Source organism: Pholis gunnellus (genome assembly GCF_910591455.1).
Source record: "Pholis gunnellus genome assembly, chromosome: 4".
NCBI classification, from domain to species: Eukaryota; Metazoa; Chordata; class Actinopteri; order Perciformes; family Pholidae; genus Pholis; species Pholis gunnellus.
Genome location: NC_136530.1, coordinates 787,441 through 1,024,940, shown reverse-complemented (window position 1 = coordinate 1,024,940; position 237,500 = coordinate 787,441). Strand labels below are relative to the sequence as shown.

The 237,500-nt window shown below is 43.6% G+C and overlaps 9 protein-coding genes across 12 annotated transcripts in view; 5 read left to right on the top strand and 4 right to left on the bottom strand.

Annotated features, from left to right (window-relative positions):
- cyfip1 (cytoplasmic FMR1 interacting protein 1) overlaps window positions 1-1,094 on the top strand; it is a 31,144-nt gene extending 30,050 nt beyond the window's left edge. The window contains exons 29-31 of the mRNA XM_079157998.1: window positions 1-70; window positions 177-324; window positions 526-1,094. The exon at window positions 1-70 is cut by the window's left edge and continues 169 nt beyond it. Coding sequence (XP_079014124.1) covers window positions 1-70; window positions 177-324; window positions 526-690 — 383 coding nt within the window. The 3' untranslated portion in view covers window positions 691-1,094. The remainder of the gene's footprint in view (window positions 71-176; window positions 325-525) is intronic.
- On the bottom strand, window positions 1,028-9,975 carry LOC306694943 (magnesium transporter NIPA2-like). Of its 2 annotated transcripts, XM_079158000.1 has the most exons (9): window positions 9,781-9,975; window positions 9,167-9,214; window positions 8,538-8,628; window positions 7,531-7,696; window positions 3,360-3,585; window positions 2,924-2,980; window positions 2,554-2,644; window positions 2,311-2,471; window positions 1,028-2,118 (listed from the first exon to the last, which is right to left on the bottom strand). In XM_079158000.1, exons 1-9 carry the CDS (start codon window positions 9,911-9,913, stop codon window positions 1,481-1,483), a joined length of 1,611 nt encoding a protein of 536 aa, XP_079014126.1. In that variant the 5' UTR covers window positions 9,914-9,975; the 3' UTR covers window positions 1,028-1,480. The 2 variants fall into 2 exon arrangements, with proteins under 2 accessions (XP_079014126.1, XP_079014125.1); XM_079157999.1 differs by lacking the exons at window positions 7,531-7,696; window positions 8,538-8,628; window positions 9,167-9,214; window positions 9,781-9,975 and adding an exon at window positions 4,527-4,702.
- On the bottom strand, window positions 6,079-7,382 carry nipa1 (NIPA magnesium transporter 1). The gene has a single exon (XM_079158001.1). It carries the CDS (start codon window positions 7,299-7,301, stop codon window positions 6,747-6,749), a length of 555 nt encoding a protein of 184 aa, XP_079014127.1. The 5' UTR covers window positions 7,302-7,382; the 3' UTR covers window positions 6,079-6,746.
- Window positions 9,976-10,814: 839 nt separating the features above from the next.
- Window positions 10,815-59,926, top strand: herc2 (HECT and RLD domain containing E3 ubiquitin protein ligase 2). Of its 3 annotated transcripts, none has more exons than XM_079158500.1 (91): window positions 10,815-10,903; window positions 12,381-12,489; window positions 13,788-13,881; window positions 13,995-14,126; window positions 17,096-17,318; window positions 18,067-18,167; window positions 19,157-19,298; window positions 19,388-19,492; window positions 19,589-19,760; window positions 20,655-20,828; window positions 20,947-21,135; window positions 21,276-21,427; window positions 22,224-22,381; window positions 22,498-22,611; window positions 23,120-23,371; window positions 24,361-24,554; window positions 24,846-25,046; window positions 25,591-25,819; window positions 25,955-26,079; window positions 26,288-26,466; window positions 26,593-26,777; window positions 28,091-28,246; window positions 28,351-28,536; window positions 28,819-28,980; window positions 29,070-29,173; window positions 29,945-30,095; window positions 30,180-30,394; window positions 30,920-31,052; window positions 31,639-31,766; window positions 32,070-32,265; window positions 32,354-32,487; window positions 32,757-32,933; window positions 33,531-33,667; window positions 34,897-35,048; window positions 35,134-35,325; window positions 35,672-35,859; window positions 35,952-36,144; window positions 36,737-36,919; window positions 37,005-37,189; window positions 37,882-38,029; window positions 38,118-38,314; window positions 38,602-38,832; window positions 38,923-39,061; window positions 39,253-39,399; window positions 39,734-39,876; window positions 40,045-40,312; window positions 40,393-40,535; window positions 40,649-40,747; window positions 40,843-41,011; window positions 41,115-41,240; window positions 41,613-41,721; window positions 41,804-41,943; window positions 42,193-42,383; window positions 42,490-42,595; window positions 42,815-42,906; window positions 43,028-43,203; window positions 43,555-43,666; window positions 44,224-44,305; window positions 44,387-44,621; window positions 45,454-45,631; window positions 45,783-45,864; window positions 46,261-46,432; window positions 46,529-46,673; window positions 46,841-47,066; window positions 47,276-47,450; window positions 47,635-47,821; window positions 48,282-48,425; window positions 48,505-48,696; window positions 48,786-48,939; window positions 49,141-49,248; window positions 49,342-49,473; window positions 49,683-49,841; window positions 50,546-50,664; window positions 51,459-51,584; window positions 51,657-51,812; window positions 51,890-52,204; window positions 52,412-52,626; window positions 52,830-53,007; window positions 53,153-53,314; window positions 53,654-53,745; window positions 53,840-53,979; window positions 54,703-54,890; window positions 54,973-55,170; window positions 55,651-55,734; window positions 56,160-56,301; window positions 56,411-56,605; window positions 56,731-56,843; window positions 58,562-58,752; window positions 58,844-58,949; window positions 59,029-59,241; window positions 59,580-59,926. In XM_079158500.1, the coding sequence occupies exons 2-91, from the start codon at window positions 12,418-12,420 to the stop codon at window positions 59,850-59,852; spliced, it is 14,478 nt and encodes a 4,825-aa protein (XP_079014626.1). In that variant the 5' UTR covers window positions 10,815-10,903; window positions 12,381-12,417; the 3' UTR covers window positions 59,853-59,926. The 3 variants fall into 3 exon arrangements, with proteins under 3 accessions (XP_079014626.1, XP_079014625.1, XP_079014627.1); XM_079158499.1 differs by having other exon boundaries at window positions 28,804-28,980; XM_079158501.1 differs by having other exon boundaries at window positions 10,878-10,903; window positions 20,947-21,153; window positions 28,804-28,980.
- Window positions 59,927-65,204: 5,278 nt separating this feature from the next.
- Window positions 65,205-104,372, top strand: oca2 (oculocutaneous albinism II; the record flags this gene model as incomplete). Its single annotated transcript, XM_079157745.1, has 23 exons — window positions 65,205-65,476; window positions 69,283-69,378; window positions 69,464-69,655; window positions 70,297-70,354; window positions 70,582-70,654; window positions 71,567-71,724; window positions 71,799-71,881; window positions 72,455-72,608; window positions 73,849-73,920; window positions 74,724-74,789; window positions 76,381-76,437; window positions 77,705-77,829; window positions 78,574-78,712; window positions 83,510-83,642; window positions 85,616-85,763; window positions 86,171-86,228; window positions 86,409-86,517; window positions 89,809-89,936; window positions 91,203-91,262; window positions 92,192-92,296; window positions 94,787-94,880; window positions 96,849-96,942; window positions 103,632-104,372. The coding sequence occupies 23 exons, from the start codon at window positions 65,205-65,207 to the stop codon at window positions 103,717-103,719; spliced, it is 2,562 nt and encodes an 853-aa protein (XP_079013871.1). The 3' UTR covers window positions 103,720-104,372.
- An 11,492-nt stretch (window positions 104,373-115,864) lies between these two features.
- gabrg3 (gamma-aminobutyric acid type A receptor subunit gamma3) lies at window positions 115,865-147,268 on the bottom strand (the record flags this gene model as incomplete). Its single annotated transcript, XM_079157995.1, has 9 exons — window positions 115,865-116,146; window positions 116,259-116,458; window positions 118,752-118,904; window positions 120,180-120,317; window positions 125,734-125,816; window positions 129,237-129,457; window positions 144,140-144,207; window positions 146,822-146,967; window positions 147,123-147,268. 9 exons carry the CDS (start codon window positions 147,266-147,268, stop codon window positions 115,865-115,867), a joined length of 1,437 nt encoding a protein of 478 aa, XP_079014121.1.
- A 7,642-nt stretch (window positions 147,269-154,910) lies between these two features.
- On the bottom strand, window positions 154,911-175,610 carry gabra5 (gamma-aminobutyric acid type A receptor subunit alpha5; the record flags this gene model as incomplete). The annotated part of the gene is made up of 9 exons (XM_079157996.1): window positions 154,911-155,201; window positions 156,252-156,463; window positions 156,888-157,040; window positions 162,593-162,736; window positions 169,361-169,443; window positions 171,797-172,017; window positions 172,813-172,880; window positions 175,234-175,358; window positions 175,528-175,610. 9 exons carry the CDS (start codon window positions 175,608-175,610, stop codon window positions 154,911-154,913), a joined length of 1,380 nt encoding a protein of 459 aa, XP_079014122.1.
- Window positions 160,553-200,970, top strand: gabrb3 (gamma-aminobutyric acid type A receptor subunit beta3; the record flags this gene model as incomplete). Its single annotated transcript, XM_079157994.1, has 11 exons — window positions 160,553-160,647; window positions 178,309-178,356; window positions 180,850-180,941; window positions 181,048-181,115; window positions 191,263-191,483; window positions 192,550-192,632; window positions 193,433-193,570; window positions 194,393-194,545; window positions 199,104-199,348; window positions 199,894-199,974; window positions 200,587-200,970. 11 exons carry the CDS (start codon window positions 160,553-160,555, stop codon window positions 200,968-200,970), a joined length of 1,608 nt encoding a protein of 535 aa, XP_079014120.1.
- Window positions 200,971-216,024: 15,054 nt separating this feature from the next.
- The window catches only part of atp10a (ATPase phospholipid transporting 10A), a 30,611-nt gene continuing 9,135 nt past the window's right edge, over window positions 216,025-237,500 (top strand). Inside the window, exons 1-14 of the mRNA XM_079157455.1 lie at window positions 216,025-216,651; window positions 221,375-221,579; window positions 222,842-222,927; window positions 223,646-223,752; window positions 224,685-224,816; window positions 224,894-225,024; window positions 225,593-225,845; window positions 226,426-226,640; window positions 226,721-226,915; window positions 228,867-229,401; window positions 232,898-233,001; window positions 235,676-235,802; window positions 236,079-236,263; window positions 236,919-237,285. Of these exons, the coding sequence (XP_079013581.1) occupies window positions 216,242-216,651; window positions 221,375-221,579; window positions 222,842-222,927; window positions 223,646-223,752; window positions 224,685-224,816; window positions 224,894-225,024; window positions 225,593-225,845; window positions 226,426-226,640; window positions 226,721-226,915; window positions 228,867-229,401; window positions 232,898-233,001; window positions 235,676-235,802; window positions 236,079-236,263; window positions 236,919-237,285 (3,052 nt within the window). The 5' untranslated portion in view covers window positions 216,025-216,241. The remainder of the gene's footprint in view (window positions 216,652-221,374; window positions 221,580-222,841; window positions 222,928-223,645; window positions 223,753-224,684; window positions 224,817-224,893; window positions 225,025-225,592; window positions 225,846-226,425; window positions 226,641-226,720; window positions 226,916-228,866; window positions 229,402-232,897; window positions 233,002-235,675; window positions 235,803-236,078; window positions 236,264-236,918; window positions 237,286-237,500) is intronic.

The window sequence follows — 237,500 nt, the reverse complement described above, 5'->3', positions numbered from 1 at the left end:
TCCACCGTCTCTGGAGCGCCATGCAGTTCGTTTACTGCATCCCAGTGGGAGCCCACGAGTTCACAGTGGAGTGAGTGCAGCAGTAAACATGACCCGTCTCTAATAACTCGTCTCTGACTCGTCTCTGACCCGTCTGACTCGTCTCTGACCCGTCTGACTCGTCTCCGTGTTCTCAGGCAGTGCTTCGGAGACGGCCTCCACTGGGCCGGCTGCATGATCATCTCTCTGCTGGGTCAGCACAGACGCTTCGACATCCTGGACTTCAGCTACCACCTTCTGAAGGTGCAGAAACACGACGGCAAGGACGAAGTCATCAAGAGCGTGGTGAGTCAGAGTCCAATGATGTCGTCTTGCTTTGTTTTACACTTCATCATAAAACGGAGGACATTTAGGGCGGGTTTTTCTCAGTTGTCTCATTACTTTTGGACTAAACAGTTTATTATAGAAGCTGAGGTCCAACGTAAAAATACTCCGTTCTCTCATCAAACGGAGATCTTGGTTTATTTCTGCTTCGTCTCCTTTCAGCCTCTGAAGAAGATGGTCGACAGAATCCGCAAATTCCAAATCATCAACAACGAGGTCTTCTCCATCCTGAACAAGTACCTGAAGTCTGGAGACGGAGAGAACATGCCGGTGGAACACGTGCGATGCTTCCAGCCACCGATCCACCAGTCGCTCGCCAGCAGCTGAGAACAGCGAGAACGTTCCAAACACTGTCGTCATTACCAGCCGATGAATATTCCTTCACGCCGGGTCTCGAGCAGCGCCGGACCACATTTCTGTCAGAATTATTATTTTTTGTATTCACTTGTGCCTTATCAGATATGAATAGATATGAACTATTCTTTGTTTTATACGTGCAGAGAGCTCTAGACGAGGAGGTGAAATTAGTTTATTAGAGGTATTTAAGGGTTTGCGGTGGAATCATTAAAGGGTGACGGGAACTTGTTTTAAGTATTTTCTATATAGTGGAAACGTGCATGCTCATAATCATTTTAAAGGAAGATGAAATGTAACAACGCTGTACTCATGTTAAGCATTTATTCACTGTGCCTTGTTTTAATCATTTTAATTCAATAAATATGTAACAAATCTGTTGGTTTCATCTCGAGAGCTTTTCATGTAAACGCCACAAAAAAAAAGTTCAGAACGACTTCCAACAAAAATTGTTTTTTACTTTCAAGTATCACGAAAACTCAAAATCATAGTGAGCGTCAGCAGGACCTGATATAGAATATATATTAAAACCTTTATGTCGATTTATAGAAAGTAAGTCAGTGCATGAATATGCATGTACATATAACAAAACTTCTTTTTAAAAAACAAACTCATATTTACAGCACTACAGAGGAGTTAAGTTCTAGCTGATGACCAGTCTGAGAGAAGTAAGGCAAATCAAAACGTTCGGTACAATCCGCTGGTCCGAGTCCTCAGGTGATTGTCTGGTCGAGTCAGTAGGCAGCTGAGAGAAGAAGAAGAGTCAATGATCCAACGAGGACGTCATGGCGCCGTTCCTCCTGGAGATGCTCTCAAAGGGCAGACCCATCTCGCGGTCCTCCTCGCCGGTCAGCAGGTCGTAGTGGGACGCCGTGCCGTTGGCGGCGGGAGACGCCCGCTCGTCCTTCCTCATGGATACGGCGAGCGCCGCCAGGCTGACGCTGACGTCCTTGAAGGCGTGCAGCAGGAAGATGCCCACGATGATGGTGAGGAAGCCGCTCAGCGTGCCGATGACGTCGTCGGCGCCCATGTGGCCCCACTCCTTGAACAGGATGGCGGAGCAGGAGAGCACGGACGTGGTGAAGAACACGTAGTAGATGGGCGTCACCAGGGAGGTGTTGAATATGTCCAGGGCCTTGTTCAGGTAGTTGATCTGCGTGCTCACGCAGGCCACCAGGCCCAGGAGCAGGATCCACGCCAGCGGGTTCCCCGCCACGCTCTTACCGGCGATCGCCTCCTTGATGGCGATGCCCAGTCCTTTGACACAGGACACCGACAGGGCGCCGATCACCGAGCAGATGGTGATGTAGACCAGGATGTTGGTCTGACCATGACGGGGAGCCACGACGAAGATGAAGATCAGCGCCACGATGATCACGAGGGTGGCGAAGAAGAAAAACCCTGAGAGAGAAAAATGAGTAACGGGTTCACTCGTTTATATCTCAATATAACATGAACGTCTAGTCTGAGATGTTTGGTTGTATTCTGTACTTATTCAGTTTATTACTGACTGGAGATAAACACACTACTGTCTCTTTAAATCATGCACAACAGGCTTCATAATGATGATGAAGCTTTGGTGTAGTTCCGTACCCGGGTCCACCAGCTTCTTGGCCATGTGGTCCAGGCTGCTGATCTCCTCCTCCTGAGGAGCGTGGATCACCATGGTGGTGGAGCCCAGGATGCTGAGCAGACAGCCCAGCTTCCCGTGCAGGTTCAAGCGCTCCGTCAGGAAGTAGGAGGACAGCACGGCGCTGCAGAGACGCGTTCACAGTAAGTTACAGGTTGTTCAAATGAAGTTGGTTGGTTAGAAGAGGTGCAGCGAGTCGTCCGTACCTGACCAGCACGCTGAGCGCTCCCAGCGGGGTCACCAGGGTCGCCGGAGCAAAGGCGTAGGCTGCGAAGTTGGCTGCTTCACCAGCTCCCACTATCAGGATTAAGACTCATGAAGTTAGACTCATGGTGGAGGTAAACAGTGAATCACTGCAGCTGGAGTAAAGGTGCACACAGTGTACACACAGTGCGCACACGGGCTCAGTTCTTTGCAGGTCAAAAGACATTCGGGAGTCTGAAAGTCTGATAATGTTTAACAGCGTTTTAAATAATAGTTTAGACACTAAAACACAACGAGTTATTTGATAATGATATATATATATATATATATATATATATATATATTATAAAAGGTCTTCACTAGATGACTTACTTGATAGTAAACCAGCCCACCAGAGCCACTCCTTCAGATATGCATGACCGCCCTGACCTGAAGAAGAAACAGATAGTTATGATCAGTTATGATCAGTCTGTATTTAACATTTCCCAGCAACAAACATTTTACCATCATAAACAAAAAGCAGCATAAAGTGTAAACTCTTCTCATGGAAATAAAAAACGAGTCGAAAAAACATTCCATAAGACTTCAAAATAAAAGACTTCTCTCTAAGGAATAGCGTTCCTCTCCATAGACGTCCCTCATAATTATAATAATCTTTATCAGCTCATTTCATACAGACTATGGAGCTCACGTGCTTTACAGAAAACCTTCCTTTTACAAATACAATGAATGAAAGTGGAAGTACAGCATTGAAGCGAGTTAAGATGACTAAGAACCGGTCCGGGCCGGTCCGCGTGCCGTGCCTCACCTGCCCGCGTGGAGCCCTTCCTGGCCAGCCGCAGAAGTCCTTTCTTCTTCAGGATGAAGCTTCCTCCGATGAAGATGCTGGAGCTGACGGCCAATCCCAGACCGACGTAGAAGTCATACTTGCCCCGGTCCTGAGCCATAGTGAGGCTGGATGTGTCGTCGTGGTGGTCCGTCACATTTACCAGCGAACAGCGATGATCACCGACAGTACAGCTGTGACCCGACACCTGAGAACCAAAGAGGAGAACCATCGTCTGGTGTGAGGAACGCTGCACATTCAGGACCGACGCGGCTCACACTGACTGCTGAGGAACAGCTCGGGCTGGGTTTGGCTCATTAACACAAAACATTGTGCAACTCTGCAGCTCGGTCAACATTACATCTGGAGACAGAAGAACTGAGGGTGTGACGCTCCACTGAGGCACATGTGACGGAGAACTGCGATCAACGCGTTCACAGAGAAACTTTAAAACGTATTACAATAACTCACATAATAATACAATTAAAATCAAGATAAAAAGTGAAAATATAACGCAAAAAAATCATAAGGTAAGATGGAAAATAACTTTATAACTTAAAAATACACAATATGAATAATGAATAAAACGCTAAATGTAAGATGGAAAATATAACTCACTTGATAATAAAATAAATAAGATACAAATATAATGAATACAATTAATAACGTAAGATGGATAATAGAATTAAATTAAAACTATGCTTAAAACTCATAACACAAGAAAGCGTCTCAGGCCTGAATCATAAACGTCACAGCTCGTTCAAAGCTAACGTGAAGTTTATTTTAAGCTACCTTTGTAGCTTAGCTCCAGAAGCTACATGGGTAGTGACTTCCGTAGCCTTGGGGCGTAATTAACAAAGCTGCTGGGAACCTCCAATAAACCAGCAGCAGACTCCCAATGTGTTGACTACCCGTCTATTACATGTCACTACATTATCACCCAGTGAAAGCAGCATGGCGGCACCACTGCGTTACATTTTAACCAGTTTAACGGCATTTAAATGAGAGGATACCTCTCGTTAGCTTGCATTAGCGCGACGGCTAGCTAGCTAGCTAGATAAAGTCAGTTAGCATTAAAGCACGAATAATGCGGATATCCGGTTTGCTTGCTAGGTTTTGAGAATACGTCTTAATAGAGAGTTTTAATACCTGTTCAAAAAGGTGGCGGTCGGTTTACCCAAGGAGAACTAACGTGTTAGCAGCTGGAGGTTAGCTAATAGCTAGCCTACTTCCGGGTTCTAATAGATAGCCTACTTCCGGGTTCTGTGGCTAACCGTCGCATAGCTACCCGCGAGCTTCTTCTTCACGACTGCCGCACTGCGAGCTTCTTCTTCTGCTTATCAAAAGGAGCTGTGACCGCTGAACTGTGGGAGTCCTCCAGCAGGTTGAAGTCCACAAACCACAGAGGTAGTAACACACCGGAAGTGGAGACAAAGTCGAGTCTTTATCGTGTTTATTGTTTTATTGTAGTCATTCTACACTTTACGTTATCTTAAAGTACAACTCAGCATGATTTCATATCCGTGTTTATTTATTGTTATATTATTTATAATACAAACTATAGCGTCAGAACGACCAGAATGAGTGGGAAATTAGACTCATTAATGTATCGATGTACATTCAATTAATGTAAGTTTTGTAAAATAGTTTTTTTTTAAAATTGAAACCACATTTTTTTATTTTATTAATTTAAATGAATATAGTTGAAAAACTTAATTACACTGAAGTTTTTCAACTACATTCATTTAAATTAATTAAATATACACATGAATCATAAATATGGCATATACTGTGTGTATATATATATATATATATATATATACATTTTAAAATGTTATTTATACTTTTTTTTAATTTTTTTACAACAAAAAAATAAATTCTAACCACATTTTTTTAAATTAAAAAAAGTTATTTAAATGTAAACCACATTTATTTTATTCATTTAAATTATTGCACGTTTTTCTAAATTAAGTGAAGAAATCGTTTATTGTAAGTCAACTATGTAACTAGTTTTATTAAGTTTAATCATTTTTAAATCAAGGAAGACCAGTATCAAAGCACATATTACAATATTACTTTTTTTGACATGTGCAATATTTGATATTATTAATTATTTTGCTACTTAATTTTTTACTTTTATGGTTATTTTATTTGGCACTTATGGTTAGTATTACTTTTATACACTTTGTATTTACTACTCTGTTGTGTTTTATTTGTATGTTTTCATCTCTGGCACAATAGTTTCTTTATGATTAATAAAAGTTCTCTCTGATCTGAAGGAGAGTTCTCAGAGCTTCACTTCATGTTTGGTTTGTCATTATTAAACTATTTCTGACAAATAGAAGAAAATCTGTAAACATGTTTATAATGTGGATAAATAATCTAAATCACATGAATGTTATCCAGATAAGATAAGATAACTTAAGTTTACATGTTCTATATGAGCTTTAAAACCTCGTCTTCTGAAGTTACTCTCAATGATTCAAAGTGAGTCTGATTCTGCACTGAAAGAACAGCAAACACAATTATTCTCACTTATTTCACCAGCGAACAATGTTTTTAAGCCTCTTTGCAGCTATTAACAATATATACAAATATGCAGTTCCCTCAGTGTTCTCTCTCAAATCTAGTGAGTTAATTCATGATTATTTATTAAATTAAAGACAAACGATTAAAGAATAAAAAGGTTTTATTTTGGGTGATATATTTGAGTTACATAGTAACTAATGTTCCATAAGAAACAAAGCATTCAAGTAAAATGTTCAGTGACTTTATTAATTATGAATATTATTGTTATGATTATTATGCATGTATTCATATTACCGTAATTATTATATTTATATAATTAGCTCAGTCTTTCCTCTTCTTTATCAGTTACAAACACACACATGTACATAACCACGCTCAGTAACTACGACTAGTTTGCATATTTATAGTAACAATAATAGTGTTATATTGTTTTATTTGTTTCTAATAATCTCTTTTAATCACTTCTTAAAACCCATTTTTACAGACTGGCTTTTATGTGACTGCTTTATTATTATTACTGATATTATTTCATTTTACTTAAAATCTTTCTTTCATTTCTTTTTATCGTATTGATTGCTGTGTTGTATCTGTTGTTGTGTTTTATCTGTTGTTGTGTTTTATCTATTGTACTGTTGTATCCGGGTAAAACTGTTGTTTGTGCTGCTTTGTCTGTTAAAGCACTGTGTAAACTCTGTTTTTAAAGGTGCTGTATAAATACAGGTATTATTAATGTTAGTATTCAGTATTGTATGTCAGCATACCTCATTTAAACTGGTGTTTGGACACATCAAGTATGAAACTGTTATAATAAGTCAGAGTGTAAACATGAAGTCCTCTTCATCAGTCCGTCTTCTTCTTCGTCCTCCATGTGATGGAAGCCTCCTGAGAGATGCGCAGCAACACGACGGCGACGCTCACCGTGGTCAGACCGCTCAGCACGGCCACGCCGTCGGCCGCCGTCAGCGCCGTCCACTCCCTGAAGAGCAGCGCCGAGGACAGAATCACGCTGCACGTGAACGCCACGTAGTAGACGGCCTCGAACACGCTGGAGCTGAAGCTCTCCAGGGCCTTGTTGATGAAGAAGAACTGGAGGAGGACGCTGACGGCCAGCGTCACCAGTAAACCCAGGAACAGAGGCAGAGCTCCGGTGCCGCTGCTCCCCGGGTCGGACCCGAACACGTCCGGCGCCACCAGGCCGAGTCCTTTGCTGCTGGGGACGGTGAAGCTGCCCAAGAGGGAGCATATGGACACGTAGACCAGGATGTTGGAGGACCCGTGAGCCGGAGCGATCCACACGATCAGGACCACCAGCAGCAGGAGCACCAGGAGGGCGTACGCCACAAACACTGCAGGAGGACGAGACAGACAGACCGTTACTTTATTAAAGGACTTCATGTTGGATTTATTCAAAAATCAGAACCAGAAACGGTTTATCGCCAAGTTTGCACAAGCAAGGACATTGACTGATACATGAGAATAAACACAATGCAATAGTGTAAAACATCATTTAAAGTAAAAATATGAAGATTTACAATATAATATGATAAGAAACAATATAAGAGTATGTTTAAAATAAATAATATTTCATAAAAAGTGAACTAAAAGAGTTGTGTTCCTCCTAATAATCACCTGGGTCTGACAGCCTGTCCTCCAGCTCCAGTCTGGATGTCACAGTCTGGGCTTTAGGGGCGTGAATGATGAGCACCACAGAGCCACAGCAGCACAGCACACAGCCGAGCTTCCCCACGATGTTCAGATGCTCCCCGAGGATCTGAGACGCCAGCACGGCCCTGCAGCACAACAACAGGGAGGAGCTCAGGTCTGCTGCTGAGGATAGATGTGAAATATTACAGTGTCTCTATGAGAGTAAAGCATTTCATTATGGATTAATGTCACAGTACATACACGTCTAGACCAGAACGACTCTGCAGCACCACAATATTTAAAGCTACTACGAGGAACTTTCATTTCTGTTGGTTCTGTCGCCCCCTGTGGTCTAAAGCTGTAGTGTCTCTGAGCACCAGAGACTCTTTAGAAAACCTCTCATGTTACTGCAGCAGGTCTGACAGTCTGACCCTCTCAGTCCTGGTCCTGGTTCTCCCGTGCCTCCCTTCCCTCCAGCGGGTCCAGGAGTACGTCCTGGGTCTCCAGCAGCGTGGTGTCAGTGTTGACTCCCAGAGAGGAGAAGCTCTGCTCCTGGAGGAGGAGGAGGAGGAGGAGGAGGAGGAGGAGGAGGAGGAGGAGGAGGAGGAGACACTGCTGCTGCTGCTGCCAGGAGCGGAGCTCTCCTCCTCCCTCCGGAGCTCTGGATCTGGGTCTGTCCACGGTGGACCGGTCTCTGCTGGAGGATCAGGACTACACTGACACTGGTTCATATAGAGGATCAGGTCTACACTGACACTGGTTCATATAGAGGACCAGGACTAGAGGATCAGGACTACACTGAGACTGGTTCATATAGAGGATCAGGACTAGAGGATCAGGACTACACTGACACTGGTTCATATAGAGGATCAGGTCTACACTGACACTGGTTCATATAGAGGACCAGGACTAGAGGATCAGGACTACACTGAGACTGGTTCATATAGAGGATCAGGACTACACTGAGACTGGTTCATATATACTCACCCAAACAACACTCCGAGGGCTCCCAGTGGGGTGACGATCACAGCAGGGGCCACGTTGTACGCCAGGAAATTCCCAATTTGACCAACGATCACTGATGACATCATCAACAGGTGAGTCAATGTTTTACATGTGAGACACGAGTCACGATGTTTGTATGTTCATGAGCCTCATGCAGTCTGTTATTACTGTGTTCAAACAAACACTTCCATTTAATTTAGACTTAAAGTTTTAGATTTCTGACCAATAAGAATATAGTTTGACTATCAGAGAAATGTTATAAAGGATATTTAATATATAACGGTGGAGCGTCAGTCAACCGTTTTTTTTTTTAAATGGCGTCCTATCAATGCAACGACAAATGCATCTGTAATGACATTGTAACTATTTATTTCATATTTTATATTCTAATCTAAAGTAAAAATCAAGACAGTTGAATTGTAGATTTATCTGAAATGAGAGCTTTTCCTCATAATAATTATATTGTAGATCTCTGAAATGTTTTTTGTTTGGACAAAGAGTTGTATTACAGACATATTTAATAGACTTGATAATAGTATAATATCCAGTCCCTATTAAATACTAATCAACCTGCTAAACCCTCCACAGTCGATAGGTGGCGCTGTACTCACTGGACAGTGTGCCGCTCCACCACACCCCGTCTGTGAGGTACGAGGCTCCTGAAGGACACACAGCAGGTTCAGTCTGTGACGTTTATATGGATTCCACTTCTACCCAACTATATATGGGGAATATATATGTATATATATATATATATATATATATAAGTCAAAGTAATAAAATCAACAACAGGGATAAATAATAATAATAATAACAACAATGATTAACTTTTAAAAACTACGCACTACTCCAAAATAAAAGTCAATAGTATAAAATAAACAGGGATCAATAAAATAATAACTTTAATAATTATGTAAAAAAAATGATTAACGCTTAAAAACCAATGCAAATCTCCACAGTAAAAGTCAAAAGCATAAAATAAAATAAACAACAGGGATGAATAATAATAATATAATAATAATTTTAAACCAACACTTAAAAACTAAGGCATTACTTCAAAATAAAAGCCAGATCTAAAGGAGAGGTATGTTATTATATATCCAGAGGCAGTGAGTTCTCCAGTTTGGGGACAATAACAGAATAATAATGTTATGGGACACATAAGAACTTCAGAATAAAAGCGGAGGAGGAGCTTAGTCATGTGACCGGAACAGAAAATGTCTACCTCTGTCGCGCGACCGTAATATTCCCTTCTTCTGAAGCACAAAAGTGGAGCCGTTGATGAAACTTGACACCACCGCTATCACTATTCCACTAACCGGAAACGAAACACTGCTCGGTTCAGACTCGGCCGCCATTTTTCACTGTTAGCTGTTTATTTAGTTTAGTTTTAACAGCAGAATGACAGAACGGTCCACTGTCCAGTATCGTAGTTTGGACTGGGAAGTGGGACACCGCGCATGCGTGTTACATCAAGCACCCGGCTGCACCATGGTAGATGGAGTCTCTCGAACAAAACTGGCATATGCGCATGCGTCAACAGTACTTTCTTTGTATCAGGTCTTCACATACAAGCGATTTGCTTTGGTGTATTAATGCGTAGACATGACGCATAAATATAGACTATAAATAAAGTTAATTAAAATATATTTTAAAAAATACTTTGAAAATAATGTATTGAGATCAACAGAGGTTCACAGAATTATTAATTAAAAAAATATGAGGGATAAGCGTTAAGATTTAATGACTTTACATGTTAATAAAATACAATAAATTCGAAATATATATCAAAATGAAAATGAGAATCAGAATATAGAGATATATATACTCTATAATTAAATAAACATCTAAAACTATATGAAATATGTAACTCTGCATCTAAATAAAACATCTGTGAAATAAATACACTCTATAATTAAATAAACAACAAACAATATGAAATATGTAAATCTGCATCTAAATAAAACATCTGTGAAATAAAGACCACATTCCTGCGACATAGCGCCATCTAGCAGACGGTTTGTATTCACTCCGGGACAACCCCGCCCCTCCGATGTCCCGCCTCGAAATTCCAAAGAAGCGCTCCTTTTAGAATCCAGGCCGGTACGAGCGGGCGGAAATGAGAACTCATATTCGGTCACCTTGCTTCAAGAAACCCCGCCTCAGCGGGATGCTGCGGTGAAAATCAATGGCACCCCAATCTCTCCCCCTGGTGACGACTACGTAATTTGTTTCCATGCCTCGTGCCTCAGTCGGCGACCTGTCAATCAAGTCCATATTATGAACCGTCTTGTTTAATGCAGCAAAGCAGCTGAGCGGACGAGAATAAGCTCGAGAAGAGACCGCAGGTAATTTAGACATTTGTCAGAAAATAGTGACATGTTTACCCCGGTTGTGTAGCTAAAGTCTCCGGTACGTCACGTCTACGGTTGCCCGTTAATCGTTTCACGAAATGATGATGAGCTGGTGTGTAGCTTTTGCTAGCTGTCTAGGCTAGCAATGCTAGTTAGCCTTAGCCGCACAGCTAACGGAGACTGTGCCCTTGCTAGCATTGAATGCTACTCGTGCTAGCATTGAATGCTAATCGTTTTGTCTCATGTATCTAATAACGTTAACTATATTTGTGGATAACGTTATTACACATTTTAGACCTTGAAACTCGGGCATGTGAATCATAAGCTATAACGCAAAGGTGACGTCACAGTTGTGCACGTTACATTGGTAGTATTTGTATCTAAATTGCAGTTACTTGGAAGTACTTGATAATAGGTTGATTCAGATAAAGTATGCAGCATTTTGATAACATTCCTTTAACTAATTAAAGCAGTAAAATGTAGATGTGTAACGTTAACATGTCTGGTCGTTGGGTTGTGAATTATATAATATATATATATGTATATTTATATATTACATTGTAATAGGAGGGATTCAGTCAGATGTTGGGTTTCCCATTTGTTTACATCTGGGGGATAATATTGGCCATGCTGATATTCCTCATGTTAGTTTAAGTTTAACAGTCTGGAGTCTTTTTGTTGATACATGAGCTGTGTGTGGGTGTGGGTGTGGGTGTGTGTGTGTGTGTGTGTGTGTTTGTACACTATGAAGAAAACTATAATCCAGCATTTTTCCCGGGAGTTTGGCCACAAACAGACAGTTTGTACTACTGCAAATATATAAATATTGTAATACGCTCAGCCAGCAATAGACGTGACTTTAACAGACATTTATTTAAATGAACATCTTGAAGATTCCCTCTTAAGGTCGTGGGTAAATAACCTCATTGGTTCACAGGCACTTCTTTTTATTTTTACTATTATTACTGTGTCATGTATAAATATTATGCCCAAACAGGCTCACAAGTTATTTAGGAAAAGAGACCAGAGTAGAAACAAAAAGAACAAATAATACTGAAGAACTAAACCGTGCTGACGTTGATCTTTTACAAGCTTGAGAAACAATGGAAGTCAACTTATAATCATAAAGATTAAATAACCTTTACATTCTGTCATCATGGTGCACCAAAACATTTCTGGATGTAGATATTTAATTTAATTATTATTTCATCATAAAAAGGAGAAAACAGAAGAAAATGTGATTCATTCTCAACTTCTTCTTATTTACATCATTTACACCAGCTGTTGTCCTCCTGCACAACTCACTCCTTCATAAGTTACCGATAACCTTTGCATCAATGTAGATTATTGTGTCCAGACGGTGACTTTGTGAATGTGGCTCATGGTACTAATCGCCTCCATCTCTCCTCCATCTCTCCTCCATCTCTCCTCCATCTCTCCTCCATCTCTCCTCCATCTCTCTATCTGGCAGGTTGGCTGCGTCTGCAGCCAGGAGAGGAGAGGGGAAGATGCCTTCTCCATCCTTTACCCTCGATGCTCAGCTGAGATTTCATGACAAATGGCTGAAGATAGACCTCCAGGTGTGTGTTCATGAAGGAATGTCAGATGAAAATACCCGCTTTCTCAGATGAGAAGTGAAACATCTGCAGAGTTTTTCATCTGTTTCAAACTTTGTTTCTGAAAAGGTTTCCAGTCTGATTGTGTTGCATCACCGCAGACTGATTCAGGCCTCGTTCTCAGATGATGATTGTTGTAAAGGGGTGGAGCCCATAACGTTGCACTCAGTTAAAAAGGATCCATGTTGTGAAAACAAACCCATGTTGGTTGTAATTATGAGGACTTGTGATAATATATGATGGATTTAGAGATCAGGATACAACACTGTGGATCCAGCGCCTCGTCCTCTGGACTGAGAGGTCTGCGCTCCTAAATGAGGACTAAGACTGAGAGAGACTCGTGCTTCCCCATCGGTGGAGCTCTCTGCGGTGCTGGAGGCTGCTCCAGGGCTTCGTGTCCGGTCTGGTGACATCTGTGAGCCAACATGTTTTTGACATTTTGAGACATTGGATCCTTGAAAAGCAAGAGTTGTGTTTCCACTTGTGAGAGTTTCTGAGTAAAGCAAAGCGTGAATGGTGCACCAGCTGTGATGACGACACAGCCGATGAGTCCTCCACTCAGCTAGAGACTCGGTGATAACAAAGCAGCTGTTCTCTCCTTTATATTTAATGTTAGTTTGTTGGTGTTGGATTCCTTCTCTGGGTTATGAAGACTGAACAACAGATTCACCTCCACCAGTGAAAGCAGGAGGAGGAATCTGTTAAGTTGAAAGGCTCTGATTACGTTCCTGTAGTAAATGGAGGAGCAGCTTGTTTTGTCCGTCTGTCTGTCCTCAGCTTTATGTCGCACGGACTTCATCGTAGCAAAGAGCAAACAGCCCGTCTTGTGGGAGCAGATGGGTCGAGCGGACACTGAGTGTTGTGCGTTTACCGGCGTACGCCTCGTCCTTCTTGCTCTTCGGTTGTCAGATTGAAGTTGACGAGCTCGTCCGTACGAAGTTTGAGGAGAAACCGTCCTCTCGTTGGTGCTCATGGTGAAGAAACAGACCATAGAAAGCAAAGGGGCGATGATGTTTGTGATGGAAAAGAGGAATAAACCACGGGGACATAAGACGTGTGATTATTCTGGAATAGGGTGGTGAGTAGTGAAGATTTAGTAGTGACAGTATAACACTAAACATATGTGATCAGCCCGTCTGTGTCTACTGAGGCAGGAACACCACAAAGCACACGCATGAAGGTGTGAATACACACCGATCTAAACAAAGTAGATGTTACGAATGTGCAGCGCTGATTGTTCTGCTTGTCGTTTGCTTCGTCAGCGAGCCTTCTCTCCAGAGGGACTGTGTGAGATGTGGAACGAGATGGTGAAAGATGAGGAGATAACGTTCAACGGAGAGGAGTCCGCTCACCCAGGTACAGCGTTCACTTCCTCTGTCTGTGACACACACCCGTCTCTCAAGGTCGTCACTTTATTTCAACCTTTGCTGCTGAAGGTTTAACGTCTGAATGTCTCTCCGTGCTTTCAGAGGATTGCACTGACTGCTTTGGAACTCAGAAGAAAGATGAGCCCAACGACAAAGAGAAGAAAGAGGAGGAGGAGACGTCCACGTCTGTTCATCACTCCATCATCGAGACCTGGGACTGGGGCCGGCAGCCAGGTGAGAGGGAGCTGCCTGAACTAAGAAAGTACCGATAGCAGAACCGATAACTCTGGACCACATCTACACTAACGGGTTCCTGTTTAGAACCAGGTTTCGGTGGGCGGGGGGGGGGGGGTTTGTGACTCCTGTTATTTTACGCTTCTCTGTTTCCAAGTAGAGTCATTAATACCATGCTGACCGCAGACGGTTTCACAACACTTAGATGTGGACCAGATACGAGCATACTGACCATTTCAACACATGGTCACCCTCTCTGTTTATCAGCCTCACTGCTGACACGTGAGATGTGGAAACTCAGACTTGACAAGTTGCCATCTTGCAGGTCTGAAGTGTTTATTTTTACCTCTTGGTCGGCGTTACAATGTGGCCCAGAGGAGGGGAGCTAATGCTGCTCACCAGGCTGTGTGGACTGGCTGGACTGGGTGGGACAGTGTCATGGTGGTGGAGATAAGCGCTGGGTGGGGGAGGAGGGGGAGGAGGGGAGGAGGGGGGGGGTCTACACGGATATTGAAGGCTTCTTCTTATTGACTGAACCAGGACATCACACTCTGATTCTACATCGAGTGTAACTGGATCTCTACATGGACGAGTGCTCCGTCACTGATCCTTAAAGAGACAGTCCTGATGTTCTGTAGTGTGTGTGAGGTTCTCCTCCACAGTCAGGGTTCTACTGCAGCAGATGAGTTCATAGAAACAGAGTAATGTTCTGCTGTGGACGTATGTTAGACTCCTAACAGAATGTCTATCAGTGTGAGTGAACGCTGTATTTAGAATGTGTTCACCTCTTCACCTTGCTGTCAGACAGACCTTTCTGAGGGAACTGAAGCTGTTCTCTATGATCTCTACAAAGACACCAGACTCATTCACTGAAACACTGATTCTACCTCACAACACAGCAGCTGCTGCTCTGCTGCTGCTAACATCTGTTGGTGACTTTGAGTTGTTGAGACTCTTTAAACGTACCTCCTACAACCACACTTCAGAACGATCCCTTTAAAGTCCAGTCAGCTCACTTCCTGCTTCCCATTGAGCACTCAGATATGTGGAACATGTTGATCTCTGCAGTTTGAGCCCAAACTGTTGTTTTTACACCAGAATTCTGCAGCGACACATGAGCTCTGATGTATTTGACCTCTTTTCTTTCTCTGGTCGATGTTCTTATGAAGAGTTAATCATGAGTCGGTTCTATAACGATGGATAATGAACAGCTGACCGTAGTGTTGCTCTCTCTGACTTACATCAAGCTTCAGTGGATTTCTGATCTGCTATTTTGGCTCATCATCTTTCCTGCAGCGCTGCTGCACACACACACACACACACACACACACACACACACACACACACACACACACACACACACACACACACACACACACACACACACACACACACAGAGACACACACACAGAGACACACACACAGAGACACACACACACACACACACACACACACACACACACACAGAGACACACACACACACACACACAGACACACACACACACACACACACACACACACACACAGAGACACACACACAGAGACACACACACACACACACACACACACACACACACACACACACACACACACAGAGACACACACACACAGAGACACACACACACACACACACAGACACACACACACACACACACACACACACACACATAAAGCAGTTTCTCTTGAACCAGACCAGGAAACAAAGGACCGGCTGTGATGGGGGGGGTTGGTGATGTCATGGGACCTTGTTATTTTTAAACACCATGCTGTTTAATGAAGAGCGGGGGGGTTCCATCACTTATTGTAGTTTAATAACTTCAGACATAAGTGTGAACCCGTTCTTTATTTATTTTAAACACAAACTTGTAAACTTTTAAATCTAATAATTTGAAGACGGCTTCAATGTATCGATGTGTTTCAGAGTTAAAGCGTCGTCTGCTTCATGTTATGGTTGAGTTGTTACATTTCTTAATCAGTTAAAATGTGTTTTAATGTTTTTAAAACAGTCGCATAGCTCTTTATATTCACCGCTTTGATGTGAGATTTATGTGAGAATATACTTTTACATTCTAGGCTTGCTGCCAAAAATTAGTTTTGAATCGCAGAAGAAAAAAATAATCATTCCAATCATAAGTGATAATAATACAAATCTAGACAAATTGTTACTTTGCGTTAATAAAAAGCTTGTTTGTGAATGAAGCTTTTAATGTCGTCATATTTAATGAGGTCATCACCCTAAAATAATCATCTTTAACAAAGTGATTCATTGAATTAAATGAGTTAGTATTTATTTATTAAATCAGCTTGAACTCGTCAGTGCTCCGTCTCTCTGTGTGCAGGAAACACACACACACACACACACACACACACACACACACACACACACACACACACACACACACACACACACACACACACACACACACACACACTGCAGTATAAATGTAGTTTTTAAAAGCTCAACACAAACACATGGATGGAAGCAGAACATTGAGTTGGATAAAAACATGTCGTGGATTTTAGAAATGATTAAATCTATCTTTTTAAATACATGTTGACTTTAAATATTATAATACCAATAATATCATTGTAGCCAGATCTAAATATCGGCTTTAAACACAATAACTAGACATGTAAAATAAATACAAAAAGCTGTGAGTTTGAATGTCAACGTTATTAATGAAGCTTCCAACTTTTTTTTGATGCATCCCAAATCTATTTAAACTCGGCTGTCTCGCCATGAAAAAGAAGACGTGCAAAGGTTCCTTCATATGTATCAACAGTTTGAGCATCAAAATAACCAGTTTACTGTGAAGTCATCGTGGGTGACACATAAGCTCCGTTATGTTTGTGATGATTTAGTTTTCTTTGCCGTGTGTGTGTGTGTGTGTGTGTGTGTGTGTGTGTGTGTGTGTGTGTGTGTGTGTGTGTGTGTGTGTGTGTGTGTGTGTGTGTGTGTGTGTGTGTAGATGAGACAGAGTTGAAGGACTGTCTGCTGGTGCTGGTGGACGACCAGCAGAAGCTCTCGGCTCAGATGGCTAAAAGCACGCTGTCGGCCCAGCGGCTCCGCCAGCGCCTCGTCATCCTGGAGCGATACCTCATCTCTCTGAGCCACAGCATGATGGAGGAGAAGTACAAGGTCCGCTGGAAGGGCCCGCCCAGCCCACCACTGCCTGCTGCCGACAACAAGAGGTGAGCTGGAGCTGGAGGTTCTGGTAGAGGATCAGAGGGCTTAAAGGAGTGTGAGCAGGTGGTTAGACCTCTGGTGACCCAGATGATCCAGGTGTGCAGCGTCTCACACCTGCTGAGAAACTTAATGTGCTGGTGTCTGTGCTGGTGATTTTAACCACATTAACGGAGTCACATGAGGTCATAGGCGGCCCGTAACAGTTTCATAATAACCCTAAAATATGTTTAAACCTCTCACCGGGTGAGGTCAGCCTGGATAATTCAACTCGTTCATCCTCAACGTGCTGTTTGTTGTTTTATTCCCTGAAGCTCCAGAGGACGCACAAACCAAACCAACTGTGAAGAATCAACGACTAAACTCCATAAACTAACCTCCACTATAGAGAGGAGGGATTGTAATTATCTATAAACTTGTATCTCATGTTAATGGGCGACTTTCTTGCCTTTTGGTCAAGTATTAAATGTGTTATAAAGAAACAAAGGCTGAATATCCTGTAAACTATTTGATTTGGTTGATAAATATTCACTCCTGTATCTAAAGCATCTAAAAACATGTAAATATTGCTTTTATTAGTCAATATTTGTGACGGTCTGAAAAGCTCCGTTCATGCAGCAAGTTAACAAAGATTCTGAGGTGCAGTTAAACCCTCCAGCTCGGTGTGTTTTCCTCACGGAGGCCTCTTAAACACACACACGCATCCTGTGTTAATCCTGTGTGTGTGTGTGTGTGTGTGTGTGTGTTTGTTTCCAGCCCTCGGCCGGCCAGTAAAGGTGTAGAAGGTCTGGCCAGAGTCGGCTCCAGAGCAGCTCTCTCCTTCGCCTTTGCTTTCCTGCGTCGAGCCTGGAGGTCAGGTAGGAATGTGAAGACGTCTTGTTCGGTGCTGCTGGTGGGAGCCGGACAGCTGTTCATCAATGTGTTGCACCATGTGTCACACGCTGCTCACAGTCAACAGCACAACATATGTCTCAATGCTAATGTTTTTAGCCTTAGCTTGTAGTGTTTGCAGACTCGTTGGTAAAGTTTCTACTGCTTTAAGAGCCTTCCTGTAACATGAGACACACACACGCACACGCACACACACACACACACACACACACACACACACACACACACACACACACACACACACACACACACACACACAGTTAAGCCTCCCATCCTCAGTGTATCTGTATTCCTGGAACAGTGTTTGCTTTCTCCTGCTGAATGAACACATGTTCCAGTCCTAGATATTTATTTTAGGGCCACGAGGACCGTTTCATCTGACTGGATACCAGTTGCTTGAATGTTATTGTCTGTAAATCATCAGCGCTCCAGACTTACGTTTTACACGTTTCACTGATTTGAAGGAACTAACTTTTTCTGCATTTTAAGCGTAACATTTCTTTCAGTTCCCATACACATTGGCAATTTCTTAATTCATTATGTAAATTATTGTAAACAGGAAAGAGGTTCAGACTCATGTTTTTCTTTTCTGCCGAAGATGCCGGCCGTCGGGGCTCCAAGGGGCCGTTTTAAAAGGCTTTGATGGTCACAGAGGTGTCTTGAGTCGTGGTGTGAGGATGAATTATACGCCGCTTAGAGCTAGTTTTAGGAAGTTAAACAGGTCACAAGGCTGCAGCTCTTTCTCTCACACACACATTACATTTTCTTTAAAATGAACACTTATAATCAAAGTTTCACTGGATTGTGGGTCAATACATTTGGTGAACGCACGTCTCACTGGTTCTGCCCTCCTGCGTGGCAGATTGTAGCCTGTTAATGTTTGGCTTCTGTGTGTGTGGTGTGATGTAGCCGCCGTGTGTCGTGTATATAAAACAGGAGATTTGTGTTTTTCCAGGAGACGATGCGGACCTCTGCAGCGAGCTGCTCCAGGAGTCTCTGGATGCGCTGCGAGCTCTACCAGAAGCCACGCTGTTCGACGAGGGAACCGTGTCGTCAGTGTGGCTCGAAGTGGTCGAGCGGGCCACCAAGTTCCTCAGGTTGGTGTTATTTATCATTATCAGTCGACCATTTTCTATGTTGTAAGACATGTTTGAGATTCTCACGTCTCGCCTTCTTTGGGGACCAGTGACGTACACGGAAGCGCCAGCACCAAAGGCAACATTCCTCTGCAGGACCAGCACCTCGCCCTGGCCATCCTGCTGGAGCTGGCTGTGCAGAGGGGCACTCTCAGGTAACTAGAAGAAAACCCTCAATACCTCAAGACATCCTGCTGCAGATAGAAACGTCTCCTCTCCGCTCACCGTGTGTCTTTGTGTGTCGTGTCCAGTCAGCTGCTGTCTGCCGTCCTGCTGCTGCTGCGTCTGTGGGAAAGCGGCACCAGAGAGATGGACAACGAGCGCTCCACCCAGGGAACCAGCGCCCCTCTGCTGCCCCTCCTGCAGCGCTTCCACAACATCCACAGCAGCAAGGAGGAGCCCATTCCTGAGGAGGAGGCTGAGGTGAGACTGTCCCCCTGGAGCCGGCAGTACAGAGACAAAGTGATGTAACGTAGTAGATCCGTGAGCCGTACTGATCCGCCTCAGGGTTTAACGTTAACCATCACAGTGTTAATAAAGTTTTAACGTTAACATCACAGTGTTAATAAAGTTTTAACGTTAACCATCAGTGTTAATAAAGTTTTAACGTTAACATCACAGTGTTAATAAAGTTTTAACGTTAACCATCAGAGTGTTAATAAAGTTTTAATGTTAACATCACAGTGTTAATAAAGTTTTAACGTTAACCATCAGAGTGTTAATAAAGTTTTAACGTTAACCATCAGTGTTAATAAAGTTTAACGTTAACCATCAGTGTTAATAACGTTTTAACGTTAACATCACAGTGTTAATAAAGTTTTAACGTTAACCATCAGAGTGTTAATAAAGTTTTAACGTTAACCATCAGTGTTAATAAAGTTTTAACGTTAACCATCAGACTGTTAATAAAGTTTTAACGTTAACCATCACAGTGTTAATAAAGTTTTAACGTTAACCATCACAGTGTTAATAAAGTTTTAACGTTAACCATCAGTGTTAATAAAGTTTTAACGTTAACCATCAGACTGTTAATAAAGTTTTAACGTTAACCATCAGTGTTAATAAAGTTTTAACGTTAACCATCAGACTGTTAATAAAGTTTTAACGTTAACCATCACAGTGTTAATAAAGTTGTGCCGCTCTGATCCGTGAGTTTTATGATCCGCTGCTCTTCTAGTTTGACATGATGAACACGAGCGATGGAACAAACTGAAGCTATGACGATGAGCTGGTTGTGTGTTGCTGGTGAACGCTCTTCTTAAAGTGGCTTCTCTGAGCTAATGAGCACTTCTTTGGTCGATTTGCTGCCGTTTCCAGATCCTCACGGCCCAGATGAGTCCCAACGAGAGCTTCCTGCGCTACCTGACCTTACCTCAGGACAACGAGCTGGCCATCGACCTCCGGCAGACGGCCGTGGTGATCATGGCTCACCTGGACCGCTTAGCTTCTCCCTGCAGCCCCCCCCACTGCAACTCCCCCACATCACACAAGGTGACGACTCTTTATCACCTGGAGACGAGTGGGAGTCTTATTGTTGGAGGTCCGTGAGGATGATGATGATCCCAACCTTCATTAATGATGTGTCTGTTGTATTTCCTTTGTGTTGCAGGGAACCCTGCAGGAGGTGATCGCCTGGGGCCTGTTGGGCTGGAAGCTCTACGCTAACGTTAACGGGCCCATCCACTGTAAAGGCCTGTCGAGCCTCGGGGTCGCTCAGATCGTCTGCTCAGAGAAGGGCTTCCTCATCCTGTCCAGCAGCGGTGCTGTTTACACCCAGAACTACAAGAGCACAACCCTGGTCAGTTCTGTCGCGCAGGTGGTTTCTGTTTCTTAACGTACCTTCATCTAACGAACCAGCTTTATTCAGAACATCCCAGAAGCTGCTGCCTTCACCTCCGTGTCCGCTGCAGGTTGAGTCTCTGTGTCGTGTTGTTTTAGGCTCCCATGCTGATCCACGGCCTGAGCTCCAGAAAGGTGGTGAAGCTAGCGGCTCATCCCGACGGGCAGCACTACTTGGCCCTGTCGTCCAACGGGGAGGTGTTCTCGTGGGGCTGCGGTGACGGAGGACGCCTCGGACACGGAGACACCACGTAAGCAAACGAGAGGAACTCAGCTGATGTCTCCTCACACACCTACTGAAGTCCACACTTTAGCATTTACACCTTCCAATATGAAAACTCTGTAGACTTCTGCATTTGTGTCTTTCACAAAAGCTGCAGATGGTTTTAGAATTTAGTAGAATTAAATTATTGATCAAACAGATTCAAGGCCCAACGATACGATGCTTCAGTCACAATACGATAATATTGTGATTTTAAACGTTCATCTCACTTTAGTCTGTCTCTAATCGGCCTAAAGCCAATAAATCTCTTCATTATTAGTTTTACTGAAGTATAATAATGAGTTTAGAGCTCGTGTTAGAAGTTAAACAGCTCATAATTCATCTCTAATATCTGTTTTCTATTCATGTGAAAACATCTTAAAACTACTGGATTTATTCTAGTTTATCACCAAAACTACATTTTACAGACTACATGTGAACACATCATGATGACATTATAATGTAGCTTCAGCCAGTACTCATGTTCACTGAGCAGAGCCTGAAGGCATCATGATGTCACTGAAGTGAACCTCAGAAGTGACCAGATAATTATACATTATATTAAAGGCCACAATCTAAGACATTGTGTTGTAAACATTATGCTGTAACACCTAAAACGTCCTCCACAGCTTTCAATTCCTGCAAGAATGAAAACATCCAAAACTAAAAAACACCTAAAACAAAGCTGGAGACATGAAGCATTCCTTTTAGTTTTCTTAGAAAGATTCCTGAGAAGCCTCTCGTATCCTCGTAGCGTTTTAATCTCCGTGTTCACTTTGTTTTAGGTATCTGGAAGAGCCCACAATGATCGCAGCCTTCAATGGGAAACAGACAGGAAAGCATGTGGTGCACATTGCCTGTGGGAGCACTTACAGCGCCGCCATCACCGCCGACGGGGAGCTCTACACGTGGGGCAGAGGGAACTACGGTCGGCTGGGTCACGGTGAGCTCCGTCTGCATCGCCCTGACCGGAGGACGCGGCCTCCGCTCGGTTGATCACGGTCTTTTGTCCTGTTTTCACCACTGAGAGAAGGACTTGTCCTCCCACTGTGCTTCTAGGCTCCAGCGAGGACCAGACTACACCCATGCTGGTGACGGCGCTGAAGGGACTGAAGGTGATGGACGTGGCGTGTGGAAGCGGTGACGCTCAGACGCTTTCTGTGACGGAGAACGGTGAGAACGAGAGAGTTTCAGGTCCAAATCCTAATCTCCACACTCAGACGTCGAGCGGCGTTCACGTAAAATCCGTAAGAGATGAAGTTCTGTCCCGAGTGTTTGAGTCTCTCGCAGACGTTTTGAGTCCATTATGAACATTTTCCGTAAGTCCGCATTTTGGCAGACTTTGCCCAAGAGAATTACCCACAATTCATAGCGACGTGACATTAAACTCGAGGTTTACCAGCGGAAACCAGAGACATAACAAAACAAACAAGAGGACGGCACACGTCTGGTTTATCCAGCAAACGTTTCTTTTTTATTATTGAAGCTGTTTTGATAAAAAATTGTAAATAGATTATTTGACAATAACTTCTTACATCTTGTGAGGAATTCAGGGAGTCAAAAATATCAAAAATATTCCCACAAGTGTACATAACAACAGACCAACAATCGTACCATTTACCCGCTGACAGCAGTGAGGTCACAGGGATCGGGTTCACCGTCTCTCTGTGTGTGTCCTCAGGTCAGGTCTGGTCCTGGGGGGACGGGGACTACGGTAAACTGGGCCGAGGAGGCAGCGATGGCTGCAAGACGCCCAAGCTGGTGGAGAAGCTGCAGGACCTGGACATCGTGAAGGTGTGCTGCGGCAGCCAGTTCTCCGTGGCCCTCACCAAAGACGGGCAGGTGTACACCTGGGGGAAGGGCGACAACCAGCGCCTCGGCCACGGCACCGACGAGCACGTTCGATACCCGAAGCTGCTCGACAGTCTAGAGGGTGAGTTGTTATAAACAATACATTCTGGTAATAAAGGTTAGTAAATGGGTAATAAGGCCCTTATGCATCCTTATAAGATATTTATTAACATTATTATGTGTCAATAGGACTGAGTGTTAATAATAATAGCATCTTAAACTTGTTTATAGTTAGATAATAACACATTTATAAGAAACTTGTTTACAGTTTATAGACGTTTAAGAATGTTAATAAAAGCCTTATGAGTTTCTTACAATTTATAAAACACACTTACCCATTATTTAATTGTTAAACCTTTACTTCAGTTGGTGCTTTATTAGTGTTAATACATACTTAATTATACATTTATCAGCAGTTAACTATGTTTTTTGCGGGTACCGGATCTAAAGTGAGAACAATGCCTTATAAAGGTTAATAAATCCTTAATTAAGCACTTATTGACAGTTTTTAAAAGATAGTTCTTTTTGGGGGGGTGTCTGCATAATAAAGGATTGTTCTCCCTTTTATAAAAATCCTAGTTAGTTGCTAATAAAACATAATAAAGTATCACTTAAGTCGTTTTCTACTGACTTGCCATCAACCTGCCAGAGACGTTCCTGTACGACTAAATCTATTAAAACATATAATAATATATATATATTAAATAACATGATGGCTCGTGTTAATTAACGTCCATTGTCCCTTTGTTAATTACATAAACATGTTTTAATCTTAATAAATCAAACGGAACATCTTTGTAAAGTTTTCACAATTAAATAATAATAAAATATAAAAAGTTTGTCATGCTTTTATAAATAATTATTAGAAGCTCATACGGCTTATATTTTTAAAGTTATATCTTATAATCTAACAATAAATGTGTTTATGATGCTGCCATTATCACATCTCATACTCATGTTAATAAACATGTTATAAGGACCTTATTACCTGTTAACCATCACTTATTACGAGGACCGTAACATGAATCTGTCAGACTGCGACTGATGTGCGTGTGTTGTGTTTGCGAGCAGGAAAGAAGGTGGTGGACGTGGCGGTGGGCTCGACTCACTGCCTCGCCCTCACGGACGACAGCGAGGTGCACAGCTGGGGAAGCAACGACAAGCTGCAGCACTTCGACACGCTGTTCTCCAACAAGAAGCAGCCCAAGGCTCTGCCCGGACTCAACGCCAAGCACATCGTGGGCATCTCCTGTGGCCCCGGACAGGTGGTGCTCCGCTTCATTATTTAAAACAGTCTCTTTAATTAATGATGGAACCTGAAACATCCTATTTATTGTTATTATTTATCTTTTTATTTTATAGAAAAACAAGAAAAAAAGGATTTTCTAGAAGAATAGAATAAATATGAAGATAACAATTTTACGTGTACAGTAATTAATAGGTGTGTGTGTGTGTGTGTGTGTGTGTGTGTGTGTGTGTGTGTGTGTGTGTGTGTGTGTGTGTGTGTGTCACCTGAAACATGTTTTGACGCTTCCGTGTTTTGTGGCGATTCTCAGAGCTTCGCCTGGTCCTCGTGCTCCGAGTGGTCCGTCGGGCAGCGCGTTCCCTTCGTGGTGGACGTCTGCCCCGTGACCTTTGAGCAACTGGACCTGCTGCTGCGACAGGTCAGCGAGGGGATGGACGGCAGCTCGGACTGGCCCCCCCCACAGGAGAAGGAGTGCATGGTGGTCGCCACGCTCAACCTGCTCCGGCTGCAGGTAGACCTGCTCGTCTATACGTCGTAGCGTGAGCCTCCGTACGGATGCGGTCACGCTCTGCTCGTTGCATTATTCTCTGAGGACGAACAAACAAAATGAAATGTGAAGATTAGTAGTGTGCTGTGTAGTGCAACGGATCTTCAAACTCACGGTTCAGATCATGTAATGGATCAGAGTCACGGATCAGATCTGCATAAAAGAAAATAGGAGCAAATTTAACTTTTCAAGATCCCCGATCACGTTTCCCGCCGATCATTGATAATTAATATTGTCAGATACAGATCGCTGTTTTGTTTTGGTTATATTTCTCTGTATAATCCTCAGACGTGTAAATAGTGTTTATATCAGTGGATATTTGTAACAGAATTCAGAGGTGCACGATCAAACGGCGACTTTAAACTAAGCTTCAGATTTTCTCATCAATAAAGCTTCTCCACACCTTCTCTGTTGCGTCTCGTTAACATTGCAGCAGCAGACTAATTGGACCGCTGGTCATAATCGGCACATACACATGCCTCTAAATCCTCCTCCTCCTCCTCCTCAGCTCCATGCAGCCATCAGTAACCAGGTGGATCCAGAGGAGCTGGGTCTGGGTCTGGGCAGCGCGCTGCTGAACAACCTCAAACAGACGGTGGTGGTTCTAGCGAGCAACGCCGGCGTGCTCAACTCCGTGCAAGCGGCCGCACAAGCCGTCCTCCAAAGCGGCTGGTCGGTGCTGCTGCCCACCGCCGAGGAGCGGGCCAGGGCGCTGTCCTCCCTTCTGCCTAACGCCGGTGAGTGCTCATCGTCCTCTAACGCCGGTTTAAACGCACTCAGTGGTCCATTAACTCCGGTAGGATGTGAATGAGCGGTTGGGACTGGAGAGGCTCAGGGTTTTATGTTGCTTTTGTGTGATTTTTGTCTCCCAGCGTCTGGAAATGAGATGAGTGTGAGTCCTGGACGTCGCTTCATGATCGACCTGCTGGTCAGCAGCTTGATGGCCGACGGAGGGTTAGAATCAGCTCTGAATGCAGCGATCACCGCAGAGATACAGGTCGGTGTGTTTGATGCATCGTGTAACTGAAGCGAACCTCCGTTGGTTAGCCGTTAGCGGTGCTGCTAACGTTACTAGCTCTCCTCTCTTGGTTTAAACTTTCAACACTGATCAGTTGTTTACAATAGACGTTAATGGTTAAAACCTTCTGCAGCCACGTCCCTGAACTCCTCTCACTGAACACTGGTATTTAATTTTAACACGACAGGACATTGAAGCCAAGAAGGAGGCTCAGAAGGAGAAGGAGATCGACGAGCAGGAGGCCAACGCGTCCACCATGCAGCGGTGTCGCGCCATGCTGGACAAAGACCTCATCAACACCGGCATCTACGAGTCCGCGGGGAAGCAAAGCCTGCCTCTGGTGCAGCTTGTGCAGCAGCTGTTGAGGTACTGAGAATTGTCTCTCTTGTGAACTCTGGCACATTTACATTGAATGGAAACTGAAGTGTTGATTAATATGCACTGTCCCTGGTAAGTACCGTAGTAATAATAAAAACCTTCTAATCTCTGCAGGAACATCGCCTCCCAGACCATCGCAAGGCTGAAGGACGTCGCTCGGCGTATCTCCAACTATCTAGAGGCCGAGCACGTCAGCAAGGAGCGCTCTGCGTCTCTGGACCTGCTGCTGCGCTTCCAGAGGCTGCTGGTCAGCAAGCTGTACCTCGGGGTCAACGGGACGGAGAACGTCAACGGATACAGTGAGTCCACCCGTCACCCCGATGAGAGGAGATGAAAACCATACGATCATAGAACTCACGGATCAGATCAGAACAAAAGAACAAATATAACTTGTTTTATTGATCACAGATGATCCATTTTAACAGATACAGATCATCTTTGTTGTTTGGTTACATCAGCTGGTCTACAAGGATCCAGAATATTGTTTTTTTCGCCTCCGTCCCAAAAATCATTTCAACGCTCTGAAGTCTGAAAACCATCAAAAATACTAAATGTTATACTTTTACTTTGTTTTAGTAATTTATAGAATTTATTTTTTCTTCATAAAAACACACAATTCAAGATTACAGATGACATGTGAACACATCATGATGACGTTATGATGTAGCTTCAGCCAGTCCTCATGTTCACTGAGCAGAGCCTGAAGGCATCATGATGTCACTGAATGAACCTCGTTGGTTAGCCGTTAGCGGTGCTGCTAACGTTACTAGCTCTCCTCTGATTGGTTGTTTACAATGAAACATGATCAGAGATCAGAGACTAGAAACACAAGTTCTACTGAGTCAGTGAAACTTTATTTACACTCTGATGGTTAACGTTAAAACTTTATTAACACTCTGATGGTTAACGGTAAAACTTTATTTACACTGATGGTTAACGTTAAAACTTTATTTACACTCTGATGGTTAACGTTAAAACTTTATTAACACTCTGATGGTTAACGGTAAAACTTTATTTACACTGATGGTTAACGGTAAAACTTTATTTACACTCTGATGGTTAACGGTAAAACTTTATTTACACTGATGGTTAACGTTAAAACTTTATTTACACTGTGATGGTTAACGGTAAAACTTTATCTACACTCTGATGGTTAACGGTAAAACTTTATTTACACTGATGGTTAACGGTAAAACTTTATTTACACTGATGGTTAACGTTAAAACTTTATTTACACACTGATGGTTAACGGTAAAACTTTATTTACACTGATGGTTAACGTTAAAACTTTATTTACACTGTGATGGTTAACGGTAAAACTTTATCTACACTGTGATGGTTAACGGTAAAACTTTATTTACACTGATGGTTAACGGTAAAACTTTATTTACACTGATGGTTAACGTTAAAACTTTATTTACACTGATGGTTAACGTTAAAACTTTATTTACACTGTGATGGTTAACGTTAAAACTTTATTTACACTCTGATGGTTAACGGTAAAACTTTATTTACACTGTGATGGTTAACGGTAAACTGTGAGGGGATCCGTATGGATCAGGGATTGAGAACTAGCTCTATGTGTGAACTATCTGATCTCTTGTCTTTGCAGATCCGGAGCTCCTGGGTGTTGGTTCGCTGTTAAAGAAGTACATCGCTCTGCTGTGCACTCACATCGGAGACATCCTCCCAGTGGCGACAAGTATCGCCTCTACCGGCCGCCGCCACTTTGCTGAAGTCTCTCGTGTCATTGAAGGAGATCTAACTGGTAATCCCTCTTCTGCTGAGACTCTATGTGCAGCGTGAACTGCTTGTTTTGTTTTTTCTTCAAGCAAACTCGTGAGACAGTTCTGGATGTTTCTGCTCTGACAGGAGTGCTGCTGCCTGAGTTGGTGGTGTCCATCGTCCTCCTCCTCACCATCGATGCCGGTCTGATGCAGGAGACCGGGTCCATCCCTCTCCTGGCTGGACTCCTGGAGCACCTGGACCGCTTCAACCACCTGGCCCCGGGACACGAGAGGGACGATAATGAGGATCTGGCCTGGCCCGGCATTATGGGTATAATACACTGACTCCTACTCACATGTTTTACATGCAGCCGTTCATATTCAGATATTCATGTCTCAGCATCATGAAGGACTTGAATATCAACAGGTGTTTGGATATTTATACATGTCTCATCAGCATCATGAAGTTGTTCTATGTTAAACATGCACAGCAGTATGTAAACGGGATTATTAAATTAAAATCCTGAATTCCCTGAACTTGAGGTGAAGACGAGAGGATTTGTGTAGAATGTAACGAGCTCTTCTTCTGCTGTGGCAGGATGCTTCTTCACAGGACAAAGTTCCAAGAACAACGAGGAGGTTTCCCTCATTCGCAAGGCCGACCTGGAGAACCACAACAAAGACGGCGGGTTCTGGACCGTCATCGACGGAAAGGTGTACGACATCAAGGACTTCCAGGCTCAGTCCCAGTCGCTGGCAGGAAACAGTATCCTCGGTGAGGTCAAACGATAATCACACAGAAGATTTGAGACAAATGGCAGTTTTGTCTTTGTCCTTGTTGTAACAACGTCTCTCCTCTTGCAGCCCAGTTTGCAGGAGAGGACCCGGTGGTCGCTCTGGAAGCCGCTCTGCAGTTTGAGGACACCAGGGAGTCGATGCAGGCCTTCTGCGTGGGCCAGTACATGGAGGTACCGACGGTCCCGACACACCGGCTCCTTCTCATTTTCACGGTTTAAGGCGACGAGCGTTAAACAGGCGAGACGTCGTCGCCTCGGGCCGACGTTTTAGAGCAACGTCATTTAAACACGACGTGTGTCACAGCTGATCAGCTGTTCATCGTTTAGTTATAACTGTTTCATGACAAATATATATTTACTATTAATTCAATTTAAAACGATCGGATGTCACGTTGGTTTATTTAACAAACACACACACATATTATGGGCTTTATGTATTTTGAAGCACGACAAATGTTTGTATTAAAAGTACAATATAACAAAGAGTGACGTATATTATATGATATACACACAAACACAGTCCTGTCTGAGACACAGTTAACTAGAGCTGAATGTTAGTAGATAGTTCTTATTAATATAATAATGTTTTCTCCTGTAAACATGTCAGGATTATTGTTAGTAGTTGAACTGGATGAATAATGTAAAACATCAGCTGAACAGAGTCTGATGAGGAGCGACACAAACTGAAGGACAGAAAGTTCATCTTTAATAAAATCTGTAACATTTGTTCCGTCGTGGTTTGAGATCGTGTGTGTGTCACTCCTCTTCTGAAAACACAGCATCTCAAAGGAAACACTTGTTTCCTCGCTCATAGCTCCTCGGCTCCTTGAAGGACTCGAGGAGGCACGAAACGGTGAAATGAGAACGAGCCAGTGTTTCTAAGATGACTTTAAATTCTTCATAACTGGTTCCAGTGTTTGACGTTGTTTTTACCATAAACAGCCGAACCAGGAGACGGTCACCACTCCGGACCTGAGCAGCCTCTCGTCCCCGCTCATCGACACGGAGAGGAACCTGGGGCTGCTGCTGGGTCTCCACGCCTCCTACCTCGCCAAGAGCACCCCGCTGTCCCCCATGGAGATCGAATGTGCCAGTGGGTTCAAGGACTTTAAAGCAGCTTGGTTTGAAAAACTCTGATTTTTCAAGCATCTTAACAGCGTTTTGCTCTTTTGCACAGAATGGCTCCAGTCCTCTATTTTCTCTGGCGGCCTGCAGACCAGTCAGATCCACTACAACTACAACGAAGAGAAGGACGAAGACCACTGCAGCTCTCTGGGCAGCACCACCCCGGACAAGGCCAAGCTCTACTCCCGGAGGATAACCCTCAGTGACCACGCTCAGCCTTTCCTGCAGGCTATCGCTGACAACAACACTCAGGACCACACTGTGAAGGTACGGACAACAACAACATTTTCCTGCACAAAATATGACATTTTTAGCAGTATAATAAAGATGAATATCCCAGTTTACATGCAGCAGTGCACCAAACGCTCCCTTTACAAACCTGCTGCAAGTCTTTCAAATGTTCCCTCATTGTGCAGCTGCGGTCACGTTGCTCCCTCTGTGAACCCTCGCTGTCGCCGTTCTGCACGTTTTTGTGAAACTGTTCTTCAAGATTTTCTTTTTACCTCAATGCACGAAGTCACAAACTGCAGTAGAAACCTCTGAGACTCGAACAGTGAATGAGCTGCAGACAGAACCTGAAGAATCTCAACGTGATCCATTTAAAATAAGAACTCATTCACAATATACAAACAGAACATGAGCCATGTCTATTCCAGATGATTTTCCTCCCTATGAATGATAGTGGAATATTACTGTGCATGTGAACGTCGTCTTTGACTGGAGACCGAACAGAAGCTGAAGGTTTCTATTCACTCACGTCGTCTTCTTGTTTTTGTCGTGACGTCGTCGTAGGACTTCCTGTGCCAAATCGAGCGCTGTTGTAAGCAGTACCACCTCATCACACCCATCACCTTCCCCCTCGAACACCCGGTGGAGGAAGTCGGCCGCCTGCTGCTCTGCTGCCTGCTCAAACATCAGGACCTCGGTAACCTTTAACCTTTGATTCTGGCTCACTTTGCTTTGTAAATGTTTTTTTATTTCTTTCTTAATTGTCAGTTGAAGCACTGAGAGGCAGGATAGTCTTTCTAAGTTCCTGAGGTTTTGTCATGTTTGTTGTTGTAATACTCATGTCGGCCTCTAGAGGGAGAGGTGCACCACTCCCTCATGTTTTAAACCAGACTAAAAGCGTTCATGGTTCCTTCCAGGTAACTTTAATTTAACTTTCAGGCTGAGAAAGTCAAACTCACCTGGAAGGAAACATGAATGCTTTTAGTTCCATTTAAAACATGAGGTCGTACTAAATGAGTTATTTAAAATAAAGGATCCTTTTCACCTGTTCTTAAGTCATAAACACCTTCAATCAGACTTAATGGATCACCTGAATATTTCCTTCTCACTCGTCTCTCAGTGCCTCCGTAGATCTTTCCTTTCTTCACCTCCTCAACCTCCAACACTTTTAATATGTTCTGATTCTCTCTCTCTCTCTCGCTCTCGCTCTCGCTCTCTCTCTCTCGCTCTCTCTCTCTCTCTCTCTCTCTCTCTCGCTCTCTCTCTCTCTCTCTCTCTCTCAGGCCACATTGCCCTCTCTCTGGTCAGTCAGTGTGCCTTAGGTGTGGACCAGGGGAAGCAGAGGTCCCTCCCTAAATCTGTGATTGACGTGTGCCGCATGGTCTACCAGGCCAAGTGTTCTTTGATCAAGGTAGGATTCCTGCTCATAGCTCGTCTATGACGAGGGACTGTTGAGCTGAGAATGTGTTTTAGAGACTTTAGAACTTCTTGTGTTGCTGCTCAAGAACAAAAACAATAAGGAAATGTGGATTATTATTATTATATGAATTCTCTTTTTTTCTCCCAATATAATGAAAAAGAATGAATGAGCAGAATCACTAAGAGTTCTCGTATCGATAGCATCCTAACGAGACCCGTCTCTAACAATGAAAGACTCGGTGACTCACGTTATGCAGGAGTAAACGTGAGCGTTTAATGTCGTGTTTTACTTCAGACTCATCAGGAACAAGGTCGCTCCTACAAGGAGGTGTGCGCCCCCGTCATCGAGCGTCTGCGCTTCCTGTTCAACGAGCTGCGTCCGGCGGTGAGCAACGACCTCTCCATCGTGTCCAAGCTGAAGCTGCTGAGCTCTCAGCCCCGCTGGAGGAGGATCACCCAGAAACTCATCCGGGACCGCAGGAAAAAGAGAGGTGGGTCATTTCAAACAACAGGAAGTACGACACACACGACGGGGATTCGTTTTTCTTCACTTTGAATGCGTTCTTCTTTTTTTTTTAGTGCCTAAGAAGTCCGAGTCTGCTGACATAGAAGAGCCGAAGCTGGAGAACGAAGGGACCAACGGGGAGGAGCTTAATGTCCACATCAGCCCCACGCCTGCTGACAGGAAGACGCCCGCCAGCAAGACATCCAAGGTGCTTTAAAGGAGCTTCATTATTAAAGAAATACATCCATCCATTTCTAGTTTTATGATCTTAAACCAGCTTCTTCTCAACGGTCTGTTGGACAAAATACAAACAATCAGCAGTCCTTAAAGGGATCAGATTGGTATTGATTTGTATTTAGTTTTAGAATAACTAAAGAGAGAACTGCCTCTCACACATGAATGTCTTTGATCACAGGTAGAGATATGTTAGCAGGCTGGTTTGCTGACGTTCCTGTGGTGGTTTTTGTTTCTCTCCAGCAGGACAAATGGAATCCGCTTCTCAACACCGTGGCCAAAGTCCAGAAGTACCGCTGGCTGAAGCACAGCGTTCACGGGGTCTTCTCTCAGTCCAGCCTCATGGTCACCATCGTGGAGTTCGCTCTGAAGGAGGAGCCGCTGGACGTGGAGAAGATGAGGAAGTGTCTCCTCAAGCAGGTGATCGTCACTGACTTAGAAAACCAAAGGAAGTCATTTACTGACTTCCTTTGATGCATCACCAGGACAGAATAAATGTGTGAAATTGAGATTAAGCTTTATTTATAGCGCAGACGACATGCGACCTCTGAGCACGAGCAAAGATGTTTGTCCTCCATGTTGTTTTCATTGTTCTCTGAAACACCAGAGGACGAACAAACACAAAGAACTGTGAGGAGTCAAACACACGACGAGTGTAACCTCCACTACAGAGAGGAGGGATATAATCCTTTATAAACTCACATCCCATAATCATGAACTACTTCATCACCTTCATACTAACCTGTAGAGAAACAAGTCAAGTGTTAAGTGTGTTGTAAAGAAACAAAGGTTGAATATTTGATTTGGCTGCAAAATATTAACTCAAATTAACTTTTTTCTGAAGACTTCCTGTTTATAAAGCTTCTACAAACTAATTGTTCTTCTTTGTAAAATCCTCAGACACATAAAAAGTGTTTTAATCAGTGAATATTTGTGACATCATGAACTACACTTTGGTCTTCTTGATCCTAAGTCTGTGTGTGTGAACGTGAGACAACGTGTGGACTCTGTTTGCAGCTGGAGCGAGCCGAGGTGAGGCTGGAGGGCATCGACACCATGCTGAAGCTGGCCTCTAAGAACTTCCTGCTGCCGTCCGTGCAGTACGCCATGCTGTGTGGCTGGCAGAGGGTCGTACCAGAGGGAACCAACATCGGGTGAGTCGACCCATCGGGATCTATGGGGAAGAGAGAAGAATGATTTCTTTCAGTCTCGTCAAGTGAATTTATATTTTAGCAACTTATTTTCAAAGGGTTCAAATGTCCTCAGTGTCAAAAACGTGCCATGAAAGTCTCATGGTGGTGTGTGTGTTGTGGTCTCATGGTGTGTGTGTTGTGGTCTCATGGTGTGTGTGTTGTGGTCTCATGGTGTGTGTTGTGGTCTCATGGTGGTGTGTGTTGTGGTCTCATGGTGTGTGTGTTGTGGTCTCATGGTGTGTGTTGTGGTCTCATGGTGGTGTGTGTTGTGGTCTCATGGTGTGTGTTGTGGTCTCATGGTGGTGTGTGTGTTGTGGTCTCATGGTGGTGTGTGTTGTGGTCTCATGGTGGTGTGTGTTGTGGTCTCATGGTGGTGTGTGTGTTGTGGTCTCATGGTGTGTGTGTTGTGGTCTCATGGTGTGTGTGTGTTGTGGTCTCATGGTGTGTGTGTTGTGGTCTCATGGTGGTGTGTGTTGTGGTCTCATGGTGTGTGTGTGTTGTGGTCTCATGGTGGTGTGTGTTGTGGTCTCATGGTGGTGTGTGTTGTGGTCTCATGGTGGTGTGTGTGTTGTGGTCTCATGGTGTGTGTGTGTTGTGGTCTCATGGTGTGTGTGTTGTGGTCTCATGGTGTGTGTGTGTTGTGGTCTCATGGTGGTGTGTGTTGTGGTCTCATGGTGGTGTGTGTTGTGGTCTCATGGTGTGTGTGTGTTGTGGTCTCATGGTGGTGTGTGTTGTGGTCTCATGGTGGTGTGTGTTGTGGTCTCATGGTGGTGTGTGTGTTGTGGTCTCATGGTGTGTGTGTGTTGTGGTCTCATGGTGGTGTGTGTTGTGGTCTCATGGTGTGTGTGTGTTGTGGTCTCATGGTGGTGTGTGTTGTGGTCTCATGGTGGTGTGTGTTGTGGTCTCATGGTGTGTGTGTGTTGTGGTCTCATGGTGGTGTGTGTTGTGGTCTCATGGTGGTGTGTGTTGTGGTCTCATGGTGGTGTGTGTTGTGGTCTCATGGTGTGTGTGTTGTGGTCTCATGGTGGTGTGTGTTGTGGTCTCATGGTGGTGTGTGTTGTGGTCTCATGGTGGTGTGTGTGTTGTGGTCTCATGGTGGTGTGTGTTGTGGTCTCATGGTGGTGTGTGTTGTGGTCTCATGGTGTGTGTGTTGTGGTCTCATGGTGTGTGTGTGTTGTGGTGTTTTTCAGAGAGCCGCTGTCTGACTGCCTGAAGGACGTGGATCTGATCCCCCCCTTCAACCGCATGCTGTTGGAGGTGACCTTCGGCAAGTTGTATTCCTGGGCCATCCAGAACGTCCGCAGCATCCTGCTGGAGGCCGGCGTCCGCTTCAAAGAGCTCGGTGAGTGGTGTGTAGTTGCGCGTCTGCTCCCTGCGCCGTACACTTATTCCTCCACACGGACTAACTCGGGTGGTTTCGTACGCAGGCGTGCAGCCTGTTCCCTTGCAGACCATCACCAATGAGAACCCAGCGGGACCAAGTCTTGGCACCATTCCTCAAGCCCGCTTCCTCCTGGCCATGGTCCACATGCTGTCCCTGAAACACGGGTCCAACAGCCTCAGCCTCCTGCTCAACTCGGGCCTGTTGGCCCTCACGCAGAGCATCCTCCGGCTCATCGGTGAGTACCGTCACGTCACAGTTCAGATCCTTTAATGATTATAGCAGCTGGTCTACAAGAATCCCCACCGTCCCTAAAACCACTTCAACGCTCTGAAGTCAATAAACCAAATACTACATCTTACACTTCTATCGTTTTTTAACATTATCAGAGATCAGAGACTAGAAAAACATATTTGACTGAATATTGGAGGAGAAGCATCGTCAGTAAAACTTTATTTACACTCTGATGGTTCACGTTAAACTGTGAGGGGGGTCGGTACGGATCAGGGATCCACTCCAGTCCTCTACGTCACTAGAAGCAGACGTGTGTGCGCGTTGATGGACGGAGGTGTTTGTGTCTCCAGGGCCCAGCACAGACAGCAGTGAGGAGGACCTGAGTTTATGTGCACACGGAGGCTCCGCTACAGTGCTGGAGGAGTCCAGAAAGGAAGCGGCCCCGACCCCCCTACCCGCCTCGGGCCCTGAGCTGGCTGCCATGATGAAGATAGGCACCAGGGTCATGAGGGGGGTCGACTGGAAGTGGGGCGATCAGGTACGTGGATCCGTTCGACGGTCACGTCGGTACCACGTAAAGCAGTGGAGGGAAAACATTCAGCATGTGACGCTCGTGCGTGTTCTGTCCAGGACGGTCCGGCACCGGGTCTCGGCCGGGTCATCGGGGAGCTGGGAGAGGACGGCTGGATCAGGGTCCAGTGGGACACCAGCAGCACCAACTCCTACAGGATGGGCAAAGAGGGCAAATACGACCTGAAGCTGGCGGAGCCGCCGCCGGCTGCCCAGCCCCCGACCGAGGACTCGGACACGGAGGACGACACAGGTCGGTTCACAACACGGGCTCAGTCATTATCATTCTAGAATTTGTCGATTTAGCAGAATGAAACCATCACTGCCTGGACGGCGAGTCCTCCTCTCATGTTACATCACAGACGGTTCTTCTTAGGATTCAGGTTTTGTTACCAGAGTGCTGGTATTTGAGTGCCTCAAGTGTTAAAGTCAGAGTTATGGCCAATGATCTGTTGACTGTTTGTTTTCCCTAAACGTCTCAAACCGTGACCTTTAACCTGAGGTACGTAGTGAATGTTCCACCTCTAGTAACATCATCACTGCTGAAAGAAAGAGACGGTAAACCACAAACTGAACGTTGACGTTCCAGCAGACGGAGCTTCAACCGCGTTGTTTTTATAGAATGAAATGACGTCATTATCATGACAGCATTGTTTAGATATTGTAGCAGATGAAATGCCTTTTAACCACCGAGCTGTTCAGGTCTGATGAACAGAGATTTCATCCTGATGGTCATTGGTTCTCCAGCCGTGTGTTCTGTGTGTAAACAAACTGAAACTTAAGATATAAAAACTGACAAACGCACTCTGAAGACCTGAAACCCAGAAGTCCTGTGTTGATTGCAGAAGCTGAGCTGATGGAGAAGAGCAGCCACCCGACGGCGATGATGCTGACCAGCACGGTGAACCTGCTGAAGACGTTGTCTCTAACAGCTGGGATCCATGCGGAGGTGCTGCAGACCGACGCCACCCGGACCCTCTGTGGACTCCTGAGGACGCTGGTGGAGAGCGGAGCCAACGACAAGTCAGGTAGCTGAGCCGCCGCGGTGCTGCAGAGTCTCTTCTTCTAGGTTTACGTTATTATTTTGTTCTAAATCGTCCTTGTTGCCGTCAGGCTGTCACTCCCACCGGCTGGTCTCTCGGGAGCAGCACAGGAGCTGGTCCACGCTGGGCTTCATACGCAGCATCGCTCTCATGCCCCAGATGTGCAGCACGCTCAGCACCTCCGCGTGGATCGGTCTGCTCATCCGGATCGTAGAGGGACACCAGTCCTTCCACGCCGTCACTCTGCAGAGACAGGTGGGACAGACATGTGGTGAAACTCGCATCAATGTTCACCATCAGTGTAGATTCAGGCTCTGCTCAGTGGACACGAGTACCGGCTGAAGCTACATCATAACGTCATCATGATGTGTTCACACGTAGTCTGTAAAATGTAGTTTTGGTGATAAACTAGAATAAATCCAGTCGTTTACACATTACGAGCTGTTTAACTTCCCAACACGAGCTCTAAGAACATTATTATACGTCAGTAAACATAATGTTTGTTTTAATCAATAAAAATACAATCTTTGATTTCCTTGTAAATGACTAAAACAAGGTGAAAGTATAACATTTAGTATATTTGATGGTTTACAGACTTCGAGGCGGTTGAAATGATTTTTGGGACGATGACAAAATCAATAAATTAGTTTTAGTATCGGCAGCAAAGAAAACGTGATCGTGGATCTAAAAGGAAACAACTTAGTGAGGTTTAGGAAAAGATGATGATCTGGGTTCAAATAACCAGCAGCAGAGATGGAAACACGTGGACGTTGACTTCCTGTTTCACACGAGGAGCGATCACCGCTTCATGGACTTCTATTCTTCCTCGTTGGTGATTTCGTGGATAACTTACGAAATGATTCTGTGAAACGAGTTACGCTGCGTTATTATTTTTTGAGTTTTGTTGTCGGAGGATTATTTATAAAAAACAACTTTGTTTTTCTCAGATCCTGGCGCTTCGCCTCCTTCAGGCCGTCCTGCCCTCGTGGGACAAGACGGAGCGCTCTCAGGACATGAAGTTCCTGGTGGAGAAGTTGTTCAACTTCCTGGGAATCCTCCTCAGCACCTGCTCCTCAGACCTGCCGCTGCTCAGAGGTACGCTCACCAATCACGCTCTGGCCTCTCATTTAAAACATCACGTTTTATTCATACGTGTCGTTAAACCGCTGCTTCCTCTGCACAGAGGGTTCCCTACGGAGGAGGAAGTCCCGCCCCCAGGCGTCTCTCACAGCCACTCACAGCAGCACGCTGGCAGAGGAGATCGTCTCTGTGCTGCGTACTCTGCACGCTCTCAACCAGTGGAACGGCATGATCAACGACTACATCAACACTCAGCTCAGCTCCATCGGAGACGTGATGGCCGGCTGCCAGTCTGAAGCAGTGAGTCATTCACGCTTCATAGATTCACTTAGTGTGTGTGTGACCACTGTCACTTTAACTCACGTTAGTGCTTTTACTCTGGCCTTCTTGATAAAACGTCTCCTCTGTGTCTCTCTCTCTCTCTCTCTTTCTCTCTCTCTCCCCCCCTTTCTCTCTTTCTTTCTCTCTTTCTTTCTCTCTTTCTCTCTCTCTGTGTCTCTCTTTCTCTCTCTCTCTCTCTCTCTCTCTCTCTCTCTCTCTCTCTCTCTCTCTCTCTCTCTCTCTCTCTCTCTCTCTCTCTCTCTCAGTGCTTCCTGGAGGAGTACTTCCCTGACTCTGACGCTCCTCGCGTGGGCAGCCTGATGGCGGTGATGTCGGTCATCGGAGGAATTGACGGGCGCCTCAGACTCGGAGGCCAAGTCGTCCACGAGGAACACGGCGAGGGAACCGTCACTCGCATCACCCCGAAAGGACGAATCACCGTCCAGTTCCACGAGATGAGGACCACCAGGGTCTGCCTGCTCAGCCACCTCAAACCGGTACGGAAGTGTTCGGATGCTCACGTCTCGTACGTCGGACCAATGAAATACTGATTGTCTTCTTCTTCTGTGGTGGTGGTTTCCCCGTAGCTGCCCGCCGTGTCCTTCAGCGTGCAGAACCTTCCCTTCTCTGAGCCGATGCTGGTGGTCTGGGCTCAGCTGGTCAGTCTGGCCGGAAGCAAACTGGAGAAACAACGCATGAAGAAGTCCGTCAGCCGAGGGCTCACAGGTAGAGAGCAGCACGAGAGGCTCCGACCAAATGTGACGCGTACGACGAAGTATCAAGGCCAAAAATATATATAAATATATATTACAGCGCCGGGGGGGGGGGGATAAGAACCTTCATTCTAAGAGAAATGATTCTTCTTTACCAATGGAAAGCTGTCGGTCTGGATCTAATCAAACCTCTCGTGTCTCCAGCCGACCAGGTGGACGTCCACCTGCTGCGCTGCCAGCAGCTGAGGCTGTACATCCTGAAGGCAGGACGGGCTCTGCTCTCCCACCAGGACAAGCTCAGACAGATCCTCTCACAAGCAGCCGTCCTGGACATCGGACCCAACCCCAGCGGTGAGAGTCTGAGTCTCAGAGTCTTTGTGGGAAACTGTTGCTGCTCAGTCCAGTTTTCTATGTGTTATATGTCTTTATTGTGGCATTTTGGTTTAGTTCTGAAGATTCGTTGTCATTACAAAGAGTTTCAGTAGATGGAAATGTGAGCTTTTGTAGACACAACATCATGTCTTCCAGTGGGGGGGCTGAGTTGTGTTTGCACAGTTGGCACAAACTCTTTTGATGCAGCACAGCGGCTCCTGTGTGTCCGTTCCTTTATGATCAGAACTTTATCCTGCTGTCCGTCGGTTCTGTTTGGGTCCTTCTCGTGACCCCTCTGTTGTTTGTCTTGCAGAGGAGCCGGTGGTGTCCTCTCCTGATGTGGGAGACCTGTCCCCTGAGGGTCCTCTGCCTCCACTGATCCTCCTGCAACAGCTGCTGTCTGCTGCCACCCAGCCCTCCCCCATCAAAGCCATCTTTGACAAGCAGGAGATGGAGGTGAGTCCACGGGCCTCTCTGTGTGGCAGTGTTGTGTTAGTGCAGACGTTAGGCTGCAATAACACTGCTGCGTTCTTTAAATGGACCATCATTCACTAAATGAACATCATGCTGTATTGAAGAAGACTTGAAACTAGACACACTGTGTGTGTGTGTGTGTGTTTGCAGGCTGCAGCTCTGGCGGTGTGTCAGTACCTTGCCGTGGAGTCCGCCCACCCGTCCTCGCCGCTGTTCGAGGAGAGCAGCTCCAGCGAGGCCACCACGCCGATCACCGTGCAACACGTCCGACCCCCCAAACAGAAGAAGCAGAAGACCTCCCCCGTCCCCCCGTTACCCATCGTCCTCCAGCTCATGGACATGGGGTTCCCGCGGAAAAACGTGGAGTTTGCCTTGAAGTCGCTGTCTGGAACGACGGGCAGCGCCTCAGGTGTCCCAGGTAAGATTCCACTGTGACACGGTCCTCATCACAAAGTGATTTTAATATCTGAGACGTACGTAACGGAGTGTCTCGGTCAGGTGTGGAGGCTCTGGTGGGCTGGCTGCTGGACCATCCAGACATCCAGGTCACCGAGGTGTCGGACGCCGACACCGTGTCCGATGAATACTCTGATGAGGAGGTGCTGGAGGAGCTGGAGGAGGCCGAGCCCACGTTCCCCGTGGTACGTTGCTTTCCTCTTTTTATTCCCACCATAATAATAATAATAACAAAGGAGTCACTGGTCTGTCAGACGGTCCTCATGACCTGATTAATGAGAGCGCTGTGTGTCATCAGCCTCCGGGTGCGCTGGTGACCGAGAGCCAGACGTTTAAGAAGAGATCAGATTTCCAAAGCAACGATGACTACGCTGTGTACGTGAGAGAGAACATTCAGGTGAGAGACGTTCATCAGTCCTTCAGAGCAGCTTCCTTTTGAATGATTCCCTGAAACGTCCTAAATGAGATGCGTGACCCCCGGCTGCTCTGCAGGTGGGCATGATGGTGAAGTGCTGCAGAACGTACGAGGAAGTGTTCGACGGAGACGTCGGCAAAGTGATCAAGCTGGACCGAGACGGGCTCCACGACCTGAACGTGCAGTGTGACTGGCAGCAGAAAGGAGGAACCTACTGGGTCCGCTACATCCACATCGAGCTGCTCGGTGAGCGCACGGAGGCGTAACGACGGCGAGGAGAGCGAGCGGCGGTGGTTGATATCTTCACCGTTTCACATGTTTTTGGGTCTTTTGCTTTTACTTTTCCCAGGATTCCCGCCACAAAGTTCTCCCTCTCATATAAAGATCGGTGACAAAGTGAGAGTGAAACCCTCCGTCACCACGCCCAAGTACAAGTGGGGCTCCGTCACGCACCGCAGCGTCGGGGTGGTGAAAGGTAAGCGTCCTCTGAAGCTGAGCTCTGATCACCTGATCTTTGTTTATTTATTGAACTATTGTTATTTATTGAACGAGTCTTTTGTTAATGCAGCTTAACGCTGGTGCAGCGCTGCCATAAAACCCAACTATTCTGAACAACATTGTGCATTAAGTATTGAAATGAAGTGTCATGTCGTGAATACGGTTTAATTCTCAGGCAACATGTGCAAACTCTTCCTTTTTAAACGCGGGTGCTTTAAAGAGAACTTGTCTGGCGTGTTTTGGGTCATCTGATCAGCCCTTTATATCACCGATATATTTTTTCTTCTGTTCACAATCTGCCCGATCTCCTCCGTTAACGATGTCGCTGTTTAATCTTCTCGTGTTTTAGCTTTCAGTGCCAACGGGAAGGACGTGATCGTGGACTTCCCTCAGCAGTCGCACTGGACCGGCCTGCTGTCTGAGATGGAGCTGGTGCCCAGCGTTCACCCTGGAGTCAGGTCTGAATGTGTTTATCGGTCTGGTTTCAAAGCGCTGCGTATCTCGACGTGTTGTTGAAGTGAAGCCCGTGTTGGTCTGCAGGTGTGACGGCTGCCAGATGTTCCCCATAAACGGCCCCAGATTCAAATGCAGGAACTGCGACGACTTCGACTTCTGCGACAACTGCTTCAAGACGCGCAAACACAACACCAGACACTCCTTCGGCAGAATCAACGAGCCGGGTTAGTCGCACACTCACCCAGAATGCATCTGTGATGTTTCTAAAGCCGTTTCGCTCACAGGAACTCCGGACGATGTTCAGAGGATCAGGTCTGGACTTGTGCGTGTCGTCAGAGTTCTCAGCTGTAGATGCTCAGATTTCACCGCGGTCGTGTAGCCGGTTCATGACTTCATCATCAAACACGGATTAAATGCGACGTCTCGCTGCGTTCAGGCTCGAGTGTGTAAACCTGCCTCTCCTCCACGTTCAGGCCAGTCTCCGGCGTTCTCCGGCCGCTCAGGGAAGCAGCTGAAGAAGCACCAGAGCAGCCAGCGCGGGATGCTGATCGACGACTGGTCGCGAGCCGTCAAGAGCCTCAGCGTGTCGTCCTCCGTCAACCAGGCGGCGCGCCTCATCGACTGCAGCGATCAGTGCTGGCAGTCCTCCGGCTCGCAGGGAAAGGCAGGAGAATGCATTTCATCCTCATCATGAGTCTGTTTAGTTTGGCTGTAATTGAAGGTCCTGAAGCATCACCCGACGCTGATCCTTCAGCTCTTTCTCTCCACAGCACTGGATCCGTCTGGAGCTCTTCCCAGACGTCCTGGTGCACCGGCTGAAGATGGTGGTGGACCCGGCAGACAGCAGCTACATGCCCTCACTGGTGGTGGTGTCAGGCGAGTTTCATTATTCTGCTTCTTTGAACATTTCTACATTATTTTGGCTGCATATGGCTTAAATGTTGGCAACGGTGTGAGTAGATTATGTTTTAAAGGGTCAGAAGCTCAAAGTGTGTTGTTGCCCTTTACTTCAGATGATACGTATTTAACTCTTATATTCTGTATTTGTGTTCTTCACGGTGTTTCTCAGCAGTAAAGTGTGTTCTTGATGTTCAGGTGGAAGCTCTTTGAACAACTTGATTGAGCTGAAGACGATTAACATCAATCCCACCGACACCACCATCCTCCTGCTCAGTGACTGCACCGAGGTTAGTGGACTAATCATTGTTTATTACCGTTAAACCCTGTGTGGTAATAACAACATGTGATGGTAATTATGTCTGTGTGGTAACAACAACATGTGACGGTCTCGATGTCTTTCCCCTCCAGTATCACAGATACCTCGAGGTCTCCATCAAGCAGTGCCGCAGCTCCGGCATCGACTGTAAGATTCACGGCCTCGGCATCGTCGGACGCATCCGAGCGGAGGACGAAGACCTGGCCACCGTCCCCTTCCTGGCGTCTGACAACGAGGAAGAGGACGATGACAAAACCGCCACCGGGAGGTATGAAGGAGGACGAAGGAGCAAATGTTTCAGAGATGGTCTATTTCTATCTAGTTATTCTGAATGCTCGTCATCGGGGCCAGCGGGAGGAGGAGGAGGAGGAGAGCTCAGCTCCTCCTCCTCCTCCTCCTCCTCCTCTTCCTGTGTTTGAACTATTAAATGAGCTATACAGCAATGTTTCCAACAATCAAGACGAGAGTGTTAAAACGAAGATGAAGTGAATTCTTATCCTGTGTGTGTGTGTGTGTGTGTGTGTGTGTGTGTGTGTGTGTGTGTGTGTGTGTGTGTGTGTGTGTGTGTGTGTGTGTGTGTGTGTGTGTGTGTGTGTGTGTGTGTGTGTGTTTCCTTTAGTCTCGCTCGGAAGAAGTCTTCAGGTCTGGAGTCTTCAGCGACCATCAGGACCAAAGTGTTTGTGTGGGGCCTGAACGACAAGGACCAGCTGGGAGGACTCAAGGGCTCCAAGGTTCAGCTCGTTGTTTATTATATATACTCAACGTGATGCCTTAACTGCTCTCCATAGAGCTCTAGTGTGAGCTTCACACATGAAGAGAAAAGTCTTTCTGTAGCGAACGTTAACGTAGTGGAGGAAACGCCACATTATTTCCCTTTTTAAATGTAGTAAAGTAGAAATATTTAGCCCAGCAGGACTGTGCTAACAGCTACCTAGCTACCTAGCTCTCCTCCTGCTGACGTCAACACGGATTTGTTGTTCACAATGTTGCGTAATCAGGTAAACAGCAGGGTGTGGTGATTATTCCTCTGAGTACCAGACGCACTGAAACACGGTGCAGCGTGACGTCATCGTGCATCAATAAGAGAAATCCAAGGAGTCGGACGACTCGGAACCGGTTCTTAATTCCCATCACAATCAAACACAGTTCTAAACCGACTCACTTCCAGTCTATCAGATCTGGCTCACAGTCCAGTGTTCTGTGTGATGTATCTGCACTGATTGATGAGCACATGAGCAGCTCTGAAGCTGCTGCGTCTCTCATCACGCTGGTTCGTGTCTTTTCTCAGATCAAGGTTCCGTCCTTCTCTGAAACGCTCTCTGCTCTCAACGTGGTGCAAGTAGCCGGCGGTTCAAAGAGCCTCTTTGCAGGTTGGTGATGTATACGGTTGGAGTTCTCTGTGTAAAGCGAGCGTGTTGTGTTGGATGTGAGCGTTGTGTTGCTGTCTGCAGTGACGGTGGAGGGGAAGATCTACGCGTGTGGAGAGGCCACTAACGGCCGGCTGGGTCTGGGTCTGTCCAGCGGGACCATCCCCATCCCCCGACAGATCACCGCGCTCAGCAACTACGTGGTGAAGAAGGTCGCCGTGCACTCCGGGGGCCGCCACGCCATGGCGCTGACCGTGGACGGGAAGGTGTTCTCCTGGGGAGAGGGAGACGACGGCAAGCTGGGACACTTCAGCAGGATGTACGTTAGCGTGTAGCTCACACCGCTCCTGTGTTCTTAACAGTGACTTCCATCCTGAACCCGCAGAACCACTAAGTAGACTCACATTTTACTCAGTTTCATCTCTATAGAACCAGAACCATCACGACTAGAAGTAGAGAGAACTAGAACATCTCTTTAGTGCAGAACAACAGTTATGATGACATGTTGAATGATTTACAGGTCTACATCCTCCTCTCCTCTCTCCTCCTCCTCTCCCCTCTCCTCTCTCCCTCCTCTCCTCTCCTCTCTCCTCTCCCCTCTCCCTCCTCTCCTCCCCTCTCCCCTCTCCTCTCTCCCTCCTCTCCTCCCTCCTCTCCTCTCCCCTCCCCTCCCCTCCTCTCTCCTCTCTCCTCTCCTCTTCCTGTAGTTCAGAGTGTCTCCTCTCTTGTGGTCACATGACTGTTGGTCTCAGATGAATCAATCATGACTTCATGGCTTCACAGTTTAATGTTTTTAGAACCAGATGTTTGTGATGAGTTATCATGAAGAACCAGATGTTTGTGATGAATTATCATGAAGAACCAGATGTTTGTGATGAATTATCACTATGTTAAGCGTAGTTGTTTGGCTTCTCTTTGTGATGGAAGTGTTGGTCACACTCGATGTGTTCGAGGAGGTTTTGGCGATTGTTTAAAGAAAAGATGCTTTTAAATCCCCCGATGTGTTTCGGGGCTCAGAGGGTTATTTATTGTCCAGAATGTGAATTCTTAAATCTTAAAGTCTGTTTTTGTTTCACTTCTCCACGCTGCAGCTTTACGGACTTCTTTCTAAAGACGTGATTAAACATAAATATGGTTTTCTTCCATCTCAGGAACTGTGACAAACCTCGGCTGATCGAGGCGCTGAAGACGAAGCGCATCAGAGACATCGCCTGTGGAAGCTCTCACAGCGCCGCCATCACCTCCAGCGGGGAGCTGTACAGCTGGGGTTTAGGGGAGTACGGCCGCCTCGGACACGGAGACAACACCACGCAGCTGAGGCCCAAACTGGTACGTCTACGTCCCGTCACACGATACCAACGATGGAGAGAACGTGCTTTACTTCTACTGTAACCGAGCACCGACCGGTTAAACCCGTTCATGCTATGCAGTGAGTGAATTGACCGTGAACTCCCTTCTTGCTGTGACCTTTGTCCTGCAGGTGAAGGTGCTTCTGGGACATCGTGTCATCCAGGTGGCTTGTGGGAGCCGAGACGCCCAAACTCTGGCGCTGACTGATGAAGGTACTGCTGTTCCTGCACTGAAAGTCTTCCTCTCTAGCTCCACCTCAGCATCTCCGAGCTCTCGTTCTAATGTTTCCATGACAACATGTCACCAGCGCTGTGTGATGGACGGACATCACTGCTTCTCTCTATTTGTTTAACGTAGTTTCTTCACCGCTTCATTCTTCGTATAATCGAGCTTCATAAAAGCACATCTCGGTGTCCGTCCCACAGATCTGCTCCCACAAATGGAGGTTTTTGTAATGAAATCTAGATATAAATAATAAATGTAGAGCTCCGGATAGACGGAGACCTTTTCTCTCGACGGCCTCATTGGCTCAATTGAAAGAAGCCTCTGTGGACGTTTCCTTTGGCTCAGATGGATGAGTCTCTCTTTATCTCTTCATTGTTTGTCAGGGCTGGTGTTCTCCTGGGGCGATGGTGATTTTGGGAAGCTGGGTCGTGGAGGCAGCGAAGGCTGCAACATCCCCCAGAACATCGAGAGGCTGAACGGGCAGGCCGTCTGCCAGATCGAGTGTGGAGCTCAGTTCTCTTTGGCTCTGACTAAGTCTGGAGTGGTGTGGACCTGGTGAGGCGGAGGAGCGTGACTCAGTGTGGCTGTACGACATCACGAGTTCCCTTTTTCTGTTTCCAGTGAGTGTTCACGGTTCGTGTTTCCAAACAGGGGCAAAGGCGACTACTTCCGACTCGGTCACGGCACCGACGTCCACGTGAGGAAGCCCCAGATGGTGGAGGGCCTGAGGGGGAAGAAGATCGTCCACGTTGCTGTTGGAGCGCTGCACTGTTTGGCTGTTACAGAAACGGGACAGGTTGGTTCTGACCTCACGATACTCTGATCGCTTCTCTTTCATTATTTGAATCCACATTTCTTTATTATTCTTGAGCAGCAACACAAGAAGTTCTGAAATACGAGGACGTCTCACTGCAGAACCTCTGAAGAACCGCTGTAGGTCATGTTGTTGTTGTTGTCCGTCAGGTGTTTGCGTGGGGGGACAACGACCACGGGCAGCAGGGGAACGGCACCACCACCGTCAACAGGAAGCCCACGCTGGTCCAGGGTCTGGAGGGACAGAAGATCACCCGGGTGGCCTGCGGCTCCTCCCACAGCGTGGCCTGGACCACCGTGGACGTGACCACGCCCTCGGTTCACGAGCCGGTGCTGTTCCAGACGGCCAGGGACTCGCTCGGGGCCTCGTATTTAGGTAACCCTCCCTCTTCCTCAGCCCGTCACCACAGACCAGATCAGTGATGTAAACATTGGTTCTTGCTTTAACTGTGTAGCTGCTGCTCTGCTGATGAGAGGAGACACCTGCAGCTCTGCAACAGTCTGATTATGTCTGCAGCTGGTTCAGGGTGCTTCCCCTCAATGATAACGTGTTTGTTTGTTTGTTGTTGTTGTTGTGCGCTGCAGGCGTGCAGGCGGACAGCGACTCGTCTGCAGCAGTGAACAACAAGCTGAGCGGGCCGAGCAGCGTGAAGCCGAACCGACCCTCGCTGGCCAAGATCCTCCTCAGTCTGGACGGGAACTTGGCCAAACAGCAGGCTCTGTCTCACGTGCTGTCGGCCCTCCAGATCATGTATGCGAGGTACGTTTAGTCTGCAGAGGGTCTGACCGGTCCTCTCCTGGGGGGGTCACAAGACCACGATGCAACCAGTTCAGGTCTGGCTCTGGACCTGCACCCCAAGTCATCCCCTTTTCTATCTCTATCACCATTAGTGTGTGTTGCTGGTGACCGGTCGGGCTTGTGTGTTTGTTGTGTGTTTCTTCAGGGACGCGGTGGTCGGTGCTCTGATGCCGGCCAGCATGATCCTGCCGGCGGAGTGTCCTTCCAGCTCACCGGTTCCCCCGTCAGACTCCTCGTCCTCGTCCAGCGTGAGCGATGAAGAAGGTCCTCCTGTGCTGCCTGAAGCCGAGGAACGAGTCAGCCCCAACCCCTGGCAGGACAAGAAGGCCGAGGTGAGGACCGCACCACGTAGATTCAGTCTCAACCTGGTCTCTGGAAAACTTTAGTTTTGTTTTTCTTCTGTCAGAAGTGCAGCCTCAGCCACATTCTGTGCTGAATTACTGTAAAACCAGAAACCACAGCGACCAGGTGTGCAGATGCAGCCGTCAGCAAACTCTATCTGGGTCCAACATGCAGACAACAGCATCTCTCACAGGACTGTAGCCATAAATACAACTCCAACGAAGTTTCCTCCCATAAAACAATCTTACAGTTTGAGTCAAAGGTTCTCCTCCACAGTCAGGGTTCTACTGCAGCAGATGAGTTCATAGAAGCAGAGTAATGTTCTGCTGTGGACGTATGTTAGACTCTCACCTCTTCACCTTGCTGCTGGAATAAGCTCATTTAGATGTTTGATGCAGTGGTGAGTATAGTGTGACCACCGCTCTGTGTTGTTGGTGTGTATGTGAGCAGGCTCCTTCATCAGAGGACGCCGTCACCCCGTCGTCGGCCATCACTCCCTCCGCCTCCGGAGCCTCCTCGCGTCCTTTCATCCCCGTCACCGATGACCCCGGAGCCGCCAGCATCATAGCCGAAACCATGACCAAGACCAAAGAGGTGAGTCCGCCCGACGTCCGTGAAGCCGTCGACCCCTCAGCAGCGTGTCCCTGACTCTCTGTCATGTTTCATACTCCAGGACTCTGAGAGCCAGAGTAAGGTGGTCGGTCCGGAGCCTCAGTACCTGGACGAGTTCACTAGTCTGCTGGTGCCGGATGATACCCGCGTGATGGTGGACCTGCTCAAACTGGCCGTGTCCTGCCGCTCTGGGGAGAAGGGCAAGGAGGTGCTGTCTGCTGTGCTGTCTGGGATGGGAACGGCTTATCCTCAGGTGACTCGCTGTTTCCACGTAGACCTCCAGACTCAGAGGACGTTGGTAGCGGCGCTGACGCCGTCGGGTCTCTCGCTGTGTTTTCGCAGGTCGCCGACATGCTGCTGGAGTTGTGCGTCACCGAGTTGGAGGACGTTGCTACGGACTCGCAGAGCGGCCGACTGTCCTCCCAGCCGGTCGTCGTGGAGAGCAGCCATCCGTACACGGACGACACCTCCACCAGCGGAACCGTGAAGATCCCGGGTAAGAGGAGGAAGACGAGGGAGGAAGGTGGCAGTTTGGAGGCCGGGTCAGGTCCAGTTTGGGTGGTCGATGGACCCATGTTTCTGGGTGTGGGGTGGAGCGGGTTTCATAACGAAACCTGAATTGACTCTTTGAGCATCCTGAATGGACCGGACCGTGTTCAGGAGATCATCGTGACCACGTCTCTTGTTTGTGTCGTAGGAGCCGAGGGTCTGAGGATAGAGTTCGACAGACAGTGTTCCACCGAGCGGCGCCACGACCCGCTGACCATCATGGACGGGGCCAATAGGATCGTCTCTGTCAGATCAGGTGATGAGACGGAGAACCTGAAGCTGAACGCTCACTGAGCGGATGCTGACGGAGCAACAATATAAAATGTGGCGTCGCTGCGTTGTGTTTCAGGTCGGGAGTGGTCCGACTGGTCCAGTGAGTTGAGGATCCCCGGAGATGAACTCAAGTGGAAATTCACCAGCGACGGCTCGGTGAACGGGTGGGGCTGGCGCTTCACCGTCTACCCCATCATGCCGGCTGCTGGTGAGCATCCAACACACACAACACTCTCAGAATTCATCTCTAATATCTATTTTATATTCACGTGAACACATCGTGATAACGCTGTGATTTACCTTCAGCCAAACTTTATTCACACTGTGATGGGTAACGATTAACTCCGTGAGGGGGGTCAGTACGGATCCACAGCGGTCTGTTACTCCACTGAGGCTTTTCTCGGCGTCTTCTCTCAGGTCCCAAAGACTTGCTGTCCGATCGCTGCATCCTGTCCTGCCCCTCCATGGACCTGGTGACCTGCCTGCTGGACTTCAGGCTCAACTTTGCCTCCAACAGGAGCATCGTGCCTCGCCTGGCTGCTTCCCTCGCTGCTTGTGCCCAGCTGAGTGCACTAGGTACAGTACGATGGTCCTGATCCACCGCGACATCGACTGCGTTAACGCGTATCTTTCAATATTCTCAAATTGATCCGAGTCATGTTAGCGTCATAATCCGCCTGGGTATTCCAAGTTAGGTCCACTCTTTGGTTTGTTGATGTTTTGAAGCCTCGAGTTCGGCGTTTTGTCCGTCGCCATCTTGTTCTTTTGCAACCAGTGAACAGGAAGTGACGTAGAGACGTATACGTCTCAGGTAGAGACCTGTCAATCACTGTGTAGCCCCGCCCCTAAAGCATCCCCTGCTTTATGGTCTGTGTGACTCTAAATGGACCATCATTTACTAAATGAACATCATGCTGTATTGAAGAAGACTTGAAACTAGAGATTGAGACCATAAACTCATGTTTACAATGTTTACTGAGGTAATAAATCAAGAGAGAAGTAGAGTCATTTTCTCATAGACTTCTATACAACCAGAGGAGTCGCCCCCTGGTGGACACTAGAGAGAATGCAGCTTTAACACTTGAAGCTCTGAAGAACTTTAAAGAACCGGAGGTTGTCTCCTGGATATGCCGTATACTACCAACAGTTTTCAGAGACGCCCAAAACAAAGGATATTTGTTGCATGTAAACGTAGTCCTAGTGAGATATAAGTGAGATATATATATATATATATACACACACATTCATATTCATGTTGCGTGTGATTTATTGCGGTCCAGCTGCTGGACACAGGATGTGGGCTCTGCAGAGACTACGGAAGCTTCTGACCACCGAGTACGGTCAGTCCATCAACATCAACCGGCTGCTGGGGGACAGTGAGGGCGAGGCTCGCTCCATGGTGAGGACGGAGAAACGTTCACTGTGTCCAGAGAACGATGATCTAAAGAATCATTAAGATGTTACATGTGATGGAGACTGCAGTCATTATGCTGATTGGAACGTGGCTGTTGTTACTATTATAACACCTTGTTTCACTTATTAATGTTGAACATATTTCACCCAAATGTGTCAAAGCTACGGAAGCCCTGAGAGACCAGAAAGAAACAGAAGTCTTGTTTTTATAGTTTCTTTACTGTGTTTATGACTCGAACAGTTTTTAAAATCTCTTTTGTGGCTCTTTGCTGTCTGTCGTCCCCTCTCTCTGTTTGAGCAATGAAATAATGGCACAGGGCCAAAATAATAATCTTTAAACAATCTGAAAACAGGCAGGAAAGAAAAGTTGTTCTTTCATTAGTATTCAAACATTTTGTCAGGATCATTTTGTGAGTTTTACGTCTAATGTGTTATAAAGTTATGTAAATGAGACTCACTTGGAAGAAAACATGAATGCTTTAGTGGTGCACTGCTGCCTCTTGTGGCCAGAATGAGTATTACAACAACAACAAAGAAATAATTAGTTTAAATATCTCTCAATATTATTCATATTTGTCCCTGTTTTCACAGATGAGAGAGATCTCCTGGTAAAAGATGTTTCACCTGTTCAGAATTGTGTTTTCTCTCAGGACGTCCGTATCATCGACTGCAACGCTTCTATGTTGTGTTGAGAACTGTTACTATGACAAACAACAAGTTAGTTATTAGGGCCTGTATTTCTAATAATGATCTCAATGGTCACTGATCTCTTTCTTGCAGAGTTTCACCGGCAGTGCTCTGGCTGCTCTGGTGAAGGGGCTCCCTGAGGCTCTGCAGAGGCAGTACGAGTACGAGGACCCCATCGTCAGAGGAGGGAAGCAGCTGCTGCACAGCCCGTTTTTCAAGGTATGCTTCCAACAGTTCACACTCACCAGCACTGTGGAGGTTGCATGAGGCTCATTTGAACGTTGTGTTCAGGTCCTGGTGGCTCTGGCCTGCGACCTAGAGCTCGATACTCTCCCCTGCTGTGCCGAGACTCATAAGTGGGCCTGGTTCCGCCGGTACTGCACGGCCTCCAGAGTCGCCGTGGCTCTGGACAAGAGAACCTCTCTACCGAGACCCTTCCTGGATGAGGTGAGCGTGCCGTCGCTTATTTTCCTCCTCGTCGCGCGTCGACACGAGAATGTTGTTAATCCCTTTTATTGTCGAAGGTCACAAAGAAGATCCGGGAGCTCATGGCCGACCACGAGACCATGAACGGCCTCCACGAGAGTCACGACTTGTTCAAGCGCGAGCACGACGAGCAGCTGGTGCAGTGGATGAACCGGCGGCCGGACGACTGGACCCTCTCCGCCGGGGGCAGCGGCACCATCTACGGCTGGGGCCACAACCACAGGGGTCAGCTGGGCGGCATCGAGGGGGCGAAGGTGAAAGTGCCCACGCCCACCGAAGCCCTCGCCACGCTGAGGCCGGTGCAGCTGATCGGGGGGGAGCAGACTCTGTTCGCCGTCACCGCCGACGGAAAGGTCTGCCTCTCTGTTTTCATATCAGACGGTGGTGATGAATAGTGGAGCAACGGATCATTAGAATCCACTTTATTTACACTCTGATGGTTAACATCAAACCGTGTAAACCGTTGGATCACACGTTCGTTTCATCAGTATTGATCAATAATGTCCATCTGATGTCTCCCATGAACTCACGTCTGACTCACGTCTTGTCTCGACCCTCAGCTCTATGCTACAGGGTACGGAGCTGGGGGCCGGTTGGGGATCGGAGGCACGGAGTCCGTGTCCACGCCGACCCTGCTGGAGTCCATCCAACACGTGTTCATCAGGAAAGTGGCCGTGAACTCCGGAGGGAAGCACTGCCTGGCGCTGTCCTCTGAGGGAGAAGTCTACTCGTGGGGGGAGGCCGAGGACGGAAAGCTGGGTCACGGGAACCGAAGGTCCGGATCAGAATAAACACTTTCACACACACACACAGTGTCAACATGAATCCATTAGCTGTGTTTCCATTCACACGTTTTTATGCACATATTGAAGTGTTTTGAAGACGACTTTGCTTTAATGAAGCCAGCGGATCTCTTCGTTTGTGGCTCCTGTGAAGACGCCTCTAGTCTCTGTGCTCACGAGTCTTTCTCGTCTTCAGCCCCTGCGACCGTCCTCGGGTCATCGAGTCCCTGAGGGGGGTGGAGGTGGTGGACATCGCGGCCGGAGGGGCTCACAGCGCCTGCATCTCGGCCAGCGGAGAGCTCTTCACCTGGGGGAAGGGTCGCTACGGACGGCTGGGACACGGAGACAGCGAGGACCAGCTCAAGCCCAAACTGGTGAGAGAGCGCTTCCTGTCACACGACGCTGAATTCATGTTCTATAGAATCAAACTTTATTTACACTGTGATGGTGAACGGTGAGCTGTGTCATTGATCGGAGGTTCATGTCTGTTCTCACTGAGACTGATGTGTGTGTCTGCAGGTGGACGCTCTGCAGGGTCACCGGGTCATTGACGTGGCCTGTGGCAGCGGAGACGCACAGACCCTGTGTCTCACGGACGATGACATGGTCTGGTCCTGGGGGGACGGGGACTACGGCAAACTGGGCCGAGGAGGAAGCGATGGCTGCAAAATCCCCATGAAGGTCAGTGAGCTGTGTTCACTGGAGGCTCTCAGGAGCTTCACGCTGCACCGGGTCTTCTTTCACCAGCTCGTAGCTTAGCTTAGCATAAGGACTTGAAACGGGGGAAGCGGCCTAGAATGTAAAAAGAACACGTTTTAAATAGATGATCCCAGAGCATGTTCAAACATAATAAATGAAGATACTCAACGTGTGACACATTAAAACAGCAGAAACACCAGTGAAAGATGCTGGAGACGGATGATTCTCTCTCCTCGTTTGGCTCAAAGTGTGACGGCTCAGTTCTAAATGATAACACGATATAACATGCTGTGACTGATGAGCTGGTTGCTTGTGCTTCAGATCGACTCTCTGACGGGCCTCGGCGTGGTCAAAGTGGAGTGCGGCTCTCAGTTTTCTGTGGCTCTCACCAAGTCTGGAGCCGTGTACACGTGGTACGTACAGCGCGTCCGTCGCTGCTGCTGTTGTTGTTGTTGTTGTCGTCGTTGTCATCTCAGTGGAGCTTTAACGCAGCGTGTGGTTCCTCAGGGGGAAGGGAGACTATCACCGGCTCGGCCACGGCTCCGACGACCACGTTAGACGACCGCGACAGGTTCAAGGGCTGCAGGGGAAGAAGGTCATCGCCATCGCCACGGGGTCACTGCACTGTGTGTGCTGCACAGAGGACGGTAGGAGACCTGTGTGTGTGTGTGTGTGTGTGTGTGTGTGTGTGTGTGTGTGTGTGTGTGTGTGTGTGTGTGTGTGTGTGTGTGTGTGTGTGTGTGTGTGTGTGTGTGTGTGTGTGTGTGTGTGTGTGTGTGTGTGTGTCATCAGTTTACTCTAAACTTGTTTAGATGAACTTAATATTCCGTTTGTTGCTCTTATTCCTAAAAAGGACAGTTTATCCTAATAATCAGTTCACATGGTAAATGAAGATGCTCGGCGGTCTGGTGGCTGGTGAGCATGAGGGGCCCGGGTTCGATTCCCGGGATAGACGGCCCTCTGCGTGGAGTCTGCGTGTTCTCTCCGGGTTGACTGAATTGTAGCTGTGAATGGTTTCTCTGCGTGTCGGCCCTGTGATAGTCCGGCTACCTGTGTCTCCAGCATTATCGGTGGACACATCAACAACACGACCTACAGCTACGCCCTCCTTTGTAAAGCTGCGTTCCTCCAGCTGTTCTTTCTCACGTCCGTGAAGGAGAACAGACTCCGACGCCGTAAACAAGAAAGAAAACAGTGAAAAGCTTCTGTTGAGACTCATAAAGTGAATGAGCTGTAAACATGTTTAAAGAATGATCCTAAAACATGAACAATACCAACAAATCACACGTCTTCATCAGAAAACGAGGCCTGATTCTGAATATCTCACACGTTGACTGAGTGGAGGCCCTGTGCTTGTGTTTGCGCTGCAGGAGAAGTGTACACGTGGGGGGACAACGACGAGGGCCAGCTGGGAGACGGGACCACCAACGCCATCCAGAGGCCCCGGCTGGTGGCCGCGCTGCAGGGCAAGAAGATCAACAGGGTGGCCTGCGGCTCCGCTCACACCCTCTCCTGGTCCACCAGCAAGCCCACCAACGCCGGGAAGCTGCCCGCTCAGGTGACCACGTGTTTCCAGTAGATGGCGCTAAAGCGTCGCCGTGAGATAAACGTCTTGACCGTGTGAGTCGGTGTGTTCAAAGGTCCCCATGGAGTACAACCACCTGCAGGAGATCCCCATCATGGCCCTGAGGAACAGGCTGCTGCTGCTGCACCACATCTCCGAGCTCTTCTGCCCGTGCATCCCCATGTTCGACCTGGAGGGCCGGCTGGGCCAGACGGGCCACGGACCCCCGGTGGGCTTCGACACGCTCAGAGGCATCCTCATCTCTCAGGGCAAGGTGAGTCAGAAGCATATTCATACAACGAGAACACGGAGTTCATGTCTCCTTCAGGCTCACGCAGTCAAATGTGTGAGTCTGATGGATTCCATAGTGTCAGAGACCAGCACACGCTTCACCACGGTTTCATGTATAAAGGCTGAAGTCAGCAAGTTTAGAAGATCTTTCAACCGATCATTCCGTCCAATACACACCCATTTAAAAATCTGTTCTCCTGAAGATTTTGGGAAATCCGTGCTAGCTATCAGAATTCCCATTTGGCCCAATAAAGAGTCTCGTGACCCTTTTAAACTTCTACGTTCTACGTTAGAGTCTGACCCGTCAGCGTGCAATCAGAGATGAGCTCTCGTCACACACGTGTGGTTTTAATGAAACGTCTTAGAAGTCACAGCACAACGTTCTCCATCGTTCCACACGTTCTGATGTCGTGTGTGAACAGAAGAACAGGACAATAATAAATGTTGTTTGTCTGTGAAACAGGAAGCAGCGTTCAGGAAGGTTGTTCAAGCCACGATGGTGAGAGACCGACAGCACGGACCGGTGGTGGAGCTCAACAGGATACAGGTAGGAAATACAGGATGAGTCCTCCTCCTCCTCCTCCTCCTCCTCCTCCTCCTCCTCCTCCTCCTCCTCCTCCTCCTCACTGTGAGTGTAACATGTGATGTCTTTCATAAGTGTGTGTGTGTGTGTGTGTGTGTGTGTGTGTGTGTGTGTGTGGGTTCCTGGACTTGTAGACTTGACTCCACATCGTCTCGGTTCAGGACTCTGACCCCCCCCCCCCCCCCCGTAGAACTGTCATGTGCAGGATTTCATAACCTTCACAACTTCCCGTCTGTCTAGCAGGAAGTTATTAAACACAAACAAATCAAAACTGTTATCTTTTATCCTGTTCTCCTCCTCCTCCTCTCCTCTCCTCCTCCTCCTCTTCTCCTCACCTTCTCCTCCTCCTCCTCCTCCTCCTCCTCCTCCTCCTCTCCTCCTCCCCTCAGGTGAAGCGGTCTCGTAGTAAAGGAGGTCTGGCTGGTCCTGATGGGACCAAGTCCGTGTTCGGTCAGATGTGTTCTAAGATGAGCTCGTTCAGCCCCGACAGCCTGCTGCTGCCTCACCGCGTGTGGAAGGTCAAGTTCGTAGGTCGGTGTTCAAACCTCACGTCTCAAACGTCTTCAGACGAATCTCCTCGTCCTGTAACACGGCTTCACCGTCACTCTGCGTGTCTTTAACTTTTCTTTTCCTGCCTCAGGGGAGTCTGTGGACGACTGCGGCGGCGGCTACAGCGAGTCCATCGCTGAGATGTGCGAGGAGCTTCAGAACGCGCTGACGCCGCTGCTCATCGTCACGCCCAACGGCCGCGACGAGTCGGGCGCCAACCGGGACTGTTTCCTGCTCAACCCGGCGGCCAAGTCCGCCCTCCACATGAGCATGTTCCGCTTCCTAGGTGAGCCCAGTGAACCCTGAATAAACCAGCAGATAAGCTGCATGTTGGCTTTAAGCTTCACTTCTTCCAGACTTCTCTTGTGTTTGTTCTGGTTTTTTGAATCTGTGGCTCTGCTGCGTCTGCAGGAGTCCTGCTGGGCATCGCCATCCGGACCGGAAGCCCCCTGAGTCTGAATCTGGCCGAGCCGGTGTGGAAACAGCTGGCCGGCATGAACCTGACCATCGCCGACCTCAGTGAGGTACGTACGCCACGATGAGCTCCACGACGGTGGTGTAGCTGTGGATCTGTGCTCCGTACGGATCCCCCGTCACGGTTCAGCACGCGTGTACGTACACGCATCAGTTACCAAAAGATCACAGAGAACAGCCCCAGTGTGTGATTTGGTGAAAGATTTGGTGTCGTTTAAATTATTGATGACGGCCGAATCAAAGCCGCTCGTCACCATCGGGACGAGAAAATATCAAACTGAATTATTCACGTGGTTCCGTTCCGTTGTAGGCAGAGAATCTCTGACTACACACAGTCCGACCACAGGTTTGATGCTAACTGTTGCGGCTAACGTTCCGGCTGCCGACACACAACGTCAGCGCGCTACGTCACCGTCTCCAGCCTCACGTCGTGCTTTGTGTGGTCGTGGTTTATCCCTCGTTGCCGGGCTCTGAGGAGGGAACTCCCTGTTCTCAGACATTCTGTTGGAACAAAGGATTTAATCGGTCAATCAGGAATTTCTGCGTCCACGGAAATCCACTGAACTTGAGGCTCGTACGAATGTTCTGCAGGAATGTTGAAAGCATTCGTAGGAAAAACCATGAAACCTCAGCGCCAGCTCGGCTCAGCTCCTGAGTCTCTGTGGGATCAACGTGATCCATCAGGATCTAAGGGAACGACGGTCCCTTAACGTCCAGCTGCAGTGAGGAACTTCCTCTCTTCATGCCAGACACCATCACCTCATGATCGGCTTTAGAACCTGCAGAGAGAACACATTCCGATACATTCCTCCTCAGATTAAACCTTAAGCTCCTCTGTGAGAAACTCATTCCTGCAAATCCTCGTTCACTCCGAGTCAAAGAAGTCCTGATCCTCAATCTGAGCTCCTGTTCCCTCACGCTGAGATCATGAGCTCCTGAACCGGAGACGCTTCACAAAGCTGCTCTTGTCTTGTTTTATGCCTTTGAGACATTCTGAATGTGAGAGATGAGCCGCTCACGGGAGCTGTGACGCCAGCACGAGGGCTCGAATACGCACAGAGAGAGAGGAATGTTTCCACCAGGTGGTGTTCAGGGTCATCAGGAGACATTAGAGACAGCGGGTCACATCAGGAGGGAGGCAGTGGCAGATACGGGATATAATGTTCTGTCAGTTCTGTGTTTTAAACGGTGTAGAATCACCTGAAACTAAGAATCAGTGTTTTATTTACACAACTACACACACACAAGCTAACGTTAGCGTATGCTACTTAACACTAAATATAGTAATAGCACAGTCAATGAAAACAACTCACCCGATGTCTTAAGATCAGCGCTATATAAAGTCATTTGGTTTTTATCAACCAGTGAACAGGAAGTGACCATATTAGGACTGAGGAGGAGTGACGTAGAGACGTCGTATACGTCTCTGGTAGAGACCTGTCAATCACTGTGTAGCCCCGCCCCTAAAGCATCCCCTGCTTTATGGTCTGTTTGACTCTAAATGGACCATCATTTACTAAATGAACATCATGCTGTATTGAAGAAGACTTGAAACTAGAGATTGAGACCATAAACTCATGTTTACAATGTTTACTGAGGTAATAAATCAAGAGAGAAGTAGAGTCATTTTCTCATAGACTTCTATACAACCAGAGGAGTCGCCCCCTGGTGGACACTAGAGAGACGTAGAGTCATGTTCTCACAGACTTCTGTGTCACTGAATCTCACAGCGCTCCTGTGTTAACGTTCTTCTCCGTGAACCTCTCAGGTCGATAAGGATTTCATTCCTGGCTTGATGTACATCCGGGACAACGAGGCCACAGCGGAGGAGTTCGAGGCCATGACGCTTCCCTTCACGGTGCCCAACGCCAGCGGACAAGACATCCAGCTGAGCTCCAAGTACTCGCACATCACCCTGGAGAACCGCGCAGAATACGTCCGCCTGGCCATCAACTACAGGTGAGAGAGAATCCGCCGAGTCGGCAAAACGTACTCTCTCTCTCTCTCTCTCTGGTTGTGTTTTAACGTCCTCCCCCCCCTCCCCCCCCAGACTCCATGAGTTTGACGAGCAGGTGTCGGCGGTCAGAGAGGGGATGGCTCGAGTGGTTCCCGTCCCTCTGTTGTCTCTGTTCACCGGATACGAGCTGGAGACGATGGTCAGTGAGAGCAGCTTGTTGCCTCGTCGTTGTGTCTCCGTGTGTCCTCCGGCTGGTTTAACAGTGACTCTGTCCTCAGGTGTGCGGAAGCCCAGACATCCCGCTCCACCTGCTGAAGTCCGTGGCCACGTATAAAGGGGTGGAGCCCACGTCGTCGCTCATCCAGTGGTTCTGGGAGGTGATGGAGTCCTTCTCCAACACGGAGCGCTCTCTCTTCCTGAGGTTCGTCTGGGGGCGCACACGTCTGCCGCGCACCATCGCCGACTTCCGGGGGCGGGACTTTGTTGTGCAGGTAAGAAGTGCGAAGTATGAAGGTAGAAACCACTGCATTCATGTTTCCTCATAGACTTCTATACAAACAGAGGAGTCGCCCCCTGGTGGACACTAGAGAGAATGCAGCTTTAACGCGTGAAGCTTTGAATCTGAACGAACCGTTTAAAACCAAAGTCTCACATTAACACATGTTGGAGGCTCCTGTGCTGCAAAACCTAAAGCTGTATTTATAGCCATCGTAAAGGGTTAACAGGAGTCCTTTAGTCTGGTCTGCACGGAGCCTCCGTACAGCGTAGCCCCTTAAACACAGCAGTATGAGACCTCAGAGCGCCGTCTTCTCTGCCCCCCCCCTTGCAGGTGCTGGATAAGTACAACCCTCCTGACCACTTCCTGCCCGAGTCCTACACCTGCTTCTTCCTGCTCAAGCTGCCCAGGTACTCGTGCAAACAGGTGCTGGAGGAGAAGCTCAAATACGCCATCCACTTCTGCAAGTCCATCGACACCGACGACTACGCCCGCATCGCGCTGTCCGGTGAGCCGGCCGCCGACGACAGCAGCGAGGACTCGGACAACGAGGACGCCGACTCCTTCGCCTCGGACTCCACCCAGGACTACCTGACGGGACACTGAGGAGGAGGTCTACCTGACGGGACACTGAGGAGGAGGTCTACCTGACGGGACACTGAGGAGGAGGACGTTCACATCTCACCTGTCGACACACAAACACATTCATACGAGACACAAAACGTCTGTGGGGGGAAAAACGTGCAATGAGCTTTAAAAAGCTAAAAGAGGAATTTAGTTTCTTTCAAATGAAGTGATGAGCTGCACATGTACTTGTTGTGTTACATGGGAATTATGTATATTGTTACAGTTTAAAAGAACAGCAGCGCTGTGGTAGGTTTGCTCCTCTGGTTCGTGTGAATTCTCTAGTCTGTAAATAGAAATCGATGTACGACACAACACTAGTATTACTTTAACAGCCATGTTTCTTTCTATGAAGACATTTTTAACTTAAAGAAGTCAGTGTTTCTCACTTCGTTTTAAGACCCCCCCCCCCACAGTGTCTGTGCACCGTCTCCTTAAAGAATGTACATAATATGATTGTGCCATGTATTCACAGAAGGTCTCATTCCTGCATATTCAATGTTAATACATTTCTGTTAATAAATTCAAATGCAAAAAGGAGCGATTCTGTGTTGTAGTTATTTAGCCCCCGATGTGTCATCACAGAACTCTACAGGTGTGTCGTTTATTTTTGTTATTGTATTTAAATGTTCTTGTTCATGTTTCACCTTGTTATAAATAAACCTGAGATCACAGCTGAATCTTGACCTATTGACCCGGTGTCCAGAGAATCAGCAGTTCTGTTCCTGGAGTTATTCGGTGGGATCAGACTATGAACCCTAATTCCATTACGTCTCCCCAGACCAGCAGAGGACTCTGCTAAAATAATCCCAAAAAAAGCTGAACCAGCTAACGAGGCTGTTAGAGACCTTGAACCTGCTGCAGGAAGCTTCGGGAATCGGTCTCACGTTTAGAGGATCTGAGCAAAGCTGGAGCGGCTCATTGCAACTAGAGCTGCAACAACGAATCGATAAAAATCGATTATTAAAAGAGTTGGCAACGAATTTCATTATCGATTCGTTGTGTCGCGCGATCATTACGTCACTCAATAAGTGTCGGAGATGTTTGAGTGTTCACAGCAGCAGGAATAACGGAACAGGACTCCGGTTCTGTAGCTGACGCTGACCGGCGTATAAACGTTGCCGTGACAACACCGGAAGTTGATTTACGCGATTTGTATTATTTTCGCGTCATTCGCGCCGCCGGTATCGCCGGGGACTATTTGTGTGCATCGCGTGAACACAAATAGTCCCCGGGGGACCTCTTCACCGCGTGTTCACACACCAAACACCAAACGCGATGAACGCGGCCGGTATCGCCGGGGACTATTTGTGTTCATCCGCGTTCATTGCGTTAAACGCGGTGAATCGCCGGGGACTATTTGTGTTCATTTGTGTTCATCGCGTTTAATGTGAACATACCTAAAGGTAAAGGTGTGTTCACATTAAACGCGGTGAATCGTCGGGGACTATTTGTGTTCATTTGTGTTCATCCGCGTTCACCCATTCACCGAATCGCCGGGGGTGATTAATCGACAGATTAATCGATTATTAAAATAATCGTTAGTTGCAGCCCTAATTTTAAGTGTAAATTGAATCGAGGGTTTTACTGGGCGGCTCTTTGCAGACAATGAGGAGCAAAGTTGTCGCTGGTGTGAGACGTTCAGGGTTGTAAAGGTTCCCCAAACAGATTCATTTATCCACCGAAACATCTGGACAGCTCGAGGGAAGGTGAGTCATGAGGAACCTCAGTAAACATGAGTTTATGGTCTCAAGTCTTCTTCAATACAGCATGATGTTCATTTAGTACATGATGGTCCATTTAGAGTCAAACAGACCATAAAGCAGGGGATGCTTTAGGGGCGGGGCTACACGGTGATTGACAGGATAGAAGATTAGGATTTGTTTGACTTTTGTCTTCAGTTTATCGTCTTCGTTTTCGTCTCCTGTAGACTCTCTGATGTGAGAACATAACTGCTGCTGTAGATGACTGTAGATGACCATCCGCGTGCCTTCATCACTGTACCTCAGGAGGATGATGATGATGATGATGATTCCCGTCCTGCGTCACATGACTGTTGGTTTGTGTGCGTACGAGAAGCTGAGCAGAGAGAAAGTCATTCATCCAGGAGTCGGTGTGTCTGTTTCAGAGCCTCCGGCTCTCTCTCCTCTCTCTCCTCTCTCTCCTCGCTCTCCTCGCTCTCCTCGCTCTCCTCGCTCTCCTCACCGTCCATGTGACCACAGAGTCTCCAGGGAGTCCAGACCAGGTGACTCCTCCTCAATGGGAAGCATTGTCCTCACTGCTTTCTGAGAATGAGAGGGTCAGATGCAGGAAATCAAAGGACGGTCATCACTCGAGTAAATGAAGATCATGTTTCATTGAGAGTCTTCATAGAGGAGTTTCTCCTCATGGAGTCCTGGTCTGCTCACTAGTGTCAAAGGTAGAAGAAGATTACAGACAGCGCCCCACGTTTATACTCTTTGTTGGAATATAAAAACTTGAGTTGGTGTTCGCTTCAAAAAACTTCGTGATTTAAAAGCACATTTTTTGGGGGCGAATAAAAAAAAGCAAGAAAATGTGATTAATCAGCAGGTTTGTGGTTTTAAGTCTGATGGAGATGAGCTGAAGCGCTGACGAGGAAACGTTCCTCAAAGTTCTACATTTTCTCCGTCCGTCCGTAGAAAATGTTGGATGTGCAGGAAGAGACGAAATCCGACGGTGGGACGTCAGTTTCTCGCGACGACGTTTAGCTTCTCATGAACATGTGGAACAGGTTCCACGTGTGACGGGTTCCACGTGTAGCAGGTTCCACGTGTGACGGGTTCCACGTGTAGCAGGTTCCACGTGTGACGGGTTCCACGTGTGACGGGTTCCACGTGTAACGCATCAGGCGTACTCGCTGACGTTAACGGTCACTACAGCAGAGCTGCTGATCAGTAACTTCATTACATTGAACTGAGGGATGCAGGACCAGAGGTTCCCTCAGACCTTTAGAGGCCCCAAAGACCCCAAAGACCCCAAAGACCCCAAAGACCCCAAAGACCCCAAAGACCCCAAAGACCCCCACCTTTTAAACTTCCATTTGCACAAAGGTCACGGATCATTTCAACAATTTAGAAACATCTTAAAGCTATTTAAGCTTGAGGGGGGGGGGGATCTACATCCATCTCTAATCACAGAAACATCAAATAAAAGCTACTAATTCACATTTAAATCAGCATTAATATTAACTTCTGCTTTGATTTAACATACTGTACATATGTATACATTTTTATTAAATTATCCAAATATAACTTCAGTTTAGGAACATTATTGTATTTATTTAGATCAAGAAACTGGTTTTCTCTGGAGGATGGACTTGGACTTGGTGTCGGGGGGGGAGGCGCTAAGCAGCAGAGAGAGAGAGAGAGAGAGAGAGAGAGAGAGAGGGAGAGGGAGAGAGAGAGAGAGAGAGAGAGAGAGAGAGACAGAGAGAGAGGGAGAGGGGGGAGAGGGAGAGAGAGAGAGGGAGAGGGAGAGGGAGAGAGAGAGAGAGAGAGAGAGGGAGAGAGAGAGAGAGAGAGAGAGAGAGAGAGATGAAAGGAAAAACGTTTATCAGCTATTAGTGCAGAGAGAACTGTTGCACTCCTCCTGTCAGCTCCTCCACTCAGCTCCTCGATCCGGGAGGACGAAGAGGAGAAGAAACACCTCAGCCTCCCTCGTCTTCATCACAGTCCAGCATCAGATTGTCTGCCTGGTTTTTTAACTCGTGATCTTGATTGTTGGATGTTCATCATTTAACATCCTCATCATCTTCATCATCTTCATCATCTTCATCATCTCTACAGGTAGGTCTCATCACTTTCCTCCCTCGTCTCTTTCTCCTCGCCAAAATAAAAGTTTGACTTTAATTTGAAGTCAGCAGCAGTTTCCTCTTCCTCCTGTGAGGCGGTGGTTTAATCCTCATGATCATAACTGTGAACATGTCGCTCACCCATTCCTACACATGGAGCGCTCTATTTAATATTATTATTAACAACAAGAACACATAAAGGCTCTTTACATGGTGAAAACTATTCAGAGAGATGACGTTAGAACAGAAACAGTTAATGAAAACATTAATAATCAGTGTGAACAGAATAATCTCATATAATCCGTCTGGAGTCTTTAACGTGTGAACGACGGAGAAGTTCAGAGCGTCACAGCTGGACTGAAGAGGAGCGTTCATGAGGACGTGAACCTGAGGCGGCTCATGAATGAATCGTGTCGTTGAAGATTTTTCTTTCTGTAAATAAATCAAAGCTGCTTCTTTAAAAGCTGCCGTAATGAATATATATTAATAAGGATCACGTCATGGTGTGTTGTGAGGCTTGAGGCCTGCAGACTGTTAGAAGGATCAGTTCTTGGACGTACCGGCTCCTCACAGGACTTATCACAGCCGGCTCAGCCGTCACGAGTTCCTGTGAGCAGTAATCCAGCTCACGCCTCTGTGATGCTGAGGACCACATGTCTGCCGTGGCTGACCTCGTCCGCTGACCTCACGCTGAAGTGCATGATGGGCGTCGTGAATCAGCCAGCTGGTGTAACGCACAGAGCTGCAGGTCTGAGTGAACGAGGCGAAGTCTTTACAGTTAAGAGACTCGGTGTGAACGCTATCGCACAGAAGCTGGAGCTCCTCGTGGCCTTTGACTCCTCCAGACGTCAAAGAGGAGACAGAGCTCCTTGTTCCTCGTTCATTCCGTCTGTGATCTACAGAGACACCAGACTCTCTGAAACACTGATTCTAGCTCACAGCAGGAGCTGCTGCTCTGCTGCTGCTCCGTCTGTTGTTCTGAACGAACTCTTTCAAACACTAAAGTCTCAACAACACAAACACACAGAGAGAGTCTGATCGCTCTGAAGGTGATGAAATTATAAAAGTCAGCGAATTAAACTGATTTTTGGTCATTTTGATGTCATCGATTTAAGTTTAAGTTTCTATAAGAAAGCCAAAGATTCCCTCCTGTAACTTTAAAGCTGCTTTAATCACTATTCAGCGGATCACATGACTCTGTGGCTCCTTTTTTAGTTTATTTCGTGTTTTAGCGTCTTTCAGCTCATTGTTTTGGTTTCCCAGCTTTAACTCTGATGTTTGGTTCTCGTAGCATCAGTGGCTGCAGGACGACGTCAGCAGAAAGCTCCATGAAGCTGAAGATAGTAGTTCAGGAGCTAAAGAGACCGAAACCAGAGCAGAGAGAGGCCGTTAGAAACAGATCAATGAATACAAATGTTCCTCTGCAGCAGCTGGATGAGTCCACAAGCTAACGTGTTCTACCTACAAGGTGATGATGTTGACTTTCTACTGAATACGTGCTTCTCTCCTCCGGCAGCCTCAGCATGTATCTGGAGAACAAAACCGAGATGGAGATGTCTCCGGCGTCGGCCCAGGGCCTCCAGGGCCTCCAGGGCCTCCAGGGCCTCCAGGGCCTCCAGGGCCGGAACAGCCTGCGGTCACCGGAGGCCGTCGCCGGGAACTTTGGGGAGCTGCGTCTGCTGCAGGGCATGTCGGAGCGGAGGGACGCCCAGAAGCTGCAGCAGTCGGCCGTTCTGCCCTCGGGACAGTGCGTCATCCACGCAGAGGGCTTCGTGCCGGTTCGACAGGAGGACGGGTAGGAAGCTCTTGATTGGTCGAGTTATTAGACGAGCTGTGTGGCTAAAACTAAACAAGTTAAAGTTAAAAGAGAACTTTATTTATTCTTGTGCCAGAGTTTCATTAAAGAAACAGAAGAATAAGAAAAGAACAATAGAATAAAAATATAAACATTTATGAACAATAACAATTAAAACACAAAGTGTAAAACTAATAATACGGACATGATCGCACAATAGAGCACAGTAGAGCACAGTAGAGCACAATAGAACACAGTGGAGCACAATAGAACACAATAGAGCACAATAGAGCACAATAGAACACAATAGAACACAATAGAACACAGTAGAGCACAATAGAGCACAATAGAACACAATAGAGCACAATAGAGCACAATAGAACACAATAGAGCACAGTAGAGCACAATAGAGCACAGTGGAGCACAATAGAACACAATAGAGCACAATAGAGCACAATAGAACACAGTGGAGCACAATAGAACACAATAGAGCACAGTAGAGCACAGTAGAGCACAATAGAACACAGTGGAGCACAATAGAACACAATAGAGCACAATAGAACACAATAGAGCACAGTAGAGCACAATAGAACACAGTAGAGCACAATAGAACACAATAGAGCACAGTAGAGCACAATAGAACACAGTAGAGCACAATAGAGCACAATAGAACACAATAGAGCACAATAGAGCACAGTAGAGCACAATAGAACACAATAGAGCACAATAGAACACAATAGAGCACAGTAGAGCACAATAGAACACAATAGAACACAATAGAACACAATAGAACACAGTAGAGCACAATAGAACACAATAGAACACAATAGAGCACAGTAGAGCACAATAGAACACAATAGAACACAATAGAACACAGTAGAGCACAATAGAACACAATAGAACACAATAGAGCACAGTAGAGCACAATAGAACACAATAGAACACAATAGAGCACAATAGAGCACAGTAGAGCACAATAGAACACAATAGAACACAATGGAGCACAATAGAGCACAGTAGAGCACAATAGAACACAATAGAGCACAATAGAACACAATAGAACACAATAGAGCACAATAGAGCACAATAGAACACAGTAGAGCACAATAGCAATCAGAGTAAATCAATAAAGTGAGAGAATTCAACTGAAATAGAAAAAGTAAAACACAACAAAGATTAAATAGAGTAAAACTATGAACTATGAAGAAGTGATGCTAACACTGAGCAGCAGATTGAAGAAGTAGCAGAAAGTTATATTTGACCGATTATTGACGATAATGTAACGAACTGTCTGTGTCGTTTACAGCGAACGTCCCTCAAACAGGAAGTCGTTGTTATTCAGTGAGTTTTATTTCAGCAGCGAATAAAATGTTGATCTCGTACGTTTCTGACGAACCAGCGATAAGTTGAATCTCGACTCGTTTCCGAACCAAAAATAAGTTTCATATCAACATTTCTACGTGTTCGCTCTGAGAAACTAAACTCTTCATTTCATGTTAGCTTTGGGCAGCGAGGCTGCGTGGTTAGAGGCCGTGTAGTTAGAGGCTGCGTGGTTAGAGGCCGCGTGGTTAGAGGCCGCGTGGTTAGAGGCTGCGTGGTTAGAGGCCGCGTGGTTAGAGGCCGCGTGGTTAGAGGCCGCGTGGTTAGAGGCCGCGTGGTTAGAGGCTGCGTGGTTAGAGGCCGCGTGGTTAGAGGCCGCGTGGTTAGAGGCCGCGTGGTTAGAGGCCGCGTGGTTAGAGGTGGTTAGTAAAGGGGTTAGTAGGTTCAGTTAAACGCTTCAGTGACTTTGGGTTCAAATGAGTCTGTTACATTCGGCTCACGTGGGACATGGACACGATCTCCTGGTGAAAGTCCTGTTTGACCTGTTGACCGATCGTCCATCTCAACATCTTCCCCGTTCAGACTTTAATCCAACGTGTTTATGATCCGTATCCTCACACAGCGGTTTGTGTGATGTCGTAGGAGAAAGTGAACCCACATGTTTAGTGTATTTTCTTATGAATCGTGTCTATTTTCCCGTGAATACCACCAAACTCCACATAAATCTTCCTCTTTATCTGCTAAATGTCTCGATAAGCTTCAACTTAAAACACTCAGTTGTTCCTTTGAGTTAAAGTTTGTGTCCATGAAGAATTGTTTGAGTGTTTAGAACTTCTAGTGTTCACGTTGAGACGATCTGAACCACAGAAGAAGAACGTTACACTCGCCCGGCCGGTTAAAGCTCCCAGCGGACGTTTGACATACGAGAAAAACACTGAAGCTCATGAAAGTATGATCGTTCACACACCGAGAGACTTAACGTGTGTGTGTGTGTGTGTGTGTGTGTGTGTGTGTGTGTGTGTGTGCGTCTGTGTGAGTGTATCGGGGGGGGGGGGGGCTGCTAATCTCAAACCCGTGGTTTTGACGTTATTGGGATTAAATTGAGGGATTTTTTGCTTCGTGAATTTAGTCCGAAGTTGCACGTGACGAAGAGCGAAGCACGGCTCCGTCGGATTAACTGTTTTATATTTATCATGAAAACCTGCACAGACGTGCACACGCATCGTGCACGTGCACACGCATCGTGCACGTGCATGTGCATGTGCATGTGAGGATGCAGGGATGTAAAATATGGCTTCAATAATTACACAACAAATACAAAACAGGAAGTAAAGACACAAAGTACATAATAGAAAACACAGAGAGAGCAGACGGAGGAAGCTGCTGTTTGAACCTCTGAACATGATTTCTTTTGACACGTTGAGAATATTTCTCCAGTTAATCAGCTCAAAGCTCAAAGCTCCAAAGAATGCGCTGAACAAAGGCATCGCAGTGTGACAGAGAGAGAGGTCAAAGGTCAAAGGTCACCTTCTTCATTCATTTCTTAACTTTTTATATAATAATGTCAAAAACAAATCTTTCCATTTTGTATCAGACTATAATAGATATATATATAAAAGATATAATAGTAATACAAATAACATTAATAATAGATAATAATAATAACAATGATAGTAATAATTACTGAACATAACAACATGGGGAAATCAAATTAAGCTGAAAACACACAGAAATAGAATACATAGAAAACATCAGAGTGAAAATGAAACGCACTGAAAAATAACATTGAATAATATGAAAACTCAAAGTGTTCCTTTACTTTAAGATCTCACAGCAGACTGTGTGTGTGTGTGTGTGTGTGTGTGTGTGTGTGTGTGTGTGTCTGTGTGTGTGTGTGTGTGTGTCTGTGTGTGTGTGTCTGTGTGTGTGTGTGTGTGTGTGTGTGTCTGTGTGTGTGTGTCTGTGTGTGTGTGTGTGTGTCTGTGTGTCTGTGTGTGTCTGTGTGTGTGTGTGTGTCTGTGTGTGTCTGTGTGAGTGTCTGTGTGTGTGTCTGTGTGTGTGTCTGTGTGTGTCTGTGTGTGTGTCTGTGTGCGCTGTGGTTGTGGTTGTGAAACACGTTGCAGCTCTAAAGCTGCTGCAGTCACATCAACGGGTCACATGACTAATGAGAAGATGAGCCTTTGGCCTCGTTCAGCTCATTGTTTTGGTTTCACAGACAGCTACTTCCTGTTTGGGTTCCTGCTCGCTGCTCTCGTCAGCTTCATTTCTAGCTGATCTTAAACCAGAGTGTCCACACACTGTGTGTCCACAGCTGCCCGGCACCAAAGCACAGACAGACAGTTGATCTCTGGTCTGGACTCACCAGCTGCTCTCCTCTCTGGTGGCTGACGGCTGAGGGTCAAAGTTAACAGAACTCAGACGTTTAACTCATTCCTGGTCTTCTTCTTCTTCTTCTTCTTCTTCTTCTTCTTCTTCTTCTTCTTCAGACACAGCTTCAGCGTGGTGAATGTTCTCAGGGGGAAGACTCACTCAGCCGGCCTCACAGAGAGATCTCCTCTGCTGAGGTTCTCTCAGGACGACAGGTTTGTAACTCGGTGAACATTGTGATTATGGGATGTTGGTGTATGAGAGCTCACCTCCACGTCTGACGGACTCTTTGTTTTACAGCATGACCTACATGACCTTACACGACCCCGGCTTTGTTGGGGGGGAGGAGCCGTGGGACGGCGGCTCCCTGGACCATGAGAGGAGGTACCGGCTGGGCAGCGAGGTCTCCGGTCTGTCCCGGTCCGGCCCCTCGGAGAAGAGCGACCCTCTGGAGAACCTGAACCTCAGCTTTAGACTCACCAGCAGCATGAAGTGAGAGCAGGAAGCCCTGAACAGATGTTTGATATGAAGCAGATGTTTGATATGATGCAGATGTTTGATATGAAGCAGATGTTTGATATGAAGCAGATGTTTGATATGATGCAGATGTTTGATATGATGCAGATGTTTGATATGATGCAGATGTTTGATATGAAGCAGATGTTTGATATGAAGCAGATGTTTGATATGATGCAGATGTTTGATATGAAGCAGATGTTTGATATGAAGCAGATGTTTGATATGAAGCAGATGTTTGATATGAAGCAGATGTTTGATATGATGCAGATGTTTGATATGATGCAGATGTTTGATGTGATGCAGATGTTTGATATGAAGCAGATATTTGATATGATGCAGATGTTTGATATGAAGCAGATGTTTGATATGAAGCAGATGTTTGATATGAAGCAGATGTTTGATATGAAGCAGATGTTTGATATGATGCAGATGTTTGATATGAAGCAGATGTTTGATATGAAGCAGATGTTTGATATGATGCAGATGTTTGATATGAAGCAGATGTTTGATATGAAGCAGATGTTTGATTACGTCTGAACTCATGATATCAACATGAAACTTCACCCGTTTCTATTATTATACTGAACTCTGTTTTTCTTCTTCTGTGGTTTCAGATGCTGCTTCAGAGTCTCCAAAATTGCCACAATGTTCACTATCGTCGTCCTCTGCAGTGTACGTGTTCCTTTAAAATAACGTTTGGTTCAATAAAACAACCTAATAATGAAGTAAATCTACACATCGTATTACTTCATGATTCCTGTTTAAGGAAACATTTGATGAACTATGCTTATTTGATTAGTTTGATGTCTAGATATAAATGAATGTGTAGCTGCATGTGTCCTTGTTCCCTTGTTCCCTTGTTCCTCAGCTGTTGACTGGTTCCTGTGTTGTGCCTTCAGCTCTTCTTCAGCATGTATCCGGACCGAGACAACCCCTGGAGGATGTTGGCCGTCTCCTCAACAGACACTTTCTGTATCTTTTCCTGCGGCTTCCATCGTTAGAAACAGAAACAGAGACCCAGCAGGCCTTTAACCAACAAGGAGAGAAGTGGACCCACCAGACGGGTACAGACCCAGGAGGTCAGGAGGTCAGACTAACAGAACCGTCACCAAGAAACGTGAAATGACCACAAACATATATAAACGACTTCAAAGGACCCACAATGACTTAAAATAGACGTGAAACGACTAAAAGTGGATCCAAAATGACTATGACACTTAAAATGACTGGAAATAGACGTGAAACGACGACAAAGACCCAAAACCCTGTCTTGGCTAGGTCTCCCTTGAAAAAGAGATTTTTTATCTCAATGGGACTCTCCTGGTTAAATAAAGGTTAAATAAATAAAATAAAAAAACAATCACGCAGAAGCTTAAAGCGTCTGAAGAGATGCAAAATCACAAAAGAGTGACTATGAGACTGAGACGCACAATTAATTACAATTGATGCAAAACTACAAAAAATTACCCAAAATGAAAAGAAACTGAAGAAGAACTCATAGAAACGTAAAACATCTGAAAATTGAAGCGAAACAGCTAAAAAATAACTACAAAGAAATAAAAAAACACCTGAAGATGATCACAAGATGTACAATGACTAGAAATATGTAAAACAGCCACAAAAGTATCTGAAAGAGACACAAAACAACTTCAAATCACCCAAAAATGACAACGTAGACCCACAACACGACCACATAGAAACTACAACATCTCAGAATAGATGCAGAATGAGCGCTGAGCTCAGAGAACCCGTTGAGATCAGCTCCATGCAGCAGAACCTGGTCCTGCTGTCTCTTGTGCTCGTAGGATACGTGGTGAACGCTCAGAAACACAAACACACACTCAGCTCCTGCAGATCTTTCTCTTGACCGTCTTCGTCCCTCAGCCATGAACCTGACGGACTTCAGAGACAACGCTCTGCTGAAGCTCCAGGTGGGGGGGCCGTTCACCAAAGGGAAGGTGGACCTCGACAACCAGGACTACATCCTGGTCCAGGTAGAGCAGGTCGAGCCGTCGGGACAGCGGAGGAGGAGGCCTCAGCAGGTGAGCATCGTCATCGTCATCTTCATCGTCATCGTCATCAACCAACTGATTGATCTTCTGCTGTTTGTGATCAGGTGCTCTATAACTGGACCATTCCTCTGCACAGTGACCGAAGTGACCACATACTGTTGACCAAAACATTTGAGATGCTCAGCAGGTATTTAACTTTCTTATTGTTTGGTGTATCTTTGTAGTCGTTTTATGTCTCTTTGTAGCTTCATTGTGTCTCTTTGTGGTTGTTTTGTGTCTCTTTGTGGTTGTTTTGTGTCTCTTTGTAGTTGTTGTTGTACGAACTGTCTTCACCTTTTCTCTCACGTTTCATTCAGCAGTTGCTCAGCTCTGACTGTAGTTGCTTCGTGTCTCTTTGTCTCTTTGTAGTCGTTTTATGTCTCTTTGTAGTTTCTTCGTGTCTCTTTGTCTCTTTGTAGTCGTTTTATGTCTCTTTGTAGTTTCTTTGTGTCACATTTTTGTAGTTGATTAATTCATTCTATACACTCAGATATTGCCATCACTGACATTTTTTTACGTTATTTTGAACTAATTAGCAATATGTGAATTTACGCCACATAACATCATATTTGTCCCATTGTTGTTGAGTGTGTGCTGTTGTTTTCTTGGACTTTGTCTCCAACATAACAAACCTTTCCGGTTTCTGATGTTATGGATCGGTGAATGTTTGGTGACGTAGAATACATGCAGGTGATTGTGTTTGCCTTCGTCTCCCACACAGTGACCCCATCATCATCACGGTCCAGGCCTTCCTGCAGGAGGACGAGGTGGTGCCGCTCTCCATGACCCACCAGTCGCTCTACGTCAACGTGGAGACGCAGGTGGGCATCGCTGGAATCATCCTGACCGGAGTCTACGTTCTCATCATCTTTGAGGTAAACGGGGAAACTGGTGTTACAGCCCAGAGAAGAACTTCACTTCAGGAGGCGTTACTGAAGAGTTCAGTTCCCTTTGAAGATTCTACACCAAGCAAAACACTAACAATGTCATGTCAATGTCATAACTTCTTACATATCGTTCACTTGCACTCTTACTACTGATGCTAACTTCTGCTAGCTAGCTTCAGCTTCACTACGGTCGCGCTAGCCCACCGACCAATCACAGCGCACCTTAATGCTGATGAACTTACTACCCAGAAGGCTCTGACACGTCAAAGAATACGCCCAACACGTCAAACTAAAGATCTGATTGGTTGAACACTATGACGATCAACAACATCGTCCCCATTCACTTAACCTGCACATGGATTCACTGGTGAGTCTGCAGGCCTGGGGCCTCTCTTCTACCTAGAGACACAGAGGTGAACTCTGATTGGATAAAAGCTCTACTTAAAACAAGCTGCACTGAAGCAGAGCAGCTGAGGAGCACAGTAGCTGTGCAATGAGAACATAAGATAATGGGAACAATATTTTTATAAATTATAATACATGTAGTGTATTTAAGAAATATTATTAAATTATAAAATAGCTCTAACTTTGTGATTCTGTTTTGTTTTTTGTAAAACTTTAATATATAAAGATTGTAACCCTTTCATCAGTCCCCATTGTGTTCCCTCTTAACAGACGTTTATTCAATGCTTCAAGCTGTCACTTTACACTTCAACACTAAAATGAGCGTCTGTGTGTCAGAACTGTCCTCGTGTTTCCTTTAACTCACGACTTCATTAATAAACGAGGCGTGACCTGCTGACTGATGTCACAGGCTGCAGTCTGTAATAAAGAGGATGCATCACACATGAGCTGATCATGGAGCTGTCTGTAATATCACCTTTAACTTCTGCACCTCTTCATATTCAGACTGATGGAACGCGCTCACCTTTACTGTTACTGCAGCTTCCAAACCACACATCTCACACATACTGGAGCTTTTGTCTCTTTAAATTACAGTTTGAGATGCAGGATTATTTAATGACAGATGCAAATTATTATTAAAGAAAACACCAATACGCCACAAAAAACATCATTTAAAATGAAAATAAATAAATGACAAGTGGTGAATGCATTTTATTTGACTGTAAAGTGTTCAGTTGTATAATTAAATGTTAAATGAATACATGCATGCAGCATTCTTTGGTTCTTAGCGTCGTGTTCATGATGAATCTTTTGGATTTTTCAGATTGTGCATCGTACTCTGGCGGCCATGTTGGGTTCTCTGGCAGCTTTAGCCGCTCTGGCCATCATCGGTGACGTGAGTCTCTGTTCACTTTTCTGTTTCAGTCAGCTGATAATAAATAAAAAAGCTACTTAGCTGATACAAACTCTATGTTTTAGAAAGTATATGAGTTGGAAATCCAGCCGGCAATTATAGGGAACAATAAGGACAGTTAGCGATAAAGTTAAGGTGCGTTCAGGTGTTCCTCGGATAATCGGGTAAATATTTTAGATATCACCATTAAACTTCCCCAGTTAATAATTCCGTATTAAAAATCCGGTCGTATGGACCAAGTGACACAATAATTAACTATGAAAATGTCTCTAATATGTGTGCTTATAAAGTAATATAAAGTCTTCTAATATGAACGATGCTACAGGACGTTTAGGACGAACAGAGCTGAGATTAAAACATGCTTTTCCCAATTGAGGGATTCAAAATGGCCGCCATGGAATTTATCGTTTTGGTGTTTGTCATTCCTCTGTGTTCACAAACGCATCCAAAGCTTTGATTTCCTAATAATAAATCAGATTTTAAGTAAAAATAAATGGATGGCTGTAAAGAAGCTGATGTCACTTTAACAACAACATATTCTAGAAAAGTTCAAAACACAACTTTAGAAAAATCGTTTTCAAAGTTCACACTTTGCAGAACTAAACAGCACATTAATAACGGGTTCCAGAGGGAACCTTTGCGGCCCACTGGGACCTTCAGCACCTCCTGCTGTGACCAGAGGAGGTTCTACAGACACAGTTACTGAAACACTTGTTCAGGTCGTCAGGAAGTTTAGTTCTGCATGAATGGATCGAACAGTATTAACTCTTCTGTGTCTCCCACAGCGGCCCAGTCTGGTCACTGTGGTCGAGTGGATCGACTACGAGACGCTGGCTCTTCTCTTCGGCATGGTGAGGCTCTGAAGTTATATTCAGGAGTTCATTTATTCAACAAATCTCCTTTTGGACAGTTTTACAAAAAGCTTGATTCTGTATTACTGGAAGATTTTTACTTCTCAGCTGCTGAATGTTTTCTATGAAAGTTAAAGAAGTGATTTAAACCTCTGACACTTTATCACATCTACAACAACTCATTATTCACACACGAGATCATTCTGACCGATCAGTGAAATCTAAATGTCATATTGATGCACGACCACAGATGGTTGGACAACTTCCACCGTCAACAGCTGCTGCTGGAGTCTTCATCTCATTCTGCAGAAAATACAGCAGAGAGAACATGTTCCAAACAAATACATGTATTCAAATGTGCTACAAAAGTAAATATCCTCAACTGTTTCTGTACCACATAAAGTCAAGTTTATATCATTTATGGATTTGTCACCAAGCTTACAGTCTCCATCAAAACCTAGTTTTTGGATTGTGTTCTTGGCTCATTTCTGTTATGGGCAACGAGTGATTTGAAGGGGGACAAAAGGGGACAAAAGGGGACAAAAGGGGACAAAAGGGGGACAAAAGGGGACAAAAGGGGACAAAAGGGGACAAAAGGGGACAAAAGGGGGACAAAAGGGGACAAAAGGGGGACAAAAGGGGACAAAAGGGGGACAAAAGGGGACAAAAGGGGGACAAAAGGGGGACAAAAGGGGACAAAAGGGGGACAAAAGGGGACAAAAGTGGACAAAAGGGGACAAAAGGGGGACAAAAGGGGACAAAAGGGGGACAAAAGGGGGACAAAAGGGGACAAATGGGGACAAATGGGGACAAAAGGGGGACAAAAGGGGGACAAAGGGGGACAAAAGGGGGACAAAGGGGGGACAAAGGGGGACAAAGGGGGACAAAAGGGGGACAAATGGGGACAAAAGGGGACAAAAGGGGGACAAAAGGGGACAAAAGGGGACAAAAGGGGGACAAAAGGGGGACAAAAGGGGGACAAATGGGGACAAAAGGGGACAAAAGGGACAAAGGGGACAAAAGGGGACAAAAGGGGGGCGGCTTTGAAATATGATAAAGTAGTAATCTCTGGCCCGATCAGTCTGTGTGTTGATAAACGTGGTGCTGAAGTCACAGATGGATTTGTAACGGCAGCGTTTTCTCCCACATTTCCTTCAGTTCCGTCTTAAATCTCTAACATTCTCTAAACTATTGTTCGTCCGAACTGATTAAAAATGAAAAGCAGAGCTCTAAAATAAGGATCGCTGGGCGAAGTGAAAGCCGAGTCAAGTAATGAAACGCAGCTCAAGTTTATCAGCTGAAGCTCAAACAGGTATTTAAATTTACTGGTAATTAGCTCAGTTCAGGTGAAGTTACAGGATATATTAAACACAACAGTTAACGTTTGTCTTTGATGACCGATTATAGACAGAACAGGTTGTATCGGGCGAGTAAAAACGCACTTTGGGTGAGTTGATTTTTGATCAAATAATAAAGTATTAGTGGAAAGAATATCCTGATATTCTCCTTCCTGACCACCAGCTCTGAGATGTCAGTGTGACATCATCGTGTTATATAAAAGGGAAATGTTGTGTTTTTGTGTCTGTTCCAGATGGTGCTGGTGGCCATCTTCTCAGAGACCGGCTTCTTTGATTACTGTGCTGTGAAGGTGAGTCGCCTCACAGGAAACATCAGAAGTGTCAGTGGAGGAAGTGGTGATGTTTTTGAACATGAAGGTGTGGGTTATAGATGCTGTAGTCACATATACACCACGTGCATGTTTGTGCACGTTTGCCTTCGGGATGCTGAGTGACGAGTCTGAGAAGATAGAAGCGCTCTAGTCTTAGTAATGGAATCGTCTCCAAGGCGACAGGCTTTGAGCTATTTCTGACGTTAGCCCCCGATACACGAGTATCGTTGTTACCTCGACTTATCTGACATGAGCAGGCTTTGTGAAGACCTCTGTAACGTGAGCTGATGAGCAGGTTCACACGCTGACTCAGCAGCTCTATGACGGGCTGACAGGAAGCTCGCTCGCTCTGACTCGTGGGTCAGCGCCGCCGTCTGAAACGAGCCCCGTTTGTTTCATATTTACAGAAGAATGAATTATAGATGATTTGTAATGCTCTCTGATCGACATCGCTTAGATCCACATGTATCCTGCACATGATAAAAGATGTTATTCCTCAGTAGAAGATCAGACCTTCGTCCTCTCTTTAGAAGGTCCACGTTTGGGTTTTAATCCTGAATATTGTCGGTGGACGGTGAAGGAGGGCGAACGCCTTCGTCCTTCAGGTGCAGCAGCACTCAGACCTGAGAACAGACGCGTCGGGCAGGCTCATGAATTTTAAATGCGAGTTGGACAAGAAATGAAAAACAGCTTCTCTGAGACACGGAGGAGCGGGCCAGTCCCACGGGGCCACGTTATATTAGCATGAAAGAGTGTAAATATATATTATACGGTTATTTTACCTCTACCTCTCCTGGTGCTAACAGGCAAAGGCTCCGGGCTCAATGAGTCAGGGGCCCAAAACATCACTCAAAGAGACGTGAAGCAACCAGGAAGGACTTCAAAATGACCTTAAAGAAACATTAACCACGACAAAGAGACACAACAACGACTACGAAGAGACACAAAACTACAAACAGACACAAAATAACTACAAAGAGACTCAAGACGACTTCAAAGAGACACAAATTACCACAGAGACTCAAAACAGCAACAAAAAGAGGCGGAGCTCCAGAGGACAGGACGTCTCATAATCCACTAATGCTATGCTGCTATACTCATAATGGAAATAAGCCTGCAAGTCCTCGTTTATGAGGTTTCACTACGACGTTCTTGATGCTTTAAACTGCTGAAACACAGACGTGGTGCTGCAGTGAATGAACACTTTAACAGCATTAACAGCGTTCTCCCCGTTGTCTCTCTGAAGGCCTACCAGCTATCCAGAGGACGAGTGTGGCCGATGATCATGATCCTCTGTCTCATCGCCGCTATTCTCTCTGCTTTCCTGGACAACGTGACCACGATGATGCTTTTCACGCCGGTCACCATCAGGTACGGTCCGTCCGTCCGCGAGGAAGCTTCAGCTGCTTTCATTGCTCTCTAAAACACAAGTTCTCTCTAATCTCATTTGCTTGTTCTCGCTGTTTGATTTAGTTTTCTTGTGAATGTAAATTGAATGTTTTCTTACCGTCTTATGTTTAATACATTTTGCTGAATGGCCTCGTGTCTGAATGGTCACATTCATGGTCCATCTCCCGGTGTGTGGTGCGTTAGCTGATATAACATGTCTTCCATCACACTTAATGGGACCAGTTTACTTTTGGACATCCAGTAGCTGAGGAGGAGGAGTCACACCTTCACAACGTTTCTTAGACTCACTGGTCTTCTTAAGACATTTGAAGTAAACTGTTATTAAAGGTAAATATGAATTAATTTATGGTTTGATACGATGGGAACATTTTTCTTTGTGGCGCTGAGTTAGAGGAGAAGTTTGATATCATTATATATGATGTGATTCTCTGTAGCATCAGCTGCATGTCTTAGTGTCTCTACTTCCAGCTCTTGAACCATCATTAAGTTCTCAAAATGTCTCCGGAAGGTCAGAATACAGAAGATATTTGACTGAACGATTCACACATGACACAGATCCGGGTGAAGCTGTGATCAGATCCCAGACCAGCAGGGTGTAGATCCTGCACCACGTTAAAGGACCAATCACACACACTGCTGTATGTATGATCCCACTCGTCACAATCTCGTCAGGGCTGAAAGGGCTTTTCTGTCTGATATTTGCAGGTTGTGTGAGGTGCTTAATCTGGACCCCAGACACGTCCTGATTGCAGAAGTAATCTTCACCAACATCGGCGGCGCCGCCACAGCTGTCGGAGATCCACCCAACGTGATCATAGTGTCAAACCAGGACCTGCGCAAGGAGGTAGGCACGTTCACAGCTCTCCTTACTAATACATGGAGGGAATTTAAGAACAATTATAACATTATAAAATAGCTATAACTTTGTGATTCTGTTTAGACCAGCAGAGGAGGAAATACTTAGTTAGGTTTAATAAAGATGATGAAATACTTAGTTAGGTTTAATAAAGATGGTGAAATACTTAGTTAGGTTTAATAAAGATGATGAAATACTGAGTTAGGTTTAATAAAGATGATGAAATACTTAGTTAGGTTTAATAAAGATGATGAAATACTGAGTTAGGTTTAATAAAGATGATGAAATACTGAGTTAGGTTTAATAAAGATGATGAAATACTTAGTTAGGTTTAATAAAGATGATGAAATACTTAGTTAGGTTTAATAAAGATGGTGAAATACTTAGTTAGGTTTAATAAAGATGATGAAATACTTAGTTAGGTTTAATAAAGATGATGAAATACTTAGTTAGGTTTAATAAAGATGATGAAATACTTAGTTAGGTTTAATAAAGATGATGAAATACTTAGTTAGGTTTAATAAAGATGATGAAATACTGAGTTAGGTTTAATAAAGATGATGAAATACTTAGTTAGGTTTAATAAAGATGATGAAATACTTAGTTAGGTTTAATAAAGATGATGAAATACTTAGTTAGGTTTAATAAAGATGATGAAATACTTAGTTAGGTTTAATAAAGATGGTGAAATACTTAGTTAGGTTTAATAAAGATGATGAAATACTTAGTTAGGTTTAATAAAGATGATGAAATACTTAGTTAGGTTTAATAAAGATGATGAAATACTTAGTTAGGTTTAATAAAGATGATGAAATATGTAGTTGGTTTAGTCGTGTTGCTTTTCTAAAGCATTAATTTCCCTCAATTAATCTCTGAGGTTCATGACCTCATACAGCCTTCACAGTGCATGAACACATGATAGTGCACAAACAAACATTTGCAAGTATTTCAGTATATACTGTGGGTAAATGTATTCATCTGTGTTTGCTGGCTTGTACATGAGCTATCTCTGTTCAGCACAATCTCACTATGTATCTAAACAATGATGAGCTGTGGCCCCTTTTTCATGTTGAGGTGCAGGCGGTGAATAGAGATTTAGTGGCAGTGAAACCCATTTATATTTGTTGCTGCCGCCATCATAAATCAGGGGAATTCAACATGTCAAAACACGAGAAAGAAACCGAAACACCATCCGATTCCAAGAAACCCTCCCAGTGTTACAGTGCACATGGTTGCTCTAGCTTTTGTTGTGTTTATTAGACTTGACTTTGAAGTCGTACCTCCTCCTTCGTACTATTTTTAGCATATACGATACTCTGTCATTCAGTTCATCATACAGTCATTATAAGCAACAGAGCAGCTCAAAGAGTCCCCTCTTATAGCACATTTAATTATTTCTGACACGTGTAGTAGAGAATCACCTTCCTCCCCTTTCCTGCAAAACACTCACCTGCAGCTCAGCAGCAGCTTATATCTGTCTCGGGTCTTCTATAAGTGTCATGCTTGGCCACACTGGAGACCCTTTCTTTGGGATTAGAGTCTGATTAAACTTGTGAAGGAGACGTCGTTGATCCTGATGCATTAATGTGTCTAATAGCGTCCTGCTGCAGAGCTCAAGGCTCAGGGCTGACCTCTGGCGCTGGGACCCATGGTGGAAGACCACACATTATGAGTGTTAAGGTGGAAGAACACACATTATGAGTGTTAAGGTGGAAGAACACACATTATGAGTGTTAAGGTGGAAGAACACACATTATGAGTGTTAAGGTGGAAGAACACACATTATGAGTGTTAAGGTGGAAGACCACACATTATGAGTGTTAAGGTGGAAGAACACACATTATGAGTGTTAAGGTGGAAGAACACACATTATGAGTGTTAAGGTGGAAGAACACACATTATGAGTGTTAAGGTGGAAGACCACACATTATGAGTGTTAAGGTGGAAGAACACACATTATGAGTGTTAAGGTGGAAGATCACACATTATGAGTGTTAAGGTGGAAGAACACACATTATGAGTGTTAAGGTGGAAGACCACACATTATGAGTGTTAAGGTGGAAGAACACACATTATGAGTGTTAAGGTGGAAGACCACACATTATGAGTGTTAAGGTGGAAGACCACACATTATGAGTGTTAAGGTGGAAGACCACACATTATGAGTGTTAAGGTGGAAGAACACACATTATGAGTGTTAAGGTGGAAGATCACACATTTTGAGTGTTAAGGTGGAAGACCACACATTATGAGTGTTAAGGTGGAAGACCACACATTATGAGTGTTAAGGTGGAAGACCACACATTATGAGTGTTAAGGTGGAAGAACACACATTATGAGTGTTAAGGTGGAAGAACACACATTATGAGTGTTAAGGTGGAAGACCACACATTATGAGTGTTAAGGTGGAAGACCACACATTATGAGTGTTAAGGTGGAAGACCACACATTATGAGTGTTAAGGTGGAAGAACACACATTATGAGTGTTAAGGTGGAAGAACACACATTATGAGTGTTAAGGTGGAAGATCACACATTATGAGTGTTAAGGTGGAAGAACACACATTATGAGTGTTAAGGTGGAAGACCACACATTATGAGTGTTAAGGTGGAAGACCACACATTATGAGTGTTAAGGTGGAAGACCACACATTATGAGTGTTAAGGTGGAAGAACACACATTATGAGTGTTAAGGTGGAAGATCACACATTATGAGTGTTAAGGTGGAAGACCACACATTATGAGTGTTAAGGTGGAAGAACACACATTATGAGTGACAAAAAACCTTTGTTTGTATTTAGACATTTGTCAGCCTAATATTTTGGATAAACATTTATCGGCAGGATTGTGACATCGGTAAACAGTCAGAACATTTCTTATTTTGTCTCATAACCTTCACTCTTCTTACACTCAGAGGGGAACGCCGCTGCATCACCAGAAGACATGACATTCTCACAGCTGCTTGATGTGACATCTGTTCCGTGTTGACATTTTAGCCTTTTGTGGTTATCAGCAGTATGAGGTCTCCTCCGGTGCACCGCGTAGCTCCTGCACCACACCAGGCGGCGCCGTCCAGTTTGTCTTGGCTCGTTGTGTCCCAGAGGCCAGAACCGCGGGGTTCTGGCCTCTGGATAAGGACAGCTGGTGTGTGCATGCACCGTTTGCTTGCATGTTTGTTTATTTGCATGCCTGCTTGTTTGTGTGAGGGGGGGGGGGGTCCAGAGATATAATGAATCGCACCAGCTGGGTGATGTGTGTTTGATTTGTTACAGAGCAAGGCAGCATAGCGCATACAAAACCTCCTTTTTTGGTATGAATTCATTGAGGGACGTCAGCGACTCTCGTTGCCAAATGGATCTCGTCCAACCGGTCAGAAGAGGCGTTGACTTTGGCTCATGGAGACACGAGCTCACCGGGGTCACCGGGGTCACCGTCTACGGCCGCAAACAGAGACGTGTTACAGCAGAAAACACTTCTTCTCTGGTGGTTTGCTCTCTCGTGTCTTACCACTCAACAGTTGTAAAGATTGGAAATATGTCACAGAGACCAGGCTGGTCTCATCCTACGACAGAATAATGCACAAACAACGAACCTTCAGCCAGCAGACGGCTGCTCCATCTATGTTGATGTTTTAACTTAACTTGCTTACTTCCGTGGTTATTTAAACCAAAAATCTATCTTGTATTTCAGCATCTTTTCTTAAACCTAACTAAGTAGTTTTGTTGCTGAAATCTAACAGAGTTTCCTGTGAAAACAGCAGTTTATTTTATAAAAGATTGTGTTCATGTAACTAGCTGGAATTGACACGTCCTGCAGGCTTTCTTAGGAAAACGCACAAAAAACGAGGAGTAAGTTGTCGTAAGTTGTCGTAAGTTGTCGTAAGTTGTCGTAAGTTGTCGCAGGATATCATACGAACAGAAGAACCCGGCTCCAAACGCTCGCCGGGTCTTTGATGGAGGGCGCTTCTGAGCATGCTCAGTGAGCTGATTCTCTCACAGTGTGTTTGCACTTCATCAAAGTGAATTAATGATATAAATTATACAAATCATATTAAATCTCTGCCATTATATATACATATTTATATATATATTGATAAGGTGCTGTAGATCTCTTGCTCAGCTCCCACAACTGAGATTTTACTTTTGGTGAAACATTGAAAACATTCACACGTTACAGATTGAAGGATGAAACCTGTGTGTTTGTGAGAATATCTTTCCTCTCCTTTAATCTGAGACTTTAGCTGCAGCTTGTAAACCCTGCAGAGGTCACTATCAACCACTTCTCTGAATATCTGCATTTGTATTCTTCATACTGTAGCAGCCGTATGAATCATCTTAACGGCGTTCAATTAGAGGCTTCAGAATAATAAATCCTGTGAAGGTGATGTCACACAAGGACACGTCTGATGAAACGGAGTCGTTCTGAGGACAACCCTCGGCTGCTTCTTTCTATTACAGGAAGTGAGACGAGGCTCGTGCCAAACTGTTCGGTGCTGATGAAAAAACATCTTAAGGATGCAATTATCCCCCCCCCCCCTCTGTGTGCAATGATCAAACTCCTGGCTTTCATTTTTCCTCTCATTATCTCTCAAAAATGAACTCACATGAAGCGTCTGAATGCATCTGAACGCCTCCATTCTGTGCTAAAAGCAGCACATTATCATCATTTGAATGAACATATAGATCAGTGCTCAGCTTTCTCTTTGTATCAGACAATGAACGGTTTGAACTTGATGCTCTTTGTGGTTTGAGATAATCACAGTCTGCTGTTCTTTCCTCTCACAGGGGATTGATTTCGCCAGCTTCACGGGCTACATGTTTCTTGGAATCTGCCTCGTCCTCCTCACCTCGTTTCCGTTCCTGCGGCTGCTCTACTGGAACAAAAAGCTCTACAACAAAGAGTCCATCGAGATAGTCGGTGAGTTGAAAGCAAAGGGAGTCATCATGTTGTCACGGGGGAGGAAATGTAAATTGCAGGATTGCTCTGGATGTGAAACAATCTAAAATCAATGATGAAGGCTTTGTGATGATCAGTGTGAAGCTGCTCTGTGCTCGTGGAGACACACACCTTCTCATAGAAAGCTCATGAACGCTGACGTCTCATCGTCCTCATCAGGTCACCCAAAGATCCTCAGTGGTTCAAATGTGATAATAACATGTTTATAACCAGATACTTTTAGGACTTTCAAGCCCAATAACACTTTATATTAAGGTGCACATATTTAGCATAACTACTTGCTTATTACGATGCATATTTGGCTTTTTATTAGTCTTAATAAAGCACTTATTAATGCCTATTCTGCTTGATAATATTCTACAGCTGCTGGGCCATATAAACATATAGTTTCCCCTCAATAAGCTCCTGATGACTGATTATTAACAGGAAGCTGTTGGACTTGAACTATGATCACCACCTTATAATAAATCATAGTCATTCCCCCTTAACGGTTAGAAATTCATATTTTATTCATATATATTCTATTCAAATGTAACAAAACTACAAGTGTTAAGTGTTAAAATGACACTAAATGAAGTCTCAATGAGAATAACTCAGAACTAGTTAATTTAGTTTATTAAGAACTGATTTAAAGTTGCCTCTTAGTAAATCCATGAACGCGTTCTGAAGTGATGCGTTACTAAAAGAGCTTCATTGAGATGCACAGCGTTGATTCTAATTCATTGGAGAGTAAAGTCAGTTTCTTTATTAATAGAAATATCTCTTTATTAATCGTCCACCTGTGAGAGATAGAACATCTCTGTTATCGTTGTTACATAAGAATAGAGCTCTAATGAGCAGGACTCAAGTACAACAACTTCCAATCAATAAGCAGTAAAAGTGTCAGGAAACACGTTCCTCTGATGTTCAGGAGAGAAGCAAACTCCAATGTTCCAGCTAATCTGGACTTCTGCACTTCTTATGTGTACATGTGAGTAAGAACTAATGAACAGAGGAGGACGTGAACTTGAGTTACTGTCCACACAGATCTCTGAGTCTGTTCGCTGCTGCTGTAGATCTTTGCACACGACACCCTGGAGATGCAGATAATGGGCGAAGTAGTAAAAACGGGCTATTTGTGTGAAACACATCAGTGTTCCCCCACAATAGAACACAGAGATCCTCAGCAGGCGATCGTTAAACCAGAGACCTCCAGAGCAAACCTGCTCACATTCAAGGAGGAGAAGACCGGCTGTAACCGGCTGTAACCGGCTGTAACCGGCTGTTACCGGCTGTTACCGGCTGTTACCGGCTGTTACCGGCTGTTACCGGCTGTAACCGGCTGTTACCGGCTGTTACCGGCTGTTACCGGCTGTTACCGGCTGTAACCGGCTGTTACCGGCTGTTACCGGCTGTTACCGGCTGTAACCGGCTGTAACCGGCTGTTACCGGCTGTTACCGGCTGTTACCGGCTGTTACCGGCTGTTAGCGGCTGTTAGCGCCGTTATCGTCCCGCTGAGCCTCCGGCCGACTGGAGGGAAGCCGATATACCCGCTGGCCGTTCGATGTGGACCTGATGAGCGCATCAGTAAACCCCCCCAGACCTGGAGCTTCCTGCTCTCCCTCCACGCTGCTCACTCGCTGGAGGGAATGTTGTGTTTTGTACCCCGGTGCCAGTTAGATCCTATTCAGGTCACCTAGCAACCTTCCTGAAAGAGGAGAAACACCTCCTGGTGTCTGCACAGGCGTCCGGCTCCCTCAGGCTTCTGTTCCCGAGCTGGTCGATGCCGTCGCCCGGCTGCATTAGTCCCTCGATGGGGGCTCGCAGCTTATTGACCAGAAACATCTTATTATCCTCTCAGCTGTAGGAGCTGTTACGCCCCCCCATAGACACGCTGCACTATGCTGTACAGTCGTGTACAGACGTGTGTATGACTCTAAACTCTGCTCTGCAGAACTCAAGCATGAGATCCTGGTCTGGAGGCAGACGGCTCAGCGCATCAACCCGGCCAGCCGGGAGGAGACGGCGGTGAAATGCCTCCTGATGCAGAAAGTCCTCAACCTGGAAAGTCTGCTCCGCAAGATGATGAAGACCTTCCAGAGGTGAAGAGAACGCTGAACACATTGCTGAGAACGCTTTTTAAACACGTGTCTTACAGTAAAACTGTCTTCACTGCTTAAAACACAACATTGTACTTTTTTTAAATCATTTTTTTGCTCAAAAACAAGCTGAAGGAAGTCTTACTTTCTATTTCTGTCCCTGTAAAAGTCAAAGCGATTACAGCCCAAATGTAATTTCATAGCACTGAGAAATACTGAAGCACCAAACGCAACACTCAACAAATACCTAGAAACAGCAGGAAGCTCATGATGTATTCATAAACAGCTGATAGAAGCACCATCACACATCATTTAACCAACATTTTGAAACTCTTAAGAGAGTTATTAGTCTATCATTTATTGTTTTTCTCTGCTTTTAACGCTCATTAAAATGTTGCTGCATCCGACAGAGAAATTTCTCAAGAGGACAAGAACTGGGAGCAGAACATCCAGGAACTGCAGAAGAAGGTGAGCTTCCGTACGTCACGCCGTGGCTGTGGAGCATCGATGTTCTCTCAATAATGAAGCCGGCCTCGTCTTTGAAGCTCCACTTGAGATAAATACCTTCAGTGTGTTGGATGATGTAACTTTAAAAGCTTTCGCTCCATTCAGACTCAACATATATATATATTTCTCTCTCCTCCACAGCACAGAATAACCGACACGGTGCTGTTGGTGAAGTGTGTGTTCGTCCTCACCGTGGTGATCTTCATGTTCTTCCTCAACTCCTTTGTTCCCAGCATTCATCTGGAGCTCGGTGAGCACTGCTTTCTCATTACAGCGCTGTTTTTACAAGGTTCTGTCATGTAATTATGAAACACAGCTTCCTCCGTCCTCGCGTGTAAATTGAGCCCAAATAATGGGCTGAGGAGCAAAAGCCTCCGATAAATTACATGGATACTGAGCTGCATTTAGACCGCTCACTTTGCATCTGTTCATGTGCTGCAATTTAAAACCTGTGGCGATAAATAGTGTTTCAGGCAAAACTACTGAATGCACATTTGATCTGAAATATGCAGATATAGAGAGCTGCAGGGATGAAGTATTTATGTAGTCCAACCAGACGACAACATTCTGAAAAGTCAAGTCAAAGCTGTTAAAGCTGCATTCTCTCTAGTGTCCACCAGGGGGCGACTCCTCTGGTTGTATAGAAGTCTATGAGAAAATGACTCTACTTCTCTCTTGATTTATTTCCTCAGTAAACATTGTAAACATGAGTTTATGGTCTCAATCTCTAGTTTCAAGTCTTCTTCAATACAGCATGATGTTCATTTAGTAAATGATGGTCCATTTAGAGTCACACAGACCATAAAGCAGGGGATGCTTTAGGGGCGGGGCTACACAGTGATTGACAGGTCTCTACCGTAGGGCTAATTGTAAGCCAACGAAAAACACAACGATTCTTTATTTTCAAGTGATTGTACACTCATGAATATATTTATGAATATAATATTCCTGCCAATAGATCCCCATTAATCTCACACACCTTTAGTGACATCACTTTGGACCTTGAGAAACTGGGATGGACAACATTCACTATTTCATAGACCAAATAATTAATACAGATTAATCTAGAAAGTTGAATCATCAGTTGTAGCCCGATGAACAACACAAAATGTAATTATTTTCTGTCAATGATTGTCAACATGTTGTGTCACTGTCAGGTTATTCAGTTGCAGTGCAAAGTGCACCCACATGAATATGATTGGATGTTACCAGTCAGCTGATCTTTCTGACTCTAATTCTGCCTGCTTGCATATTTTGTGCGTGTTAGTAAACGTGGACATGTGTGTTAGGTTGAGGGTTATATCTCCGATGTGTGTCGGTAGATGACCAGAACAACATCTCATTACCACGAACACGATGAAGATGCTGTTCATAGCTGCTGTTCAGTCACCAAACATGCTCAGTTAATTACAGCCGCTGCTCAGCTCACCTCTGAGACATTTATTGAACGGGAATGACCCGACAGCAGCGTGTCCTCTGTCTCTGTGGACGGACGCCTGTCTCCCAACACGGCTCTCATTAATGCGTGCAGGGTTGACTGCTGCAGCTCTATTCATTCACACCTTCACATTAAAGTTTCATTTACTTCACACCGTCAGATTTCACTTCAGTCTGATTATAAACTGGTCATTTCATCTTCCTAATGTGCTACGCTACATTGTTACGCTGCGTTGTTACGCTACGTTGTTAAGCTACGTTGTTACGCTACGTTGTTAAGCTACGTTGTTACGCTACGTTGTTAAGCTACGTTGTTAAGCTACGTTGTTACGCTACGTTGTTACGCTACGTTGTTATGCTACGTTGTTATGCTACGTTGTTACGCTACGTTGTTACGCTACGTTGTTACGCTACGTTGTTACGCTACGTTGTTACGCTACGTTGTTTGTTTGTTTAACCTGAACCAATTGTTTTAGTTTTCTAAACCTGAACCAATCGTTTCACAGCGTAAACCACTCTGCATTTTGTGTTTCTTCAAGCGTGCATGAGGCAGATTTTAGAGATATTAATTATAATTTTGCAGATTGGTCTTCAATAGAATCCAATGCATTCTTACTTTGGTAATTCCAACATGTAAATGACTTTGTCTCTTTGGAGATACAGAATACCTGAAGCATCACAGCTTCTTATCTCAGCCGATGCTTACAAGTGTACGAGATAGTGCAGCCGGAGCTCACATCTCTTTATCTGTTGGCCTTGTTTCTATTGACTTTCTTCTGTGTACCTTTTCACATTTCCTGTCTCAGACACTGTTGTCGTGCTCGTGATAGATAAGTCGATCGCTGCTCAGACTAAAAGCTCTGTTTGATTGCAGAGCTCTTTGGTTTGTTATCTGCTGCTCGCTCTGTTCAGGAAACATCAATATGTGGAAATCCTAAATGTCATATTTGTGTCTATTATATTTGTCCTCATAGACCTAATAAGACACTTATTCTGAGTTATCTACTTTTTGCAATTTGTACAAGAGATTGACATTACATGAGCTTTTATGATTCATTATTTCTTCATTTATGGCATATTTAATTAATGATTATTTAGTCATTATGATCAGGATGGATGTTGGTCAAAAATGTAACTCAGTGAAAGTGGAATGTAATATTAATATAAAATGTTATGGCATTTTCTTAAAGCATGTTTTTCTCCTCTCAGAGCACGTTCATGTTCAACCTAAACTGATGCAGGTTCAATGAAAACAGGATTATTTTGAAGTTGACTCAAGCCTCATCAAATACTCTTTAACAGTAACTTAACACAACAAAACGCTCATGAAACACGTCATGGATTGGAACTGGAGGACCTTGTGTTGTACCTGGAGAACCCAAACACCAGGAACACGACATGCTGCGACTCCTTCAGACGCTCGTCTCCTCTCTGCTCGTCTCCTCTCTGCTCGTCTCCTCTTCGTGTCCTTCCACCGCTCTTCTTTCGTCACTAGTTCCCTTCAGCAGTGAAAGTATTTCCCAGAAGGCCGAGGCCGAGGCAATCACTGCCGCTCACAGAGAGGGCTGAACTCTCTGCGTCAGACTGAATTCTCATTTTCACACAGAATTAGTTTGAGATGTTTCCTGATCTTTGACTTTCTATATTTGAGATTTATTTGTTTGCACAATAAATCAAAGCATCCGAAACAACAACAACAAAAGACACAAAGCGAGTTATGCAGGTGAGATAACAAAAGAAGAAGATCTCTCCTCCATAAACATTCTAAGCAAATACAGAAGTCACACAACCTCCTCCACTCAACAAAAAGCCAAGATCCACTGCACGAGCAAACATACAGTCAGCAACATGAAGTACAGACAGTAAAGACATGAAGAGTGAAACAAGACCAGGCTGGAGAAACATCTTTAATAAAGCTCGCTGTTCTTTTTGAGAGTTGTGATCAAAGACACATTTCAGTGAACAGAGAGCGATGGAGTTCATGTATGTGTGTGTGTGTGTGTGTGTGTGTGTGTGTGTGTTCTAAATCTGTCTTCATGAAACCATGAAGCGCTGGCTGTGTTTTCTCTGAAGACGTCGGCTGATGTTCCTTGTTCTGTCTCAGGTTGGATCGCTATCCTGGGTTCTCTGTGGCTTCTGGTTCTGGCCGACATCCAGGATTTCGAGATCATCCTTCATCGGGTGGAGTGGGCCACGTTACTCTTCTTCGCTGGCCTCTTCGTCTTGATGGAGGTATTTCACACGCAGCCCGTGTTTATGGCGTTAAATGGAAGCCCCATCATGTTCTTTTAAAGAGATTCACACATGAAGTAGCAGCAACTGAGACCGAACAAAGACTTTAGCAGAGCCTCCGTTTACACAAGGTTATAGAGTCGAGTTTATCCAAACCAACGTCTGTCCAAACTACACTGTAGCTGAGTTTAATTGCTCCAAAACTAATACATATTTCTATTTTTGGCCACATTTCAAATGTTTGCTCGAAATTAACTTGACAATTGAACAGAAACTCGGCTCGAGTTCAACAAGTCAGTGTTGAAATGAGCAGGAGGAGAGCTAGTTAACGTTAGCGGAGGAGAGCGAGTTAACGTTAGCGGAGGAGAGCTAGTTAACGTTAGCGGAGGAGAGCGAGTTAACGTTAGCGGAGGAGAGCTAGTTAACGTTAGCGGAGGAGAGCGAGTTAACGTTAGCGGAGGAGAGCTAGTTAACGTTAGCGGAGGAGAGCTAGTTAACGTTAGCGGAGGAGAGCGAGTTAACGTTAGCGGAGGAGAGCGAGTTAACGTTAGCGGAGGAGAGCTAGTTAACGTTAGCGGAGGAGAGCTAGTTAACGTTAGCGGAGGAGAGCGAGTTAACGTTAGCGGAGGAGAGCGAGTTAACGTTAGCGGAGGAGAGCTAGTTAACGTTAGCGGAGGAGAGCTAGTTAACATTAGCGGAGGAGAGCTAGTTAACGTTAGCGGAGGAGAGCTAGTTAACGTTAGCGGAGGAGAGCGAGTTAACGTTAGCGGAGGAGAGCTAGTTAACGTTAGCGGAGGAGAGCGAGTTAACGTTATCATCATGTGTTCAAAGGTCATCTTGTAAACTGTCGTCAGCATCAATATAAAGTAGACATCGGAGAGGGAAAGATTCAGAGTCATTGTGGGAGAAGAACAACCTGATATGTGAACATCTGAATGATGAAGTGATCCAGAGCTGTGATGAATGAAGCTGTGCTCTCCTCTGAACAGCATCTTTACAAGATAATAAAGGAAAGCGGATGCTCGTACTGACGGTGCACAGTGAGAGGATGTTTCTCTCAGTGACAGGATGGTTTAACTCTGAAGCATTGAACTCAAACCCCCGGTGTGTTTACCACAACCAGAGTAGACCTGTCTCTGTCTGCTTAATGTGGGCTGAATAACAGACTCATTGCTTTTCTCCTCTTGGTTTGATCCCACCTATCACTAGTTCTCCTCAGCTCTTTTTATTTTTCTTCCTCGTATTAATCTCCTCTTCATCTTCCAGGCCTTAGCTCAGCTGCAGCTCATCGACTATATTGGAGAACAGACGGCGCTGCTGATAAAAGTGAGTTTTTTTTCTCTCGGGGCTCCACACAACTGGCGTAATTGATAATTGGGCACAGGTGATGTGATATTGTTTTTCATGCATATTGATCCTTTTTGTTCTGCGCGGTTTGATTTCTTTCTTTGCATCTGAGTCGGAGGTAATCTCTGCTTGGTGCGAGCTGAGGATTGCAGCAGTAATAGAGACGTCAGCTCGTGTTTAGACGGCGAGCTTCTAGAAGGCTAATAATCACACATGACAGGTGGCGCGCTGTTCACCTGCTCAGCCTCCACAAACAACACACTGCATGCTGGGTAGAAGTGCACGGCCTTTCTATCCTGATACAAAAGACATTTTGTGACCGGAGATCAATCCGTCCATCTCGGAGGAAGTCCCGATTCCTAAAATGCATCTGGAGGAGCTAAGAGCGAGGAAGCACCGGTGTTTCCTCTGAGGAGTGTCTTCATCACATAAACAACTAGAAGAGGAGCGACACACAGCTGGAATGATCTCAAACCACTGGACTTCATACAAACATTTGTTTTACACACTAATATATAAGACGTCTTTATTACATATAGCCTGTGTGTGCGTGTTCAGTAAAAGAATGTGACATCCCATCGTTCTTGTCACATGATGCCACATTTTAAATTGAATTAATAGTAAATATATATTTGTCATGAACGCCGTTAAGTTCATCTGACAGAGATCATAAAACACAGTTATAACGAAACGAACAGCTGATCAGCTGTGACACACGTCAGTCTCTCATAAATGCTCGTTGCCTCGACTCCTCTCCTCTCGTCTCCTTCCGCTCACATGGGGCGGGACTACAAGACGCGAGGCGAGGAAAGGAATCGAGGAGGCCAATGTGATGGGTGCTGGGTTGAGGTGGTATGCGTGTGTAATATGACAGTAATAAGTGATTATGTTTTAATGTCCCCTCTCAGGCGGTGCCAGAGGACCAGCGCTTGGCTATAGCCATCATCTTGGTGATGTGGGTCTCGGCTCTGGCTTCTTCTCTCATTGACAACATTCCCTTCACCGCCACCATGGTGAGAGCTGCAGCAAGTCATCAATAATCCTTCATGTTACACAGTATTGTGACAGACTTCTGCCTTGACGTTATGCATGTGGTTCCAGCACACGTTATTACATGTGATCATTACTGGCTGCGTTAACCGTCAACTGTTCTGATGTCTTTAAAAAGTAGAGTCATTTTCTCACAGACTTCTATACAACCAGAGGAGTCGCCCCCTGACGGACAAAAAAGCCTCTTGGACCCCTAAGCTCCGCCTCCCAAATTGTTTTTTTTGCAAACTCCTACACGCTGAGTCCGATTGCTACTAATTTAGCTGTGGATCAGTATTGGATCTATATTATAAAATGTTATCAAAATATTTTTGATATCTCATTTCGTTTAGAAGATATGGACCAATGAACTCGATAGGGCGTAGCTTAGTTTTGTAATACTCAACTTCAAAACCATTTAACCTATAATCGCAAAATTTGTCGCTTATGTGCACATCGCATCCTGTTATGTACCCTACCATTTTCATTCCATTCAACCACTAGGGAGCGATACAGTAGTTAAGCCATTTTTGGCTTTTTTTGTCAATTTTCATCATTTTCAGGCATCGTACTTTAACGAACTCCTCCCACAGAATTCATGCGATCGACTTCAAATTTGGTCAAGATGATCTAAAGACATTAATGATGAAAATTTAATAAAATGGTCTACTGACATTGGACGACCTTCATTTTATGTGGCGCCTATTGCCGTGGCAATGCGTCATTCGTCATGAAAAAGGAAGTTTATTTTTCAACAAGCCTTGGAACTTTGCACAGGTGTCATAGACTCCGATAGCGCCCCCTACAAATATTCAAAAATGCAGCCCCAGCGCTACGTTTGACCTACATGTATGAAATTTATTAGGAACGTGTATCACATGATGACTTAAAAAAAGTCTCCTGGGACCATGCTCTAAAATGAACATGAAGTTGGCCATTTCTATTTTTGTGTGAATTTTCCCTTGATTTCTAGTCGCTATACTTAAACGAACTCCTTCTAGGGACTTTGTCAGATCCACTTCAAATTTGGTGTAGAGCAACATAATGCATGTTTGCGCGTGTTCTCTAGCGCCACATAGTGGATACAGGAACTGGTGGAATATTTGCACTACATAATTTCCAGCATCGCAGAGTCCAGCGGGAAAAATACGGAAAAAAACGGGACGCGTTGTCCGATGGTCGAAGACATTCGCGGCCGCGTCTGCTGGCGTCCCGCCGGTACCCCTGAGTAGCGGGAAGGTGCGAGGGCCCGTACATCGCTGCTTGCAGCTTTAATTTTCAATTATTTCTGTTACATCTATGAGACCAACTTTTCACCACTTTAGTTTTGCTGAAAATCAATAGATTTGTGCAGACATCAATGTTTCTGACAGGCGTCAGTGAGCTCTATTAAAATGACAGTGAGAAAAGCAGAAGAGGTTTTCCTCGCTGACAGAACGAGATGTAGCTTGCATGAATTAAATATTTTCTCTAAGTATAAGTATTAATCATTTTCACATACTTTCAGGCCCATGCTAAATGTATTCTTCCAATAAAAGAAGATTTCAAACCGCATCCATTTTCAATTCAGTGCACAGCTGATGAGAACAGCATGTCACTAACTCAACACTTTAATCTCAGGAGACAACCTCCAGTTTTAAAAAGTGAAGTCAATGCTTCATGTGTTAAAGCTGCATTCTCTCTAGTGTCCACCAGGGGGCGACTCCTCTGGTTGTATAGAAGTCTATGAGAAAATGACTCTACTTCTCTCTTGATTTATTACCTCAGTAAACATTGTAAACATGAGTTTATGGTCTCAATCTCTAGTTTCAAGTCTTCTTCAATACAGCATGATGTTCATTTAGTAAATGATGGTCCATTTAGAGTCAAACAGACCATAAAGCAGGGGATGCTTTAGGGGCGGGGCTACACAGTGATTGACAGGTCTCTACCAGAGACGTATACGGCGTCTCTACGTCACTCCTCCTCAGTCCAGATATGGTCACTTCCTGTTCACTGGTTGCGGAAAAGCCAAGATGGCGACGACCAAAACGTTGAACCTGAGGCTTCAAAACGTCCACAAATGAACGTGCACTTATAAACAGTCTGTGGTTATATCTTGTTAATTGAATTGGCACAAAAAGTGTATTTAGTTACCTTTAAAAAGAACCAGTCTAAGGATGCTATTCCCCAGTCTTTGTGCTAAGCTAAGTTAATTCTTAGCAAGAACTTCCAGTAGATATATTCTCCAAAATGTCAAACTATTCCTTCAAACTTTAAGCACAAACGGTTCTGTGACAGCCGTATATATATATATATATGTGTGTGTGTGTGTGTGTGTGTGTGTGTGTGTGTGTGTGTGTGTGTGTGTGTGTGTAAGAATGTGTACCGTCATGCAAAATAATGTCAAAGAATCCGTATGTTTTTGGAAAAGCTTTGCCTCTGAGACTGACTAACGTCTGTGTATGTTTTGAATCATTTCTCTGTTCTTGCAGATTCCAGTCCTCATCAACCTCAGTCAGGACCCGGATGTGAACCTGCCAGTGAAGCCTCTCATCTATGCCTTGGCCATGGGAGCCTGTCTCGGGGGTGAGATGTTCTCTATGAAAAATGAGATTATTGTTTTGGCATTTTATGTCTTTCTTTGATAGTGAAGAGAGAGAGGACAGAGGTGCAGCCGGGATTAGAACGTGTGGTCGTTGCTATGACGCCTCAGTAAAATACCTGGGTGGCGTCTCAGCCCAGAGTCATGGCAGGTCGGGAAATAGTCACACAATGCAATGCGTTGGTTTCGTGTCATTATTTGTCTCAGGAAAAAAAATAACGGCAAACGAAAGTCAATGTGAATTATTTTTGGGGTTCAGCACACATGAAATGCGTCCATGTGACTAAGAAACAGTCAGAGCAGGTGATGCACTCTGTAATATCCAAAGAGACGACTTCTGCTGAACGGGAGGGGAGACTGATGGGACCATATGGTGGTGGTTTTGATGTCTAACTCTACCTGGTGGTGGTTTTGATGTCTAACTCTACCTGGTGGTGGTTTTGATGCCTAGCTCTACCTGGTGGTGGTTTTGATGCCTAACTCTACCTGGTGGTGGTTTTGATGTCTAACTCTACCTGGTGGTGGTTTTGATGCCTAACTCTACCTGGTGGTGGTTTTGATGTCTAACTCTACCTGGTGGTGGTTTTGATGCCTAGCTCTACCTGGTGGTGGTTTTGATGCCTAACTCTACCTGGTGGTGGTTTTGATGCCTAACTCTACCTGGTGGTGGTTTTGATGTCTAACTCTACCTGGTGGTGGTTTTGATGTCTAACTCTACCTGGTGGTGGTTTTGATGTCTAACTCTACCTGGTGGTGGTTTTGATGTCTAACTCTACCTGGTGGTGGTTTTGATGTCTAACTCTACCTGGTGGTGGTTTTGATGTCTAACTCTACCTGGTGGTGGTTTTGATGTCTAACTCTACCTGGTGGTGGTTTCGTTAGAAGTGAAGAGGATCAGCTCTGACTCGCTGTGAGAATTGTTTATCAGTAAACTTTAAAAATACATTTTAGTGCAAGAGGCAAAGACATGTTTTAAGACTTCCTGTCGAGGCTCTCAGGGCGTCTAATGGGGGACGACTGAAGACTGAAACCAGCACACAACAACAGACCCTCAGAGTCCCCAGAGACCCCGTCTGTCTGGAAGCTGCTGGTCTTTATGGATGGCCTCTGCCAGAAGGAGGATCAGGACCCCCCCCCCCCCGTCCCCCGTCCCCCCGTCCCCGGGGGGCCCAGGCTCTTTGTGACAGCAGCCCGAGGGCCCCTTAAGATGTGGCCTCGTTCAGGCTCCCTGGTCCCCTTCGGCTCCTCGCTGCTCTGTTTAGGAGAGAAGGACACAGAGACAGAGAGCTGTCATTGTGTTCCTCGGTTTTAATCAACCGCTCTGCTTCGGGTTCCGTATCGATCGGCAGCTCGATGTCCTCCGACGCCGACGCCTCTTTGAGATGTGAGCGTATCGAGCGGCGGGATGGAGACGCAGCCCGACTGTCAAAACAGAAAGAGGAAAACTCTATACTGGATTCACTAACAGATGATTGTTGTTACAGCACTGCATGTTGGGAATGTGTCCTTTGTGAAGGATTCAAGGATCATCTATTGTCTTTATGTAACACATAAATCTGGACAGAAAATATATCTTCACATTAAAACCTCCACACGAGGGAAACGTCCGTTAATGACGTGAACATCAGAGTCCAGCTCTCCTGACGTTAAACCGTCTGTACTCCAGTTACTCACCGTTAACCTGAAGATCAGTTAGTTTTCCTCTCATGTCTCCACGCTGAACAGAGAATAAAAAGTAACATTTAACAGAAGTTAAACTACATGAAAACATCTGTTTACAAACTCTCACACAGCTGGTTCAGAATAATCCGTCTATAAACACATCTTCACTGAAACCTGAACATCTGAAGACGCGTTGGTTTGCTCTCCTGCACGAGCGCGAGCCACCGGCTGAGTGATGATGTAGAGACGATGATCCAGAGTTAAACTCACGTTGTTTTCCTTCTGTTCAGGAAACGGCACGTTGATCGGAGCGTCAGCCAACGTCGTGTGTGCAGGAATCGCTGAACAGCACGGATACGGATTCTCCTTCATCGAGTTCTTCAGGTGAGCTCGCTCCTCCTGAAAGATGTGTTATAAATAAATGTACACTAAAGATGTGTACCTATAAATAAATGTACACTAAAGATGTGTACTTTATAAATAATGTACACTAAAGATGTGTACTTTATAAATAATGTACACTAAAGATGTGTACTTTATAAATAAATGTACACTAAAGATGTGTACTTTATAAATAAATGTACACTAAAGATGTGTACCTATAAATAAATGTACACTAAAGATGTGTACTTTATAAATAAATGTACACTAAAGATGTGTACCTATAAATAATGTACACTAAAGATGTGTACTTTATAAATAAATGTACACTAAAGATGTGTACCTATAAATAATGTACACTAAAGATGTGTACTTTATAAATAAATGTACACTAAAGATGTGTACTTTATAAATAATGTAGACTAAATCTATGTGAATGTGTCTCCTGTAGCCTGAGTTCTGCCCTCCGGGCTGCTCACATGTTAATGTTCATCTTATGCTGCGATACGAGATCCAACAATGTGAATTGAGTCGCCTGAGAACATTTGGAGAAACGCCCCAAAAAAGTCTCACATTTCAGCTTCAAGGACTTCGTGACAGGAAGCAGATCTAAAAAGGATCCGTCTCAGTTCAGCACGTTTGGTTTCACAGGAACCTGGTTCATCATTTATCCTAAACTCAGACGGCATGGAGCCTCTTTACACAACATGAAATATAATAAGAAATATAATGATCAAACATTTAGAATCTCAATGTTCTCGTCCAGCATTCGTAGATAAAACAACGTGTTACCACGTCATCATGGAACGCCGCCCAGGACGCCACCTGCTCCTCATAATGACAATAATCACACATTTGACTTTAAAAGACACTCAAAGACAGAAACAATAGAAGACATGACAATATAAAGAAAATAGATGACATCACAGTAAGAACGGCACTAAACACACACATCAGGACCTTCACAGGTTAACAGCAGGTTTATCATTATAAACACTTATAGCAGCCAGACACACGTCACAAACAGCTGTAGGAGAGCTGGAGAGGTCAGACGCATGAATGTGAGTCTGATTCGGCTCAACGTGCAGCGACTCGCTGCCTTTAATTCATGCAAAGCGTTGTGTGGTGATGATGAGGAGGAGGAGGAGGAGAGAGCGAAGGCCGGTTAGTTCTGCAGCAGATTATATCTGAATGTCTCCAGCAGGACTGCTGTTAAAGCTGGAAAGCTGTTTGTAACGTGAAGGTTCCTCTGGAGCTGATGGACGCTCCTCACATCATCAGCTCCTCACATCATCAGCTCCTCACGTGAGGAGGAGCTGATGACGCTCCTCACATGAGGAGGAGCTGATGGACGCTCCTCCTCACATGAGGAGCTGTCGGTGTTTCCTGCCGCTCTGCCGTCGTTTGAACATTCAGTCTTTTTGTGTCTTTGCTTCTTTTCTTTAGCTGTTAATAAAATAAATCCTCACATGAAACAGAAAGATCAACTGGATTAAATGAGTCTTTATATTGATTAAATCAACTTTCTTTAAAGAATATAACTCGACTACACATGTGGATTAAAGCAGAATATTCATTAGATGAAAACAATGACTTCTGTTCTCAACACATTCAGACTTTTAGACTCTCTGGAGTTATTAGAAACGTTTAAAAGACACATTCGTGTATTTCTGCACAACATGAAGCTTTTTCTTCATCTCAAGCAGGAGGAGCAGAGGACAGGAAGTGGAAGAATATATATATATATATATATATATATATATATATATATATAACAACAGATGACCTTTAGTGTTGTCAAGTCAAATGCACGATTACAGACAAGTTGTGCATTTTACTTCTTTCCTTTGTTCTGTTCACGTTATCGCAAAAGACGTAATTAGTGGAAAATGTCTTCACAGTCGTTCCAATTAGTTCTCGCACTAAACAGACTAAACAGACTGAGGACGTTCTGCAGGAGACCAGTTGCAGCCTGTCGGCTCCTCTCCTCTCTCCTCTCTCCTCTCTCCTCTCTCCTCTCTCCTCACGCTGAAGCGTCGCTCTGGCTGAAGGCTGGTCTTGATGTCCTCCTCACATCACACAACATCCTACTCAGGAGCTGTCACAACACAATAAAGAGATTTTAGGTTTTCCTCTGAAATGTAATTGAGTAAAAGTGTAAAGTAGCATAAACATCAAATACTAAATGTACCGTGCTGTCCACCTCTAGTATTGATCTAATGCTCTGACTTTGTCTTTAAGTAGTTTTCCTGCAGGCTGACTGCAGCGTACGGACCGACGCCCTCAGTATTAACGGGTCATGTCAGTGCTGTCAGGATGCATTCAAGGTCTTTTAAAGCGTCTGATCGGACGGGCTGCTCTCATCCAGCGTCCGTAGCTATACCGACAAAGAAACATGCCGTAATTCGTAGATATCCCGCAAAATAATTAGCTGTGACGTCCGTCTTATTACAGCACAGACCACAGAGTCCCTCTGGTTCATCCAAAGAGAGTCTTTGAGATCGCATCGTGCCGTCACATACAGTTAAGTCACCGTGGTTGATGATAAGGTATGAGCCTCTTTCATCTGGCCTCCGTCCCGTCCTGCTGAGGCTCTGACGGGGAAACGAGTCGCTCCAGCAGAGGTGACCTCAGCTGGTCTGATCGTGAGTCTCGAGAATCCATCTTCACGTTGACATTCATTCAACAGAGATAAAAAAAACATAGTGCTCTCATGTTGATGGAATATTTAAAGGATTACTTCACTACATCACCATCTGTACATCACTTATTCTCCCTGTTTGAACTCGATTCTTGAAGAAAGCGTTTTTCTCTCCAACAGACAAGTAGCTTCACAACAACACAACTATACAAAGACATGTTTACAAACGCTCACACAACTGGTGCAGAATAATTCAAGAGGTTGAATTTAAATAGTTTTAAACCAGGAGACAAACCTCCGGGTCTGAAGAGTGAAGCCAAAGCTTCATGTGTTAAAGCTGCATTCTCTCTAGTGTCCACCAGGGGGCGACTCCTCTGGTTGTATAGAAGTCTATGAGAAAATGACTCTACTTCTCTCTTGATTTATTACCTCAGTAAACATTGTAAACATGAGTTTATGGTCTCAATCTCTAGTTTCAAGTCTTCTTCAATACAGCATGATGTTCATTTAGTAAATGATGGTCCATTTAGAGTCACACAGACCATAAAGCAGGGGATGCTTTAGGGGCGGGGCTACACAGTGATTGACAGGTCTCTACGTCACTCCTCCTCAGTCCAGATATGATCACTTCCTGTTCACTGGTTGTAAAAGCCAAGATGGCGACGGACAAAACGCTGAAGTCAAAGCTTCAAAACGTCCACAAACCGATGTGAGACGTCACGAAGACGACGTCCACTTCTTATGAAGAGTCTGTGATTCAAACACTCATCACTGTGTTCTCTAGGGTTATTGTAAATGTGGAAATATGGAGTTAATGGCAAAAGCCTTTCAGTAGAGGAGGTTTTGTGATGAAGGGGGACAGACTTCTTAAATTACAGGAAGTGGAAGGTCAGATCTCTGTTTAGTTTTGTTCTCTGAGGTTTTCCTTCATTATTCACATCCTGTTTTAAACCTGAAGTCCTCATCACTGGACCAGCCTCATTAATCCTCAGTTCAACTACTCAGCTGACATTTCCACATGCGTATTAAGTGGAAACGGCATAATTGTATTCACCTGAATGAACAAATAGTAGCAATAAAGAGTAAGACATAAACACACACACACACACACACACTCCTCCAACATTTACTTGGTAACCTCTGGACTTCCTGTCTGCTGCAGCTCATCCGGTGAAGAAGACTCGATACGTGGGAGATTCTGAAAGGTCATCTTAAAGTAGGGCTTTGAAACGGCTCATGGAGCTTCTATGAGAGAGAGAGAGCGGAGACAACAGCTAAATGACTGTAATGTAACGTGAATGTTTGCATAACAAAGAATAACATCAACCGGCTAAACTCTCATGAAATCCCCCAAACATTGAACCTTTCCCAGCTGTCAGAAATATCTGAAATAAGGAAGTTGTGTAACTTAATTGGCCACATGGCGATCTTTAATTAAAGCTCAGTAACTGACACCGTGGATCAGACGTGAGGCTTGGTCCTCACGTTCTCTGAGGGAACTCGTTCATAATGAAAGTTCTTCACTTGCTCTGTTCTGTTTATAGACCAGTTGGTTTTAACACGGTGCAGAGAAACTCAAGGAAATCCATTTTGAACTTATTTTCCAGCAATAACCACGAACGGAAGCTTTACTACGTTACTTTAGTGAGTCATAAATACTAAAGAACATGTACGTCGGGATTTTGTAGCCATTTGACGTCATGATTATGTCACAATGCTAGCGAGCGGCAAAACAAAGCAAAGGCCTAAAGAGTGAAACGTTACTCAGTAAAATGTCCTCTTGATGTGTCGTTGGGTGTGAGAATCGATATCGTGTTCGTCTCTGTGATTTGATTCGCTTCAGTGGGCAAAACATTCCAGAGACGGAGAGAACATGTTGCTAATAGCTTAGCTTAGCTTAGCCTTCTGCTAACCTCAGTTGTCAGTGCTGCTGCACTGCAGAAGGTGAACTGTGAGCGATGAAGAGCTGCCTCTCTGTCGGGCTCGTGTTGCATGAAAACATGGTGGAATTAGCAAGCTAGCTAGTGGGCGGCGCGCTACTTAGCTATCTTGCTAGTTCCGCCATGTTTTCCCCGTCTGACCTGAGTGTGCTACAGTAGTTACTGTAACATATAGAATGTCTGTTGGTAAAACTACATTTAAGATAGAAGATGAAGTTATATTTGATGCTGTTAACGTGCGTCACCACCATGATAATCGCCGCGCATCAGAAATAACTCACTGTTAGCGCTTTGTCATTGATCTCAATAGGAAGATTAGCACAGTTAGCAGACAGTAATGTGAACCATCATCAGGATGTTTCTGCTTATCTTCTGGTTTATTTGACATCTGCTCTAAATGATATTTGAATGATATTAATTCTCAGTAGTATTATATAGTTTTGAACTTCTTTCCTGCTTCGACAAAGAAGACGTTCTTCTGTCTCTCCAACATGGATCTGTGTCAGAGCCTCCGGAGCAGCCATGGGTCCATGAAGGACCATCTGCAGGTCTGGACTCATCTCAGGACACATTTTAAATGTATGACACGAACTGAGCAACCAAAACACTGTTGTCTGCAGTTTTACATGGTTCTTCATGTCAACATGATGTTCTGTTTGTATATTCTGAATCAGGTCTCATTATGAATGTTGATGTTAAAGTCCTTCATGATGTTTCTCCTTCTGGACGTCGTCTCTACTGCAGCTCCACTAGTTGTGTTCAACACACAGAGAGAGACTCTGATAGTGAATGAGCTGTATACATATATACATATATACATATATACATGTACACATGTATACATGTGTGTATATATGTATATATATACACACATGTCCACAGAATGATCCTAGAACCTGAACAATATCAACATATCACACATGAGTTACTCTGAACATGATTCACAATAAGAACTCATTCAGAATATACAAACAATGTTTATATCAAACATATATAATATTCTCATATAAGTGTCGATGTAAATGTCGTCAATGGCCAAGAAAGTTTAAAAGAGGACGAAGACGGTGAATGAAATGAGAGAGCAGCAGACGGGTGAAGGTGACCTCCTGCTGTGTGTTTGTCCTGTTGTGAGGTTAATGTTCTCGTATATCACAGATTCACTGAGAGGGTTTGAGGAGAGGAGCTGTGATATGAGGTGACGTTGTGAAGTACCTCCGCCTTATCAGACCTTATTCATGACCACGTCGCTTCAGGCCGTCGGCTCCATTTGTCTGATGTAGAGAAACAAACGTGTGCAGTCGCCCATTTGTAGAGATTTGAGGATTTTTATGACAAATGAATGATGGAGTAACAGTAACGCTCCTTTAACACCGTATATTGTTTCTACTGCACGTTGTATTCATGATGTGGATGCGTGTCTGCATTGCACTATAATGCAACAATGACTAGAGAATAAAAAGCAGACATGTTTCTGATTCTGATGATCTAACTCAAGATTGTTTACAGGAAAACAACATACTGCAAAGAAAGGAACACAACATTACATTTCTACCTGGTTCGGCTGATGAAAGGTTCACGGTTTGGGTTGAAATAAGTACATTTCTAACATTTAGTTGAGTTTATTTAAAGCTGCTACGAGGAACTTTAACTTTGTGTTGGTTCTGTCGCCCCCTGTGGTCTAAAGCTGTAGTGACTCTGAGCACCAGACTCTTTAGAAAACCTCTCATGTTACTGCAGCAGGTCTCAGTCTGACCCTCTCAGTCCTGGTTCTGGTTCTTCCGTGCCTCCCTTCCCTCCAGCGGGTCCAGCGATACGTCCTGGTCTCCAGCAGATGATTCCACCTCTTTGAACATTTTTAGAGAAGTAGAGTCATTTTCTCATAGACTTCTATACAACCAGAGGAGTCGCCCCCTGGTGGACACTAGAGAGAATGCAGCTCTAACACATGACGCTTTGGCTTCACGATGAAGAACCGGAGGTTGGCACCTGAATATGACTTGATGAAAAGTCTGTGGATTAGAAAGGATTCATCGTCTGGGGACCATGAATCTCTATACGTTAAATACGCTGGTGATGAACATTAAAACCTGTTGTTTCCTTTCTCCTCACAGGTTGGGATTCCCCATGATGATCATGACGTGTGTGATCGGCATGTGCTACCTGCTGCTCACACACATCGGACTCGGATGGAACATGTGATCCAAAGGAACGTTCAGCTCGCTGTCAATGTGACGAGTCACCCGATCGACCGATCGGATCGCGGGCGCTAAATGAAGCTCAGCTGCCTCGTGTTTTTTGGGAAAAAAACGTCTTTGACTAAAATGCAAAAAAGAGCAGCAGGGACCAGAACCACCGGAGCTCTGACCAACACTTTGAATCCAACATCCAACAATACGAAGTCACAAACTCAAAGAGTCTCCTGGAGGACCTGGTCCCAGTCCGTCCTGCTGCTCACGGTGCTGCTGGTGTTAGTCCAGTTAACCCCTCTGGTGCCAGACCACTCACTCTGTTTACTACGCTCTCATCATTAATTGTATTCCTCTGATTTGTACACCGATCACTCACGAGTTGTTTTAAAGGAACCATAATACCCGGTGAAAGGGATTTCAAGTGTAAACAGCGTCAATCAAACGGGAGCGTTTAGTGGAGTGATTCAGTCAAACATGTAGACTGTTATAGACGTGTTATTACCTATTGTACTGTGTACACAATGATGAAATGTAAACTCAATTATTTTAGACCACATTTAATGTAGAACAATGCTGTAACATGGAGTGGATGGACATCGACCTGAGATGTTCCATGTTTGAGATCAACGTTAACAATAAAGGTTGTGATGTTTCTGCTCTTCATTTGGCTCAGTTTCACTTTATTCTTTATCTATATCTCTATATCTATATAGAGATATAGATATAGAGATATATATATATAGTTTTCCTTATAGATAGATATATCTATATAAACTAAAGGAGACCAGGATGAACACAACACAACATCTCTTGTTGACGGCCTTATTCATGATGCATTCATACATTATGTATTAGTCATTAATAAAGCCGTTAGTCACAAAGCATTAACTCTTTCTAACCCTCGTGAATCTGCTGCTGTCTGCTCTTGTTCTGTCCACCGACACTTTCCCACTCAAGCTTCAGGAGTTCTCAACATCTGAACATTTTTTGAAAATCGGTAAATGGAAAGTAGACGACACGGAGTTCAGAGGATCCTCAACACAACCGAAGGAAAGAATGAGAGTTCTGCTTTCATGTGAAACGCTTTTACCCTGGTGTTCTCATGTCTCCTTACCTCCTCCTCCCTCACTCCCTACCCTGGTGTTCTCATGTCTCCTTACCTCCTCCTCCCTCACTCCCTACCCTGGTGTTCTCATGTCTCCTTACCTCCTCCTCCCTCACTCCCTACCCTGGTGTTCTCATGTCTCCTTACCTCCTCCTCCCTCACTCCCTACCCTGGTGTTCTCATGTCTCCTTGCCTCCTCCTCCCTCACTCCCTACCCTGGTGTTCTCATGTCTCCTTGCCTCCTCCTCCCTCACTCCCTACCCTGGTGTTCTCATGTCTCCTTGCCTCCTCCTCCCTCACTCCCTACCCTGGTGTTCTCATGTCTCCTTGCCTCCTCCTCCCTCACTCCCGACCCTGGTGTTCTCATGTCTCCTTGCCTCCTCCTCCCTCACTCCCTACCCTGGTGTTCTCATGTCTCCTTGCCTCCTCCTCCCTCACTCCCTACCCTGGTGTTCTCATGTCTCCTTGCCTCCTCCTCCCTCACTCCCTACCCTGGTGTTCTCATGTCTCCTTGCCTCCTCCTCCCTCACTCCCTACCCTGGTGTTCTCATGTCTCCTTGCCTCCTCCTCCCTCACTCCCTACCCTGGTGTTCTCATGTCTCCTTGCCTCCTCCTCCTCCTCGTATCTGTAGTTCATCAAACACAAACGTAATCGGAGAGAAAATACGTTTCGAGTCAAACGTAATTGAGAATGCATTTTATTTTTGGGGAAACGTCATTTTTAGGAGACAGGGCTGCAAAAAAAGTCATAAAAAGTCATATTATAGGTTGCCATTGTAAAATGTTATAAACATGTCATAGCATAGTGTTTAGCATGTTGAATACATTAACGTGTCATAATCAGTTCTCATTCACATCGTTTGTCTCTTGTAATGCAATATTTTCGACGTCAGCATTGATTAATAGAAAATATTTACGATAATGAAGCGACAACTCACTGTTCATGCAGGTCGATCAACAGCGTGTGTGTGTGTGTGTGTGTGTGTGTGTGTGTGTGTGTGTGTGTGTGTGTGTGTGTGTGTGTGTGAACACATGAACTCATTCATTCCAGCGGTTCGATGAATTCGTCCTCTCTCCACGGCTCACGCTCTTATTCATCAGGAAGGGATTAACGTGTTCTGTCCTCTGTAATTAAGAAGCCAGTGAGGAGCTGAAGAGGATTCACTTTAAAGCCAGATTCTCCTGTTTCAAGACAAACGAGATACAGACCAGAATAAACACTTCCTGCTTTGATCCTCATAGAAGGTCTTTTTTAATTAGTCCGAGAGGAAGCGATGACACAGATTAAACACATGAGGAGCCTTTTATGTGAAACTGTTGGATTAACGTTGATGATGAGGAGGTTCCACCTGAACCAGAACCAACGTTCTACAGAACCAAAGGTGTGTGAACACCAAACACGATGAACACGATGAACGCGGTGAACGCGGCCGGTCTCTCCGGGGACTATTTGTGTTCATTCGCGTGCATCGCGCTGGACGCGCCGGAGAGGGGGCGGGGCTTACCGGAGAGGGGGCGTGGCTTATCGGCCTGAAAGCCGTTCAACTGTCCGTGATATCTGGGACTTCCACAACACGTACTGATCAAACACATAATCGACAGATTAATCGATTATTAACATAATGGTTAGTTGCAGCCCTAGACTGAACTAACTGATGCTGAACCAATAGAACAGCAGCTGTTTGGTCATTAAGTGGAATCAGGTCAAACCTTCGTAGAAGCATCGATGCTTTTCATGTGAGCAGCTGCACATGTTGGGAAGATAACTGGACAAAATAAATGACTATATTGTGCAGTGTATGGATAACAGCGAACCTGAAGCTATACTTAGAAAGCAGTGTTTCCACAGACACGAGGCATCATGTTAGTTACAGTCAGTGAAACTCGCTGCATGGAGAGAACTAAGAACTCGTCTTTCTGACCGTTGTGGGATTTACAGCAGAATCATTGCTGAAGTAAATTCTATTCTGTCTTCTTGTGTTCATGTACAGTGCTGTATGGAGAGTCTGCTGTATGAACTGTGTTTGTGCAGAATTCCAGAATGACCACCAATGGTAAATCTGTTATTACATATTGCATAATATGTAATAACAGATGACTTCTATTTGACTGTTAAAGCAGCTGATTAGTGAGTTTATTAACCAGACAGATCAGCTGGTGTCTGACCTCTGAAGCACAAAGGATTCAGACTGAGCTGAGCTCCACTATGTTCAAGTTATTATTATCTGACTCAGCACAAACCATTCAAACAGGAGCCGTCAGACGCCGAATGTTTCCTCTTCAAAGCAGCAGACCAGAGGCTTCACAGAGGCGAAGCTGCAGCGTCGCTTCCTGGTTCAACCGCGGTCGATCAAAACTCACTCGCCTTGTTACCGTTCTATCCTCCTAATAATAGAGCATTTGCATATCTGACACAGAATGTATTAGACTCTCACTGGCTCATTGTTTATAGACATGTATGAGATGATTGCAAAATGGGAAATAAGACTGTGTAGCATCGACTTAATTGGATTTCTTATCTCGGCATTGTGCGCCTGATGAAATGGAGAATGAGTGAATGTTGAAGTCATGATCCATGCAGAGTTCAACTTTAGACTCCTGTGGCCGAACTTTGTTTCTTTGGTTATTCAAACAATCTGATGGAGATATTTCTAAAAGTGAGACTCCAATAAAAACAGCAGCAGGAGCTCCTTTTAGAGGCCGATGCAAAGACGATTAGCATTACCAAAACGTAAATTGTAAAATCATGTAATGAAGTCTTTAACTATTGATAAAGTGTCACTGACCCGATGTAAATAGGCCAAAAAGGAGGACGTGAGCGTGAAGACACTGCTGAGCAAGCAGAGACGTCTCCTGATGTTCTGACGTCTCACTGATCCTCAGTGATCCAGTCCACCGCTAAAGCCAGGAGGAGCCAGAACGTTGAAAATACACCAAGATACTGAAACGCTAATATACTATAAATACTTCATAACACTTTATCAGTGGAATATTTGGTGATATTAGGTGCACGACTGAGTGCTGAGAGAAGCAGCTTTACAATGAGACAATTAACGGCCATTCAAATAACACCAGACTTCATCGTTTTTACTTTGCTCGGCTTCGACCTTCGTCACATCGGAATGTTTGAATCAAAGCGTTCGTCAAAAGCCGACAGCTGCTTTTGTTTGGTGCTGTAAAATGTTCCCAGCGTGGTTCAGAGCTCCGGAGCTTCCTGCTGAGTGAAGGATGAGTGAACAACGGGAGGAAGGACAGAAGGCAACATGTTGTCAAGGCCGGAGTCAGACCCCCCCCCCCCCCCCCCCCCCGTTCAGGTCTTTAGTCACATTTCCTAATGTATATAAAAAAGAATACGGTTACCGAGGCAACTGAAAATTTGGTAGTGGCGAGCAGGCGGTTAAGAAGACGACCGACATCTGAGAATGAGATTTTCTAAAAGCGTTAAAGATCAAACTAGTCGAACATAAAGGTTCATCACTATGAACCAGTTTGATGGATTTAGGTTCAAACCTTTTAGAGTATAAATGCTTTCAAAGGCAGAAGACAACAAATAGTAATTATATGTTTGATTCGTGTTACAATCCCAAGAACCTTGAGAACCTCTGGTCCAAATATTGACACTTGGATTCTAAGGCGTCATAGAACGCAGAACACAATTCATCAAATATTTCCAAAAAACATCATTAGACTCACCGAGCTGTCTGAGGTGCAGCAGGCGACCGGTGGAGCAAACGGTTCCGTCCAGAGGAACGTGTGGAGGCGGCGATGCTCTCAGCAGAGCGATGAAGAGGAGTCAGCAGATAACGGCTGAATGAAAGCTGTGAGTGTCTGAACCCACCAGAGGTCCTTCAGCACGACGACAACTTGAAGCAGTTTGAATTGAATTTGTTTCTCTCACTGTTCTGCAACAAATATCTGCTTTAAAAGGTTTTGCTCAACTTTGGAACATGGCGGCCATCTTGTCTTTTTGTTGCGGGTCGTTAACAGTTTAAAATGTTTCTCAATCTGATTTAAATCGATTTAAACAAAAACAGCTGGAGAAACATCTTTGAATACAATGATTTAGTCCGACTGAAAAAACAAATAGCTTCAATTTGAATAAACAGAAGACATTTAAAGTGGTAAATTGACTGCAATGTTTTACAGAAAGAAAACTTTATTCCAAAAAGAAACAGGTATGAAAATAGCACGAGCATCATCGACTCATTGTAGACGCTGCAGCCAAAGGAGATCAAACCAACCCCACTAACAGGACACTGCTTCTCCATCCTACAGCTACGCCACACATGGAAACACAAAGCACAGCTGAGTTTACAGGAGTTCGATCAGGAGATGATACATGAGAACACAAATAAGATTCACTGCTGAGATACAGTTCAACTACAGAATGAGACAATCGTCAAAGTGCTCTTCAGCGTCCGTGAGTGAGACAAATAACACAACAGTGGATAAAGTGGCTAATGACAAGAAAACATCTTCTCGGCTAATAATCTCTGTTCAGGCAACAATCCAAAGACACAGAACAGCAGAGAATACATCGAACTAAAGCTGTGACCCCAAAACACAACAACGTCCTCCAAACACGATCCAAACCATCAGAGAACACAGTGAACAGAATATCTTTGGCTTGTTTCATCACAACACTCATGAATGTGGACTTTGAATCGATGTGATGTTTGTACAAAACGCCGATAACTTCTGAACTTCTGTCAGTTTACAAGGATCCACACGGCCCATCAGAGACAGACGGACCCCCCCCCCCCCCCCCCCTCATATGCATAAGTCCTGCCGACACGGTGCCCAGAGCCGGTTCACTGGTCCGTTCTGGAGCCACATGCTCGTACTGGCCTGGGTTCAAATCCCCCGTTTACCCACTTACAGCGACTCACGAGGCCGTCCAGATAAACACGACGACAGATCATCAAACACGACGCGATGGAAAATCTGTTGAATTCATTTCGTCCAATTTGTCATTTTGCTCCAGTAAATAAAGCATCATGTGGATTCATGAATATTCATGAGTGTTCTATGTAAGCCTTGTACACCAACTCCAAACTACACCTTTTATAACCACATTAGACCATGTTACCGTAGCAACCACATTATTATTATTGTCCGATGTAAAGTTGGCATTGAATGTTTCTGCAAACCATGAATATGTTTAATGTTTCAGCCTCGTAGAAACAACTTGTTAACTTTAGAAAAAGAATTCATGGCTTGTGTTCAAATAAGAAGATAAGAATATAACGTAACTACGTAGCTACACAAAGTTATTAACGTAAAGTTAGTTTAAAAACCTATTAAACCTCGGGCCGTCCAGATGGGGGGCTCCTTATATAAATGCCTCAACTTTGGCGTTTTCATGAAGAAAAAGAATATATCGCAGCATTTTTTCGCCGGTAAAAGTTCAACGGACTTCCTGTCTAACATATTCGTCATTCTTGTTCCTTGGGAGGGTATTTAGAGCGAGGGAGATGGGAGGAACCTTCTCCCTGCTTTCGGAGCATCACGTCACAATTTACGGAGATTTGCTGATTTTGACTGGCTAACAGTACTGTCAGTCATTCTCAACAGGATTACTCAATTCTATTGGCTCGAACAATTCAAGGGAGGTAGGTACCATGGAGCTCGACCAATGGGTTCGGGAGATATTGCCACGCGTAAATATAAAATAGCCAGCAAGACGAGAATCGCGATGACGCAGCTACCACAGGTACGCGCGCTACCACAGGTACGCGCAGCACCTTTTGTCTCACAGCACCTGCACGTTGTTGACTCGCCGCTTCCGCCTGTTTTTGCCTCGCAGCGACTTTTTTTAGCCTCGTTTTTACGGTTTGTTTGAAGACGTTGGCATTAAATTTTACGAAGATGTCGAAACGAGGAAGCAAGACACGTTTCACCGCGGAGGAAGTCCTGGATTTCCGGCTGGTTCTTCGTCGGACGACGAAGACCTCGTGTTTTCGGCCAACACACAGGACTCCTCGAGTGACTCGGATTACCGTCTTCCGTCATCTGAAAGGTATGGATTGTCTTATAAATGTTATATTGATCGATTTATTGATCGATTTATTGTTGTGGAGTTTGCGATCTTTTTAGCGTTCTCAGGCCAAAATCCTGGCATCGTTGTGTGTGTGCGTGTGCGTGCGTGCGTGCGTGCGTGCGTGTGTGTGTGTGTGAGATGGAGGCATAAAACTGTATGGATTCTCTTATAAATGGTTTATTGATTTATTGTTGTGCAGTTTGCGATCTTTTTAGTGTTCTCAGGCCAAAATCCTGGCCTAGTCATGGTCTGCTTGTAGTTTGTAGTGTTGGTGTTGTTCCATTTGGATTCAATATTCAGTTGATTTGTGTGTTATTTTGAATGGGAAAAGAGAAAAGATGGATGTCTGGTTGAATTTACCCCCAAAAAAGCCCAAAACTGCTGTATTGGGATGTATTGAACACCATTAGTAATATACAAGTGAAATATGTAGTTTGGTACATGAGAAAATTCAAATGGCACACATGGTGCCCGAATGTGCCCAAATGTGCCCGAATGCACATTTTGGAAACCTCGCCTAAACTCTCTGTACTAAAATCTCTCTCATGTCGTTCTGCTTCACTTTATCAAAGTCAAACTTTGCAGAGAGACTGCTAACATGTTGTGCTATGATTTGTGAGTTTTTAGGCTAGCCAGGGCCTCATTTCAAGAAAATAATAACAATAAAAGTGCTTTTTTTTCAGGCGAACCTGAAACTTCATTTTGAGCTGTGTGCCATCTTAATTTACTCTTAACCAGTAACATATACACTGATATTTAAACAGCTGATCAAATCTCACCAGTGTTACCTTTTATTATAACATCAAAATTATTAAAATAGACCCTGTAGTTACATAATTAGTCTTTTCTGTATGGGTATGCAATTTCGAGCAAAGGTCTAAAAACAGGGCAGCTTTTTAAAGGTTTTAATAAAGATGTTGAAAAACTAGTAAAAGTTAAAATAACTACGTGTGTTACTTAAATACGAAAGTTACGTGAAAAATAAATGGCCGATGACTCGTCGTCTCACATGGGACCAAACAGCGGTCTGTTGGCTAAAAGACGTTCTTTTGTTTGAGCCGTCAGAACCTGAAGGCCTTCTCTGCTGGTCTAAAATCACAAAGTTAGAGCTACTTTATAAATAAATGTAATTATTGTTCCCATCATCTTATGTCCTCATTGCACAGCTACTGTGCTCCTCAGCTGCTCTGCTTCAGTGCAGCTTGTTTTAAGTGGAGCTTTGATCCAATCAGAGTTCACCTCTGTGTCTCTAGGTAGAAGAGAGGCCCCAGGTATACAATGCACGGCCCACTGCTGCTTCATGATGACATGGATTATCTGTGAGATCTACAAATAACGGCCCATTCATTTTCACAGGTTTAGCTCCAAACGCTGTATTTTAACAGCCGATCTAAAGTGAACGTTGACTTGTGTGTGTTGATCTTTCCAGCATCTCCACCAACCGTCTGACCGAACGCACAAACCTCGACGTTAAACTTTTCCATAGTTTGCAGAAACGTAAATAATGCCGACTCCTTCTTTCTGGTAGATTCCTGAACTGCCATCGTGTCAATAAGATCTGACAGGAAACGTGAGGAAAAAAAACGTTTTTCACAATAACTCTTGACCTTTTACATTCGAGTCTAACTAAAGAAAGCTGAAGTGACACATGAGCCGCGGTGTTTGAGACGCTACTGCCTGAGCTGAGCTGACAGTCGCAGTGATTTGAACAGTCAGGGTCCTGCTGGAAGTCTCCACCTTCTCTCAGTCGTCTAATGAAACACCAAAGTGTGTGTTTGATCAGGTTTCATCCTTACATGCTGAGTTATTGTTAAATTTAGCGCCACTCAGGATAACTTACTGCATCGCCCTTCATCTGTCAGCAGAAGGAGTCAGAACACTGTGACATCAGGGCTCCACCGAGCAACCAACCAATGAACACTCAGCATGAACCGGATTTTAAAAAAGTACTTTAAAAGTACAAAGAATTACTGTAAAGAAAAAGACGGTGAGAAAGAACTGCTGTCGACGTTTGAGGCGATGAACACATGAACTATGATGGTTCGTCTGCAGGCACAGTCGGTCCGTCACATCAACGCTGGAGGACTTTATTCTTCTCCTGATAAAAATAATAAAGGATAAATAAGAATAAATCAGAATGAGCGTCCAGCTTCACATCTACTGCATCAGTGTGAACGCAGCATCAGCCTGCAGAACGCTGAATACTCCACAATGTGAGGAAAACACTTCTAACTACTAATCTGTGTGTGAGTTACTCTCCGTGTTAACTTGAATTCTTGAAGAAAACGTAGTTTTTTTAGTGTCTCGCTTCGACAGTGAACGGAGAATCAAGAAACTTCCGTATGAAGAGTCTCTGGTGCAGGACTCGTGTTGTAAATTGATTTTAGAACTCATTGCTGCTTAAGAAACACTATTTGCTTTCATACAAGAATAATAAAGAACTGTGGATTATTTTCTTAATAAAGTGTCTTCTTTCTCACGATATAATCAAAGAGAACCGATGAGAGTATCGATAAGGAACCGAACCGATCAGTAAGAGTTCTCGTACCGATAAGATCCTGAGGATATCGATCACTACTTGGATGAGTTAACGGACGTTTTCTTAAACTTCTGCTGTTGTGAAATGACTTTTCCTAATGTGGAGACAAACCCAGAAGGAGAGTAAGTGAGATACAGACGGTCATTATGTGGGTGAACCTGTACTTTACTATCCTGTATGTGCAGCATCAAAACATATGAGTCTAACCTTTATAGGCTTGTTTAAACTTGCCTGAAAACATAAATGACGGGGCACGTACTGGAAATATTTGGCATATATATATATATATATATATATATATATATATATATATATATATATATATATATATATATATATATATATATATATATATATATATAGCAACTATAATGATAAAAAAGAATACAGCTCAAAAAAGGGATATAAAAAGTTCCACGTAACCAAAAGGCCAAAGAAGTGTCCTTCGTCTTCGTCACACGGAGGTTATTATCAGAGGTAAATATGTATTTGTGGGCGGGGCTACACTAAGGCAGTTCAACGGTTGCTAATGCCAAATTTAAAAACACACAAATCTAATTATAATACAGTCTTCAGAGTTTGAATGTCTATTGCATGCAAACAAGAGTCCAACAGAGATGATTATCATATATGTGTCTACAGCAACCAATGAAACCCGTTATATTTAATGTGGGCAATCCAGTAGAACTGAAAGGTTGATAGTTTAACTATTCGTCTCTTCACTTCTTCTTCTTCTTCTCGTGTGTTAAAAGCTCTGAAGAGAAAGAGGCTGCTGTGAGAATAAGTGTAACATCTAGAAACAATAAGACTTGGATTACACGCGGCGCTGCCTTTGTTCCCTCCGAGGTGTTTCAACCTCCAATCTGTGACAACGCAGCAGCAGATATGAGGAACTGCTTTTCTTATGTCCGCTGTCTCTATTATTATTATTCAAACCAAGAGTTGGTATTTTTACAACCTCCCAAAAAACCTCCACAGGATATTGTGGAAAAGCACAGACATGTACCAATACATCAATTATTACTCACAATGATTGAAAAGGAATAGTGAGACATTTTGGGAAATACACAGAAGATTGATACTAATCTCATGTTTGTACGCTAAATATGAAGATAGCTTAGCATCATTTGTTTGCTCTGTCCAAAGGTAAAATAAATGAAGTGTATCTCAGAAGACACATTATATTGTATGTTTAACCTGCATTAAAGCCAAAATGCTGAGTCACGTTTTGTAACCATACGAAAGGTTCAGGCTTGTTGTTAGCTCGTCTTTAAGCTAGCTAAGCTAACGGTTGCTGTTTTAAAGGGACGATCTAGTGGTTAGCTTAGATTAACGGCTAGCCTGGCTCTCTCCAAAAGGTAAACATGTCACCACCTCAACCATTTAAATCCAGGAAACAACCTCCAGCTTTGAAAAGTGAAGTCAAAGCTTCACGTGTTAAAGCTGCATTCTCTCTAGTGTCCACCAGGGGGCGACTCCTCTGGTTGTATAGAAGTCTATGAGAAAATGACTCTACTTCTCTCTTGATTTATTACCTCAGTCCAAATATGGTCACTTCCTGTTCACTGGTTTTGCTAGCCAAAATTAGCATCCAAATAAATATCACAGTTAACGTGAATTACGGATGCACCTTGCTAACTAAGCTAGCTAGCACAAGTGTAAGCTTGTAACTAAGCCTTTGTTACGCTAACGATAGCTCATCCCTCATCCAAATATTATCGCTTCAGGATAAAAAAGGATGGCGACGGCCAAAACTTCAAACTGGTGACGTCGTTCACTTCACATATTTAGTGTAAAGGTTTGAGAGTGGTGTCAATTTATTTCTTGGAGAGAAAAGCCAATAAACGTATTTCTTAAAATATCCCACAACTTTTACAACCACAGCAGTCAGATCTGTGTCTGTACTCAAGCATACATAAAGAAAATGATATTATAAATTATGCCAACAAAGCACATATCATTACTCTATCTGCCGTCAGGTTTATTCTTCCCCGGGAACTGATTTATTTACCACACCGTACAGGGAAACCGACAGAATGAGTCGTGCTCAAAGGCTCAGAGTCAGTACGAAGAGATAATAAATAAAAAATATTCGTCGTTGCAACAAATCTGTTTTATAAACCTCAAAGCTCTGAATGAGAACGGCCATAATCAGTCAAAGCCATAAATAAATCATTATTCCCTGATTATTGTACAGCAGGTAGTATCTACCCCTCCAGAGGAAGGCACTACGAATGGTTTCACCGTCCTTGGATTTTTTTCATTGAATGGATTTGACTGATGGCTGGATAATAAACGGTACAAACGCAAGTCATCGGCGGACATCTTTGTCACGTCGTCCATCCCGTCCTGAAGGGAATCAGTACCATGAAACCTCTGGATGGTAGCGGCTTCAGGTAGCACAGGAAAGAGTTTTATTTGGTGTTACCTTCTTTTTTATTATTAATTCCTTCCCGTCCTCCCATGGTGGGCTAAAGGTAGAGGTATCCCACCCAGTACACGATGTTGAACAGCAGGAAGGAGGTGGGGAAGAAGACGCGCGAGTACGCGTCCAGGTCCAGCAAGTCCACGTGGACGCGTCCTTTCCTCCAGCCGCCTCCTTTGCACTCCTCGAAGCAGCAGAAGAAGCTCTGGCAGTCTTTCCCGTCCAGACACTCGAAGACACAAGCGTCCTCAAAGTCCTGCCAGTACATGGAGTTATTCAGAGCGATGACGGTGTGAGGAGCAGGTCTCACATCCAGGACAGAGTAGTTCTGAGAGGAGGAGGAAGAGGAGGAGGGAGGAGGAGGAGAAGGAGAAGAAGATTTCAGCAAGAATATCAACATATCTCTCTCTATACATCCTCCCGACTGAAGGCCACCTCACCGATCGTTTGGGTTCCATGCAGCTGGGCCTCCGGGTGCTGTACGAGTAGTAGTTTAAGGTGGCGTACTCCATCAGAGCGGCGAACACAAACAGGAAGCAGACGGTGACGAAGAGGTCCATGGCGGTGACGTAGGACACTCTGGGGAGAGACGTCCTGGCCACGCTGCTGAGGGTGGTCATAGTCAGCACCGTGGTTATACCTGCAGACGACAACGAGGGAGAAATCACCCGAAGCACCGATCACAGGAACTACAGGAGAGGTTCCTCCGAACGGACGTTTTACTAAAGAACGAGCGAATAGCAAAGAGAGCTTGAAGAACGTTTATATTATTAAGTTGGTACAGTCCGCTCTTGTCATTTCTCTATTGTCTCTATTGTCTCTATTGTCTCCTCGTCCTCCTCCCTGTGACCCATAAATCAATCTCAGTGCTCGTCTTGAAGGACGTCTCACTTCCTAAAATGCATCGGGGGGAGAGAGGAGAGAGGAAGCACAAGATGTCTCCTTCGCTTTTCAGCCCTCGAGACACATAAAGAGAAATTATATACAAGTCTTCATGAACACAGTATTGGTCATCTAAAAGATAAATAAATATAAGATCATAAAACACAGCTGTATAAACAACAGACAGTCTGAGGCAATGATGTCTCATTTGTTAAATGCTTGTTGCTTTGACTCCTCTCTCCTCTGCAATAAACGGACAAAAAGATGCTGAAATAATTACATAATGATGCAGATTTGTAGAAAGTCAGAATTCATGTTTTGTTAGTTCTCTCCGCAAGACGACAAGCAAATAACTTTTAAAATGCTTGTTTTCTGAATGGAGTTTGGATCGATCGGTGCTATGCTAAGCTAACATTGTAGCAGCTCCATCAACACTCAACATAACGTCATCTAGACGTAAATACGGCGGCGTTGTTATCATTGTTTGTACCATATGGTTCACACACACACATTTATACACAACGTTTCGGCCGGGCTCTTAGCATAAGACGCAAGAAGAGGAGGCGAGGAAAGGAGGATGTACAAACTGAGGTATGAGAAGAGTGAACCCGTAAGCAAACAGCAGACACGGAGCAGTCGATTAGGATTACTAGTATTGATTAGAAGTCGCTTCTCTGGCCAACAACAAAAAAGCTCGATGAATAATCTCTTTAAGCTCCGTTTGGTCTGAAACATCATCATGAAAGCTGAATGTTCACCAGCTCGTTGCTGACTGTGTCCGTCTGCTGCGTGGTAGCGTAAGATGATCGTAAACTCACAACAACAAAACAGAAACATTGTGAACCATAAAACCAAAACAATGAGCTAAAAGATGCTAAAACGACGTAGAGCCGAGAGGAACCGTAGAGACGTGTAATAACTCTGTTACGACTTCTTTCACGTTCAACATGAAGTCATTTGAATCCATTCTGAATGTAAACGTATTGACTAGCAGAGCTTTAAGGTTTACGGTTAATAAAAAGTAACCTCATCTTGATCTTAACACTTAGCTGCTGAGTTAGCAGCTAACATGTCGTCGTGACTACCAGATGTTTCTGATGTGAGAGGAACCTGGTTTCATTCTCCTCCTCCAGGAGCATCACGGAGACAAAACATCTGTTTCACTGAGGTTCCCATGGTAACAAGCTGGCCCAGCTATTTCAGGCACCTCACACTTTCCCTTGAACCTCTGCACACCAGTGATTACACTCACCTGCCTTCTATACATACATATACACAAATATATATGTATACACACACATATATATATTGTTAAGTTCTAAGAACAGCTCAGTGGTTTGCTCTCGTTCTGTGTGATGGAGGCACATTACAGCCTGATTTATGTCGTCGCACCATCAGACAGCAGCTTTTTGTCTGTCCGTGCGCGCTCAACATTCTATAACTACGCAGATCATGGAGGAGCTTTGAGGAGCTTTGAGGAGCTTTGAGAATGTTGGTTTGACACGAGGAGAAACTTGCACAAAGTATAAAAGAATCCAAATGTTTCCTCGTCAGCTGGCGTCAGCTGGCGTCAGCGCGTCGGTCCTTTTGGAGACATTTCTGTAAAGTCTCTCTGAAAGTTTGAAACAGCTGTACGTGATTCTTTAATTAAAGGGCGAACACCACCTCACTCAAACATGAAAAACATTGATAAAATGTTAACGGAGAAAAGGAATAAAATAAAAGGGATGAAGTCAATTACCTTCACCAAAGCGTTCCACAGGACTGCACAACAACAAGCAGAGCGCATGCACAGAAGAGAGTAAGCACAACAACACAGGAGGAGCAGATGGAGTGACTCAAGATAACCCATATCTATGCAGTAGAGATAAATAGTAAAATGGAGAATATTCAAAGAAAAACATGATTAAAATGCCTCCAAAGAAAAGACCTTGACATGGTGTCTGCATCTGGAGTTCCTCTTATCTCTAACAGCTGAGGTGCTGCAGACATAAACCCGCAGTGAGTCCTGGTGTGGACGCACTTATTGACGTGCAGTGAGACCAGAGTACCTAAAGCCGTCCGGGCTGGCGTGGCGTCCTTTTTGATCCAGAAGGACACCCAGGAGAGGACCACGGTGAGGATGCAGGGGATGTAGGTCTGGATGGTGAAGTAGCCCATCCTCCTGCTCAGGTCAAAGTACACCGTCATCAACACGTAGTCGCCTGTGTGTGGAAAAGACAACCTCCAAGTTATTAACACAGAAATTATACTGAACAAACAAGCTAAAGAACTACTTTGTGTCACGGATGACCTCTTTGAAGGTCCTGCATGTATAATGAGAACAGAAGTAAACACGTTGTTGTACAATAACATCTGCGCTGGAGAGACGTATGAGTTAAAGAGTAGCGTAACGCTCTGATCCAGATACTATTTAATATTACAACTGGTCCTTAAAGTCCTTTTATACTTTAAAAGAAGGTCGCACATGTTACAGTAGCCATTACCCTTTTAAATTAGCCTTTGAATAGCTAATGCTAATCAATAGCACTAATGCTAATCACTCAAAATAACAAATCTTTATAAGAGTTTATACTGTATTTGTTCACCACAACAGACACTTTACAGAACTTTTACCTTCCTTATATAACAATAGTCAGCATCCTAGGGATTAGCATTAGCTATCAGAATTAGCAGTTAGCAAATTGAAAGGTAACAGAGTTATATAAACATTCACCTGCGTACAGTTGTCATAAACGGGGATGTTAGTTTTTGTACCAGGCTGTAAACATGTTTATATCTGCTGTAAAGTTGTTAATTTTAACATTGAGGTCTATGGGGATTGACTCGCTTCTGCAGCCTCAAGTGGACGTTTGAGGAACTGCAGTTGTATTTCCAATCATTGGAGACTGCAGCTCGGTTGTGACCGTGATGCTACGCTGGTTACAGAAAACGAACCGACCAAAATGAGCCGTGTTCATACTGTTTCATATTCTAGAGGCACTTTTGTAATTTCCACGGTAGAGACATGTCTGCACAAACTCTGTGGTTCAGTTTCATTACATCAGAGATCATGTGATATATTATAAACAGCTTTGTATGAACGTGGAAGAGGACGTTTATCAGCAGCTGCCTTAACGTGATACAGTTGTTATGCAAATGTAAAGGGTTTAAAAACAGATTGAATGCAGTAGAAGGAGAATAGATTATTAATAAGCTCAGTGTAAACAAGGTGATGACATCATATAAGCGATGACAGAACAGCTTGTTCATTTATCTTGAATGGACTCTCACAACAAAACCTTTTGTAAATTCACAAACGTATTCCCTTTATTATAAGTCAGGGAAACCTCGTCTATTTCTCACCATAAGAACTTCAAACTGACAATAAGTGTTTTCTTCTACACTCCAAGTTACACTTTAATTAAATAAATGTAGAAAACACACACGATGAATGAGTGGAGTCAATGATTTCTGCGACGTCTTTGAATAAAACCGACCTGCTGTCGTCTTTATGATGTCCGTGGTGTTTCTCAGGCCCATGAAATCAAACTGGTAGAGACGCCAGGACTTCTGGTCCGTCGCCTCCACAGAGTTCTTCCTCCACTTGTAAATCATCTCATCTCGTGGGTATCCGTCTGTAATTACACGGAGCACATGTGTGAGTGTGACCCACGGCGCTCACACGGCTCACATCCTGGTGATGGATGTCCTGAGCAGCATCTGTCTCCTGCAGGAGGCCGGCTTATGAAAAAGACTGTCTGGGACGACGAGGCAGAAAGAAAAGCAGATTAAATGAAATCTTTTGCTTCGATAATGTACGGAATCCATCTCGATGTTTGTGTCTGACCTTCACACGGTGCACACGGAGCCTCGGAGTGTTTTTACAATCGATCACGCGAGGTTGACGAAGGGTTAATTGATTCCATTTCCGTCCGTGGTGTCGCACTAGGCCGCATCTCTCCCGTCTTTAACGGACGGATAATCGTTTAAAGAAGGAAAAGCTCACAGAATTATCATCTTGCCTGATAGCAGTCTGATGTAAAAGGCTTTCAATTAACATTAGCTGTGAGGGAAGATGCTGCCCAAACTACTAATTGTTCAAACATGCTTGATTGGCCACAGTTCAGTTCTCTCTAATTTGCTGTCAATGATGTCACTACATATTCAGAAATACTGAGAAAATAAAAGCTTTCTGTTGGAAAGACACAATTCATGATGCTTTTACTATTTAACAATATTCATGAGACTTAATACACTTTATCCTAACAGGAAGACGTAGTACCTTTCAGAATAAAAGTCTTTTAGATACCTACTTTGGGTACTTTCTGTCTGATACTAACTCTTCACCGCCTCCTGAAGGAAAACTCTGGCTTTGAGTTATGACTGTGCTATTTTTATTTTTCATTACTTTTATTATTCTTGTACTATTTGTAACTGTTTGTTTCTCGTCATGTTTTGCACGTTGTATTAGGTTTATTAGGTATGTATTAGGTTTATTAGGTATGTATTAGGTTTATTAGGTAAGTATTAGGTTTTGTCCTGTTTGTGGACCCCAGGAAGCCGCTGAGGCGTCAGCTGTGATCCAGTTAATAAACTAAACTAAATGAGCAGCAGCTGAAGATCAGCCGCCTGGAGACGAAGTTAATGAAAGTGGGGAGACCGTAAAAACAGATGCTAAAATGCTGCGTAGAGCTGCGTGATATTTGCATTTACTCAGTTGATTACTTCGATATCCTCCAGATGCATGATGGGCTTTAGAGATGAGCACATCTGAAACACGTGTAACGCCTGGTGACATCTTTAGGTACGGGATTGGGTTTAATGGGTCCCAGCAGGATGTCCACAAACGTGGCCACAACAGACTCCCATCCCACGCGGAGCTGCTGTGAAGCGATATAACGTGCACACAGTGCTGCAGATGTGTTTCATGGAAATGCATCACAGTACTTGTTTACATTTGTAAAGTGGAGGTCGTCTAACGCTGCTGGTCCTAATGCAGTTGAATACTTCAGTGCACTCAGAAAAAGGCACTTGAGCTTCAGTTCACTGGACTCGTCTTTAGTCCTGCAGCCGCCCGCTGCCTGAGTCCGATTGATCAAAGGTTGCCATGGCTACCAGGAGAGCAGTGAGGGGCTGAGGACGCACCATGGCGTCCTCACGACGGCGAATGAATACTGTACGACACACGAGCAGTAATCATGATACAGCCGGTATTATGTGGATCTCCTTCATGACAACGGGGAAGAAAAGTCTTCTCTTTGTAATTCCAAATCCTTATTTTATTATATAATTAGTATTACATTATAATACTAATTATCCCTCTTACATAGGAGCAAGACACTCTGACTCTCTGTGGTACTTTTGTATCCATTCATAGTCACTTTGTGTTTTTTTATGGTTATTTTGCATCTCTGTGGTCATTTTGCATCTCTCTGTGGTTATTTTGCATCTCTGTGGTTATTTTGCATCTCTCTGTGGTCATTTTGCATCTCTGTGGTTATTTTGCATCTCTGTGGTCGTTTTGCATCTCTGTGGTTATTTTGCATCTCTCTGTGGTCATTTTGCATCTCTCTGTGGTCATTTTGCATCTCTCTGTGGTCATTTTGAATCTCTCTGTGGTCGTTTTGCATCTCTCTGTGGTTATTTTGCATCTCTCTGTGGTTGTTTTGCATCTCTCTGTGGTTATTTTGCATCTCTCTGTGGTCATTTTGCATCTCTCTGTGGTCATTTTGAATCTCTCTGTGGTTGTTTTGCATCTCTCTGGTTGTTTTGCATCTCTCTGTGGTCGTTTTGCATCTCTCTGTGGTCGTTTTGCATCTCTCTGTGGTTATTTTTCATCTCTCTGTGGTTGTTTTGCATCTCTCTGTGGTCATTTTGCATCTCTCTGTGGTGGTTTTGCATCTCTCTGTGGTCGTTTTTCATCTTTGTGGTTATTTTGCATCTCTCTGTGGTCGTTTTGCATCTCTCTGTGGTTATTTTGCATCTCTCTGTGGTCGTTTTGCATCTCTCTGTGGTCATTTTGCATCTCTCTGTGGTCATTTTGAATCTCTCTGTGGTCGTTTTGCATCTCTCTGTGGTCGTTTTGCATCTCTCTGTGGTTATTTTGCATCTCTCTGTGGTCGTTTTGCATCTCTCTGTGGTTATTTTTCATCTCTCTGTGGTTGTTTTGCATCTCTCTGTGGTCATTTTGAATCTCTCTGTGGTTGTTTTGCATCTCTCTGTGGTCGTTTTGCATCTCTCTGTGGTCATTTTGAATCTCTCTGTGGTTGTTTTGCATCTCTCTGTGGTCGTTTTGCATCTCTCTGTGGTTATTTTGCATCTCTCTGTGGTCATTTTGCATCTCTCTGTGGTCATTTTGCATCTCTCTGTGGTCATTTTGCATCTCTCTGTGGTTGTTTTGAATCTCTCTGTGGTTGTTTTGCATCTCTCTGTGGTCGTTTTGCATCTCTCTGTGGTCATTTTGCATCTCTCTGTGGTTATTTTTCATCTCTCTGTGGTTGTTTTGCATCTCTCTGTGGTTGTTTTGCATCTCTCTGTGGTCGTTTTTCATCGCTCTGGTTATTTTGCATCTCTCTGTGGTCATTTTGCATCTCTCTGTGGTGGTTTTGCATCTCTCTGTGGTGGTTTTTCATCTCTGTGGTTATTTTGCATCTCTCTGTGGTCGTTTTGCATCTCTCTGTGGTCGTTTTGCATCTCTCTGTGGTCGTTTTGCATCTCTCTGTGGTCATTTTGCATCTCTCTGTGGTTATTTTTCATCTCTCTGTGGTTGTTTTGCATCTCTCTGTGGTTATTTTGCATCTCTCTGTGGTCGTTTTTCATCGCTCTGGTTATTTTGCATCTCTCTGTGGTCATTTTGCATCTCTCTGTGGTGGTTTTGCATCTCTCTGTGGTCGTTTTTCATCTCTGTGGTTATTTTGCATCTCTCTGTGGTCGTTTTGCATCTCTCTGTGGTTATTTTACATCTCTCTGTGGTCGTTTTGCATCTCTCTGTGGTTATTTTGCATCTCTCTGTGGTCATTTTGAATCTCTCTGTGGTTGTTTTGCATCTCTCTGTGGTCGTTTTGCATCTCTCTGTGGTCATTTTGCATCTCTCTGTGGTCATTTTGCATCTCTGTGGTCATTTTGCATCTCTCTGTGGTTGTTTTGAATCTCTCTGTGGTCATTTTGAATCTCTCTGTGGTCATTTTGCATCTCTCTGTGGTTGTTTTGCATCTCTCTGTGGTCGTTTTGCATCTCTCTGTGGTCGTTTTGCATCTCTCTGTGGTCGTTTTGCATCTCTCTGTGGTCGTTTTGCATCTCTCTGTGGTTATTTTGCATCTCTCTGTGGTCATTTTGCATCTCTCTGTGGTCGTTTTGCATCTCTCTGTGGTCGTTTTGCATCTCTCTGTGGTCGTTTTGCATCTCTCTGTGGTCGTTTTGCATCTCTCTGTGGTTGTTTTGCATCTCTCTGTGGTTATTTTTCATCTCCCTGTGGTTGTTTTGCATCTCTCTGTGGTTATTTTTCATCTCCCTGTGGTCGTTTTGCATCTCTCTGTGGTTATTTTGCATCTCTCTGTGGTCGTTTTGCATCTCTCTGGTTATTTTGCATCTCTCTGTGGTCATTTTGCATCTCTCTGGTGGTTTTGCATCTCTCTGTGGTTGTTTTTCATCTCTGTGGTTATTTTGCATCTCTCTGTGGTCGTTTTGCATCTCTCTGTGGTTATTTTGCATCTCTCTGTGGTCGTTTTGCATCTCTCTGTGGTTATTTTGCATCTCTCTGTGGTCGTTTTGAATCTCTCTGTGGTCGTTTTGCATCTCTCTGTGGTCGTTTTGCATCTCTCTGTGGTCGTTTTGAATCTCTCTGTGGTCGTTTTGCATCTCTCTGTGGTCGTTTTGAATCTCTCTGTGGTCGTTTTGCATCTCTCTGTGGTCGTTTTGCATCTCTCTGTGGTCGTTTTGCATCTCTCTGTGGTCGTTTTGCATCTCTCTGTGGTTATTTTTCATCTCTCTGTGGTTGTTTTGCATCTCTCTGTGGTCATTTTGCATCTCTCTGTGGTTGTTTTGCATCTCTCTGTGGTCGTTTTGCATCTCTCTGTGGTCGTTTTTCATCTCTGTGGTTATTTTGCATCTCTCTGTGGTCGTTTTGCATCTCTCTGTGGTTATTTTGCATCTCTGTGGTTGTTTTGCATCTCTCTGTGGTTGTTTTGCATCTCTCTGTGGTCGTTTTGCATCTCTCTGTGGTTATTTTGCATCTCTCTGTGGTCATTTTGCATCTCTCGGTGGTTATTTTTCATCTCTCTGTGGTTGTTTTGCATCTCTCTGTGGTCGTTTTGCATCTCTCTGTGGTGGTTTTGCATCTCTCTGTGGTCATTTTGCATCTCTCTGTGGTTATTTTGCATCTCTGTGGTTATTTTGCATCTCTGTGGTTATTTTGCATCTCTCTGTGGTGGTTTTGCATCTCTCTGTGGTTATTTTGCATCTTTTTGTGGCCATTTTGCATCTATTTGTGCTTGTTTGGTGTTTTTACCTCTTTTTAGTCATCTGATTGACTCTCCAACAAGACATTTTAATGAGACCTTTATACTGAGTTTCTGATGCAGGGGTTTGTGACTGTACTCGGCAACCCGTTTAGTAATCCATCCATGATACTAATAATATACTATTACCTTCTGACTCTAGAAGGGGGGCATCAAGCGGGGCCAATCAGATTTCAGCGTTATTTTCCCTGCTGGTGTATTTTAATCTCGTAGCTCGTAAACCGTCACAGCTCTGAGGAACTGCGGAGTGAAACGTAAATGTTTTTGAATTGTCCTTCAGTCCCTCGGCCATGAATGTCCTCCACCACTACAGTTACAACCACAAAACTAAAATCAATGTTTTAAACAAACACTCCTAAAAGCACATTTGCTTGTAAGAGGCGACTCCAGGGCGCCTGTTCCTACAGAGGCCGCTCAGCGATGGACACGAACATCAGTTCATATTCAGAGACAATAACAACAATAGAATCACCTGAAACACATCACATATGGCAGTCCAAAACTAATACTTGAGTTTTTCACAGCGGGTACTTACAGCTGGAGAAGATGAGCGGACAGGAGTGCTCGTCCATCGGGAAGTTGTGCAGCTGAAGCTGACATTCTGCGTTTATTGTCAGTCTGGAAAGAAAACAATAGAATCATTTTATTACTGGAGTAAAACATTTAATGTGAAACCAAAATCACATCAACACATTGTTCCGGCTTAGACTTTCAATTTAAAGTCATTTGTTGTATATCATTTAAAAAAATAGAATGTGGGAATGAATGCATTCGTGTCATTTTAAAAACCATCTCTCAGGTCAACAACTGGACGTTTTACCGGATTCTTCAAAACACGATCCAGAGTTTGAGCTCTTTAGGAGAATCAGAGTTAAACGACGTTCATTGACGAGATGTTCACCAGCAGCACAGACACGGAGCCATATGGGCTCCGTCAGGGTCCGGAGGATAGATGGCTTCTGACAAATGGATCCAATGTTTACATTGGTGACTATGGAGCAAAATAAATCCACATAATCTGTGTTCACTTCTCCCATTGAAGTTAATAGAATCCTAAAGCAAAGACAGAATCAGCTGGTTTCCTTCTGAACCGGCTCTGGTTTATAAGTTCTTCTGTTTCTTAGTCTTTTTTGTGTCATCTCACCAAGTGGAGTACCAGCTGCCTTTATAAAGTGATTATGACGTATAAAGAAATCAGCCAAGAATAATTATTAATTGTAATAAATACAGCTAAAGGCCAGCCGTCCCTTCAGACGAAGCTGTAGATGTAATTATGCAGCCGATACGTTATTGACCTTCAATTATGAACCAGTTATCAAACGCAAGTTACATTTGTGATCTCAAAGCTTTAAGAGTTCACTGACCTCTTTAAATAACACATCAGCCTGAACAGAGATCATCTGTTCCTCACTGAGAAACAACAACCAGCACCAACCAAAGCATGTTGAACGTCCTGCTGTTAGATGCTTGGTTGTATTTATCCAAAAATGTTTTTGTTCTCGACGAGATAAAGTAAATTAGTAGATTCAATTATAGACGTAATGTTGAAGAGTGGGCTCATCCGACGGGGAACAAGGAGAAGCGTAACGGTGTGATCTTTAGACCTCATTAAAGCGAGGGATCGGGACAATGCAACGCATGTGGGAGAGGCATCGATATCACAAAATGTCATCTCTGTTTACTGAGGCCAAGCCAATGCACAGTTATTACCAAATGACATTTCATCGTCTTTCTCTGACGCCCGTCAGCGGATGTTGCTGCTCAAAGTTTGCACGCGACAGATTAGTGAGGAAGAGTCCAGCTGGTCGTAGTTAACGACTCGCTCATACGCTAGAAACACTTTCCACCAATCCACCAAAAGTTTGATAGTGAGCTGACTTCCACATGTTTAATAGAGTGTCAGCAGGTTCTACACTTCCTGTTCCCTCTTCTAGAGGTCAGTGTGTTTTCTGAATGTGTTTTCTGATCAGATGTCTGAAATAAAGTCTGTTTCTAACACAAGCTGAAGAGATTTGAACGTTTAGTTCTAAGCATTGACTGTATCAGAAGAGGACGTAGTCATCGTGACGTCTCTCGTTGGTTTCTGGACGTTTTGAAGCCTTAAATATCGGCCATCTTGGATTACAGCCGTCACCATGTTGATTTTTTGCACAACCAGTGAACAGGAAGTGACCATATGTGGACTGAGGATGAGTGACGTAGAGACGCCGTATACGTCTCTGGTAGAGACCTGTCAATCACAGTAAGCCCCGCCCCTAAAGCATCCCCTGCTTTATGGTCTGTGTGACTCTAAATGGACCATCATTCACTAAATGAACATCATGCTGTATTGAAGAAGACTTGAAACTAGAGATTGAGACCATAAACTCATGTTTACAATGTTTACTGAGGTAATAAATCAAGAGAGAAGTAGAGTCATTTTCTCATAGACTTCTATACAACCAGAGGAGTCGCCCCCTGGTGGACACTAGAGAGAAGTAGAGTAATTTTCTCATAGACTTCTATACAAATGAAGATCCACAAACGTTTCTTTGACACAGAGATTGATTTATGCATTCAATTCTGAATAAAATGGAAGAATCCCGTTGGCTGTTTGTGGAGGAAACCAGTGATGATGACTTCCTGTTGGGACGACAGAAATACGTCGTCACTGCAGCTCTTTATATTTGCTACTAAAACACAGACAATGTTAGTCTGGAGACGTCTCTCAATACAAGGACGGTGCCATGACGATGGAGGGCAGTCTGGAGAAGCTTATTACTGAAGGAGCAGTTTATATTAATGTGGAGTTCTCTAATTACAAAGAGAGCTTTGGGGCTCGAGGGTGGCTGCCTTAGTAAATTGGTCTTAAAGCTCAAGCAGCCTATTTGCACTTACAACTGGTAATGACGGGAGCTAATTACTCTTTCTGGGGAATGTTGGCGTCACCGATAGTTTTCCACACAGACTACTGAAGGCTGCTACGATATGAACCGATGGGCTGATTGATAAACCTCGTTGATTCCCAAAGGACGAGTTTAAAATGGTCAGACTGCAGACGATGGAGATTCAGGATGTAATTATAAGAATCCTATTGAAAATGTTGATACAGCTTTCAGATAAAAGGCTTCATAACATCCCATAAATCACTTTGTATTACTGGAAGTGAATGTTCAGGAACTCCAGACCGTGATAGTTCCGTACTTCCCTCAAACAAAGTGCTGTATAATCTTAATGGCAGTGTTTGTGGTTAGTTAATGGCAAATTAAAGTATCGAAGCATTTTGTACAAACAAACCAAAAACATGACTCGTACAAACTAATAGACCTAAAACAAATATGTCCTTTAATCAATAAGTTGATTAACAGAACACTATGCAACTATGAAGAGACTATTTTGATAGTTGATTAACTATTTGAGTCATTAATCATCCTGTTAACTGCACTTCACTTCAAAAAGTCCCAGATTTTACAGACATTTGAAAACATGCAAATTGCTGCACAAAAGTTTTAAAATTATCTCACCACCTTAAAACTATTGTTTTTTTGTAAAAATGTGGTTTATTTGAAGTGTTTCAACAATAAAAGCATACAATAGTATTTTATTTTGAATTTATTATCATTTAAATACCTTATTTTAAGTAGTGTTCTTAGTCTGTTCATTTGCTCGGATATTTTCAAGGTTTGAGGCCAAAACATAAAAGAATATATTTTCTTTGAACGTACGGACATTTTTTAAAAACTGGATATGTTTTATAGAATGAAATTATTCACGTCATGTCATTGGCCCATATATACAGTATATATACATACATTTATATTCATATATAAACAGGATAAATGTTCTGGCTGCAGCTTCTGAAATGTGAGACTTTTACTGCTTTTCTGTAATTAATATCACTAAATATAATATTCACTATTATTCTGAATTGATACGGGTCATGAACGCAGCATAGCAGCACTCGTGCATTAATGAGTCTGAATTATAATGTTCTCACTTCAAATTCTGTTGCAGAACAATAACTCTGCATAAGCTCTGTGTTGTGTGAAGTGTGTTCACCTTAAAGTGTAGAGTATCTTCCCGTCGTTCCATATCCGGAGCAGCTGGTTGGGCATCGTGATCCAGTGGGAATCTGCGTTCTTGGAGTTCCTGAAGATGGTGTCCGGCAGCCAGATGTGTCCGACCATGTTGCTGTTCAGAGTCAGTCTCTTCATGGTGCCGTTGTAACTGAGACGGCTGTCCATCCACGTCTGGGCAAAGATGATGTCGATCTCGTATTCCTGAAAAAACACAGAACCAGAAGACATGGAAGTGGTTTTAAATTCATCTGATCGTCACGAACAATGTGTCCGAAACTTCAGCATCTGTTAGCTCCCGATGTTCCCTTTGACGTATTTAGACGAGATAAAAACATCTGTTAGCTTCCGATGTTCCCTTTGACGTATTTAGACGTGATAAAAACATCTGTTAGCTCCCGATGTTCACTTTGACGTATTTAGACGTGATAAAAACATCTGTTAGCTCCCGATGTTCACTTTGACGTATTTAGACGTGATAAAAACATCTGTTAGCTTCCGATGTTCCCTTTGACGTATTTAGACGTGATAAAAACATCTGTTAGCTCCCGATGTTCACTTTGACGTATTTAGACGTGATAAAAACATCCGTTAGCTCCCGATGTTCACTTTGACGTATTTAGACGTGATAAAAACATCTGTTAGCTCCCGATGTTCACTTTGACGTATTTAGACGTGATGAAAACATCTGTTAGCTCCCGATGTTCCCTTTGACGTATTTAGACGTGATAAAAACATCTGTTAGCTCCCGATGTTCCCTTTGACGTATTTAGACGTGATAAAAACATCTGTTAGCTCCCGGTGTTCACTTTGACGTATTTAGACGTGATAAAAACATCTGTTAGCTCCCGATGTTCACTTTGACGTATTTAGACGAGATAAAAACATCTGTTAGCTCCCGATGTTCACTTTGACGTATTTAGACGTGATAAAAACATCTGTTAGCTCCCGATGTTCCCTTTGACGTATTTAGACGAGATAAAAACATCTGTTAGCTCCCGATGTTCACTTTGACGTATTTAGACGAGATAAAAACATCTGTTAGCTCCCGATGTTCCCTTTGACGTATTTAGACGAGATAAAAACATCTGTTAGCTCCCGATGTTCCCTTTGACGTATTTAGACGTGATAAAAACATCTGTTAGCTCCCGATGTTCCCTTTGACGTATTTAGACGAGATAAAAACATCTGTTAGCTCCCGATGTTCACTTTGACGTATTTAGACGAGATAAAAACATCTGTTAGCTCCCGATGTTCCCTTTGACGTATTTAGACGAGATAAAAACATCTGTTAGCTCCCGATGTTCCCTTTGACGTATTTAGACGTGATAAAAACATCTGTTAGCTCCCGATGTTCACTTTGACGTATTTAGACGAGATAAAAACATCTGTTAGCTCCCGATGTTCCCTTTGACGTATTTAGACGTGATAAAAACATCTGTTAGCTCCCGATGTTCACTTTGACGTATTTAGACGTGATAAAAACATCTGTTAGCTCCCGATGTTCACTTTGACGTATTTAGACGTGATAAAAACATCTGTTAGCTTCCGATGTTCCCTTTGACGTATTTAGACGTGATAAAAACATCTGTTAGCTCCCGATGTTCACTTTGACGTATTTAGACGTGATAAAAACATCTGTTAGCTCCCGATGTTCACTTTGACGTATTTAGACGTGATAAAAACATCTGTTAGCTCCCGATGTTCACTTTGACGTATTTAGACGAGATAAAAACATCTGTTAGCTCCCGATGTTCACTTTGACGTATTTAGACGTGATAAAAACATCTGTTAGCTCCCGATGTTCCCTTTGACGTATTTAGACGAGATAAAAACATCTGTTAGCTCCCGATGTTCCCTTTGACGTATTTAGACGTGATAAAAACATCTGTTAGCTCCCGATGTTCCCTTTGACGTATTTAGACGTGATAAAAACATCTGTTAGCTCCCGATGTTCACTTTGACGTATTTAGACGTGATAAAAACATCTGTTAGCTCCCGATGTTCCCTTTGACGTATTTAGACGTGATAAAAACATCTGTTAGCTCCCGATGTTCACTTTGACGTATTTAGACGTGATAAAAACATCTGTTAGCTCCCGATGTTCACTTTGACGTATTTAGACGAGATAAAAACATCTGTTAGCTCCCGATGTTCACTTTGACGTATTTAGACGTGATAAAAACATCTGTTAGCTCCCGATGTTCCCTTTGACGTATTTAGACGAGATAAAAACATCTGTTAGCTCCCGATGTTCCCTTTGACGTATTTAGACGTGATAAAAACATCTGTTAGCTCCCGATGTTCACGTTGACGTATTTAGACGAGATAAAGACATCTGTTAGCTCCCGATGTTCACTTTGACGTATTTAGACGTGATAAAAACATCTGTTAGCTCCCGATGTTCCCTTTGACGTATTTAGACGAGATAAAAACATCTGTTAGCTCCCGATGTTCCCTTTGACGTATTTAGACGTGATAAAAACATCTGTTAGCTCCCGATGTTCACTTTGACGTATTTAGACGAGATAAAAACATCTGTTAGCTCCCGATGTTCCCTTTGACGTATTTAGACGTGATAAAAACATCTGTTAGCTCCCGATGTTCACTTTGACGTATTTAGACGTGATAAAAACATCTGTTAGCTCCCGATGTTCACTTTGGCGTATTTAGACGAGATAAAAACATCTGTTAGCTCCCGATGTTCCCTTTGACGTATTTAGACGTGATAAAAACATCTGTTAGCTCCCGATGTTCACTTTGACGTATTTAGACGAGATAAAAACATCCGTTAGCTCCCGATGTTCACTTTGGCGTATTTAGACGAGATAAAAACATCTGTTAGCTCCCGATGTTCACTTTGACGTATTTAGACGTGATGAACAACGTCATCGTGAGGTTCACTGGTGATGACGAGACATGAGGTTGTTTTATGTTAAACTAAATATGAACGTCTGCATGTAAACAGGAATATTAATGGAATATTAATCTTCATTAACCATGTAAACAGATTAGTAGGAATAGTGTCTTTTTCGGAGTAAGTGCAAAAAACCTGAATATTTGATGCGCGTAAACGTCGTCACACTCTGGTGTGGAAACTCAAAGCTCCTCAGCAGCTTCTAACGAGCATCCAGACCCCCGATGACCGTCTCCACCCGGCTCTCCATCTCCCCTCCTGCAGGAGGTTCAGGTCACTGAGAGGACGAACAGATTTAATCTGGAGCTTCTTCCCTACAGCGCTGCAGTAATTACCAGATAAGACTGAAGAAGAGATTCTTGTGTCAGAGTTTTATCAAAGAACATTTATGAACAATATAGTAATACGTGTATAAGAAGTAATACTGACTTATTGCAAAATAGAACCGCAACACCAGTAAAATATTTAACGAAAAATGTCAACTAAAATAGAGAAAATTAAATTACAACAAAAGATTAAAAACAGGAGTAAAAAAATAATTTAACGAACAAAATAGAAATAATTATTCAGTGTAAAAGAAGTAATACTGACACCAGCGCAAAATATAAAAGCAAAATAATTATAGTAAATAAATGAAACTAAATTTTAAAAAAGTAAATTACAAAACAAGACAAAAAACAAGTGTATAAATATATATAATAGTAAATGTGTATAAGAAGTAATACAATGGCTCCTAATAGAAAATGTAAAAAAGTTATATTGTTTATGATATTGAAAAGTAATAAAAAGCTATAAAGGAAACAAATACTATACATATTATTCAATTCATTTATTTACCATTATTAATAATATTTATATATATACTATATTTACAATAATATTTAATATAATGGTTTTAAGATCCAACCGTGATGTTTACATAAACTAAACTACAGCATCTCGTTCAGGAAACATAACTTCTGTTTCACAGACGAACTGATGAACTCTATCCATGAGTTTGGATATTTCTTCTAAAGCCAGTCAAGTATTTTCTAAAGATCTGAAACCAAACACATTTATTTGATTGTATTTTGACCAAAGTTTCATCAGTAAAACGTGTGTTAAACCTTCAGCGGTGTCACTTCTTGCATCTCCATTGATTTTACAACTAGAGGTGTGAATTAACAACAGTAAGAAGTTATTACATGTTGGACGATTCCCAGGAGGACGTAGACGTCCTCAACAAACCGTCAGAGTTGTTCTTTTAGGTGTCACACCGTCTCTGATGCAGCCTAACATACTGGACCAAGTATCAGCGAGTACTTGAGTCGATGCACCAATCAGATACCGAGCAAACTAGTACGACACACCTGAGGATGACGAACTCTCTCCTTCACCATAGTTTGTCTCTGATGAAGTTTCATGGTGAACAACAAATCAGTGTTGACATCAGCAGGAGCAGCGCTAGTAACGTTAGCTGTTAGCACCACAGTCCTGCTTGGCTAACGGAGCTAACGGCTAACGGAGGTTGAAAAAGATCGTTTTCATTTAACAGAAATTGACGCATGTTGCTGGACATTTTTGTCAGAAAATGCACAAAAGCTAACATTTCGTAAGATGTCGTATCAAACGTACGTTCTTGGAGGATGTTTTCACAGCAACATCACTGATATTAGAGAGAAAGTTATGAGCTGTTTGAATCGTTTGGTTTTTATTGCACCGCTATCTGAACATCTCTACAGAAGCTATGATGGGTATAATTCCTCTGTTGTGGAACGTAAAACTACACAACTATTATATACACAATACTAAGACACTCTGTAGAACACGAGTATGTGTTTCTAAACTAACTGGTTTACTGCTGGTCTTCCTGTTCTGGCTCCGTGAGGAACGACGAGCTCTGACTAAACAGTTCTTCGGCTCTGACAACACAGAAAGATGTTACCGTCACATAATGTGAATAATAATAACCTGCCCTCCTCCGGACCCTCAACACCGTCTGAAATGCATTCAGCCTTTTCACCCAGCACCGGTTCCAACAGCTCACCAATCAGAACGAAGGCTGTAATCAAGAGAACCACTGTGTGCTCGTGACCTTTATATCTCTGAGGACTCAGGACTTAAAGAAACCTCCAGGATTTAATGACCAGTGGAGGAAAAGTGTGCAAATCAAATATCTAACATGAGCTGAATCACATGTGGACATTGTGAGATGCAGATGTGAGGCTGAGGGGACCCGAACATCAAAAAACAACATTTGCAGCTTTCTTATCTCTTATAAAATTACATTTTATTTTTTACCCACATTAAAAAGCCAAATACCCACATCTCTGCACTATGTAAAGCGTTATATAAAATGTAAATATTATTATTATTATAACGTTAGGAGGAGTATTGACCCCCCCCCCACAGCCGGAGTTCGCTGTGAAGAAAATGTGTCTTTCACCTCGACTGCCTCCAGAGGAGCAGCTATATTCAGCCTGCTGGTCTGGAGCGACTGTAAATGTACCGGCAGTGAAAAATCAAAGCTGGAACAGACCCCACATGGTACGAATCCTTCAGACCAAAGAACAGACCTGATGGAGCTTAATGCTGCAGGAAATAAAGCTGGTTTTAGTGTCAGAAGACGAAACGTATCGAGGAGGTGAACGAGTCATAAAACACAGTCGACGTTGGATTCACTGAGAAGAGGAAGAGGAAGAGGAAGAGGAAGAGGAACGGGGTTGTTTTACGTTAATCTGAAGGATTATTAGAGAATATCCGTTTTCATTAGTCATGTAAACAGATAATGAGGAATATTGTCTTTTTTGGAATAAAGGGCAAATTGGAATATTTGGGGCATGTAAACGTAGTCAGTGACGAGCACAGCAACCTGTGTGTGTGTGTGTGTGTGTGTGTGTGTGTGTGTGTGTGTGTGTGTGTGTGTGTGTGTGTTTTGGTACTAAAACTAACCAAGTAGTTTTGTGGCATTTATGTTTTGTTTAAATGTATTAACCCAAAATGTTTTGAACTGTAAGCAAAAGAGAAAATAAGTTATTCATTATTATTCGTATGGAAACATAATTCTATCGGAGACAGAGTTGTAAACCACCGTCCAGTTTAACTAAACCTCCTCTGCCGGAGAATAAAAGGGTTTAATGTCTTAAATAAACTGTCTATTTATTGTCCAGTTAGCTGCCGAACTAACTACGCCTGAATCACCTGCATATGAGAAATAATGTCATTTCAGCACACTTAGCTCCTGCAGGAGGTTTTACCCAAAGACAGCACAGGTCACATTCTAGTTTATTCAGTTCTACTATTGATTCCATCCTGCCGGCACAGAGGATCTGTAGTCTTTGGTGTGTTGCTGAGTGTAGCTGAGTTATGTTAGCATAGTTAGCACATGTGTTTATAGCATGCTAGCATTCTAACAAAAGTAATTCCAGTCATGTCATCGTTCACATTCATAATTAAATACTCAGTTAATTTATTGGTTCAAAATGACTTAAAGTAACCAACATGTTTGTGAACGAGCGCTCATTAATACTACCTGCTGGTTATTGGTCCAAATCAGCAAACAGGAAGTAAGGGCTCCAAATAGGGTTTAGGTCCTCGGACTGTACCATGTTAAGAGAATACAGAGGGGGGTTTTCATTGTACCAGAGAAATCTTACCATAAACAATCTATGTTGATAATATGAGTATTTAAGTCTTGAGTTTAGTGTTTTGTCCGTCGCCATCTTCTTTTTATCAACCAGTGAACAGGAAGTGACCATATTAGGACTGAGGAGGAGTGACGTAGAGACGCCGTATACGTCTCTGGTAGAGACCTGTCAATCACTGTGTAGCCCCGCCCCTAAAGCATCCCCTGCTTTATGGTCTGTGTGACTCTAAATGGACCATCATGTACTAAATGAACATCATGCTGTATTGAAGTCACAAACTGCGTTGGTGTTTTTACTGCGTTAGTGTTTTATCCAGGCTTTGCTGGATTGATGCGTCATCATGAGGTTATTAGGAGGTAATTCACCTGTAGCAGAAGGCTCAGGTACACAATGCACGGCCCAACACTGCTCCCCCGCAACACATGGACGTCCTAACTGATGGAGGACGAGTTTATGATTCTTCCAGGTTTAGTTCATCAAGATAATCTTCACTAATGAACTCCACCTTTATGATGTTTGAAGTGTAAAGAAGCTAACGTTGGGCTCCACCACGGTCACATGACTTCACGTCTCCTCCACTAAGCTAAAGGAGGACGAGTGTTCTCGTGAGGACGTTTAGTCGTCTCATTCACTCTTTTTACCGACTTATTCAACACGTTGACTTCAAGAAGAGGGAACAGGAAGTGAAGAAATGCTGACTCATGTCTGGTCGTAGGACTCATTGCTGCAGCTCTGTGACAGTCAGAGCATCTGATTTATTGATTGGTTTGTGAAGAGACAACAACTATAATAAAAAATTGCTTCTAAAATAAATTGCCTCTTCTAGCTTTAATAGCCACGGGCCTAAAGACAAACTCTATTCTTCTAAAGACGTATTTGTTTTCTCCCGTTGAACCGTCTCCTCTGCCTCATGTGAGTCAGTACGATGAAGAGGCGCTGTGTGGAAAGTGAAACACTTAAATTCAATCGTTCATCGTTCTCTGCTGTTGGGTCACGCTGAACAGACTCTTATAACGGAAATTCAAGTTTTTAAAATCATGCCGACAAATCGGGATAACACTGTTTATTGAAACTCTGCTCACGGTGTTAATGTCGACTCTGACGTTTGGGGAATTATTCCGCCGGTTTACTCGACGTTCAAAACGACCAGAATACAAATTGGACCGCGGCCGGCGCCGACCGACAGCTCGGGACGGATATAAACAGAGACCACGATGACATCACAGCTGCAGTGATGCAGCTTTTAATGTGAGTGGAAACAGAGCGGCGGCTCATTCCACCGACCTTCATGCAAATAAGACGTTATTATCTGGGGAGGAGATCGCCAACCATCACGTTCTGTATACGCATCGGTACTAAATACTGTTTACCCTGTTTTAATAACTAAGAACTTCATTTTGCATTAAAGCCACTGTGAGGAACTTTGACCTGATTCTGACCCAGTCTCAGTGTAGTCCTGATCCTCTATGAACCAGTCTCAGTGTAGTCCTGATCCTCTATATGAACCAGTCTCAGTGTAGTCCTGATCCTCTATAGACCTCCATCAGTAAAGAGACCATCAGAGAGAAGATGGTCTGTTTCTATAGAGTTATTCTTGATGCTCGTCATCAGGGCCACCGGGTCAGATTCTGGTGAAACCAGATGAACTCATGCAGGTTCACCAGAACCTCCTTCAGCTCAGACTCCAGCAGAGACCGGTCCACCGTGGACAGACCCAGATCCTCCAGCAGAGACCGGTCCACCGTGGACAGACCCAGATCCTCCAGCAGAGACCGGTCCACCGTGGACAGACCCAGGCTTCACCCGCAGCCTTGGACCTGCAGTCGGAGCTCTGGAGGGAGGAGGAGAGCTCAGCTCCCGGCAGCAGCAGCAGCGTCTCCTCCTCCTCCTCCTCCTGCTCCTCCTGCTCCTCCTCCTCCAGGAGCAGAGCTTCTCCTCTCTGGGAGTCGACACCGACACACCGCTGCTGGAGACCCAGGACGTATTGCTGGACCCGCTGGAGGGAAGGGAGGCACAGGAGAACCAGAACCAGGACTGAGAGGGTCAGACTGTCAGACCTGCTGCAGTAACATGAGAGGTTTTCTAAAGAGACTCTGGTGCTCAGAGACACTACAGCTTTAGACCACAGGGGGCGACAGAACCAAGAGAAATGAAAGTTCATTGAATGGACTTTAAGTAAAAAACATATTAAAAGTTCACATCTTTTTTGGGTGGGTTGATGAATAAGATATACTTTTTACTTTATTTTCCTGTATTCATTTCTGACATCACGGTGACATCACTCACCTTATCATTCATCTATTATCATACCTTTATCTTCCTGCTTGTCTCGCTGCAGTTCAAGGTAGAAATAACACATTTCCACACATTAAATAGTGAGGACATTCACAGTTCAACATCCTAACCAAATAAACTTTTGTTTTGTATTAAAGCAAAGTAAGCCCAGTACTGGTCACTGCACCAGATACTGTAAACTAGGACAAAGCATACGTCTCAAGTGTGAAGCTGGCGCTTTATGATTATGCAGCAAAAGGCCTCCAGTACATCCTGTATCTGCCCTGAGACGTCGTGTCTCTTTGTTGGCTGCAGGTCTCGCCTCGTGTCCTCATTAGCCGAAGGTCGCTGGGAACGAGGACACAAACTTTCATCGTCCACCTGCTGTGAGTTACTGTGTTACTGTGTGTTACTGTGTGTTACTGTGAGTTACTGTGTGTAGTTACTGTGTGTTACTGTGTGTAGTTACTGTGTGTTACTGTGAGTTACTGTGTGTAGTTACTGTGTGTTACTGTGAGTTACTGTGTGTAGTTACTGTGTGTTACTGTGTGTAGTTACTGTGTGTAGTTACTGTGTGTTACTGTGTGTTACTGTGAGTTACTGTGTGTAGTTACTGTGTGTAGTTACTGTGTGTTACTGTGTGTTACTGTGTGTAGTTACTGTGTGTTACTGTGAGTTACTGTGTGTAGTTACTGTGTGTAGTTACTGTGTGTTACTGTGTGTTACTGTGTGTAGTTACTGTGTGTAGTTACTGTGTGTTACTGTGTGTAGTTACTGTGTGTTACTGTGTGTAGTTACTGTGTGTAGTTACTGTGTGTTACTGTGTGTTACTGTGTGTTACTGTGTGTAGTTACTGTGTGTTACTGTGTGTAGTTACTGTGTGTTACTGTGTGTAGTTACTGTGTGTTACTGTGTGTAGTTACTGTGTGTTACTGTGTGTTACTGTGTGTAGTTACTGTGTGTTACTGTGAGTAGTTACTGTGAGTTACTGTGAGTTACTGTGTGTTACTGTGTGTAGTTACTGTGAGTTACTGTGAGTTACTGTGTGTAGTTACTGTGTGTAGTTACTGTGTGTTACTGTGTGTTACTGTGTGTAGTTACTGTGTGTTACTGTGTGTAGTTACTGTGTGTTACTGTGTGTAGTTACTGTGTGTAGTTACTGTGTGTTACTGTGTGTTACTGTGTGTAGTTACTGTGTGTTACTGTGTGTAGTTACTGTGTGTTACTGTGTGTAGTTACTGTGTGTTACTGTGTGTAGTTACTGTGTGTTACTGTGTGTTACTGTGAGTTACTGTGTGTAGTTACTGTGTGTAGTTACTGTGTGTTACTGTGTGTAGTTACTGTGTGTTACTGTGAGTAGTTACTGTGAGTTACTGTGTGTTACTGTGTGTAGTTACTGTGAGTTACTGTGTGTTACTGTGAGTTACTGTGTGTTACTGTGAGTTACTGTGTGTACTGTGTGTTACTGTGTGTTACTGTGTGTTGCTGTCCTCTTCCTCACTTTCATTTTATCTTTGAATCACTCAACGTGCATTCTGTATGGCTCTTGTTTCAATCTTTTTGTCTACTGTGTGAAATAATATATTATAATTACATTTCTTTTTTGGTATTTTGGTCAGACACTATGCAACGCTGATTAGCGTAATATGTGTGGTGTTTGTAATAAATGTACATTGGTACATAGAGGGTGATAAGAAGCTGTACATGGAGGGACTTAGGACCCAGGGGAATGTAGGTGAAGGAAACAGGAAGAGACGCGACACAAACAGCTGTTCACTGCTCACTGCCGGCCGGTCGGTTCTTGTGTTAAAAATGTCCGCTTAATTTTTTAAAAACTGCGTTAACGGGCGAAAAAAGAATTGTCTACGTCAATTAATTAATGCGTTAACGCGATAATAACGCGTTAACTTGCCCAGCACTAATTATAATAATAATTATTCAAGTCAATGCTTCATGTGTTAGAGCTGCATTCTCTCTAGTGTCCACCAGGGGGCGACTCCTCTGGTTGTATAGAAGTCTATGAGAAAATGACTCTACTTCTCTCTTGATTTATTACCTCAGTAAACATTGTAAACATGAGTTTATGGTCTCAATCTCTAGTTTCAAGTCTTCTTCAATACAGCATGATGATCATTTAGTAAATGATGGTCCATTTAGAGTCACACAGACCATAAAGCAGGGGATGATTTAGGGGCGGGGCTACACAGTGATTGACAGGTCTCTACCAGCAGTTATATTTGCCGCTCCTCATTTGCATAAAGTTGAGGTTGAAGCTACTTTATGCAAATCGAGGGATCCAGCATGACTCGCTGCCTCTGGAAACTCCCGAAAAACTTTTAAACTAACCGTTTGTTGATCTACAATGAAGACAGATTCAGACGCTGCCTGCCTTTTTTCACACCCAAATATTTTTCAGAAACACATTTAGGAAATTTTTTTTTCACAATCCACAGCCTCTGAGTGTTCGTCCAATCAGGTGCCTTGTGTGGCAGCCCATCAGGCGTCCAATGCTGGGAGGCAGCGCAATCAGTGCAACTTCTGATCAGGTTACAAGTACTAGTTCCTCATATTTTATACAGTATATATTAATCGTGATGCAGGTAACTCTTTGAGTGTCTGACAGCATGAAATGTTCTGTGTAAACTCATAATTAATAACATGTTTATTGTTATGCACCAATCACCAAGTCAAATTCCTTGTATGTGCAAACATAGTTTGCAATAAACTGTTTCTGATTCTGATTTAATTTATCCTCAAAGGAACATCAAACTCCACCCTGACATACAATATCTGCTTCATGCAGCGTTGCCAGTGTTTCGGTTCCTCGAAGCAACTTCATTTCTAAAGAGCAACTAGCAACAAATTGAGTGACTATTCAGACCAACAAGGAACAAGCGAGACATTTATGATATTGTAATGAACTCCCATTCCTGCTGCTCAGTGTAGTCACAGCTCAGAGGTCTCCTCTTCCTCTCAGTTCAAACTTAACTCATTCTGCTTCAGGTCCCGTACTGTCTGTCTACATCTGAGGAAGCTCAGCAGTTTGGTCACACCGGTAACATAAAAGTCACGAGCGCTGGTAAAACAGGAAAGATATATTTGTAAGTTCATTACATGCTGATTGAACCACAACAGCAGCATATTCATATTCCACTGAGATGTTTGTACGGCGTTACAAAGAGCCTCGTTACACGTTCCTCATGCTGAAGAACTCATTACACAAATCTACCAGCCAGAGAAATAAGGAGGCTTATTCGGGGAAAACATACTTTTCTTTTTGTTGTATCTGAGCCAGCTGACCCAACGGGTGAAGAAACGTTTATTATGGAGTGAATAAAAAAAATGTCACGGCCGTTTCCTGCCACAGCAGGTATGAAGCAAACAATTAGTCTGCTGCAGATTTCAGGACTGTTTCAAATGAATGTTGTGCTGCGAGCTGAAGAAACAGCACCGAGAGGCTGCAGTCGACCTGCCAGCAGCTCGCTAACGCAGCGGAGAAATGAACTGGCATGAATATTGTATTTCTCTCCACAGGGTGAGAATAGCTTCGGGGACCCCACTGGCACCGGCTTCTGGTTTGGCAGAGATTCCTGGACTACACCAGGTTGCCTTGGACACTGCCTGACCCGACGCGTGTAAAAATAGCTTCTTCATAATGACACACAGGCCGCCTTCTCCAACTTAGCATATTGCTCATTGCTTATTAAAACGTAGCTCCGCTTATTGTTTTTTTATTTGAATGAGTCATTCGTGGTGCTTCCTCGTGCCTGAAGAGGAATTTGAGAACAGACAGGTTTCACATTTACAAACCATCCAGGATGTGTGAGCAGCAGATTAAAAAAAAACAATGTCCTGAAACATTAACTACGGACATTTTCAGAACTTAGAAATGAAGCAACTAAGCAAAAAAGATACATTTAAATTTAAAAAACTTCCCAACACATCGATCTTAGACTGTCGGCTTGAGCTACCTAGCATGACTCATGGAGAGTACGGGAGAAATGGCAGCTCGTATTAATGACAATGCTAACGGAGAGAATACACAGTTAGCTCGACAGGTGAGCAGCAGCACCGGTTAAAAGCACAAAAGCCCGACTGTGTTGGCATAAAAATAGAGCAATCTTAGCAATAAATAGTAACGTTAAAATAATTAAAATAACGTGAGCAGTAAAAAAAAAAGTTATTAAAAAAGTAACGTTAGCATAAAAAAAGTAACGTTAGAATAAAAAAAGTGACGTTAGCGTTCGAAAAAGTAACGTCAGTATAGTAAAGTAACGGCAGCATTAAAAGAAATAATGTTAGCATATAAAAGTAATGTTATGATTTAAAACGGTAACGCTACCATTAAAATAAATGAGTGTTGAAATAAAAAGTAAAGTTTGCATAAAAAAGTAATATAAGCATTTAAAAAGTAACATTTGCAATAAAATAAAGTAATGTTAGCATAAATAGTAATGTTAGTATTTAAAAAGTGTTTTCAAAAGTAATTTTGGCAATAAAAAAGTAACGTAAACTTAAAAAAGTGACGTAAAAAACTATGGATGGATGGATGGATGGATGGATGGATGGATGGATGGATGGATGGATAGGTAGACAGATAGATGCATGATGGCCCATTTCTTTTGAATTGAAATCTCTCCACAGAAGACTTTTCTCTTTGATTGTCTATTTGAAGTGAAAATGATCTAAATTCTTCTGAGTTCGTTCCTAAAGCGGATGAATCACCGTCATGACACCCACACTTACACACTGTGATTAGAAACAATAGGTATGACCTCCGATACCGTTCATCACTTCTTCTCTCACAATGGGGCTTAAAACGAGCTGCCACCCAATCTCTACTTAAAACGATGACGTACTCATTTAAATACATCACTTTAAATAATATCATCTGGATACTGCAGGATACCGATATAAAGCAGGATTTGACTCATATGGACAGTTGGGACATTTGAAAGCACAATGTTATCAACACGACAGAGGAAGTGCTGTTTGGCAGCATTCGTCTCAGAGTGTCAGTAAAAAGCAAACGATGGTCCCTGATTGTTAGTCGGTCACTCGGCTCATTCTCTCTTCAGATGATCTAAACCGAACACACAACCAGCAGCTCCTCGGCTGCATTCAGGTAAAACAATGAAGCTGCTCAACTCCGTCTTAAAATAAAGTCATTGAAGACTCTAAACATTTGTCAACTGTAGACACAAAACCACTCAGGAGGCAACAATGACGACAAAACCAGAGAACACCCAAACACCTGTGGTCTCATCAGACCTCCTCCACACTGTGGGACTCACACCTGTACGACACTTCAACAGGTTTATGACAAAATGAAACTTTCTTGATGTGCAGAATTGTCTTATAAATGATCAAATTCATGGTACAATTCATACGGAATCAAATAATTATCAGTTTCTCACCGTTGACGACAATAAGGTCCCATCAGGGACACAGGAAGGGGCGGGACTTCACCTCTATCTACTTGAAGGTGATGATCATGTGCTCATTACTTGTTTCTGCTGAAAATCTGTCATTGCAGGTTTGAGGAGATGAAAGTTTGAAAGTCACTTTGCACAAAAAGGTCGTGTGAGGTTAAACATCCAGGAGAGGAGGAGAGGACGTAGACATGTAAATACACTAAAGACGTGTTCTAGTTCTCTGCTTCTAGTCTTGATGGTTCTGGTTCTATAGAGATGAAGGACTTTAGACCACAGAGAGAATAAAGACAGAGAGGAATGAGACGGAGTTTGGGGTTCAGGTGGTTAAAAGCTGAAGATATAAAAGGTCTATTAAAGGCAGTTCATCAGCTGTGTGACAGATATCGTTGAGAAGCTCAGCTCATCAGTGACGTTGTCCTAAAAAGCACACGTCTATTGTTTTTACCATAAAATCCTCTTTTCCAAGCACAGACTCATCTTCCTTCAGCTCCACTCGACTCTCCTCAAATCAAACTGTGGACGACGCACACTGACAGGTCACAGACATGCAGAGTTCAGTGTGAGTCCATGAAGACGGACGCAGAGCTTTGTGTAAATAGCAGAAACATGAGCGTAATGAAAGGCGTGGACTCACCATATTGATGGAGGACACCGGCCCGATGCTGTTCACCAATATGCCCACATCGATAACGGTCGGTTTCACTGCGGAGGAGCAGAGAAAATGATTATTGATCGAAGCTGTCGGGCTTTTTTGGGCACACCTGCCTCTTTAGGAAATCAAAGAGCAGCAAAGTGAAGTTGGATCGATGACACTCTGTTGTTCTGAATCCTTTGAAGAGCGACTGGCTGCTGTGTGAAGGGGAGGATCATACCTTCGTCTTCATCACGTTAACTACTGTCATAAAACTCTAATTATCTGAGCAACAGGCCACATAAAGCTGCACGCTGTTACACCAGAGAGGAAGTCCAGGGTGGTCCCCTGGTCCTCAGGCCCACTTATCCCTCCTGGTTCTCACTCCAGCCCACTAATTAAAGACCTGAATCACACCTGGGGAGCCGGATGAACGCAATTAACTGATAAGCAGAGGAGCTTCTATCTCTGATTAGAGATGAAGCACCGAGGTGGCCGAGGAGGAGTGATGTAGAGACGTCGTATACGTCTCTGCTAGAGACCTGTCAATCACTGTGTAGCCCCGCCCCTAAAGCATCCCCTGCTTTATGGTCTGTGTGACTCTAAATGGACCATCATTTACTAAATGAACATCATGCTGTATTGAAGAAGACTTGAAACTAGAGATTGAGACCATAAACTCATGTTTACAATGTTTACTGAGGTAATAAATCAAGAGAGAAGTAGAGTCATTTTCTCATAGACTTCTATACAACCAGAGGAGTCGCCCCCTGGTGGACACTAGAGAGAATGCAGCTTTAACACGTGAAGCTTTGAAGAACTTTAAAGAACCGGAAGTCATTAAGCTCTTAAGTAATACCTAAAAAAGAAACCAAGTCACAGAAATATCTCACATGCAGCCGTGTCTCTTACGTTCTCATTAAAGCTCGAGCTTTAAGGATACGAGCGTCTAATCCAGACAGCAAACAGAAGCAGAGTGTCGACATGAGCAGCACACCTCACAGTCTCTCATCCTCTCAAACTGTAACATTATAAAACGTTATAACCTCTAAATGTAATTCATATTCATGAGGATATGCAGATGAGTTACATCTTGACCTTTGTTGCTGCAGGTCAGTTATAACAAACAACCAAAGATTTAACGCTGCAATGAAAAGATGATTTACCTCCAGAGGACTTCATGCAGGTCATCTTCAAGACTCCATCTAATCATCAAATCTTTTGTTTACATCTTTTAAAAACGAAATCTGAATACAGTTTTTGTATCATATTTAGTTAGTGATGTTTGTTTTATGATGTTTATGTTTTACTTATTTCTTATTTGAAGCCCAACCATGATGTTCTTCCTCACGCGGTTTGATGCTCTGGTCTCAGTGAGTGAACCTTCAGATAACCAGAGCGGTGATACTAGGAATCCCACTGCTCCTCTTGGTAAGAACCGCCCCGTGAGGCATTCAAGTACTCGGATTGGCCGGGTGTCCATGCTCGCTGAGGTACTGCTACCCTGATTTGTTGAGGTCCTGACCAATGAGAGATCATCTTAACCTCTGGAGGTCAGCGTCTAACCAATCGTCTCTCACCAGCGAGGCGGGGCGGGTCTTACCAAGAAGAGCAGCGGGATTCATAACCACGCACCAGTGGGGCCACGCTCACGTGCACTAACATGCACTAAAAGGCACGCTCACGTGCACTACCATGCACTAAAAATACATGCTCACGTGCACCACTAACATGCACTAAAAAGGCACGCTCACATGCACTAAAAAGGGACACTCACATGCACTAAAAAGGGATGCTCACATGCACCATTAACATGCACTAAAAGGCACGCTCACATGCACTACTAACATGCACTAAAAGACACGCCCACGTGCACTACTAACATGCACTTAAAGGCACGCAGTGGCCGGCACACAGATTCTCTGCTCGGGTAGATTTACTGTATGTTACAGAGATGATGATGAGATATTAAAGCTCTGAATATGAAATATTACACCTTTAATTATGCAGCTGATGTAGAGGAGCTATTGATGACATAACTTAGTAGCTTTGTAGCATCATGTTTTAGAAGATATTATAATGTTGATGACTTGATATTTGTGCCTTAATCACATTTATCGGTTGTTGATGACAAAGTGAGATGATATTTATTAATTCTTTTGTTGTGTTAAATTGATAAACATGAGCTGAGCTCGGCAACATATTGATATTATATATCATGTCGTGGAGATATTGTCTCGGTGTCGTCTTCTTTACGTTACAGTAAAGTGATGTCATTTCATAAACTTCATTATTTCAACACGTCTGATGATTATTTATCAAAAAATCTCACGATGTCAATATTTTGTAAAAGTACCAAAAATCCACCGTCAGATATCAACAGAGAGATATTTGACCAAGATGAGCAGAAAGACAGAATACTGTCACAGCATGACGTCACTACCACGTTAAGATCAATGATGTCACCACCTCGTGACCTCAACAGGTAGAGCTGTTATTATCATCATATTTAATCTTATATTAAATATTAAGAGGGTTTATAATAACTCCTACATGAAGGATTCATGAAGTGATAAAGTGATATCTTTGTACATGAGTTCCTCTTTAATCACACATACACACACACACACACGCTCATACATCCCATAATAAGAGCAGCTGCAGGTCCTGAGTGTGTTCCGTTACCTCCGATGTCCGGCCGCAGTTTCTTGTCGTATTCCTTCAGCAGGTTGTTGAGTATTTCCGTGGCGTCGGAGTCCTGGACTCTGGGCGCCAGCATCTGGTTGATGGTGACGTCCTCGTCCTCGTCCTCGTCCTCCAGACTCAGAGCGCTGTGGAGGCAAAGTGAGACAAGCTGATGCTTCTCTGCAGACACCAAGACACGAGACCCGCTTTCACTTTAGAATAAAGTTTCTGTAGGGAAACAGAACATCACGTTTCATTTATCCCACACCCCCTGAACACAACGGTCTCAGCGCAGCCTCACCAGGTAAGAAGGACCGACAGGAGCAGGACGTGAGCCAGGACTCTGGGAGACATGCTGGCCTCGGGAGGACCGGTGGAGAGGAGTCGGTGCGGCTCAGAGACGGAGGAGCTCCTCGTGGTTTGTAATCCAACAGATGCGTCACTCATCCTCCAGGACCCGGTCTTCCTCTGCGCTGGGGCTGCGGACGCGGCTGCTCTCACGCAGGTGCGCACTGGGACTGGACCCCGAGACTCTGAGACTCTGACTGGACCCCGAGACTCTGAGACTCTGACTGGACCCCGAGACTCTGAGACTCTGACTGGACCCCGAGACTCTGAGACTCTGACTGGATCCAGAGAGCCCTAACCCACCAGCGAGTCCTCCACGGGGGTTCAGTCTGCGTCAGGGTCTCGTGCACAGCTTCATCCAGAAGCGCCGTTAAAACAAAAACCCGCCTTCTTTAAACATCATGGAGAAATAAAAAGATTAATACAATAAGTGTTTGACTGACTAAAATACAATATTTTAATAATAAAGACAATTAAACAAGACAATAAATATGTCCATTAATATGAACTCTCTCTCTCTCTCTGAATGTGTGTGTGTGTGTGTATATATATATACAGTACACACACACACACACATTCAGAGAGAGAGAGAGACATATACAATATATACAACTAATTATCATTATTATTATTATACAACAACTAAAATATAGTAGAATGAGAGTCTAGTCCCATCATCTTCTTCTTCTTCTTCTTCTTTTATTTACGTAGACATTAGAATTATTCATATTTATTTTGGCTGCTGTAGCTGCAGTTTGATCCCATGTGAAGTGGTCTCTGTGAGTCCTGGTCTCTGTGAGTCCAGGTCTCTGTCTCTGTGAGTCCTGGTCTCTGTCTCTGTGAGTCCTGGTCTCTGTCTCTGTGAGTCCAGGTCTCTGTCTCTGTGAGTCCAGGTCTCTGTGAGTCCTGGTCTCTGTGAGTCCTGGTCTCTGTCTTCCTAATGAACTTAGTGAAGCTTTTGTTCATCATCAGTGAGAACTGTCTGGAGGTGTTTTCCTCTGAAACAGAAGATTCTAGAAGGTAAATAATCCTCTGATGAACGATGAGGTTTGTTTTTATATGATATGAAATGTTCACGTCATTAAAGTAAGACGAGCAGAACCCTGTTCTCTCTCTCTGGTTCTCTGGTTCTCTGGTTCTCTGCTGAAGCTGCCTGACGTCGCCCTCTGCTGGTTCAGAGGAGACCTGCAGGATGTGGAGAGACTCATGTGAGCAGAGCTGCAACACTACAGTCTGTTTACACAAGCAGCCATGACGTCACAGGATGAACACGTTGATGGTTAATAATAATTCATTATGTTCCCACTATATTCAGTGTGTCACAGGCATTCCAGTGAGTCATAATTCATGTTAATAATTTTTATCGTATATATTATTCACTTTATCATATATATTATTTATTTTTTATTTGATATATTATTCACTTTATTTTATATATTCACTTTATTTTATATATTCACTTTATTTCATATTATTTATTTTTTATTTTATATATTATTTACTTTATTGTATATATTATTTATTTTTTATTTTATATATTATTCACTTTATTTTACATATTATTCACTTTATTTTATATATTCACTTTATTTCATATTATTTCTTATTTATTTTATATATTATTTACTTTATTTCATATATTTTTTATTTTTTATTTTCATGTCTCTTTCGTTATTCACCGTGAAACTCTCTGAAGATGTTTCATGTTTTAAATACACAACGAACAAATTCATCCAACCGACACGTTCAAATACACTCGTAACATTCCTGCAGGATGCATCATAGGTTTGATCAAAGACCACAAAGATTATGTCCTATTTTATAAATCTTTTTATCCTTTATGTGAAGTTTTTCAGGTTTTGTCCCTTAAACACAAGAAATTATTTGCTTTAACTTTCATAGTTTTTTTTATAGTCTTGTGTTGATGGTGTATGTTAAATGGAGTATGTTTACATGGAGTATGAGTTGATGGAGTATGTGTTGATGGAGTATGTGTTGATGGAGTATGTTTACATGGAGTATGAGTTGATGGAGTATGTGTTGATGGAGTATGTGTTGATGGAGTATGTTTACATGTAGTATGTGTTGATGGAGTATGTGTTGATGGAGTATGAGTTGATGGAGTATGTGTTGATGGAGTATGAGTTGATGGAGTATGTTTACATGTAGTATGTGTTGATGGAGTATGTGTTGATGGAGTATGTTTACATGTAGTATGTGTTGATGGAGTATGAGTTGATGGAGTATGTGTTGATGGAGTATGTGTTGATGGAGTATGTTTACATGTAGTATGTGTTGATGGAGTATGTGTTGATGGAGTATGAGTTGATGGAGTATGTGTTGATGGAGTATGTGTTGATGGAGTATGTTTACATGTAGTATGAGTTGATGGAGTATGAGTTGATGGAGTATGTTTACATGTAGTATGTGTTGATGGAGTATGAGTTGATGGAGTATGTGTTGATGGAGTATGTGTTGATGGAGTATGTTTACATGTAGTATGTGTTGATGGAGTATGTGTTGATGGAGTATGTTTACATGTAGTATGTGTTGATGGAGTATGAGTTGATGGAGTATGTTTACATGTAGTATGTGTTGATGGAGTATGTTTACATGTAGTATGTGTTGATGGAGTATGTGTTGATGGAGTATGTTTACATGTAGTATGAGTTGATGGAGTATGAGTTGATGGAGTATGTTTACATGTAGTATGTGTTGATGGAGTATGAGTTGATGGAGTATGTGTTGATGGAGTATGTGTTGATGGAGTATGTTTACATGTAGTATGTGTTGATGGAGTATGTGTTGATGGAGTATGTTTACATGTAGTATGTGTTGATGGAGTATGAGTTGATGGAGTATGTGTTGATGGAGTATGTGTTGATGGAGTATGTTTACATGTAGTATGTGTTGATGGAGTATGAGTTGATGGAGTATGTTTACATGTAGTATGAGTTGATGGAGTATGTTTACATGTTTTATTGTTACTGTGTGGATGAGAGAGGACGGTTCATCTCTGCTTCTCCAGCTTTATGCTTTGATTGATGTCATTTGGTGGCATCAGTGGCAGCTTAATTTGCCGAAGAGAGCACGGGGCCAGCTGAATGGAAAAAGCAACTTAAATGGAGCTAAATCCTTGACAAACAGATGTGAGCCAGATGTTGAGACCCCCAAGATGGATTTACTAGCCCACCAACTATAGAGACTGCCTGATCTGGATGCATGTGTACAATCAAAGGAGAGGCAGCACGAGCAGAGTGTTGTTCCATCAGGAAAGATTAAGTCACATTATCACATCAACTGCATACATGTATCTCAATATGAACCATACATTTATTCATCAATCTATGGCATCATACTGCGTCTCTTTCTGGAAAAATCAACATGGAGGCTTTTAACATTTGAGCTTTTTGACCAATAACAGCAGACTGATGGAGTCAGTGAAGCTTTATTGGGGATCAGTTACGCATAACAAGTAAGAAAGAAAGCAACGTTTAGGTCCTCGTTGTGTCCCCTTAAATCTGTAATTATTTCATAAAGTATTTTACAAAATAAATGAATCATGAATCATGGTCAGAGAGCACTGTGCTTACAGAGATGGAGGGGCGGAGCTAAAGAGAATCAGAGCCATATATAGAAAAAAAGACCAAAAAGGATCAAATCTGGATAAAAAGACATCAACTAAATAAAAGTCACATTTATTACCATAAACAGAAGTCATTAATTATATGAGCAGTATTTATTGCTTCAGATATTTGCATTTAAAGAGCAGCCTGCACCTAAAATACAACACAACTGTGTGTGTGTGCATGTGCGTGTGTGTTTGTGTGTGTGTATAGGTGTGTGTGTGTATGTGTGTTTGTGTATGTGTGTGTTTGTGTGTATGTGTGTGTGTGTGTTTGTGTGTGTGTGTGTTTGTGTATGTGTGTGTGTGCGTGTGTATGTATGTGTGTGTGTGTGTATGTGTGTGTGTTTGTGCATGTGTGTGTGCGTGTGTGTGTGTGTTTGTGTGTGTGTTTGTGTATGTGTGTATGTGTGTGTGTGTGTTTGTGTATGTGTGTGTGTGCGTGTGCGTGTGTATGTATGTGTGTGTGTGTGTTTGTGTATGTGTGTGTGTGCGTGTGCGTGTGTATGTATGTGTGTGTGTGTGTGTGTGTGTTTGTGTATGTGTGTGTGTGCGTGTGCGTGTGTATGTATGTGTGTGTGTTTGTGTGTGTGTATGTGTGTGTGTGTGTGTAGAGGCAGGCCACACAGAAGGCATGAAGTCACATGATCACGTTCAGATTTCCTTCCTGTGAGACGTTCTCTGATGGAGTGAGGGGAGAGCATGCAGCTGTCGCAGCATCATCATATATAAGCTGGAGTTATTGCAGTGGATACTTGTATTCACTGTCTGGCTGAGAGTTAGATGAGAAGATCAATACCACTCTTCTGTCTGTACACTAAACATGAAGCTCCAGCCAGCAGACGTTAGCTTAGCTTAGCATAAATACTGGAAACAGAGGGAAACAGCTAGCCTGGCTCTATAGAAAGATATCTTTCAGCAGTTCTAAAGCTCACTATTTAAACAACTAACACTAACCATTTTTTTATACTTATATTATATTTCCTATTATATTTTGCTCAACTTTTTTCACAGTTTTACCATGATCAATTTATTTAGTATTCCTTTTTTAATTATTTGTTATCATAATTGGGTGTGCATTCGTGTTTTCTTCGTCTTGTCAATCATTTGTAAAGCATTTAGAATCACATTTGATTGGTTTGAAAGGTGCTGAATAAACAGGTCATTCTAGTTTAGAGTGTAAAGTCAACACAAGACGTATTCACCACGTAGTCGCCAGATTAAAACCACGGTTACTTTTCTCAACCAAAATACATTTCTACATTTGTGAATATCAACATTATAATGTTTTATAGTGTTTTTCTGTTTTAAAACTATATTCTTAATTACGTTTAGGTTTAGTCAACAAAACTACTTGGTTGTGTTTAGTAAAACCTCGAGCTCCTCCCCACGCAGACTTTGATACGTCAAATACAAATATAATCCAAGAGAAGATACGTTCCCTAGCCTAGCTCCCTTCAAAGCCAGGCTAGCTGTTTCCATCTTTATGCTAAGCTAACTGTTGTCTGGTTGTAGCTTCATCTTTATTGTAAAGATTAATTCAACAAAGTGAAAAAAGTCTCTACAACAAAGTATCCCTTCAATGTAATGGCCTGTTTTCATCTTTATGCTAAGCTAACTGTTGACTGGTTGTTGTTTCTTTTTGTTGTACAGATTAATTAAAGTCGCGATAAAAAAGCCTAGGTATTCCTTTACTGTCTTAACCTGTTTCCATCTTTTTATGCTAAGCTAAGCTAACTGGCGTCCGGCTGAGGCTTCGTATTTATTGAATTGACTAATTTAAGAAGCAAATAAGCAGGAAAAATAATCAGACTTCTTCCTTTAATGTAATGACCTGTTTTCAGTCTTTATGCTAAGCTAACCGGTTTCTGGCAGTAGCTTCATATTTACAGCACAGACATGAGAGTAGTATCAATTTGAACATCATAATCTTGTTAAGACAGGAAATAATATAATTTCCCAAAATGTCAAACTATTCCTTCAAGATAAGACTCATTTCATGAAACTTTGTTGTCATAGATTTTGCCTAAAAATAAACCACGGTTTAAAAACAATAATGGTCAAAATGCAACAATCATCGTGACTTTTAGTCTCTTCGATTAGCCTGATTAGCTCACGTCAGTCTCTTAACTACAGCCGGTACTCTAAATGATAACGAACAAGTGATCCTGCTCAAAGCATCCAACGATTTATCAAGAATATATGTTTTCATCAAAGCTCATAGAAACAACAAACTGATCTAAACAAAAAGTCTTGTATATTCTTCAAAATTGCTAAAGATCAAGCTATTCTGCTCATTTCTGAACATCCATCCAATGAAGCACGAGACCAGAGTAACACTGCGCTGCATATAACATAGAAGCTAACCTTTCTAAAAGCAGGGCATATATATACATGTTTCTTACACTACGACCGTACATACGTACAAACGGGATTCTCAACATGGTGACCTGGAAACAGAAGCTTCCATCGTCACTTCAGTTTACAATTCATACCCATTTCAAAACTATATTCATGGAAAACTGGTCATTCAAAATTGAGAGAAAATAGCAAAAGAAATAACAAAAAACAGACCATGATTCAATGACTACGTTTACAAGCACCAAATGTTTTTACCCTTATTCTGAAAAAGACAATATGTGTTTACATTGCTGATAAAACTGAATATTCCACAAAGATTCCTGCCGTTCATATTCAGATATTCATGTCTCGTCCTCAGTGAATCTCACGGTGACGTTGTTCTCTTCTGTGTTTGACGGGTCGACGTCCTAACACGTCGCTTATCTCGTCAGAATACGTCAAAGTGAACATCAGGAGCTAACAGATGTTCTCTCAGCGTGTTCCAGAGGTGGAGGACTTGTTGGACCTCTTTCATTCACAATAATTCAGAATATCCAAACAGAATATGATGTCTACATGAACAATATCAAATTGAGAATGTTGTCATATTCAGAATAATAGTGGAATATTATTGTACGTGTAAACGTAGTCAATGAAAGTTAAATGTAGTTTCTGGTAAAAGTAAGAGATTTCAGTGCATTCATAATGAGTTATCACACTCTGAAGGCAACACATTTAGCATGGCTATTCATCTGCTTTTAACAAGGAAGCAAAGTCCCCAACGTGCCCGACCTCGTACACCCGGACCTCCAGCCCGTCTGTACAAAGTGAGAGCTGCTCTAAAAGTACTGACACATTAAGAAATGTCGTTTTTTGCATAGCATTTGGCCTGGCTGTACCATCATCTACTGGAGACTCGAGGAGAAAATATAAATGCCAAACACTAAAATTGTAAAATATCAGAATTTGGCAGAAACTAACCAGTGACTGGAGTTCTAAAATGAGATGAATCAGTCTTTAAGGGAAAGAATCGTAACTCAAGGCAACATGAAGCTGACAGACATGCGATGTTATCCAATGACCTACAAAAACCCTTCTATTGACCTCTTTACACCTGGCATTAAAATGTGTCTCATATCCAGATTGTATCTAGATGTGATTCAACCTGATTACATTTACTGAACTGGAATCAATCAATCACTCTGTTCGGCTCAGACAACCGAACGTCACTTCCTCCTCCTGTTTGTACTGCTGGGAATGTTCTCCACCATTTACTGAACCACTTCTTTAGAAATGGCTCAGTTGTGATATGAATTGCCTTGTATACTTTTGTCAGACCAAATAAAAATAGACACTTTGTCTGGTCTTGACTCCATCCATGAATGTCCTGAAAATCCATCTTGATAAACTTTCTTGCGAGTAGCTTAGCTCGCTAATTTGCTAACAGTTGCTTCTTCGTGCAAGTCCTGCAAGATCACGTGTTTGCGCCCACATGAATGTTGTATGTGGATTGAAAACGCAGTCGCGTTTACACACGTGTTCAGTGTGGTTAAATAGGTGGTCGATCAGATCACAATCCGTCCTCAATGCGTGTTGGGTGCATTCACACCTGTACTTTCAAGAGGTCGAGCTCTATCCGATTGCAATCCGATCACCCAAACCGCATTTTAATGCCAGGCGTAAAGGGGATTCTATGATACAAGGACTAAGTGGCGTTGATTATGTTTGCGTTCCAGTTATGAAATCCTGAAGTGGTTGTCAGGAGGATCGCAGAGCTTAAACGGCTCCTTTGATCACTGGTTCCCTATTGAGATACGTGGCCCAGTACACCAGGTTGAAGGTCCCAAACAGCACCGGGAACACGATTCTGGACATCTTGTCAATCTTGCTCACACTGTTGTAAGTCTTTTTGGGGTCCGGGACCTTGGTTTCAGAGGGTTTGAGCAGAACGGCCGTGCTGTTGGAAATGGTGGAGATGGACGCGTCCTTCGTGAGGTTGGTCGTATAATTCACACCGGACGAACAGGTGTTGTTTGGCTTTTTAGACAGAGCCAATGGGTCCTTCTTCTGTGGGAGAAAGAAACGCATTGATTGAACCAACACACAATTCTGCTGCACATTCATGGAAGATAATGAAACAGGTATGTAACAACACAGCCACACACATACACAACTACACAAAGAGAAGAACGAAAGACGGCCAGTGAAGGTTGAAAGTGTGGATCGATGTCCTTGGTCAGTAATGGACCGTAATGGATGAAGTGTTTTAAGAGCTGCTGTGACGTTAACTCGTAATGTAACAAGCTGGAAAACAGAGTTTCAGGAGAAATATTATATTTTTTGTTCTGTGTGTAACCATGGTTGTTTGTGTAAGTCTGTGTGACTGAGTTGGTAAGTTGTTTCTTTCTAAAGCTTAGTTTATTTTGTAGTGAAGCTGGCTCAAGAAAATGATGTAATCACGGCACTTGGTCATGCACTGCTCAAGTAGAGCTCAAGTGACTGTTACAAATATTTCACTGATAAAAACACTATTTACATGTCTAGAGATTAAACTAAATAGGCCATTCTTATCATAAACTTTTGTCTACTATGGCTGTGGAATCCTACTTAAATGTCTTTTATTTATTTTATTTTATTTTATTTTATACTAGAGGCCACTTGCATTTGTCATGTTTCCCATACCAGCATACAGTCCTCATTGAGACTACAAGTGGCAGCTTCTTCTCCAAACAAAATACTTTCAACAACAACAAGGCATAGATCTGTACTCAGGCATAGATCTGTACTCAGGCATAGATCTGTACTCAGGCATAGATCTATATTAAGGCATAGATCTGTACTCAGGCATAGATCTGTATTAAGGCATAGATCTGTACTTTGCAAGTTTATCCTTTTTTTCAGATTACCAACAAAAGGATATTACTGAGACTGCTGAATAGAAAAACACAACAATATGAGAAAATGACAGCCAAACATTCACACAAACAGACATATTTAACAATATTTAATATTCTAATTTTAGGGACTCCAAGTCTCAGTCCCAGGATAAACTGTTTAACAGTTTGGTCCCCACAACGCCAGTCAGCCAGGTTCTGGGTCCTCACACACAGCACACACCTTGGGCTGTTGGGCCTCCATCGCCTTCTTTCCATCCCAGGCCCAGCTCCTCTTGGTGAAGTAGTTGACTGTGGCGAACTCGATGAGCGCGGAGAAGACGAAGGCGTAGCACACAGCGATGAACCAGTCCATGGCGGTGGCGTAGGCCACTTTAGGCAGCGAGTTTCGAGCACTGATGCTGAGGGTGGTCATGGTGAGCACGGTGGTCACACCTGGCGGAGCAGAAAACTGGGTCACTTTATTTTACCAACCAGACACACTATTTTGGTTTTCACTCCGACAGATTAAGTCGCAGTAAAAGGAGGTCACATTTCAGAGCATCAGAGACAAATCCTGCAGCAGCAACACCCGGTCATCATGCTGTATTGAAGAAGACTTGAAACTAGAGATTGAGACCATAAACTCATGTTTACAATGTTTACTGAGGTAATAAATCAAGAGAGAAGTAGAGTCATTTTCTCATAGACTTCTATACAACCAGAGGAGTCGCCCCCTGGTGGACACTAGAGAGAATGCAGCTTTAACACATGAAGCTTTGGCTTCACTTTAAAGAAACAGAGGTTGCCTCCTGTACAGAATACAAACTTATGACTGTACTAGTAAAGTGAAAAATGTTTCATTTGCAATGTGACTCACCAAAGACGGTACGCGCCGGCACCGACTCCCGGTTGAGCCAAAAGGAAACCTGCGACAGGATGACGGTCATGAAGCAAGGCATGTAGGTCTGGATGACAAAGTAGCCGATCTTCCTCTTCAGGTAGAAGTGAGCCATCATCACGGTGTATTGACCTGTAGACAAAGGAGGAGGAGATGTAGTCTACTGGATAACCAAGACACTGAAGGGAACGGGTTGGGATGTAGAAGGTGCTGGAGCTCAACAGAAGACTACTTATTTGTATATTAACTATTTAAATTTAAAATTAGCACGTATATGCAGTTTTTTTAAACACAGGAAAACCTGCTTTAATCAGGCAATAGACTCCTTTCTCACTGTCAGCAGTTACATTTGAAAACAGGGTTATTAAACGGTGAAAACGTTAACGTGGTTAATTCTTCTTTTCAATATCTCTTACTCATTCAGTCTCTCTTCAAACTGTCCAACCAGAGTCAGTGGTTGTTGGAACAGTGGAGAGACTAACAGACGGTTTTGATGAGTTTTATTTTGTTTCTGTCCACTTTTTTACGTTTTTTACGTTTTACGTTCTGAGAGTTTTCTGACTGGAGTCTGGTGGCTTTGAGGAGAGAACAATAATTATATAATAAATTATAATAATTGTCCAAATCCCTGTTGATTTAATTGATTGTATTTTCACTTCAGCGTGCGTCACATAACATTATCGTGTCCTCTCAGTTTCCATGTTTCCATCACTGCCGATCAGAGCTGGTGATTTGTGATTTTAGGCCATACAAAATAAATTGAATTAATATAACTAAAGTGACCATCGCAGAGTCACTTATCACTGAGTGATGATGATTGTAATCTTCATCGCTGAAGACAAAAGACTCATGTGTCCAGAGGGAAAGACAGATCTGACCTGGAGACAGTGAGAATGAACATTTATTAATAGACTCCACCAGTATCATCATCACCATCATCATTACCATCATCACCATCATCATTGATTGTATTTTCACTTCAGTGTTCATCATCACCATCACCACCATCATCACCACCATCACCACCATCATCACCACCATCACCATCATCACCACCATCATCACCACCATCACCATCATCACCACCATCACCATCATTACCACCATCACCACCATCACCACCATCATCACCACCATCACCACCATCATCACCACCATCACCACCATCATCACCACCATCACCATCATCACCACCATCACCATCATTACCACCATCACCACCATCACCACCACCATCACCACCATCACCATCATTACCACCATCACCACCATCACCACCACCATCATCACCACCATCACCACCATCATCACCACCATCACCATCATTACCATCATCACCACCATCATCACCACCATCACCATCATTACCATCATCACCATCATTACCATCATCACCATCATTACCACCATCACCACCATCACCACCATCATCACCACCATCACCATCATCACCACCATCACCATCATCACCACCATCATCACCACCATCACCATCATCACCACCATCATCACCACCATCACCACCATCATTACCACCATCACCATCATTACCACCATCACCACCATCACCACCATCATCACCATCATCACCACCATCACCATCATCACCACCATCATCACCACCATCACCATCATCACCACCATCATCACCACCATCACCACCATCATTACCACCATCACCATCATCACCACCATCACCATCATTACCATCATTACCACCATCACCACCATCACCACCATCATCACCACCATCACCACCATCATCACCATCATCACCACCATCACCATCATGACCACCATCACCACCATCATCACCACCATCACCATCATCACCACCATCACCACCATCATCACCACCATCACCATCATCACCACCATCACCACCATCACCATCATCACCACCATCACCACCATCATCACCATCATCACCACCATCACCACCATCACCATCATTACCACCATCACCACCATCACCACCACCATCACCATCATCACCACCATCACCATCATCACCACCATCACCACCATCATCACCACCATCACCACCATCATCACCACCATCACCATCATCACCACCATCACCATCATTACCACCATCACCACCATCATCACCACCATCACCATCATCACCACCATCATCACCACCATCACCACCATCATTACCACCATCACCACCATCATCACCACCATCACCATCATCACCACCATCACCACCATCATCACCACCATCACCACCATCACCATCATTACCACCATCACCACCATCACCACCACCATCACCATCACCATCACCATCATCACCACCATCACCACCATCATCACCACCATCACCACCATCATCACCACCATCACCATCATCACCACCATCACCATCATTACCACCATCACCACCATCATCACCACCATCACCATCATCACCACCATCATCACCACCATCACCACCATCATTACCACCATCACCACCATCATCACCACCATCACCATCATCACCACCATCACCATCATTACCACCATCACCACCATCACCACCATCACCATCATCACCACCATCACCACCATCATCACCACCATCACCACCATCACCATCATCATCACCATCACCACCATCACCATCATCATCACCATCATCACCACCATCACCATCATCACCACCATCACCACCATCACCATCATCACCACCATCACCACCATCATCACCACCATCACCACCATCACCATCATCATCACCATCACCACCATCACCACCACCATCACCATGATCATCACCACCATTACCAGAAAACATGCAATATTGGGATTTATAGGTTAACTAGGTATAAAATGACCGATATGGAGATAGATAGATATGAGGATTCAGGTACACAAAAGAGAGATTGGAGGTGAGTAGAACGTATCGTAGAACACAAGACTTAGAATTTAGAAAAATATGGTTTATCTGGAATACAAGTTAATTTTAAAAAACAATACGAAATAATACTATTGTATAATACTAAACAATACTAATAATCTTTCCTTTTTTATTTGCAGCTTTCTCTCGTGTGAAATCTGTTTTTGAGGTGTGTAGTGATCATTTTCCTTTAATCAGTGTGTAGTAATTTAACTTCATCTCGTCCTGTTAATCAGCTGAAGATCACGCTTGAAGGATTTTTCACTGAGTCTGATAAACTATAGAAAATCCACAGATGACGACTGCTTTCTCCTGGCAAAATCGGATTTTTCTGTCCCACTAATCCCTCGTCACAATCTGCATCCTGTATATCTCTCTCGCCCTCCCTCCCCCTCCCTCTCTCTCTCTCTCTCTCTCTCTCTCTATGAGTGTGAGAGGGGACAGACAGTGCGTCCCGTTCACGAGTCTCTTGGTTGGGGGGCCATACATCCTGAAAACAGACCTTGGATCCGCGGTGATTACAGGCAGGAGCACAGATGACTGAGGCAGAGGGGGGTTGAGAGGGAGGTGGGGGAGAGAGAGAGAAAGTTTTGGACCGGCGACGAGCATCATGTCCTTAAAGAAGGGGACACCTGTGCTGCCTTCACTCCGAGGACCACCGGCCTGCAGCCCCGCTCTGTGGGGGCACGACTGGGCCGACCCGGATCTGATCTGAACTGCTGGTTCCACCTGGACCTGGATGGAAATGTCCGAAAAAATGCGGTTGTGTTGGATTTTACTGTTTGGCTTTTGGAGCGTCGGCGGGGAGCTGCCGTTCATAGCGGAGAACAACGCGGCCATGCTGGTCGACTGGTGAGTGCAGAGCGTAACAACCATCTGTGGAGCTTTCTTCCTCTTCCGATGTGTGTGACCAGGTTTTGGCCTGTCAGCAGCATCAGACTCCTGTGTCTATATGTTCATGCTCTTGGTGCTTAACCTGCGAGGTCAAAGGTGAACTCGGCCCAGTGCGAGGGCTTTGCTGACCTATTCTCAGCTCGTTAAGGAGGGTTTGTACCTCCGATTAGCAATGCTAATTAAGGGCATGTGTGTCTGAGCAGTGCATGCGGGGGGGGGGCAGCGAAATATAGCAGCCAGCGTGGCACCCTGAACGCACCACGCACCACGTCCGGCGACACATAAACGCACCAGCAACAAGCTGCACACATCTATTATCATACTTCTTTACATAACACAGTTAAGCAGATGCCCCCCCCCCCCCCCCCCCCCCCACGTGTCTCCCAGCCAATCCCTGAGCTGTAACGTCACTCGGTAAAAGCACAACTGACGGGCCGGCGTACGGATTAACCCTCAGACCACGGATGAGTGATTTTTTTATTTTTGCGTTTCCCCTCAGAGACAGCTGGCTGTGTGGGCACATTCTCAAATCCTTGTGATTCATTCATTGTTCTCTATCCTGCTTGATTTGAATATATATATATATATATATATATATATATATATATTCTTGTCACAACATCTTTTGGGATGGCACACACTGTAATAATAATAACACAGAGCTGAATAATGGGAGTAGAAGCAGGAGCTTAACATGCTGAAGCTACTGCAGGAAGCTGCTGTGAGGGTTTAGTTCCATCGTCAGGGAATGAAGACAACCGATGTATTTACACTACGATGACTACAGGAGGTCACGTTAAAAGACAATGAAGGCAACAATCAAGACCTCACAGGTCTACATCCTAACAATGGCAGACACACCATTGCTTTGGTCTGGTTCTAAGAGAAATACTAAATAAAAATTGTTTTTGACTGCTTTGAAATGGCATAAAAAGCGTTTTAAAGTCCCCAAGTTGAGTGGCGTATAAAGTGTCCTAGTGGTTAAAAAACGCCACAAAAAGCTCAAAAAGCTGCGTTTTAAACACAAATCGTGTGAAAATAGTGGTGTGTAGTGGCACTTTTGGCTTTCATAAGGAACAAACTGAGTGAGGTAACGGAGGGATGAAGCCATGAATTCTGGGTGAAGACGTCTTTTCTGTTCATAATTATGATGATATATTTTTAGAATAATTCAGAATAATTCTCTGAACACGTTAGTTAAAGCTGGCTAGCAAGTTTTGTTGATGGAGAAAATGAAAATGTTGATTAATAAGTTCAATCGCTCACTTGTGAAAGTTAACATTAGCCAACTGGACCATATGAGCCGACTTCTACCTCGCTGGCAGACTGCTTTGCCGGGAGGAGAGCAGACGGGAGCTCCGGAGAGGACGGATGGCTAGTTAGCTAATTAGCACGTCCATCTCCAGAGCTGGCTAGTTAGCTAGCTAGTCTCCAGAGCTCCCTAGAGGAGAGCCCTGTTGGGCTCATGCTCTGTATCCAGTGTAACGTTAGCATGAAAGCGTGGTGGAACGAGCAAGGTAGCTAGCTAACTACCCCGACCGCTGAATGAGTGAAATTTAACAACTTAATGCTTCATCCACGCACGCTTGTCACAGTGTTGGAAAGCACATTATTATGGCCAGATAAGTGAACACTTTGTTTGGATCGTTTACTGTCACCAGTGTAGCATGACATCATGGTGGAATCTAAGTAGCCAGCCGTCTGCTAGTTAGCTTGCTAATTCCACCGTGCTCAATGCTACACTGGTTAGACGGACACATTTATCTTCCTCTCTCTAATAGTTTAGACTATTAGCAACATTTCATAATGATGACGTCGGCATTGAAAATGGTTCATAACTATACTATAGGTGCTCCAGTGTACGATATCAGACTAACGCTGATCCGTGGTTCCTCCGCTGTACCTCGACTGGTGTGGATGTCCTCCGTTCCTGCAGTCTGACCGATCAGATGGTATTGATTCAGCCGGGAGCCTTCTTCTGCCACCACCACGGACTTTGCTGCTTCCTGAGTCCACGTGTAGACCACCTCAGACACCGGATACGCATCTACGAGAACCACACGGACACAAGGACAGACTTCACTTTTGCATCTGTTGCAAATTAAATGTTCTTGATAAACAGTTTTAAAACAACAACTTTGTTTCATTTATGAAATTATTATCTGAATCTTTGTTAATCTGAAAAGGCAAAACATGTTGACTCCAGCATCTCAGAAGGGATAGATTGACCTCATCACTCATTTATGTGTTATTGTTTTAAAAAGTTGATTTATTAACAATTAAATCCAATTATTTTAATTAATTAAAAAGTCTTCAGTTTCTCAATCAGTTTTTAGGGTGATGGAGGGAGGGGGGGGGGGGACAAACATCCTGACAGAGTGTTAGACCACACTGCTGAAACTTCAGGATATATTCATATTTACTGCTAACGTTATTATGAATTCAATTCTTCTAGAAGGTTTATGAAACAACGCAGCAGATCTGTTTAATTATTAAGGTTATTTAAGATCAGTTAATGGTACATCTGATATAGAAAATACATGAATCACACACACACACATATGTATTATGTTAAATACATATATATACACAAATATATAAATATATATACATTTATATATTTGTGTGATCCCCAAATAGCTCCTGACGTGTGGAGGCTAAAATTCAAAGTCACTTTGGATAAAAGCTTCTGTGATGTGACGTCCTGTCTGTGGATCAACACAAAACCACTTCCTGATGTACAACACACACACTGAGCAGCATGTGCACACACACACACACACACACACCCGCGCACACACGCACACACACACAAACACACACACACACACACACACAGCGGCTGAAGCTGGACCGGTGTGTTTGGTTCATTACGTTCTTGTTCTCTCTCAGCAGAGACGAGTTTGATGATGTTACGTGAACACAGTTATGTCAGAGTTGTGTTTTCAGGTACTTTGTCGTATTTGGCTGCTGCTCCGGTGAACGTTCACATCATATCGATCCGAACGCTCTCACGGTTCACTCCTCACTTATTGTGACCTTAACGTCCTGCAGTCTGCGACCTAACGTGTCCCTCTCTGTTGTCGTTGTGGTTGATGAACAGAAGTGTTTGTTCCTAAATTGTTGCATTGTTCCTAAATCCTTCACAATAAAAGTCTGTGGTTATTTCAAAGCTTTTGTTTTGAAGCAGCAGAATCAGGGAATGTTGTGTTTTCATCATCAGCACCTTAAAGGACTCAGCTCTCCTCTCTGTGAGGGAGGAAGACGATGGAGATCTGAACTCAGTGTGAACTCAGCATGTGGTCTGATCGGATCCCCATGAGGGTCAGATGTGATCCCGGAGCGGACACACTTAGACCGTTAATGCGTCCGAGAATGATGGAAGTGTAACTACGACCGTAAGACGCCAGCAGCTAAGACAAGCGGCGACTCTTGACCTTTCACCCACTTTGCTTCTGTACACAGAGATTAAGTGGGTGTCACTGTTTGGATCTGATGTAATCACTTTGACGCAGATGTTACAGATGTTGGGTGTGAACGTTGGCACACGTTTGAATTGTAGCTGCTTGTTCTAAAGACGCTCGTGGAGCTCTTCATTCTGTTTCCCTCGTTGATTTGCTGATTTTTAAACACACAAATCATGTCATTCATACAGAAGTTCATCAGCTCTCTGTCTCTCGTTCAAACATTCACCATGTAGACGCTCTAAATCTGTCGTTCAGAGTCTAATCTAACAGCATTAATCCAACAACTGTGGTGTTAGAAGACAGTAATTTAGACCGACCGCCGTCCAGCAGACGGAGGATTATCGTCTCAGAGACACTGCATCGTCTCAAACGTGTCTTTGTAGAACCGAGCGGTGGAATCTCTTGTTCCTTCTTGTTTATCCGTTTATTTTCTGAATGATTTTGTCCACATTTGAACCAGAGAACTCTTGCTGGTTTGTCCACATGATCAACATTATCTTCAACACATTTTAAATCATTTTTAACAGCTCAACCTTTAAAAATAGAACTATAAACAGTATATTTAGCCTCTTTTATTCCTGTTATTTACATTCAGTAACTCCACTTAGTTTATCATTTTAAAAAGTTCTTTAAATGTGTTCTCCAGCCTCGTTAGCTGAGCTGTCACCACATTACAAATCTTATTCCAGTGATATTACTGTTTTGGGGGATTTCACGGCTCAAAGATTGTAAATGTGATTGCGTCCTGAGAGGTTTGTGGTCCACATGTAGCTCGGCACCGACTCTTTAAACCGTGTTAGCTCTGCTGTGACCTCCGTCCTCCAACAAAAAGAGCTTCTTATCACGTCAGGAAACCAATAGGACATGAACAGAATGCAAACACTAGACACTACACCGGCATAAATATATCCCACAATGCAATGCAGTAGTGACAAAGACGCTCATAACGGACGATGGCGGACGGCTCTTTGACGTCATTAAAGTGATTCCAAGTTTCATGACGTTGAACTTCAGCCTCCTGTGACCAAAACAACAAACACTTATGTCACAAATACCGGAGAGAAAAACATTCAAATCAGATTTAGAAAATGTTTCAGAATTCCTGTTGCTGTTCTTTAGAGTTTGTCCAAACTTGTGTTGAGTTTTGAGCTCGTGTGTCTCTTGATCTATAAACTTTGTGTAGTTTGAAGGCCGTCTGGAAGCTGGAGGTCTGCAGATTGTATGTTAAATAATCTGGAGGTATCAACGTCTATAAAGAACAATTGATGGTGTCGGATTTCAACATATCGACCCAGAGAAACAAACTGAATTGAAATGCGACTGAGGGAAATGAAAGATAACTGAGAACGTAAACCCTTTGAAAGGTCTCTTAATAATGAGTCACATTAAGAGGATGTGGAGCCGGACCACAGAGACCCGTCGGTTCGGTCTGAGAGGTGATTAACAGAGGACAGGTCTACTGGAGCTCATGGTGAGTGCCGTCCATTAGCTCAGAGGATTAGTGAGGGTTAATGGAGGAAACGGGATATACTGCACCACGACTTTTACAGTTTATAAACTCACATGTAGGTTTAAAAAAAGCTTTTTCATGTAGTTCTTCTTCTTCTTATGAGCGTCCGATAGTTTCTGTTTGATACGGAGCAGATAGTCCTACGAGATAATACTCTTCTCTATTCTTCTCTAATAAATATAACATATAATATATCATATATGATATATATATATATATATATATATATAAGCTTATTAAAAGCTTATTAATGTCGTGGGTGGTTTTTGGCTTTGTGACTAAATGTATTCAGGTTTCAAACCAAATGTAAAACAAACTTTAAGCAAATTTCCAGAAAATTAGCAAAAGAAAATATGAATTCATGCTCATTTGTAGTTGTGTAACGAACCGTTGGACGGATTCTCCTCACAGATTATTGGCCCAGTTTAACGTTAACCATCACAGTGTAAATAAAGTTTTAACGTTAACATCACAGTGTAGATAAAGTTTTAACATTAACATCACAGTGTAGATAAAGTTTTAACGTTAACATCACAGTGTAAATAAAGTTTTAACGTTAACCATCACAGTGTAGATAAAGTTTTAACGTTAACCATCACAGTGTAGATAAAGTTTTAACGTTAACCATCACAGTGTAGATAAAGTTTTAACGTTAACCATCACAGTGTAGATAAAGTTTTAACGTTAACATCACAGTGTAGATAAAGTTTTAACGTTAACATCACAGTGTAGATAAAGTTTTAACGTTAACCATCACAGTGTAGATAAAGTTTTAACGTTAACATCACAGTGTAAATAAAGTTTTAACGTTAACCATCACAGTGTAGATAAAGTTTTAACGTTAACCATCACAGTGTAAATAAAGTTTTAACGTTAACCATCACAGTGTAAATAAAGTTTTAACGTTAACATCACAGTGTAAATAAAGTTTTAACGTTAACATCAGAGTGTAAATAAAGTTTTAACGTTAACATCACAGTGTAGATAAAGTTTTAACGTTAACCATCACAGTGTAAATAAAGTTTTAACGTTAACCATCACAGTGTAGATAAAGTTTTAACGTTAACATCACAGTGTAAATAAAGTTTTAACGTTAACCATCACAGTGTAAATAAAGTTTTAACGTTAACCATCACAGTGTAGATAAAGTTTTAACGTTAACCATCACAGTGTAAATAAAGTTTTAACGTTAACCATCACAGTGTAAATAAAGTTTTAACGTTAACATCACAGTGTAAATAAAGTTTTAACGTTAACATCAGAGTGTAAATAAAGTTTTAACGTTAACATCACAGTGTAGATAAAGTTTTAACGTTAACATCACAGTGTAGATAAAGTTTTAACGTTAACATCACAGTGTAAATAAAGTTCACACCACAAAGACAGCAGTTTGAGTCCAGTTCAACCAGACTGAACGCCTCCTGGCTCACCTGTAATCTCTGTGAACCTCCAGCACGGCAGGTATTTAGACCTGTATTTAGACCTGTATTTAGACCTGTATTTAGACCTGTATTTAGACCTTGTTTATCTAAATCAAGCCGGTTTTGATTAGTTAATCTACATCAGAAGGCACACGGGCCAACGTGGGCTTATCCCCTGTCCTGGTCTCAGCTGGGGGGTTGTGGGAGGGGCTTAACGACAGCACAGTGAGATTACTCTCCTTACATCAGCGGGCGAGGAAAGACCTCAAATGTTAATCTTAAACCGACACGACAGGAGATCCCCAGATACTCATGTGGCGCCGCGGCGATGTGAGGCCTTCCACTAGTTTAGGAAGCCTGGACACACGTCTGGTTTATCTGTGCATGAGCACGGTGTGAGGGGTTAGCTTGGTGGTAGATGTAGGTTTGGTGTGTGTGTGTGTGTGTGTGTGTAGGGGGGGGGGGGGGGGGGGGGGGTCATATATTTCCTATTAAATGCAGCCGAGGCAGGAGAGCAGCTCTGACATGATGATTAATGGTTTAATCAGGACCCGTGTGTCGGTCTTATTTCCTGCACCACCGCCACAACAATAAAGCTTTGCACCTGAGGGACCACCCCCCCCCCCCCCCCCCCCCCACACACACACACACACACACACACACACACACACACACACACACACACACACACACACACACACACACACTCGCACACGCACACGCACACACACACACACATGGATAACTGAGATATGAAGCCATGTACAGTGATCGCCGGTATTTCAAGGCTGTTAGAAAATGCAGTTAAATTCTGCATCTGAATCTGTTGAATTGGGACGTCTGAAGGAACATTTTCAGGCTTTCAGGACGATTCTTTTCTTATTCATGATTATTTTGTTCACACAAAAACTGTAAAAGAACAAAAGCATAAAATGCTCTCTGACAACGACACAGAGAGGAAACGAGTGAGAGACATGTGTCTACCACATTTATTAACTCATAATCTAGTTAACTTTGATTATACGTGTTCATTTTAAAGTACATTTGATGCGTGAGAGAGAGAGAGATAAAGAGAGAGATAGATAAAGAGAGAGAGAGATAAAGAGAGAGAGAGAAAGAGAGAGAGATAAAGAGAGAGAGAGAGATAAAGAGAGAGAGAGATAAAGAGAGAGAGCTAAAGAGAGAGAGATAAAGAGAGAGAGCTAAAGAGAGAGAGAGAAAGAGAGAGAGAGATAAAGAGAGAGAGCTAAAGAGAGAGAGATAAAGAGAGAGAGCTAAAGAGAGAGAGAGAAAGAGAGAGAGAGATAAAGAGAGAGATATAAAGAGAGAGAGATAAAGAGAGAGAGAGATAAAGAGAGAGAGAGAAAGAGAGAGAGATAAAGAGAGAGAGAGATAAAGAGAGAGATGTAAAGAGAGAGAGATATAAAGAGAGAGAGAGATAAAGAGAGAGAGAGAGAGAGAGAGCTAAAGAGAGAGAGAGAGATAAAGAGAGAGAGAGATAAAGAGAGAGAGCTAAAGAGAGAGAGATAAAGAGAGAGAGAGATAAAGAGAGAGAGAGAAAGAGAGAGATATAAAGAGAGAGAGAGATAAAGAGAGAGAGAGATAAAGAGAGAGAGAAAGAGAGAGAGATAAAGAGAGAGAGAGAGAGAGAAAGAGAGAGAGATAGAGAGAGAGAGATAAAGAGAGAGAGAGATAAAGAGAGAGAGAAAGAGAGAGAGATAAAGAGAGAGAGAGAGAGAGAAAGAGAGAGAGATAAAGAGAGAGAGAGAAAGAGAGAGAGAGATAAAGAGAGAGAGAGATAAAGAGAGAGATAAAGAGAGAGAGCTAAAGAGAGAGAGAGAAAGAGAGAGAGAGATAAAGAGAGAGAGAGAGAAAGAGAGAGAGCTAAAGAGAGAGAGAGAGATAAAGAGAGAGAGATAAAGAGAGAGAGAGCTAAAGAGAGAGAGATAAAGAGACAGAGAGCGAGAGAATAAAGAGAGAGCGAGAGAGAGAGAGAATAGAGAGTACAATAATACTCGTATTTTCTGTAACTATAAGCAACTAATCTACTTCCTGTTTAGTCCAGCACACACATGACCAGTGTTCATGAACAGTCGTGTGATATTGGTTTCCAGGTGTGTTAGTGTGGGCGGAGTTTGGACGTTGTTTTTAAAACCCCGGGTTCAAACAGAAAGGTATCAGTGTGGATGTATCCTCGTGCACAATCTCCTCTCTTCCCCGCCCTCATTTGAAGCCGTATTGATCTCATCTGCTTGAAGGACGCGTTTACTCACAGCTTCCAAATTTGAGGGGACAAGCGTGGGCGTCCATGGGGAAGTCCTCCAGCTGCATGGGACACTCTGCTGAGATCGTCAGTCTGGAGGAAAGAAGTCATGAGACATCATCACTTGTTTCATTGAGGTTGTGTTTAACCAATGAGAACCCTGCTCTGTCTTCATTGGCTGCCACCCGTCTGTGGACCAGAGCAGCAATAAAACACACCTGGTGACTTTAATGTGTGAACTCTGCAGAGAGCCAGTGAAGCTCTCAGTGTGATGTGATGCTGCCCTCTGCTGGCCACACAGATCATCAGCATGAGTCTAAAGACACATTATGGTATGTAGTCTACAGACCATAATACTAATACACGAGGTACCTTATACTTCTACCTCGCTACGTTTCAGAGGGAAATATTCTACTTTTTTACTCCTGTAACCTCCTTTTTTTAAACTACAGTAAAGACTGACTCTAATTTAACTTTTTCAAAGAATCTTATAATAATACTTTATTTACGAAGTACCTTTAAAAACAGAGTTTACAAAGCAAAGCTTTATATCAGCAGTGAGACCCAACGAAACCAGAAACACTAAAAACAATCAATAATCTGTTGACAGTAAATAAGACGTGGACGACGTCGTGGTGACGTCTCTCGTTGGTTTGTGGATGTTTTGAAGCCTTGAGTTCAGTGATTTCGCCGTCGCCATTTTGTTTTTTCCGCAACCAGTGAACAGGAAGTGACCATATCTGGACTGAGGAGGAGTGACGTAGAGACGCCGTATACGTAATTACTGCTGGCCCTCAAAAACACCCAAAATACTCGTAGTGAGGCTCAAGAGTTAAATACCTGAGTAGGAGGCATTTATCTGTTGTAAGTATTTAGTTATTGTTTAATTATTAAAACACACCAGTGAGCCTCACTGTTGATCCTTCATCACCATCATCATCACACTCTAGTTTATTTGGATCCAATCCCTCATACGAACACTGACACATTATAATTTATATAAACATGTTTCCCATTATCTTATTCTCTCATTGCACAGCTACTGTGCTCCTCAGCTGCTCTGCTTCAGTGCAGCTTGTTTTAAGTAGAGCTTTGATCCAATCAGAGTTCACCTCTGTGTCTCTAGGTAGAAGAGAGGCCCCAGGCCTGCAGACTCACCAGTGAATCCATGTGCAGGTTAAGTGAATGGGGACGATGTTGTTGATCGTCATAGTGTTCAACCAATCAGATCTTTAGTTTGACATGGTGGGCGTATTCTTTGACGTGTCAGAGCTGCTAGCTGGCCTACAAGTACGTCAGCATTACGTGCGGCTCAGTTTGCAGCAGCAGCTCTGCAGTGAGGTGCAGCGTGCGCTGTGATTGGTCAGTGGGCGAGCACGTGACTATCGTGAAACGAAACTTACAGCAGAGGCTCAGTCGGAGTAGTGAGAGTTCAAATTGAAAGATATGAATGAAATTATGATATTTTTTGCATTTCGCTTGGTGTAGATTATTACATTTTTTACCTAGCTTTGTTTTTTAACACTCAATGGCTGATTAGTGAGTTGGGATTAAACTCTTTGTCAACAAAGAAAGGAGGATGTGATCAGCATTTGGTTTGTCAACTGGTTTGTTTTTTACATCTAATATCTGAATGGCTCTTGAGTGTGTAGCAGAATGCGTGTTGCTGCTGTTGTTTTCCCGTTAAGCTAGTTAGCCTAGCCTCCCGGAACACTTGCGGAGCCCCAGCTGTTTTTTGTTGTGTGTTTTTTTTTGTTCCGGTTCAGAGGTCACACAGACTCTCCTACGTGAGCGCAGAAAAAATTATATTTCCTACAATTTAAGCTTCTGTATTTTCCAAACGCACTAGTATTATTCAAACGTATTGTTCGGTTTGTAAGCCTCGTACGAACGGTTTAATACGAATATGTATATAGTTACAGCCCTAGAAACGAATAATAACCGGAGCTGTGGCGCCATCATGTGGTTATAAGGTGGTATTTCAGCAGTGAAGGCCCAGGTATGAAATGCACGGCCCGCCACTGCTTATTATACATATTACAAACAAAAACACTTTAAAAACAAACAAAAATAATTTAAATTAATAATTTATTTTTAGCTTTTTTTGCTATTTTGCAGCAGTAGCAGGGAGAGAAGGACGTGACGCCACACAAACAGCTGTTCACCGCTCGCTGCCCGGTTCTTGTATTAAAAATGTCTGCTTAATAAAAATAAAATAAAAACTGCGTTAACGCGCAATAATATAATTGTCGGTATTAATTAATTAATGTGTTAACATGATAAGAACACGTTAATAATGAATAATAATGAAATGCTTCACACTGGCCCTTTAAATGACTTTACACCATAGCAGCTGTAACACATCATTTAAATCACGTCCAGCACGTGTGAAGTGATGGAGATGAACAGACGGTGTTGCTGTGTAGTCATTGGGCGGAGGGCTCACCTCATGGTGTAGAGCAGCGTCCCGTCGTCTTTCAGCCGCAGCAGCTTGTTCGGTGTCGTCATGTTGTGAGCGATGGATTTCTTCCCGTTGAGGAAGAAGGTGTCCGGAGTCCAGATGTTACTGGCCAGGAGATTATTCAGAGGAAGCATCTCCATCGGGCCTTTGAAGCAAAGTCTTTCATCTTTCCAGCTCTGACGGAAGAACACGTCAATAGTGTATTCCTACAGGACGGATCACAGTATCGACACGTTCCAATTTAAACACACTTTAATCGATTAGCTCAACTACGACGGACGTACTCGGGCCGCTGTAGGTAAAACCAAAAAAACAACCGTAATGTAGTCGGGTGCAGCGAGTCTTATTCAAAGAAAGAAACGAGAGATTACGGTTGTAAAGTAACGAGAAAAAGCTGTGAAATGTACAAGAACAAAACCAGGATATTCTTTGACAAGAGAGTTATACATTTACTATAAAGATAAAAACAGGATATTCTCTAAATAATATTCTATTGTTTGCGGAGGAACCACATCGCTTCACTTTTCCAGGTTAGATCATCATCTCACTGCAGCGTGTGTTCCTGCAGGAGACGATCTAATCAAATGTACTTCAATCAGAATTAGCATTAAGGAAATACCGGTGATTTTAGCCCAGAATAACCCGAACCCATTTAATTTAATCACCAGAGACAAGTCTTTGTGAATTGGGTTAATTCAAAAGAAATTAATATCCTGATTTGAGTTTTTTTATCTTGCAATATTACCCCTTCCATCAGCTATATAATGTGTTTACCTACAATGACAAAGTCTGATACAATAAATACTTTACATGTATTTTTACAAAGCTATTCGTGTCACAGACTCATCCATTCATGTTGTTGATGGTTATGAACGATCAAGGTGCCAATCAGGTAGAATCAGCCGTGATACTAATGCATTAAAGTGTGAGTTCTTGTTTTAATAAGTTCAGGTCAAACAAACATTTTAAATAAAATAATTAGTTTAAGTTGAGCTTCTCACCATTTCAGTGTCAGAGACCGGACCGAAGCTCGTGACGAAGATGTTGGTTTTGATCTCCGTCACCTTCTCTGTAAGAACAGATAGAATATGAATTATTAACGAGTCCTTACAATACATCCATGCTTGATTAGTGCATTATTACTGAGATCTATTCTAAAGACTAAGGCCTGGTGCAGGTTTCTGCTTTCTTTGACGTTAGAGAAATGAATTCAGAATAAATCCCCTGACCTGAACCTGGAATAAGTTTTTGCCGGTTCAACTGTTCATGATGCAAATACAGACTTTTACTGTAAAATGCAGGTTTACCAGAAATACGTCTTCATCAGAGTCCACATAGGGAGGAGGTCCAGCACAGACCTTCACCCAGGAGACCAAGCTGCTGGTGTCTCGTGATAACATGGAGTTAGATTATACAGGCGACGTAAGAAGCTACACGACAAACGTAATTCTTTGAACCAAAACACGAGGTTTTCTTTTATAAACCGAACTACGTAGCTTCTGTAGTCGAAACCTAAAGTTACATTGTTTAACAGACTGAAGAGGTAATTTCACTGTATTTCTGTGAGATCACGTTGGTCCAGTTACAGATTTCTGTTGACTTCCTACAGAAGGATGATCATTCCCTCCACTAGTAACGACGATGTGTGGACTCGTGCTGGCCGAAGAACTACAAAAATCACTAATTCGAAAGAAACATTCACTTCTGGTCAAGAAGTTCTCGATCTGCATTGTTCGCTTCTGAAAACCAAAGAAAGATTGATTTGGTTTAGGCAACGAAACGTGACGACGTGACGAGTAACGTGAGTAACTGACATGACGTGACGAGGTGATGCGACAACGTAACACAGCAACGTAACTACCGTAAATAAATTAAGCTACGTTACTTAACAACTTAAAGTCAACGTTGACTTTTGGTTTCACACGGGTCTCCTGGGTTAAAGTCCGGTATTTTTTTTAGCCGTTCTTTGAGGCCTTTTTCGCTCGTCATACTTTCGTTATTTTACCGTCATTTTTAATAACAGTCGCTTTGACCAAATGCAAAACAGTTCACCCCCCACAGAGTGCTGCTGCTGCTACAGACCTGGATGAGCTCACTGACTCTGTGACATCGTACATCAGTCTTTGTGAGGACGTGTGTGTGCCGACTAAAACCTTCTGCACAACAACAACAATAAACCTGGTTCACTGAAGAACTCGTCAGGCTCAGGAGGAGGTCTACAGAAGTGGGGACAGGATCCTGTACAACCAGACCAGGAACTCACTGACGAGGAGATCAGGGGAGCAAAGAGGAGCTGCACTGAAAAGCTGGAAACGACTCCTCGTCAGTGTGGAGAGGCCTGCAGGTCCTCACGGACTACAGGAGACCCCCCCCCCCCCCCCCCCCCCCCCCACTGAGGACAATCACCAACTGGCTGACGACCTGAATGTGTTCTACTGCAGGTTTGATGAGCCCACTTCAACACCCCCCACCCGCCCCATCCTGACTGACAGGACCCATCAGGTGAGGCTGGGAAAAACCACATCCAGCACCCGGACCATCAGCACTGGACCCCCCAGGGATGTGGTCTCTCCCCACTGCTCTCCTCCCTCTACGCAGCGACTGCCCCTCAGAGGACCCGTCAGCGGTCATCGGCCTCATCAGGGACGGTGATGAGTCTGCTACAGACGGAGGTGGACCAGCTGGTCCTCTGGTGTGGTCAGAACAACCTGGAGCTGAACCAGCCCAACACTGTGGAGATGACAGTGGACTTCAGGAGGAGCCCCCCAACACTGTCAATCAACATAAAACTATTTTCTTCTTTCAAAGATCTTCTTAAATTTAAAAGAGATATTCTTTTCTATAATCCTCAACACATTCCTGAACTGAACTGAACTTTATTTAATAGAATCTTGATTTCACTGGAACACTCGATGCTGAACGTCCTGCTCAGCCTTCACACCGTCATGAACCTCAAAGTATGACATTTGTACTTTAATAGAGTTCACGATAGAAAATCCTTTCATTGTGTTTGTGAGCTAAACGCTGCTGCATTTCATAAAACATTACGATTCTAAAACCACGTCCTCTTCTGACTGTAAAGACCAGATTCTGCGTCTACACATCGACTATAAAGCTGCTGTTTCATGAGGAATGACGGCCTTCTGAAGGTCACAGCAGCACAGATCTGCTCACAGCGACATCGAATCACACGTAGAGGCGTAAACAGCGTTCATGAATACGAGACAGATGTGTGTCAAACACATCTGGTTCTATTCTGAATATCTTCTACTAGAGCTGGTTGTGTTTAGGTGTCATTAGGAAGGACTGACGCCCCCTAAAGACATTTATAGAACGACATGTTCACTTCTCAGCCTCCATCTGTGTGACTGGTCTCATGAAGAACCCCTCAGAGGGCCTGGGGGGTCAGCGGGCCGGCCTACCTCCCAGACCAGGACGCAGTCTGTTGTCGTATCCGTCCAGCAGGCCGTCCAGGATGCGCGTGAAGATGGTGATGTTGTCATTTAGTTCGGCCTCTTTGGGAGTTCCAGTTGCATCCTGGGAGAGGCTGGAACACGAGACAACAACCTCAAAACTCGCTTTGAAAAAAAGGAACTTAAAAAAAAAATTACATTTCAATCGTTAAAGCAAATAGAAAACGAAGCTTTTTTTTACATTTTCACTCAGAGGTGCAGAGTTTAAAACGTGCTTCTGAAGTTCTGGGACTCAGTTCTCACCTCAGACGGCAGGTGATGCTCACAAGCAGGACACAGACCCACAGACGGCTCATTGCAGAGCTGAAGCTCATTCCATCGCCCATTCCTGGAACAACACAAACTACAGTAACCGGACAGTAATGTGCATCAGAGCAGCAGCTAAAATCACACATGTTCCTCAGAGAGCTTTACAGTCGTACAGAGAATCAAACGATCTTTATACTCTTGGAGACTAAATGATGAAGATCTCTCACTAATCGTCTCTTCCTACAGTCGATCTTCTCACTTCATCACAGACGCACAGCTGACGGTCTCACAGCACCCAACATGTGTGTGTGTGTGTGCACGGAAGCAATCTGCCCTAAAGCTGAATACAATACAAAAAGCTGATAATTCAAAGTTGCAGGAGCCTTAATGTCCCTCAGTGTGAGGTGATGGCAGACTTCTACACACTGGAGGACATCATGTCTATCACATCTATATCTATCACATCTATATCTATCACATCTACATCTATCACATCTACATCTATCACATCTACATCTATCACATCTACAGAGCTGTGGCTCCCGCTGATCCTCGCTGTGGCTGCGCTGCATCGTCCATCTGCCTCTCAAATCCCTTCAGCATTTAGAAAGTCTGATACGTAGGATCCCGGTGCAGGTCTCCTCCTCCTCCTCCTCCTGCTCTTCCTCCTCCTCCTCCTCCAGCAGCACCGCTCCGTGTGTCACACTTACCACAGCAGACGATGCGCATCAAACTTCTCCCGGCCCCGCAGATCGCTCACACGCAGGTCGCGCTGTTTAGTGTTTGGCATCAATCCTGCAGAGCGTCCGCTCACAGAGAGAGAGAGGAAGAGGAAGATGAGGAAGATGTGGAGTAATTCCACAGTCAGCGAGGTTTATTTCGCCCCAGAGCGATTAGAAAAGGTTTGGCAGCAGGAATACAGGCTTCTTCCAACACTTGTGCTGACTGACCATCCTTTAGTTCGGTCTCCCCCTCCTCACCCTCCCTCCTCCCTCCCTCCTCCCTCCTCCTCCCTCCTCCCTCCCTCCTCCTCCCTCCTCCCTCTGAGGAGGAGCCGAGGGCACACCGCGAGCTCTGCAAGAAAATCCAATACAAAGGAGGTACAATGCAAATAGACTATGTGGTGCTGATGGAAGAGAGGAGGTGCAGTGTGGAGAGGAGGGTAGACAGAGAGAGAGAGACGAGAGACAGAGAGAGAGAGAGAAAAGAGAGAATAAGAAGAGAGATCATCTCCACAACAACATTAACCTCTTAAAATAATATTACTATATAATAGGGCTGCAACTAACGATTATTTTAATAATCGATTAATCTGTCGATTATTTGTTCGATTAATCGATGAATCGGATAAAAAGCATTGATTTCCAACCCTTTAATCAGAAACAGAGCCTCAATGCACATTCACAGAGCAACACATCTTCACAAAGTGCACAAACAGGTTGAACATCCCTGAGCTGTTAAAGTCATTATTTAAATAAATTAATTTGTGGAAGTCCCAGATATCACGGACAGTTCAGGCTTTCAGGCCGATAAGCCACGCCCCCTCTCCAGCGCGATGCACGCGAATGAACACAAATAGTCTTTAAAACATCTTTATTTCTTCATGTTTTTAAAAGGTATAAAGTCAACTTCCAACACGTCAGGTGGTCAAGAATCATTTATTGTCATGATGCAACACAGGAGGCACATGCAGTCGCTCAGTGTGACACCACAAAGGAAACTAAAAGTAGAACATTCCATCGGTGCTTCTTTAAATGTGCATCATGAGGAACGTAAACAGCAGCAACAGAATCTGCACATTAAACATGTAAAACATGTGTGTGCACAGAAACCTTCAATAAGACCATGAGGTGGACTAGTTCAGGCTCTGCTCATCGGAGGAACACGTGGAGGTGAGGCAGGTTGTGCAGGGCGGCCTCTACAGAAGACAGCTGACGTAGTAAAGAGGTCAAACAAACAGGACTTTCACCCAGCAGACCGCTGTTTGTGTCCACGGTTGACTGGTTTCACCTTAAGGGGGCGGAGTTAAGTACGTTATGTAACAAATGATTTTAAAGCCGGGGTTAATAATGACTTAAAAATGATCCGACCTATAAGGAGCTGGAGTTCGCTGCGGCTTGGAGGCAAAGAGTGACTGAGAGGCAGGAGTTCATCTAGTGGAGATCAGAGGTGAGGAGGGAGTCAGGCTGATGATGAGGGAGGCGAACACGTGCACTGAGTGAGATAAAGTGACGGCAGAGCTGTGACACAAACCATCTGTTTCTAAACTAAATAGTTAGTTTTGTAAACACAGCCGGTGAACTGATCTCTAGTTTATCTCCATCAGTATCATATCAGTGACCTCATCAGGTCATATCAGTGACCTCATCAGGTCATATCAGTGAGGTAGTGATATCCTGGTTCTAGAGCGTCTGTAGATGTACTTTGTGTTGAACTACGTCATACTTCACACCGTGCAGCCTATATTAAGTCTGACTTATGTGGAACACAAACCTCAAAATGTCCTGATTCTTTCTCTGTGATGGTCCAGATCTCAGGAGGAGACAAACTGTCTCACATCGTGTGAACAAATAGATCCAGTTTATCATCACGCTGCTCCTCCAGCATCAGGGTCAGCTGAGTCCTTTAGGTGGATTTATCTCACATCTTTTACAAAGATCAGAACTAAAGAGTGATGGACTCAATGTGAAAAAACCTGCTTCTTCAGAACTGGATTCATAAACTACAGTCAGTGTATTCAAACAGGAAGTGAGTCCTCTTTGTTTGTGTTTACAGGAACGCTGTTGATGGGAACAAGAAGCTGTTCAGCATCTACGACACCAGGTGAGAATCACATGTTCATCTCTTCAACAAACTCTCTATATTTATATTTATATATAGTTTAGTTTATATACAGCAAACATATGGTTCACAGGGAACGTTCAGGAACAAGCAACACTAAAGTCTCTCACCACTGATCCAAAGATTCTTTCTCACTTCTGCTGCCGAGAATAAAGGAGCAGAAGAAGAGTTCTCAGCAGTGGGCCTGAGCCACACAAATACAAAAAGAATTATAATAATTATAATAATAATAAATTATACAAATGGTCAATATTAGTGTTTTTCAACTCTGGAATCAGCCAGTAATATGTGTAAAATATGATATCTGCGGTTCGTCCTCTCCGCTCGTGCTCGTCTCAGAACGCGCAGCTCGTGGCGCCAAACGCATCCGGCCCACAGGGGGCGGGGCTATGAAGCAGTTTAGCCAATCGCTGATTAAAGATATAAATGAGTGACGTACAATTTAGCCAATCAGCGTCCTCAAATAGATTCAGTTCGGCCCAAAGCTGCGCGTTCGTCAGGAGAAGTCTCTACAGGCGAGCGCGAGCACTGCTCCTCCAAGACCCGTCTGAGAGGAGAAGTTTGAGGAGAAACTTCAGTGAAAGATCTGATCCCAGATCAGCCTGAGCTCACAATCAGACAGCAGACTAGCGGGAAAGAGAAGCAGCACGTGAAGCTTCTCTACTAGCTGCACCAGACAGGCTAGGCTAGCTGGATGATGTCATGCTAACAACTTCTTTATCTTTAAAACAACGAGGACACATCCAGCACGGACAGGTAGGGAGTGAGGGAGGAGGAGGTAAGGAAACATGAGAACACCAGGGTAGGGAGTGAGGGAGGAGGAGGTAAGGAAACATGAGAACACCAGGGTAGGGAGTGAGGGAGGAGGAGGTAAGGAGACATGAGAACTCTGTAAGCTACATATTAGCAAAGTGAACATCTGTTCTACAGTCTCATCTCAACTCGTTCATGGAGGCATCAACATTTAATAGAGATGATGAATTAACAGTGAAAACCCATCATAACTTATATCTATATATGTGTGTGTGTGTTTTATATTATACTGAATATATATATTATACTGTATATATATATATTATACTGAATATATATATATATTATACTCTATATATATATATTATACTCTATATATATATTATACTCTATATATATATATTATACTCTATATATATATATTATACTCTATATATATATATTATACTCTATATATATATATTATACTGAATTTCCTGTGATTGTGACATTAATAAGACGTCCTGACGTGTTTATCAAAGTATTATTTGCTGCTTTTTTTCATGTTGGAATAAATGTTGAATATTTAACTGTAAAGTAATAATGTGTGTTTGATACCTTGATGTTTTTGCATTAAATCATTCTGGGATGTTTGCTGGAATTGATAGGATGGCCCTAGAACCGCCTGGTTCAGGAGATTTAAGCAGCACAGACACTTTATATATTGACTCTTATTTGTTGTCAGTATTACTTCTTTGACACTTTATTGTTCACATATGTTTATGTTTTTATTCTATTGGTTGCTATTCTTCTGAGGATTTCTTTTGGGATTAATAAAGTTATATTTTATTTGATGTTATCACAGAATAAATACTCTATGAAGTATACTACATACTGAATCTGGATTCAAAGGAGACAAATCTCATGTTAAGGTTTCTACAACATGTTTACAGGATTTAAATTCAGATTGAACTGAACCTGTCTGGAGGTAATGAGCCCCCCCCCCTCTCATCATAAACCAAAAGTTATCACAATCTCATTTTAATATTCCTCATCATGTTACATGATGTGGGACTCAGTACTCTGACCTCACCTTCACATAATGAACTCAGACTTCACCGCAGGACTAAAGGCTGCACTTTGTCACGTGGGCTCTCGTGATTACCTGGGCAGCCTCGCGCGCTGACTTGAAGACCTCATGCTGGAAAACGGAACCGGCTCTGTGGAGGATTCTTTGTTTGAACCGACGTCTTCTGTGGTTTTACGCACGCGGCTCCCTCCTCTTTGGACGCCGGACCTTTTGGGTTTGTGTCTTCGAGGACGGAGAGTTTATTCTGGAGGACGGAGGCTTTTACGCACGCTGGCTCATGAATCCCGTCTGACACCCAACAGTCTCCCGCCTCGTGAAGCATGTTGACGCAGCCGAACTGCGCCGGAGGGAGTGCGCGCAATGTGGAAGAAGTCTCCCCGGATTTAGCGCAGCTCTGCGGGAGCGGCGGCGCCGCGGCTCCTTCACTTAGTCGTTTGTTGAACGCGGTACGGCGCGTCCGTCCGTGAACGACGCGGGGGGCATGGCGCGGAGACCCCGCAGGAGATCAAGGGTTCTCCGTGACATCCTCTCACTGCCGCTGGTCGTGGCCGTGATGTGCTGCGCCCAGAGGTGAGCCGCGGGTCCCGGTACCGGAGAAGTGTCTCTCCTCCAGATCAACACTCACCAACTCCTGTTGTCTTCTGTCTTTTCAGCGTCAACGAACCGGGCAACATGTCGTCCGTGAAGAACACGGTGGACAAACTGTTGAAGGGTTATGATATCCGTCTGCGGCCGGACTTTGGAGGTAAAACACTCACGTGTGTGTTTCACCCTGAATGTTTCTCTACCGGCCCACTGTTTAAACCACATTTAATTACTAATGATTATAACTTGATGTGATGTGTTCTAAGGTAAACCGGTGGCTGTTGGCATGAGCCTAGACGTGGCGAGTATCGACAGTGTGTCAGAAGTCAATATGGTGAGTTCATATATTCATATATTCATATTAATCCTCAGTTTCTGAGTCTTCTGTAGTGTTGCTGGTGCTGCTGCTGTTTACAGGAACTGTGTATTAACTCAGTGATTCTCAAACTTTTTCTGTTCCAAAATGTTCACGCCCCAACAAAATGCTCCGTGTTGAACTTTTATTGAAATAACAACATTTGTGACTTCGCCATCTGTGCTTTTTCAAATAGAACAAATAAAATGTGCAATCACTTTGTGAGAACAATGCAAATAAAGTTCTATCTGTGCAAAAAATAACTCATATTTGGCTAAAAATCGCTTATTGTGGCTTCAATTAACCTGTTTTACACTGAATATCTTTTCAAGATAATAACAATAAAGTGCAACCTGTGCAGAACTAAACAACATGAGTGCAGATGTGTGAGCCATCAGGTTTATCAGTATCAGTGGCTGCATTGAGCTGCTTTCCACTACAACTCTTGTTAAACGGGAAGCAGACTTGATCCTCTCAGTCAATGCTCAGTGTTGAGCTGTAAACCTCAGCCTCATCTCCATAATGTCTCTTCATTTTGCTCTAAGCTACACATGTGAGTCGCCAACGATCTTGTCCGTCGCGCAACGTAACCTGTTAACGGCGTAGCGTAGACATTTACACAAAACTACAGCCATTTCTCCATGTATTTATTAATGACTTAGTTTTATGTCTGTATTTTGTACTTTTGTAATATGTGAAGTTCTCAATAAAGTTCTTGAAATAAAAACATTCTGCATTTCCCCTGCGCCCCACCTGTAATACCACTGCGCCCCACTAGAGGGGCGCGCCCCACAGTTTGAGAAATACTGTATTAATGGTTAGTTTATACTAAGGGGTTGAATTAATTAGAATATAGGGTACCACTTTATTATAACACCCTTTATAAAGGGTTTATAAGATATAACTAATGGTTTAAATGATGATTAACTAACCATTTGCTGATGCTGTATAGACCATTTATAAACTTGTTTTAAGATAAAATAAGATTATTAATCCCGATGGAAATTCTAGTACTAGAGTTTGATTAAAGATTACAACAAAATAATAAGACAAGAACAATATAATCAAATATAAACGTATATGAACAATACAATAACAATTAAGTGTAAAATAAATAATACTGACACCATTACAAAATAAAACACAATAGCAATAAGAGTAAGGTGAATAAATAAAGTTAAAACTTCAGTTAGTTAACTAACCATCTCTGGTGATGGACATGCTAGCTAGCTAACTAACTAGCTCTGGTGATGGACATGCTAGCTAGTGGCGTAGAAGTCGGCTAATACAAATGCTGCCTTCTCAGAAAGTAATACCAAAATTAATGTTCACAACCTTGCAACCTAAAACCTGTTCATTGGATTATATTATAATTTGATTAACTATTATTAAAGCCACTAGGGCTGTACCCATGTTGATATTTGATTTCTAAATCAATATTTAAATGCTAACTTTGAAGTTTTGTTTGTGTCTTTATGTCTCTTCATTGTGTTTAAAGACTGATACAGATCAAGCTGCACTAATATTAGTAGTATTATACTATTAGTAGAGGTAGATTCCAAGATAGTTTCTGACTTGTGTGATCAAAACATTTGTGTTTTTAGCTAAATCTAGAGAAGTGCTCTGCTTCAATCCATATTTGTTGGAGTTTTCATTTCTGTTTGCTCTCCCTCTTGCTGCACACAAAGAGAAGCAGCACCTGTATTTACAGGGTGGACTAGCAGCAATCTAACAGCACCATAACCTACATTTATACAACCACAATAACACATAATCTACCTTTTTTCCATTAAAAGTCATAAAAATAGACATTCAAAGCTTCATTCAAACCTTAATAGAAGATTTGAATGTAACAACGTGACATTGGGTACAGCCCTACAGCCTCTACAAACACTTCAAATGTTGAATGTTTATTATAACGTGGTTTCAAATCTTTACAACATCCTGCCTGAATAGTCTAGTATGTCAACAGAGAACAGTTAGAAGCTGTGTTGTTGTCCAGAGTGGTTTGCATCAGATTATAGTTTTATGGTTTTACATCCTGGTTCAGTGGCCGTGTGACTCTGTTACAATATACGGTCAGTGCGTTCAGTGCTGCGTCTTATCCTTTCAAATATAACGGAATCTAGAGAGACCTTGGGAAGTGTGAGTCGGTGTGTGTGTGTGTGTGTGAGAGTGTGTGTGTGTGTGTGTGTGAGAATGTGTGTGTGTGTGCATGTGTGTGTGTTGGGGCTCCACAGTTTAATGTCTTATGCCATCTATCATCGGTCTGAACTGCTGACTGAGCTTTTTAATGCTACACAGCAGCAGAGAGTTCGTTGTATTGTTGTAGAGAACGGGATCAGCTCGTCTTGTGTTATTCTTCAGTGGTGGAAAAGTTTTCTTTTTCTCTCCAATTAATTTAGCATTTTGGATTATACAAAATATTAAGTAAAACAAATTAAATTATTATTCACTCTATAAACTATAAGATGAATGTCTTTGGTTAGCCAGCCTCACTGTTCTAATACTGTATACATCAGGAGTCGGCAACCTTTACTATTTTGATCTATTGTCCACCAAATAAAATCCGTCTGGAGCCGCAAAAGCTATTTGATGTCACAGTTTAAAGTTGTATATATAGTTATATTATATATACAAAAACTATAGTTTGCTGTATTTATGAATTTATAGAACAAGAATAAAGACACTTCTTGACATTTTACGTGTTATAACAATATCAAACTCTGATGAAGAGGAGATCTTTCTTGCTCTTTTTCGCTCATCTCCAGCGTGATACTTTCAGCTAATGCTGTGTGTTTGTTCTGGAAGCGTCTTTCAACGTTACATTTTTTTTTGTTTGCAAATTTCTCGCCACATATCAAGCATTCAGGTGAGCCAGCATCGTTGGCAGTGAAAGCAAATGAATACGTCCACGCAGAATTAAACTCTCTATTTTCCTCCGTGACTTTTCTGCTTTGGGATTTATCCATCGATAGTTTACTGAGGGCGGAGGTCTGCAGGTCATGATCAGCTGCAGGGAAAGCCGCTATACAGCAACGTAAGATGCAAGTGGCGTTTTTGAATATATTACTGTTTTGCTCGACAGAGTTGGAATCCAGGTTGATGCGATCTTTCCATAAATATATTTTCTTCAATATATTTCTTCATACATGGCTGTGATGTAGTGCTCACTTATACAATCGTAATCCCCGCAAAATATATGAGATGTGGCCTTTAGATCTCCAGCAATGTGTTTGTGAATGTTTGACGAATCTGGCAACAGAGGCAGAAAACAGCTGCTGCTGTTACGCGAACACAACACACGCACGGAAGGAAACCAGTCGGACCGGCACCCACTGATGCCCAGTGTACGCCAATAGTCACGTGATATTCGTTTTCAGGCGTTTAAGTCTGGACGGAGATCATCTCGAAAACGATGCTTTAAACGTGGTGTGGACGGAGGACTCAGGGAGCCGCGGGTTGCCGACCCCTGTGTGAAGTATATACACACAATACACTTCTTTTGAATTCATTATTGAACTTTGCCATAACAATTAATCGCAAAAAATCCATGCGATTAATCGCGATTAAAATTTGTAATCTTTGCCCAGCACTAGTATATATATATGTGTATATATATGTGTATATATATGTATGTATGTATATATATATATATAGGGAGAGAATAGAACCATACACACATTATTTATCCCATTAGCTTTGACAATCTAAAATCAGTTAACTAAGTTTCAGCACTTAACGGACCAAACCTAATTTCCACATCAGAGACTTTTAACTGGAGCTTTCTGCTGTGAGAGAGAATCCCATCAGACCGACCGTGTTATTGGTTCATGCAGATGGGATGGAAGGAAACAAGGAGCTGGACACATTAAACTCTCTCATGCTTTGACCTTTTGAGGCTTCTGCTCACATTGTGTTCACTGGAGCGTCTCGAGGCTTCCAGTGATCCTGAGTTCATGGATTACAGGGAGTCACACACAGGATCGTTATGTTGGTTTGGGACACAAACAGGAAGTGTTACGCCGTAAGACTTGCATATTATTGATTATGTATTTGGGCAGGCTGCTGAAGTTTATTTAAAGTCAAGTCAAGTTTGTCAACTTAATTTATTAGGGTTGGGTCCGATTTAACTTCATAAGGTTGGTCGAACTCATTTTCCAGTAGTAGTAAAATTACAGTAGTAAATTAAGTTGATCAAACCCTAATAAATTAAGTTGGACCAACATAATTGCTTCATGCTTAAAGAAAGCATGTGCTCCGCTTCGAGTCAAGCTTTAAGAGAAGTGGAAACGGATCTTCTTCCATAAGCTCCCGTTAGCAGTGAGACTTCATCTTCACATGTCATCCAGAGGGGCAGGAGTCTTCCTCACTTATCTGCAGTCCAATCACACTTTACTTAACCCGTTGTGATTATTGAGTGATGACGAGTAGAGCTGGGTATCCTTTAAAATACTCCTTACGCCACGTCGTTACCGTCAAATGGCCTCAGTTACGTTTAGATAACAGAACCACTTAGTTATGTTTGGGAAAAACATCCTGTATAGGCGTAAAATACGTACGTAAACTAAGTAAAATACGTACGTAAACTAAGTAAAATACGTACGTAACAACGTAACAGGAAACCCTTTGGGTCATCAGCCTCCTGGTTTAAAGTCCCGTCCACCGTCTCTCTCTCTCTTTATTCTACGTCACTTATTCAGAGTGTATCATATTAAATTATATATATGTGATGTGTTCCCATTGCTGTCAGTTCAGACTACATGTTGTGCAAATGACTTCCAAGAAACAAAGAAATTGCTAATGCTAAATTACTTTTTGTACCACATTACATTCTGGGTTACAAAGCTTCAGACTGACTCTCAGAATATAATTTCAACCGTCCCAAAGTCAGTTGAAACCGTCAGAAATGTTAAATGTTTTCCTTTTCCTTTGTTATTGTCATATAGCACACAATTCAGATGATAAGGTAATAAAAGATTGTATTTTTATTGATAAACAAATCTAATCATTATATTTAATGATGTATAATAATGTGTTTAGAGCTTGTGTTAGAAGTTAAACATCATAATTCATCTCTAATATCTGTTTTATATTCATGTGAAAACATCTCCTTCAAACTACTGGATTTATTCTTGTTTATCACCAAAACTACATTTTACAGACTACATGTGAACACATCATGATAACGTTATAATGTACCTTCAGCCAGTACTCATGTTCACTGAGCAGAGCCTGAAGGCATCATGATGTCACTGAAGTGAACCGTTAGCTCCGTTATTTTGCCAAGTGGGACTGTGCTGCCCACCGGCTGCTAACAACTAACTAGCTAACGCTAACAGCTAACTAGCTCTCCTCCTGCTGATTTCAACACAGATTTGTTGTTCAATATAATCAGCTCACTGTCAATAAACTTTTAGTAATCAAGTTGTTTGAGGAATAATTTTCAACACAAATTTACACATTTGTGTTCTCACGTTTAGATAAAAGAGACGATATCCGCTTAATATATCTGCTCCAATATTGATTTATTCTTCTGGTTAGTGTAGTTTGTAGTAGTAGCTGTTGTATTGTTGTATATTTTTCTGTATATTGTATTCATTTGACTATACAGAATACTTTCATCAGCCATCACATCCTGTAACATTTCATTCATTTTACATATGTGAAATGTTCTCTGAGGTAAATAAAGACTGTGATGAGTTCCTGGTCGTGACCTCGCTCTCTCGCTCAGAGAGGCGTGAAGGAGTCGGCGGCATGTTGTTGTTTTTAGCCCGTGTGGGCCGAGCTGCAGCTCGTTGTCTAGGAAATGAAAGTATTCAGACATTTCTCATGCCTTTATTTTGACTTTGCTGTGTGTCTGTTGATATTTTTAAAGAAGTTCTCTGTAGACACAAAATGTTTGTGTATTTATTTGGGGATCACTCCCTTAGGTTTCTATTTTAAAGAAGCACCTGTCCGGGAGCACAGAGCTGTAAAGCAGAAAGTCTAGGGTCGGACCAACTTAATTTATTAGGGTTGGGTCCGACTTAACTTAATAAGGTTGGTCAAACTAATTTTACAGTAGTAAATTAAGTTGATCCAATCCTAGTAAATTAAGTTGATCCAATCCTAGTAAATTAAGTTGATCCAATCCTAGTAAATTAAGTTGATCCAATCCTAGTAAATTAAGTTGATCCAATCCTAGTAAATTAAGTTGATCCAATCCTAGTAAATTAAGTTGATCCAATCCTAGTACATTAAGTTGATCCAATCCTAGTAAATTAAGTTGATCCAATCCTAGTACATTAAGTTGATCCAACAGAATTGCTTCATGCTTAAAGAAAGCAGTTTAATCGTGTGGAAATACTTTCCATAATTTCATTAAGTTCGTTGAAAGTGTTGTTTTTTGTGTATTGTGAGGAATAGTTGGTGGCTAAAAATGTAACATTTGAAGAACAAAATGCGGTGTTTGTGTATTTATTGGGGATCACTCCTTTAGGTTTCTATTTTAAAGAAGCACACCTGTCCGGGAACACGGAGCTGTAAAAGCAGAAAGTCCCGGCGGTGCTGTTACACATTTATTCAGTGTGAGTCAGCTGGAAGACGAATCCATCATGTGCTAAAAACCTCCACATCCTTTCTGACACTTCTAACATTCTCCACCTTCTGCCTGGAGGAAGTGTCGCCCTTAAAAACCGGTACGACAGATGTTCTCCCACATTTCTATTGAAGGGTTTAGTTAATAGAATAAGTCATACGAACACGTCGAGCAGCTTCAGGCTCCAGAGACTCAGCTGAACAGCAGTGAAGTCTCTTTAATACGACGTGCTGCTCTACTGTGATGCTGGAACGGTGCTGCGTTCAGTGGCTTTATTGAGTTGATGCATCTGATTCAGACTCATTGTGAGGAAATGCCATTAGTGCCTTCGAGATAGGGTTGGTAACCCTCTTCAAAAACAAGCGGTTGTTATATTTCTTTAAAAACTGTATTTACACTTTGTCAGTTATTAATAAATCAAATACTTTGCCCAAAAAAAGGAGAAAAGTACAGCTGGTATCTGCAGCAGGACTGTGATAAACTGAGCTGCTGTTCTTGTATTGGAGAAGAGTTGGCGACACTCGGCGGGTTTTATTGATTTTATTTACTCATGCCCGCCGGTTTCTCACCATTATCAAATCTAGCTTTAAGTAATATGACATACATATTCCTGCTGTGGCATTTTACACATTTCATGTATGATATTGGTACATTCTTCATAATGCATCATTTTAAGCTAAATTATGATAAGACGGTTGTTCTCCGACTAGTTCATATTTAAAACAAAGCGCTGCTTATCTATCGTGACACCTGCCTCATAATATTGACATGTATGAAGGTCATGACATTTTTCATCTCTAAATGAACATTGGCACCAAAGAGCTAGTTTACGATCCACCGTTTGTCAGAACCAGCGATGGTTCTGTGGAGAACAACCTCCGTCACATAAACAGCTCACCTGTGACTTTGCTCTACTGAGAGTATTTAGTGACAGAGTTGTGTGGGAGGATGCAGAGACTCGTTTCCTGTCCTCCCAGCAGACGTCCTCGTGTTAAGTTGACGTCGACGACGTTCGACTGGCAGACAGTAAGAACGTCTGAGGACGAGACCTCCCACTGGGCCTCGTTAACTCACTGGTGCTGAGAACAAACCTCTTCCTGTCTCTTGTGGTTTACGTTTCTGACACTGAAGGAGGACGTTAAACGGTGTTTTTGGTTCACAATTTGGTGTTTGGAAGCTTTGCAGACGGTCTGAAGGTTCATCTTTAACAGCGCTGGGACATAATTCAATATTATCATTAATGACTTGAAGTGGAATCTTGAATACGAACAATACAACTCTTCATAGCAGCGGTGATGCTATTATGCAGTTGCAACTACAAACTCATGTTTACAATGTTTACTGAGGTAATAAATCAAGAGAGAAGTAGAGTCATTTTCTCATAGACTTCTATACAACCAGAGGAGTCGCCCCCTGATGGACACTAGAGAGAATGCAGCTTTAACACGTGAAGCTTTGGCTTCACAGACTGTAAAACCCTCTGAAGGCCTAGAACAGAGCCCTGTGGGACCCCTGCAGGTCTCACAGGGTCAGTGCAGTGAGAAGGACGCGGTACAGATTGGTTTCTGAGACTCCTGCTGGGTTGAGAGGATCTGAAGATCTGAAACAGACTGAAATAGTTGAGGTCCAGACGCTGAGTGAGCGGGTTGGGAGATGTAGTAGAGGAGCTGTTGTGTAAAGCTGATTCACTCGGCTCAGCCCACACCTCAGCTGCATGTGGGAGAGTAAAGAGGGCGTCTTCTGTCCATCCAGCCAAGTCTCAGATTTAATAGAAACACACTGTGTTACATCGTCTTCTCCTTCTTTTTACATGCAGATGTAATAGAAATATAGTCAGTTTATTGTGTAACTGGCAGAATATTCTATGGAACAAAAAGGACATTAAATGGATGAAAACAGAGAATAAATACGTCCTCTGACTGTACACACACACTGAATTATTCATAGGAATCAATATCATATTATACTGTCAGTCAAACCACACGGTGTGATTCATTCTGAACACTTCGTCAGCCGGCACCGAGCAGTAACGAGACAATCAACAAAAACAAAGCAATTCTTTATTTTATTAAAATGAGCTCAGCAGTTTTCCTACTCTCGCTAACTCGCAGTGATAATTAGTTCTGTCTGGACGCTGTGCTATTGATCTTTACATCCAAAGGAAATCTGGGCATTTCTTAAACACTTTTTCTTATGAATATGCGACCAGAGGATTGAAATGTAGGCATTTTCTGCACTGCCAGGTTTAGTTTATTTCCTGCTTATTTATTTAAGAGAACATTAGTCAGCAGAACGAAGCCGGGCGAGCTGGTGAAGAGCTCCATTAAAGGAGCAGAAAAGCTTTTGAGTCTGATGGAAACACTTGTGGAGCGACAATAAATTATTCAAATAACCTCATGTCATCATCGCATGTATGGCTGTTAATATGTGATGAAATCTATCCATCCGTCCCTCCATCCATCATCCTCCCTCCCTCCATCCCTCCCTCCATCCATCCATCTATTCATCCATCCCTCCCTCCATCCATCCATCTATCCTCCCTCCCTCCATCCATCCACCCTCCATCCATCCATCCATCCATCCGTCCATCCATCCATCCGTCCATCCATCCATCCATCCATCTATTCATCCCTCCCTCCATCCATCCCTCCCTCCATCCATCCATCTATTCATCCATCCCTCCCTCCATCCATCCATCCATCTATCCTCCCTCCCTCCATCCATCCACCCTCCATCCATCCATCCATCCATCCGTCCATCCATCCATCCATCCATCCACCCTCCATCCATCTATCCATCCATCCATCCATCCATCCATCCTCCCTCCATCCATCCATCCATCTATCCTCCCTCCATCCATCCTCCATCCATCCATCCATCCATCCTCCCTCCATCCATCCATCCATCTATCCTCCCTCCCTCCATCCATCCTCCCTCCATCCATCCATCCATCCATCCTCCCTCCCTCCCTCCCTCCATCCTCCCTCCATCCATCCATCCACCCTCCATCCATCCATCCTCCCTCCATCCATCCATCCATCCATCCTCCCTCCCTCCCTCCCTCCATCCATCCTCCCTCCATCCATCCATCCATCCATCCATCCTCCCTCCATCCATCCATCCATCCATCCATCCATCCATCCATCTATCCATCGTCCCTCCATCCATCCCTCCCTCCCTCCCTGTCTCTCCTGATGAATGCCGTGTCATGTTGTCATGCTGGTGGAAGTGTTCAGTCTCTATAGTAGAATCCAGCGTTGTTGCTGGTTCTGCATTATTGGAGATCTATGTGAGGGCTGCTGCCCGTCTGGTGCACAGAACAGCTGAGCGGTGTCTCCTGAAATACTTTCACCGGGTCAGACAGATGATAGACAGTTCTATAAATATCATCATCGTTACCATAAAACAATCCCTCCTGAGCTCCGGCTGCAGACATTCAACATGAAGTAGAAGAAAGTCTTCAGTTTGGACGTGTGACTTTATTCACACCGTGTCTCTATCTGTCGTTGAGTATAAAGACACATGATGCTGTTCTCCTGCCCTCAGGACTACACCTTGACGATGTACTTCCAGCAGTACTGGAGAGATAAGAGACTGGCCTATGCGGGGATCCCTCTGAACCTGACTCTGGACAACAGGGTAGCGGACCAGCTCTGGGTCCCGGACACCTACTTCCTCAACGACAAGAAGTCCTTCGTCCACGGTGTCACCGTTAAGAACCGGATGATTCGACTTCACCCGGACGGCACCGTCCTCTACGGCCTCAGGTGAGCGCTGTTGATGCTCAAATAGTTACTTCAATGCATTTACTGTGCAAACCTCCTCCGTGTTTACCTTTTGTCTTGATAAAGCTTGTCCGATAACTTATTATTAAATAAATAAAATCAACAGAGATTTGAACAAATGGGCTGTGTTAAAGCTGCATTCTCTCTAGTGTCCACCAGGGGGCGACTCCTCTGGTTGTATAGAAGTCTATGAGAAAATGACTCTACTTCTCTCTTGATTTATTACCTCAGTAAACATTGTAAACATGAGTTTATGGTCTCAATCTCTAGTTTCAAGTCTTCTTCAATACAGCATGATGTTCATTTAGTAAATGATGGTCCATTTAGAGTCAAACAGACCATAAAGCAGGGGATGCTTTAGGGGCGGGGCTACACAGTGATTGACAGGTCTCTACCAGAGACGTATACGGCGTCTCTACGTCACTCCTCCTCAGTCCACATATGCTCACTTCGTGTTCACTGCTTGATAAAAACCAAGATGGCGACGACCAAAACACTGAAATCGAGGCTTCAAAACGGCAACAAATTAAAGAGTGACGTCATGATGACTACGTCCACTTCTTATTTACAGTCTGTGGATAAAACATAATGTTTATGCCTCCTCGTTAACCAGAGAGTCCATCTGATCGGATCTCTTTCCTTCACAGACTGTAAAGATTACATCTTGGAGACACGGATGTATTTACACATTTCATCTCATCATCAACGTCTCTCACCGGCTGGAAATCCATCGCTAATGCTTATTAGTTGCATTTGCTGGAGGCTATTAGGCCTCTCGCGGCTATAAAGTGGTTCAATGTTTAATCTGTTTGGTTGAATCCGTCTGAGCTGCAGCATCATGTCTCACATGTTTACTGGGTTTCTCAGTATGAAGCTCTCTAATAACTCTCTAATAGATAATGATAATAACTTTGTGTCTGTCTGATGTGAGTTGTTTCTACACAGACTCATCTCTATGAATTGTCTTTGTATCTTCCTCTTTGATAATGTGTCTTCATCACCTTTTAAAACGAGCTCTCAGTAAAGAACCTCTCCTGTGTTGGTCCAGAATCACGACGACAGCCGCCTGCATGATGGACCTGAGGAGATACCCGCTGGACGAGCAGAACTGCACTCTGGAGATCGAGAGTTGTACGTTTTTAGACACTCACGTCTTGTTCTTAGTGAAGAAAGACAGCCGACAGCTTTACATCTTTTAAAATATGAACGGCACCGCGGTTCCTCATAAAGAGAAAACTTCTCTCGCTCCTCATGTGGTGGAGACAGAAAGCTGAGCCGCGGTAGATTCATGGAGCTCGTTCCTCAGTGAGATGAACGGACTCAGCGTCTGTGCCGTTATTACTGTAGAGAAGAGGGTTAAATTAAATAAACTAAGACATAAATATCTCATTTAATGATGCTTAATACATCACAAATTAAAGTATTAACGTTTTTTATATATATTTACTTTTTAATATTTATTTATTCATTTATAAATCGACACATTTATTTAAATATTGATTAATTCATTTACTTATTCATTTATCCACACATGGAGTTGACAGATTTATATATTTCGCTGTTACACTATTGATAAATTAAAGTTTATATAAATAAATAAATAAAATCTTAAATAGATACTTAAATGTGTGAATAAATGAATCAGTAAATATATTCATTAATATGCAAATTAATACATACATATATTGACTTTTGTATTATTTTCATATTTATTGAATATATTAAATGTCTCGAGTCATTAGTGATTTATTTATAAGCGTAGTCTGGATGTCTGTCGTGTCCGCTGTGTCTTTATGTATTTACATCAGTCAACCAGCAGCAGAGTCAAAGAACTCTGTAGATATTAGAACAATACTGATTATTCACTTCAGTCCTTTCCCTCTCACAATAATCAATAATCAATAACGCCACCGTGTGTCCTGTGTCTGCAGACGGTTACACAACAGACGACATCGAGTTCTACTGGAAAGGAGGCGACTCCGCTGTGACCGGGGTGACGCGCATCGAGCTCCCTCAGTTCTCCATCATGGACTACAAGCTGGTCTCCAGGAACGTAGTCTTTTCCACAGGTGAGGCTAATCCAGCGCTAACGCTCGATGAAGCTAACGAAAAACAGACCGACGGCATTTCTGTCCAGTTAGAACCTGTGATTAGACGACACATTCAGCTTTATTACATTTAGATTCAGCTAACGCTAATTAGCTTTAAACGTTCTAAACCGTCTAACGTGAATCTTTTATTTCTATATCTGATATATAAACATATATATATTATTTACATTTCTAATACCCATTTATTTCATAAAATGTATTTATTGTTGATGAGGAATTTAGTTTTTTGGAGTAAAACACTGGATATAATACACATTCTTAGATTAATAATCGGTTAATTGAATCAACAAATAATTAACTGATTAATTGACTCTCAAAACATTTGTAAGTTGCAGCCCGACATCAGCTTAAAGAGATCTCGGTGATACTTATTTTTTATAATGTTTTATATTATATCCTTGTGGTTTTCTCCGATCTTACCGATCAACGGATTTTATTTCTGAATCCTGAAACACGTGACGTCACCTTCTCCCGACTGAGCCCCGCCAATCACAATCACAGCAGGAGGCGACAGGAGGAAATACAGAACGTCTAAATGAAGCAGAATAAATAACTGAACCAACACGTGCACGGTGACAGTCTGAGTGGAGTCTGGTGTGTTGGTGGCGCTCATAGATAACAGCTATGTTACGTTACGCGATGCTGCTCACGGATCATCTCAAAGCTCAAACGTTTCACGCTTGCTTCTTGTTTCCATGGTGATAAAAACCATGGGGCCATCGCCATAGGAAGCAAAACAAATATATCCCCTTGTTCCTCTTCTTCTGTCTCGTCCTGCAGGTGCCTACCCTCGACTCTCTCTGAGCTTCAAGCTGAAGCGAAACATCGGATACTTCATCCTGCAGACGTACATGCCGTCCATCCTCATCACCATCCTGTCCTGGGTCTCCTTCTGGATTAATTATGACGCCTCGGCCGCCAGAGTGGCGTTAGGTACGATGTGTCTCGTGCGGTAGAGACGTCTGTTCAGTCTCACAGTGTGTAGCCTGCAGACTTTGAGCTGTGGCCCCGTTCACGCGTATGAACAGAAGTGGATCCAGCGCCTCGTTCGTTCCTATGAAAGTTGCTCATGAAGCAAAAACTTTAGTTTAATAAAATTACCCGAATCTTCCGCATCCAAAGGTCCGTAGAGAGTCCCGCCCCTTCCGGTGTCGCCCATGGGACCTTATTTCAGTAAAAAATATGGCGAACATTTTCTGATTCCTTTTGAATTGTTCCATGAATTACACATAAGATGTTTGTCAATTTAAAAGATTATTTTTGCGCATCAAAAAAGTCTCAGTATGTCGTAAATTCATCAATGAACTTCATCTCTCGTCTCACAAGATGCACCTCACCAACACCAACATGACTGTTAGCTTGTCTAGCTAGCTAGCTAGCTAGCTAACTTCCTGGTATGAAACACACAGGGAGACGTCATTTAAAGACACTTTTGGCTGTGTCATCTTTCTAATAATGTATTTTAAGTGTTAAGGTGCGTTCACACTAAAAGCATTAATCGCGCCGCGTTTGTCGTGGGGGACCATTTGTGGTCTTTTGCGTGATTTGCGCCGGAGAGAGGGCGTGGCTTATCGCACTGGAAGAAATAACTACTATTTCTTCTTAGTACGTGTTGTGGAAGTCCCAGATATCCCAGGAAGCTAAACGCCGTCTTGTCTGGTTCATAACAGTCCAGAGGAGTTCCGTGGATTTTATCGATGTGTATTCACTGTGTCTATCAAGCCACACGTCGGCTGGCTATATGAACACTAAATAAACTGATTCTGTTGTGATTTAACTGCAATAAACGGACAAAAAAAAGATGCCAAAATAACTACATACTGATGCCGATTTGTAAAATGTTTGAATTTACGTTTTGTTAGTTCTCTCCGCAAGAAGACGAGCAAATAACTTTTAGAATGTTTGTTTTCTCAATGGAGCTCGGATCGATCGGTGCTAGGCTATGCTAACATTGTAGCAGCTCCATCAACACTCACACACTCACACATAATCTCGGCGTGAATACGGCAGCGTCTTTTTCATTGTTTGTACCATATGGTTTATACACGTAGTTTGGTCCGGTCTCTACTGATATGAGGGATCGTAGAGCTCTGGGTGAACACAGACGGATATAGTATTTGTTTTCTGATTCAACAACGTCAGGACGTCAGCGATGACAGGAGAAACATCTCAACGCTGATAGGCTATCGCGCCGCAGCTTTACGCCATTTTTTCGCCCGAGTTAAAAAATGTGAACTCGCACGAATCGCGCTGCGCCATCGCAAATTCGCATCACTCCAGTGTCGTCGCGTCTGTGCATAGACTTTGAGTAGAAATCTACTCACGCGAATAATTCGCGCCGCGTTTGGTGGGAACACGGCGTTACACTGTTTCACGACAAAATGCTACTTTCTAGCGTTTCCTTTAGCTCCGCCTCCCAACTTTCAGCCCAGCCTCGTTCTCATTCACATGAATAGTGGAAGGAAAATATTTCTTATGCAACTTGTAGCACCTTCTGATTTAAATAAGGGATATTCAAGTGTGTATATTTACCGTAGAAAGAGAAAACCTGTGTGCCAGCTGTGAGTGGCTGTAATGTTGCTGTAGTTTTAGACTTTGACGCTAGTCGTGAACGTTATCGTGACAGTTTTCACAGAAAATATATTTACTGTAAAATCAGTGGATCATTAGACGTTAACGTTAACAGCCTTTCAGAATCAAACCCACTTCAAACAGCTTTCAACATATGAATAAACACATTGTGATATCTCACTGGTGTCCATGAACTACAATACAAACTGTGCTTATACAGAATGAAGTAACTCGCTCAATATTGTGATAAACAGTTAAACAGTAACTGAAACGTGAGTTATTGAGTATCACACAAATACAACATTTTCATTTTAGCAGCATATTTGTTATAATATCCTAAAGCAACATTACAAAAATGTACTTTTCCATCTTGCATGTGTGTCTTCTATCTTCAAACAGCTGTCATCACTCTGATTATCACAGAAGTTTAAGAGATAGAAGATGATCAATACGACTGAAACAACAATATTTCACACATCGTCCTGATTGTTAAATAATCATCTAAAGAAAGGTCATTTTAAGAGTTCTTATTAGTTTGTTTTTATTCATTTATCGTCCAAAATAAAAGCTGAATGTTTCAGTGAGTGTCGTCAGTGGAAACAGGTGTTTTAAGGATCAGGTGCAATCAATCGCAGCTAACGAGCCGCTCACGTCTCAGAGTGGAAACGAAGAACTACAAACACAGCTACCTCTGAAACATTAGTGTGAAACAAGCATCACTTATAACTTTATCTCCGACTCTTTGTTATCTCTGCAGCACCTCCGTCACACAGGCTGTAATGATTGAAAACACAAGGCGACATAAACAGTTTTATTTATGTTACTGAAACATGTGAAGCTTCAGAGCTGAACCGTGTTTCACGTTAAAGCTGCAGAAACGTAGCAACTTAAATTTAACCTAAAACTTGAAACTCATGAAGATTTAAAACTTAAAAAACAACATTTAAACAAAACTTAAAATAAAAAGTAAAATAGAAACTTTAACTTAGAAACTTAAAATAAAACGCTTAACTTAACGAAAGTTAAAACTTAAACAAAGTAATAAAATAAAAAAGTTAAAAAGTAAAAGAAAACTTCAACTTAAAAAACGTAACTCCAGAATCCCTCCTGGAGTATTTCCCTTCATGTAAATCCTCATTCATCAGCTCTATTGCAGCGTTTATTAATAAATGTAGTCTTTGTGATTTAAAGATGAATAAAGTGATTTTCTGGAGACGGTTGTTCTGCTATGATCACGTCTGATGCCGTCAGAGAACGTTTACACTAAACTCTCTTCATGTAACGAGCTGGAAATGACGCGTTGCTGGTTTTTGTACGAAAGAGTACGTTTTCGGAAGATATCACACAAAGCGTTGCGTGAGGATACGTTTAGGGGGCGGAGTTAACAACCGGCCTGAACTCCTCTCCGTGATGAGGTCATCTGTTAACGAGGCCTCTGAACCTTTAATGTCACGACTGCTCTGAAACTATTCGGGTTTGTGTAGAGAAGCCCTGACAGACTCCACGTTCTCGCTCGTCTTTGTTCTGCAGAAATCGACTCCAGAAACCCACAGAGCTCTCGACTCCCCCACACATGCAGCCCTGCTGCTGTAATTACGTAAGCCTGAGTCGACAGGAATAGACTCTCGGCCTCCGCAAAGACAACACGGACACATTTACTGTCGATGGTGCACATTACGGAGAGAATTACTACGCCGCTGTTTGTTGTGTATCTGCTGAGTGGGTCCGCTCGTCGTTGGATAGCGGAGCGTTTTCTGCTTATCCAACAGCAGTCAAGCCAAACTTTAACAGAGAGACGTCAGGAGCTTTCCTCTCTGAAGGAGTTCTGACGGTTCGGTATCATCAGCTGTGATGGAAACGTTTGTCTTCCTTCATTTTAACACCAGCAATTCTACACCAGTAGAATGGTTTAATTAAAGAAAGACTTTGTCACTGATGAATCATTTAAATAATGAACCCGTCAAAGGTTTACAGACGTCTCTTGATGAAGGTGGTGGGCTGGCGTTCACGTCACACATGCTGCAAACGTGCACGACGAAACATTAACGTGAAGAAACACACAGCAGAGAGGGTTATTTAACAAACGTGAACGTTCAGAAACGAGCACGACGATAACACTTTAAAGTTGAACTGAAGCGGACGACAGGAAGTCTTCTTGTAGGAGATTGTCACGGCTAAATGTGTCCCAGCACAACAGAGGACGTACACATGGTTCCTATCAAGTGCAAATCCAAACAAAAACCAGATCCGTGAGAACAAGTTGTACACATATTAATATGAAAACAAGCGTATTAAATAATAACATGAATAATAAGGATGTCAGTTAACCCGTGACTGAGTTTGAGCACTAAAACTAATAAAGAATTAAAAATGCTCTGTGAATCGATTGGATGAACTCAAGATATGCAAAAAACAATCAAACATACATAGATATATATATCTATATATATATATCTATGTATATATAGATATACTGACATACAGAGACTCCTTGTAGTCAGATGCTGTCACTACGGAGCCACCTGTCATGGTCGCTCACACGTCAAGAGAGTTTTTGTAATATAATCGCTGCCCAAAAGCTTAATTTAGCATTTCAGCTAACTTTAAGGGAGAGCTGCAGGAAAACATAACATCAAAAATCCATAAAAGTCAAAAACAGACAGACAGACAGATGAAGACATTGAGACAAATATCAGTCTTTGTGCAGTAAAAAAGCACTTTTATGAACACGTTTAATGACACTAGTAACACGACATTGGAGTGAATATCTGCCTCCAGAGCTGTTAATAGTCAAAACTAACTAACTTTAGAAAACTGTCTCTGGGTTGTTGTCTCGTTGAAAATAAAGTTTGTCACTTCTATGGTTGAGGACGTTGTCTGTATTTGAGGTTATGATGTGATTCATGTTGTTGTTCCTCAGGGATCACCACTGTCCTCACCATGACGACCATCAACACCCATCTCAGAGAGACTCTTCCCAAGATCCCGTACGTCAAAGCCATAGACATGTACCTGATGGGCTGCTTCGTGTTCGTCTTCCTCGCTCTGCTGGAGTACGCCTTCGTCAACTACATCTTCTTCGGAAGAGGTCCTCAGATGCAGAAGAAGCAGGCTGAGAAGGCCCAGAAGGCCAACAATGACCGCGACAACTTCGACGGACCCAAGGTGAGAAGTCCCATCATTTAACACAGAAAGGTCCAGAACACTCCTCTGGTCCTATAGAAGTCTATGAGAACATGACTCTACTTCTCTCTAGTGTCCACCAGGGGGCGACTCCTCTGGTTGTATAGAAGTCTATGAGAAAATGACTCTACTTCTCTCTTGATTTATTACCTCAGTAAACATTGTAAACATGAGTTTATGGTCTCAATCTCTAGTTTCAAGTCTTCTTCAATACAGCATGATGTTCATTTAGTAAATGATGGTCCATTTAGAGTCAAACAGACCATAAAGCAGGGGATGCTTTAGGGGCGGGGCTACACAGTGATTGACAGGTCTCAGCTTTAGACCACAGGGGGCGACAGAACCAACAGAAATGAAAGTTCCTCGTAGTGACTTTAAGTTATATTTGTAAGTTAAGTACGTTCTCATGTGAAGCACTAATTCTGTGTAATGAATTTTCTGTCCCTCCCATCGTCCTCTGTGTGGTTCTCTGTGGACCAGCTGACCTCAGCTCAGTCAAAGGCTCTCTGTTTGTCTCTCTCTCCTAGTCTCTTCTGGAAGAAGCCAATTGCAAATCTCTGTCTGTTAAACTGTCCAATCAGGCAGAGGGGCGTCGTCACTCGCGGCAGGTGAGTGTCTGTCTGTTGTAGAAGTATATTCATCTGTTCACTCTTCTTCTGTGGTGTTTTTATTCATAACATACACAACTTACTCATCATTTAGTTTATTACATCTAACATGAACAGAAACTGTAAAGAAGAAATATAGATAAATATATGAAGCTGAAACAAGTTCTTCTAAAGGGAAGTAAGAACAAGTATTATATTACAATTACATATTTACACTGTAAGTACACATGTACACCAGTGTTTTTTCATTCTTGATCTGTAGGCGATGATTTAAACCGTGATCAGGAATCTAAAATAAAACAGTATAATAAGGACTTCATGAGCAGCTTTTTATATCTGAGGTGGATCTGATGTTCAGAAGATAAATGTCCAGCGTCGGTGTGTGACTGTGTCCGTGTGCTGTGAATGATTTATGGGCTGGGTTTAGTGAGGGGGGAGGGGTCACGACATCAGCATCAGAGCACATCCGGTCCGCCCTTGAGCTGATTTGTGAGCGGTGATTTAACTTTGGGTCGAGGAACCAGGTTGTGAAGGTTCTCTCTGAGCGGTGATCCGTCATCAGTCACCGGAGCCGAACCTCTTTTCATAACGGCGCCTCCTCCTCGTCTACAGGTCGACTCCCCGGGGAACATTCTGCTGACGACCTTGGAGATCCACAACGAGGTGGGAGGGAACGAGACCACGACCGCCGCTAACGACACCCACAACTCCTCCTCCACCTGTTCCTCCTCCTCTTCCTCCTCATCCTCCTCGGCGGTGTTCGACCACTCGGGGGTCCAGTACAGGAAGCCGAGCGGCCCGCGAGAGCCGGGTCGCCTCGGTCCGGACAGGAACGCACACCTGAAGAAGACGCGTCTGCGGAGACGATCCTCGCAGCTGAGGATCAAAATCCCGGACCTCACGGACGTGAACACCATCGACAGGTGGTCTCGTTTCATCTTCCCTTTCAGCTTCTCCCTCTTCAACGCCATCTACTGGCTCTACTACGTCAACTGATGCTCTATGAACCCGGCCCGCCTCCGTGGCATTTTACCAACGTCTATTTTATAATCGTAGCCAGAACAGAGTCCCAACAGAACATTTATCCTACAAAGACTTTGATGAGACGTGAAGGACTCTTTTGTATTTACGCTGCTTTACTTCGGTTATTACAGCCGTTTTTCATTCTGCATTCATTCTGGATTATTATGACATTATTATGGCATTAATATGGCATTATTATGACATTATTATGGCATTATTATGACATTATTATGACATTATTATGGCATTATTATGGCATTAATATGACATTATTATGACATTATTATGGTATTATTATGACATTATTATGGCATTAATATGACATTATTATGGCATTATTATGGTATTATTATGACATTATTATGGCATTAATATCACATTATTATGACATTATTATGGCATTAATATGACATTATTATGACATTATTATGGTATTATTATGACATTATTATGGCATTAATATGACATTATTATGACATTATTATGGTATTATTATGACATTATTATGGCATTAATATGACATTATTATAGCATTATTATGACATTATTATGACATTATTATAACATTATTTTACTATGACATTATTATGGATTATTATTACATTATTATTACATTTATTATGACATTATGGATTATTATGACATTATTATGACATTATTTTTATTACAGTCTGTCTGTCATCACGTAGACTAAGACCAGACTTAAATAGAAATAGATACGAGTAGAACGGACCTCCGAACCGTTGTGGTCATGTGACTAGTTCAAAAGAAAAGTGTTGATGGAAACACACACAAGTAAAAAGTTTGCCATGTGTTGCATCGGACATAAGAACGACGGAGCGTTACAGCAGGCCGGTGCGTTCGTGACACGTTATTATTAATACCACGGCTCTTCTTGGCAACACCGGCCCTGAGACGATTGGTCGAGGTTAGCCATTAGCCTCTCGGGGTCGAGGGGGTCAGGATAGCTAATTGGTCAAAACACGAACAGATCAGGTTACAGGTAACCTCTGCTATCGTGGACTCTTGGCCAATCCTAGCGCTTGAAATGTGGCTCAGGGCGGGTCTAACCAAGAAAAGCAGTGGAATTCACGGTAACCCGTCGCAGTGCCGCTGCTACGTCGATTTGAACGCCTGCTCTTCTTCTATGGTTCAATCTTTTTTGGGGAACACACTTTTTATTTTTTCTGGCACAGAGTTAGATGAGAGGATTGACACCACTCTCATGACCGTATGCTAAATATGGAGCTACAGAGCTAGTTAGCTAAGCTGAGCTTAGCATAAAGACTGGAAGCGGGGGAGGGGAAACAGCGGAGTGTGTTAAAATAATTCCTTTAATTTCTTTCTTTGGAGTTGATGCCAGCGACTGTTCTCTGCCATCGTTCAATGGAATATTCAGACATTTTGGGGAAATATTAGATGAGAAGATCAATATCCCTCAGTCAGTTAGCTTAGCATTAGAAACTGCTAGCACCTCTAAAACTCATTAATTAACATGTTAAACATGTAAAATTTCATACATGAAATGAGATTTTAACATCTTTTCCTTTGAAACAATTCTGTGTGCACAGATCGTAGACGGAGGCCGGCTAGCTGTTTCCCTCTGCTTCCGGTCTTTGTGCTAAGCTAAGCTAAGCTAACCGGCTGCTGGTTGAACATTTAGCTCACAGACATGAGCGAGGTATCGATCTGTTCACCTAACATCCAACAATAAAAGTGAAAGAGAATATTCCCCAAAATATGAAACTGTTTCTTTAACTTTTGATCCATTCGCTATTTATTTTTATTTTGTTTCACATGATTTTTTGTCACTGTGCTTTCGGGATCTCTGTCAGGATATTTAGTTGATTTTTGTGAAACACGTATTCATCACAACATGAATCACGAGGATCAGACTTCACGTACTTCATGTTTCTGCAGATCTTCTTCACCTCAACATGAATCTTCTGCCTTTTGTTTGTCAGCAGTGTCTTTTCTCATCGTTTCCTCTTTGTGTTGTGAATATAAAACACAATATCACAGCTTCTGATTCTTTCCATTCTTTCCTAAAGAAGTGAAATATGATCAGTGAAGGAGGAATCGGGGGGGGGGGGGGGGGGGGGGGGGGTGTATCGTATCTCCACGGTAACTACTGTAGGCGTTCACGGCTCTCGGCTCCATCTGACGGTTCTGTGGAGCGACTGTCAGCGTGGGAGTGACGCCAGCTGTCACACTGATGCACCGCCGCGCTTTACTGCACCACAGCTCAGTGCACGAGTCTGAAGACCGTTAGTTTAGTGTGCAGTTCAAGCAGTGAATCAACTCTTAATGTTTACAACATATTATCTTTCAGGTCATTATTCATTACGATACGTAAACAACGAGTTTTTACACAGAAATCATTCGGACGTCTTTAAAAACGATTCATTGATGTGTTTAAAACTCAGGACGACGTGTTGAGCTGGAAGGCTTCATTCATACTTAATAATATAATAATATATTATTATAGTAAAAAGAAAAACGTAACTCAAGGCCCACTTACTAGATTCTAGATTCTTTCAGCTGCATTTCATGGTCTTCATCAGTGAAGACAAAATACTGACGAGCATTTACAATCTTCATTTGCACGTATAGCCGAGCAGCGTCTCCTCAAACAACGGTTTGTTTGTATCTTATGAAACGTTTCTCCTCATTTTTCATGTGTTTTCCTCCAAAAAGTCCAGCAACACGAGTTCATTTCTGCTCCTGACATGAGAAGTTCAAAGATGGTCGTTTGGGTTTAAATAACCGATGAAGCTCCGTTACTGAAGCTACGTCTTGTTTCACTTGAGGAGCGATCTTCTGGATCCTTCCTTCCTGTTTTCTGCTTTAGCTTCTTTATTCTTCCTCGTTCGACGGTTCCTCGATAACATACAAAATCATTTTGTGGGATTTCTACTAATTACCGCACATTAAGTTTTGTAGCTGAATGCTGGATGAGACTCATGACAGTAATGAATACGTATTTCATATTATGTGTTTATTCTATTATATTGTCAATACTAAACTGTTTATTCATCAGTTACAGTTGTTTCTTGACTGGAGCCAGATATATGTATATATCTTAACATGAATAATGACTTGACGGTTAGAATCTGACGTGTAGAAGCAGATGCTGAAGGAGATTTTCCTGCTTGAATCAGCTGCACGAGGAGAAGCTGCTCATTACTCACAAAAATGAAAGCGGAGGAGATTTCATTTTTCTTTCAGGGTTATGTGTTCGTGAGCATAAAAAAACGAAAGATCCGTGGTTTTCAAGTTCATGCGTGGAGTTAGAAATAAAACAATGAAATAATAAAGAGGCTTAGCCAGCAGCTCGGTGCGCTCCAGAGAACTCCGCATTAGTTCAAGTTCAGTAACCCGACTGTGATTACTGATGTTTCCATGAAGCCAGAGACGAGCAAACAACAACAGGAAGTACAAACTACACACCGATACTAAGTGATACTACTGTTCAGCTTCTTTCTCTCCTCGACCATCGATTAAACCTCTCAGACTGGAACCTTCTCTGGACTCGTCTTTGCAGCGTCAGCAGTCTTCAGCTGCACAACGTCTCAGTGTTTTAACAATACACTCATTATTACAACCTGTGTGTGTGTGTGTGTGTGTGTGTGTGTGTGTGTGTGTGTGTGATAAATGAATGTGATTAGTCAAGTAAAGAGAGACAGAAAATAAACGCAGTACAATGAGTTCAATAATTCTCTGTATCGTGTACAGTGAGAGTGTGATGCAGTAAAACAGTTCTATTTACACACTGGGTTTTTATTTTAAATATATTGAAGGACAAAATCCATCGATGGAATAACAGCAGTAATATTCATTAGCTCTGTTCAAATATACGTCACGTTGACATGTACAGGGGGTGAAGGTGGTGTTGAGTATATGTGAAACAGATATCTTAAAATGTGTCTCAGTGGGCAGAGCGGGTCCACAGGGTCGGCGGTTCGATCCCCGGCTCCTCCTCTGTGTTTTAAGTAAACATAAAGACTTTCTTGATGACTGTACATCCTCAAACCGTTCCTTTTATGTGAGTTTTAAATACCTGAAGAGTGAGGCAGTTCTAAGCTCCTCCCACAATGTGTTGATTTTGATTGAGGACACGCCCCCGTCCCCCATGATTGAACGCACCTGTCTCATATCTCTATTTAAACCTGCTGGAGCTGTTTCTCATCCTCTTACCTGAAGAAGTCAGCAATGTCGAAATGTTGGTAAATTATTAAAAATCTTTCGTAGACATCTCTACATGACATTAGCTCTATGAGGCTAACATCTCTACATGACATTAGCTCTATGAGGCTAACATCTCTACATAACATTAGCTGTATGAGGCTAACATCTCTACATGACATTAGCTCTATGAGGCTAACATCTCTACATGACATTAGCTGTATGAGGCTAACATCTCTACGTAACATTAGCTCTATGAGGCTAACATCTCTACATGACATTAGCTCTATGAGGCTAACATCTCTACATGACATTAGCTCTATGAGGCTAACATCTCTACATAACATTAGCTGTATGAGGCTAACATCTCTACGTAACATTAGCTCTATGAGGCTAACATCTCTACGTAACATTAGCTCTATGAGGCTAACATCTCTACATAACATTAGCTCTATGAGGCTAACATCTCTACATGACATTAGCTCTATGAGGCTAACATCTCTACGTAACATTAGCTCTATGAGGCTAACATCTCTACGTAACATTAGCTCTATGAGGCTAACATCTCTACGTAACATTAGCTCTATGAGGCTAACATCTCTAAATGACATTAGCTCTATGAGGCTAACATCTCTACATGACATTAGCTCTATGAGGCTAACATCTCTACATAACATTAGCTCTATGAGGCTAACATCTCTACATAACATTAGCTCTATGAGGCTAACATCTCTACATGACATTAGCTCTATGAGGCTAACATCTCTACATGACATTAGCTCTATGAGGCTAACATCTCTACATGACATTAGCTCTATGAGGCTAACATCTCTACATGACATTAGCTCTATGAGGCTAACATCTCTACATGACATTAGCTCTATGAGGCTAACATCTCTACATGACATTAGCTCTATGAGGCTAACATCTCTACATGACATTAGCTCTATGAGGCTAACATCTCTACGTAACATTAGCTCTATGAGGCTAACAACCCTACATAACATTAGCTCTATGAGGCTAACATCTCTACATGACATTAGCTCTATGAGGCTAACATCTCTACATGACATCAGCTCTATGAGGCTAACATCTCTACATGACATTAGCTCTCTGAGGCTCCTTGGCGGACTTCCTCTGAGCTGGCCGGGCGCCCAGAAACCCTTCAAATTAATGAGATAACTCTCCATACGCTGTGTTCACCTGATACTGCAGCAGCTCTCGGCCTCGAGATTCACTTTGAAGAGAATTTACACGTCAGTTATCAGGTGGAGATTTTCATGTAGAGCAAGAAAAAGAGAGAGAGAGAATCTCTGCCTTTCCGTTTTAGATAAGAGATAAGAAAAGATTCTCCTTTATTATTATTATCAGCATTACAGCAGCAAAGGGGACAACAAGATACATCAGTAAAATAAAGAACAGGTCAAATAAATAAATAAACTGTAAAACTAACAAAATCTAAATTAAGATATAATATTATTGCACATATAAAATGTGAATTACTAATTATGAAAATGAAGCTGTGTATTCATATTGCATACTAAATGAGAAATTCAGAGCATTTCTGTTGCCTCCACACGCTCTCATCATGGCGACGGCTGACCTGCTAACGGTGCTAGCAGCGCTAACAGAGCAAACAACATTACTGCTCTGTATCTTTTATCTGTTCTGAATATTGGACAGAAAACCTTAAAGCAAAGTACCTGGATGCTTGATAACAACAGTATGGACTGTTTTTTAGGTGAGACTTAAAGTGTTAAAGGCAGCGCTGGTAACCTGTAGATTAAACAAATGATCCGATCTAAAAGCTCAGAGTTGCTAGTTCTTTATTTAGCATCATTAGCTCTAAAAGTCTCTAAATATAGACAGAAAGTCTCCAAGTCTTCATCACATTGACACCAGGTATTTTGCACATTGATGCTGGCTATTATATTCTTTTCACCCACGAATCTAAAATCATATTGAAGATAAAATAGGCTACATATATTTCTTAATGCTGAATGTTCAACTTGTTCTTTATTGTGCCGTCACACGGCTCGTCTCCTGGTCTGCGTTGAGTAATAAGTAATCATTTCTAGACACCTTGAGACTCTCTGCGCTTAATGTGCTTATTCATCGAGCTACGCTTTAGATCTCCACGTTACACGACACCACACGCAGAATCTACCACGTTAATGTCAGAAGATAAAATATGGTCGTCTTCTCCCTCACCTCACCTAACGGAATAACTTGATAGAGGAGAAGAGAGCACATGGAGGAAGAAGAAGATTAATGCAGAACCTTTTGGCTCATAAATGACATATTCATTTACGACTTTATGCCAGTAAATATCCTGTAAAATGAGTTTTATTATACTTATATTGCATTATGGCTTAAGCACACAGACCTCTGAACAGAAATCTGGTTCACTTTCACTGACTGTGACTCAGATTCAAATACAGTAACAATAATAATAATAATAATAATAATAATCAGCCATAGTTTCAAAAGTCCACAAACGAATGAATGATGTCACGATGACTACGTCCACGTCTTTGGGGTCGACTTTAATTTAGGAAAATGAAACCAATGTACGACTTTAACAGAATAACAGAGTGGACATGAAGAAGAAGTGGACCAACTCTGTAGCAACACCCAAGATCAAATCAAAGGTCGGGTTGGTGATCTTCAAAAATGTTTTTGATATTTTGTTGAATCTCCACCTTAACGTGGTGGAGGAGTCTGAGTGGCTCAGTGGTCCTGGGAGCTATGTGGTCCGGGGCAGTAGCCCCCGGTAGGGTCTCCCAAGGCAAACAGGACTCTATCTGATGATAAGCAGCCCACGGTCTTCAGCCACCTCGGAGCCAGACCCAGGAGGGGAGCTCGTCGGCGAGCGTCTGGTGGCCGGGCCTTCGCCCACGGGGCCCGGTCGGGCTCAGCCCGAAGAAACAACATGGAGCAGCCACCCTGATGACTGGATGGGCTACCTACCTGTCTATCTACCTACCTGTCTCTCTACCTACCTGTCTATCTACCTACCTGTCTATCTACCTACCTGTCTCTCTACCTACCTGTCTATCTACCTACCTGTCTATCTACCTACCTGTCTATCTACCTACCTGTCTCTCTACCTACCTGTCTATCTACCTACCTGTCTCTCTACCTACCTGTCTCTCTACCTACCTGTCTATCTACCTACCTGTCTATCTACCTACCTGTCTCTCTACCTACCTGTCTATCTACCTACCTGTCTATCTACCTACCTGTCTATCTACCTACCTGTCTCTCTACCTACCTGTCTATCTACCTACCTGTCTATCTACCTACCTGTCTACCTACCTACCTGTCTATCTACCTACCTGTCTATCTACCTACCTGTCTACCTACCTACCTGTCTATCTACCTACCTGTCTCTCTACCTACCTGTCTATCTACCTACCTGTCTATCTACCTACCTGTCTATCTACCTACCTGTCTATCTACCTACCTGTCTACCTACCTACCTGTCTATCTACCTACCTGTCTATCTACCTACCTGTCTCTCTACCTACCTGTCTATCTACCTACCTGTCTCTCTACCTACCTGTCTATCTACCTACCTGTCTATCTACCTACCTGTCTATCTACCTACCTGTCTCTCTACCTACCTGTCTATCTACCTACCTGTCTATCTACCTACCTGTCTATCTACCTACCTGTCTATCTACCTACCTGTCTACCTACCTACCTGTCTATCTACCTACCTGTCTATCTACCTACCTGTCTATCTACCTACCTGTCTATCTACCTACCTGTCTATCTACCTACCTGTCTACCTAGTGTGTGTGCGTGTGTTTTAAGTTACAGTGCTGCTCATGAGGGTCATGGTTGATGTCCTCAGAGGTAGCAGCCGTGACCAGAAGCATGGATTTTACATTCATTACTCCGACATTCAAAATGAAAATCTTCCGTCGTCTCCCTGACATGTTGGATGAACCGCGACGACATATGAAGCATCATTAAGGCTGATGAGACTGGTGATAATCATCCCTCGTTACGTCCGTCTGCAGAGGCTCCAACGCTCTTCAGCACAGAGAACATCCCGCGGTAACGTTTCTAGCGTGGCTTCACCTCACGTGAAGGCAAACACACTGTCGGATGCGTCCACAGCGACCCAGCCGAGCAGGAAGAGCAGAATTATTGTAATGATTTTTGTGCAATAACTCTTCCTCAGGTCTTTGGGATCAATACCTGCCCGGGAACAAACTGCTGTTAATTTGGAATTAAATATTGATTCAAGATGTTTGACAATGTCATGGGAATCAACGGAGCTGCTTAACATTAAAGTAACGTTTCCGTTCATTACTGCACACGAAGCAGAGGAGACACCCAAACAACAGATATTCATGTTCCCCAGAGGATGAATCTGCATCATTTAATGAGCCCCTGACTCTTCCATCAGCGCCACCATTATTAATAGTTAGATTAATAATTATTAATAATTGCAGTGTTTGTATGTGTTAATACTTTATGTAAATGTCGTTCCAACGTTCTCACATCTGCCTCCACACGTTAGAACCTGTCAACAGGAACGTGTTGTGTCCTCAGGCTCCTCTTCTCTCAAAGAACGTTAGATTTTTAGAACTCCCAACTGCTCGTTCTGTGCATCATGAGACAACGAGTCCTGGGTTCAGACCACAGACTGATGAGAAGTGGACGTAGTCGTCGTGACGTCACTCGTTTTTGGTTTGTGGAAGCTTTGAGTTCGACAATTTCGCCGTCGCCATGTTGTGTTTTGTTGCAACCAGTGAACAGGAAGTGAGCATATCTGGACTGAGGAGGAGTGACGTAGAGACGCCGTATAGAGAGAGACCTGAAGGGGCGGAACTTAGCCTCTCTATTGTGAACATATTAGCATGTTAGCATTTAGCTAGTGTGCCTGTGGACTCTTTTTCATACACAGAAGTAGTTGCTGGATGTTTTTCAAACATTTTGAGGTCAAATGTGTGTCAGCAATATAAATGTCATGATGTGTTATCGTACTGAATATCATAAAGAATATCAAGCAAACAATCAGAAGCTATAAACTGTCGGCCCACTCTGTCTCTCTCATATTCATTCATTATAACTGTTGTTTATATCTTACACTAATAATTAAAGAAGATGAGGCTCATTTTAGGGATTAAAGGGTCACATCGTGGCTGTAGATCCCACTGTCGTCTCACCCTCTGGCACAATGTGCCCGTTGTTTGTGTGAGATCTCTCTCCCGTGTGATTTCCCAGAGCCCCACCAGCTGCACCTTTCTGCACATTTAGCAGAAACGTCTCCATTTTGCCGGCAAATTCATCAAATCAATTATTGAGTTAATTACTTTGATTTATTTGGGCCTCTGCACAGAGAACTTCTGACTGCATTATACATTCAAGAGGCAGTCAGCTAAATCCTGTGATAAGCGGACGCTGCACACGCAGCAGAGAGTGACTGCTGCTACGGATCAACAGTAATAACAAAACAGGAGCGCTGTGAATTATTAATCAGTGCAGGTTTTTATGAAAAAACAAGAGTAAGGACTCTAAAGCCACGCTAGAAGCTAATGTTCAGCATGTTTAACATCTTAGCTTACAGTGTTAGCATGATGACGTGTGCTTATTAGCACTGAATACAAAGTACAGCCGAGGCTGAAAGAAATGTACGTCAAAAACAAACGTAACCCACACATGTAATTCATTGTAAGGGCACTTCATTAGTCTGTTCATAAAGATGACTTTTATTGTGAAAAGCCTGTCTTGAATAAGCCAAACAAACACAACTATCTCACAATCATTGGAAACTGTTTGAACCTTAACTAAATGTATCTGGCAGGTGATTGGATGAACTATCGAAAACATATTTTCTATCGTAATTTGCTCATCTTTCAATAAAGAAATATTCTCCAGTTGTGATAGAACTGATGCTACTGCAGCATCTATGCTAACCCCTTCAGCATCCTCCATTGTGTCGTCCCACACACACCTAAGCCCCGCCCCTAGCTGACAGTCGCTCCCCACAGGACTCTGATTGGTCCGTGCTCTGGCTTACTGGACACAAACACTTTACTTGAATCCAGCAGCCATGCAACGAAAGAATAGAGCCCGAATTCCTCAAAACGTCTCAGAGGAAATCAGTCAGACCTGGACACAAGTGATAGCTGTTCATTACGTCAGGGATTCCAGTAACTTCACCAAGTAGTTGTTACATGAAACTGTTGTTGCGCAACGTTGATGTTACGTTGTGTTGTTACGTTGCGTTGTTGCGTGGCGTTGTTGCGTGGCGTTGTTGCGTGGCATTACGTTGCGTTGTTACGTTGCGTTGTTGCCTGGCGTTGTTGCGTGGCGTTGTTGCGTGGCGTTGTTGCGTGGCATTGTTGCGTGGCATTGTTACGTTGTGTTGTTACATGGTGTTGTTACGTTGCGTTGTTACGTGGCGTTGTTGCGTGGCGTTGTTACGTTGCATTGTTGCATGGCGTTGTTGCATGGCATTGTTACGTTGCGTTGTTACATGGTGTTGTTGCGTGGCGTTGTTGCATGGTGTTGTTACGTTGCGTTGTTACATGGCGTTGTTGCGTGGCGTTGTTACGTTGTGTTGTTACGTTGCATTGTTGCGTTGTTGCCTGGCGTTGTTGCCTGGCGTTGTTACGTTGCGTTGTTGCGTTGCGTTGTTACGTGGCGTTGTGTTACATTATCTTATATGTGCTATTCATTACGTCAGGTAATGGTAACAGTTTGTCATGTTTATCTTAAAGCGTTACACTTTCTTGAACATGTTCTCCTCCATTAGGGACCAAAGTCTTTTTTTTTTCTTGCTAAATTTCATCTCAACAAATCGTTCCTGGCTCTCCTCCCTTGTTTGCGTCACATCAGTCCGAAGTCTCCAAGGTGCAGAATTTAAAATTAGGATGCTCAGTAGCAGCTGAGGAAGATACTAATTTTAAACTCATCTACATCAAAATGGCGACATGTCTCTTTAATTAAGCGGAGCGGTATCTACTTCGTGAACTCTCTAGAGAAATGTTCTTTCAATGAGCTTTCTCATTAAACACAAATCAGACCCCACGTTCTTTGTACACAGTCCTTCGCTTAATGCTGCTGCTCTTTATATCGGCTGATAAAACAACAGAAGAAGAGCCCAGCAGACGTCTCTGACTTTATTAAAGTTGATGTCATGCTGTTAATCAGACTGTTTGTGATGATCTCTACACTCATTTCCAAACAAGTGTCTAATGTTTCCCAGAGGACGTAGTTGGAGTCGGTGTTTGTGGCTTCTGAAGATGAAGGTGTGGGTGGTACCAAAGGTACTGATGCTCTAGTTGACAAGATCATTTAAATGAATCAAGCTTCAGCTGCTGTATGGTAGATATGAAAATCACAATATGAGGCTCTCCATCGTCTGGATTGTGCTTTTTATACTTTCACAGATAATAAAAGGTCATAAAAAGTTTCATCGGCCCAGTCCCCACTTTCTGCAAATCATGGACACGTTGAATATCAACGTTTTTGCACGTTTGAACAAAGTTTTGTATTTTTTTTATCCAGTTAGTTTTGGTTTCACACTGCAATGATACGAGCGCACAAAAGAACTCTACATGACACACCCAGTTCCTGTAACCACCAACGTCCTGTTTTCTTCACCTACGTAGTCACCAGGAGACAACCTCAAAGCTTCACGTGTTAAAGCTGCATTCTCTCTAGTGTCCACTAGGGGGCTCTGGTTGTATAGAAGTCTATGAGAAAATGACTCTACTTCTCTCTTGATTTATTACCTCAGTAAACATTGTAAACATGAGTTAATGACAACATCATAATATGTACAATATATAAAAAACAAATAAACAGTGTTCAGGTAGAAGCAAACAGTTGCAGTGATCAGAGTTTCAGCTTCTTTTGCGTCTCGTTTCTACGTCCACTTCTCATCAGTCTGTGGTCTGAACCCAGGACTCCGTTGTCTCATGATGCACAGGATGAGCAGTTGGGAGTTCTAAAAATCTAAAATCTCCTGAGAGAAGAGGAGCCCGAGGACACACATTCCTGTTGACAGGTTACAACGTGTGGAGGCAGATGTGAGAACGTTGGAACGACATTTACATAAAGTATTAACACATACACACACTGCATCATCAGTGCGTGAGGACGTTAAACACGGGAGCGTTTTAATCGTCCGTCTGCTGTTTCTGCAGCACCGGCCTCATTTGTTCTCCGGGTTGTTATGGAGGCCATCTGCAGTATAACTGATTACCTCTGTTACAGCGGCCACGCAGATTGATCCGCAGCTTCAACACAATCAGCAGGTTTCCTCCTGAAAGCAGCGGGCTGCAGGCACTCAGTGCTGATCAGTGTGACTGGAGGACGACTCCATCCTCAGTGGATCCATTATGAGAAGATCAGCCACTCAGACGCTAACAGGAGGGGAAGCATTCAGTTCTGTAACTCTTCAAACAGGACAGATGGTAGAAAGTTGGAGCCCATCTCATCCCCCCCCCCCTCATTTCTTCCCACCTACAGATCCCTCCAGACCAACATGGCTCCGTCTCCAGGCAACAGGACGATGATGTCGTGTCCCGACCGTCTCGACTGAACTCACGTTCAAATCATCCACGATGAAGACGAGGCACCATGTTGCATTAAAACACCTCCAGAATGATCACTTACCAAATCCTCTTATGTGTGCACAAACACACACACACACACACACAGACACACACACACACACACACACACACACACACACACACACACACACACACACACACATGCTGTTTGTAGACTTTGCACTGGGAGGAGTGCAGCCCATGTGGACTGGTTGCAGTCTCATGCCCTCTTCAGGTTGTTTGCTGTCTGTGTCTGTTGACCTCAGAGTGTTTCATGGACGCGCTGAGGTCTCACTCACAACAAGTGGACCGTACACAATACACTCTGCACTGTACTCATGTTCTGTATTCTTCTACTCCATTACATTTCAGAAGGAATTATTCCTACGTTGTAGTTACTTTTATGATTATTGTTTCACAGCAATTATTAAAATACAAAAGCAATGTAAAAGTCACTACGAGGAACTTTAACTTTCTCTTGGTTCTGTCGCCCCCTGTGGTCTAAAGCGGTAGTGTCTCTGAGCACCAGAGTCTCTTTAGAAAACCTCTCATGTTACTGCAGCAGGTCTGACAGTCTGACCCTCTCAGTCCTGGTTCTGGTTCTCCTGTGCCTCCCTTCCCTCCAGCGGGTCCAGCTATACGTCCTGGGTCTCCAGCAGAGAGGAGAAGCTCTGCTTCTGGAGGAGGAGGAGACGCTGCTGCTGCTGCCGGGAGCTGAGCTCTCCTCCTCCCTCTGGAGCTCTGGACCGGTCTCTGCTGGAGATCCTGGATCTGTCCACGGTGGACCGGTCTCTGCTGGAGTCTGAGCTGAAGGAGGTTCTGGTGAACCTGCATGAGTTCATCTGGTTTCACCAGAATCCGACCCGGTGGCTCCGATGACGAGCATCAAGAACAACTCTATAGAAACAGACCATCTTCTCTCTGATGGTCTCTTTACTGATGGAGGTCTGATAGAGGACCAGGACTACACTGGGACTGGTTCATATAGAGCAGGGGTGTCAAACATACGGCCCGCGGGCCGGATCCGGCCCGCCACGTCATTTTATGTGGCCCGCGAATCTACCAGCAAAAAAAAAAAAAATGGAAATCGCGCACGGCGGAGCTCCTCCCCGATCCGCGCGCACACACCTCCACCAGCGTATGTGGCAGCAGCAGCCCCCCCGCCGACGACGACGACGAAGGAGCAGCAGCCCCCCCCCCCCCCGCCGACAACCGGCCCTTTGGGGGCAACCATGATGCCGATGCGGCCCCAGAGCAACAATGAGTTTGACACCCCTGATATAGAGGATCAGGACTAAACGGAGACAGGTTGAAGCACTAAAGGGACTCAGAAACACCACTTTTTTCCACAGGGACCAACACAGAACCAACAGAACCAACCAGGACGCTGCTCTCAGAGGCAGACAGCGTTCCTGTGGAGTTATTATATTTCATATATTCATATATTCAACTCCTTATTCTGCTCACTTTAGATCAGAGAATCAAATGCTGTTCAAAGTTCATATACTTTATACTTTTATGTCGTTCTTTTCTCTGTGTGTGACGTTCTTTTGCATGTTCTGTCATGTTCAATAATGTTATTGTTAATGATAATAAAAGTAATTAATTCAGGTAATTTGGTTAAAAATATCATGTTACTCAAAAAAAAATGAAATGCACCAAAACATACCAAAGTACCAAAGTACCATGTGTATATATATATATATATATATATATATATATATATATATATATATATGTGTGTATATATATATATATATATATATCAAGGAATCTTTTCTATGTGAGAGCTGCTTTATTGTTGGTATTTATATGAAATACCTGAAATAAGTTACTCCTACATACTTGTCTGCTTCCTGTGAGCTCGTGTAAACTCCGCGTGGCATTCGGAGACACACAAAAAAAGAAAAGAAAGAACCCCCCCCCCCACGGGGTCGGGTGTCTGGGGGAGAACGAATACCACACATGCGCATGCGTTGATCTCCACACACAAACAGCGGCGCGCGACCAGCGGAAGAGGCCCATCCGGATACTTTACAGATCGTCCGCTGAGCGAAAAGGGGGAGGAGTTTAAATTATGACTCCCGGCTGGTCTCAGCATCCTGAGAGAGAGAGAGAGGGAGAGAGAGAGCGAGAGAGAGAGAGAGGGAGAGAGACACAAGGAGAGAGAGAGAGAGAGAGAGAGAGAGAGCGAGAGAGAGGGAGAGACAGGGAGAGAGAGAGAGAGAGAGACAGGGAGAGAGAGAGAGAGAGGGAAAAAAGAGGCGAAGAAGCCAAACAAGCAAAAAAAAGTTTGTTCCAACGAAGCGAAGAAGTAGAAGAAGAAGAAGAAGAAGAAGAAGAAGAAGAAGAAGAAGAAGAAGAAGAAGAAGACGACATGGAGGACTCGACCTCTCGGTGACACAATGATAACTCAGCTACTTTGTGTGTTTTGAGAGAGAAACAAACTGTGGGGAAGGCTTTAGTGGGGGGACCAAATGGCGCGCGACACCGAGGACCCCACCAAAGAAAGAAAGAAGAAGAAGAAACCCAAAGAGACCAAGACCAAAACCAAGACCAGGACCAGGACCGTGCACTCCAACGCGCTGCACGGGGAGAACCCGAACCGGCACTACGCCAACAACCGGATCAAGACCACCAAGTACACGGTGCTGTCCTTCCTGCCCAAGAACCTCTTCGAGCAGTTCCACCGGTTCGCCAACGTGTACTTCGTGTTCATCGCGTTGCTCAACTTCGTTCCGGTGGTCAACGCGTTCCAGCCCGAGCTCGCGCTGGCTCCGGTGGTCTTCATCCTGTCCGTCACCGCCATCAAAGACCTGTGGGAGGACTACCGGAGACACCGGTCCGACACCGAGATCAACCACATGGACTGTCTGGTCTACAGCAGGTAGGCTGGGGACAGATGGTGCCTTTATTTTGTTTTCATTAAAGATTAAAGAAGAACAAAAAACAATGGAATAACAATAGAAACAATAGAATAACTTGTATCAAGTGTAACAGAAATAATAGAGTGGAAGAGAGTTTTATTTTGGTAGTTTACAAGATGTTTAGATCCTCAAATAGTCCAAAATCATCTGCTACTGTTCTGAAGATAAGTTAAGTTAGTTAAGTTAAGTTAAGATAAGTTAAGTTAGTTAAGTTAAGTTAAGATAAGTAACATTAGATAAGATGAGTAAGAACTTTATTAATCCTGAAGGAAACTCTTTTGACAGTTTCATTAAAGATTATAACAGAAGAATAAGAAAAACAATAGAATCAAAATAAAAACAAGTATAAAACAAATAATACTGACAACAGCAATACAAGTTAAATAAATAAAGTAACAATTCAACTAACATAGAAAAGTGAAATACAACAAAGATTAAACTTGTGTTTAATCTTTGTTGTTATAAACTGGACACAAGCACCAGAGGGAGAGAGACTTTTATTTTGGTAGTTTCTAAGCAGTGTAGATCAAATAGTAGAACATCTCTGTTCTGAAGATCGATTCATCGGTTTAGTAATTTTCAATGAATAATCATTTAACTGTAAGCCATTAAACTAATCAACAATAATCGATTGAGTTACTTTTTACTCAAAAGAGTCACAATTCTCAGATTTTCTGTTTTCTTTCATCAGTGACGGTAAACTAAATATCTTTGAGTTTTGGACAAAACGAGACATTTGAGTGAGAAACACGGATCAACTTTTTACATCAATAAACATAATCAATCTAATCCTGACCTGAGACTAGATATCGTCTGAAGATAAGAGAATAACACAGATATCATTTAGTTATTGGTCACAGCGTCTGAAGACGTTTATAAGAAGCGGACGACGTCGTCAGGACGTCACTCATCGGTTTGTGGACGTTTTGAAGCTTTGAGTTCGGTGTTTTTTGCAACCAGTGAACAGGAAGTGACCATATGTGGACTGAGGAGGAGTGACGTAGAGACGCCGTATACGTCTCAGGTAGAGACCTGTCAATCACTGTGTAGCCCCGCCCCTAAAGAATCCCCTGCTTTATGGTCTGTGTGACTCTAAATGGACCATCATTTACTAAATGAACATCATGCTGTATTGAAGAAGACTTGAAACTAGAGATTGAGACCATAAACTCATGTTTACAATGTTTACTGAGGTAATAAATCAAGAGAGAAGTAGAGTCATTTTCTCATAGACTTCTATACAACCAGAGGAGTCGCCCCCTGGTGGACACTAGAGAGAATGCAGCTTTAACACGTGAAGCTTTGAAGAACTTTAAAGAACCGGAGGAGACGCCTAGTCTTAGGTTAGCTGACTGTGTGTGTGTGTGTGTGTGTGTGTGTGTGTGTGTGTGTGTGTGTGTGTGTGTGTGTGTGTGTGTGTGTGTGTGTGTGTGTGTGTGTGTGTGTGTGTGTGTGTGTGTGTGTGTGTGTGTGTGTGTTGCTAATGAAAAGCAGCACTGTGGTGCTCTCACAGAGCTGACTTCATGGCAGTCAAAAGGCTCAGTGTTTGGAGGCTCCACACTCGTAGACTCAAGTTGTTCTGTTGAGGTTTGGACATAATTACATTTTCATCCGAATGGCAGAAATTGTGCAAAAACGCCCCATTCTCCTTCCTCTACCTGACAACAGCTGAGTGGACTCGTATCTTCATTCTTCTCACAGTAGATTAAACGTCTCTGGAGAACTTTTCACTTCAGGTGTCTCATCTTCACATGTGGAGGAGGAGGAGGAGGAGGAGGAGGAGGAGGAGGAGGAGGAGGAGGAGGTTGTATTTATAATGAGTATTCCATCTTTATCAAAAAATGCTAATATTTACAAAGTCTGACTGATGCTGGTGAACGTCTCCTCCTCTTTTATCAGGACTGATTTACCTCCCAGGATTCCTCCTCAATGTACTTTACAGAGAGTCAGATAAATAGTTTGCTGTTAATCAGCTGTTCAGACTGTTTACAGCATCCACAACAGATCAAAGAGACAGCAGTTCTTTGATCTGTTGTCTGTCTGAGCTGTGTATTCTTCATAACTGGATCATTGATTAGTGACTCTGCTCTCTTCACACTGAAGGACTTCAGGAATGATTTATTGTTATCTCCTCGCTGCTGCTGCTTTAAATGTGAAAGTAGAGAAAGAAGGTTCTGTGTGACTGCAACAGTGGAGAAGAGGACTCTGGTGAGAATACGTACTTTAATAATCAGAGATAACAGAACCACAGGCTCGTTAGATTCACGTAGGAAACGTAAAGAGATGTTTGTTCTTTATTCAGTGTGAAGATGATCTTCTGCTCCAGACAGCTCACATTTATGATTATTATCCTTTCATCCGTTTGATCATTATTGATCTCTAAAACATTAGAACACCGAGATTATGACGTCCAGTTCACTGTCCCATACGACACGGAGACGTGAGAAGCTGAACACATGAAGCAGTGGGTCAGATGGAGCTTCTGCTGATGGTGGATCTGAGCTGCTTTCCCCTCCAGACACAAACCCACTAACATGAGAATGACTCTGCAGTCGTGCACGTGAAGCAGCGCACGTTGGAAGTGAATATATGATAAAGAAAATGAACAATTATCATCATTTATTAACGAACACAACATAGAATGAATAATGTGTCCTTTAAACCACCAGTCTCTGCTAGTCTCCACTGACTGGACGTCTTCACCGGTTCACCAGGAAACAAACAGGAAGTCACTCGTCTACCCACGAGGGTCAGCTGATCAGATCAGGTTTCAGGTGGAAAACGTCTTTCACTTAGATTTAGTGTGTTTAGTCTTTAAATGTCTCACGTACTGAACCATTCAGAGCTCTTTGTCCTCCAGAGATCCAGATTAATATCAATAACTTAAGGTTTCAAGTCAGTGTGTGTGTGTGTGTGTGTGTGTGTGTGTGTGTGTGTGTGTGTGTGTGTGCGTGTGTGTGTGTGTGTGTGTTATGAGTGTTGTTCCTCTCACTTCCTGACGGATGTTTGAGCTCCAGCTGTTTTATTTATCAGGAATGTGAAGTCTGATCCGCTCTTTAGATCAGAGTTTACAGGAAGACTCCACACACTCACCAATCAACCAACCGATCAACCAACCGATCAACCAACCGATCAACCAACCGATCAACCAACCGATCGATCAATCAACCAACCGATCAACCAACCAACCGATTAATCAACCAACCGATCAACCAACCAACCGATCAATCAACCGATCAACCAACCAACCGATCAACCAACCAACCGATCAATCAACCAACCGATCAACCAACCAACCGATCAATCAACCAACCAACCGATCAACCAACCAATCAACTAACCAACCGATCAATCAACTAATCGATCGACCAACCGATCAACCAATCAATCAATCAACCAATCAACCGATCAACCAACCAATCGATCAATCAACCGATCAACCAATCAATCAACTAACCAACCAATCAATCAATCAACCAATCAATCGATCGAGTGTGGTGGACTGAGAGTAGATGAAGAGATTTTCTTCAAACAGCGTTTGTGTCTCACTCATATCTGTTCATCGGGGAGGATGGAGCGTTATGTTCCTGCTAAACGATGTATTTTAGTATTTTGTACATTTTGAAGTTGGAGGATTTAATGAGTTGGTGGCATCAACAATATTTTTCTTTCCCGTACAGATTTATGGATGTCGAGCTGACATTTCTGTTCATAGAAGCACAAGTTATTGAAAACAATAACTCCACGTTTTTGAAGTCCTTCATCTCTATAGAACCAGAACCACGATGACTAGAAGTAGAGAACTAGAACATCTTTAATAACACAGTTATGATGACATCAGTCATTAAAAAGAAGAAACACACAAGTTACATTTCTTTGATCATTTATTCTACAAAAACTGACAAAATAGAATCTATAAATCCAACATGTTTTACTGATGTTAGAAAATGAAGGTTCCACATGTTCTAGATAATCTATTCACATGTTTCAGCCTCTCTCCTCTCTCCTCTCCTCTCCTCTCCTCTCTCCTCTCTCCTCTCCTCTCTCCTCTCCTCTCTCCTCTCCTCTCCTCCCTGTCTCCTCTCTCCTCTCCTCTCTCCTCTCCTCTCCTCCCTCTCTCCTCTCTCCTCTCCTCTCCTCCCTCTCTCCTCTCCTCTCCTCTCCTCCCTGTCTCCTCTCTCCTCTCCTCCCTCTCTCCTCTCTCCTCTCCTCTCCTCCCTCTCTCCTCTCTCCTCTCCTCTCCTCCCTCTCTCTTCTCTCCTCTCCTCCCTCTCTCCTCTCTCCTCTCCTCCCTCTCTCCTCTCTTCTCTCCTCTCCTCCCTCTCTCCTCTCTCCTCTCCTCTCCTCCCTGTCTCTTCTCTCCTCTCTCCTCTCCTCTCCTCCCTGTCTCTTCTCTCCTCTCCTCTCTCCTCTCCTCCCTCTCTCCTCTCCTCTCCTCTCCTCCCTGTCTCCTCTCTCCTCTCCTCTCCTCTCCTCCCTCTCTCCTCTCCTCTCCTCCCTCTCTCCTCTCTCCTCTCCTCTCCTCCCTGTCTCTTCTCTTCTCTCCTCTTGTCACACATGATGTGTTCAAAGACCGTCGGTAATCTGACGATGACAGTTTTTTACAGCTTCTAGCGAGTTTAGATAAACGTGCTCTTCAGGTTGTCTTTGGGTTCCGATGGTTAACGCTGCGTCTCGTTGTAGAGCGGAGAGACGCTACGTGGAGAAGTTCTGGAAGGAGGTGACGGTGGGAGACTTCATCCGGCTTCGGTGTAACGAGATCCTCCCCGCCGACGTCCTGCTGCTGAGCTCCAGCGACCCCGACCGTCTGTGCCACATCGAGACCGCCACGCTGGACGGAGAGACCAGCCTGAAGCAGAGGCAGGTGGTCCGCAGCTTCTTCGACCTGGTGAGGCCCAACGACCACCTCATGAATATTCATATATTTACTAGTGGCCAGAACTGAAACATACGGCTGCTGTCTTTAGACATTTTATATTTTGAGTGGTTACAGTCACCGTGAAGAGCTTTTATGTGGTCCTGAACCAGTCTCAGTGTAGTCCTGATCCTCTATATGAACCAGTCTCAGTGTAGTCCTGATCCTCTTTATGAACCAGTCTCAGTGCAGTCCTGATCCTCTATATGAACCAGTCTCAGTGTAGTCCTGATCCTCTATGAACCAGTCTCAGTATAGTCCTGATCCTCTATATGAACCAGTCTCAGTGTAGTCCTGATCCTCTATGAACCAGTCTCAGTATAGTCCTGATCCTCTGTATGAACCAGTCTCAGTGCAGTCCTGATCCTCTATGAACCAGTCTCAGTGCAGTCCTGATCCTCTCTATGAACCAGTCTCAGTGTAGTCCTGATCCTCTATATGAACCAGTCTCAGTGTAGTCCTGATCCTCTATATGAACCAGTCTCAGTGTAGTCCTGATCCTCTATCAGACCTCCATCAGTAAAGAGACCATCAGAGAGAAGATGGTCTGTTTCTATAGAGTTATTCTTGATGCTCGTCATCGGAGCCACCGGGTCAGATTCTGGTGAAACCAGATGAACTCATGCAGGTTCACCAGAACCTCCTTCAGCTCAGACTCCAGCAGAGACCGGTCCACCGTGGACAGACCCAGATCCTCCAGCAGAGACCGGTCCACTGTGGACAGACCCAGATCCTCCAGCAGAGACCGGTCCACCGTGGACAGACCCAGATCCTCCAGCAGAGACCGGTCCACCGTGGACAGACCCGGGCTTCACCCGCAACCTTGGACCTGCAGTCGGAGCTCCAGAGGGAGGAGGAGAGCTCAGCTCCCGGCAGCAGCAGCAGCGTCTCCTCCTCCTCCTCCTCCTCCTCCTCCTGAGCAGAGCTTCTCCTCTGCTGGAGACCCAGGACGTATTGCTGGACCCGCTGGAGGGAAGGGAGGCACGGGAGAACCAGAACCAGGACTGAGAGGAGCAGACTGTCAGACCTGCTGCAGTAACATGAGAGGTTTACTAAAGAGACTCTGGTGCTCAGAGCCTTTTAAACATAGTTTCAGTTTTAATACTCTTGTAGTTGAGTGTGACCTTGTTACTGATCTGAATGTTTCTCCTTCTGGAGACAAAGACTCGTTACAACAAGTAGAAGGTTAATGTTGATAACCAACAAGTGTGTGTGTGTGTGTTGTCTGTCTGCAGGATTGTGATTTTGACCCGTTAAAGTACAACGGCGTCATTGAATGTGAGAAGCCCAACAACGACCTGAACAGATTCCGAGGCTACATGTGAGTACTGTCTCTTTAAATCAGCCTCATCTGTTCTCACATCAGAGCTTTCACTTCACTGTAAATCAGCGCTGTGACATTTTGAGAAACGTTCGGAAATAATGTGAAACTGCGGTTTGTCTCCAACTTATAACTTTGACTCAAACTGATTCTGATCTGCCTTCTTGTTTGAAGGAGCACATTTTAAAGATGTGTTGTTTCCTGGTGAGCAGCTGTAGTTCATAGAGCTCTCTGACAGACGGCCAGCTAACCCTCTGCTATGCTAGGTGGAACTAAGTGATGCTAGTGAGTTGCTTTATGGGAAATGTAGGATCCTGTGTTTTTGGGAGAAACTGTCCCACCTGGCACCATTTAGCACAGGTGGTGTAAAAACACGTGTTTCTAGTCTCTGATCATGTTTCATTGTTAACAACCAATCAGTGTTTAGACCAACAGGAGGAGAGCTAGTAACGTTAGCGGCACCGCTAACGGCTAACCAACGCAGGTTCACTTCAGTGACATCATGATGCCTTCAGGCTCTGCTCAGTGAACATGAGTACTGGCTGAAGCTACATTATAACGTTATCATGATGTGTTCACATGTAGTCTGTGAAATGTAGTTTTAGTGCTAAACTTGTCATCATCAACGATCAATAATCAAAGTCATATTTGCTCCTTTGTTTCTTTTGTTCTGATCTGTGATCAGTTTTATGATCCGTTGCTCCTCTCGTCTCTTCAGACTCCATCGTAGCGGCAGCAGAGACGCTCTTTACAAAGACAACCTGCTGCTGAGAGGCTGCACCGTCCGCAACACGGAGGAGGCCGTGGGGATCGTCATTTACGCAGGTGAGCTAGAACAACAGGTGAGCCAGAACATCAGGTGAGCTAGAACATTAGGTGAGCCAGAACATTAGGTGAGCCAGAACATTAGGTGAGCCAGAATAACAGGTGAGCCAGAACATTAGGTGAGCCAGAACAACAGGTGAGCCAGAACATTAGGTGAGCCAGAACATCAGGTGAGCCAGAACATCAGGTGAGCCAGAACATTAGGTGAGCTAGAATAACAGGTGAGCCAGAACAACAGGTGAGCCAGAACATTAGGTGAGCCAGAACATTAGGTGAGCCAGAACAACAGGTGAGCCAGAACATTAGGTGAGCCAGAACATTAGGTGAGCCAGAACAACAGGTGAGCCAGAACATTAGGTGAGCCAGAACATTAGGTGAGCCAGAACATCAGGTGAGCCAGAACATCAGGTGAGCCAGAACAACAGGTGAGCCAGAACATTAGGTGAGCCAGAACATCAGGTGAGCCAGAACATCAGGTGAGCCAGAACAACAGGTGAGCCAGAACATTAGGTGAGCTAGAACATCAGGTGAGCCAGAACAACAGGTGAGCCAGAACATCAGGTGAGCCAGAACAACAGGTGAGCCAGAACATTAGGTGAGCCAGAACAACAGGTGAGCCAGAACATTAGGTGAGCTAGAACATCAGGTGAGCCAGAACAACAGGTGAGCCAGAACATCAGGTGAGCCAGAACATCAGGTGAGCCAGAACAACAGGTGAGCCAGAACATTAGGTGAGCTAGAACATCAGGTGAGCCAGAACAACAGGTGAGCCAGAACATCAGGTGAGCCAGAACAACAGGTGAGCCAGAACATCAGGTGAGCCAGAACATTAGGTGAGCTAGAACATCAGGTGAGCCAGAACAACAGGTGAGCCAGAACAACAGGTGAGCCAGAATACCCCCCCCCCCCCCTTACACGACGTGTCTCCACAGGTCACGAGACCAAAGCCATGCTGAACAACAACGGGCCGCGCTACAAGCGCAGCAAGCTGGAGCGTCAGATGAACGTGGACGTGTTCTGGTGCGTCATCATCCTGCTGGTCATGTGTCTGTTCACTGCCGTCGGTGAGTTAACGGCTTCATTAAAGTCTTTCAGACGTCTCCTCTGAGGTGTGCTCGACCTCCTGCTGTTGGTGTTCCAGGTCACGGGTTGTGGATGTTTCAGTACGGAGAGAAGAGGCCCGTGTTTGACGTCCTCGGTCCGGAGGGGACGGACTTATCTCCCGTCATGTCGTCCGTTTATCTCTTCCTCACCATGATCATCGTCTTTCAGGTGAGGAGCCGGAGAGAAGCAGCACATCACATCTTCATCCTCCAGAGAGGAACTCCTCTTCATCAGAACAATCTCTCTAACACTGAACACCACACCTGAAGGCTTTGATCTGTTTTTATTTACAGACAGACAGACATGCAGAGAGACATGTAGACAGACATGCAGACAGACAGACATGCAGACAGACATGCAGACAGAGAGACATGCAGACAGACATGCAGACAGACAGACATGCAGACAGACATGCAGACAGACAGACATGCAGACAGACATGCAGACAGACATGCAGACAGACAGACATGCAGACAGACATGCAGAGAGACATGTAGACAGACAGATGTTAGATAAACAGAGTTCAGGACTCTGACTCATTTGAACTACTTTCCTCAAACGTTGCCTGGAAATGTGTCACTGAGGATTTTACATTGTTCAAATAGTCCAACAAGTACAAGTACACACACACACACACACACACACACACACACACACACACACACACACATATAATATACTGTATATAAATAATGATCCTGTAGATGTGATGAATAACTGATGCTCCCCCCCCCAGGTGCTGATTCCCATCTCCCTCTTCGTGTCCATTGAGATCGTGAAGGTGTGCCAGGTCTTCTTCATCCACCAGGACTCTGATCTGTACGACGAGGAGACGGACTCTCGGCTGCAGTGCCGAGCTCTGAACATCACCGAGGATCTGGGTCAGACGCAGTACATCTTCTCCGACAAGACCGGCACGCTGACCGAGAACAAGATGGTGTTCCGCCGCTGCACCGTGGCGGGGGTGGAGTACTCCCATGATGCAAATGGTGAGAGAGAGCACGCGCACACACACACACACACACTCATAAAACCAGTTAAGCGTAGTTTATACTCGCCGTAGTGAAAATGACGTCATCACAGCCGCCGGTGTTTGTTCTTGTATATTTGAATTTCTGTTATTTATAAACAGAATTAATTTACACGTCTAGAGAGTTTCACAAAGAATCAGATTTGATTAGCTTTAGAAACAGGAAGTGTTAAAAATCTACATTATAGTAAATATTCAAATAGTTTACAGGATAGTTTACATTTAATTAATACATTTAATGCTTGACTTGTTTCTTTACAGGGTTTGTATAATAATATTAATAATAATAACTTTATTTATAGCACTTTTATAAACAAAAGCAGCAAAAACAAGACGATAATAAGAACAGAAAGATCAGTGAGACGATAGAAATACATAAATAAACTTTAGTGAAGTAATTCAGTAAAATCAAATGAAACAGAAAAGACATCCCGTACACGCCCGTCTTTGGTTTAAGAGATAAATCCAGATGAATATGAGATATGAGTTTACAGCGGAGCAGCAACGAGGCTTTACCGATGTCTCTGTGCGTCTTCCAGCCAGGAGACTTGCGATGTACCAGGAGATGGACTCGGAGGAGGAGGAGTGTCCGTCTCGCGGCGGCACTCTGCCCAGACGGGACAGCGTGAGCAGCCACCAGAGCCGCGTGGTGCTGCGCTCCCACAGCACCAAGTCCCACCGCAGGACGGGCAGCCGGGCCGAGGCCAAGCGGGCCAGCATCCTGTCCAAGCACACGGCCTTCAGCAGCCCGATGGTCAGCAGCGCCGGCACCAACGCCGTCCTCGTCCTGCGGGCCGTCCTCTTGATTATCCGTCCTCTTTGTCTGTCCCGCAGGAGAAAGACGTCACCCCCGACCCTCAGCTGCTGGACAAAGTCAACGAGTGCAGCAGTCAGATGGACTTCATGCGGTTCCACAGCCAGCCCGTCTCCCAGCTGCCCTCTGACCTCGCCGACGTCATGGACTTCTTCATCGCGCTCACCGTCTGCAACACGGTGGTGGTGTCCTCCCCCAACCAGCCGCGGCACAAGGTACTCCTCATCTACGGTCAACAGTTCACCGTTAACCATCACAGTGTAAATAAAGTTTGATTGACTCAGTAGAACTTGTGTTTCTAGTCTCTGATCATGTTTCATTGTAAACAACCAATCAGTGTTTAAACCAACAGGAGGAGAGCTAGTAACGTTAGCAGCACCGCTAACGTACTAGCTCTCCTCCTGATGCTCTCCTAATGTCATTGTACACAACAAAGCGTAATAATAATCCCTTTATGCTGCCGTTTTCAAGCTTCGGGGTTGTTGATTTGTCCGTCGCCATCTTGTTTCTTTAACCACCAGTGAACAGGAAGTGATCATATGTGGACTGAGGAGGAGTGACGTAGAGACGCCGTATACGTCTCTGGTAGAGACCTGTCAATCACTGTGTAGCCCCGCCCCTAAAGCATCCCCTGCTTTATGGTCTGTGTGACTCTAAATGGACCATCATTTACTAAATGAACATCATGCTGTATTGAAGAAGACTTGAAACTAGAGATTGAGACCATAAACTCATGTTTACAATGTTTACTGAGGTAATAAATCAAGAGAGAAGTAGAGTCATTTTCTCATAGACTTCTATACAACCAGAGGAGTCGCCCCCTGGTGGACACTAGAGAGAATGCAGCTTTAACATTTGAAGCTTTGAAGAACTTTAAAGAACCAATAGGAACTCATTCTGCTGAAGTACCGCCCTCTTTCTGTTTCTCTTTTTTAAACATGGGAGCAGCTTTTTCATCTTCTGACACAAAGAATTCATTTAGTTTTTGACGTTTTTTCTTTCCCACATAAACGACCCTCACAAAGTCTCCATTGTTGTTCTAGCTGAAGGTTTTGTTGTTCTCTCTCTGGTCTCGGTTTGTGTGAGACCGGGTGTGGTCGTCCTGTTCGGAGGTGATGTATCCTGTCCCGTGGGCAGATTAAGCTGCGCTGACACATTATTTATGGAGCGCTGCTCGTGTTTGGAGGTTATCTGATGAGATGGGAGGAAATGTAAATCTGTGCAGATACGCTCGCCTTTCTGTTTGTGCTCTTTTGTAATTCTTCACATTTTTATGATGTTGCCCTTGTGGCTTCACCGGGAACCTGAGTGATTTATGTATGTGAGCACCTAACGGAGCCTTTTGATCAGGACTCAGGTCTTTAAACCTCTGGAGCTGGTTCTGGTTAAATCATCATAAAACACATTGATGAAGTTCTCTTTTAGAGCTCCGGTGTTTCCCAGAAGCAGCTGAACGATGACGCTGATCAGAGCTGCAGAGATCAATCGATTGGTTCTCATCTATCACATTAATACAGTTTGATAATCAATGAATCGGTTTGAGGGGGAAAAGTCCGAATTCTGTGATTCCAGCTTCTTAAATGTCAATATTTTCTGGTTTCTTTGCTCGTCTGCGAAACAGTAAACTGACGAGACAAAACAACGACTCATCGATTATCGTTAACATAAAATGAAATAATCCGTATTCCTGATCACAGATCGATGACTGCAGAGAAACACAATGTTTTCCTGTTTGTGTTCATTCTTTACTTTCTTCAGGTGACTCTGTTCAGTGATGTTGATGTTAATTGATTTATAAAAGTAAACTAAAGTAACGAAACAATAAGAACCAGAACCAGGACTGAGCCGACCTTCAGACCCAGTAAAACCAGAGACACTACCGCCTCTGACCACAGGGGGCGCCAGAATCAACACTAAATAAAAGAACCACTGACGTGGCCTCGTGCACTATTTAGTGACTTTAACTACTGAGCACTAATTAATCAAAATGTGGGAACATTTTTTCATATATTGAGGTGATGGATTATAACTTGTGCGCCGGGTGAACGTCTGGTTTTCTGTTTCTATAAGTGACAGAAATGGTCGCACTCGTCCGGACCCGGACAGCTCGGCTCTAACGGGCTCAACGCTCAGTCTCATAACGTTCATGTCTGCTTCTCCCTCCAGGTCCGGATGAGGTTTGAGCTGAAGTCTCCGGTCAAGACCATCGAGGACTTCATCAAGCGCTTCACCCCGAGCCGGCTGACCTCGGGCTCCAACAGCAGCAGCTCCTCCAGCCTCGTCACCAACCGCTCGTCCTCCAACAAGGGCGGCTCCAGCCTGCTGTCGTCGCCCTCCGCCGAGAGCACCCTGACCAAGCTGCAGGAGGAGCAGCAGACCCCCCCGCCCCGCTACGACGGCAAGCCGCGGAGCCCGGAGGACGGCGAGCTGCGCTACGAGGCCGAGTCGCCCGACGAGGCGGCGCTGGTCTACGCCGCCCGGGCCTACAAGTGCTCGCTCGTGGGACGCCTCCCGGACCAGGTGACCGTGGAGCTGCCGCACCTGGGCAAGTTGAGCTTCGAGCTGCTGCACACGCTGGGCTTCGACTCCACCAGGAAGCGCATGTCGGTGGTGGTCCGACACCCTCTGACGGACCAGATCACGGTCTACACTAAAGGAGCGGACTCCGTCATCATGGACCTCATCAAACCCCCGGACACAGGTAGGAAGCTCTCCTTCATATGGTCGCTCTGGGCCTTGAGCCATGGATTCCAGTTAGCAGCTGGTGCTGCGTTCAAAGTCCCTCGGACATCGGGAATCACGTCACACCAGAGTTCAACAAGTTAGATATTACTGGCAATACCAGTTGATACCAACACATCAACAAACACCGTAGCAGCATGTTCATGTTCATGTTCCCTTCTTTAAGTCAGCATATCACCACAGACTGTTCAGAGTCTATATCTACAGTATATAGTCGAGGTGACGTAACTCGTTGGTTTGTGGACGTTTTGAAGCCTTGAGTTCAGCGTTTTGTCTGTCGCCATCTTGTTTTTTAGCAACCAGTGAACAGGAAGTGACCATATGTGGACTGAGGAGGAGTGACGTAGAGACGCCGTATACGTCTCTGGTAGAGACCTGTCAATCACTGTGTAGCCCCGCCCCTAAAGCATCCCCTGCTTTATGGTCTGTGTGACTCTAAATGGACCATCATTCACTAAATGAACATCATGCTGTATTGAAGTAGACTTGAAACTAGAGATTGAGACCATAAACTCATGTTTACAATGTTTACTGAGGTAATAAATCAAGAGAGAAGTAGAGTCATTTTCTCATAGACTTCTATACAACCAGAGGAGTCGCCCCCTGGTGGACATTAGAGAGAATGCAGCTCTAACACGTGAAGCTTTGGCTTCCTTCGTGCTCTCCACTGATGTAAACTTCTCGCTAACATGTTATGTCAGAAGAAGTATTTTTAGATGCCGCTGCTGCACAACTGTGAGCTAATCTTTATTAGAACAACACTTCCTGTGTTTCCTCTGTGGCCCTAAAACCTTGTTCCATGCTGCTCCTGGTCTTTAGCGTCCTAATGGAGGAGGTGGACCAGGTTTTTAGTATTCCAGGCACACAAAGAGCCACACAGGCACGTTTTTTCCCCTCACTAGCGCTGTGTACACAGTCACCAGACGTCTGTCTGTCCACAGCTGCTCAGCTTCACGCTGCAAACCATTGTTTTCATTCAACACACAGACTTTACTGGGATAGAAACCGTCTCTTCTGAGGAGCTGGAAGCAGCACATGTTTGGCTTTTATTATTATTGATTCATTATTTAACACATGCATACAGTTATTAATATACTGTAACCCCGTCCTCTCTGGTCTCTGTTCTCTCTGAAGTCCTTCAGAACTAGAACCCGTCTTTAGTGCAGAACAACAGTTATGATGACATCACTGAAGAAGAAGAAAACACTTGTTGAATCTCTTTGATCAACAGTGGAATCTATGAATCCAACATGTTTTGAAGTGTTCCTGATGATAACAGATGGAGGCTCTATGTGTTCTCAAGAGCGTCTCCTCTTGTGATCACATGAATCAATCATGACTTCATGGTTTCACACTTTAATGTTTCTACACAGTCGGGTTAAAGTGAACTCTTTATTAGAGGAGACATTTATAATGAGAACATGAAGAACATAATGTTTCTGATGAAATATCATCTTAAGCTTCGTCACACATGATGTGTTCAAGGACCGTCGTAAAGATGAAAACCTGACGATTATCAGTCTTTACATCTTCTGGCTGATAAACGAAGTAGTTTTGGAGATTAAAGAAAATGTGCTTTTCACTTCTCCAGCAGGTTTTAGGGTTAGGAACCGGTTCTGACTGGAACTGTTCTCTAATGGAACCGGTTCTGGACTGGAGTCGGTTCTGGATCCCCGTCTCTACTCGTTTCTTGTTACTACATGTTTTCCAGCTGAGGCTCTGGTCCTCTTCAGACTGACAGTGTGATGGATGGTTCCATGAAGAGGACCCTGCTGGTCTCTTTGAGGTTCTGGTCCTTTAATAGACGACCTGGTTTGTCGTCACACAGACGGCTCACTATGTCTCACTATGGAGGAAAACCAGCCAATCAGAGCGCAGCATGAGTTGGTCCTCCTCCTGACTCAGAGCTCCATAAAGGGTCCATTCAGGTCTGGCGTCATGCCGTCACTCAGTCTGATGTAACATTTAAACACGTTATTCAGACTACTGCAGCTTCTCTGCTGAAGAACATCTCTTCATGACCTCGATGAGCAGCAACGCTGCTGTCCTCCACGTCGTCATGTCGACGATGTTCAGCTCATCGTTCGGCTCTTCTGGTTTGGCTTCATGCTTTTGTCTTTACCGGGGTCTTGAAAACGTGTCATCGTTCTAAGAATATTTCTCCGTTCTCTTCGTACGAGGAGGCTTCGTGAATACAGCTCCTGTTTCCTCGGAGATACTTTGAACACGAACATCCAGAATATTATCGAACACGAGGAAAGAGACGAGAGACGCCGTCTGTCTGTCTTCTGTCGGGACGGAGAGAACGACCTCGGATCACCGAGTGATTCCTCTTCAGTGAGATCAATGAAGGTGTGTCAGCAGACTGACGGAGCCGATCTGTTCTGACCACAAAGATGCAGAGACACAAACACAAGACTCACGCAGCTACAAAGATGCAGAGAGACACAAACACAAGACTCACGCAGCTAGGAGTTATGTTCCTGAAATCAGACTCTTGCTCCGTGTCGTCTAGACGTCCTTGATTAGTTATATGAAAATATTTATTTATATATATATATTTATAATGGTGCTGGGCAAGTTAACGCATTAATTAATTAACGCCGACAATTATTTTATCGCGTGCTAACGCAGTTTTTTTTTTAATTATTAAGCGACATTTTTAACACGAGAAGCAGCGAGCGGTGAACAGCTGTTTGTGTGGCGTCTCTTCCTGTTTCCTTCACCTACAGTCCCCTGGGTCCTAAGTCCCTCCATGTACAGCTTCTTATCACCCTCTATGTACCAACGTACATTTATAACAAACACCACACATGTTACGCTAATCAGCGTAGCATAGTGTCTGACCAACACAAGATAAAAAGACATGATTCATTTAAATTATTTTTTGTATAATATGTATGATAAGCATATCATTTAGTTATCACTACTGAGAATTTAACAAACATTAAAAACTATCTATTGAATATCTATGATCAGAATCATTATAACTGTGTTATAACTGCTGCTGTGTGAAGAGAATCCTGCTGTTAACAAGAACCTGATGAGTTTAAAGTGTTTAAACCAAATGTTGTTGACCTTTAGTTCATAGAGCAGCACTTTAACATAAAAGAGCTCAACACACTGCTTTAGATTCATTATGAACTTTGAGCACAACAATGAGATTAATCACCATTAAACATTGTAATCGTTGCCCAGCGTTAATATATATACATTTATACATATATTTATTTATATATATTTATACATACATATATTTATATATATTTATTTATATATATTTATACATACATATATTTATTTATACATACATATATTTATATATATTTATTTATAGATTTATATGGAGGCTCAGCAGATGATGTGTCTGAAGACAGATGGCTGCCATGTGGCTCTTGGAGGAACTCGTTGACCGTCTGGAATCTCTGAACAAATCTTCTTTCTTTGTTTTACAGGAAACTCTAGAGGGAGACGCCAGAAGAAGATCGTCAGCCGGACCCAGAACTACCTGAACCTGTACGCCGCAGACGGACTACGCACGCTGTGCATCGCAAAAAAGGTAACGAGGACGAGACTCCGACGATCGCGTTGGACCAGAAACCTTCAGTGTGGTTCAGCATGACTCAGCAGCTGCAGCCTGACGCTGAGCCGTTAGCATAGCGACGCCATGAAACACCTCAAGCTCTCACCTCCTGCTGCCCTGTGGGCTCATGTGCTCATGTGTTCATGTGTTCATATGTCCATGTGTCCATGTGTTCATGTGTTCATGTGCTCATGTGTTCATGTGTTCATATGTCCATGTGCTCATGTGTCCATGTGTCTATGTGTCCATGTGCTCATGTGTCCATGTGTTCATGTGTTTATGTGTTCATGTGTCCATGTGCTCATGTGTTCATGTGTTCATGTGTTCATGTGTCCATGTGCTCATGTGTCCATGTGTTCATGTGTTCATGTGTCCATGTGTTCATGTGCTCATGTGTTCATGTGTCCATGTGTTCATGTGTTCATGTGTTCATGTGCTCATGTGCTCATGTGCTCATGTGTCTATGTGTCCATGTGCTCATGTGTCTATGTGTTCATGTGTTCATGTGCTCATGTGTTCATGTGTCCATGTGCTCATGTGCTCATGTGTTCATGTGTCCATGTGTTCATGTGTTCATGTGTTCATGTGTCCATGTGCTCATGTGTTCATGTGTCCATGTGTTCATGTGTTTATGTGTTCATGTGTTCATGTGTCCATGTGTTCATGTGTCCATGTGCTCATGTGTCTATGTGTCCATGTGCTCATGTGTCTGTGTTCATGTGTTCATGTGTTCATTTGTCCATGTGCTCATGTGCTCATGTGTTCATGTGTCCATGTGTTCATGTGTTCATGTGTCCATGTGCTCATGTGCTCATGTGTCTATGTGTCCATGTGCTCATGTGTCCATGTGCTCATGTGTCTATGTGTTCATGTGTTCATGTGTTCATGTGCTCATGTGTTCATGTGTCCATGTGCTCATGTGCTCATGTGCTCATGTGTTCATGTGTCCATGTGTCCATGTGTCTATGTGTCTATGTGTCCATGTGCTCATGTGTCCATGTGCTCATGTGTCTATGTGTTCATGTGTTCATGTGTTCATGTGCTCATGTGCTCATGTGTTCATGTGTCCATGTGCTCATGTGCTCATGTGTCCATGTGTTCATGTGTTCATGTGTTCATGTGTTCATGTGTTCATGTGTCCATGTGTTCATGTGTTCATGTGCTCATGTGCTCATGTGCTCATGTGCCCATGTGTTTATGTGTTTATGTGTTCATGTGCTCATGTGTTCATGTGTCCATGTGTCCATGTGTCCATGTGTTCATGTGCTCATGTGCTCATGTGTTCATGTGCTCATGTGTTCATGTGTCCATGTGTTCATGTGTTCATGTGCTCATGTGTTCATGTGTCCATGTGTCCATGTGCTCATGTGCTCATGTGTCTATGTGTCCATGTGCTCATGTGTCCATGTGTTCATGTGCTCATGTGTTCATGTGTCCATGTGCTCATGTGCTCATGTGTTCATGTGTCCATGTGTTCATGTGCTCATGTGTTCATGTGTCCATGTGCTCATGTGCTCATGTGTTCATGTGTCCATGTGTCCATGTGTTCATGTGCTCATGTGTTCATGTGTCCATGTGTCCATGTGCTCATGTGCTCATGTGTTCATGTGTCCATGTGTTCATGTGTTCATGTGTTCATGTGCTCATGTGCTCATGTGTTCATGTGTCCATGTGTCCATGTGTTCATGTGTCCATGTGTTCATGTGTCCATGTGCTCATGTGTCCATGTATTCCATGAATACATGGACATCATGTATTCATACCGATGGAAATCATACCGATGTTGAATACACTTCTTGTAAGTCGCTTTGGATAAAAGCGTCTGCTAAATGACTGTAATGTAATGTCCATGTGCTCGTGTGTTCATGTGTTCATGCGTTCATGCGTTCATGCGTTCATGTGCTCATGTGCTCATGTGTCCATGTGCTCATGTGTTCATGTGTCCATGTGTCCATGTGTTCATGTGCTCATGTGTCCATGTGCTCATGTGTTCATGTGTCCATGTGTTCATGTGCTCATGTGTTCATGTGTCCATGTGTTCATGCGTTCATGTGTTCAGGTGCTCATGCGTTCATGTGCTCATGTGCTCATGTGTTCATGTGTCCATGTGTTCATGTGCTCATGTGCTCATGTGTCCATGTGCTCATGTGCTCATGTGCTCATGTGTTCATGTGTCCATGTGTTCATGTGCTCATGTGCTCATGTGTTCATGTGCTCATGTGTTCATGTGTCCATGTGTTCATGTGCTCATGTGCTCATGTGCTCATGTGCTCATGTGCTCATGTGTCCATGTGCTCATGTGTTCATGTGTCCATGTGTTCATGTGCTCATGTGTTCATGTGTCCATGTGTTCATGCGTTCATGTGTTCAGGTGCTCATGCGTTCATGTGCTCATGTGCTCATGTGTTCATGTGTCCATGTGTCCATGTGCTCATGTGTTCATGTGTCCATGTGTTCATGTGCTCATGTGTTCATGTGTCCATGTGTTCATGCGTTCATGTGTTCAGGTGCTCATGCGTTCATGTGCTCATGTGCTCATGTGCTCATGTGTTCATGTGTCCATGTGTTCATGTGCTCATGTGTTCATGTGTCCATGTGTTCATGTGCTCATGTGCTCATGCGTTCATGCGTTCATGTGTTCATCACACAGGTCCTGAGTAAAGAGCAGTATGCCTGCTGGCTGCAGCGCCACCTGGAGGCTGAGACGGCGATCCAGGGAAGAGAGGAGCTGCTGTTTGACTCGGCGCTGAGACTGGAGACGAACCTCCAGCTGCTGGGTAGATGTTTGATTCATTTAGAGGGACAGTGTGGTCGTGTGAGGCTCTTCCCCACAGTCGGTTTATTAAACAGACGTCCATCTATGATCTCTACAGGAGAGACTTTAGTGTTTTAAAGAGTTCAGATTCACTAAAGTCTCAACAACTCAAAGTCACTACCAGTGTTCACTCACACTGATAGACATTCTTTGAGGAGTCTAACATACGTCCACAGCAGAACATTACTCTGCTCCATCTACACTAAACCCCCCCCCCCCCCCCCCCCCCCCCCCACAGGAGCAACAGGCATTGAGGACCGGCTGCAGGACGGCGTTCCTGAAACCATAGAGTCTCTGCGGAGGGCCGGCCTGCAGATTTGGGTTCTGACGGGAGACAAACAGGAGACGGCCGTCAACATCGCGTACGCCTGTAAGCTGCTAGACCCGGAGGAGGAGATCCTCACTCTGAATGCTGATTCTCACGTGAGTTCTTCATGTTGTTAGTAACCAGGAGTCAACCTCCGGTTCTTCAGAGTGAAGTCAAAGCTTCATGTGTTAGAGCTGCATTCTCTCTAGTGTCCACCAGGGGGCGACTCCTCTGGTTGTATAGAAGTCTATGAGAAAATGACTCTACTTCTCTCTTGATTTATTACCTCAGTAAACATTGTAAACATGAGTTTATGGTCTCAATCTCTAGTTTCAAGTCTTCTTCAATACAGCATGATGTTCATTTAGTAAATGATGGTCCATTTAGAGTCACACAGACCATAAAGCAGGGGATGCTTTAGGGGCGGGGCTACATAGTGATTGACAGGTCGACACCAGAGACGTATACGGCGTCTCTACGTCACTCCTCCTCAGTCCACATGTGCTCACTTCCTGTTCACTGGTTGATAAAAAACGCTGAACTGTACACAGTCGTTTACTCTGTTAAAGGATCAGTTCAACATTTAGGAAAGTTCACTGACTTGCTTTCCTGCAGAGAGTTTGATCAGAAGATCAGCACCTGAATATGAAGCCACAGCTTCTTCTTTACTCCACAGACCAACACGTTAACTTCTGACCTGCATCTGTTTGAGGTGAAGCAGGTTTGAGTGTCTCCTGACTCTGATCCTGAACCCTCTTGTGTCTGAACCAGGAGGCGTGTGCGTTGCTGCTGGAGGAGAGTCTACACTACATTCAGGCCAAATTCCTCTGCAGCTCCTCGGACCAAGCCGCCAAGTCCTTCCACACTAACTTCTCCCCCTTTGAGATCTATCCTTCCTCCTTCTCCGCCTCCTCCTCCTCGTCTTCCTCCCACGCCGCTCCCTTCGCGGTGCACCGGCTGGGCCTGGTGATCGACGGCCGGACCTTGGCCTACGCCCTGGACCCGGGTCTGGAGGATAAGTTCCTGGCGGTGGCGCGGAGCTGCCGCTCGGTGCTGTGCTGCCGCTCCACGCCGCTGCAGAAGAGCACGGTGGTCCAACTGGTGCGGACCAAGCTGAAGGTCATGACCCTCGCCATCGGTGAGTGAGACACACGTTCAGATAGTAACCCTGGTTTAGATCACCGGTAGACCTGCACCACGTTAGCAGGTGTTGTTGGAAGTGAAGCGTTCCTCTTCATCAGTAGATTAAACTATAAGCTGAAGTCTTGAGATCCAGCAGCGTCACATCAGCCTCCAGCTGATTCTCCTCCTCTTATCTTCAGCATGGAACCTCCTCTGAGTCCCACAATGCAT

Bases quoted from the DNA above. Each gene is read 5' to 3' on its own strand.
- nipa1 (XM_079158001.1), bottom strand. From the start codon at position 7,301: ATGAAGTCCTTTAATAAAGTAACGGTCTGTCTGTCTCGTCCTCCTGCA.
- LOC306694943 (XM_079158000.1), bottom strand. From the start codon at position 9,913: ATGGCGGCCGAGTCTGAACCGAGCAGTGTTTCGTTTCCGGTTAGTGGA. The intron at 7,697-8,537 runs GTGAGTATATAT...GTTGTGCTGCAG, and splicing joins GCCCTCGGAGTGTTGTTTGG to GGCCGTGCTGGCGTCTCAGA. The intron at 2,119-2,310 runs GTACGGAACTAC...TTTCTCTCTCAG, and splicing joins CAAGAAGCTGGTGGACCCGG to GGTTTTTCTTCTTCGCCACC.
- herc2 (XM_079158501.1), top strand. From the start codon at position 12,418: ATGCCTTCTCCATCCTTTACCCTCGATGCTCAGCTGAGATTTCATGAC. The intron at 52,205-52,411 runs GTCTGCCTCTCT...CTCGACCCTCAG, and splicing joins CCGTCACCGCCGACGGAAAG to CTCTATGCTACAGGGTACGG. The intron at 53,315-53,653 runs GTCAGTGAGCTG...CTTGTGCTTCAG, and splicing joins GCTGCAAAATCCCCATGAAG to ATCGACTCTCTGACGGGCCT.